This window comes from Geotrypetes seraphini, chromosome 12, assembly GCF_902459505.1.
Source record: "Geotrypetes seraphini chromosome 12, aGeoSer1.1, whole genome shotgun sequence".
Classification (NCBI taxonomy): Eukaryota; Metazoa; Chordata; class Amphibia; order Gymnophiona; family Dermophiidae; genus Geotrypetes; species Geotrypetes seraphini.
In genome coordinates this window covers 26,111,117-26,321,098 of record NC_047095.1, presented here as the reverse complement: position 1 = coordinate 26,321,098, position 209,982 = coordinate 26,111,117, and the positions used below count along the sequence as shown (strand labels likewise).

Genomic DNA, 209,982 nt, shown 5'->3' with positions numbered 1-209,982 from the left:
GTCTAAGTCCCCTTTTGGCCTAAGGCCTTAAACGTTGAAAGTAGAAGCAGGGAAAATGTCCATTATCAAAAAAAAAACGTCCAAAAGGAGGGTTTTTTAAAATAATGGCCTGCCTCTACGTTCAGCTGTTTAAATGCCCAGACCACCACTATGTCTACACTAACAACATATAGTCAACCTAAAAAAAGCCTAACTCCCAAACGCCCAAAACAAAAGCTTTTAGGCGAAGGAGGAGCCAGTCCTTCGCCTAAAAGCTGGATTCTGTAAGCGGTGTCTGTCAAAAATAACACCGGTTACAGAATCCCCCCCTACAAAGATCCGGGCAGGAGGGAGCCCAAGCCTTCCTGCCCTGTGGCACCCTCGAACTCCCGACTCGATCGGGGCAAGAGGGAGCCCAAGCCCTCTTGCCCCACGGCACCCCCAAACCCCTGACTCGATCGGGGCAAGAGGGAGCCCAAGCCCTCCTGCCCGCGGAACCCCCGACATGATCAGGGCAGGAGGGAGCCCAATCCCTCCTGCCCTGGCGAACCACGACCCCCCCCCACTGACATCGGGGCAAGAGGGAGGCCAAGCCCTCTTTCCCCGCGGCACCCCCGAACCCCCGACACGATCAAGGCAGGAGGGAGCCCAAGCCATCCTGCCCTGGCGAGCCGGAACCCCTCCCCCCCCCCCGCTGACATCGGGGCAAGAGGGAACCCAAGCCCTCTTGCCCCGCGGCACCTCCGAACCCCTGACTCGATCGGGGCAGGAGGGAGCCCAAGCCCTCCTGCCCTCGACGCAACCCCCCATGATCGAACCCCCGATCAGCCCCCCCACCCCCTCCCCCAATCCCCCTTCCCGTACCTGAAAATCGTTGGTTGGACAGACGAGTGCTAAGCCCGTCCGTCCGACAGGCCAGCCATCCCCGGAATGGCTGGCTTAAGGCCTGATTGGCCCAGGCGGCTCAAACCCCACCCACAGGTGGGGCCTGAGGCACCTGGGCCAACTGGAATAGGCCCAGTAGCCTTAGGCCCCTCCTGTAGGCGGGGCCTTAGGCACAAGGGCCCAACCCGGACTCTCATCACATGGGCAATGGACTCTCATCACAGACACCTGGGTCCTCCAGATCATCAAGGAAGGTTACTCTCTCCATTTTATAACCATTTCTCCAGACCACACTCCAAGAGAGTCCTCTTTTACATCTCAACAGATGCCCCTTCTTCAGGAAATCGAAGCCCCACTTCAACTAAATGCCATAGAAGTAGTTCTCCCTTCTCAGAAAAATCAAGGGTTCTACTCCAGGTATTTCCTAATTCCAAAGAAGATGGGAGATCTTAGTTCAATTCTTAACCTCCTAGCCTTAAACAAATATCTAGTCAAGGAAACATAAGAAGTGCCTCTGCTGGGTCAGACCAGGGGTCAATCGTGCCCAGCAGTCCGCTCATGCGGCGGCCCAACAGGTCCAGGACCTGTGTAGGAGTCCTCTGTCTGTACCCCTCTATCCCCTTTTCCTTCAGAAAATTGTCCAATCCCTTCTTTAACCCTAATACTGTACTCTGTTCTATCACCCATTGGGTGATAGAACACATTCCAGGTGTCCATCACCCATTGGGTGAAGAAAAACTTCCTAGCATTGGTTTTGAATCTGTCCCCTTTCAACTTTTACGAATGCCCTCTTGTTCTTGTATTTTTTCAAATGTTTGAAGAAACTGTCCCTCTCTACTTTCTCTATGCCCTTCATGATCTTGTAAGTCTCTATCATATCTCCTCTAATTCTCCTCATCTCCAGGGAAAAGAGCCCCATTTTCTCCAGTCTCTCAGTGCATGAAAGGTTTTCCATACCCTTTATAAAACGTGTCGTTCTCCTCTGAACCCTCTCGAGTATTGCCATATCCTTCTTAAGGTACGGCGACCAATATTGGACGCAGTACTCCAGATGCGGATGCACCATTGCCCGATATAACGGCAGGAAAACTTCTTTCGTTCTGGTTGTAATACCCTTCTTGATTATACCTAGCATTCTATTCGCTCTCTTAGCGGCTGCTGCGCACTGTGCTGACGGCTTCATTGTCTTATCCACTATTACCCCCAAGTCCATTTCCTGGGTACTCTCACTCAATAACATCCCTCCCATCGAATAGCTGTACCTCGGGTTTTTGCTTCCTACATGCAATACTTTACATTTCTCCATATTGAACTTCATCTGCCATCTCGTCGCCCACTCCCCTAGCTTGTTCAGGTCCCTTTGTAATTCTTCGCAGTCCTCTTTAGTCCGAGCACCACTAAATAGTTTGGTGTCGTCTGCAAATTTTATTATTTTGCACTTCGTCCCTGTTTCTATGTCATTTATAAATATATTGAATAGCAGCGATCCGAGCACCCACCCCTGCGGGACGCCACTCATTACCTTCCTCCAGTTAGAGTAGTGGCCCTTCACTCCTACCCTCTGCTTCCTATCTGCCAGCCAATTCCTGATCCATCTATGTACGTCTCCTTCCACCCCATGGTTCTTCAGTTTCCGAAGTAGGCGTTTATGGGGTACCTTGTCAAAGGCTTTTTGGAAATCTAAATAGACGATGTCTATGGAGTCCCCTTTGTCCATCCGTTTGTTAATTTCTTTGAAGAAGTGTAGTAAGTTCTTTAAGCACGATCTCCCCTTGCAGAAGCCATGTTGGCTTGTGATTAGAAGTTTATTTCTTTCAAAATGCTTATCGATGCTGTCTTTTATCAGCGCTTCTGCCTTTTTCCCCAGAACCGAGGTCAGACTCAACGGTCTGTAATTCCCCGGGTCATCTCTTGATCCCTTTTTAAAGATGGGCGTAACATTGGCTATCTTCCAATCCTCCGGGATCACTCCTGTTTTCAGGGATAGATTGCAAACTTGCTGTAGTAGTTCTGCTATTTCCTCCTTTAGTTCTTTCAGTACCCTAGGGTGGATTCCGTCCGGGCCCGGCGATTTGTCGGTTTTAATTTTTCTAACTGCCTACGTACATCTTCAAGGCTTACTTCTATGGATGTTAATTTATTTGTTTGGTCTCCTTTGAAGATTTGCTCAGGTTCCGGTATGTTGGATGTGAACTCTTTTGTAAATACAGATGAAAAGAACATGTTTAGTCTTTCCGCCACTTCTCTCTCCTCCTTCATCACTCCCTTTCTGTCTCCGTCATCCAACGGTCTCACCTCCTCCCTAGCCGGCTGCTTCCCTTTAACATATCTGAAGAACGGTTTGAAATTTCATGCTTCCTTAGCTAGCCTTTCTTCATATTCCTTTTTGGCTTTTCTGACCACACGGTGACATTCTTTTTGATACTTCCTGTGCTTTTTCCAGTTCTCCTCAGTTTTGCCTTTTTTGCATGCTATCTTTAGGGACCCTATATCCACTTTTAGAACAAAACAATTGACCGTGCTCTCTAGACCTCAAAGAAGCCTTCACACACATATCCATACATCTCGCTCAAAGAAAGTTTCTACGTTTTTGGATGGCTCATTAACACTTCCAGTACAAAGTTCTGCCATTCGGCCTCGCTTCTTCTCCAAGAGTATTCACAAAGTGCATAGTGGTCATGGCAGCAATCCTATAGTCTCATGGGTTTCAAGTGTTTCCATATCTGGACGATAAAAACTACATCTTCTCAAGCAGTCCACTCGGCAACACAGTTGATAACTTTTCTTCAACTTCTAGGGTTTGAAGTCAACGTCCCCAAATTGCAGCTTCAACCCTCTCAACTGCTAAAATTCATAGGAGCTCTACTTGACACCTCTCTTCTACAGGTGTTTCTTCCTCAACAAAGACAAAACATCTTACTTCATCTTTGCAATCCATCTGTTCAATCCATCTCAGCAAGAACAGACAATCAAGTAGCAATGTACTTCATCAACAAACAGGGGGGAACAGGCTCTCTTCCTCTGTGTCAATAAGCCGAGCACATTTGGAACTGGGCATGCTTGCAACATATTCCTCAAAGCCACATATATACAAAGGAATCGGAATACTCTAGCCGACAAACTCAGCAGATTTCTTTGGCCACACGAGTGGACTCTCAACTCTAAAGTCTTGCACCACATCTTCTCACTTTAGGGGATTCCTCAGATACAAACCAAAATACCTTCAAAAAAATAATGCTAATCTTTGGAAAGACTGCCAACAGTTTGTCTAATCTATGATTGTTGAACTCAGCGATTTGCAGGGGAGGAGGTAAAAGCCTCAGACTGTGACCTAGCACAATCACTTTTACATGCAGGCAAGTAAGAGATACCTCATTGGCATAAAAACCTCTTCCTCACTAAATCTAGTGCGTTAAACTAAATGTGCTAATCCATTCCCAAACTTAAGGGTTCATTAATATGTGCTTCGGTCTTCACAGTCCATTTATCTTGATAAATGTTTTAAGGTTCAGCTGTACTTATAAAGCTCAGCCCAATATCAGATCATGCTCTATTTGTAATTCAGCCAAAGCCAATGGTGGCCAGTCAGCGTTTCGCTGAAGCTGCATCATGGCGAACCAGACTTCACTGCAACAAATTTAAATAAAATTGACTGTGTTGTTATTATAAAATATTTGAAAACAGTCTCCTCAAGATTAGAAAAGCTCAAAATACTCCAGCACTTGTGCTTTGTGCTCACTGGCGCTACAAAATGGCTGCCACAGAATCAGATCTTTAGATTCATAGCATCTGACGTCATGATGCTATAATCATACTGATGTCTAATGAATTTTCTAAAAACAGCTGATTGCACTCCCGGAAAAGCATACCGGAAAGTGAAACAAAACAGGGATTGACAACATGATAACGGTGCATCAAAGAGAATAACTTTAATGCATTAACATATGGTGAGCAACCTGTGCGTGCTATGTTTGAAATCCATTCGTTAATTTGTTCACATTCTCTTCATGAATGCCAATGTTGCAAATACAAAGCAGAATTAAAGATGTTCAAAAAAACAATGTCCAAAGCATGATTTTAAAACTTGGAGTTCCAGAGGAATATTGTATATATTTTAAATTTCAGAAAAGTGTGTGTTAAATTTCAAAAAATTGGAACATTAGAAAAAAAAGATCTCAAATGCCAGTCTATTTGGGAATTTAACCATCGAGGTTCCTCAGATATCAGATGAAAAATCCATTCCTGTTCACGTTTGATCTGAGTTCTACTTCTATCATTTAAATCAGGGGTCCCCAAAGTTCCTCCTTGGCCGAATCCAGTCGGGTTTTCAGGATTTCCCCAATGAATATGCATTGAAAGCAGGGCATGCACATAAATCTCATGCATATTCATTGGGGAAATCTTGAAAACCTGACTGGATTCGGCCCTCAAGGAGGGACTTTGGGGACCCCTGATTTAAACCTTTAGGAATATGATCTACAATTGTAACTACTGGGGTCTCCAAGGAGCGAACAGCAGCACCCCTGGTGGCCACAGCAAAAACTGATCCAGGCGTGCTGCTCAGAAAGGAGTCAGCCCCGCAGGGACTGAAATACAGTAAAAATGAAAATACAAAATTCTGGTGATAAGCAAATTCTTAATATGGTTTAATGGTCAGAATGTGCCAAAGCACTGCAATAAACTCCAGTTCTTCCAAAATCAAACAATAAGGAAAATTCCTACATAGCTTTCAGAATTTTCACTTTCAAAAATCAAAACTTCACTTTTATCATAGACAGTTTCTTTACTGACTTTCACAGTTCTCTTCCCTAACCTGCCCAAGGCAGGAAACAGGTATATCCAGCTCCTATGCTGTATCAGACCCAAGTTTCAAACAATTAAAAGAGGAAAAATCAAATTATGGAAGCCTCCAGCTGCCACAAGCAGTGCTGGGGCCGGGAGAAATGTCTTATGTTTGCCTTATATAAAGCTCAATAATCAGCTCCAAAAAATGCCCACCCAGATAGTGGCAAACCTCTCCCTTTTATAGACAAATCTTAGCTTCCCACAAGCTTGGGCTAAAAAAATCAAAAGTACACAGTTTCTGTTCTCCTTTTGCAGGCCCCACCCCCGCACACAATCCAAACAAACAATTGGGGTTTTTAACCACAGAGTCCTTAATGCTGCCTCCACAAACAGCATAGTTCAGGCAGAAAAATGAAAGATAGAAAAACATCACCAAAATAAGCAGGAGCAAAACAGTCCTATTCAAAAGTGTCCCCAAACAGCCATTCAAAACATAAAGCACTGCCTTTAGTGCTGCTTAGCAGCCAAACTCATGTCCATTAATTCAGGTGTTGCAAACAATTCCTCTGAAGCCAGCTCTCCCTGAAGCTCCATCGGCTTCTCTTGGACTGGTGCTGAAAACTCTGGAGTGGACCCAGATTCCTCCACTTCCATCAGGTCTAAAGCATTACCCTCACTTGAGCCTGAAACCTCATCCTTGGGGGAGGTACCTGTGCTTTCTCCCTAACCTCTCCAACAGCCTAGAGCAGTGTTTTTCAACCTTTTTTGGGCAAAGGCACACTTGTTTCATGAAAAAAATCACGAGGCACACCACCATTAGAAAATGTTAAAAAATTTAACTCTGTGCCTATATTGACTATATATAAAGTAATTCTCTTGAATAGGAATCAAATAAACACAAAGAAAGTATTTTATAATTACTTTATTATGAAATATTAAGTAAACAGAATAGTGAAAAATTATAAAATACTTTATTCAGTGCGAAACCTGGGCCTGTTTGGCTGAACACAAAGCTGATATTCTGGCTGGAATCGAAGAAAGACACACACGTAACTCTTCGTCAACAGCCGTTCCCTTCACCGCCCCGTCACCGTCACCGCCATCCCTTTCACCGCCCCGTCACCGCCACTGCCATCCCATTCACCGCCCCGTCACCGTCCCCGCTGCATCCATATAAGCCTTAGTACTGTAATATTTAGCTTATTCCTTTCTTATAAATCAAAGTTCCTGCTGCTGAACTAGAGAAAGAGATGTTCAGCTGGCAGGGCTTTGTTTATAAATTTTTATCAACACAACTAATATACTATTTTATCCTAAAGCAAAAAATAAATAAATAAATATAATTTTTTTTTCTACCTTTGTTGTCTGGTTTCTGCTTTCCACATCTTCTCATTCAATTCCTTCCATCCACTGTGTGTCTTCTCTCTACGTCTTCCATTTGCTGTTACTGTGCCTCTCCCTTCACCCCCCCCCCCAATTGGTCTAGCACCCATCTTCTTCCCTCCGCTCCCCCATAGTCTGGCATCTGTCTTCTTCCCATTCTGTCTTCCACATTTCCCTTCGGGGTCTGTTCCTCTCCACCCTCCTTCAATGTCTGTCCTATTCCTTTCCACCACCACCCTTCCCTCCCTCCTTTACCATCTGTTCCTTTCTACTACCCTTCAGCTCCTCTCACGTGGCTTATCTACCTTCCTCCCTCTTATTTTCATGGCACGTTACAATGTAATTTGTGCAAGCCACTGGAGCCTGCGAGCTCGGTCCCTGTCCCATCCCCACAAACCATCTCGCTTCTGTGCTCCTATTTTCTCCATTTCTAATATCTCCCCTATGTATCTGTCATTGCCCCCCCCCTGTGTTCATATACCATCCCCATGGCATGTCCCCTTTATGTCTCTGTCCCTATGCTCCATGCACATAATTTCCCCTCTTTCTGTTACCTTCCTGTGTCCAGATTTCCCCTATCTTCCTCTTCCATACCAGTGTGTCTCTTCTTTTCAACCCCATCTAGCTTTTTTCCCTCTTTCTTCCCCCCCCTTGCTTCTAGCATCTGGCTCACCTGCCTGTCCTTCCCTTTCTTTCCTGCTGTGGGTTTTTCTTTCCGTCTTCATCCCCTTGGCCCAGAATCCTTTTCCCTTTCACTCCCTCCTTCCAATTTGAGCCGGGAACACGAGCGATCGCACGGTCCCCGCAGCCACCACTCGCCTGCCCAATCGATCCTACTGTTTAGCCAGCTCTCTCCCTTCGCCTCACCTTAGTTTGTAGGTTTTGTTTTTCGGCGACATGCACGCTTTCCCAAAGAGCCGCGCATGCGCGGCTGCTCAGTGTTCAATCTTCTGCTCTGCTGCAACTTCCTGTTTCCGGTTGCGTCAGAGCAGAAGATCGAAACTGAACAGCAGCGGGGACTCCTCTCATGGGAGCGCGTGCGGGACCCGGCCTGAGGCCTAATCAGTGTCTGCACCGTACGGCACACCAGGCAACATCTCGCGGCACACTAGTGTGCCGCGGAACAGCGGTTGAAAAACACTGGCCTAGAGAAATCTACTGGCTTTTCATGTGGGGAGCCACACCCTGTCCTAGCTGAGCTGGATCTCACCTGGGTCTCTCTCTGGCTGCCCTGGTGGACACTAGGGAAATTACATTGCTCCCTCTTACCAGGAATAGATTTAAAATCTATGTTTCTAGCACTGCTGTGTGAAGTGTAGTGACTGGGTAGGGTTTCCCCGTCCCCTATTCTGGGTCTGTGAGATCATCAAGCTGGTCTGACTGGTACTGTGAGTTGGCCTTGGAAATCCCCTTTTTGGGCTTCTAGCCACCCTTTCGACCAGATTTAACGGACCATGGCAGTTTGAAACCATCTAGTCGTCTGCCCCACATACAGCTTGAGGCAGGGACATATAATGACATAACCAACAAAACTGGAATTATAGGTAGTGTGTTTCAGGAAAAATTGTCACTTCGTAATTGGATGTTTAAAAAAGTGATCTAATTCCAAAGTGGATTCACATGTCATACTGGTCCCACATTTCTTATGTCCACCTGTATCATTGGTTATTATTCCATGTTCCATGTCTGCAGGACATTGGATCTCTTTTAGACTGTGATTTCTGCTGAAAGCAACATTCAACTATTTCCCTTGAAAAACAGGATGTAGTTGTAAAATGTTCCATTGCTTTTTCACAATGTTCCATTGCTATTTGCCCTATTCCACTAGAGCATCTTAAAACACAGGTGGGGGTGCACTCTTACTGCAAAACATTTCTTCCAGCAAACAATAAATCCCTATTCCAAATTTCACCCTCTTATAGGCTTTGTTGACAGAATTAAGAGGATATCCCCTTACATAGCAACCGAGTTTTCAAAGCTTTAGATTGCTGTTTTAAGGATTTTAAATCTGACCAATTTCTCCTATACCTAAGAAATTGGGAAAACGGCAAGCTTTTCTTTAATGCCATGGAATAGCTTCTCCCAAAATGGAGGAAAGTGTTCCTGTCTGTCTCCTTTAGGAATATCTTTGAGATGAATATGCTACTTTCTTTTCTAAGGGTCAAATCTGAAAAGGTTATTTCAACTGGGTAGGTGGCCATGCTAAATTGAATGTTTTGATGTGTTCCATTCAACCAAGTAAAATTTCTTCCAATTGAACCTCGGTCCCCATCCAGAGCAAAAACACGCCATCTATAAATCTGACCCATAGTTTGATCAGGTCAGAAAAATGATTGTCTTCCATCCATTTTTCCTCAGAGCTCTTCATGAACAAATTTGCAATTGAGGGTGACATGGTGGCCCCCATGGCCACTCCTGACGTTTGCTGAAATAATTTTTTCCCAAAGCAAAAAAAAAATTCTTTCATCACAATTTCAGTCAATTTGACAAGTATGTCTGTGGGAATTCTGCGCTCTGATGTGGATTCCAGTTCTCCAAACAACACATCTAGTGCTTCATTCTGTGGTATTGTATATAATGATTTGACGGCCAAAGTCACCAAATAGGTGACTTTTGAAACTTCCTGCACCTCTGACAACCAAGTTAGGAAATGAGATGAGTCTCTGATGTATGAAGGCCCTATCCATGATTTGATTTTTACTGTTGTAGAATCTGATTTTGTTTGTATATTTCATGTGTGAGGTTGTAGGCCTGTTGTCTGTTTTTATTCTTATTTTATTATGTATGTAAAGTTGGTACCCGCTTAGTATTATTGGATATGCGGGCTATAAATATTTAAAATAAATAAATAAAGGGTCGAAGGAAGCAATCAGCGAAGATTGAGAGGGGTTCTAGCAATGACCCCTTGCTGGAGACAATGGGTCTTTCTGGTGGATTGTGCAATGTTTTGTGAATTTTAGGTAAGAGGTAGATTATAGGGATGTGTGGACAGGTTGGATTCAAAAATAAATATTCCTGTCACAACAGAAAACCTTGTTCTAACCACTTGTAAGTTAGTTCCTTAATCTGGAACTGAAAGAGGGGTTGGGATCTTCTGCAATTCACAGTAATCAGACATCATTGATAATTATCTTAGCATCTCACAATCAACCTTATTCATTAATACAACTGCTCCACCCTTGTCAGATCTTCAAATGATTATGTCTGGATTAGGTTTAAGGAACCATATGGCTGCTTTTTCCTCCTTGGTACAGTTGTAACAATGCTTAGTCTTTTGTTTGTGGTCCAAAAAAACAGTGAAATCAGGTATGATCAGTTGTTTAAAGGTTTAACATAGGTGTTTCACAGGGACTGGAGGAACCCATTTCGATTTAGACCTAACCACAAATGTTCCTTGTTGGGCAAAAAATTCCCTGAGATGCAAACTTCTAAAGAAATGCTCTTGATCCACCCTTGTTTGAAAATTCTGGATCTTTCTCAGAAGAACAAATGAAAAACCTTTTTGCAATACCTGTTCTTCCAAAGGTGATAGAGCATATTTGGATAGATTAATTACTACTGACTCTTGTCTTTTTGGGACCGTGTAAATGGGCATCTTTGATTGGTTGTAACCTCCCTCTTCTTCTTTGAGATCTGTCTCATCTTTGCTTGTCTAAAAAAACATCATCTGTAGTGTCTGATGTTCCTGAGGACCCTGAGGTATCTTTTCCACTTCCTACTTTCTTCTGTTTACTTCTCTTGCCCCTGTATTCGGGATCTAACCAAGGATATACCAGTCCTTTCTTGTAGTCCTCTTCGTCTCTCCTATACTTTTTTATTTTGTTACATTGTAACTCTGCTCTAAACTGCTCAATCTTCCTCTATACGTTTGCCAAACTTTTATTATATTCTTCTGCAACCCTTGTTTTCAGCTCCTGTAATTTCAAATCAATGTCAACCTTCAACTTATTGGTTTTCTGTCTGGTTTGTTTTTTTTTTTCAATGATCAAGACCATTAGATCCAAAGAGCAGTTATTCAAAATGCCGGCCCATTTATTTAAAAAAAAAAATCTTTTATCATCTAGAAATAATCTAGGTTTCATCACAATGCACAACCCTCTTGGGATGTATTCTTTCTTGCAATATTCTAATAAAGTTGCTCCATGTAGGTCAATTCTCACTAGTTGGTTAGATAGATTCAAAAACACTTCCCAAGTAAAGCTTTCTGTGGCCTCTGTGCTGTCCAGCTGAATAGCTGAAGGCCTTTGTAACAATGTTGACACAAAGTCCGACTCAAAGGTAAAACCGCTTTGCCAAATTTGATTGGTCATGAAAGTTGTTTGTACAAATTAGTATTTACCAAGTAAAACCCCCAAAATTTCACAAACTGATCACAAAACCAAAATAATCACAAACCAAAATCCCTTTAAAAAAAATAATGCTAATCTCAGTCTGGAATGACCGCCAACAGTTTGTCTAATCTTTGATTGTTGAACTCGATTTGCTGAGGAGGAAGAAAAAGCCTCAGACTCTGACCTACCGCCGTCACTTTTACATGCAGGTAGGCACTAACTTAAGAGATACCTCATCAGCATAAAAAAACCTCCTCCTCACCAAACCTAGTGCATTAAGCTAAATGTGCTAATCCATTCCCAAACTTAAGAGTTCATTTAATATTAATTCTGTGCTTCAAACTTCATAGTCCACTTATCTTGTGTTTTGAATGCTCTCTCTGGATCTTGATAGATAAATGTTTTAAGGTTCGGCTGTGCTTGTAAGGCTCAGCCCAATATCAGATCATGCTCTTATTTGCGATTCAGCCAGTGTTTCGCTGAAGCTGTGTCAGGGTCAACCAGGCTTCACTGCAACAAATTTAAATGAAATTGACTGCATTGTTACTATAAAATATTTGAAAACAGTCTCCCCAACATTAGAAAAGCTCAAAATACTCACTCCAGCACTTGTGTTCCATGCTCACCAACACTACAAAATGGCTGCCACAGAATCAGATCTTTAGATTCATAGCGTCTGACGTTATCTTGACGCTACAATCATACTGACGTCTAATGAATTTTCTAAAAACAGACTTGTTTGCGTCTCCACACAACCACAAATTGCCTCAGTTCTGCTCCAGACAGTACTCTCCTCATCGTTTCAAAGTGGATGCATTTCTTCTGGATTGAATGAACAAGTTCTTCTATGCATTTCCACCAATCTCTCTCATTCTCAAGACCTTAGTCATGCTCGAATCAGCCACCATGATCCTGATAGCTCCTCGATTGCCCAGACAACCTTGGTTTTCCCTTCTACTTCATCTCTGCTTACAGAAAGTAAAGGATATCTTTTACATCCAAATTTGCAATCTCTGCACCCAACAGCTCGGTATCTCTCGGTCTGACTTCAGCAGATTTCAATCTTTCTAACTCAACGCAAGCCATTATAGCTGCTTCCAGAAAACCTTCTACTCAGCAATGCTATCAACAGAAGTGGACATGCTTCAATTTGTGGTATACTCTCTATGACCAAGATTCTTCCTCCTCCTTCTCTTCCTTCAGTGTTGAATTATCTTCTCCATTTATCCAATTCTGGACTTAAAACCACTTCGGTCAGAGTTTACCTCAGTGCTATTAGTGCTTTCCATGCTCCTGTCAATAAACCTCTGGCCACTCATCCGTTTGTTTCCTGGTTTATGAAAGGATTTTTTATACCTATACAAGCTGTAGGCGACATTACAGAGGAAGGGGTTAAAATAGGGTAGGGAGGACTATGGAGGGCAGGAAGGAGTGAAGAGGAGAGGAGCATGTAGAATATTTAATAGAAATTCCTAACTTTACAGTTAGGAGCACCATTTATGTAAATGATATCTAAATGAATTATAGTAATATGTAAAAAGGAATAGAAGGGAGGAACCATTAAACAATAGAATTCAGTTAATAAAATAAAAAGAATAGGGGTAAAATTTAAAATAATTCATAAACTGGAAAAAAAATCAAATAAGTCTGACAGAAGTCCAATTTACTGAAGAACCATGGGGTAGAAGAAGATGTACATAGATGGATCAGAAACTGGTTGGCGGGTAGGAAACAGAGGTAGGAGTGAAGGGCCTGACTAGTCTGGAACTTCCTCCCTGACGTTAGAATTGACGTCAGAAGTGAAGTCTTGTGGGCCCGGCGCTTGTAGGCGCCAGGCCTGGCTCAGGGAAGCAGCAGGGAGAAATTGCGTTGGTGGCTTGAGGGTAAGGGTAGGAAAAGAATCAGGGAAGTGGAGAAAGCACAGTTACTTACCGTAACAGGTGTTATCCAGGGACAGCAGGCAGCTATTCTCACATATGGGTGATGTCATCAGCGGAGCCTGGATGCGGAAGCTCGCAAGCAGATGTGCTTGAAGAAACTAGAAGTTTCAGACCAACCGCACCGCGCATGCGCGAGTGCCTTCCCACCCAGTGTAGGGCACGTCTCCTCAGTTCAGATAGCTAGCAGAGAAGCCAACCAGGGGAGGTGGGTGGGTTGTGAGAATAGCTGCCTGCTGTCCCTGGATAACACCTGTTACGGTAAGTAACTGTGCTTTATCCCAGGACAAGCAGGCAGGCTATTCTCAAATATGGGTGACCTCCAAGCTAACCAGAATGGGATGGTGGGAGTGTTGGCAATTTAAGAGAATAAATTTTGTAATACTGTTTGGCCAAACTGTCCATCCCGTCTGGAGAAAGTATCCAGACAATAGTGAGAAGTGAAAGTATGAACCGAGGACCAAGTAGCAGCCTTGCAAATTTCCTCAATAGGTGTAGAGCTGAGGAAAGCTACTGAAGCTGCCATTGCTCTAACTTTATGGGCTGTGACTCTACTATGTAGGGGTAATCCAGCCTGGGCATAGCAGAATGAGATACAAGCAGCCATCCAGTTGGAGATGGTATGCTTAGAGATAGGATGTCCCAACTTATTTGGATCAAAGGAGACAAAAAGTTGAGGAGCAGTTCTGTGTGGTTTGGTGCGTTCCAAATAAAAAGCCAAAGCACGTTTACAGTCCAGAGTGTGAAGAGCTACTCCTCCAGGATGAGAATGAGGCTTCGGAAAGAACACTGGAAGAACAATAGATTGATTGAGATGAAATTCCAATACCACTTTAGGGAGGAATTTTGGATGAGTATGTAGGACCACCTTATCATGATGAAACACCGTGAAAGGTGGATCAGCAACTAAGGCTTGCAGCTCACTGACTCGTTGAGCAGAAGTGAGAGCAATGAGAAACACCACTTTCCAAGTGAGATACTTCAGATGAGCTTTGTCAATTGGTTCAAATGGAGGCTTCATCAGTTGAACAAGGACAACATTGAGGTCCCAAACCACAGGAGGCGGTTTGAGAGGAGGTTTGACATTGAAAAGTCCTTTCATGAATCTGGAAACCACCAGATGAGCGGAGAGGGGTTTCCCTTCAATAGGCTGATAGAAAGCCGCAATTGCACTGAGATGGACTTGGATCGATGTAGACTTGAGGCCAGAAGTGGATAAGTGCAAAAGGTAATCCAAAACAGAAGATAAGGAGGAATGCTGAGGCTCCTTATCATGAGAAAAGCACCATGTAGAAAATCTAGTCCATTTTTGGTGATAGCATTGTCTAGTGGTAGGCTTCCTAGAAGCCTCTAAAACGTCTCTTACAAATTGAGAAAACTGAAGAGGGGTCATGTTGAGAGATACCAAGCTGTCAGGTGTAGAGACTGCAGGTTGGGATGAAGCAGAGATCCCTGACTCTGTGTAAGCAGATAAGGAAAAACTGGTAGAAGGTATGGCTCCTGCTGCTGAGTTGAAGTAGAAGGGAGTACCAAGGTTGTCTCGGCCACCGAGGAACAATCAGAATCATGATGGCATGATCGTTCTTCAACTTGACCAGTCTTGAGAATGAGAGGGAATGGAGGGAATGCATATAGGAAGAGATTTGTCCCATTCCAGAAGAAAAGCATCTGCCTCGAGGCGATGAGGAGAGTATCCTGGAGCAGAACTGAGGCAGTTTGTAGTTGTGGGGAGCTGCAAAGAGGTCTATCTGAGGTGTACCCCACTGTGAAAAAATGTGATGAAGAGGTGAGGAATGGAGTGTCCATTCGTGAGGTTGCAGCAGACGACTCAAGTTGTCCGCCAAACAATTCTTCGCTCCTTGGATGTAGACAGCTTTGAGGAAGGTGTTGTGGTGGTTTGCCCATTCCCAAACCTTCAGAGATTCTGTCCCTCCGTGTTTGTTGACATAATGCATGGTGACTTGGTTGTCCGTCCGAATGAGGACTACCTGGTAGTGAAGATGTTGAAAAGCGTTGAGAGCCTTGAGGATCGCTCTGAGTTCCAACAGATTGATATGACACTGACAATCTGTACTGGTCCAGTGGCCTTGAGTACGGAGACCATTGAAATGAGCGCCCCAAGCGTAGGTCGAAGAATCTGTCGTGAGGACCTTCTGATGGGGGGGTGTTTGAAAAAGCAAGCCTCTGAAAAGATTGGAAGAGAGCATCCACCAATGGAGAGACTGCTTCAATGAAGGAGTGACTAGACAGCTGCACGGGGACGGGAATCCCGCGGGACCCGCAGGTTCCCCCTTCGGATCACGGGGATCCCGTGGGGACGTCCCCTAGGGTCACGGGGATCCCGTGGGGATGCTCCTCGTGCTCTCGGGGATCCCGCGGGGTTCAATGCGAGGCTCATCTGATTTTCCTACCTGCCCTGCTGCGAGGCTCCTCTTCCATTTCCTGCCTGCCCTGCTGTACCACACATAGCCAATTGGAAGTCTTCACCGATGTCAGCGCTGACTTCGGAGGGAGGGCTTATTAAGCAAAGCCCTCCCTTCCTCTGACATCAGTGCTGACATCGGGAAGACTTCCGGTCGGCTGTGTGCGGCAGGGCAGGTAGGGAAAAGACAGTGGCGTACCAAAGGGGGGGGCGGTCCGCCCCGGGTGCAGCCACGGGGGGGGAGAGTGTGCACAGCCGGTCAGGTCCCCTTTGTGGCGCTTCCCCCGACTGACCGACAACAGGCCCGGCCGACAAACCTCCCTGCCCTGTAGCCGCAAATCTAAATTACCTCCTTACAGCAGCTTCAATACTCCAGCTGCTGTAAGAAGGTAATTTAGATTCGTAGCTACAGGGCAGGGAGATTTGTCGGACCAGGCCTGTTCTGTTGTCAGTCAGCGGGGAAGCGCCACAAAGGTAAGGGGCAGGGAGGGAGAAAGGGAGGAAAGGTGGAGTGGAGAAGAAAAGACGCTTAAGGGAAATGGGTAAAACTGAGGGGGGAGAAGGACGCTGAAAGCACTGGGGAATACAAAGGGGTGGAAAAGGACGCTGAAAGGACATGGGGAAAACGGGAGGGGGAGAAGGACGCTGAAAGCACATGGGGAAGACAGAGGGGGGAGAAGGACGCTGAAGCACATGGGGAAATCAAAGGGGTGGAGAAGGACACTGAAAGGACATGGGGAAGACGGACGGGGGGGGGGGAGAAGGATGCTGAAAGCACATGGGGAACACAGAGGGGGGAGAAGGACGCTGAAAGCACATGGGGAAGTCAAAGGAGTGGAGAAGGACACTGAAAGGACTTGGGGAAGAAGGGAGGAGAAGGATGCTGAAAGGACATGGGGAAGACAGGAGGAAAGAAGGACGCTGAAAGGACATGGGGAAGACAGAGGGGGGAGAAGGACACTGAAAGCACATGTGGAAGACAGAGGGGGGGGAGAAGGATGCTGACAGGACATGGGGAAGATGGGGGGAGGACGCTGAAAGGAAATGGGGAAGAGAGAGTGGGGAGAAGACGCTGGCAGGGAAGAAGACAGAGATGCCAGACTATGGGGCGAGCGGAGGGAAGAAGATGGGTGCCAGACCAATTTGGAAGGGGGGAGAAAGGGAGAGGCACAGTAACAGAGCAAATGGAAGACGCAGAGAGAAGAGAGCCAGTGGATGGAAGGAATTGAATGAGAACATGAGGAAAGCAGAAGCCAGGCAACAAAGGTAGGAAAAAAATTCTTTTTTTTTTTTTTCTTCTTCTTCAGGATAAAGTAGTAGATTAGTTGTGTTGATAAAAATTTATAAACATTAGAGGCTCTGGTAGAAACCCGTTTACAAAGTATATGTTCTTCCCAATTAATATTTCCAAATTAATAAAGTTTTTTTGCTTATTTTTAAATGGGTTTCTACCAGAGCCTTTAATTCAATAGCATAATTAACTGAAATAACTATTTCTGAAGTTTATAGGGAAGGGCGGGGACGTAGGGGATTCCTCGTGGGGCAGGCGGGGACGGAGGGGATTCCTTGCGGGGACGGGTGGGGACGGAGGGATTCCTCACGGGGACGGGTGGGAGTCCGCATGGGGACGGGTGGGATTTCTGTCCCCGCGCAACTCTCTAGGAGTGACTGTTATGTGTGAGAAAGTGGGTCGCAAACCTGCGTCCATTGAGATGCCAGGGTCCACTGAGGAATTCTGAGGTGAAGTCTGGCAAAAGGAGTCACGTGTACTGTGGAGGCTATGTGACCTAGGAGTACCATCATGTGTCTCGCTGAGATGGAAGACCGGGCAGACACTGTATGACAGAGTTGAAGAAGAGCTTCCAGACAGAGGAATGCTTGAGTTGGACAGTGTCCAAAACAGCTCCAGTGAATTGTAGATTCTGTGAGGGCTGAAGTTGGGATTTGGGAAAGTTGTTTTCGAATCCCAAACTTTGTAGGAATCAGGTAGTCCGTTGGGTCGCTACAATAACCCCATGAGATGTTGAATCTTTGATGAGCCAGTCTTCGAGGTAGAGAAATACCTGAAGACCATGGTTCCGTAGAGCTGCTGCTACCACTACCAGGCACTTGGTGAACACTCTGGGAGATGAAGCCAGGCCGAAGGGCAGCACTCTGTATTGATAATGCAGATTCCCCACCCGAATTCTGAGATATTGACGGGAGGCCGGATGAATGGGGATATCAGTGTAGGCCTCCTTGAGATCCAGAGAGCATAACCAGTCGTTCTGCTCGAGAAGGGGATAAAGGGATGCCAGGGACAACATTCAAAATTTTTCTTTGACCAAAAATTTGTTGAGAGCCCTGAGATCCAGAATTGGCTGCACATCGCCCATCTTCTTCGGAACAAGGAAGTAACGGGAGTAAAACCCCCTGTTCTGCTGTTCCAAGGGAACTGGTTCGATGGCATGGAGACGAAGCAGAGGAAGAAGGGCGGTCTGGGAAGGATTGGAAGGATACTCTCTTAGAGGAAACTCTGGTGGAACCTGAGTGAAATGAAGAGAGTATCCTTCCCTGATGATGTTGAGCACCCAGAGGTCGGATGTAATAGTTATCCATCGGTAAAAATGATGGAGATGACCTCCTATAGGGGGGAAGAGAAGTCAGAGTCAGAACAGTAGAGGTTATGCTCTGTTTTAAACAGTCAAAAAGGCTGAGTAGCCTTAGGTGCAGCAGAAGGTGGAGGTTTTTGTTGCTTCTGAGGCTGCTGTTTTTTAAGAGGAGGGCAATTGTAAGGAGCCATCCTCGGAGCAAAACACCGTTGATAGATAGGAGCAGGGCAGGTTTGGCAGGAGCTGGCTTTGGCTTAGGTCTGACAATAGAAGCAAAGGATTTTTCATGTTCAGACAATTTCATTGTGGCTGCCTCGATAGATTCATCAAAGAGGTCATTGCCCGCACAAGGAATATTAGCTAAGTGATCCTGAAGATTAGGGTCCATGTGAATGATACGAAGCCAGGCATGGCTACAGAGCAAGCAGCTGCCTGGGCAGATAACTCAAAGGCATCGTAAGATGACTGGAGGAGATGTAATCCGAGTTGTGATAAAGAAGCAAGGACTTCTTGAAATTCAAAGTGCTTTTGAGTATCCAAATAAGTCAAGAATTTTGGTATCTCAAAATAAGTAATAAAATGAAAATTATAATTGAGGACTTTAGAGGACATCATGGCATTTTGATAGATGCGACGCCTAAATTTGTCCATAGTTTTCCCTTCCCTTCCAGGAGGAACGGTGGCATAATCCTTGGAAGGATGGGACCTCTTCAAGGAGGACTCGACTAGCAGGGACTGATGAGATAACTGTGAGTTATCAAACCTTTGCGATGTACAGTTTTATACCTAGAGTCCAATTTGCCTGGAACAGCCGGTATGGTATAAAGGGTCTCCAGGCATTGACCAAAAGTCTGAGACAAAAGCTTGTGAAGAGAAAGCTTAAGTGACTCTGCCGGAGGTTGAGGGAGATGCATGACTTCGAGGTACTCCTTAGAGTATTTGGAACCAGCATCTAATTGAAGATCTAAGTCATCAGCCATCTGACGAAGAAAAGATGAGAAAGATAGCTGATCCGCCAATGCTTTGCCTCGAGAAGGACTCGAGGACGTCGAGGCAGCCTGGATCGAAGATGAAGCTTCGGCAGGAAAAAAGGCATCAAAAGAATATGGAGACTTGGACGAAGCAATAGAAACCGCTGCATCCTCGAGGTTCGGAAGTGGAGACCTTGAGTGAGGAGTCGGCAGTCTAGTCGAAGTAGAGCGAGGCTTAGTTGAAGAGGGACATTCTTTAGAACAAGAACATAAGCAGTTGCCTCCACTGGGTCAGACCAGAGGTCCATTGCGCCCAGCAGTCCGCTCCCGCGGCGGCCCATCAGGTCCATGACCTGTAAGGTGATCGTTGTCTAAATCCTTTAATCCCCCTTGTCCTTCTATCTATACCCTTTCATAACCTATCTCTACCTCTATCTATATCCCTCAATCCCCGTATCCTTCAGGAATTTATCCAATCCTTCTTTGAAACACGGTAGTGTACTCTGTCCTATCACAACCTCTGGAAGCACATTCCAGGTGTCCACCACCCTCTGAGTGAAAAAGAATTTCCTAGCATTGGTTCTAAACCTGTCCCCTTTCAATTTCTGAGTGCCCCCTTGTTCTTGTGGTTCCCAATAGGCTGAAGAATCTGTCCCTTTCTACCTTCTCTATGCCTTTCATGATCTTGAAAGTCTCTATCATGTCTCCTCTTGAGTCTTCGCTTTTCCATGGAGAAGAGCCCCAGCCTTTCTAACCTGTCTGCGTATGAAAGGTTTTCCATACCTTTTATAATTTTCGTCACTCTTCTCTGAACCCTCTCAAGTATCGCCATGTCCTTCTTGAGGTACGGTGACCAATATTGGACACAGTACTCCAGATGCGGGCGCACCATCGCGCGATACAGTGGCATGATGACTTCCTTCATTCTTGTTGTAATACCCTTTTTAATAATACCCAACATTTGGTTTGCTTTCTTTTAGGCTGCTGCACATTGTGCCATTGATTTCATTGTTGTGTCCACCAGCACACCCAAGTCTTTTTCAAGGGTACTTTCCCCTAGCACTGATCTCTCCCATTTTGTAGCTGAACATCGGGCTCTTTTTCCCTATATGCATGACCTTGCATTTCTCTATATTGAAGTTCATTTTCCATTTATTTGCCCACTCTTCCAGTTTGTTTAGGTCCCTTTGTAGGTCTTCACATTCTTCCGCGTGTCTAACCCTGCTACAGAGTTTGGTGTCATCTGCAAATTTTATAACTTCACACTTCATCCCCGTTTCCAGGTCATTTATAAATACATTGAACAGCAGCGGTCCAAGCACCGACCCCTGCGGAACACCACTCGTGACCCTCCTCCAGTCCGAGTAGTGGCACTTCACACCAACCCTTTGCTTTTTGCCTGCCAACCAGTATTTAATCCATCTGTATATGTCCCCTTCCACCCCATGGTTCCACAGCTTCCTAAGTAGCCGCTCATGAGGTACCTTGTCAAAGGCTTTTTGGAAGTCGAGATAAATGATGTCTATGGGTTCCCCTTTGTCCATCTGGCTGTTTATCCCTTCAAAGAAGTGCAGTAAGTTTGTTTGGCACGATCTTCCCTTGCAGAAGCCATGCTGGCTCACTTTCAGTTGTCCATTTTTTTCTATGTGCTCACAGATGCTGTCTTTTATCAGTGCTTCTACCATCTTGCCCAGAACTGAAGTCAATCTTACCGGCTTGTAGTTCCCCGGGTCACCCCTCGATCCCTATTTGAAGATAGGTGTGACATTTGCTATTTTCCAGTCCTCCGGGATCTCCCCAGTTTTCAAGGATAGGTTACAAATTTGTCAGAGTGTTTCCGCTATCTCGTTTCTTAGTTCTTTTAGTACCCTTGGGTGGATTCTGTCCCAGCCTGGTGATTTGTCACTATTCAATCTATCTATCTGTTTGAGGACATCCTCATGGCTTACCTCTAATTGCGACAGTTTTTCTTCTTGATCTCCACTTATGATCTCTTCGGGTTCTGGTACATTGGATGTGTCCTCGCTCGTGAAGACTGACAAGAAGAACTTGTTTAACCTGTCAGCTACCTCTTTTTCCTCCTTTACCACTCCCTTTCTGTCTCCATCATCCAACGGTCCTACTTCCTCCCTTGCCGGTTGCTTCCCTTTAACGTATCTGAAGAACGTTTTGAAGTTTCTTGCTTCCCAAGCCAGCCTCTCTTGCTTTCCTAACCACTTGATGACATTCTTTTTGGTGTTTATTATGTTCCTTCCAGTTCTCCCCGGTTTGGTCCTTTTTCCATTTTCGGAACGATTTTTTCTTGTTACCTATTGCTTTCTTCACTTCATTTGTTATCCATACCGGGTCTTTTGTTTGATTTTTTTTTTTTTGCACCCTTTCCTAAACCTGGGGATGTACAGGTTTTGTGCTTCTTGCACCATGCCCTTGAATAAAGACCAGGCTTTCTCTATGGTCTCCATCCTTTTTGAGCTGTTTTTGAGTTTCTTCCTCACCATTGCTCTCATAGCATCGTAGTTCCCTTTCTTGAAGTTGAGCGTTGTCGCTGTGGTTCTCTTCACTTTTGATGTTTCTACTTCTAATTTGTACTGGATCATGTTGTGATCGCTGTTTCCTAGTAGTCCTACTGCTTCCACATTCTTTGCAGGTCCCCCTAGCCCGTTGAGAATTAGGTCGAGAGTGGCATCCCCTCGCGTTGATTCCTTGACAAGCTGTTCCATGAAGTAGTCCCTCACAGCCTCTAGGAATTCTGCTTCCCTCGCACAGTTGGAGTTTCCAATACTCCAGTCTATCCCGGGGTAGTTAAAATCCCCCATTACCATCACACTTCTGCTTTAGCATTCCCGCCTCAATTCTGCTTCCAGTTCTTTGTCGTTTGCTTCTGTTTGTCCAGGTGGGTGATAGTACAGTCCCAATTTTATGTCAGCTCCATTTCTTCCTGGTAATTTGACCCATGATTCCAATCCTTCCGCTTTTGCTGCCATATCCATTCCGATCGAGTGAATGGTGTCCTTTATGTATAGTGCTATTCCTCCACCCTTCTTGTGAGTCCTTTCTCTCCTATAGAGTTTGTACCCTGGCAGTACTACGTCCCATTTGTTTTCCTCAGTCCACCATGTTTCTGTGATTCCAATGATGTCTAGGTCCTCTTTTTTGGCCGTGACTTCCAGTTCTCCCATTTTGGTCCTTAGGCTCCTTGCATTCGCGTACAAGCAATTTAAGTCCTAGATTTTTCTTTTTCCTGCTGTTTTTCCTTGTGGTTTGCTCCTCTTGCCGTCCCCCTCATGGGCTGCCAGCCCCTGAATTCTGTTGCATTCTTCCTCTTTCTGTGGTGCGTCTTTTTCGTCCTCAATCTATTTCCTCATTTCCACTTGCTCTTCTAGCTCCTGCTGTTTGCTCTTCTTTTTGTTCTCTAGTTTCTCTTGATCCTTGGACCCCTGTAGTTCATCTTTTGTTTCTTCCCAGCATTTTTCCCGCTCAGTATCTTCATTGGATACTCTTCTTCGAACTGTCGACGTCCGGTCGACTTTCCCCTTCTTCTCAGTTTAAAGCCTTCTCTATTCCTTTCCTGACATTGTTCGCCAGCAGTCTCGTTCCTGCCATGCTCAGGTGTAGTCCGTCCCTCCTGAAGAGCTTGTTCTTCCCCCAAAAAGTTGTCCAGTTCTTCACAAAGTGGAAACCTTCCTCTTCACACCATCTCCTCAGCCATGCGTTTATTGCTTGTAGCTCGGACTGCCTCTTCACATCTGCCCTCGGTACTGGCAAGATCTCTGAGAATGCTATCTTCTGTGTCCTCAGCTTCAGTTTCCTTCCCAGGATCTTGAACTGCTCAGTTAGTGTAGTCCTGCTGTAATTTCTTCTGTTGACATCATTGGTTCCAACATGGATCATCACTGCTATCTCTTCCATCTCGGCTCCTTCCAGGATCCTCTCGATTCTGTCAGTGAGAACGATGCTTGGAAGCAGATCTCGAAGATCGAGGAGACTTCGCCTCGGAGACAGAAGCAGCCAATGCCACCAAAGAATGGATAGGACTGGAGGCTGTAGAGCGAAGCTCCAGAGGCTTGATGGAGGAACCTCGATGCATTCCCAAAGACTCTGCTCCTTGTATAGAGTGTGAGGATTCCTGCCGAGGCACTTGCAAAGATTCTGCTCCTTGCTTCACATGCTTGGATACCAGACCAGACACTCGCAGAGACTCTGCTCCCTGCAAAGAGTGTGTAAGTTCAGACTGAGGCAAAGGAAGCGGCTTGACTTCGCGGGAGTCTGCTGAATGACCAGGCTGGATGAGAGGAAGAAGCTTCGGTCCCATATTAGTAAGGAACTGAATGAACTGCTTTTCCAACATGGTCTGGAAAGAAGCCGGCAAGGATGGATCCGCGTCTGAAATAGAGAGCTGCACGGGAACGGGGATGACAGGAATCCCGCGGGACCCGCGGGGATCCCGCGGGTTCCCCCTTTGGGTCACGGGGATCCCGTGGGGACGCCCCCTAGGGTCGCGGGGATCCCGTGGGGACGCCTCCGAGGGTCGCGGGGTTCCTGCGGGGTTGGATCACAGTGCACTCGAGCCGCGAGGGTAGTCTCCTTCTCCTTACCTGCCCTGTCGCAGCATACAGCCGAACGGAAATCTTCCCGATGTCAGCGCTGACGTCGGAGGGAGGGCTTAAGCAAAGCCCTCCCTTCCTCCGACGTCAGCGCTGACATCAGGAAGACTTCCGGTCGGCTGTGTGCGGCAGGGCAGGTAGGGAGAAGGCAATGGCGTACGAAAGAGGGGGGAGGGGGTGGTCCGCCCCGGAGAATGTGCACAGCCGGTCAGGTCCCCCGATCGACCGACAACAGGCCCGGCCGACAAATCTCCCTGCCCTGTAGCTGCGAATCTAAATTACCTCTTACAGCAGCTTCACTACTCCAGCTGCTGTAAGAAGGTAATTTAGATTCGCGGCTACAGAACAGGGAGATTTGTCCGACCGGGCCTGTTCTGTTGTCGGACGGGTGCGGAAACGCCACAAAGGTAAGGGGCAGGGAGGGAGGAAAGGTGGAGTGGAGAAGAAAAGACGCTTAAGGGGGGAGAAGGCCGCTGAAAGCACTGGGGAAGACAAAGGGGTGGAGAAGGACGCTGAAAGGACATGGGGAAGACAGAGGGGGGTAAAGGACCCTGAAAGCACTGGGGAAGACAAAGGGGTGGAGAATGCCACTGAAAGGACATGGGGAAAACAGGGGTGGAGAAGGCCGCTGAAAGGACATGGGGAAGACAGAGGGGGGAGAAGGCCGCTGAAAGGACATGGGGAAGACAGAGGGGGGAGAAGGATGCTGAAAGGACATGGGGAAGGCAGAGGGGGGAAAAGGATGCTGCCTGACAGGACATGGGGAAGATGGTGGGGGAGAAGGACACTGAAAGGAAATGGGAAAGAGGGAATGGGGAGAAGATGCTGGCAGGGGAGAAGACAGAGGTGCCAGACTATGGGGGGAGCGGAGGGAAAAAGATGGGTGCCAGACCAATTTGGGAGGGGGGAGAAAGGGAGAGGCACAGTAACAGAGCAAATGGAAGACACAGAGAGAAGAGAGGCAGTGGATGGAAGGAATTGAATGAGAACATGAAGAAAGCAGAAACCAGGCAACAAAGGTAAGAAAAAAAATTATTTTTTTTTTTTTTTCTTCTTCTTCAGGATAAAGTAGTATATTAGTTGTGTTGATAAAAATTTATAAACATTAGAGGCTCTGTTAGAAACCCGTTTACAAAGTATGTATTCTTCCCAATTAATATTTCCAAATTAATAAAGTCTTTTTGCTTATTTTTAAATGGGTTTCTACCAGAGCCTTTAATTCAGTAGCATAATTAAATGAAATAACTATTTCTGTAGTTTATAGGGATGGGCGGGGATGTAGGGGATTCCTCGCGGGGACGTAGGGGATTCCTCGCGGGGACGGGCGGGGACGGAGGGGATTCCTCGTGGGGACGGGTGTGGATGGAGGGATTCCTCGCGGGGACAGATGGAGATGGGTGGGAGTCCTCACGGGGACGGGTGGGATTTCTGTCCCCGCGCAACTCTCTAGTCTGAAACCAGAGCACCTGCTTTGGCTGGAGGCTCCACCGAGGCAGTGTAAATGTGCTTTGACTTGGAAGTCTTAGGCACTTTAAGCACCACCGCTGGAACCTTCTGCTGAGCTATCTGACCTGAGGAAACAGGGGAAGATACAGCAGGTGTTGTCGAAGAGAGAGCCGCTGCAAACAACGAAGGTCTGATGAGGCTCGAGGTGGAAGCAGTAGAAGCAAGAGGAGTCTCGGTCGAAGGTGAGGCCGAGGGCGCCTTCGATGTCGAGGAATCGGAGGAAGAATCCATCCCGAACAGCTTCTCCACCAAAAGGTGACGATGTTTAAGGGCTCAAGGTTGAAGAGTAGCACAGCGCTCGCACGACTTCGGATGATGTTCCGGCCCAAGGTGTGGGTCCATAAGGGAAATCGCACGCTGGCACTAGCTACACTTCTTGAAGCCCATGACAGGCTGCGACATAGGAGGAAAAATAGCCACTGCAAGATCGAAGCCCTTGGGCTGCGCCGAGCAGCCTGCCCCGTCAAAAGGATGGAAGATTGAAAATTTTTTTTTTTTTAAATTTTAAACTAGAAATAAAGGAAGAATAGCGATTCGTGAAGAAAAAAATACAAACTGCAGTTCAGAGAAGGCACGAAGTAACAAAGTTAAACACAGAGAGTCAAAGACGGACTTCTCAGCTCTGCGGAAAACTGAGAACTGAGGAGACGTGCCCTGCGCTGGGCGGGAAGGCACTCGCGCATGCACGATGCGGTCGACGCGAAACTTCGAGTTTCTTCAAGCAAGTCTGCTTGCGAGCTTCCGCATCTGGGCTCCGCTGATGACATCATCCATATGTGAGAATAGGCTGCCTGCTTGTCCTGGGATAATAGCGGTTTTTATCGCAGGGAGCCTATGAGCATTGAGAGTAGCGCAGGGCATTCAGTGCAGCTTCATGCGCTAAAAACTGCTATTGCGGTTTATTAAAAGGGGAGGGGGTATATTTGTCTATTTTTGTATAGTTGTTACTGAGGTGACATTGCATATTTTAAAGTCATCTGCCTTGACCTCTGATAAACCCCCGAATACAAATAATTAACATTTTCTCTGCCTACAGTGTGCTTTGTGTTTTTTAACATTTTATTGTTGGTAGATCATTTTGACTTGGTCATTTTAAAAGTAGCTCGCAAGCCCAAAAATTATGGGCACCCTTGATATAGGAGCATTCTGGATCGAATTATGCTGGCAAACCAAGGTACTTCTTTTATTGTTGAGTCCCTTGGTTGCCTGGAGTTATTTGGGAGCCCTGCTAGATACTGACACTTGCACCAAATTATATCTAGAGGTACTCCACCAACAACTACACTCCCAAAATGGGGTTAACTTTTATTTAGCTGCCCTAAAGCAGCATTTTCCATAGGTCAATTCACATCAACTGTGGCCTCGGATGGGGCATCAGCATCACTCAAGCGGGGCTCCTTCTTTGGTACTCTCCACTGTGACCAAGACCTTCATGTTTAGATTTAAATGTGACTGGGAAGAAAGTGGATAAAGGAGACGGGCTTAGTGATGTCTGTGTAATCGGAGGTCATATTAAGTTACACCGGAGAGAAATTTAGGAAGGACCAGCCTAGCGTGAATCCTCAAAACTACCACTAGCTTGCTTGCATCGTTCCATTCAGCGCCCTTAGCCCGCCCAGTCTTCCAAAGGAGCTGCGCGGCGTTCCCCCTGCAGTCACGTGGTGTGGGCAGCCACTCGCAGAGGAGCTTTCTTCTTTTTTCGCCCTCGGAAGCGTTGGCTCCTCTTTTGTGTGCGGCTGAGGGTGCGCTTCGCCGTTGATTTTCCGATACCCGCTGAGGTAAGGAACCCCCACCCCCCCCTTTATCACTCAACGCCACTGCAGGTTACCGAGCTCTTAGGGTGGCCCGAAGGTCCTGGTAAGGAAAATAGCCACCGCGAGAAAATGGCGGTTCGGGCTTTGTGCAGCTCGTGGTATAAAGACGCATGGTGCCTGTGTACGGGCGCTGGGGCAGGGAGGAATAACCTCCGACATACGCCTGGCCGTTCGTGGTATTGTCAGCGACCATTGGCCTAACCATGCTGCTAATGGCTTTTATTTCGGGTGTGAGCCCAATTTTATCTTTGAGGCCTCCTGTGTGATTCGCCCTAATGTTGTTAGGTTGCCGTAGGCTCGATGGGGATTGTGCATGGCTCAGACATACTACAGCAACTTATAGAAAGAGATATTTAAACCAAAATGTGCTCATTTTATAACATAACTTAAAGCTATGTAAAATAAGTGCCGTGATGTTTGAATACTATTCTTGAAAAACTCACACTTATATGCCAAGATTCCCTTATCTAGAGCAGTGTTAGTTTTTTAGGTATATCCCAATATTTCAGTACATTGCAGTGTTTTATAATTTTTAATTCTAGCCAATGAAATGAAGCGCTGCAGATAGTGCAGTACATCAGGATGGAGTTATCAGTATCAGGCTTTTAAATATTCTTAAGTTATGGTAGTTATGGGTGTCCTTTCAGTTCATGTAGTGCTTAAATGTACTTTATTAGTGTAACCTTGGTTTCACGCACATAGTTTTTGGGCACCAGCTTGCTGTTTGGGTAAGGTGACCATATGTCGCGTTTTGAATAGGACCGTCCCGTTTTTAGATCCCCTGTCCCGTTGTCCCACGCACAGCTTTGGGACGCTGAAATGCCCCATTTTCAGAGAGAGCGTCCCAAACCTGTGCGTGGGGACAACGAGACAAGTGATCGCTTCCCCTCCCTCCTATGCCAAAGCCTGCCTGCCTCCCTCCCTCCAGCGCCGAAGCCTGCCTGCCCCCCCGGACTGGTCCCTGCTGCTGCTACCTACCTGCTAAAGCCTGGATAGCCCGTAACTTCCGCTCTGACATCAGAATTGACGCCGGGAAGATGGTTTGTAGGCTGGCGCCTTTTCTTTAGTTGCGGGGGCTGGTCCGGGGGTGGGGGCAGGCTTTGGTGCTGTCTTCTTTAACTGTTACTTATGGACTCCAAAGTCTACAGTTCCTATCCAATAACTTTCTAAATTGCCAGTATGATGAATCAGACAACAATTGAATTCTTGCCAGGATTGCACAAAATTAGCATTTTTGAAGCATCCTTGTGCCATGGGGGGGGGGCTATAATGGCCAACCTAGCTTCTCCCCTGCTGAATCAGGTGACCAAATGGTCAGCGGGCCCGGCATGGCAGGTACTTCCGTCAGCCAGACTGTGGACCCTCCACAACCAAAGAAACACAGATGCAAATCCTCTAAGAGTGCCTTTCTGTCTCTGGAGTTTCAAAACAAATGTTCTCCCCCTGAATGGTATAAATCCTCCTCCGCGGCATCTCTTAGTAGCGTGCCTTTGGCTAGTCCTCGCCTCAGCCTACTGTGACTTTTGCGTTATCTAATCCTGATCTGGGGGATCCGGATGTTTCTCTTACTGATCCATTGTTTTCAGGTACAGTGCTTCCTGTAATAAGAACATAAGCAGTGCCTCTGCTGGGTCAGATCAGAGGTCCATCATGCCCAGCAGTCCGCTCACGCGGCAGCCCATCAGGTCCAGACTTCTACATAACCCACTATCTATACCCTTCTATCCCCTTTTCCTTCAGAAAGTTGTCCAACCCCTTCTTGAACTCCAATACCGTACCCTGTCCTATCACATCCTCTGGAAGCGCATTCTAGGTGTCCACCACTCGGGTGACGAAGAATTTCCTAGCATTGGTTCTAAATCTGTCCCCTTTTAATTTTTCCGAATGCTCTCTCGTTCTTTTAGTTTTCGAAATTTTGAAGAATCTGTCCCTCTCCACTTTCTCTATGCCCTTCATGATCTTATAAGTCTCAATCATATCCCCTCAAAGTCTCCGCTTCTCCAGGGAAAAGAGCCCCAGTTTCTCCAGTCTTTCAGCATATGAAAGGTTTTCCATACCTTTAATCACAGGTGTCGCTCTCTTCTGAACCCTCTCGAGTATCGCCATATCCTTCTTTAGGTACGGCGACCAATATTGGATGCAGTACTCCAGATGCGGGCGCACCATTGCCTGATACAACGGCAGGATAACTTCTTTCGTTCTGTTTGTAATACCCTTCTTGATTATACCTAGCATTCTATTTGCTTTCTTAGCGGCTGCTGCACACTGTGCCGACGGCTTCATTGTCTTGTTCACTAATACCCCCAAGTCCCTTTCTTGGGTACTCTCACTCAATAACAGCCCTCCCATCGTGTAGCTGTACCTTGGGTTTCTGTTTCCCACGTGCAAGACCTTACATTTCTCTACATTGAACTTCATCTGCCATCTCGTCGCCCATTCCCCTAGTTTGTTCAGGTCCCTTTGTAAATCTTCACATTCCTCTTTAGTCCTAGCCCCATTAAATAGTTTGATGTCGTCTGCAAATTTTATTATTTCACACTTTGTCCCTGTTTCTAGATCATTTAGGGCCTGTGTCCTGGATCTGCGAATCCCTCTGCAGGCTTAGATCCTGTGGATGATTCTAATGTCTTGTGCTTGTTTAAGTTTGTGGTCCTGCCAGAATTTAATTTAGTCACGCAGCCGGCTCTGTCCACTTCGATCTGATGAGGCTGCGCAAGGGTTGCAGCCTTCAGTTGAGTGCCTATCCGGACCTTCTCAAATGGTCTGGTATGCATGGAGGATCCAGGTCACTTTGCTCTAATGGCATGGCTCTTGAGCGTGCAGCCTTAGAGCAAAAAGGCTATTCTGCCCCGGTGGTTGTTACTTTTCTGAAGTCTAAGAAGTCGTTAACGGTGTTAGCTTACGCTAAGGCATGGAAGCTCTTCCAACATTGGTGTGCTCAGGAACAGGTGAACCTTTATTCTGCTCTGATCTAGAGAGTTGAGCGGGGACAGAAATCCCACCCGTCCCCGCCAAAGTCCCACCCGTCCCCGTGAGGACTCCCACCCGTCCCCGTGAGGACTCCCACCCGTCCCCGTGAGGACTCCCACCCGTCCCCGTGAGGACTCCCACCCGTCCCCGTGAGGACTCCCACCCGTCCCCGCGAGGAATCCCTCCGTCCCCGCGAGAAATCCCTCCGTCCCCGCGAGGAATCCCCTACGTCCCCGCCCGTCCCTATAAATTACAGAAATAGTTATTTCATTTAATTATGCTACTGAATTAAAGGCTCTGGTAGAAACCCATTTAAAAATAAGCAAAAAGACTTTATTAATTTGGAAATATTAATTGGGAAGAATACATAGTTTGTAAACGGGTTTCTACCAGAGCCTCTAATGTTTATAAATTTTTATCAACACAACTAATATACTACTTTATCCTTAAGCAAAAAAAAAAAAGAATTTTTTTCCTACCTTTGTTGCCTGGTTTCTGCTTTCTTCATATTCTCATTCAATTCCTTCCATCCACTGCCTCTCTTCTCTCTGTGTCTTCCATTTGCTCTGTTACTGTGCCTCTCCCTTTCTCCCCCTCCCAAATTGGTCTGGCACCCATCTTTTTCCCTCCACTCCCCCCATAGTCTGGCACCTCTGTCTTCTTCCCTGCCAGGGTCTTCTCCCCATTCCCTCTTCCCCATTTCCTTCCAGTGTCCTTCTCCCCCACCATCTTCCCCATGTCCTGTCAGGCAGCATCCTTCTCCCCCCTCTGCCTTCCCCATGTCCTTTCAGCGTCCTTCTCCCCCCCCCTGTTTTCCCCATTTCCTTTCAGTGGCCTTCTCCACTCCTGTTTTCCCCATGTCCTTTCAGTGGCATTCTCCACCCCTTTGTCTTCCCCAGTGCTTTCAGGGTCCTTCACCCCCCTCTGTCTTCCACATGTGCTTTCAGCATCCTTCCCCCCCCCTCCTCCCGTTTACCCCATGTCCTTTCAGCGTCCTTCTCCACCCCTTTGTCTTCCCCAGTGCTTTCAGCGGCCTTCTCCCCCCTTAAGCGTCTTTTCTTCTCCACTCCACCTTTCCTCCCTCCCTGCCCCTTACCTTTGTGGCGTTTCCACACCCGACCGACAACAGAACAGGCCCGGTCGGACAAATCTCCCTGTCCTGTAGCCGCGAATCTAAATTACCTTTTTACAGCAGCTGGAGTATTGAAGCTGCTGTAAGAGGTAATTTAGATTCGCGGCTACAGGGCAGGGAGGTTTGTCGGCCGGGCCTGTTGTCGGTCGATCGGGGGACCTGACCGGCTGTGCACATTCTTCGGGGCAGACCGCCCCCTCCCCCCTCTTTCGTTCGCCATTGCCTTCTTCCTACCTGCCCTGCCGCACATAGCCGACCGGAAGTCTTCCTGATGTCAGCGCTAACATCGGAGGAAGGGAGGGCTTTGCTTAAGCCCTCCCTCCGACGTCAGCGCTGACATCGGGAAGACTTCCGTTCGGCTGTGTGCTGCGACAGTGCAGGTAAGGAGGAGGAGACTACCCTCGCGGCTCGAATGCACTGCGATCCAACCCCGCAGGATCCCCGCGACCCTCGAAGGCGTCCCCACGGGATCCCCGCGACCTTAGGGGGCATCCCCACGGGATCCCCGTGACCCAAAGGGGGAACCCGCGGGTCCCGCGGGATTCCCGTCATCCCCGTTCCCGTGCAGCCCTCTACTCTGATCTCGCTAATTCTCGCTTTTCTTCAGGCTGGGTTGGATAAAGGCCTCACTGTGGGTTCTCTTCGGGTCCAAGTGGCCAGGCTCTTCTGTTTTAGATCCCAGGAGAGTTGATCTTCCTTGGCATTTCTTCCTGATATTGCTAGATTCTTGAAGGGGTTCTTCATGTCTGACCACTGATCAAGCATCCTTTCCCTTCCTGGGACCTTAACTTGTTATCCACAAGTGTCAAAGTCAGTTCTCGAGGACCGCAATCCAGTTGGGTTTTCAGGATTTTCGCAATGAATATACATGAGATCTATTAGCATACAATGAAAGCAGTGCATGCAAATAGATCTCATACATATTCATTGAGGAAATACTGAAAACCAGACTGCATTGGGGCCCTCGAGGAGGTAACACCCTGTTACCAAGGCTCCTTTTGAGCCTCTTCAATATGAATTTGACTCTTAAGACAGTTTTTCTGGTTGCCATTTACTTCAGTGCATCATGTGTTGGAACTGCAGGCTTTGTCGTGCAGGGACCCTTTCCTCCATATTTCAGAAACGAGGGTTTCCCTTTAGACAGTTCCTTTCTTCTTGCAGAAAGTAGTTTTTGGCTTTCCATGTCAATTAGGAAGTGTGTTTGCCTGCCTTTCAACCGACAGGTTCCAAGTCACAGGACCGCCTTTTGAAGAAACTGGATGTACACAGAGTTCTTCTGCATTATTTGGAGGTCACCAACGAGTTCCATCGCTCTTTACCATTTGTTTGTGCTGACTCATTCAGTTAAGCGGGGCACTCACGCTTCTAAGGCTACGATTTCCAGATGGATCAATAGGGCCATTTCATCAGCCTACATTCTTTCGGGGAAACAAGTCTTTTCTTTCCATTAAGGCACATTCTACCAGGAGTGTGGCTTCTTTGTGGGCTGAAGCTAGATCTGTCACTTCTGAGGAGATATGCAGAGCAGCAACATGGTTTTCTCTTAACACGCTTGCCAAGTTCTACAGAGTGGACATGGTGGCAAGACAGAATTCTCTGCCTTTAGGTCCTCGGTCTTAAGGGTCAGCGCAGCAAGCCCGCCCTAACTTTTTGGGGGACTGCTTTTGTATGTCCCTACTGTCTAGAATGTCTCACCTATTGCACTAGAAAAGGAGATTATGTACTTACCCTGGTAAGCTCTTTTGCAGTAGATATTCTAGACTCCCTCCCTGTCTTTACTGCGTCTGCTTACAGTTTTCAGTCTGTTTATGCTTCTCCAAGCTGATTCTTTAATGCCTGTCAGCTTTTGAGGGCTGGGAAGAATTTGTATATATGTTTCCATTTATTGGAGAGTAGTTTCTGAGCTCCTTTGAAGCCTGTGTTGGCGGTTAATGGTACTGTTAGTTACTGTTTGAGCAGAACAATTTGTTTGAGTTTGTTGCTACTGGGGCCACTACTTCATGTCTATTGGGTGGCTCTATTTGCTTGGGGTTGGGGTGCGATCAGACGTCATGTCTGGCAGACAGCCCGAAGATCAGCATTGAAGAGGAGTTTTCAGCAGAGATTCTTCTCCTTTCCTGCTTGGGTACTGACTGAAGAGTGAATTATAACAGAGGCAGAGTGAAAAATCCAGAGTGGATTCCTTTTGCAGCATACGGCTAAAGTGAAATAATCCTACTGTCTAGAACAGGGGTGTCCAACCTTTTGGCTCCCCTGGGCCGCATTGGCCAAAAAAAATGTTTCTGGGGCCGCACAAACGCGGAAACACTGCAGCAAGACAGAGGAGGGAGCAGGCAAGACGGTAAACACTTGGGGGAAGCAGAGGAAAACACCCCATCGCCTTCGACCGGGGATGCACAAAATACTTCACTGGGCCGCAGGTTGGACACCCCTGGTCTAGAATGTCACGCCTATCTACTAGAAAAGAGCTTACCAGAGTTAATGTAATGTAATGTAATTTATTTCTTATATACCGCTAAACTCCGTTAGGATTCTAAGCAGTTTACAGAAAAATAGACAATAGGGTGCATTAAAATTATAAGTAAAATAAGTACTTAGAAATTCCCTTACTGTCCCGAAGGCTCACAATCTAACTAAAGTACCTGGAAAAATGACAATTAGTAGAGTAATGAAGAAATAAAATAGAGAATAAATGAGAAAAATAAGAAAATAAACATTCTAATAAGATTACAATGATCTAAAAGGACTTTGAAAGGTTGAAAAAAGTTAAGTACATAATTTCCTTTTTGTAATTCTTAAACCACCTTTTTTGAAGCCATGTTAGGGTATTGGCAGCAGTTTATTGCGGCGGTTAAAACTCCAACACTCATAAGCATTCTATGAGCGTTGGAGCTTTTACTGCTGTGGCTGGTGATTAAAAAAACCCCTAATATGGCTTAATAAAAGGAGGGGAGGGGGTTAATTTGTAATGTACAGTGTGTATATAACAGGGTAGTGTAATGGAAAATTTTTGCTGAAATCAACTCAGACCTTTGCTTATGAAAATAGATTTTGCTCACATGAACTCGGTCCTTAGAGGGAACATTGCAGTGGGTTTTAAAAATGATTTGATTTTACTGATTTTCACCTTAAAATCTTATAAATTAAAAATGTTAGGAAGGATGATCGTTAAATCAAAGCTATCTCTACACTAAAAGTCTTCTACCCACATACTGCTGCTGTATGACCATTGCTCCTTGGAATGTTGGTACTATTTGGGAATCTGCCAGGTAATCTGGATTGGCCACTGTGGAAACAGGATACTGGTGGACTAGATGAACCATTGGTCTGACCCAGTATGGCATAAGAAACAGTGCTTCACTCTCCACCAAAATAAACCATGATTGCTATTCAGAAATAAGTTTTTCTTTGAAAAAAAAATATTCCTCGTAAAAATAAAATGAACAGCCTTTCCTATATTTCATGAAATTCCGTATTTACCTACTAATTTTTCAGTTAAGAGATGCACCGTATTTTACTCATTTTTAATTTTTGTTTAAATATTTTCTTTCCAGCTTTCCAGCATGGCACGTGATTATGGCCATGGGACATTTGGAACCCATAGATCTATTGACTATATGAACAAATCATTTGGAATAGAAAGTAGCAGGTAAAATATAATTTAATAGTTCAGTTTCAGTATTTAGCTACTAATTGGAATCCAGCAAAATTCAAGCATGCATATTAAATGTATTTGTCATTTGTTACTCATGTGAAATGTATTGCAGTTTCTTATAACACTTTTACTGCACTCAGTTATTAGGTGAATAAAATGTTTGGATGCTCTACGTACTTAAGATTGTGTGAGAACATTTTTAACTCCCTACAAAAGCTGAAATTACTGTTCTGGTGCATTGTGTTTAGGAGTCCTGACTATATGTAATATCCTCCAAATCGTGAGTTGTGTTGCAAAAGAATGACATTTACATTCTTCAATTCCACCTCCTTCTCTAGTAGCTGTAGTGCCCCTTTAGTTTCTCCTTTTGCAAATGAGTTGAGAAGAGGTGTTCTGATCTGCGCTGATCATTTTGTTCTTATGTTCGGATTTTTGTTTGAATCTAGAAGATTTTTTTGGTACTCAAGAGGTTTCCAGGGACCGTGGGAAAATCTCTGCCTGGGAAAGCATACAGACTCTGAGAAATAAGTCTGAAGCTAGCAGGAAAACCCTTTGGGTATCTGTCTGTTCAGCCTGCAATTGCATTTCCAGTGCAATAGGTGTGTCATTCTGGACATGCGGGTTATCTCCCTGGGCCACGAGTCATATGCAGAAGGAATCCACTCTGGATTTTTTCTGTGACCCTCCTACTTCACTGGGAGCTCTACTACCACCTGCAATTTTTCCCTTTTGCTCACGAGCCAGAAGAAGTGTTTGTTCTTTTTCTTATTTTATTTGGTGTTTTCAGTTTTCTTCAGTGTTTTAAGTGCTCAGAACTTATCACCTTTAGTGTCAGCTCTTCCTGTGAAGAGAAGAAGCAGATTGAGGTCTGCAGCTGACAGGCCAATCCTTGGTGGTACCTGTTAGCCAGCCTGCACAAGTATTTTGGAGCTTGGGGCTATCCCCACTTACCTTCGCTCTCCTGCTTAGCAGGGTTTTGAACACAAGCTGTTAGGCATCTTCTGTAGGAGGCTCAGCAGTGTCTCGCAGGGTGCTGGCTGGATGTTTCTCCTCCCCCTTTTGATAGTGCATCCGTCGGTCCTCAGGGGAGAGGATGCGATCAGACGTAATGTCTGGCAGACAGCCTGAAGATCAGCATTGAAGAGGAGTTTTCAGCATGCAGTGATTCTTCTCCTTTCCTGCTACTGTAAATGCAAACAGTGTCTCACTTCCGGCTCATCACACAATTGTTTCCTACGTATTCACCTTTATAGGACCCCCAGGGACCCCTGAAGAAGACTTTTTGTCGAAACGCAGACCATGTTGGGTCCTGTATCCCTAGCGGACTAGGTCCTTTAAGGCTTTTATGTGGATGATTTATTTTTATGTAGATGATTTCAGTGTACCTTTGGAACTTTGACACTTTCAAATAAAGTCCATTTAGGAATATCGTCACTCCACAGAGTTTTTTTGGTTTTCACTGTAAAGAGCTGAGGCAGGATGCAGCTCATTGTCAGCACAGGTCACAGTGAATTAAGGCTGCTACTGACTCAGAGGTGAATTGGGAAAGGTGTATGTGTCTGAAATCAGCTTTTTCACGGTTCCAGCATGTTTCTTTTCTTCAAAAATCCTAAATTTGCCGATATTTGACATTAGTCAGATTTTTAGCAATTTTTAGATGGAAAATCTTGATGACGGCCATCTTGGATTTTTAACTATCTTTTTTTTCAAAAGTTCCCTGCACTTAATTTTTTTTCCTCAGAACTGGTTGGGCTGGAGTCCTTGGGCTCTTATATCCTAGATTAATGCCAGGATTGCGCAAACTCTGCATGGATCGAAGAGGTGGAAGCTTTTAGCTTAACTTCTCCTTTATATGCTCAGCTTAGAAAAGGGGAAGTTGCTTGCTGGGGCGACCTTTTCTATTTTCAGGACCCAGAAATAGTGACCATTCCGTGTGAAAGATGCGGATGCTCTACAGCCCAAGAAACGCAAAGTAGAGTCCTCACAGTGTGACTCCTTGTTCCCTGGTACGGCTTTCTTCTCAGAATTTGAGGGTTTTTTAATGGAAAGCCTTTCAGGAGAGCTGTGCTGCTGCGCAGTCCTACTGCATGTTGGACTTGCCTCATCAAGGCGTAGCCTCTCAGGGCACATCTGCTTCTCAGTCTGCTGCTATTTGGGACTTGGGAGACCTATTTGCAGGAGATACCAAAGATGATGAATTTTCTGATTCTTTGTCTCTGAATGCTCCAGTAGCTGGGGACCAGGGTCGTACGCTGGCACTTTGGATCCTATTTTGCCTCCAGAACCTGTGTACGATCCCATGATTCTGTGTTTCAGTCCGCTGCCTTACTGGATCTCATTTCAAAGTCTCTGCATGAGTTGAATTTGGAAATACAGCTACCTCTTTCTACGTCCTCCCTCATGTGAGGAGTGAGGGCTCAGTCCTCTGCGTTTTCTTGGCATTCAGACATTAAACTTGCGTAAATGGAGGCAATGAGACCTCAGGAACTTTCAATATTTCCAACAAATATCATTTTAACATTTCCCTAGGAGTTACCAGTGTGACCCTAGGGAAGTTAATCTAAGGTTGTTATTCCATGAGAAATTTTCAAATATCTCTAATTTTCTTCTTAGATTAATGTTGTTTTTAATTAGTGTCTCTTATATTTATCTTGAAGATTTTAATTCTTGTTATATATTTTCTAAAGAGGATTTAGAATCACCAATTTCATGTTTTAGTTTTATTTCTTTATCTTGTTGTTTTATTTTCCCATCAGTCTGTGAAAGCTGAGGATTTATACTCTTTACCAAATTGGTAACCAGATCCCACAAAGCATCTAATGTGACTTCTCGGGGTTTTTCAATTGTAGGACATTGCAAATTTAAATTTGAAATAACGTGCTCACCAACTGGCACTGTTCCTTCTTGTTCATTCTCCTGGGTAAGTCCAATCCCTGATGTTGTCATATCCTCGATCATATTCAAGCCCCCTTGTAGCATCTGAGAGCTTGAATCCACTCTCACCTCACCGTTCTCCTTAGCCTCCAGGGGAGATTACACACCGACTTCTGGTAGCTCTTCCACCCGCATGGAAGCTAGTGGCTTGAGGATGTAGGGGAGGTGCTCTCACATCAGGACTTAATGTTATTTCGAAGCCTTGAGAGATCATCTCCATCACGCTTCTCTTGAGCATCTCTAACGGGGAAGGCACTTATGAAACCGGGATGTCTTGCATGTGCCTCATCAGTTCCTCAATATTGTCGAAGATGGCTGTACCGGAGCACCATGAGGCTCCAGCGGCACTCTTTCCCCTCCTCTTTGTCATTTTCAGGTACTTATTGTAGGAAGGAACGCCAAAAAAAGCACGTATTAGAGCAAACACTCAGAGACATATTGCTCAGTTAAATGATTCAGCAGCCATCTTGGATCCTGGACTAGGAATCTATCCTCTAAACTGGCTTTTAAGGATTTCAAGTATTCACTTTGATGTTTTGAAATGAAGTAGTGACTTGTCACCTTCCAAATTTTGTTTGCGAGTTTGCTGATAAAATCATCTATTGCTAATTTGTTTGTCTCTAAAGTATCATGATCATTATGGACCCACTACTTGAATTAAATTGATTCATCTGGAGCTCAGTCCTTGAATGTTTCTTCCAAATAAGCTATCAGTGCTTCCTCACCAGGACAGTTTATGCATCGTTGTAGCATACAATCCTTGGCATTCAAATTACAAACTGTTTTTTCCATAAGCACTTTGTAGTTGTCCTTGATATTTGCGCCTTGCAACAGGAGCTTGACATTCTGACATAATGAGTGCCTGATGCACCAACAGTTAAACACCACTTTGGTCTAAGCTCATAAAATTTTGAGAAGCCAATTTCAGCTCCATATTTATCACATATGCCACATACAGCAAGTTCTTTTTTTTTTTGTACTTTGACTCCATCGAACCAAACAGAAATGCAGTCTGTCTTGCCAGGACAGATTCTGTTAAATTCATCATCTTCATAAAATTGTCCTACTCATCATAAGAGCATAAGAAACGCCTTCACCGGATCAGACCGAGGTCCATCTAGTCCGGTGATCCGCACATGCGGAGGCCCATTTAGGTGCTCCTTTTTGGAGACCCGGATTTCCCGTATCCCTCAATATGATCTGCAAGAAGGTGTGCATCCAACTTGCGTTTGAAACCCAGCACAGTATTTTCTGCCACCACCTCCTCTGGGAGAGCATTCCAAGCGCCCACCACTCTCTGTGTGAAACAGAACTTCCTGACATCTGTCCTGAACCTGCTGCCATTCAGTTTTAGGCTATGACCTCTTGTCCGCGTCACATCTGAAAATGTCAGTAATGCTGCTTCCTGGTCAATTTGATCAAAACCCTTTAATATTTTAAAAGTCTCTATTAGATCCCCACGCAGTCTTCTCTTTTCGAGGGTGAACAGTCCCAGTTTTCCGAGGCGTTCCATGTAGCTTAAATTCTCCATGCCTTTGACTAATTTCGTGGCTCGCTTCTGTACCCTTTCCAACAGAATTTTATCCTTCTTAAGGTTTGGAGACCAGTGTTGGACACAGTATTCTAAGTGTGGTCTGACCATTGCTCTGTAAAGTGGCATTATAACATCTTCCGACCTACTCGTGATCCCCTTCTTAATCATGCCTAACATCCTATTTGCTTTCTTCGCCGCCGCCGCACATTGAGCCGATGGCTTTAGGGTTCAGCACCCCCAAATCCCTTTCTTGTTTGCATTTGGCTAATGTCACCCCCGACATCTTGTATTCATGTTCTTTGTTTTTCTTTCCCAGATGCATCACCTTGCATTTGTCTATGTTAAAATTCATCTGCCACTTTATTGCCCACGTTTCCAGCTGATTTAGATCTTTCTGAAGATCCTCACAGTCCCTTTGAGAGCCAACCGCCCGACATAGTTTTGTATCATCCGCAAACTTGATTATATTACAAGATGTTCCATCTTCCAGGTCATTTATAAAAATATTGAACAAAATGGGACCAACCACTTCTTTTGTCAACTGCTTGCCAACTTTTGGATCAGGTTAGGCATAAATACCCTGCTCTTTCTTGATTCTTTGGGCCATCTTTACCATACGTTCTGAAACTCCAAACTCTGATGCTGTTGCTTTTATTGACCAACTTCTTGGAGCCACAGTCAATATTTGGACTTTTTTTTTGATCTATCAGATATTGCAATTTTTTTCTTCATTTCCTCAATCAAGTCTATATAATTTTGATACAAGGTGCATTCTGTAGTTTGGCTTGACTGTCTGACATCCTGAACTGCTAGTCCAGTAGCAGACACTGTCTTGTGCTTTATCACATTTTGTACTCGTTCAATTTTTTGTTTTGTATAATCCAATTTATCTCTACTGTTCACTTTTGTACATTTCAAATGAGACTCCCAATGCAGATAAGCTTTGGTCAACCATGGCAGAAGTATCCATTTCAAAGTCGTAATCAGAAGATGATCAGTTTCTACCATAGAGATAAATTCAGCTTTACATCTAAGGCAAATTTTCTGACCTGGTTTAATGTTTCCTTTTGCCTGCTGATTCAATTTATTTCAAGATCAATTTTCAAAAGTCCCATTTTAACAATATGATTTTGCTTTCCAAATGGTCTATAGTGTGTATTTTGGATTGCTTCATATTTTTTGAGAGACAATGCTTCATGATGTAAACAGATTTGGTCTCGATCCATTAGATTGATTTCTGATTGCCAAATAAGTAGTAACTTGTCATCTTCTGATAATTAGTGTACCAATTTGAGGCCAGCATTTTTAAAATAAAATAAGCCATGACACTTTTTCTTCCAATGATACATGCTGCTAGTGAAGAACTGTCATCGGAATTCAATTCAGTTGTATCCATTTTAAATTAATTGATAAATTGCAAATTAATATGAATCCAATCTAAATGGGAAAATTTATGGAAAATAGGCTTGGAGACAAAAGAAAATTATCCCAATAATATGGTAAATAGAAATATGCTAAACTCATTGAATAAAAAAAAAAAAAATCCACGCAGAGCTTCCTAAATTTATAGAACTGATGTTAGCTGCTACGTCAAACACACATATATAAATGCATTAAGCTGTACATACAGACATGTGAAAAAGTTAGGACACCCCATGAAATATTCAGTTCTTTCTTAAGAAATGTTCACATTTAAGAATTATGAGAACAAACTGGAAGACCTGGAAAACAGGTCTCGCAGAAACAACTTTTGTCTAGTGGGCCTGTTGGAGATGTTGGTGGACAGAGACTTGCAAGCCTTTCTTGAGATACCAAATTATTGCAGTCACTCCAACTCCCAGATGCCCTTTGCCCTTTAAGAGTAGAAAGGGCTCATCAAGTTGACGATAAACAGCAGCAAGCTACATTGCCTCAGGTGATCATTTTTTAAAGTATTAAATTCTGCTTATAAGTTCGCTATCATTCAAGCTCTTAGGAATGGGAAAGAGCTAATTTATGAAACTTGGAAGGTCCTGTGTTTTCAGGACTTCTCGGCCAAAGTGGGTACACAGAGATGGGGGTTTGCCCCTGTATGTACTACACTGTTAGATAGGAAGTCCTATTTGCTGTCTTGTACCCTGCAAATTGAGGATCACATATCAGGGAGCAATGCAGATTTGTGTTACAGTGGAGGCAGCTTGAGCCTGGATGCAACAAGTTACTCAACGGCACTGGGAGCAGAGAATTCAGGACAGTGATTGTCACTGTTGTTTTCCACTATTATAGGGCTTTTGGTTGGCTGGTCATATCTTGAGATGCTCTATGCCAGTTTTTGAATCTTCAGGCTGACCACTGACTTGGTTTTGCACTTTGGCAACTCTGTTCTGCTTCTATATTCAGCTTACCCTACATATCTGGATTGATTGCTCCCTAGGGGACTTAGTGTTCTGATAGCCAGCTTCTTGGCGAGAAGAGTCTCGGAGATTCAGGCAGTATCATGCAGAGAGCCTTACAGAAGCGGGAGTCTTCTTTCGCACAGTACCTTCATTTTTGCTGAAAATGGTGTCTTCCTTCCATATCAAATCAGGAGGTCAGGTTACCCGTGTTCCATTCTACAAAGAGAGACAAAGTGTTGGAATTGCTAGATGTTTGGAGAGTTCTTCTCTGTTATCTAGAAATGACAAATTAATTTTGTCTCTCAGATCATCTTTTTGTCTTCACCAGTGCTGCTAGGCTGAGTAAGCCAGCATCTAGGCGACCATTTCCAGATGGATTCGTAAGGCGATCTCATTGGTGTACATTGGTTATGGGAAACAGTTACAGATTTCCTTGAGAGCACACCCTGCTAGAGGTTTGGCTTCTTCATGAGTGGAGTGTCAGCCAGTCCCTCCCAAGAAGATTTGTAGGGTAGCTATGTGACCCACTCTCCCATATATTTACAAAGTTTTTCAGAGTGGATTTTGAGGCACAAGAGGATACAGCCTTTGGATACTGCCCTACACTCGGGAGTCTGCTTAGGTAAGTCTCCTGTAGTAGGACTCCTAGACACATTGCACCAGAACGGAAGAATAGGTTTTTACCTTGATAATCTTCTTTTTGGTAAATGTCTAGTAGTGCTGATGCCCCACCCTGTCAGTTAGAATTCACCTGAGTATGTCCACAGCTGGAGATCTTCTCCTGCTAGATTGATATGAAGAGTAAAATACTGAACATTAAAAAAAAAAAAGTGAGCGAGTCTGAGCTCCATAAGTGTTAGTATTGGTTGCACTTTGACAGGTGGGCTGTTCATTCATTTCACATGGGTTTACGTTATGGGTAGAGAATGACATGAGGACAAATTGTTCCCTATTCCCACGGGGACTCATTTTCCCATTCTGTGAGTTATTTTCCTGTCCCTGCCCCACCCCTGCAAGCTCTGTCCTCATCTACACAAGCCTCAAACACTTTAAAATCATAAGTGTTCGAGGCTTGTGCAGTTAAGGCAGAGCTTTCAGGAATGGGGCAGGAACAGGGATAGCAACAAAACTCAAGGGGATGGGACAAGGAAATTGAGTTCCTGCGGTGGCAGGGAAAAATTTATCACTGTGTCATTCTGTAGTTATGGGTTGAATAACTTGGTTCAGTTTTGCCTTATCAGGGATGTTCCTCATCTCCTTCCTATTTCTTATGTTGTAGTGATGATCAATTGCCTTGGTACAAACTGAAGAGGGCACTACAGCCACTGGAGAAGGAGGCATAGTTGAAGAATTAAATTTCATCCTTCTGCAACACAACTTGTGATTTGGGGGATATTACCTATAGTCAGGAATCTTAGATACATCTACCAGAAAGAAGATTATTGAGGTAAGAACCTAACCTTCCATTAACAACAGTGTATTGCTCTTCTTGCTCAGGTTTTAATGGGAGGTACAACTTGAAAACAACCATGCATATTTTTTCCATTCCTATAGGCAAATTAGTATGATAATCAAATTGGGGGGGGGGGGAGGGGAGAGAAATAGCTAAATGCTTGGTCTTACTAATTACAGTAGACTCAGTTAACCGGCTCCCATGGAGATTGATTGATGCCAGATAAATGTAGTTTATGGTTGCTTGAGAGTTACAATAAAAAATAGGCCTAACTAATACTATATCCCATACTGTGCTATACCATAAACTATTCCAGAAAAACTACTGGACATGTGGTAGGCAAAGTGTGGACATACTCAGGTGTGGCATGCCAAGTTTACACTTAAATTTCCACCAGAAATTGATTTTATTTTAATTTAAATTATTACAGTATTTCTTAGTTTTTTTCTGGTTGATTGAGTTCTGGTTAACAATCTACTGTACAAAGTAGTCCCCCCCCATACACAAATTCATAATACTGTTTAGCTTACACTGTATCTTCCTTGATACAAATATTCCTTTTCATTTGATTTCAGATGAAAAGACTTGGGGCTTCTTTTACGAAAGTGCGCTAGCGTTTTTAGCGCACGCACAAGATTAGCCCACGCTAGCCGAAAAACTACCGCTTGCTTAAAAGGAGATGGTAGTGGCTAGCACACACGCTAAAACCGCTAGCACACCTTTATAAAAGGAGCCCTTGGTGTATATTTTTAGGGAGAAAAGTCAGAAGGAAAATTTAATTTGTATTCATTGTGGTTATACATTATTTTCTATCACAGAGTTTTAATATGGTGATCATTTGAAATTATTCCTTTGATAGTACAGATGAACTAAAATAATGCTCTTAAATACCCTCCTTAGTCATTTGACCATAGGTGAGATTTTTAATCCTGATTCTTAAATCATGACTTGATTAATGAGCAATTGTTAGTTGTTATGAGAGATTTGTTGCTCCCTTTTCCCTCTCTCCAATTGTCTGCCTTCACCTGGAGGAGGCAGATGCTGAAAGACAAGAATTCAGGAGTATAGGCTTTGTTTGCTTAAAGGGAATCTTAGAGAGCCACTTCAGCAGTGAAAGAGCACATCTTGAAATTTATTTTAGTTTTCTTTTAGCTTAAACATCATTTCAATTTGGCATTCTGTGCTGTGATAAAAATTGAAAGTGAAAGTAGAGAGAGAGAGAGAAATAAAAAATAACCATAGTCAGAGTGCTTGTGTCATCTTCCAGTCAGGTATTAATATTATCAGATGGTAGTGAACTTGATAGGAACATTTTAGTGGTCATTTGTTATACCTAAGTCTAAGAAATGTACCTTCCATTAATAATCTGCATTTATTTTCATTAAATATTTTATTCGGGTTTATATAGTACTTAGGTCTAAAGCTGGGCCAAATTGCAATTCTGAACTTGTCATTTAATTTGGATTACTGGATTGCAGTTGAGTCTGGCAATAAGAGCCCATGCAGCTGTAGACTGGCATTTTTACCCGTGTTTCATGGGGTCACAATATTGTAATCCATAAACACTGCTATACGTGAATAACCTGGTTGGAGGACAAGATTTCAAAACCTCTCCTATCATTAAGCATAGACATATAGTACTTATGTGAAAATACATATTGCTTAACTTTAGATTCTGTGAGACATGATTTCACTATACTGTATAGAAGAGCACCATTTGTGCCTTTTCTGTAGAAGGGTGAATAAACTTTTCTAGACCTTTCAAGCTATGTTCCAAGTGTCTCTCGCCTTTTTATTCTTGCTCTCTCTTATTTGCAGCTTGTTGGGAGAAGATGGTCCCAAATCAGAACGCAAATGATGAAAATCTAAATACTTGTCCCAATCTTATTTTAAGATTTCCAAGGAATCTTTTAGTATGCTGGCACTGTTCAGATGCACAGTATATTTGCCTCACCTTTGGTTACACTTCAAAATCAGTGTCTTTCACTGTGGCTAATATGGAGACTGTATAGTTATTAAAAATGATGCCCATAGAAAGTAATTGAAGCCAAAACTGTGTAAAATACAGTTTCCTAGGTGTAAATTGTATATATTTGTGGAGTTGCATTCAATATTCATCTTTTTGCATTTTACAGAAGTCGGATTTTTTTTTTTACTGTTTCATTTAAATGTTCGTCAGCTTTGGGCATGAGTTTAGAAAAGTTTACTGAATAGCCAGTGAGCTGTTCTTCTCAGACTAGGGCTGGGCTTGAAAAAAGTAACAGAATAATGTTTTGTTTTCTGTTTAATGGTAGAAATAGTACTTGAAGCTTAAATGAAATAAAGTTCAGACCTGCTGAGCTTTAATTTAGCTTCTTGGTAAATTGTTTTTTAATAGATTTCACCCTGTTGAATCTGTTCACAGGTTGAATTGCCCAGCCCTAATCAAAGTGCATAAAGTTGTAGATATGTTAGTTTAACTTAAACTGAACATTTTTTTAACTGTAGTTGATAAATGTCAACTGATAATTGTGTTTTGAAATGTTTAACCCTAGTAAGCTTACTTTTTTTTTTCCCTCACTGCAACTTTTCAGGTTTGGACCTTATGAGTCTTTTGACTCCAGGTCTTCTCTGGGCGGGCGAGATCTGTACAGATCTGGCTATGCTTTTAATGAACCCGAACAAAGGCACTTTGGAGATAGTTATGATGGTCGATTTGACAGCTCCTACCGGAATAGCCTTGACTCTTTCGGAGGTAGAAACCAGGGCGGGTCTAGCTGGGAATCAGCTTACGCACGCTCAAAGTTGAGACCTGGGTTTTTGGATGACAGAGGAAGAGAAAGTTACTCTTCCTACAGCAGTTTTTCTTCACCCCATATGAAGCCTGCAGCTGTAGGCTCTCGGGGGAGAGGAACGCCTGCTTATCCCGAAGGTGCGTTTGGAAGCAGAAGCTATGATGCTTTTGGAGGACCATCAACAGGCAGAGGCCGAGGCAGAGGAGTAAGTACAGAATCTTTTCAGATTCTTTTCACTAGTTGATTTTGAATTCTTTCACAACCAGAACTTTAAAATGGAATGCACTGTTGTAGTGACATCAAAAGGGCATGGATATCATAGAAAAGCCCTTTGAAGGTGACTTTTAAAGCAGTATAACTTTTAAAGTAAAATCAATTAATAGTCATTTGAATTACTAGATTTGGTGTTCTCTCCTTTTTATATGAAAGGAGACAATGTAACTATAGGTTTCATCCAAAAGGGGTTAAAGTACTATTTTCTTTAAACTTTAGCAGGTTTGCTGCTCATAAACATTTTGTAATAAAGAAAAAAAAAGTTTCTATGGAACCGTTTGAAGTTCTGATTAGGTTAAAGGTGCAATGTATGATTACAAACACTAGGTGTTAAATGCTTTCCAATGTTCACTCTTCTAGCTAAATGTTAGAAATTAGAACTGTATATGACTTCATGTTGAATGCTAAGATTTTAGCATTAGCCTCCAGTGGTTTACTTTTTAAATTTTGCCTTGTATGTTGAAAATAGATTAACTAGACAGTTTCCTACAGGACATATTTCCCTTATCAACTTTATTAGTCATAGTCTAACCCAGATCTACAATAAATAGAGAATGATTGTCCACATTTTTTTTCTTGCAGCTGTTGAGTTTTAAAATGTAGCTTATTTTTAAAGATAAGCTAACAAAATAAAGGATTCTTTTTTTTTCTAAATGCATGTTTTTCATACCTTTTGTTTGAATAATTTAAGAACCCTTGATGTGTGTAATCTAATTTTATTTTGGGGATTATGTTGCACCAACTCTCAAACTAAAATTACAAATATATTCTTGAGACTCAAGAATATACGTGCTGGTTGGGTGAACACTGAACTGTGTACACCAGTGTTTCTCAACTTTTTCAAGCCAAGAATTCCCTAAGTCTAATAAATATCAACCGAGTATCCCTGCCCAGGCTCTGCCGCAGACCCGCCCAAATACTAATTGTAATGCAATTTCTTCCATCCATTTTTCATATACAGTCGACTCCGCTTAAGTGCACGCCCTTCGGACCGGGTCTCCAAGTGCGCTTAAACGGAGTGTGCGCTTAATAGGAGTGGGGGGAGGCTGTAGTTAAGCCGACTCAGTTTAAATATGGTGCATGGGCTGCTGGAGCCTAAAGTACAGGAAAGCTATGCCCTTCAGCCTATACTTTCTCGCTTCTTCTTGTAAGGCAGATTGCTAGATCTCAAAGCGGTAGTGCCCGTGCCTCCGCAGGAGTGTGGCACTGGCCAGTATTCAATTTTCTTCAGGGTGCCCAAGAAAGAGGGGACTTTTTGACCCATCTTGGATCTGAAGGGGGTCAACAGGGCTCTGTGAGTTCTGTCTTTTCACATGGAGACCCTGTCATTCTGGCGGTTCAGCTGGGGGAATTTCTGATGTCTCTCGATCTGATTGAGGCCTACTTGCATGTTCCGATTCGTGCCTCCCATCAGCGGTTCCTTCGCTTTGCGATCTTGGGATGGCACTATCCATTTTGTGCGTTTCCTTTTGCTCTGGCCACAGCTTCGCGGACGTTCACCAAGATTATGGTGGTCATGGCAGCGGCCTTGCGCAAGGAGAGCATTCTGGTTCACCCCTATTTGGACGATTGGTTGATCTGAACAAAGTCTTTTCAGGATAGTTCCTGAGTTGTGGCTCAGGTTGTGGAGTTCCTGCAGTCGCTGGGATGGGTAGTCAACTTGTCCAAGAGCTGGTTGGCTCCGTCTCAGTGCCTGAAGTACCTTGGGGCTCTTTTTGACACCAGCTTGGGGAAGGAATTCCTGCCAGAGACCCGAGTGGTCAAACTGCAGTTCCAGATTTGTCTTCTGATGGCTTCCCTGTGTCCTCGGGTGCAGGTTTTTTTTTCTCCAGGTCTTGGGGTCGATAGCAGCTTCCCTTGATGTGGTTCAGTGGGCCCCGGCTCACATGCGCCTGCTTCAGCAATGGTTGCCCCAGGTGCATGATTTGCACTCTCCTGTTCATCAGGGTTAGTTCATCACAGTCTCTGTTGGTGGCTACAGTCTTCAAATCTGGTGCAGGGAGTGAGTCTGGATCAACCCCAGTGGAGAGTGCTTCTCATGGACGGCAGTCTGTAGGGGAGTTCAGTGTCTCGGTCGCTCGGCTCAGGGTAACGGGTCAGAGGAGGTGTCTTAGTCGATCAGTGTTCTAGAGCCCAGAGCCATCCAGCTGGTGTTGCTAGCGTTCCAGATGTTGTTGATGGGCAAGTCTGTTCGGGTTCTTTCGGATAATGCCAGGGCGGTGGCTTATGTCAATTGTTGGGGGAACCAGGAGTCCTCTGGTGGTACAGGAGGCTGCTCTGCTCATGGTATGGGCAGAGACTCATCTCAGTCGCACAGCTTTCGAGTTGATTGTGCAGTCGTGGGGGCAACCGGTCATGGACCTGATGGCCACAAATGTCAACGTCAAAGCGCCACGGTTCTTCAGTCAGCACAGGGATGTTCTGGAACAGACTTGGCTCCTGTACATGTTTCCTCCGTGGCCGATGGTGGCCAGAGTCCTTCGCATTGCTCTGCACCCCAGCCGCATGATCCTGGTGGCTCCAGACTGGCCCAGGCACTGTGATACACGGATCTAGTTCGTCTTCTCATGGCAGATCCTCTTCTGCTGCCCATCTCGCCCGACCTGACAGGGCCCCATTCCAATGTTCGATCTGGTTTCCTTTTGTCTTATGGCTTGGCTCTTGAGAAGGAGCGTCTAGGTAAGAAAGGTTATTCAGATAAAGTGATCTCCACTTTCTTGGGGTCCCAGAGGCTTTCCACTTCTCGGGCTTATATGTGGGTTTGGCATATTTTTGAAGAGTTGTGTGCTGCGCATGAAGTGGTTTGCTTTCAAGTCTCTTTGCCTCACATCTTGGAGTTCTTGCAGGATGCCTGGCCTGGTCTTCTCTCCGGGTTCAACTTGCTGCTTTGTCTGCGCTTTGTGGTTTGTTGCATGGTAAGCGTTTAACTTCTTTTTCTGGATGTGGTTTGCTTTTTAAGGGCAGCTTAATTGTTTTGGCCTCCAGTGCGGCCTTCGGTTTGGGCCTGGGATCTCAATCAGGTCTTGTCTGTACTAGTGTGCCCTCCCTTTGAACCCCTGGGTTCCTGTTCATGGAAGGACCTTACTCTCAAGGCGGTTTTCCTAGTGGCCATTCCTTCTGCAAGACGCGTTTCTGAGCCTGCAGGTTTTTTCTTTAAGGCCTCCCTTCCTGGAGTTTTCTTGGGAGCAGGTGATGCTAAGGCCTGTTCCTTCCTTTCTGCCGAAGTTGGTCTTGCCTTTTCATGTCAACCAGTTTGTGGTCCTCCCAGTCTTGGGTAGCCGGAAGGGCTCTTCGGAACAGAGGCAATTGCGCAAGTTGGATGTCTGTTGGGTCCTTCGCTCTTATGTTTAGTGGACCCAGGAGTTCCGGAAGTTGGATCATCTTTGTGTCCTCTTAGCGGGTCCGTGAAAGAGGGATGGCGCTTCCAAGGCTACCATTGTGCACTGGATCAGAGAGACTATCGTTTCTGCCTATCTTTTTCAGAAGAAGCCTGTTCTGGATTTTCTCAAGGCTCATTCTACTCAGGTTAGGCAGCTTTCTCAGATGAGTCTTCTCTGGTGCCTCCAGTGGATATTTGTAAGGCTGCAGTTTGGTCTTCTCTGCATTCATTTGTGCGACACTACTGTGTGGATGTCCAGGTGTGTCGGGATGCAGTGTTCGGTGAGCATGTTCTGTTGGCAGCCTTCCGGGAGGTCTCACCCATGATGGGTACTGCTTTGGTACGTCCCCATCAGTGAACTGTACCGGTCTGAAGAGATGCTAAAGAAGGAGAAATTAGGTTCTTACCTGCTAATTTTCTTTCTTTTAGACACTCCAGACCAGTATAGTTCCCACCCTGTCTGTCGTTCTGGATTCGCGTGAAGAGTGTGGGTTTTTTTTTCTGCTGGTTTTAGTATTTTTATAGGGTCGGGGAGATCAAAAGAACAGCAGCTTTGGCTCAGCTGATGTAGCTGGCGAGCTGTGAGGATGTTTTGCTGAAGGGGCTTCTTCTATGCAGTTTCCAACAGTATTGCTCTATGTTAGTTGTTACTGCTGTTATTGTTATAATTAGCAGTTCTGCTTGACTATTTGGCAGACTGGTTAGACTAGAGGGAAGCACAGCTATTAATATTACAGTCAGTTTTGTTTCAGTCTCCATCTGCTGGTAATGGTGAGCTATTACCTATCAGTGAACTGTAGCAGTCTGGAGAGTCTAAAAGAAAGAAAATTAGCAGGTAAGAACCTAATTTCTCCTTTCTATTCCCTCCCTCCTATGTCCCAAGTTAGTGTCTCCTTCCTCTCTCCCTTCTGTGACCCATGTTCATGCCCCCTTCCTTCCATGTAAGTAGCTGCCCATCCGTAGAAGCCGCTTCTAGACCCCGCCTTCCTACCGCCCCTTACTGCTGCTGTGGATCCCCACCCCGAAGCCGACCCAGTTCTTGTTTGAGCCACACTCGCTCCTTCGGTCTTCAGTGGCACTCCTTTTAGGGATGGTGCAGGCAGCGATTCACATGCACGTGACTGACCCACAAGCCTTTCCTCCGTTATCTCTGACGTTGGAGAGAAGGTTTCCGAGTCAGCTACTTAACGTGTAGCGTGGAAATCGCTGTATGCGCTTTTCTCCAGGAAGTGCCACTAAAGGAGCGAGTGTGGCTCGAACAAGAGCTGGGTCCGGGATGGGCGGACAGGAAGGTGAGATCCCTGGCGGTGGCTTCTACGAATGGGTGGGAATATTCTCTGCGGTGGCCGGGCCACATACCCCTAAGGGTACTTGTACCGCAAGTTGAGAAACACTGGTGTACACTGAACTGGTGTGCGTTTTGTCTATATAGCAACCGTACTCCCTTCAAAAGAGATGATGGGACTGGTATAAGGGTTGAACATGCACTGACTCAGTGTAATGTTCCTACTTCTCTTACTAAGTTTCCTGGGTGCAAAGGAAGAAGAGGACTTTATAGTATGTAGCTTAGAGTTGGGGGGAATAGGTGCAAAAAGCAAGGTTGAAAAACAGTGCTCTTGATGATGGTGTTTTTGTACTATGAGGTATAAGTATCCTTAGAAAATCCTCCCTCTATTAAATGTGAACAGTCTTCAGTTGGGATTAATTTGGCATTAGGTTGCTGTGGAGAGAAACCGCTGTTGCATTCTAGGCCATAGCTAGAGAGTGGTTTCCTGTTGCTGCAGTGGAGGAAAAGAAATTACAAGAGACTGGTTTAAGGAAAAGGGAGAAAATTTGAGGCAGAGGTTCAAATTAGAGAGTGACATGGGGACAAATTTGTCCCCGTAGGAATTCAATTTCTCCATCCTGTCCCTGCGAGTTTTGTTGTTATACTTGTTTCTGCCCCATTCCTGTAAGCTCTGCCTTAACTGAACACTTATGATTTGAAAGTGTTTGAGACTTGTGCAGATGAGGATGGAGCTTGTGGGAATGGAACAGGAAAAGAACTTGCCAGGACGGGGAAATGAGTTCCTGTGAGGACAGGGTAAAATTTGTCTCCGTGTCATTCTCTAGTTTAAATTTATGGGCCCCAGAGCAGGGATTTCATCACAATAGATGTTGGAGTGGCTATAAGTGGGCCTTGGTGTTTTGGCAGAATTTATACCATTGTGAACAAAGAAAAGCAAAATAAATGAATGCTAGATAAACAGAAGTTCTTCAGAGACATGCAGGGGAAATCTAGGCACACTTGTTGGTGAAGTCCTGTGAGTTGGTGCTCTCCCCTTGCTACAGTTAAGTTTTTGGCTTACTGGGCATGTGCAGAGATTCCTGTCTTCAGTGGCTCCTTCCTTCACTAGCTCAGTTTTTTCTTCAACCACTCAGGTCACAGCTCTCCATTTTTTTTCTTATATTCACTACTAAAAAAAGAGAAAATAAAAGGAAAGGGAGATCAGAAGACTAATAACAGCAAGAGTTTATATAACTCCCCCCCAAAAACAAACAAACAAACAATAAAATAAATTGAGACCACTTTTCTCAGACTAAAAGGGGGAAAAAAAAAATCACACAAGCCATACAACTCAAAAGTGCAGGCGAAACGAGACAGAGTGACCTTTCCTGCAGTCTACAGGCAGGGCACTAGGACCTCCATGGCTCTCCTGTCGTGAGTCTCTAAAGCAGTGTATCGCAAACTGTGTGTCTCCTGAGATTTCAGGTGTGCGGCGAGAGGCATGTCTTTTACGCAGTCAGCCGACGCAGATGACGATCCTCCTGGCCGGCGGCTCTCCTCCTCTCCCTGCACTAGTGGTGCCCGATTCACAATTCAAATCAGTTTACCAATTCACTTTGGGTGAATCGATTCGAATCAATTTAAAACAGAAAAAAATTGGCCAGCCTCTTGCTGGCCAGCCGCTGCCGCACCTGCGTTAGAGGGCGAGGGGGGAGGGTCAGTTGGAAAGTGCTGGTGTCCGGCTTCTCCCTGGCCTCCCGCGGTCCATTTACCTAATATCAGCAGCCTGCAGAGAAGATCGCGGTGCTAGCGATCTTTGCAAGCTGCCATAGGTCTTCGGAGCTGTTTCCTCTGCCGTGATCCTGCCTCTGATGTCAGGATCTTCGGGTTGCCAGCCAGACACAGCATATGATTATATCTCCACACACACACACACACACACCCGCGGACTGACAGACGTGATACAGATAGAGGAAGGTGTAAAAATGCAGCCGGCACCCTGCGAGACACCACTTATCTTCCTACAGGTGCCTTACAGCCTGTGTTAAAACTCCTAAGCAGTAGGTAAGGGGGAAAACGAGGATAGCCCTGAGCTCCAAAAATACATGTGCAGGTTGTTTAATAGGTACCACCTGGGATCAACCTGTCAGCTGCAAACTGCAGTCTGCTTCTTTTCTACATAGGCAGAGCTAGTATTGAAACTGGAAAGCTCCAAGCGCAGATCTGGGGGATCATCTCCAGGTACTAGAACACCTGAAGCATGCAAAGATCCAGCATACAGTCCGTGGTCCTCTGTCCATGTAAGCACTGCACCTTGAAACAAGGGCCAGCAAGCTGGTCAGTAGTATAAGAATCAGGAACAGCAGCTGACTGAGACAAGGACATGCCCAAAGAAACAACACCACTGAGAAACACAGCAGATGTGAAGCAGGATTACGTAGAGGAAGAACACCTGCTTCTAAACTTTTTGTTTTTAAACAACCGTTTCAGAAACTCTGAGAGTCTCCAGCTCCTGGGGCGCAAAGTCACCCTCTGATGACTTAACCATGCTATTTGAAGGCTGCAGAGGGACCGCAGCCATGCATACGAAACTTATCAGCCATGCTGAGCCCCAAAAATAAAGCTGCCTCACCAGGCAAGCCGAGGATTTTGTCACCTGCTTAATCAGGAGAGAGGCTAAGCTTTGCACTACTGCCACTCTCAGCTGCGCCATGCAGCACAAGAACGCTCCTTAAGCGCCTAATTTGTGCAATCCTGGCAAGAATTCACATTAAGAGAGCCTAAGGACTCCATCCCAACAAAATTTGAAGCATAAAAAGACTGCTAAAAATCCAAGATGGCCGCCGCTATGAAATTCACACCAAAATTGCAATATTTTTTATACTTAGAAATATTAAAAAAACGGCAGTGTTAGGATTTTTCAGGTGAGGGAACACAGGGGGACATGCAGAAACCTTGAAAATCCCACTTTTCAGACCTTCCCGGATTCACCTTACAGGTTTTGACAGCCTATACTCACTATGACCTGTTTGTGGAATTGTGCTGCAGCCTGCCTCAGCTCTCTTACAGTAGTTGAATCACAGAATTACTGCCTCATGCTGGGAATGCTTCTGCAAAGCTGATCTTTGGGATGCCAGTCAGACCCTATAACTGACTGTACTGCTGTCTCTGCGGACTGACGGACGCAAACCTGAAGGCAGAGGTGAAAGGACATAGCCAGCACCCTGCGAGAAACTGTCGAGCCTCCTAAAAGTTCCTAAAGCAGGTGAGACAACTTCTGGGATGGCCCTGAGCTCCAAAGAAAACTAAGTAATAATAATAATAATAATAGCTGGCTGAAGTCTGTATGATCTCAATGTAGGCAAAGCTGAAGAAACACTCTGAGCACAAGAATCCTCCCTAAAAAAGGAACTAAACACCAAATAAAATAATAAAATGTGGAAAGCAGAATGAACACACTCCTGCAGGCATGCCTGCAGAAGGAAAAAAATGGAGGTGGAATTAAGGAGCTCAGTGAAGCACAGAAAAATCCAAACTGGATTCCTTCTGCAGATGGCACGTTGCCATAGGGACACTACCCACTTGTCTAGAATGCTAGGAATGATAAAGAAGGGGATCATGAACAGATCGGAGAAGGTTATCATGCCACTGTACCAGGCCATGGTGTGCCCTCACCTGGAGTACTGCGTCCAGCACTGGTCACTGTACTTGAAGAAGGATATGACACTACTTGAAAGGGTCCAGAGAAGAGCAACTAAAATGGTTAAGGGGCTGGAGGAGTTGCCGTACAGTGAGAGATTGGAAAAACTGGGCCTTTTATCTCTTGAAAAGAGCAGACTGAGAGGGGACATGATCGAAACGTTCAAAATACTGAAGAGAATAGACTTAGTAGATAAAAACAGATTGTTCACCCTCTCCAAGGTAGGAAGAATGAGAGGGCACTCTCTAAAGCTGAAAGGGGATAGATTCCGTACAAATGTAAGGAAGTTCTTCTTCACCCAGAGAGTGGCAGACAATTGGAACGCTCTTCTGGAGTCTGTTATAGGGGGAAAATACCCTCCAGGGATTCAAGACAAAGTTGGACAAGTTCCTGCTAAACTGGAACATACGCAGGTAAGGCTGGACTCATTTAGAGCACTTGTCTTTGACCTGAGGGCCGCCGTGTGAGCGGACTGCTGGGCAGGATGGACCACTGGTCTGACCCAGCAGCGGCAATTCTTATGTACCTATTGTACTAGATCACTCCTTCTGGCTCGCTTGCGCAAGGGAAAAACTGCAGGTAGCAGTAGAGTGAAGAAGAGGATCACACAAAAAACCTGGAGTGGATTCCGTCTACATATAGTTCGTAGCCACAGGGAGATAACCCACTTATCCAGAATGACACAGCTACTGCACTGGAATCCCCGTTAACTGATTCCCCGTTAACCGATACTCAACCAACTGGTAAGCCCCCTCCCCCCCCAAAAAAAAAAGAATAACCCCAAACCACCTCTCTCCAGCCCCAGAACCAGCAGCCAGACCTGACCCGCTAACCCCCCTCCTTTCCTGAAGCAACAGTGGCAGTTGGTCCTGACCCACCAACTTCACCCCGCCCAGCCCCTGAATCAGCATGGCAGCTGGTCTTGACCCGCCAACCTCCTTTCCCTCTTACTCCTGATTCAGCAGCATAAATAAAGGTTACTGCTGTAAAATCTCATATGAAAATGGATTTTGTCCTAAAAATTAGTGCAGATTGCAGACTTTACCCTTAGTTGTTGAAGGAGGTCCACTAGAAGAAGGGGAGGACTTTGAGGCCAAAACAGGGCCCACAGGAGCTTTCTCTTCTGTTTGTAGGTGACTCAATGTAGTGGTAGACCTTGTGAAACCCTCCAAAGTCAGTGCTGAACTGGCCAGCGGTTAAGAGGGAGCATCTGGGGGCTTTCACTGTTCTCAGCCACATGTTGATCTTGTGGGCTCTGCTGCTTTGTTCCGTTTTGAGGTTGGAGAGCAGAATTACCTCCCCCAGCAGAGCCAAAACAGGAACCTGGTGGGAGGAGGGAACCATCTAAGCATCTGACGGCTGTGCAGAAGTTATAGTGATGAGCCACATGCTATGGAAAATGCCACTGCTGTTTATGTATGCTTTAGAGCAGTGTCTCGCAAACTTTCTGGCCGGCGGCACACTAAGTCCAGTGCCCCAGCCAGAAGGCACCCAAGGCCCATCTGGCCGCGACCCACTTCGGTAGAAGGTTACAGGAGGTGCAGGATAGTGCTGCCCGATTCAGGAAAAAAAAATTCGATTCGATTCAGCCTATTGAATCGATTTTTCGATTTGATTTTCCTGCCCAATTGGGTGTTTTTTTTGGGTTTTTTTTTTTTTACAAACATCCTGGTGGATTTATTTTATAGCCTTTTCACCCCTATTATAGCCTCTTCACCCACTTTGCCTTCTCCTAACGACACTGGCGCTGTGGTGTAAACAAAATAAACAAACAAGACTTTTCCTCTCTCTGTTAAATCCTAGCTCACGTTTGCAGTCTAACACCAGCTCTGGCAGGATACACATTTCAAATCTGACATATTTTAATCACAAAACAGAAAATAAAATTAGTTTTTCTACCTTTTGTTGTCTAGTCATTATTCAAATCTTGTTGGTCCCCGGCTCTGGTGTCTTCTGATAACTTGCTTGCCAGGGTCTCCTTCTTTCTCTGTGCTAACCATCCATCTTCTATCTCTGTCCTCCCATTCTGTTTCCCTTCCCTCCCCCGGAGGTCTGGCATCTTTCCTTTTTTTTCGTCTCCATCCACTAGTGCTGCCCGATTCATGATTTGAATCGGTTCACCGATTCACTTCGGGTGAATCGATTTAAAAAAGAAAAAAAAAAATTTGGTTCTCGATTCGGCTGACCCTCCCACCTCGCCCCCTAAAGCAGGAGCAACAATGCTGCTCTTGTTGGCTGGCTCCTGCTGCACCTGCTTTAGAGGGCGAGGGGGGAGGGTCAGTCGGGAAGTGCTGCTGTTGGCTTCCTCCCCTGGCGTCCGTTTCCCCCTTTGGCGTTCAGCTTCCCCCCTGGCCTCCCCGCACCGTTTACCTTTGAGGAGCAGCCTGCAGACAAGATCGCAGTGCTAGCGATTTTTGCACTGCTTCTGAGCTGTTTCCTCCGCTGCAATCCTGCATCTGATGTCAGAGGAGGAGTGGGACCGCGGGGGAGGAAACAGCTCCCAAGTAGTGCAAAGATTGTTAGCACCGCGATCTTGTCTGCAGGCTGATCCTCAAAGGTAAACGGTGCGGGGAGGCCAGGGTGGGAAGCCAGGGGGAACACGCAGGCCTTCCGGGGGGGGATGAGCAGTCCTTTGGGGTGAGGGGTGGGACAGGCTTTCAGGGGGGACAGTTAGGCAAGCCTTCAGGGGTGGGATGCAGGCCTTTAAGGGGGGGACAGGCCTTCAAGGGGGACAGGCAGGCCTTCAGGGGAGGACAGACCTTCGGGGGGGACAATCAGGCAGGCCTTCGGGGGGATGCATGCCTTCAAGGGGGGGGGACAGGCCTTCAAGGGGGAAACAGGCCTTCAGGGATGATGGAACAGGCCTTCAGGAGGGACAGGACAGGCCTTTAGGAGGAGGTGCAGGCCTTCAGGGAGGGCAGACCTTCAGGGGAGGGGGCCCCTGGTATAGAAGTACACGGAGGGAGGGAGGTAAGGGGGGGGTTCAAAGTGACTTGGGAGTAAGAAATAATGGATCTGAAAATAGAGGAGAGGGAGAAAGATGATGGACAATGGGATTTAGGGAGGGAAGGAACAGAAAGGGAAATAAATTGGACACAAGGGATGGTGTTGAGGGGGGGATAGAGATACTGGATAGGAGGGTAGTTGGGAAAAGAAAGGGAGAGATTTTGGACCCTGGAGTGGTGGTGGAGTGGTGGGGAAGGAGGGAGAGATGTTGGATGAAAGGGTAATTAAGAAAGGTAGATCTATGGAGGGAGATGAAAAAAAGGAAAGATGCCAGACCTCCTGGGGAGGGAAGGGGATGGCAGATGGATGGTTAGCATGCAGAAAGAAGGAGACCCTGGCAAGCAAGTTATCAGAAGACAACCAGAGCCGGGGATCAACAAGATTTGAATAATGACGAGACAACAAAAGGTAGAAAAACTAATTTTATTTTCTGTTTTGTCATTACAATATGTCAGATTTGAAACGTGGATCCTGCCAGAGCTGGTGTTAGACCGTGAACGTGAGCTAGGATTTAACGGAGAGAGGAAAAGTCTTTTTTTGTTTGTTTATTTTGTTTACACCACAGCGCCAGTGTGGTTAGGAGAAGGCAAAGGGGGTGAAGAGGCTATAAAATAAACCCACCAGGATGTTTGAAAAAAAACATCCAATTGGACAGGAAAATCTAATCGAAACGAAAAACCAATTCAGTAGGCTGAATCTAATCGAAATTTTTTTTCTTGAATTGGGCAGTACTACCATCCACAGATCCACATTTTTTCAACTATCCTTTCATCCAGCATCTCTCCCTCCTTCCCCACCAACCCAGGGTCCACCATATCTCTCTTTCTTTTCCCAACTACCCTCCTATGCAGTATCTCTATCCCGCCAACACACCATCCCTTATGTCCAACTTCTCTCCCTTTCTGTTCCTTCCCTCCCTAAATGTAATGTAATGTAATGTAATTTATTTCTTATATACCGCTACATCCGTTCCCATTGTCCACCATCTCTTTCCCTCTCCTCTGTTTTTGGACCCATTATTTCTTCCCCCCAAAGTCTGACATAAGCACGTCTCTTTGAACCCCCTTCCCTCCCTCCCTCCATGTTCTTCTGCACCAGGGCCCCCCTCCCCTGAAGGTCTGTCCCTCCCTGAAGGCCTGCACCCCATCCCTGAAGGCCTAAACCCTTTCATCCTGCCTGTGCCACCATTTCTGAAGGCTTTTTCCCCCCCCCTTGAAGGCCTGCATCCCACCCCTGAAGGCCTGCCTGTCCCCCCCTGAAGGCCTGTCTCCCCCCCCGGAAGGCCTCTGATGTTAGAGGCAGGATTGCGACAGAGGAAACAGCTCCGAAGACCTATGGCAGCTTGCAAAGATCGCTAGCACCGTGATCTTCTCTGCAGACTGCTCATATTAGGTAAATGTTGCGCGGGAGGCCATGGGGGAAGCCAGACACCAGCGAGAAGCCAGGGGGGAAGCCGGACACCAGCACTTCCCGACTGACCCTCCCCCCTCGCCCTCTAAAGCAGGTGCGGCAGCGGCTGTCCAGCAAGAGGCAGCGCTGCTGCTCCTGCTTTAGGGGGCGAGGGGGGAGGGTCAGTTACCGAATCGGGAGGCCGATTTTTTGTTTGTTTGTTTTTTTGTTTGTTTGTTTTAAATCAATTTTAATTGATTCACCCGAAGTGAATTTGTGAACCGAATCGAATTGTGAATTGGGCAGCACTAGTGGACACAGCATGAGGCAATGATTTCTTCTTGTTTCAGCTACTGTACAGATCTGAGGCAGACTGCAACACATTGCCAGCACAGGTCAGAGTGAGTTAATGCTGTTACAGCCTGTTACAGCATTTTAAGGGTTTCTGAAAAATCCTAAATTAGATGGGTTTTGACTTTAGGAAGTTAGTTATAGTGTTTTTAAGTGTGAAAATCTTTCTAGCAGTTATCTTGTATTTTTAGCAATCTTTTTTTTTTTCTTCAAAAGTTCCCTACACTTCCAAAACTTAATTTTTTTGCCTCAAAACTGGTTGGAATAGAGTCATTGGGCTCTGCTACCCCAAATTCTTGCCAGGATTGTGCCAGGCGAGTCCTTGTGCCATGTTCCGCACCGCATGGACCAGAGAGGCGGGAGTAGCAAGTTTAACCTCTCCTGAGCAGGTTCAGATGACAAAAGGAAGACTAGCTCGCTGGTGCAGCTTTTTCTATTTTCAGGGCCTGGATAATAGTGACTAGAGAATGACATGGTGACTGTTACCCGCGGGTAGCCGCGGATAACCCACCGAAACGGTGACAAAAAAATCTGGAAACCGCTGGTATGGGGATGAGGCCATTCACCGTCCCATGGAGCGATGAATGGCCTCATCCCCTGCATAGTCCAGCAGCTCCCTCCCAATCACAGTCCAGGCATCTCCCTCCCTCTTTCCCCTTACCTTCGCTGGTGCTTTTTAGTTTTCTCTTATCAAGCAGCCAGAGCCTTGAAGTCGTGTGCGGTTGCCAGAAAGTTCTCCTCTGACGCAACCGGAAAAAGGAAGTTGGTGTCGGAGGAGAAGTTTTTGGCAGCTGCATGTGACTTCAAGGCTCTGGCTGCTTGTTAAGAGAAAACTAAAAAGTGCCAGTGAAGGTAAGGGGAAGGAGGAAGGGAGATGCCTGGACCGCGGTGAGCGAGAGGGAAGGAGGGAGTCCTCACTTCAGATGGAGATAGAGAAGAGGTCACTTGGCTCTCCCTTCAGGTACAAACCACAAAATTTCTAGCTTTTAAATGTTTGCAAACAATATACAGTATAGAACTCCGAGTAAGGAAAATTAAGCTAAGTATAAGACATTAAAAGTTTTAATGTCTCATGCTTAGCTTAATTTTCCTTTCTCAGAGTTCTATATTGTATATTGTTTGCAAACATTTTGCATAACTTGCCAAAATAAAATGCCCAAAGTGCTAGTCTAATGATTAGAGCAGCAGAATGGGGACCAGGGGACCTAGGTTTATATTCCATTGCAGCTCCTGCAAACCTAACTTGATGAGTATATTAGTTGCATTCTATATTGTATAGTAGTTTATTAGTTGTGTTGATAAAACAGGACAGAGACTGAACACATGGGGACGGGGCGGAGACAGCCAAATCTTTTCTCTGTCATTCTCTAATTAGTTTAGTTATTTGATATATATTTTTGGGCAGTATTTTTGAGTTTCGGTATTCTCTAATGGTGACCGTTATGCGTGAAAAGACGTAGATGTCCTGCAGCCCAAGCAGCACAAAGTACAGTCATCTCGTGGTGACTCCTCCCTGGTATGGCTTTTTTTTCTGAAATTGTGGAAAGCCTGTCAGGAGAGCTGTGCTCAACCTACGCAGTCATGCTGCATGCTGGTCTTGCCTATTCAAGGCATAGCTTTCCAGGTTGCATCTATTTCACAGTCTGCTGTTGCAGAGATCTCGGGAGACCTGTTTGCATACTGTTCCTCCCATGACCCAGGAGGAACAGTATGCAAATAAGAACGTACGCTGGCACCGTAGACCTTAATTTAGCTTTAGAACCTGTGGACTTTCACACTGTTCTGCATTTATTTGCAGATGCTGCCTTGCTAGATCTTATTCTGGAGTCTCTGCATGAGTTGATTTAAAACCTCAGCCAGCTTCTTCTACCTTCTCCTTTGTGTGGAATGAGAGTTCAGTCCTCGGCATTTCCCTGGCATCTGTATTTTAAAGTAGCCAAAGCCACGTCACAGGTGTATCCTATGGCACAGAAGTGGCAGCAACTTTTTAGTCAGTCTAAAGTAGATTCCTTGCCCAGGTTGACCAGTAGGTTGCCCAGATTACTAAACACACCTCCCTTCTGAGCGAAGGCACAGTGTTGTGTTGCTCAAAAATATGCAGGACCACCGAGTGAATGTAGTTCTCTTGAAGGAGATTTTTCAAGGCAGTGGCTTTAGGAGTCGCAGCTTCCTCGGCAGTGTCCTTTGTCACATATACATGTCTGTCCAGTCTGCACACTTGGGAGAGTGAAGGAGATAAACCTGCTCCTCAGTTTCTTTTATCTGGTTTGGATTATGTAACTGACATTCTGTATGACATTTTACATGTACTGGGTAAGGCAACAGCTTTTTCAGTTTCTGTTTGTAGAATGATCTGAATAAGACAGTGGAATGGCGATTCCACCTCCAAAGCTACTCTTGCAAGGCTTCCTATTGAGGGGCAGCTATTATTTGGTACAGACTTAGCTGATCTCATAGTCTCTGTGATGGACTGTCACCCTAAGACCCTGCCTGATAGTAGACCCAGAACCGGAAAGAGCAATTTGATGCCAGCTCAATCCCTGGAGTATCTGGGAGTCTTGTACAACACGGCTGTCAGCCACGTCCATCTACCAAAGGCATGTAGACAGAAACTGTGCTCTCAGATTTCTTGTCTCCTGAACAAGTCAACTTTGTCGGCGTGGGACTACCTTCAAGTCCTGGGGTCCATGGCAGCCACAATAGATATGGTGCTAGAACTGCATGCCATTTGGTTGGCTCTGGTAGAATTGCAGAAGACCATTTCCTCTCATCTCCAGGGTCCCTCAGAAAGTCATCAGACTCCGCGCATCCTGATTGCTCCTTGGTGGCCCAGACGGATGTGGTACTTCCTCTTAGACCTCAATGCTCTGCCAGTTCCTCTCTGGGCCCACCCCTCCTTCCTTACGCAAAGGAACGTGGAAATTAGTCTCCAAGTCAGTGAAAACCCTCCTCGGCCACCAGACAGCCCTCTACCAGACAATCCTATCGATCTAAGTAAACACATTTCTCTTATTAGTCAACTTCCCAACACCAGGATCCCCTCAAGGGCCAAATTCTACACATACCGATTTACCTACTCCACTTATTGGATTCAGGCCTCACTTCTTTAGTATGCCTTCACTTATCTATGATTTCCACCTGTTATGAACGAATCAATGGATAATCGATCTCTCAACAACCCCTGGTGGCACATTTCCTAACAGGCCTCACTAATCACTGACCTCCCCTTTGGCACCTGTCAACACACCTAGCAGCTCTATAGAAATTAGTAAATAGTAGTATTGTCTTTGACCAACTAATGGTTGTGCCCTTTGAATCACTGGGCACCACCTCTCTCACGTACCTCACATGGAAGACAACTTTTCTCACAGCCATCACATCGGTGAGACGAGTTAGCATACGCCAAGCACTAGTAATGTACTGCCCTCATACACAATTCTTCCTTAAATGTGACCAGCTATGCATGCACCTAAAATTCCTACATAAGGTGGTTTCAGATTTCCACTTCAGCCAGAGCAAAGTTTAATCATCATACCTCCTCTGCATACCTCACTAGCACAGCAATGTCTCCGTACCCTGGACTGCAGAAGAGTATTACTCTTTTACCTCAGAGAAACTGCAACCACTTCAAAACAATCAGTTTTTCATCACCTACAACCCAGCCAACCCAGGTCAACCAGCCTTTAAATGAATATCACCATGTAGATTTCCAGCTGCATCAAATTCTACTACACTAAAGCATGTCATTTGCATCCTGATGGGATTGGTGCGCACAGATTATGCACTACAGCTTCTTCATTGGTAAACTTCTGATCAATCCCAATACAGAACATCTGCAAAGCTGCAACCTGGTCCTCAGTTCAAGCTTTTATTAAACATTACTGTTTGGATCACAGCACAAGATATTTGTTCTGGTCAATCCGTCCTATGAAACCTGTTTTGCTCCTTGATCTACCACCACACTGATACTATTTGTAGCTAGGGATTCACCAACAAGTGTGCCTGCATCTCCCCTGTTTGTCTCTAGAGAAAGTGAAGTTGCTTACCTGTAATAGGGGTTCTTTGTAGACAGCAGGGGAATGCAGCCATACTTTCCAGCTAGAGGCAAAACTGAGTTGGTGAGGGGAACCACTGAAGGCTGAAATCCCTGCACATGCCCAGTAAGCCAAAAATTTACTATAGCTAGGGGAGAGTACCAACACTCAGGATCCATCTGAGGACTTTTCTAACAAGTATGGCTGTGTTCCCCTGATGTCTGGAGAATCCCCTTTACAGGTAAGCAACTTCTAACAGTTGCTGAAAAGTTCTTGTTGGCATTCTTAAGAGTTGATATTAGGGTAGAAGTTTAGCAGCCAACTTATTTCTGGCAATATTGGTTTTGTGTATGAAGACATTTTTACTGGAGAATGTGTTCGGGATTATATTAGGCTTTCTACTCATGAGCTTTGATATAGTTTTCTATGAAAACATTTAAAATGCATTGCACCTTTAATGACTAGGTATTTATAAGAAAAAATCAGTTATGCCTTTTTAACCATTCTTTAATAGAGCAAAAGTGGATTTTTGTTTGAACAATGGCTGCAATTCTGTAAAATTCAGAGACGTGGAAATAATTTTTTACAAGAGGCTAGGTAATTGAAATTTTGTGGATAGTCCTAGGTTTGATACTTTTATCAGAGCAGTGAAGAGCATTCAGCGCACTGACTGACGCTAAAAAATCTCTTGCATGGTTTTGTGAAAAGGAGGGTTAATTAGATGGCTTTCCCCCATTGGCAGTGCTATGAATACTGTCTGTGACACAGAAGATCCACGATTAGAGTTCGGCAGGAGCCCTGATGCATGGCTTTTGGTCAAAGACAGTTGCTACAGTGACATGGGTAAGTGAGTTGGTTGGGGGAACTGGGGGAAAGACTACAACAGAGAAATTATCAAAGTTGAGAATGAAAGCTCATTCTGAGGCTGCAGGAACAACATGCTTATCCACTCCCCACTTCAATAAATGCATGCATCTGAACTATCTGGAATTTATTTTGCTGCAAAAGCAATTCCATAATCTAAAGTTTGATTTTAACAAATCCTGGTTGCTGTTGTCACATGACGATTACAAATTTGCTGTAGTATTTGAAATTTCCTTGGCCATTTCTTGAATGCCACCACCCAAACAGCTGCTTTCTTCCTGGTCTGGCACCATGAGACTTTGTTAACCACAATGTCCAAACTGGCACCATGAGACTTTGTTAACCACAATGTCCAACAGCATGCAACTATCAGGGAAATAGGGCTGCATAGTACCTGAACTTTTTTTGCTTGCTTTGCAAGATTTGAGACTATAAGACTAGCTAGTCTTATAGTCTCAAATCTTGCAAAGCAAGCAAAAAAAGTTCAGGTACTATGCAGCCCTATTTCACTGATAGTTACATGCTGTTGTACTTAGAAGTAATAGCTGCTCTGGGGACTGTAGTTAAGGTGAAGGGGGTGAATGGAGCTCGCTGATTAGCTGGCAAGATCACGTTTGGGGGGGTACTGGAAGTTTGAGAGAGAAGGGACTCTTGGGGGTAAGGGGAGTTAATATAGGGAAACAAGTGTGAGAGGGAGGCTGTTAGGGATAAATTGGGGACAGAATAGGGAGATTGCGAGGGAGCTGCTATTTGGAGACGGTGGTTGAGAGAGAACAGGTATGGTGAGGACAGGAATAAAGGGAGACTGGTGGAGACTTGGATGATTGTAACAGGCAATCCAGCTGTAGCCCTTAGAATGCGTCCACATGCTTTTGGTGATTGTCTGAGGTTTTGGGATCCTCCCCTTTCCCCATCAAGACAGAATATGAAAGTAGCCTTTCTAAAGAAAGATCTAAAAGAGCTGTGGCATAATCCTGTATTATGATACTTGTCCTTAATCTTCAATTGGGGGAGAGACAGAAAATTTGTCCAGGCCTAGAATAAATTCAGATATGAAAGTAACTAGGGAATTTTGCAGAATTGAAGCCAATGTAAGTGTAAATGTTAATACAATGAAAGCTATTCACTGCATCTTAATTTTGCAAGGTCAGAGTATTGCACACTAGGAAGCTTCTCACATTTCCACTTTTTTTGTTTCTGATCTTGTTAGCATAAAATCAAGCTTACAGCAGCACTCTTTAGATTAGCATCTTCAGCTGTATTTAAATATTTGATATAAAATTTTGTTGAAATATCAGATTTATACTGTATAAATAAAAAAAGTAGATGCTCATTTTTTATTTTCTATAAATGATTCATAACTCGACTAAGAATATTTATATAGACTAAGAAATTACATTTTTAACCATTAAACAATTGCATTTTGTGTGTGAATTTCTTATTTTGTATTATGCTCTAATAATTGACTAAAATGTTTACAGCAAATGGGGGATTTTGGAGCTATGCGTAGACCTGGAATTGTTGTGGATTATTATAACCAATCCAGTGCTGCAAGAGGAATAAAAAGAAAGATGAATCAGCCATTTAATAAACCTGGTGGGACATTTGGCAAGAAACCCAAACTGCAGCCTAACAGTGCCAATAAAAAAAATAATGGTAAGTAGCTGAGTCTGTTTAGAAAGTTATTAGAAATATTTAATTGGCAGTCTCAACGTATTAATTATTGTGTTTTAATTGTAAAAGGTTTACAAATAAAGCAGCAATACTTATTTTTTCTTTGTTTTGTTTAAAAAATATTGACAGCTTTTCTATTTTTATTTCTTTTTTTATTGTTTTTTTACATTCTTAAATGCTTGATTTTGAAAACTTTCTATGTTTCCAATCCAGCCATTATAAATTGAACTAAATCATGAGAGGTCTGTGCTGTGTGTTTTCTGTAAACACTGCCAAAATCACCCTAATACATAAAAAAAGAGCTGAATGGGAAAGCATAAATAAGCTAATAAAAAAGCTGACCCTTCCTCACCAAGCCAAAAATACGCAAAATTAACTATAAGGACAAAAGATATGATAGACAAAACCAGACACAGCCTCCAAAAAAATCAGTCTAGAGCAGGGTTTCTCAACCTACAGTACACGGACTCGAGGGGGTACGCGGACCGCCTGTTGGGGGTGCTCGGGCTGACTGCTTGTTGCCCTCCCGCTCCACTTAATTACCCCCTGCTGCTGCCGCAACTCTGGGAAGAGAAGGGCCAGGCATGTGCAGTGATTTGTATGCCGCCGGCCCACAAGCCTTTCCCCTCTCCCCCCCCCCCGACATCAATTCTGACATCAGAGAGATGGTATGGGCCAGCCAATCGCTGCTTGGCTGACCCGAAACTTCTCTCCGATGTCAGAATTGATGAGGGGGGGGGGGGAAAAAGCTTGTGGACTGGTGGCGTGCAATTACTGCGCGTGCCTTGCCCTTCCCGGAGTTGCGGCGGCAGCAGCGGGAGGGAAGGAGGAATTGGTGGCAGGTCGGCTTGGGGGCAGGCAGGTTTTGGCACGGCTTCAGGGGAGGGAGGGAGGAAGGGAGTGGGTCAAAGGCTGGAAGGCAGTGAGGGGGGACATAGGAAGGAGGAGCATAGGAACTTGGGACATAGGAATGAGGGAGGAAGGGGGCATTAACTTGGGACATAGGAAGGAGGGAGGGACTAGAAAGGGACAATTGTTGGGCCTGAGTGTGTGAGCGAGGTGGAAAGAGATGGTGCACATGGGGAAAAGAAGAGAAAAATTGGGCATAGAGAGGAGTGAGGTAGAGATGCATGGGAAATAGAAGGATGAGAGAGATGATTGGGGAATGAATGAGGTCTGGAGGAGAGGAAGCATGCGAAAGAAAGAAAGATATATATTAGATGCGTAGTCAGAAGGAAGTGCAACCAGAGAATCATGAAATCACCAGATAACAAAGGTAGGAAAAATGATTTTATTTTCAATTTAGTGATCAAAATGTGTTTTGAGAATTTATATCTGCTGTCTATATTTTGTACTATATTTGTCTATTTTTCTATAGTTGTTACTGAAGTGACATTGCATTTTTTAAAATCATCTGCCTTGCCATCTTTGAATAACCCCTGAATATAAATGATAATTAACATTTTCTCTGCATACCGTGTGCTTTGTGTTTTTTTTTAATTTTGTGGTTACCATTATGTATTAAGATTATTTTGTTGATATATGAAATTAGTACAATTAGTAGTATTATGGGGGCGGAGTTTGGGCGGGGGTACTCTGTTGGTATTTGTTAGGCTTAGGCTGTACTTGGCTTGAAAAGGTTGAGAAACACTGTGGTAGAGGGTTCTGGCTGCTAAATCAGAGCACTTTAGTCTTCTGTTTGTTAAGTTTAAGTGCTGAGACCATGAAGTTTGATCTTCTATTAGTGTAGCAACGTATTCAATTGTGTCAGTGACGGAGTTTTTAGCTACGCATAGGAGATATGCCTGCCCAAGGCACTCACATATACTGTGAATAATGATGGTGAGAGAGGGGTGCTTTAAGGGACACCACAGAACACCTCCCGTGGCTGCGATTTTCCTATGGCTCCCCCTTATTTTGTAAGTTCTTTTGGTCAGAACTATTTTCTCAAAGTGTATTCCTAACTCTTCCAGATAAAGGAGTAATAGCGAGTGATTTAATGCGTCAAATACTGCGGAGATATAAAATTGTAAGAGTACTGTTTGCTTGCCCTTGCTCAGGTAGTACTTTGCCTTAGTGGTTAGTTCGAGAAGAAGTGATTCAGTGCTATGGCATGGTCTGAAACTGTGTTGTGAGTTGTGGAAGCCATTTACCTAATTGAGGCGTTTGGATAACTGTGCATTGACACTGAATTCTATCAGTTTAGCTGGCTATGGTATTCCAGCTATTGGCCTGTAGTTTTCTGCCTTGCTTGAGTCTAGTCCTATGACCTTGAGGATGGGCGTCAGAGATGGCTGATAGTTCTGAGGGATAGATCCCTTTTGACAGGCATAGGTTGGTTAGTTCAGTCAGCCAGTATATAAATTTGGTAGGTATAAGGTCTAGTAGGTTAGCTGGACACAGGTGAAAATGGCATCGTTTCTTAGTAGGTTAGCGATTTCTGCTGGCTTGACTTTGGCGAATTCCATCCAGTTCCTGTCCGCAGGTAAACCCATTCTACTGTATCTTCAACTTGCCTTAGATTTAATGTTGTGCAGTCTTCTAATGTGTGGGTATAGGTTTTTCCCTAGCAACAGCAGCAGATGAATCCAGAGACCAATGGGATAGCACACATCTACCAGCAGGCGGAGATAGAGAAACTGATTAACAGGTGGTCCCATTGGCTGGCACTCCTCCTATATCTCCAGTATTCTCTATCTCCCAGCAGGAAATGGTCGCTATTCACCTAGCTCCTGGATTCTGGCTGTGACTGTATAGTTATTTTCTTCTGTTGAGGTTTCTCTTCAGTGAGACTGCCATTCTGTTTCTCCTGTTGAGGGTTCTCTTCAGTGAGCTGGCAATGCTATTTTTCCTGTTGAGATTTTCTCTTCAGTGAGACAGGGGTGTCTGGCTGAATGGTGCCGACTTTAGGGGTTACACCTGGGCCCCCCCAGGTCCCTGCCTCACCCTCCCTCCATTGCTAGAGGGTCTGACTGGGTCTCAATTTTTTTTTTCTTCTTTCCCTTCTCTGTAAAAAAAAAAAAAAAAAAAGAGACCACAGTTGCTACATTCTGCTCTGTTACTGCTGCTCAACCAGCTTTAACTGGCTTCAACCGGCCCTAACAACAAGCTTGTGAGTATGTCTCTGTTTTTTAATGTTGGTTGAACTTCAGGTTCTGTTTGGGAGTCTTAGTAATGTGGGTTCGATCAACGTATGTTTAAGGAATGGATATTTTATTGAGACTAAGGTTTTATAACTAGAAATCCGTGGAGGGAGCCGGGACTTCCCGCCCTTTGCATGCACGCGCTTGGTTTCCTTGTTGGTTACAGCATGGCAGTAGCGGTGCGATTTCATGCTCGCACTTGTTCTCATTGTTGGGTTTCAGTGTAGCAATAGTAGTCCTGTTTATTCTGAGGCTCTCTTTCATCGGTGTTTGTCACGGCCATGTGCAGCTGATTATGCAGGTGCCGGTTTATAGCAGCGCGCATGAGATGGGACATGTTTTTTCCGGCGCTGTGGGCCGTTCTTCTGGTTATTCCCCGAGTCTGATTTTCTTTCTATGCAAGCCGCGGCAGGGTAAATTTTGCGGGGCTTGAATCCGACTATGTTTCTAGGAGCGTTGATGCAGCGGCCACGTGTCAGCGAGAATCAGGCGTGCGCTTGTGTCTCCGGCGATGGCGGGAGAGCTGCAGCGTTCCGGTAGTTTGTTTCCAGCTGACTTTGGTCAGGGTATGCCGGGGCTTCTCTCCTTTCCGGTTCAGACAAGTTGTATGTGTTTCACCAGCTTTGGGACAAGCTTGGGCAGATTTATATGTCTATGTCTGTGTTCCTGCTGTACTCCCTTGAAGGAAGCTGCTTGTTTAATCGGACTCTGGGGTTAGCACTCAAGGGGTTTACCAGAGAGACTCTGACCTGTGCTAGGTCACCCAGTCTCAGTTTGTCTCCGGACTGGGGCGACATATGGCAACTCACGGCACGGTGAGATCAGCAGTAAGATAGTGTCCTGTATTTCACACAGGTATCTCATTGTCTCTCTTGGGGTCCCTGCAGATTGAGCCTTTGTCTGTTGGTAACTGTCCTTATTTGGGCCTCTGTGCTGAGCTGCATGTGTCTAGTAGTGGCACAGGATATATATGCCTAAAGGTAGTACAAACAGTTTCCAAGTTCGGGCTGTCTCTAAGGGCATAATGACACTGTGCATCTTCCTGCGGCCAGGACTCTCTTTCTCTATTTCTGAGGGGGCCTGGACTTCAGATTTCCATGCTTATCACGCTGGTTTCTCCTGTCACCATTTTATCATGGCACATGCTATACGGGCCCCCTGACCAGACAGGAAGGGCTGTACAGCTCCTTTTAACCAGGAGCCAGTTACCTATTCTATCAAACCCGCGGAGGATCACGCGCTATGTGGCTGTTAGCCTCATCCCTGAAGCTCTCATTAGCGATGTGAGCTTTGTCTGATACCTGTAAGGATGCTGTTGTTTTCCACGGGGAGGTAGATGCAGCATCTTGATTGAGTCGTACGTATTCACTTTAAAAGACATACGTATTTCGCTCATGTTGCACGGAGTTAGTACTGTTTTCATGGTTCCAGTATATTCCTCTTTACATTGTGAAACTTGATTTTTCCTAGGAGAATCTTCTTGCAGATCCTACAGTTTTCATCTTGCCATTCCCTGACCTTCTGCACTTCATTCTGAGGGGATCTTGACTTCTTCCAATGACTCTTCAGGCTTTCTCATGAGGGAGAAAACGCTATAATGTCAGGTCAGGGGGCTGTGAAGATTTTTCAGGATGCTTGCAACTTTGCATCCTCCTCAGGTTTCCAGTTCGTTGTTGGAGTCTCTATGTTTTGTGTTTCCCTTTTCAGTGTTACTGGTCCTCAGGGCACTTCTTGTAGTTCTTCGGGAACTAAGGGATGTTGTTCCACTTACTGCATGGTGCCCACGACGGGGGCATTGGGCTGGCTGGATCCCATTCTGCTGAATTAGTTTCTCAGGGTTACACATTTCTGCAGAAAAACTGGGAAAATATTTACATTTTCCCTATGAACTCAGAATCGGCACTAGGTTTGCTTGCCTCTCTTTGAGCAGTGCTTTCGGTTTTGGCACATGCCATTTCACCTACCCAAGGCTTCAAGAACATTTTAGAAAATGTGGGCAGTGGTACCGTTTTGGTGCTACCAGGTGATCCACCTAATTTCTTCTTGACTGACTGCTTGATTCGGACGTCTTCCAGTCGGGCCATTTGACTGACACGAAAAGGGTAATTTATTTTCCTCAGTTCTTTGGATGTGAATCTTCGAATTTGCACAACGCTCTTTTCTCCTGTACTATTTATAGGTATATCGGGGAGATGTTTTTATTCATATAGGAAAGAAATGTGTTTCTTCACAGAGACTAGGGCGATGGGTCACAGTCTCAGGTTTGCATTCTTCTTTGGTCACCATGACCCAGAGTATGGGATTCTGTACAGGTTCTAGGATCCATGTTGCTGACTCCACTGGGAACTTCGGCTTGCTTTCCCATTATAACACTACAGCAGTCGCTTTTTTTCCGGTGGTTCCCGGTATCTCAGGGCTCCAATTATTTGGTAGGCTCCTCATGCATCGCTCTGTATGATTTGGTGGCTCAGCGAGATTTCTCTTTTCAAAGGCATGCCTTGGTCTTTGCTGGACTAGCTCATGGCCACCAAACATCCGGGCTGTTGGGTTGGGGGGCTCGGTGCCTTCCATCCTCAGCTCCAGGAATCTGGTCTTAAGAGGCGACTCAGTACTTGTTCATTCTTCTACTCTTGAGCATGGTCAGGCTACCTTTCTGGAGCTTCAGACCATTCTTCCGGAATGCCGCTGAGGGTCCTTTCAGTCAGTATTATGATGGGGGTATTTCTCTACAGTTTGGGCAGTAGGTGATGTACTCAGTTGCCAGGTACAGTTGTTGTTCTACTTCAATGGGTGGACCCTCATCTTCCTCTTCTGTTGGCAGATCATTTTAAGGGTCAGGAAAAGAGTTTGGATAGATTTTCTCTCCGCGAAATCTGAGCATGGCATTTATTGTATGTTACAGTGTACAGCACTGTGTACGCTCTAGAAAGTGTAAACGTTAGTAATAGTGAAATCTTCTACATCCTGGATATTGGGAATTTTGGCTCAGGCATTCCAGCTCTTTTTATGGACATGAGATCTCCTGGAACTAGACCTCATGGCCTCGTCTCACAATTCAATGCTTCCTAGCTTCTTCGGCGGGCACAGGGAGTGGGAGTTAGAGGGGGTAACAGCGTGGCTTCTTTCTCACCTCTGGTTTCTCTTTTTCAGTGTTTTCCCCTGGCTGACGATGGCTTGGATTTGCCATCTCAAGCTCGCTTTCCGGGCACAGTATTTGTAGAATCTCTGGTTTGGCTGCGCCATCCTTGCTATGCGGATCTGATGAGTCTTTCGACAGCCGGACTAAGAAATTTCCTGGTATCTCCGGATTTGCTCACCTAGGGTCCGATTAACATGGATATTCGTACTACTTTGGTATTACGACCTAGCTTTTGAGAAGTCATGACTGACGTGTAAGGGTTATGCGAAGCAGGTTGTTTCTTCTCTTATCCAGGCGCTACAGATGTCTTCACCTGTGGCTTCTGCTTCCTTTTGGAGGTTTTTCCTTTCTTGGATACTTCTCAACATTTGCACCCTTCCAGAGTTCCTTTTTGGCACAGGTGTATTGCCGAGGGCTTAGCGTTCAATTCCCTTCAGCTTCAAGTGCCATTCTTAGCTTGTTACAAGGGCTAGGTATATTGCTCTTCGATTACTTCTTAGCTTCATGTAGTTCAGTTCCTAAACGGAGTTCGGTATATTTGTACACCTCTTAGAAAGCCCTGTCCCGAGTACAATCTTCAGGTACTTCTTCGCAGTTTACCGAAGGCTTCATTTCCTTCTTGTGCCGTTGAACACGGGGTTTCTTGTGGCCATGGTTTCGGCTCTGCAGTTTTCCGAGTTGCAGGCCTTGTTCAGCGGGGATTCCTATTTCTGATTTCCAAAATCTAGGGTATCAGTTCGGACGGTACCACAATTCTTTCTAAGGAGGTGTCATCCTTTCTTTTATGACACGCTCACTTTTCCTTCCTTCTTCCTGAGAGGAGAAATGGGGAGACGTGCTTTTATTCACTGCATTTTTTGAAAGTGTGTAGCGTTCTCCGCGAGCAAGGTTTCTAATGACTTTTAGTTATTTAGATCACCTTTTTGTATTCTTCAAGGGATGCCTCAAACATATGGCGGTGTCCAAAGCCTCCATCGCTCGATGGGTCCAGGAGGACATTCTTTACGCTTGCTTGATGGCAGGGAAGCGGTTGGCGAAAGAACTTCATGACCATTCCATCAGAGTGATGACTACTTCTTGGACTCGGTCCAGAGGTTTTTTCCTTGGAGGAGTTTTGTCTCGCGGCTACTTAGTCTTCCAAGAGTGCTTTCTCTCAGCATTACTGGTTGGATGTGGGGGGCGCATGCGGTAGATGCGTTTAGTGCGTCGGTTGTTGCGGAGGCGGCGTTTGCTTTCCACCCAGATTGAGGATTGCTTTGCTACATCCCATTGGTCTCTGGATTCATCTGCTGCTGTTGCTAGGGAAGGAAAAATTATGTTCTTACCTGTTAATTTTCTTTCCCTTAGACGCAGCAGATGAATCCAGAGCCCCACACTTTCTGGATATTGTCTATCGGTTTTTTCTTTTGCAACTTTCGAAGTTTGTTATTATTGAGAGTTGTATTCTGCATTATTGCCTTTTGAGATTTGTTATGGAAAAGAAGTTTTTTTTCCATGCTATGCCTATTGATGGTTACGGATGCTTGGGCAAGGAGCTATATTGGAGATACAGGAGGAGTGCCAGCCAATGGGATCACCTGTTAATCAGTTTCTCTATCTCCGCCTGCTGGTTGATGTGTGCTATCCCATTGGTCTCTGGATTCATCTGCTGCGTCTAAGGGAAAGAAAATTAACATGGGGCAGGAAAAGAACTCACGGGGACGGAACGGGAAAATGAGTTCCTGTGGGAATGGGGAAAAATTTGTCTCCATGTCATTCTCTACTATGAAGCTTTGTTCTGTCGAGGTAAAAGGCCAAAGCCTGTTTGCAATCCAGAGTGTGAAAGCCATTTCTCCTGGATGGGAATGAGGCTTAGGAAAAAAACACTGGAAGTACAATCAATTGATTGAGATTAAATTTAGTGGTAAGAACGGTGGAACACTGTAAACGATGGATCCGCCACTAGTGCTTGAAATTCACTCTCTTCTGGCAGAAGTGAGAGAGATAAGGAAAACAACTTTATCCCAGGACAAGCAGGCAGCATATTCTCATATGTGGGTGACGTCACTGACGGAGCCCCAGTACGGTCACTTTAAAAGTGCACCGCCACTTTAAGTCTTTCAGAAAGTTCACAATAGCCCACATACGCAAGTGCCTTCCCGCTCGACGTAGGCGCAAGGTCCCTTAGTTTTCCAAGAAGCTAAGAAGTCACGTTCAACGGCTGTTGTCGCTTTGCCTTCTCTCGAAGGTTTTCATGACTTTTTCAGTCAGCTTTGTTGTTTCTTTTCTTTAATTTTCATTTTAAAATTAACTAAAAAAAACCACCACTTTTTTCTTTTGCTGTCTGCAGATTTTGGCCTGGTGGGACTGCTGCCTCCTTCTCCTCAGCCATTGAGTTTGACTTGGCTGAGGCGGTGTTCCCATCCATGTCACGCCCGCTGACGGGATTCAAGAAGTTTGGTTGCTGTGCTCGAGCAATTTCTTTAACGGACTCTCACAGTTGGTGCCTCCAGTGTTTGGGTCCCGAGCACTGTGTCCAAACTTGCAAACGTTGCTCTTCATTGCAAAAGAGAACTATAAAAAATCGTATTTTGCAGCAAGAGAAGTTATTCGGTGTGCCATGGGAGCAGAGCCTGTCTTGACACTGTCGACGTTGAAGTTGCCGATGCCAAAAAAAGACGACACCGGTAGAGGCACCATCATTGAACCTGGTGTCGCAATACACCATTTCTTTAGGTAAGCCGTCTAAGAAGCCTTCTCCTTCCCAGTCAGGGATGCGGGCCAAAAAGGCATTGAGCCAAATCATGCCAACCACGTACAAGTCCTGGAAGCGCACCGTTCCATTGTCGAGGAGTGCCTCAACATCGGCATCATCCTCGCCGGAGCATGGTGTGACACCGATGATACAGGCGACTAAGCCTCAAGTACCGGTGCTTAGCCTGAAGCAGAAGATGGATGAAGCTTCGGGGACCAGTTCCACCAACTGATGCTGATGTCTCCGGTGCCGGTCCAGCCTGAGCGTGCCATAACTTTATCAGCCAGCACTGTTGATACTCCAGTGGTGCGTTCAGTTGAGATCACTCGACGCTCCACTTCTTGGCACCATTATCCACGATGCTGGTCATTGTCTTCAAGATACTCAGACTGCAGCCCAACTATCTCCTCTAAGATGTTCCAGGAAGGAAAACACTTTGAGGCTTCCACACCGGAGCGACACTGGTCAGGCAAGGTGTCCAGTAAAAAAATGCATTCCCAGACACCGATGCTGGACTGGCACCGATTCAAAACCAAATCTCCCTCTTCATGATTTGGATTTGTCTGGAGATTCGGAGCCAGATCCGTCTCTATCTTCCACTGAGGCTGAAGATTCATCTGGCTCTCCTAGGCATTCACTGGCTCAAGATGCATCTCCTTCAAAAAAATTGTTCTTTTCTCGATTTATCAGGATGATGGGTAAGGACCTGACTGTTCCCTTTGAGGCTGACTTTAAATACAGCGAAGAGTACCTTGAGATGCTGAATTATGATCAGCCTCCTGAGGAGATGTTGAAGCTCCATCTGCATGGTATTTTGAGGGAGACTTTCTACAAAAATCTGGAAACACCACTCTTAGTACCTGTAGCCCCCAGAAAACTAGAATCTCTCTACATGGTAATTCCCCTTCCAGGTTTTGACAAACCACAGCTTCCCAATCAGTCCTTGGTAGTTGAATCTACATTGAAGAAGTCATCTTCAAGTGTTTATGCATCTGTTCTCCAGAACAGGAAGGACATACTATAGACAAATTTGGCAGGAGACTATTTCAAAATTCAATGATAGCCAATAGGTCACTCAATTATAATTTCTACTTCTGCTATCTCAAACACCTTGTCAGGCAATTTCCTGCTTAAAAAATATATTCTGGCACACAAGGCTAAAGATTTTCAGCAGCTAGTGGATAATGTTTTACAATTGAGGAAGAATCTCATCCTGCCAAGTCAACACAGTCTTTTTGACCTGCTACTAAGGAGCATAGCTTCAATCTCCATCTCACAACCTCTTCCTTAGCCAGTAGGGGGTTGTCTTCAGCTGTTCAGCTGTTCACCTCAGACCTTTGGGTCTTAAAGATCATTCGGGATGGTTACTCTCTTCATTTCTCCATCCTCCCTCCCGATCATCCTTCAAGAGAGTCTGCTTTTAACCCTCAACGGTCCTCTCTTCTTTTCCAGAAGGTTCAGACCCTTCTTCTCTTTGTAAGTTTAATAAAATGTAAGGATGGTTGCACCCCCACAATGTTAGGTTGGAGGGGTTATGTTTGACACAGCTTTACAATCCGCGGTCCCGAGTTCAATACCTTCACAGAAGTTTCATTAGGGATAGAATCAAATAAGAAGCACAGCCAGGGGTGATTATATAAAGAATATATTATAGAAATAGGCGAAAAGAAAGGTAGTATTTATTACAATTACAATTAAGCATTACAATTAAATAGAGAGCATAGCAGTTTCCCTGCCTTACAGAGTTCAGAGGCAAAGAGGGACATAGAAGCTTGCAGTTCTAGGAAGAGCCAGAGAGAGAGAAACGGGGGATGGTCTAAGCTTCGTGTTCCATAGATAAAGGGAAGGATAGACAGAGAGAGGGAGAACCAAGACAGAACCAGAGTGCCAAGCAAAGAGCCAAGAGATAGCTAGATAGAAAGAGAGAGAGAGAGGGCCAAGACCCCTGTCCTGATAGCTTGATAGAAAAAGAGAGATTGATAGCTCCATAGAAAAAGAGAGATCCATGTGTGTTGCAGAGAGCAGGCTTTTATACCTTGGCTCAATATAGAAACCTGTATGCCCCAGTATCTTTCTGTTTAGAATTTGTAAACTGTTTGAAACAATGGTTAATTTAATTGCTAAGGAGGGTGAGATACCTGCAAGCATGATGATGGGATTAGCCTCTGGCTTCTTTGTCCCATTCAAGCAGGCCATTGTCCTAAGCACCCTCTTAATCAGACATTAACACCTTTTAGCTAGTCATGATTCAGTCAGGGAAACTTAAAACATATCAGGGACACTTGAAACAGTTTCCCTGCACTAAGGGTCTATCTGCCTTCCCATGCCAGAGTCAGATTGATATAATTTCCCATAGGCCTCTAGGCTGACATCTCCCATACTTTTTTTTTTTAATTTTTTTTATTCTTTGAAATGAAGGCAAGCTTGTGGTACCCTTCTTTAAACAGTCAATCTGCAATTAGCAGATGCTTCTTTTACCTCCAATATTATAGTTGCACGTCCCCTGTGCTTCAGAATCTCCAAGCTATGAAGATAAACAATTCCCATTATGAGTTCAAACCTCTGTCTTAGGTTGTATAGGCCATCATCTGGGCGGGGATCCCAGTATGCTTATATCTTACCCATCGTTGAGCGAATGAACGGTGCATAAGGGATGCAGGAAGCTTTTTCAAGAGGTTCAGGAATAAAGGTACCAAGATGTCATAAGAGAGAGTATCTTAAGTATGGGATATGGGAAAATATTATGTCTGACCCTGGTAATGGTAATGCAATAGGCCATGCCAAATTAAAACCAAATTAGAACCAAATTAGAAAGTATCAGAGAAGATACTGGAAATACATGTATAACTGCCTGAAAAGTTAGAAGGAACCTTGTGAGATAAAGAAAAGTACATGTGTTTCACTTTACAGCAAAGGAAAAATCATAATACATAGCAAAATTTGTACAATAATTAAGATAATGATAGGGTGAATTAAAACATTAAATACGTGGTTTGCAGTGGGCGAACACCCAAAGAAAAGTTCCCAAACTGAGACATGAGCGTCTCGTAGCAAATTTTATGCAATCAGTCCATTTTAAAAAGTGATAGTATGATTCACTTCTTTGGAGGTTTTCTTGAGTTGTTCTATATGTAAGTATGGAGTTCAGTAAAGTTCAGCAGCTTGTGGAATGTCTCATTCCCCATTCCAAGAGGTAGTGGATGTACAGCATATGAAATAAAGTCTGGAATGTCCATAGAATAGGTTAAATAGGTGGAATTGTACAGCAAAGCGTTCTTAGGAAGGTGGCTATATCCGATGAACAGGATACATTGTGTAAAAGTCTTTGCAGTCAGTGTGCAGGAAGATGAATTACAGTCCAGCAGGAACCGGCAGTCTCTTTAAACTGGTGAGATGCACACTTGGGATGAAACGGTGTTTGCACAGGATCTGTCAGTCACAGGAAACAAGTGGTGTTCACCCTTGAGATGAAATGATGTCTGTGCATACAGGGAGGGATTTGAAAAGAGTCCCGATATCATTCAGCAGCTGTACTCCAGTGTGATCCAAATAAGAGATAGAAAATGGAGGAGAAACCATGTTGCCAGTACTGAATGTATAGAGAGAGAGAGAGACCAGTTGCCTATACTGAATGTGGCAACATGTAACAATATTAATGCATTTACTTGGTATAGTTATGGCAAAAGAGAGGCAATATTCAGGTACTTAAGGTTCTTAATCAGACATTCCAAAAAGATATGTTTTTGTGTGCTGCATATAACTATTATGGCAATTCAGAGAAACCATAATTCTGTACTGAATGTATATATAAAAAAACTATGTCAGAAATGTGTACTGAATCTAATGAGGATCATAGAATAAACATGGTATAGATATAGAATAAAACCTTTTCTTAAAAATATAACCCCTAACTAAGCTACATTTAGCATATGCAAATTATAGGGAAAAAAGAACATTGCGCAATTGGGCTAGTTAAAAAAAAAAAAAATGGGGAAAAGAGCTCTAGAAATGGCCAATGTTATGTATCCTGGGGTACCCCCTAAACTAAAACAAATAGACAAAAGACAGACCACATGGCACAGACAACATAAAACATTAATTTTTCTTCCATCTGTCAAGTGTTCAGGGCTGAATTTAACTCTGCAAATAAACACATTGTTATAGAGAGAGAAAAAAAAACAGCAAAGATGAACACCTGAGTAGTACAAATAATGCATATCATAACCATCTCATATTCAGAAAAGGCACAAAGCTAATATCTTCTTTGGAACGTCTTTATCTCTGCAGTGATAAAGAGGAACCTTAGAAAACATTAGAAATATCTTTGTGCCAAAATTGGTCTGGGATGGCTATATCCGAACTGCTGCTAAGAAAAAGAAAAAAAAACATTTTAAATTAGCAGCAACCTCAAGGTCACTTAGAGAAAACTTTGTCCATGTTCCATTCAGGCCGACCTGGACCACATGTCTGCCACCTGGGTCCCACTGTACTCGGAGGAATGGGCACTGCGGTGCAGAAGTCAGGTGCAGGCTAGATTTGTCTTCTTTTGTCTGCACTGTCATGTCCTGGCATTCAGAGGCAAGGGGCAAATTCCGAAAATCATTAGTCATGTCTAGGACAGAGAAAAATGCACATTTAGGGTTAAATGTCACAGTCATTTCAGAGTAAGAGGCTGCCACTGGTACTACGGGCTTTGAAGTCTTAGTTAGGGCCCGAGGATGTATAGTGAGCCTACTGGAGCTCCCTGATTTAGCAAATGACCAAGCTGGAGAGCCACATGCTAAAGAGATAGGTCCACTCAGACCCCTCTCCTCCATCTTAGGAACCAGTTCTGTTTCTGGAGGAAGTACTGGATGCTGTGTTTGTAGTTCAGGATCTTTGCCCTCAAAGAAAATTTTTGTGTACCTTTTCCCACAATCTTGTGACCAAACAGAAACAACAGCAGCCTCTGAGTGAGTTACACTACGATACTGGCAGGCAATATTGTGTGGCTAACTGCACAGGAATAACCTCATGAACCAAAAGTTTAGAAGCATTTAGAATTCCTGTACCTAATGCAAGACCAGCCGCCTTAACTATTTCTTTGCCTGTATTCTCACTCGTGCTGGCAGTAGTTTCTACAATGTCTTTCATTTGTTCCTTTTGTGGGATAGACACACACTTTGAAGCTTTGTCATTTAGACCCTGAATCTCACAAATTTCCACGTTTTTCTGATCTCCAGTAGGAGGCGCTCTATCTGTGAAATTGATTCTAGCCCCTGTATCAATTAACGTTAATTTATCCTGACCCTCTATGGTAGTATTAACATTGGGGCAGTCGGAAGTGTCCAAAATCAAAGGTGCCACATACCTCAAGCTGAATTCTGAGTCTGACTTCTTTCCCTTATCCTGCGTCTCCAAAAGTGAGTCCACAGGTAAGCGAAAGGAGCCTGGCTGGGCTGTGAAGGCCTGAGTCACCTTGGCATTCGGACACAGAGAGTCAGGACATCCCTATGCACTAGCACTGTTTTTCCTGGCTGTCAAATCACTTTTTACTCTGTCCAATTCTATCTGCATTGTGTGACGATCCTGTTCCCATTTCATTTTCTCTTTTTCTAATGCTTCTGTCTGTGCTCTGAGTTCATAGAAAGGAATGTAAGTGGAGGCATTTCTGTAACTACCTCTGCCATGCCCTCTATTTCCTGTGTGTGGTGTTTTCTTGTATTGGGGTGCTCCCTCAGCACGCCACCTTCTAGCTTCTGATACTGAAATAATTTGAGCTGGCTGGGTCTTCCACACAGACCCAATCCTGAGCAGTAAAGTGTCAAAAGGCGTAGTTTTAGGGTCCTCCGAGAACAACAGAAGGTGTTTAGTAATCTCGGGAGATAATAATTCTAATAGGAATTCTTTATGTTCTCTCTGACCATAATCTGAGGAACTGGGCCAATGTTCATGTTCCTTAAGTACCGCATTGATTACCCACACTCTATATGCAAACTGCTCTGGTGTATCGGTTGGCAGGGGTGAAAGAGTTCTAAGTACAGTGGTGCCTCACACAACGAACTTAATTGGTTCCAGGAGCAAGTTTGTTATGCGAAACGTTCGTTATGTGAAACGCGTTTTCCCATAAGAATACATGTAAAAAAAAATAATTCGTTCTGCAGCATAAAATATGCTAAGATGACATAAAAAAAGATAAATTTTTGGTTATTATTTTTATTTAGATACATCTAAAAACATAATTGTTTTTTAAAACAACACACATTTTTTAAATTTAAAGACAGACTAAGTAGAGTCTAATTTTACAGTGAGAGAGGGCAGAGTCTCAGCGGCAAAAACTGGGACTTAACTGTTCATTTTTTTTTTTTTCTACCGTGTTTCCCCGATGATAAGGCAGGGCCATCAAATAAGACAGCCCCACCTTTTTAGAAAAAAATGTAAAATAAGGCACCCCCCCCGCAAATAAGCCACCCACCGATACCTGCGCTTACCCGAATCGGGTGGTACGGTGGGTGACTCCGTGTGGTCCCTGGCACCCCCGACACGATCGGGGCAAGAGGGAGCTCAAGCCCTCTTGCCCCCCCGACTCCCCGACACGATCGGGGCAAGAGGGAGCCCAAGCCCTCTTGCCCCCCGACTCCCCGACACGATCGGGGCAAGAGGGAGCCCAAGCCCTCTTGCCCCCCCCCCCGACACGATCGGGGCAAGAGGGAGCCCAACCCCTCTTGCCCCCCGACCCCCCGACACGATCGGGGCAAGAGGGAGCCCAAGCCCTCTTGCCCCCCCGACTCCCCGACACGATCGGGGCAAGAGGGAGCCCAAGCCCTCTTGCCCCCCCGACTCCCCGACACGATCGGGGCAAGAGGGAGCCCAAGCCCTCTTGCCCCGCCGATTCCCCAACTCCCCGACAATATCGGGCCAGGAGGGAGCCCAAGTCCTCCTGGCCACGGCGACCCCCTAACCCCACCCTGCACTACATTACGGGCAGGAGGGATCCCAGGCCCTCCTGCCCTCGACGCAAACCCCCCCCCCCCCCAACGACCGCCCCCCCAAGAACCTCCGACCGCCCCCCCAGCCGACCCGCGACCCCCACGACACCCCCAACCCCCTTCCCCGTACCTTTCTGTAGTTTGCCGGACAGACGGGAGCCAAACCCGCCTGTCCGGCAGGCAGCCAACGACGGAATGAGGCCGGATTGGCCCATCCGTCCCAAAGCTCCGCCTACTGGTGGGGCCTAAGGCGCCTGGGCCAATCAGAATAGGCCCGGGAGCCTTAGGTCCCTCCTGGGGGCAGGGCCTGAGGCACATGGTCGGGTTGGGCCCATGTGCCTCAGGCCCCGCCCCCAGGAGGGACCTAAGGCTCCCGGGCCTATTCTGATTGGCCCAGGCGCCTTAGGCCCCACCAGTAGGCGGAGCTTTGGGACGGATGGGCCAATCCGGCCTCATTCCGTCGTTGGCTGCCTGCCGGACAGGCGGGTTTGGCTCCCGTCTGTCCGGCCAACTACAGAAAGGTACGGGGAAGGGGGTTGGGGGTGTCGTGGGGGTCGGCCAGGGGGGTCGCGGGTCGGCTGGGGGGCGGTCGGAGGTTCTTGGGGGGGGCGGTCGTTGGGGGGAGGGGGGGTTTGCGTCGAGGGCAGGAGGGCCTGGGATCCCTCCTGCCCGTAATGTAGTGCAGGGTGGGGTTAGGGGGTCGCCGTGGCCAGGAGGACTTGGGCTTCCTCCTGGCCCGATCGTGTCGGGGAGTCGGGGGGGCAAGAGGGCTTGGGCTCCCTCTTGCCCCGATCGTGTCGGGGAGTCGGGGGGGCAAGAGGGCTTGAGCTCCCTCTTGCCCCGATCGTGTCGGGGAGTCGGGGGGGCAAGAGGGCTTGGGCTCCCTCTTGCCCCGATCGTGTCGGGGAGTCGGGGGGGCAAGAGGGCTTGAGCTCCCTCTTGCCCCGATCGTGTCGGGGAGTCGGGGGGGCAAGAGGGCTTGGGCTCCCTCTTGCCCCGATCGTGTCGGGGGGGCAAGAGGGCTTGAGCTCCCTCTTGCCCCGATCGTGTCGGGGAGTCGGGGGGGCAAGAGGGCTTGGGCTCCCTCTTGCCCCGATCGTGTCGGGGAGTCGGGGGGGGCAAGAGGGCTTGGGCTCCCTCTTGCCCCGATCGTGTCGGGGAGTCGGGGGGGGGGCAAGAGGGAGCCAGGCGGAGAGAGGGCAGTTAAGCGCAGTGCCTGCGCGGAAGGATGCAGCTCGGGCGACTTCGTTGTGTGAAACGAAGTTCGTTGTACGAATCAAGACATAAAGTTCGTTGTGCGCAGCGTTCGCTGTGCGAGGCGTCCGTTATGCGAGGCACCACTGTACTTGCAAAGAGGTGCAGCGAAATAGTTGTTCGATGCCCATCTTTACAAATTGGTATGGATGAACAAGAGATCCAAATTTATAATAATGTGGACCCAGGGCTAGGTGCATAAGCTTATCAAAATCTGCATTGTTCCTTTTGTATTTCCCTAGACCCCAGTGAATCAGTATGTCAGTAGCCCATTTGCACCATTCATTTATGTTAAAAGGCATAGGGCCCACTTTTTCCACTATTCTTTCAATGTCACTATCTTTCATATGTCCCTGCAGCACTACAGTTACTGGAGCTGTGTCACTTATAGGGGTACTATTGGTATTGCTCTGGCCTGGTAATGAATTTTCCTCACTTTCGTTTGTCGGTTCTTCTTCCTGTTCTACATCTGTAGCTAGTTTACCCTTTCTCTGACCTGCTACAAAAACGGTTTTCTGACTACATGGATTATATGGTGATGGTGGCACAGGTGCAAACGGCAGAATAGCCTGTCCCTGTGAGGCACATTTTGACTTTAAGTACTTTAATTTTGCCTTGGCCTCTTCTAATTGTTCATTTACAGTTAAAAAGGAATTTGTGGCCTGAACAATTTGGGTTCTTAGCATGGATATATTAATTTGTGCCTCATCTAAGTCTTTGGACAGCTGATGGCACTGAGTGTTCAAGTCAGTATTATCTTGTCTTAGGCGAATAAGTCCTCTACATAAGCCCTGAATGAAAAGGCATTTGCGTTTTATCTGTTTTCTTTCTAAACTCCTGAGAATGAGAAACCATTTGTTTCTGAATATCGTGCCATGTGTGTTCTGGAAAATTACCCTCATATGGACCCCCTTTCTTGTCAAAATATTTGTGTACAATATCTGTGAGTTCTTGAAAATCAAAAGGGTTCATATTTGAGGCTGCAGAAGTCTGCCTTGGTTCGTGGGCCTTGCTCATATATTTCATGAGAGAGAATGGGCTTCTAAATGTCCCTATCTGTGTGTAGCCTTTGAGATTGAAATGCTCCCACTTATGAAGGAGGGAGACTTTAGTTAATAGGTAGAAAAGCGAGGTAAAGCGTGTTAGGCAAGAGTCATTGGCATAAAATAATACACTTATGCCTACACTTGCCCCCACTGGTTACTACCTGAAATTTACAGGCAGAAGTTTAGCAGGAACAAATATAAGAAGTCTGTTAGAAGAGCAGAGGTGTCAGCTGCCAGTTCCAGTCCAGTGTGCACTGGGCCTTTCACCAGGGCAGAGACTGACAAGAAATAGAATTAAAAGCACAAGGTAAAAAAGTAAAAGTTGTTAGTACAGATGTGGCGTGTCTTAATTGAGTGACTGTTTTCACTTTGAACCCTGCTTTTCTTCAGAGCAGCTCAAATATTCTTACATGCAACACCCTAGTAAGCATATAATAGCAAATCATACAATGCAAACTGGCACAGGTAGACTACAAAGACTTTTGATAGTAAAATCTCACCAAATATAAAACCCAAAATATTACTGAAACTTTTCACAATTGTGTCATCCAGTCTAAAACAATTTAAGGGTTCCAAAAGGACTTTTGATTTCTATCTCACTCTGTCTATCAATCAAAAATAGAAAGTCAATTGCTATATAAAATCTCACCAAGTATAAAACCCCACAATATTACTGGAACTTTTCAACAGTGTGTCATCCAGTCTAACGTATAATCAATCTAAGTTGTTTTGATCCAATCCAAGGACTTTTGATTTCTATATCACTCTGTCTATACATAATCCTAATGCACAGTGCATAAAAGGAGGAAAGAAAAAAAAAAACTTGAATTCTACTTACCCAAATGAAATCATCAGGAAGGACCGAGACAAAGCCCCCCAAATGTAAGTTTAATAAAATGTAAGGATGGTCGCACCCCCACAATGTTAGGTTGGAGGGATTATGTTTGACACGGCTTTACAATCCGCGGTCCCGAGTTCAATACCTTCACAGAAGTTTCATTAGGGATAGAATCAAATAAGAAGCACAGCCAGGGGTGATTATATAAAGAATATATTATAGAAATAGGTGAAAAGAAAGGTAGTATTTATTACAATTACAATTAAGCATTACAATTAAATAGAGAGCATAGCAGTTTCCCTGCCTTACAGAGTTCAGAGGCAAAGAGGGGCATAGAAGCTTGCAGTTCTAGGAAGAGCCAGAGAGAGAGAAACGGGGGATGGTCTAAACTTCGTGTTCCATAGATAAAGGGAAGGATAGACAGAGAGAGGGAGAGCCAAGACAGAACCAGAGTGCCAAGCAAAGAGCCAAGAGATAGCTAGATAGAAAGAGAGAGAGAGGGCCAAGACCCCTCTCCTGATAGCTTGATAGAAAAAGAGAGATTGATAGCTCCATAGAAAAAGAGAGATCCATGTGTGTTGCAGAGAGCAGGCTTTTATACCTTGGCTCAATATAGAAACCTGTATGCCCGAGTATCTTTCTGTTTAGAATTTGTAAACTGTTTGAAACAATGGTTAATTTAATTGCTAAGGAGGGTGAGATACCTGCAAGCATGATGATGGGATTAGCCTCTGGCTTCTTTGTCCCATTCAAGCAGGCCATTGTCCTAAGCACCCTCTTAATCAGACATTAACACCTTTTAGCTAGTCATGATTCAATCAGGGAAACTTAAAACATATCAGGGATACTTGAAACAGTTTCCCTGCACTAAGGGTCTATCTGCCTTCCCATGCCAGAGTCAGATTGATATAATTTCCCATAGGCCTCTAGGCTGACACTCTTCAATGCCATCGAAGAAGTTCCATTGGACCAACAGCATCAGGGGTTCTATTCCCAGTATTCCTGGGTCCCAAGAAGACGGGGGTCTACAACCAATCCTGGACCTCCGAGCCCTCAACAAGTTTCTAGTCAGAGAGAAGTTTCGAATGTTATCTCTAGCTACTTTATATCCCCTTTTGGCTCGCAACGATTGGCTATACTCTCTAGATCTCAAGGAAGCCTACACTCGTATCTAAATTCATCAGACTCCCCGAAAATATCTCAGGTTTCAAGTAGCTTCTGCCACTACTAATACAAAGTTCTTCCATTCGGTCTGGCATCTTCTCCCAGAGTTTTCACAAAGTGCCTGATTATAGTGGCAGCGGCCTTGAGGTCTGCAGGTCTCCAGTGTTTCCTTATCTGGACCAGTCTTCTCTGGAAGTTGTGCTAGCAACAAATTGCACCATTTCATTCCTTCAGCACTTGAGCTTCGAAATCAATTTTCCCAAGTTGCAGATTGTTCCGTCTCAAAGACTTCAATTTATAGGAGCAATTCTCGACCTTTGCTGATGAGGGCCTTCTTGCCTCAGAATTTTCAGGATGCTCTGATTCAGCTCTGTCATCAGGTGGACCAGCTCCAGTCCATATCAGCAAAGCGAATGATGGCTCTTTTTGGACATATGACATCTACCGTCCATGTGACTCCCTTAGCAATGCTCCATCTCAGAACACCTCGATGGACCCTAGCTTCTCAGTGGACCCAAGTGAAGGATCTTCTTTTGCAACATATTTTTGTGACACAGTCTCTTCGACAATCGCTACAGTGGTGGATGATTTCATACAATCTCTCCAGGGGCCTTCTGTTTTACATGCCTCCTCATCAAAAAGTTTTAACCGCAGATATGTCGACTTATGCCTAGGGGGCACATCTGGATGGTCCACCAACTCAATGTCATTGGTCCACCAGAGAGCGAAAGATTCACATCAATTTGTTGGGAACATTCGCTAACGGTCCTGAATGTTAACATCCATATCAGAAATCCTGAGCCACGCCAACCTTCTCATGGCCACAGACATGGAAAAGGCTCTGGAAGTGAGCTCAAAGATATCATAGGCTGAGTGAACCAAATACAGTCAAACCTCGGTTTGTGAGTAACCCGGTTTGCGAGTGTTTTGCAAGACGAGCAAAACATTCTCGCAAAACCTGTCTCACAAACTGAGTATTGACTCGATTTGTGAGCACCCCACCTTGAGAACCGGCATCGCTCCCCCCTGCTCGCAAAGGCCCCCCACTCGAACCGGCACCCCCTGCCCGAACAACTTGAAACTTACCCCCCGTCTGGCACCGGTCCGCAGAGGGAGAATTAAAAGGCCTTAAGCATGCACAGATGCATGCTCAAGGCCCGGCAGAGGCAGGAAGTTCTTCAAGCGGCACCGGCATGTCCTGTGGGCTGCGTGCTGGTGCAAGATGGGGGGTAAGTTTCAAGTTGCGCGAGGAGGGGGGGGGGGTTGCCGGTTCGCGCATGGGGGGGCTTTGCGAGTGGAGGGGGGAGCAGCGCCACTGGCCTCGGGGGGGAACGTATCAAGCGAGTTTCCATTATTTCCTATGGGGTAACTCGCTTTGATATACGAGTATTTTAGTTTACGAACATGCTTCTGGAACGAATTATGTTCATAAACCAAGGTTCCACTGTACTTCCTTAATTGAGTAACAGTAGACACAAGTTGTTGAAGTCTTTCTGTTTGTGTGAAGGAATATATTTCTGGAACACAGGAAATTGTTTAATGAGATGTTTCAAGTAACAGGAAAAATAAAAATTATAATTGATGGCCCTGTTTGCCAACATAGAGGGTTTTTTTTACTTGTTTTTATTGAAAGTGGTAAAGAGAACACATACAGAAATTCCAATACAACCGGGTGAAACAAGCAATGCAATACATAACAAAGGCAGCTAGAAAAGATCCAAGTAGCTAATATATAACTATACAAGACGCACTACTCTCCACGCCATTTTTCTTTTTTGTACTGATAGAAGCGCGAGCCAAACCTGTCCATAATTCTCCCCTCTCTGCCAGGTGGAACTGAAGCATCGACTTTTGATGGAGTGGACTTCTTTAGAGTGGACTCCACCACCAAAGACTGAGGTAATTGGGGTTTGTCAAACCCAGGAATGGAAATTATTTTGTAGCGAGAGTCCAATTTCTTTGGAGCCACAGGCACAGAAAGAGGAGATTCCTAATTTTTTTTGAGGATTTCTCTTAAGATGCCACGCAAAGGCAGTTTAAGGAGCTCTTTAGGAGGCTGGTCATAGTCCAAAGTTTCTAAAAGTTCTATACTGTATTTAGAATCTGCCTCTAATAAGAACATAAGAATTGCCGCTGCTGGGTCAGACCAGTGGTCTATCGTGCCCAGCATTTCGCTCACGCGGTGGCCCCCAGGTCAAAGACCAGTGCTCTAAATGAATCCAGCCTCACCTGCGTATGTTCGAGTTTAGCAGGAGCTTGTCCAACTTTGTCTTGAATCCCTGGAGGGTGTTTTTCCGTATAACAGATCTTTCCCCAGCTGATGAATTAAGCGGGTGAAGGAAAACTTTTCTGTAGAAGAGGATGCCCTTCCAGTTGAAAGTCTTGGAGACTTGGTAACAGGAGAATCCTCCTCAGTAGTAGAAAGAGAAGGTTCAGGATTAGAATCATCCTGCAGGTCAGAATCCATTAAAACTGAAGGAGAGCGGTTCTTTGACTGACTGGTGCTGGTCTGGTGTCAAAGGTTCTTTAGAATGCTTACAGTTTTGAGAAACTTTCAATGTAGAACCATGCTTGGGTTTGGATGAGCTCCTACTAGACTGTCTTGAAGATGAAGACTGATGCTTTGAGGAGATAGAGCGATGTCTAGATGAGCATAGGAACATAAGAATAGCCTTACTGGGTTAGACCAATGTTCCATCATCCCCGTAGCCCATTCTCATAGTGGGCAATCCAGGTCACTAGTACCTGGCCAAAACCCAAGGAGTAGCAATAGTCCATGCTACCGATATAGGGCAAGCAGTGGCTTCCCCCATGTCTTTCTCAATAACAGACTATGGATTTTTCATCCAGGAACTTGTCCAAACCTTTCTTAAAATCAGCTACTCTATCCGTTCTTACCACATCCTCTGGCAACTCATTCCAGAGCTTAACTATTCTCTGAGTGAAAAAAATTTTCTCCTATTGATTTTAAAAGTATTTCCCTATAACTTCATCGAGTTTCCCCTAGTCTTTGTAATTTTTGACGGAGTGAAAAATCGATCCACTTGTACCTGTTCTACTCCACTCAGAATTTTGTAGACTTCAATCATATCTCCCCTCAGCCGTCTCTTTTCCAAGCTGAAGAGCCCTAACCGTTTTAGTTTTTCCTCATACAAGAGGAGATCCATCCCCTTTACCATCTTGTTCGCTCTGCTTTGAACCTTTTCTAGCACCACTATATCTTTCTTGAGATAAGGAGACCAGAATTGAATGCAGTTCTCCAGGTGGAGCGATATAGGGGCATTAAAACATTCTTAGTCTTGTTAACCATCCCAGGACTAGATGGATGTGATGACCGGTGTCGAGAATCCTGTTGGTGCATAGATGCAGCATCGATAGTACCAGAAGGCCGTGCTGTGTTAGACTCAGGCTGGGCCGGTACCAGAGGAGTCGACGTCGGGGTAAAAAGATTAAACTTATCCCTATTCTGCTCCCTGAACCGAGCATCGATCTTCTGTTGGAAAGTTAGCGCCGATACCTTTTTAAACCCCGTCAGTGGGCGTGACATGGACGGGAAGACTGCCTCAGCTAAATCGATTTTGATGGCTGAGGTGGTGCACAGGTCCCCGCTGGACGGCTAAAGAAAAAAAAGAAAACATCAATTTTTTTTTTTTTTTAGTTTTTGAAGTATAACAATAAAGAAATAAAAAGAAATAAAGAAATGAATGCGAGAGCAGGAAGGCAAGGAAAAAAAAATTAACGACCATTGAAAGATGCGACTTCTTAGCTCCACGAAAAACTGAGGAGAACTGAGGAGCCGCGTGCCTACATCAGGCGTCAAGGCACATGTGCGGTACGAGCTATCGCAAACTTTCTAAATTTCTTAAAGTGGCGATGCACTTTTAAAGTGTCTGTACCGGGGCTCCGTGGATGACATCACCCACATGTGAGAATATGCTACCTGCTTGTCCTGGGATAATGATAACATCACTTCTATTAGACTCTCATATTCAGGTGGTTCTTTCCCCTTTTCTTTCTTTTTCTCCTCTAAAAGGAGTCGATTGTTGACTGACTGATGTTTTAATGACATTTGCTTGCCCAAGGGCTGTTTCTATTAGCCTTTGTGATAAGTATCTGTTCCTGAATTCTCTGCTAATTTTACTGCTAGTATGGTCAATCCCTGCAAAGCTTTGGTAATTTTGTTCCATCAGGAGTTGTGTTGGAAACAAAAGTACAACAACTTTCCCCCACCTTAACACAGACCCCCTCCTTTCTCTATTTACATCATGTCTTACACCATCCTATTTTCCTATGCCATTCTTCTGGTAGCATCAAGTTTGCTAAGCCTGCCTTTCCCTTCTACCTGCTTTCTTTCAAATACCAGGGTAAATGGTATAACAAATTGTATAAGTGCACATGAACTCTTCTACCCCGAAGGGAGTATTGGTCTCAGGATTTTTTTTCCATAGTACTACCACAGGCCAAGTACAGAATAGTTCTTTTCCCTGCTTGTGACATGAAAGGTAGTAATGCAGGTCTTCAGTTCCCCCAGATCATGTGTAAACTACACCAGGGGTGTCCAACCTTTTGGCTTCCCTGAGCCGCATTGGCTGAAAAAAACTTTTCTGGGGGCTGCACAAACGCTGCAGCAAGACAGAGGAGGGAGCCGGCAAAACGATAAACACCCGGGGGCAGCAGAGGAAAACACTGCATCGCCCTTGACCGGGGGCCGCACAAAATATTTCATGGGGCTGCATGCGGCCCTCAGGCCTTAGATTGGACACCCCTGCAAGTCTACACCCTGCTGTGACAGGTAAGCTGTGTGGTTTCCACTGACCTTAGTTAACACAGGTGACACCTTTCAGTTGCATGGCAGGGAACATTAGGGAGAGTGCCTGGCAAGTCTTGTTTCCCCATCTGGTTAGTGCATTCCTTGGTTCTCCATGTCCCACCCAAAGGAGAAGGTTACTTCCTGAGCCACTGGCCATCCAGAGGCACATGCTTAGCAATTACTCTTGCACAAACTTGTCACGGTGAATTTAACCCATTCAATCCAGGCATTTGTATCTTCATAATCTGTCTCTGTAGTCTGTTTTAAATCTTTTATTTCTAGAACCTTAACTACCTTTGGATCATTTGGAAGGTTGAAAGATATATATTGAGGCAAAAGATGATGATTGTGTGGCCTGCTGTCTTGTCTTTTTCCACTTTAATGCTAAAGCAAAGGCTACTGGCAGTGATCTCATGACTGCAAAGCAGTCAGTCATGCGGCAGTGGCGACAGCAATATGAAATGTATCCAGTATCTTCATTCACATTTTTTCATTGCATCCCACAGATCAGCCCAGGGAGGGGTCTCTGGCCCAGAACCTTAAGGCCATAGGAGGAGCCTTTGGCACCTGGGCCAATCGGAGCCTTAGGCCCCTCCCCGGCACATCCCAGGATGCACCAGGAAGGAGAAGCCTGCCATTTTGAATAGGTGGGCCTGCCAGCCTGAGGGAGTAGGCATCCCTCTGGTTGGCCTTCCTGAAGAGGTTTGGGGCAGGGGGTGTCATGGGGACAGTGGGAGGGAGTGGGCATCCCTCCTGCTGTCAAGGGGGTGGTTGCCTGACAATGGCGAGAGGGAAAGGCATTCCTCCCTCTGCCAGGGTTAGGGCTTACTCAGCAGCAGCGATAGGAGGGAGTGGACATTCTTCCTGGTAGGGGGGGAATGGGCATCTCTTCCACTGCTAGAGGGTTGCTTGGCTGTGGTGGAAGGGAGCGGACATCTCTCATGCTGATGGGGGCGGTGTCCGGGGGGGGGGTTGTTTGACGGCTGGAGGGAGTAGGCATTCCTCCCACTTATGGGGGGAGGGAATTGCTTGACTTCAGGAGGTAGTAGGCATCCTTTCCACTGATGGGGGGCGTGTCTGGGGGCCTGTTTGACGGTGGGAGGAAGTGGACATCCCTCCTGCTGCCAGAGGAGGGGGGGCTTGCTTGACGACGGTGGGCATTCCTCTCGGGGGGGATTCTTGAGAGCAGGAGGGAGAGGGCATCTCTCTTGTCGATCTTCAATTTGTGTTCTCTCTTGTTTTTGTTTTTTTGTTGGGGGGGGTCTGTCTAATCTGTGCTCAAGTACTGATAGGAAAGTAAAGCTATGACAGCTCAGATCCTGCTGGAAAAATTATCCCGCAAATGTATTACAACGAGATTAAGGAATCGCCCGGCAATGATAGAGAATCGTCCTAAGTGTTCATTTTAATATTGATGACCTCATTGTACTACGTTTTCATGGCAAAGTCGGAGACTGCTAGAAAACTCAGAAAAGACTGATGAACCTTTTTGATAATCGGCCGATAAAATACATGTACGCTGGAACAGGTTTAGCAAACATCGTTAGGGGTACGGTAAGTTTTGAGAATTTTCCTCTTAAGTCACACAGGTCTTCACCTCAGCTGTTCATCTCTTTCAACCCTAACAGATTAGAGATGTCTGTAACCAAACAAACTATTTCCACATGGTTGGTGGCCAGCGTTTCCTTTTGTTATGCTCAAGCTGGGCTGACGCTCAAGGGATATGTTTCAGCACACAGTGTCGGATCTATGGCAGCATCGGTGGCCTTTTTGCAAAGCAGCTACTTTGTCCACAATTTACACATTTACATCTCACTACTGAATGGAAAACTATTCCAGGCGAGCTGATCGATTTGGCCAAGCAGTGCTACAGAATTTTTCTTCTTGAAGGCCAACTCTCCCACTATCCCTTTTCAGTTAAGCTAGGGAGCCCCATCTGTGAGAATATGCTTCCTGCTAGTCCTGAGATAAAGCACAGTTCTTACCTGTAACAGGTGTTATCAAGGGACAACAGGCAGATATTCTCACATCCATTCCACCTCCCTTAGTTGCTTCTTCACTTGGGTATAGAACTGACAACTTTGTGAGTCGGCGTCTGGTGGAAAGGCACTTATGTATGTGCGGTGCAGGCATTTTTGAAGCTTCGCTAAAAGCTTAAAATGACAGTACACTTTAGCACTGTTAATACCAGGCTCTATGGATAACTTCATCCATCTTTGAGGCTATCTGCTTGCTGTCCCTGGATAATACCTGTTACAGGTAAATAACTGTGCTATCTGCCTGGCTAATGTCAAAGACAGATGTTTCCAATGAACCATCCATTTCATAATTTCTCACTTATTTAAATAATAAAAATATTAGCCAGTACTATTAGTAGGAAATGAAGACGATGATCAGCTGTATCAGTTTGTACATTGGATCACAGACATTTACTTGGTAGATTTTTGAGATATAATTTGACTGGAAATAGTGAAAACTGAAGTTTTTAAATGTAGTTTCATGATATGGGCTATAGAAAACCTTAAAATGGCCTTGATCATAACAGTGTATGGAAAAGATAGATAATATTATATGGTAGAATTATTATAAAAGTGAATACTAGTGCTGCCCGAATCAGGAAAAAAAATTTCAATTCAATTAAACCTATTGAATCGACTTTTCGATTCGATTTTCCTGCCCAATTGGGTGGATTTTTACAAACATCCTGGTGGGTTTATTTTATAGCCTCTTCACCCCCTTTGCCCTCTCCTACCGACACTGGTCCTGTGGTGTAAACAAAACAAACAAAAAAATATTTTTCTTCTCTGTTAAATCCTAGCTCACGTTCGCGGTCTAACACCTGCTCTGGAAAGATACACATTTCAAATCTGACATATTGTAATCACAAAACAGAAAATAAAATTATTTTTTCCTACCTTTTGTTGTATGGTCATTTTTCAAATCATGTTGGTCCCATGTTGATCTGGTTGTCTTCTGATCAGGCTCTCCTTTCTCCATGCTAACCATTCATCTTCCATCTCTGTCCTCCCCTTCTGTTTCCCTTTCCTCCCTCGGAGGTCTGGCATCTTTTCTTTTTGTTCATCTCCATCCCCCCGTAGCTGCAGCAATGGATCCCACCATCTTTCCTTTCCTCAACTACTCTTTCATCCAGCATCTCTCTTCTGTGTCCCTGTCCCTATTCTCCTCTCCAGTACTGTCCCTATTCTCCCTCCATGCCCAACATTTTATCTCTCCCCATATCCAGCTTCTTCTTTCTTTCTTCCTTACCTCCTGTATCCCCTTCCGCAGGTAGCAGTATCTGTCCCTCTTGTACCCTTCTCCTTGTGGTCTTGCATTTCTCTCTCCCTCTTTCCAATAGTCCAGCACCTCTCCTCACCTCCTCCTCTTTTTGGTTTGGTCTCTCTCTTACCTTCACTTTACCCCAGGTCTGGCATCTCCCTTCCCATCTCTTACTCCTTCCTCCTCATCCCTCTGCACAGGCCTGCCTCCCTGCCGTGAAGGCACTCTTCCTCCTCCTCCCCGCCACGAAGGCTTGCTCCCCCCGCAAGCCTGCATGTTCCCCAGCTTCCCCACTCTTACTTTAAGCAGCTAATACGGCAGCCTGCAGGATCGGTGGTGCTATAGCAATCCCTGTAGCTGCCCATCGTCCTCAGCGGCATGCTCTCTCTACCGCGATCCTGCCCCTGACGTCAGAGCAGGGGCAGGACCTTAGCAGAGAGAATGTGCTGCTGAGGACGATGGGCAGCTGCAGGGATCGCTATAGCACCAGCGATCCTGCAGGCAGCCGTATTAACTGCTTAAGGTAAGAACAGGTAAGCTGGGGGAACATGCAGGCCTTTCTGACTGACCCTCCCCCCTCAAGCAAGAAGGGCAGCGGATGGCCAGCAAGTAGCAACGCTGCCGTTTCTGCTTTAGGAAGGCACAGGGGAAGGGTCAGTCATTGAATTGGGAGGCCGATTTTTTTTTTTTTAAATCGATTCGAATCTGTGAATCAATTTAAATCGTGAATCGGGCAGCACTAGTGAATACATTCAAAGAGCCAACACTGGTTTTCTTTACACTATGTTTAAAATGTATTCACTTTTTTTTCTTTTTCTTTTTTTTAAATATAAGTTCTCATGAAATACTGGACATGGAGTCCACAAACTATTCTGAGGGTTGGAATACAGCCCATAGAGCAGTTCTTTTTTTTTTTTTTTTTTCTCTCTCTCTCTATACCTGGTGCTTGGCTTTCCTTAGTATTTGGTAGCCATCACAAAGCATACTGTAGAGACCTTAATAAGTGCCAATGTATTAGAATGTTTAGTACTGAAAACTATCAACTATAGGCAAGAGACCAGCAAAGAGATTTGCAGAAAAATCTTCACTGTTCAAAGACACTGGCAAAGGGCTTTTCTCAGGCATCTTAGGGGTGGTCAAGTTGAATGCATGCACTTGCTTTCCTGTCAGCCTTGTGAAAGTAGATGGGCACAAGTCACTGCATTCACTCAAATAAAAGTATAAGAGGGAGCATTGTGCAACAGGAAGCCTGGCTGAAGCATCCTTGATTGTAGCATGAGTCAGAATGATACTTTATAACATGATAAGAACTTGAATAGTGAGTCTGGTGGGGAAAGTAGGGATTAGAGTTGGAAGAAGTTGGATATGAACTGTTGAGAGGCAGAGAAAGGGAAATACTCAAGGAATGGGGAAGAAGGGGAATTGCCAAGAGGAAGCAGGGGAAAAAGAGAAGAATAGTGGGAGGCATGGGCCAGAAGCTGAGGAAAGGAGGAGTCAGTCCTACTAGTTGGTATGATAGGTTAACCAAATTGTGAGAGAACCAAACTGGATCTCCTTCCTCAGAGTATGGTGCGCAAGGGGGAAGACCCTCCCCCATCTTAATGGTTTGAAATGTTTTATGTGGCTATTTTTATGAATAATAGGGAGCAGTGCACTTTTTAAGAAATCCAATTTCAGGAAAGCTGGAGATCTGGGCCCAAGTGCATATATCAGGAAGTAAATTGGGTAGACTTAATGGGAGCTGTAGCCTTTGTCTTTATAAGAAACAATGGCAGCTATGTTTGTTCTGTTTTGTATTTAGTTAAACAGAATGAAAAGGCAGATGAAAATGAAGAAAAACGCCGAATTGAGGCAAGAAGAGAAAAGCAAAGACGCAGAAGAGAGAACAATAGTGGAAGATATGGTGATGGATACAGGTTTGTTGTAATGTTTACCACATCTGTAAAATGGGACTAGCTTGCTCCATTGTTTAAAAATGCCTTTTGACCAACAGGCCAACTTGGGTTTCATTTTGTAAAAACATTTTTAGAGGGAAATTCTATAATGGGGTGCCTGGTAGGATCCTAATTTTCTTTATTGAATACTAGCCTGATCATCTATATTATGTGCTGAATATTTTGGGATGAGCACTTAAACCAGTCATAGAGCTGGTATGTGCTGAAGATACCTACATACTTAACAGTTTTCTATAAGTTCTCCATAGAGAAGAAGGATCACAACAGCTGCATATGTCGATGATGTCAACTCCTGACTAAGATGGGTTAGTTCCCTATCCCAGAGCGCAGAACCTAGGGATTTCAAAAAGGTAAATGATCTTAAAAAAAAAAAAAAACAACTCAAGAATTGAGTGGTGATTGGCATGCCAGGGAAGACACAAAAATCAGCCCTTGTAGACTCTCTCTAATAAAGAGATCAAAACAACAAAACTCACAAACCAATCAAAATGCTCAATGAGAGACAGTCGCAAAAAATCTTGAATTCAAATAATCAAAAAGCTTCTGGTTCTCTTCCCAATACTAGCACATAACAGCTTTACTTCTGTTACTTCCTGACACAGCCACATGACATTTAAACTGCTTCCATTTATCAAGACATCACAGTGATGGGGCTTCTCTATGACATGCTTTGCCCTCAGTGCTGGAAGCATCGCCTCCAAGATATCACATAGTGTGGATATACACAGACAGTGCACTATATTTGGACTTCCCTTGAGGAGCTCCATCTTCAGTGAGGTTCACTCAACAAAGCCCTCTCTTCCTCCGACATCAGCACTGACATCGGGAAGACTTCCGGTCGGCTGTGTGCGGCAGGGCAGGTAGGGAGAAGGCAATGGCGTACAAAAGAGGGGGGGAGGCGGTCCGCCCTGGGGAATGTGCACAGCTGGTCAGGTCCCCCGATCGACCGACAACAGGCCCGGCCGACAAACCTCCCTGCCCTGTAGCCGCGAATCTAAATTACCTCTTACAGCAGCTTCAATACTCCAGCTGCTGTAAGAAGGTAATTTAGATTCGCAGCTACAGGACAGGGAGATTTGTCCGACTGGGCCTGTTCTTTTGTCGGTCGGGTGGGGAAGCGCCACAAAGGTAAGGGGCAGGGAGGGAGAAAGGAAGGAAAGGTGGAGTGGAGAAGAAAAGACGCTTAAGGGAAATGGGTAAAACTGAGGGGAGAGAAGGCCGCTGAAAGTACTGGGGAAGACAAAGGGGTGGAGAAGGACACTGAAAGGACATGGGGAAGACGGGAGGGGGGAAGGATGCTGAAAGCACATGGGGAAGACAGAGTGGGGAGAAGGACGCTGAAAGCACATGGGGAAGACAGAGGGGGGAGAAGGACGCTGAAAAGCACATGGGGAAGACGGGGGGCACGCAGGACGCTGAAAGGACATGGGGAAGATGGGGGGAGGACACTGAAAGGACATGGGGAAGACAGAGGGGGGAGAAGGATGCTGAAAAGACATGGGGAAGACAGGGGGGAGAAGGACGCTGAAAGTACTGGGGAAGACAAAGGGGTGGAGAAGGACGCTGAAAGGACATGGGGAAGACAGAGGGGGGAGAAGGACGCTGAAATCACATGGGGAAGACGGGGGAGAAGGACGCTGAAAGGACATGGGGAAGACGGGGGGGAGGACACTGAAAGGACATGGGGAAGACAGAGGGGGGAGAAGGATGCTGAAAAGACATGGAGAAGACAGGGGGGAAGAAGGACGCTGAAAGGACATGGGGAAGGCAGAGGGGGCAGAAGGATGCTGCCTGACAGGAAATGGGGAAGATGGGGGGGGGAGAAGGACGCTGAAAGGAAATGGGGAAGAGAGAGTGGGGAGAAGACGCTGGCAGGGAAGAAGACAGAGATGCCAGATTATGGGGGGAGCGGAAGGAAGAAGATGGGTGCCAGACCAATTTGGGAGGGGGGAGAAAGGAAAAGGCACAGTAACAGAGCAAATGGAAGACACAGAGAGAAGAGAGACAGTGAATGGAAGGAATTGAATGAGAGCATGAAAAAAAGCAGAAACCAGGCAACAAAGGTAGGAAAAAAATTATTATTTTTTTTTTTTTTGCTTCAGGATATATTAGTTGTGTTGATAAAAATTTATAAACATTAGAGGCTCTGGAAGAAACCCGTTTACAAAGTATGTATTCTTCCCAATTAATATTTCCAAATTAATAAAGTCTTTTTGCTTATTTTTAAATGGGTTTCTACCAGAGCCTTTAATTCAGTAGCATAATTAACTGAAATAACTATTTCTGTAGTTTATAGGGACGGGCGGGGATGTAGGGGATTCTTCGCGGGGACGGGCGGGGACGGAGGGGATACCTCGTGGGGACGGGTGGGGACGGAGGGATTCCTCGCGGGGATGGGTGGGGACGGGTGGGAGTCCTCACGGGGATGGGTGGGGACGGGTGGGACTTTGGTGGGGACGGATGGGATTTCTGTCCCCGCGCAACTCTCTAATCGGCATCTACCACCAGCCCCCAGGGAATTCCAAAGAGACTGATGAAGAAATGATGGACGAGATTAAACACGAATGCAAGGGAGGCAACGCAGCTATCATGAGTGACTACAATTATACAGGGAAAGATTGGAACCTAGGCAACTCCAGCTGCAGTAGAGAGACCAAGTTTCTGGATGCTGTAGGCGATTGCTTCCTGGAACAACTTGCCATGGAAAATACGAGAGGAAATGCAATTCTATACTTAATTCTAAATGGACTATGAGGACTGGCACAAGGTATAGAAGTAGAAGGGACACTGGGAAACAGTGATCACAATATGATCCACTTCAACCTAGACACAAGAACAAAAAAATCGATCAAGAACGACAGCCACGGCACTGAACTTCCGAAAAGGAAACTACGAAGGGATGAGAGGCATGGTGAGGAAGAAGATTAGGAAGAGGATAAGCACTGTAAATACGCTAGAGCAGTGTTCTTCAACCTTTTTACACCTATGGACCGGCGGAAATAAAATAATTATTTCGTGGACCGGCAAACTAATAAGACTGAAATTTTAAAAAACCCCATTGCCGCCCTGTCCTCGCGAGCTCGAACCCGTTAACCATCTGATCCCATCCGCACAAGCCTCAAATAGTTATGATTTTATACTGAACATATTTTATTAAAGTATAAAAAGAAACAATATTCTGTACAATTGTTATTTTATAAATATAAATAATACAGGGCAAGGATCAACAAAACCCCCGTCTCCCCTCCCCTTCACATATATCCCCTCTACTATCAAGAAAACTGAATAAGCCAAATTATTACAGAATGCTACACAAATATCATGCTAACAGAATACCGCAGTCACACATGGCAGGAATGGTGTTAGGGGGGAGTGCAACTAGGGCAACTGCCTCCTGGTCAGAAAAAGCCCTAAGCCAGCTGGAAGCTAAAGAACACTGCCTGGGCTTTGCACTCCCCAGTTATGTCTAACATCAGCTCTAGCAGGATACATATTTTAAATCTGATATATTCTAATCACAAGATAGAAATAAAATTATTTTTTTCTACCTTTTGTCGTCTCTGGTATCTGCTTTCATCGTCTTTTCACTCTCTTCCATCCAGCATCTGCCCTCTGTCTCTTCAATCCAGCATCTGCCTCTTCCATCCACTGTCTGCCCTCTACCCCTCCCACTCCCCCTCCCATATGGTATCTGCGTTCTTTCTATGCCCCTCTCTCCTACACCAGATCTAGCATCTTTGTCCCTCTTTCCTTATTTTTCATCTGACCCCCCTTCCCAGCATCAATCTCTCTCTACCTTGTTATTCCTCTGTCTCTCCCCTTTCCCTCATCTGATCTCTCCATTCCATCCTGACTCCTTCCCCTCCTCTAATCTCCCTGCCAGCTGTTTCCTTCCAATGTTCCAGCAGTACTTTCTCCCTTTCTTCCTCCCCTTATCCAACAGTAACTCTCTTCCCTTTCCCTTCCCCTTCTCCCCTGTCAGCAGTAGCCCCTTCCCCTCCCTTGTCCAGGAGTACCCCTTCTCCCTTTCCTCCTCCCCTTATCCAACAGTAATTCTCATCCCTTCCCTTTCCCTTCTCCCCTGCCAGCAGTAGCCCCTTCCCCTCCCTTGTCTAGGAGCACCTCTACTCCCTTCCCTCCTTCCCTCTCCAGCAAATGTTTCCTCGATGTAGGCTAGCAGCAGCTCTGTGTGCTTTTAACTTCGGCACACAGTTGCCCCTAAGCAGTATTTTAGCGCGGTTTCATGAGGCAGCCTCGGGGCCTTTGGTAGGCCGGCCCACTTCGATGATGCGATGTGGGCCGGCCTACCAAAGGCCCCGAGGCTGCCTCATGAAACCGCGCTAAAATACTGCCTAGGGCAGCTGTGTGCCAAAGTTAAAAGCACACAGACCTGCTGCTGCTTTTCTGGGGGTGCGGAGACATATGCGGCAGGAGTCGGTGGTGGCAGGCAGGAGTGCCGGCATAGCGACGGCAACAGGAAGTTGCATGTCAGCTGACGCCGGCACCTTTTGTTGCGGCGGGGTCCTGAATCCTTTGCGGACCGGCAATATTTTTTTGCGGACCGACACCGGTCCACGGACCGGCGGTTGAAGAACTGTGCGCTAGAGCAAGCATGGACCCTTTTTAAGGACACAGTCACAGAAGCGCAAAATTTATATATACCGCGTATCAACAAGGGTTCCAAGAGGAAGAAGAACAAGGAATCGGCATGGCTCACTCTAGCAGTGAAGGAAGCGATCAGAGACGAGAATACTTTGTTTAAAGAATGGAAAAGGACAAAAACGGAAGAAAACTGGAAAAAGCACAAACAACATCAAAGCAAGCGTCATAAGGCGGTAAGAGGGGCCAAAAGAGAATACAAGGAAAAAATAGCCAAGGAGGCCAAAAACTTTAAGCTGTTCTTTCAATATATTAAGGGGAAACAACCCATGAAGGAAGCAGTGGGGCCGTTAGATAACCAGGGAATAAAGGGAATACTAAAGGAGGACAAAGCCATCGCCGACAAACTGAACACATTTTTTGCGTCTGTATTTACCGAAGAGGATATATCCAATATACTGGAAGCCGACAGGCTATACACAGGAAATGAAGACGAGAAACTGACAGAGATGACGGTCAGTCTAGAAGAGGTATGCAGACAGATTGATAGGCTCAAAAACGATAAATCCCCAGGATCGGACGGCATTCATAAGAACATAAGAAGTTGCCTCCGCTGGATTAGACCATAGGTCCATCATGCCCAGCAGTCCGCTCCCGCGGCAGCCCATCAGGTCCATGACCTGTAAGGTGATCCTTTGCCTAAAACCCTTCAATCCCCTTTATCCCTCTATCTATACCCTTACATAATCCTTTCTATACCTCTATCTGTATCCCTCAACCCCCGCAACCATCAGGAATTCATCCAATCCTTCTTTGAAACCCCGTAATGTACTCTGTCCTATCACAACCTCCGGAAGCACATTCCAGGTGTCCACCACCCTTTGAGTGAAAAAGAACATCCTAGCATTGGTTCTAAACCTGTCCCCTTTCAATTTCTCCGAGTGCCCCCTTGTTCTTGTGGTTCCCGATAGGTTGAAGAATCTGTCCCTTTCCACCTTCTCTATGCCCTTTTTGATCTTGTAAGTCTCTATCATGTCTCCTCTGAGTCTCCGCTTTTCCAGGGAGAAGAGCCCCAGCCTTTCTAACCTGTCTGCGTATGAAAGGTTTTCCATACCTTTTATCATTTTCGTCGCTCTTCTCTGAACCCTCTCAAGTATCGCCATGTCCTTCTTAAGGTAAGGTGACCAATGTTGGACACAGTACTCCAGGTGCGGGCGCACCATCGCACGATACAGTGGCATCATTACATTACTTTACATTACATTAGTGTCTTCTATTCCGCCTGTACCTTGCAGTTCAAGGTGGATTACAAAAGAGCTAACTGGACATTTCCAGGAAGGTTACAATTTTGGGTTATATCAGGGAGGGGAGGGAAGATGGGTGGGGTTAAGGTGACCGGATAAATTTTTTGAATAGCAGGGTTTTGATTTCTTTTCGAAATGTTTTGAGGTCGCACGTTGTTGTCAGCAGGTTGGAGATGGAGTGGTTGAGTTTTGCTGCTTGCGTTGCAAGTAGGTTGTCAAACATCTTCTTGCATTGAGTACCTTTCAGTGGAAGGTAGGTAAATGGAGTCAGAGATCTTCTTTGTCTAGTGGAGCGGATATGATTTAGGCGGTTGTTTAGGAGAGGGCAGAGTCATTTAATGCTTTGAATAATAGACAGTAAAGTTTGAATTGAATTCGTGCTTGTATTGGTAACCAGTGAGGATCTAGGTAGGCAGAGGTGATGTGGTCATATTTTCTCAGTGAGTAGATCAATCTGAGAGTAGTGTTTTGTATAGTCTGTAGTTGTTTTAGCATGTTGGCAGGGCATGGCAGAGAGATGGAGTTGCAGTAGTCCAGTAGACCTAAGACAAGGGATTGGACAATGAGCCTGTATTGCTCTATGTCGAAGATTTCCTGTGTTCTGGTTGTAATACCCTTGTTAATAATGCCCAACATTCTATTTGCTTTCTTTGAGGCTGCTGCGCATTGTGCCGTTGATTTCATTGTTGTATCCACCAGCACACCCAAGTCTTTTTCAAGGTTACTTTCCCCTAGTACTAATCCCCCCATTTTGTAGCTGAACATCGGGTTCTTTTTCCCTATATGCATGACCTTGCACTTCTCTATATTGAAGTTCATCTGCCATTTATTTGCCCACTCCTCCAGTTTGTTCAGGTCCCTTTGTAGGTCTTCACACTCCTCCGCCGTCCTAACCCTGCTACAGAGTTTAGTGTCATCCACAAATTTTATAACTTCACACTTTGTCCCTGTTTCTAGGTCATTAATAAATACATTGAACAGCAGCGGTCCGAGTATCAACCCCTGTGGAACACCGCTCGTGACTCTCCTCCAGTCCGAGTAGTAGCCCTTCACTTCAACCCTTTGCTTTCTGCCTGCCAACCAATGTTTAACCCATTTGTATACGTCCCCTTCCACCCTGTGATTCCACAGCTTCCTAAGTAGCCGCTCAAGGGGTACCTTGTCAAAGGCTTTTTGGAAGTCGAGATAAATGATGTCCATGGGTTCCCCTTTGTCCATCTGGCTGTTTATCCCTTCAAAGAAGTGCAGTAAGTTCGTTTGGCACGATCTTCCTTTGCAGAAGCCATGTTGGCTCGCTTTCATTAGTTCATTTTTTTCTATGTGTTCACAGATGCTGTCTTTTATCAGTGCTTCTACCATCTTGCCTGGAACTGAAGTGTAGTTCCCCTGGTCACCTCTCGATCCCTTTTTTAAAGATAATCAAGGAACTGAAAGGGGTTATAGCTGAACTGCTCCAACTAATAGCCAATCTGTGATCAAATCAGGAAAGATCCCAGAAGACTGGAAAGTAGAGAATGTTATGCCGATCTTCAAGAAAGGTTTGAAGAGAGATCCAGGAAACTATAGACTAGTGAGTCTGACTTCGGTACCAGGAATGATGGTAGAGGCACTGATAAAGGACTGCATCATCGATTATCTTGACGGATACAAACTGATGAGGACCAGCCAGCATGGCTTCAGCAAAGAATGATCTTGCTTGACAAACTTACTGCACTTCTTTGAAGGAGTAAATGGGCAAATAGACAAGGGTGACCCAGTCGACATCGTAGATCTAGATTTTCAGAAGGCGTTCGACAAGGTTCTGCATGAAAGTCTACTTCGAAAAATTGTGAGCCATGGAATTGAGGGTGGATTAAAAACTGGTTGGCGGATAGGAAACAGAGAGTGGGGTGAATGGACAATACTTGGACTGGAAAAGTGTCACGAGTGGAGGGCCGCAGAGTTAGGTGCTCGGGCCTGTGCTCTTCAACATATTTATAAATGACCTAGAAATTGGCACGACGAGTGAGGTGATTAAATTTGCGGACGATACAAAGTTATTCAGAGTAGTGAGGACACAGGATTGCGAAGACGTACAAAGAGACATAAATATGCTTGAGGAATGGGCCGCAAAATGGCAAATGAGGTTCAATGTGGATAAGTGCAAGGTGATGCATGTCGGTAACAAAAAATCATATGCACGAATACAGGATGTCCGGTGCTATACTCAGAGAGAGCCCCCAGGAAATAGACTTGGGAGTACTTGTAGACAGGTCAATGAAACCGTCCATGTAATGTGCGGTGGCGGCAAAAAGGGCAAACAGAATACTAGGAATGATTAAGAAGGGGATCACAAACAGATCTGAAAATGTTATCATGCCGTTATACCAGGCCATGGTACGCCCCCCACCTGGAATACTGCATCCAACACTGGTCGCCGTACACAAAAAAAGGACATAGTACCACTTAAAAAGGTCCAGAGAAGAGCGACAAAAATGGTTAAGGGACTGGGGAGTTGCCATACAACGAGAGGCTAGAGAAACTGGGCCTCTTCTGCCTTGAAAAGCGGAGACTGAGAGGGGGACATGATCGAAACATTCAAGATATTGAAGGGAATTGACTTAGTAGAGAAAGATTGTTCATCTTCTCCAAGGTGAAGAGAACGAGAGGGCACTCGCTAAAGTTAGAAGGGAATAGATTCCGTACAAATGTAAGGAAGTTCTTCTTCACCCAGAGAGTGATAGAAATCTGGAACGCTCTTCCAGAGGCTGTTATAGGGGAAAGCACCCTTCACGTTGGATAAGTTCCTACTGGAATAGAACATACGCAAGTAAGGCTAGACTTAAATAGGGCACTGGTTTTTGACATAAGGGCCGCCGCGTGAGTGGACTGCTGAGCACGATGGACGACTGGTCTGACCCAGCAGTGGTAAATCTTATGTTCTTATTTCTTCAACTTAATCATCCTCAAATCCCCTAAGAAGAAAAGAGCCAATATCATCTTCAGCATCTCCATCCATAACCTCAAAAGATGAATAGTATTCAGAAATCAGTATTCCAACTCGGATTTAGTTTTAACTCTGTTACTTTTAAATATTTGACTATTCTCAACCATAGTCTTCTAGAGTGCTGTCTGATTCTTCTCCTCTGCAACCAGAAGACACATTATACCTGAAGTTTCTTCAATTGGATTGCTACTGAATTTTCACTAAGACAGGAGAAACTAGACAATAGATCAAAATTCCTACAGACCCTGACACATTTGAATGCTCTGAAGATGTAGTATCGCTTCCTGTTCTTGAAATTTTGACATAGATAGAAAATATCTGCAGAATGCCATTGTAAACTTACTGCAACTCATACTGTGGTATTACTGATAAAGATTGTAAGAGATTGCAGCTACTTCAAAACAGCTGCCAGACTAATCTTCCAACGTAACAAATTTGAGACTTGTCTCCCCTCTCCTGGGAGAATTACACTGGCTCCCCATAAAGAAGAGAATACAATATAAAATTGCATGCATGGTCCACAATGCCATCTATGGTAAAAATCCAAAGAACTATGCACAGACATCACTGTTACAAATTCCTTTCTCAACTCAAGACCATAGCAATGACTCAAACTGGCCTTCTTCATCACATGTACTTTGGAAGAGATTACATGAATCCACCTTCATGTTTCAGGGACCCAAAATATGGAACAACCTCCCACTATGCCCGCATCAAATAAGCACGTACTATATCTTCAGAAAAAGGTTAAAACCTCACCTTTTCTCCTCAAACTAGTAGCATGAACTCAACACACTCACATTATCATTCATTATTCATGATATCTGATTGAGAATCTTATTGTAAACCGCAATGAATTCTAGTTGAAACTTGCGGTGTAGAAGAAAAATGTATGGTACGGGGTCATAATAAATTACAGCTTCCTTGTCAATTGGTGGTGGTTGAATCTGCTCTCAAGAAATGTAAGAGTCCGAGTTATACCAATACACCTGAAAAAGACCATAAACCATAGATTTTAAAAAAACAAAACAAAACCCAGAGCAAAGTTTGTGAACCTACTAGCGACAGAGAAAATATCTGCATATAATAATTGTATCACAGAAAGGTAATATATCAAATACATGACCCTTTACTTCCTTACTTTAGGAAAGAAGATGTTTCAAAATGCAGTACTTAATGTGACGACTTCAGCACCTTAAGTTCAATTCTGTCATGCCCATTCCGGATTCAGTATGGTAGGTGTTCAATCCCTTCCCGTAGTCCTGGAGTTGCAGAAATCTGAGCACATGCTCTTAGAAAGTTAGAGCCACCTGCAGTTTCAAATTTTGCAATCAGTCCATTCAGAAGTCCTCTGCTCTGCTTCTTTTTCTTTTTTTTTTTTTTTTTGCTTAAGTTCGTCATCTTTGGTAGTTTGAGTGCCATGAGACCCCTTTCTGGTGGTCTTCTGTCAGAGGAAAGGGCGCAGTCCTGACAGCCATACTTCTGCTTCACAGAGAAACTTCAGTGGACCTGTGGAGCCAGCCTGCTGTGTGCCACCCTTCTCAGATTGGAAGTTCACTTGTCTTCTGATCTTGTCGGGGGTTTAAGCACAGGCTGTATGTGTCCTGAGTAAAAGTCCCTCTGGGTTTCAGGGTGCAGGCTGAGTTTCCCACCCCTGGTTGCATGGAGTGGTTTAATGGGGGGGTGGAGGTTACAGTCGGAGGCCGTCTGACTGGCAGTCCGAAAATCTTCAAGTTTGGTCATTTGGAGCAGTTTCTGAGGCAGAAAATCCTTTCCTTCATTCAGCTGCAGTTTAAATAGAGCTGGCAGAGAGACACTGCACAGACTGTAAGTACACCTCCATTATTTCCTATGGGAGCTTCGGGGGTGGTCTGTGGAACATGGTGAAACACTTTTTTCAGTTTCTTAGGGTAGGGTTCAGGTTTCTCACCTCCCCCAACCCCAAATCGCTATTTTTTGTTTTCTGATTTTCTTTATTTTTGCCATTTTCAGCACAAATTAACTTGTTGCAGCCATCTTTGATCTTTATCAGTCTTTTTTTTCAAAGTTATTTCTGCATCAAAACCCCTTGATTTGATTAAAAATTGTGTGGGATGGATTCCTCAGCCCCTAATCTATCGAATGTGTGCATTGATTGTGCTGGTTTGGTGTTTGATCAGAGACTGTGTATTGCATGCAGCAGTGTGCTGAGGGAGGGAGTGGGAGCTTCAGGCTTCGCCTCTAGGTTGTCCAGGGCTGGGGAGCTGGCCTGGGCCTGCGTTCTGAGTCTGGAAACTCTTTTAGCATGGTGCAGGCGCCTTAGCAGGGCCCTGCAATGGACACGGGGTGTGAATTTTCACTGGACTTTATTCGCCTAATATGTAAAGTGTATTCTTTGGATCCAGCTTGTTTGATGCAGCCGGCGGGCACATTAGTTTCTTCTAAGCCGGTTGTTCAGGATCCCTCTCGTCCGGCTATGGCAGAGCTTGATTGCATTAGTTGCCATACGGATATTATAGCTCTTCTGTCTCCTGACACTGCTTCTATTTTAGATCCAATTGATACCTTACTGGGACTAGTCGTCCAGATTTGGGTGAGGAACCCTCCATCCGCAGACTCTCTTTAAGTATAGGCTCTGTCCACCACTTTATTGCTGCTGATCTGAAAGAACTCAAATTGGAATCTGCACCTTCTATGTCAGTTTTCGGTCATGGACCTTTTCTAATGGTCCAATCTTCCATTTTTCCATCCCATCCACAGCTTCTTGGTCTGGTTACAGAACAATGGTATACCCCCCTCCCCCTCCCCCGCAATGGCCTTTGATTGGTCAGGTTATCCACCGGATAGTGACGCATCCCTATCTTGTGATTCTAGTTGCTCAAGACTGGTCTCGTCAACCATAGTATGCGAATCTCGTTTGTCTTCAGCGGAACTAGAAGCTCAAACTCCCTCTTTATCGCATCATTCGCAGGGTCCGGTGCCTATGGAGAACCCACAGCGTTTTGGTCTTAGGGCATAGCTCTTGAGCATTCAGCTTTCCTGTGGTGCAATAATTCTAATGTGGTAAACTTGACACTTGAAGTCCAAGAAACCCTCTACTATGGCTTTTTTTGCCAAGGCTTGGAAGGCTTTCCAACAGTGGTGTGTTAAGGATCGAGTGGAGCCTGAGCAAGCTTCCATTTCGGTGGTCCTGGTCTTTCTTCAGGCAGGCTTAGATAAGGGTTTAGCGGTGACCTTCCTTAAAATTCAGGTAGCAGGTCTTTCGTGTTTCTGGGCACGCCCGGGGTTCTAGTTTGTTTACTGTCATCCAGATGTTACCCAGTTTCTGAGATTTCAGCCTCCCTTGCATCATCTTTTCCCTTTGTGAAATCTTAACATTGTTCTTCAGGGTCTTGTGGAGATCCCATTCAAGACACTAAAAGATGCTACTCTTCTGGACCTGACAAGACTGTCTCTCTAGTCGCCATGGTCTCAACATGGCATATTTCGGAGCTTCAAGCTTTTTCATGTCCTTTCTCTAACTTACGGATGTAGAAGTAGTTCTCTGTACTGTACCTTCCTTTCTGCTGAAGGTGGTTTCTGCTTTCCAGGTCAACCAAGAAGTTTTTGCCTGCACTTCATTCTACAGGCTTGGATAGAGAGGATCAAATTCTGTGCAAATTGGACATTGCATGGCTTTCTCCATTATTTGGAGAAGACTAATGATTTTTGGCTGTCTAATCACCTCTTTGTTCTGACTGCCCCACTTTGGCGTGGTAGGCCGGTGTCTAAGACCTCAATCGCCCGTTGGAGTTGTATGGCCATTTCTGTGACTTACATCACTCGTGGCAAGCAGCCACTGGTTTTCCTTAAGGCCCACTTGAATAGAAGTGCTGCTTCATGGGCGGAGTCTCGTGCTATTCATCCAGATGAAATTTCCAGGGTGGCTACTTGGTCCTTTTCATACCTTTACCTGGTGGATGTGGCGGCTCGCTCTGATGCCACTTTTGGGATCTCTGTGTTGTGAGCAGGCTCTTTTGTCTCTCCCTAGATGCTGCTACTAGATGCTTCACTTAGCATACTGAATTCGAAAGGGACATAGCAGAATGGAAGATTAGGTTTTCACCTTTGATAATCTTCTTTCTGTTAGTCCCTGGAGGATTCAGTATGACCACTCTCTCTGTGTAAGCTCAGTTGTTCTGAATCGCCTGTTTTCTGCCTCTGTTATTCTCCTTATAGGCTTTGAGGATCTTCCAGTAGACTGTAGACTGATCCAGTAGACAGTAGACTGATCCTGTAGGAAGTTCGCTCTTCTGTGAGTATGCTTATTTGTTTCATGTGGGTGCTTGTTGCTCACAGCAGGTTAGTTCTACATTGTTCCTCAATGTTTTTCTGTGTTGCTTTTGTGCCAGTTTATTACTTATTTTCATGTTTTGCAGAGCAGACCAGTTCAGACATGTTGCTGGGGATCTTCCCCAGTACCCCCTTCCTTGTCATGGATTTGTTAGGTATGTTGCTTGGCTTTGGGACTGAACTGCAGGGGGCTCTAAGTCTCACTAAGGTGGAAGGAGCATGTGCTCAGAAAAGTATTAGGATTTCTGCAACTCCTGATTGGGGGAAGGGATTGAACACCTAACGTACTGAATCCTGCATGGACTAACAGAAAGATTATCGAAGGTGAAAACCTAATCTTCCATTAATACATCTGTGTTGCAACTGAGACAGTTCAAGAATCATCTGACTCTAAATCTTCAAGGTCTAGACAAACGTGCTAAATACTTGATTAGGACAGTCTGCAGTGCTAACAATGACAGATTTATTAAATTATTAGCTTTGAGAGGTTTAAATGACAGATTTATTAAATTATTAGCTTTGAGAGGTTTAGAAATAGCAGCATAGAGGATGGCATGGTTAAGAGCATCTGGAATTGGAGAAGATGTACCTGACTACCTTATAGATAAACCAATGCTAGGGGAAAATCCTTATGGAGAAAAAGTTCAGGAGATAGTATATTATACTTCAGTCCTTAGCAGTAGATAACACTGGCCATCAATAATCTTCCTCTTACTACAGGCTGGTACTGCAATCTTACTGTAAGATTGCAGTTCTAGCCTTCTGGAAGGCCTTATCAGCACAGGAAATACCAATCGTAACCTTGTTCCTATTCTAGATCTCGTTCCCAAATGCCTCTTCAACAACTTGGTACAAGTAGAGGAAGGAAGACAGAAAATCTTCGAAGTTCACTAATCAACCACAAATTAAACTGGAGCCTAGTTTTTGACTGCACTCTAATTTCTGATTATCTAGTCAAGGGAAGGTTAATGCACTTCATAAAAAAGAAGTTCATAACTATGGACAAACGGATTATCAAGATAAAGAAGGGGAAAGATTACAGATAGGTTAGTGTGGTGAAAGCTCACGAGTCTTCTCCACCTTTGTATTAACAGATGTTCATGGCTCAAGAAATAGACTCTCTCATAAGGGCCAGTGTAATAGAACCAGTCTCACTAACCAAACTGAGTCTAGGTTTTGTTTAAAATATTTCTTCATTATGAAGAAAACAGAATGCAGCCTATATTAAACCTCTGAGTTCTAAACAAAGTTGAGAGAAAAATAAAACATCAACATAAATATATTAGCCTTTATTTTTCTTCAGACTTCAAGGGCATAGGCTGAAGTTAAGAGGTGATAGGCTCAGGAGTAATCTAAGGAAATACTTTTTAATAGACAGGGCGGTAGATGTGTGGAACAGTCTCCTGGAAGAGGTGGTGGAGACAGACTGTGAGTCTGAATTCAAGAAAGCATGGGATAAGCACGTGGGATCTCTTTAGAGAAAGATGATGGTTACTTTGGTTGGACCATTTGGCCTTTATCTGCCATCATGTTTCTAAGGATACCTATGGGCACATTACCATACATCTGCTTCAGGTTCCTTAAGCAGCACTTCTAATGCAAAGATTTTCTTTTTTCGGACTTACGTCATCCCAGCTATGTTGACCAAGTGTAAAAGAGTTGTTGCAGCTCTCCTGTTTTTCAGAGGACTTTTTTTCATACCGATACAATTTGCTTGTAGCTGGAAGTATACAAAGAAGCTTCCAGTACTGTATGATTAGCCAAGATGATCCTAAAGGCTCTAGGGTTCATTGTCGGTATGGAAAAATCAACATTGTTTCCTTCTCAAGTCTTAGAAGTTATGGGAGTAAATATTCACACTTTGTCGGCTATGGCCACTTTAACATCCAATAGAACAGAATTCATATTAAAACTACTGGTCAAAGCAACATCATATTCCAGGCTACTGGATGGCAAGTGCTAAAATTATTGGGTCATACAGTGGCAACAGTCCTTGTAATTGACCCATCTTCACATGAGAGAGTGCAGTGGAAGTTAAAATGACAGTGGAACCAAAACTTAGCCTAGATTCTACAAAATTTCAAATGACAGAAAGCTGTCAGAGAGCCCTTAAATGGTAGAAATATTCAGAGGCAGGTTTATTTTACCCACTGCTATCTCAGATAACATTAACAGATAAAATTCCAATCTAGATTGGGGAGTCAAACAGAAGGGACATGGTCACATCTATATTAGAAGCTCCATATCTATTGGTTGGGAGTCCAGGCCATCTTTTATTCTATTCAAGTTTTTGCTGACAAGGTTGCAGGGCATATACTACAGCCACCTGATGGTGTCGGGACTTCTAAGCATAGTAACAAAGTCGATGATGGATGATTAGATTTGCTTCTCCAAATGTTACATTCATTATCACTTTGTGATTAAAAACAATCCAAAGTGGTGTTAACATTTTACTTGCTAAATTCAATTTTAAGATGTTTTCCCCTTTCCTGTTGAGATATATAGCACCCAACTCGTAGCATATATGAAATAAATGATGTGGTGTTAAAGAATGTTTCTCAACTTCTTCCAAGCCAAGTACCCCCTAAGTCTAACCAATATCAACCAAATGCTCCACCCAAGCTCTACCCCAAACCTGCCCAGACCCCCAAGCTCCGCACAGACCCCCCCCCCCCAATATTATTTTAATTCACTCTGGTAATTTCCTGTATTAACTACTGTAATGCCTTATACAAAGGGATCACACAGAAAGAAATTCGACAATTGCAGATTATTCAAAATACTTCTGTTAAAATTATCTTCCAGGCAAGGAAATTTGATCATGTTTCACCTCTACTAATTAAAGCACACTGGCTCCCCATCGAACATAGAATCACTTATAAAATTCTTTTACTTACAATCAAAACTAGAACTTGTAATCAACCAGAATTCATAAACAGACTTCTTGTACCCTGTGCCCCCCTCAGATCACTCCGTTCCACTACACAACATCTTCTTAATATCCCCTCTCTGAAAAATATTAATACCATGCGCTTAAACATCCTTTTGGTCACTGCACCCTCCCTCTGGAACTCTATACCCAATTACATAAGAGAGGAAACTAATTTAAACCAGTTTAAATCCAAATTAAAAACCTTCTTATTTAAAGACGCCTTCAAGTAGTACCTACTCTTTTAAAGATGCTGTTTAATAACAACTGCCCTTCTAAGGACAATTTGATTTTCTTTTAGCCTTCCCCCTACCTCTTGTTCTTTCCTTCAGTGTCTCTTTCCTATAAGATTGTAGTTTGACCCCTTTTTTCCTTTTGTACAAGTCTGTCTGTTTGGTTAATTGTTCCCCTAAATAGGTTTGTTAACTTGACTGTTTTTATTGACTAATGTACACCACCTAGAAGCCTGATTAGGCGGTATAATAAATTTTTAAATAAACTTGAAACTTGTAATGCAATTTCTTCTGTTCATTTTTTCATATGCACACAGTATAATCTTATTAATACATAAAGATAACCACAAAATTTAAAAAAAAACACAAAGCACACTCACTATATGCAGAGAAAATCTTAATTATCATTTATATTTGTTTGTTTTTTCAAAGAGGTCGGGGCAGATGACTTTAAAATAAGCAATATCACCTCAGAAACAACTATAGAAAAATAGACTAATATAGTACAAAATATAGACAGCAGATATATATTCTCAAAATGGACACATTTTGATCACTAAATTGAAAATAAAATTATTTTTCCTACCTTTGTTGTCTGGTGATTTCCTGAGTCTCTGGTTGCACTTCCTTCTGACTGTGCATCCAACATTTCTTTCTCTGCTTCCTGCACATTTCCTTCTCTTCCAGTCTTCATTCCCTCCCCCTCTGAGTCCAACTTCTTACTCTCTGCCCTTTCCCCATTTCCTGAGTGTGACTTTTCTCCTCCCTTCTTTCTGCCCTCCCTGTCCATCTCTCCCCCTCTCCATGAGTAAAACACTTTCTGTCTCCTGCACCAACACATAAACTACAATGCAGTAGACTTGGACTCTGATAATCCACTGCTACGGAATAAAGACCCCCATCCCCCCACACCTGATAAAGGTGACCTAAAATGGAAGGCCAACCAACAGAACCACAGAGAAGGCAAAGAAAAAATAAAGGGGGGAAAGGAGAAGAAACAAAAAAAAATCCTCTCACGCAACCCAGACATTCCCACACTGACTAGTCTCCAAACCCCAGCCTAGAGCAGGATTAAAGGGAGTTAAAGATGTCACTCCGGACTCTCGACGATAAAGAGACTGGATATAGGAATCCCAGATTTGAAGAAATTGTTTCTGTAGAAGACTGTGACTGGCCGCTCTATACTCCGTCAGCAACAGAGCATGCAATTGATTTCTCCAGGCCCAAAAGGAGGGCAAGGTATCACTGATCCAAACCGAAAGGATCACTTTTTTTCCCAGGATTCCCATCCATCTCATAAACTGCCTCTGACCACTACAGGGCAAATGAAAGGCCTCATATTTATCAAGTAACAGGCCAGCTGCCGAAAGAGGAAGAGAACAGTCTAAAATGCCCTCCACATAGGACAAAACCTGCCTCCAAAAATGTTTAATTTTCATTCAAGACCAAAAGGCATGGATGAACGAGTGGGGCTGCTGGGAGCATTTAGGACACAGGTGAATCTGTTTAGCTAGAAAGATGTAGCTGGCTCGGTGTAAAATACCCACAATGGAGCATATGAAATTGACATTAACGTAAGACCGCATTGATGGAGACTCCAGGTATCCGCTTAATCATAATCAAAGAAAGAAGGTACAAAGCATCGCACGAGATCACAAGGTTGTGACACCAATGCTCCTGCAATACAACTCAATCTGTCAGCACCGCCAAGCGGTGAAAATCTTTATAAAGGCCCAACACCATAAACCCATCTTCCAAATAGGGAGCAAAAAACTCCTCAAATTTATCTGCAAGAGGAAAGGCCAAAGCATCTAATGAAAGCGACTGAACATAATGAAGCTGCTTGTAAGCCAGAAAATCCCCCACCGAAAAAATCACCTAAAGATCCAAGATCAATCCATGACAGGAGAGAACCATCAGCGCGCAGAACATAGTTGGGCAAAGTGATACCCTGCAACTCCAGTTTACGAAAACTAGTGTTAACCATACCCGGGCTAAACTGCAAATTACCGAGAATAGGTAAGAATCTAGAAACTGATGGATTACTGTTCCAGAGCTTCATTAAATAAGACCAAATCATTCTCAACGAGCTCAATAAGAGGCTACCCTTAAGCTGCACAGGCAAGGTAGGCCAAGGGGCAAAAAAAGCATTCTCGAAAGCTTTAGGAGTAAAATCTTGGCAGAGAACCACTCTCCCAAATATCGCATCAAACAGACTACATTATACAACTGGAAATTTGGGAATCCCATCCCCCCTCCAGCCCAAGACCCCATCAAATGCAGCAATGCGACCCTTGGTCTCCTCCTCCCCCCCCCCCCCTCCAACAAAAGCGAGAGAGCATGGACTGCAATTTGTCAATATCCTACTTCAAAGGCCACAAAGGCAGTAGCTGCTAGGTATAGATCCACTTAGGAAAAAGTACCATGCTAAATAGTTGTAGCCTACCATGCAAGAAGATAGGTAGAAGAGACCAATGGGTGAAACACTCTGCAGAATAACGCAACAAAGTCGACATTGCTACGATATAGCATAGACTTAGTAGCTGTCAGCATAATCCCGAGATAGCGAAAGGAGGTAGATGCTCGTTGGAGAGAGAAGGGACCCGACCAGGAGTCCCTCAGCTGCGGGGAAGTGGCCAAGGTTAGAGATTTATCGAAATTAAGCGTGAAACCAGAATAGTCCCAATATTCCGTAAAAGTGTCCATCAGATTCGGCAAAGAGGCGATAGGGTCCAACAGGTGTACCAAAAAATCGTCGGCAGAAGCCGAGATCTTATAGAGGAGCCTATGCGAATACCCTGAATAGCCGCATTACCTAAAACATCTCGAATTACAGGGTCCAAAGACAAGGCAAACAAGGGGGAAAGAGGGCAACCTTGACACATATCTTGACATATCGGAAAGGAGGAAGAACAAAGGCCATTGACCCAGACAAAAGCTCTGGTAGAGCACCCAAACCGCATCCTGAATCCCCCCACCCCGAAAATCCTACCGATTCAAAACAGCGCAAAAAAACTGCCAGGAAACCCGATCGAAAGCCTTTTCGGCATCAAAGCTGATTAAAAGGGAAGGCTGCTGCGTCCTCTCTTCATATTCCAAAGACACCAAGATGGATCTAATATTTTTAACACTAGTACGGCCCTGAACAAAACTCACCTGTGGGTAGGCAATCAAATCCAGTAGACACTGAGCCAGACGCTAGAACCTTGGCAAACAACTTGGCCTCCACATTCAGCAATGAAATGGGGTTTCAACAACACCACGATTTGAGCAGTAATAAGTAAATCTGGAAGGCTACCCCTCTGTATTGCGGCCATAAAAGTATCCGTCAACACTGGAGCCACAGTGGGATGTAAAAGTTTATAGAATTCCGTACAAAACCCATCCGGGCTGGGGGTTTTCAATAAGGTTCCATTCTGTATGACTCCCGCTACCTCCTTCATAGTAATCAGGGAATTGAGCTTTGCCACTGCCTGTTCTGATAAACTCTGCAAGGAATGGCCTTCCAGGTATACTCCACCCTCCATTAAATTGGATTGTTGCGTATATATTATAATATTCAAAAAAATACCATGTTAATCTCTTTATCTGTCCGAGCCATGACCCCTGCCCCCCCCCCAGCTTAGTGGAGTTGTAAAATAGTATTATTTGCGCCCCCCCCCTTAGAATGTGGCATTGCCCATGCCAAAAGCTTCCCCGCTGATTCCCATGATGAGACCAAAAGTAGCGAGCAGAGGGAAGGATCCTGAGTCCGCCCATAAAGCCGTCGAAGGGTGCCAACCCGCGTCTCCAAGTGCAGAATCTCGATCCCGAGCTCGACACTGATGGCTGGCATAAGCCAAGATCTCCCCATGGAGCACCGCCTTGGCTGCTTCCCAATAAAGAATGGGCATATCCTGATGTGCATGATTATGAAGTTGATATTCAGACCATTTCTTGTACAAGAACTCCTTGAGTTTGGGATCTGTATAAAGACGAAGCGGAAACTGCCAACCAAAAGACCCCGGAGTAGAAGAATCCAGCTGGAGGGGAGCATCAAAAGAACCAATAGAGGCAGCTTCAATCTTAGAGAACAAAGAGCTCAAGGGTAGCCAATAATCGATGTGGGATAAAGAGGCATGAGCCTTAGAGATATGGGTGAAATCCCTCTCCCTTGGATGGAGCGTCCTCCAGACATTGATATCATCTAAAGAAGAGCAAAGTAAAGAAATGCCCTTAGTGGAGCTTGACCTATCAGCAGGAGCAGGATGTGATTTATCAACCAGGAGATCATGCACACAGTTGAAGTCACCTACCACCCAACAAAGGATCATCAGATGCTGACCCAAGAGCTGAATAAGCAAAGCAAAAAACTTAGAATTGTAAGCATTGAGGCATAAACATTACACAGAATCAACGAGTGACGATCAAGAACCACTTTAGCTATTATATACCAACCCCCAGGATCCACCCACTGCTGCTGAACCGCAAATGACAAGCCCTTCCAAATTAAAATCAAAACCCCAGCCTTCCGCCGCTCAGCAGGTGCTCCCAGGAGGTGACCCATCCACCATGTTTGAAACTTGGCATGCTCTGTTGCGGACAAATGTGTTTCTTGTAGAAAAAGAAAATCAGCTCCGACTATTCAAAGCTCTCAAAATCTTATGCCTTTTAATGAGTGAAGTAACCCAATTTGCATTCCAAGAGACACATCTCATCAGCTCCCTCCTCCCTTCAGGGCACAATCAGGTACCACTGGGGGAGGGAAGCCTGCTGCTGCTGTCAGGAAAAAAAGAAAACTACAAATGTGGCAAGCACAAAGAAGAAACTGCTGGCTTTGGAGGCTTGCAAAACACTTCCCCCGCTGGTTTGTATGAAGACAGTGCGAAGCCAGCAGAAACAGCCCGTGTCTGCTTCAGCGTCGAAAGGTAACATAGGGAGGCCACCTGCGGGCACTGTTATTGCTTCACAGTCCTTTATCTAAGACAGCACAGGAATTTCAAGGTAAAGCTTTTACTTTTTTTCCTTTAAAATATGGGAGCTAAAAGACCATTATCTCCACCAGTATTTTCTGACAGCCCTACAGCTCAAAAACAGTGGTGTGTGCCTAATTTGCTTCCCACAATCACTTCACAGGCTCGAAGTTCTATTACTATGGTAGTGAACTTTTTCTCGCTGTTGCAGGGGTTTGAGGAATAGTGCTGCTCTTTTACACCAGCCCTCTCCCTCTCTGGCCGCCTCAGTGGATCTTCAGCAGTATCCTGACTGCATAGTACAGTGTCCACCTCAGGATCCCTTATGCCCAGAGCCTTTCTCTAATCCTACTAATATGGCTTGGTCATCCCATACATCACTTTGTGCTTCGCCTCAGCAACAGATGTCTCCTATACAAGATTGGTATGACACACGGGAATCTGATCCTCTAGATGTGGACCTTCCTTCCCAAGCGCAGACATTGCTGCAACAAGATCAACCAGAAGACTATTCTTATCCCAAATTTCTTCAAAAGTTGTCTACTCTAAGTCTTAACCAGTCGGTCACGCCACCTAAAAAAAAGGATTTTCAAGCCATCCTTCAGTCTTGTCAAATTCCGTCCAGAAGTTTCATAGTGCTTCTAGTCCATCAGGTTCTACAGGATCTACAACTTGCTAATGGCAGGAGCCACAATCTGTTTCTACAACTTCCAGGCAGTTAGAAAACAGAGTTGAAAAAGCACTAGGGCATGATTTACAGTAGCTACCGTATTATTCTATAGCAGTGTTTTTCAACCTTTTTTGGGCAAAGGCACACTTGTTTCATGAAAAAAATCACGAGGCACACCACCATTAGAATATGTTAAAAAATTTAACTCTGTGCCTATATTGACTATATATAAAGTAATTCTCTTGAATAGGAATCAAATAAACACAAAGAAAGTATTTTATAATTACTTTATTATGAAATATTAAGTAAACAGAATAGTGAAAAATTATAAAATACTTTATTCAGTGCGAAACCTGGGCCTGTTTGGCTGAACACAAAGCTGATATTCTGGCTGGAATCGAAGAAAGACACACACGTAGCTCTTCGTCAACAGCTCTCAGTCTCTCTCTGTATTTGGTTTTTATAGCATACAAAAATAGACAAATATACCCTCCATCCTTTTTATTAAACCACAATAGCAGTTTTTAGCGCTGCTCTTGACGCTCATAGGCTCCCTGCGCTAAAAACCACTATTGCGGTTTAGTAAAAGGTGACCATATTGTAAAATATAGACAGCAGATATAAATTCAGAACTGTGCATAGTAAGTGAAGGGAAGTTTTCATCTCTGGGAATTTACCCAGTTAACTATTAAGTTATTTGGGCAAATTCCTTTGAAAACTGTGGTAATACTGCCTCCACTTTGTTAAATTTAAAATAAAATCATTTTTCCTACCTTGTCTGGTGATTTCTGGTTGCACTTTCTCCCTTCTATCAGCCTGTATGCTTTCTCTCCTCCACACCTCATTCCCTCCCCCAACTTTTTCTTCCTCTCTCCCTGACCTTTCTTTCTTTTTTTCTGTTTCTCTTCTTTCCTTCTGTTTCCCTGCCTGCCCCCTTTCTTTCTTTCTCCCTGCCGTTCCCCAAGCCACTGCCACTGCCGCTGCCATCGGGGAACAGGACCCACCAATGGATAACAGGCCCCAAAGCCGACGCCGACGCATGCTCTCCCTGACGTCAATTCTGCAATCGGAGAGGAAGTTCCGCCCAGCCAGGCAACGATTGGCTGGCCCGAACTTCCTCTCCGACTGCAGAATTGACGTCGGGGAGAAGACTTATCGGCTCGATAGATTAGATCGCCAAGACAAAGTGAGTCCTGGGTGATCGACTCACTTTGCCTTGGCGAGCTACTGGCGCCCCTGCCTCGGGCCCCCTGTCAGCTCCGGGCCCCTGAATGCAGGACTGGTAGTACTGCCCTGATGGCGGCCCTGCGGCACACCAGGCAACATCTCGCGGCACACTAGTGTGCCGCGGAACAGCGGTTGAAAAACACTGTTCTATAGTATCGAAAACCTTAAAGTCTCAATACAACTCGTCTCCTGAGAAAGATCATCATTTTCTTGATTCTATCAGATGAAAGGTCTATCCGAGATCCATTCTTGCATCAAAAATCATGGCCCATCAATGAAAAATTCTACATTTCCAGCATTCCATTATACAGCAATTGGATATGGCTTCTCCAGAGGAAATTCCAAACCTCCTTCTGGCATTACAAGAATTGACTTTCCATTTAATAAAGACTATGATGCCTATGACATGAGTTCTCGGATTTCTTCAGTTGCCATTGTGGCTCGGCATTCAACCTGGCTCAAAGCCTCAAACCTTCGGATAGACCTTCGTGACCAGCTAGCAGATGCTCCATGTTTGAGAGATAGCCTTTATTTTGGTGTCACAACTCAAGGAAGACAATACAGCCATGCGTGAGCTCTTCGCACATCCTCAGAATCAATTCCAACCTTATCGCAGATCTTTGACTGCTTTGCCATATCGCAGATCATACAATTTTTCCAACAGTACTATCCTCGGAGATGATTTACACCTTATGCCATGACCACTCCTAAGAGACCTCAGTCTACCTCATTTGCTCAAAAGCAAAGTCCACAAACCATCAATGACCCAACTTTTCCGCTTAAATCAGCTCCTGCTTTTTGATCTTCCACCTGTAGGAATGCATCTAACCAATTTTTTCTCAGCATGGCAAAGCATCACAACAGACACTGGGGTTCTTATGGTCATTTCTAAAGGATACTCCTTCAATTTCCTTCCAAACCATCCATCGTTCCGCATCATCACATCCCTCAATTGACAAAAGAGATATCTTTGTTGCTTCAGAACAATTCTATAGAGGAGGTCCCCAAGCAACAGCATTACAACCGATTCTATTACAGATTTTTCCTACTTCCCAAGAAGACGCACGGCCTCCGTCCTCCCAACAAATATCTCAAGAAAGAAAAATTTCGCCTGATTTCACTTCCAGGAATCCTTCCTCTTCTCAGAAAAAATGATTGATTAGCCGCCTTGGACCTCAAGGATGCATATACTCGCATCCCTATTCATCCTTCCCACTGGAAATTTCTCAGATTTCTATTCCTCAACAAGCATTACCAGTACAAAGTTCTACATTTCGACCTCTCATCAACATCATGTGTCTTCACAAAGTGTTTGGCGGTGGTAGCAGCTGACCTCAGAAGAAATCACCACATGGTATTCCTCTACCTGGACAACTGGTTCCTAGTAGCACACGTAATACAAGAAAGAAAAGATTAACCACAAATACTCAGATCCACAAAAGGTTAATCAACTGAGAGAAAAAAACCTCTAGGGTTAAATGATTTAGTAGCTATAATAGAAATAATGAAGGAAAGAATCTCAGAATTGCCACTCCAAGGATCATAATAATATCATCCATATAAGGAATTGTGCCGTGGGTATCTTTCATTGATCCAAAACCTTCACATATTAAATGTAACTTAATCCATCACTGTTTTAAGAGTATAGTGGTACCTTGGATTACAAGCATAATCCGTTCCAGGAGCATGCTCGTAATCCAAAATGCTCGTTTATCAAAGCGAGTTTCCCCATAGGAAATAATGGAAACTCGCTTTGATGTGTTCCCCCCCACCACGAGAACCGGCATTGCTCCCCCCGAAAGCCTCCCTGCGATCCGGCACCCCCCCCACGCGATTCGGCATCCCCCGCCACGATCTGGCACCTCCCGCCACGATCCGGCACCCCCCCCCCCCGCCACTTCTTACCCTCATCTGGGCAACGGCATGTCCTGTGCTTGGTGCCGGTGCCCGAAGATCGGCCTCCTCTTCTCAGATGCTCAAGGCCTAGCAGAAGAGGAGGCCGATCTTCGGGCACAGGCACCAAGCACAGGACATGCCGTTGCCCAGATGAGGGTAAGAAGCGTCGGGGGGGGGGGGTGCCCAATTGCGTGGGGGGGGGGGGTGCCGGATCGCGGAGGGGAGGATGCCGGATTGCGAGGGGGTGCTCGTAAATCGAGCCATGTTTGGTTTCCGAGGCACCGATTTTGCAAATGTTTTGCTTGTCTTGCAAAACACTCGCAAACCGGTGCACTCGTAAACCGAGGTACCACTGTATATAACTTCACTACTCAATAATTTTTAGATACCCACGCCACAATTCCTTATATGGATGATATTATTATGATCCTTGGAGTGGCAATTCTGAGATTCTTTCCTTCATTATTACTATTATAGCTACTAAATCATTTAACCCTAGAGGTTTTTTTCTCTCAGTTGATTAACCTTTTGTGGATCCTAGTAGCACACACCAAGGAGCAGTTGCTTTTAACCATTCAAGCCACAGTGCACTCTCTACAGGTGCTGGGGTTCATGATGAATTTCAAAAAAATCAAAATTCCAACCAGTTCATTGGGGCACAACTCGACATGGTCTCTGCAAGGGCCTATCTACTAGTGGATCGTCATCAAGCAATAATTACCCTGGGGCGATGAATGGCCTTGTCCCCCGTACCCACAGCAACCAGTTAATTATTTCCCCCATTCCGGCGGGTTACCTTCAGCTAACTGCAGGTAACAGTCACCATGTCATTTTCTAATTTCAGTCAAAGGGTGTAACACTAGCTATTAGGGTATAGGGTGTCCTAATTTATTCCTCAGTTAGAATACACCTTTTTGTGAATATCTTTTGTTTCATGAGTAAATCGAGGAAAATTTTGTTGTTTACCTGCAATTACATCACTTTCTTTTCCAGAGATAAATAAAAAAAATATTTAACAACGATATGTAAACATTTCTTAAGAAAGAACTGAATATTTCGTGGGGTGTCCTAATTTTTTCACATGACTGTAGCTAATTATTTACTTATTTATTCAAAATATTTATCAATCGCCTATTCCTAGGCGGTTTTACAAAAGTAACATTCACTGAATGGAACAGGCAAAACTTATACAACCATCTCAAATTACAGATCATTCCATATAAACAGTGAGTTCCCAGATCCTCATAATACACGCATCCTAAAACCAGCATTGAGCAAAAACATCTTTTACTAGAATGCTTCTATAAAAAGTGTAGTTTTAAGCATCTTTTTAAACATCTGAATATCAGATAGGGCTCTTTGCGGTCCAGTTAATTTGTTCCACAGCGTTACTCTTATGATGGAAATAGCAGAGGTTCTCATATTCTCATAATGCATTTTTGAAAAGTCCATTAATGAGAATCGTATCGCACCCTCTTAGTTCATTGTGAACCCTATACTCTGTTCTACAACAATTGGGTATTTCTAAGAACACCTCAGAAGTTTATATTCAAGTGAATATCTGAATTCCATATTGACAAAAGCACTATACCAAAGCATTTTTCTCCACTATTGCATATAGGTCTCCACCAGAGGAGACTACATAACTCAGGACTGTTAATGAGTACTTCAGATATTTTTGAGAAAACTGAATCAACAGACCCTTACAACTTTTTTTTCACACAAGAGTATGCTGGTGAAAGAACTCAAGTCAGGGTGGTTTATAAATAATATGCATTGTAGATTGAATTTTTCTGATACACTGAAACAAGTTCCATGAACTTACCTCAAATACGGTAGTGCACCAGCTGGAAACCACAGCAGCATCGTTTTGTGCTGCTCATTAATATGTAAATCGCACACTATCAATATAATATAACCAGTGAAAGGGGGAATCCTCAGTGTGAAGGCACAGAGAAAGGAGAACAAACTCCAGTGCTCACATAATAAGGTGAAGGTCTAATAACCTCCACCTGCACACCATCATCAGATCCCTCCCGTATGCAAAAACCCACCAAATAATAAGGTGAACAAACTAGTAAGTGATAAAAGTAAATCACATATACACAGTGCTGAGACAGAGCAGGATACTCTGTAGGTCCTCCAGCTGACTCCCAGGAAAAAATAATAATAAGGCAGACTTAACTTGCAGGCATGGTCCGAAAAGGACAATAGCAGAGCAACAAAGCCCACTGTAACATCAGATGAATTCAAGTTCAGGTTCTACCAGCCCGGTTTCGGAGACTCTGGGTCCCTTCCTCAGGAACCTGCAGCTTTAAACAGACGACATTCATTCAGCCATGAACGGCCAATGAAGCAAGAAAGCCAGCCAGGAGAAAAAAGAGGAGCTAACAGAGGCAGGCAAGCAGTGCTTAAAACCTGAGAAGGATAAATACGTCATGAAAAATGTAGCCAATCAGATCAAAGAAAAAAAAAAGTCAAACGTCTACAGAATAATGTTCCACTCCATAGATTCATTCAGGCCATGCGGATGAACTGTGCCCAACTCAAATATCCAAAACTGTTCCCGTAGCTGAATGCGGGCGAACTTAATGCCTCTGAACTCATCGGGGATTTGTTCAACAATGAACAATGATACATTTAAATCGGCAAACACATGGCCCTTATCCACACAATGAGAAACCATAGGAGCAGCAACAGTAGAGGTATTCAGCCGGCTCTTGTGTTCCAAAAGTCTAGTTCTGATTTTGCGGCTAGTCCGTCCCACATATAACAATCTACAAGGGCAGCTGATGACATAAACCAGTGTTCTTTAACCACTGGTCCATGGACCAGTGCCGGTCCACAGGGCCATCACGTGCATCAGACCCAAAACAGTGTTCTTCAACCGCCGGTCCACGGTGCGATCGATGCGGTGTTATCTTCGAGCCAGCTCCCTCTTCCTCACTGATTCAGTGCACAAAGCCACGGGCAGTGGCTCCTACGGACGTCCTGCGCCTGCACCGGAAGCCTTCTCTCTGACGTTGCAATGTCAGAGGGAAGGCTTCCAGATGAGGCACGGGATGCACAAGGTGCAATTAGTACTATTATGGGGGCGGGGTCTGGGGGTGGAGTTTTGGGTAGAGATGGGCGGGGCCTGGCCCACAACTTAGCTCAGTGTTCTTCAACCGGTCCACGGACTGATACTGGTCCACAGAATAATTATTTCTGCCAGTCCATAGGTGTAAAAATGTTGAAAAACACTGACATAAACCACCCATTGTGACAGACATGTCGTATATTGTCTAAGCTGATATTGACGATGAGAAACAGAATGGCACCAAGTAGAAATTGTCAAAGACAGAGGGCACATACTGCAATGACCACGAGGTCTGTGACCCCTGTGAATGAGGATTGTTGACATATGATCGGCTCAATAAATTACCCAGATTTTTGGGATGAGAGCAATTCTAGGCAATTCTCTAAAACTGTCATGAAAGCCTAGAATGTGCCAAAGTTTACGAATAATACTAGCCACTATTTGAGCTTGGTTAGAAAAGGAAATAACACATACTTGACGATCAATGGTAGTACTGTTATGAGCAATAGCTCAGGATTAGCATATTGAGCTCTGTGATAAGCACGTTTGATAACCCAATCAGGATAGCCCCTGTCCTTAAAACGATGCGTTAATAACTTGGCTTGAGTTTTAAACTCAGTGATGGTAGAACAAATCCGCTGGATTCTTAGGAATTGGCTAATGGGTAAGGACTGCTTTAATCTAGAAGGGTGACAACTAGAATAATGGAGGTAAGTATTACGGTCAGTGGGTTTCCTGTGGACTGAGGTGGACAATTTCTGAGCCGATTAAGTAATCACAGTATCCAAATAGGTGATTTTTTTTGTGTGTCAACCACTGCTGAAAATTTCAAATGCATGTCCAAAGCATTAAGCCAATTTATTAAAATATATTTTATTGAGCAAACAAAAACACCAACAGGTCAATGATATAAAAAGCAAGTCAGCTCAACATTTTTGGTATACAAAACCCAATCCCCACAGATCACAGCTCCCCCGAACAACCTCCCCGAGCCCTAAACAAGCCCTCACAAAACTCCCCCCCCCCCCCCGGGTCCTCCATCCAGATAAACAGTACCAGTGAAAACACCAAAGAAAGCAGGCATACCAAGCAGAACAAGATGAGACACAAAACAAAGATTCAACAGTTAAGCAAACGGCTTTGAGCCGGAGGAGTCATGGTAGTCCAAAATGGTTCCCAAGTACGCTGAAAGATGGGCATGGGAGAGAAGAAAAGTCCGTCACATCCCTCCTTTCCCACATCAGGAGAGTAATCATCTGACATCGCCATAGTGAATAGTCCGGAGCATCAGCCTCAAGCCATTTCAACAAAATAAATTTCAGAGCAACAAGGACAGTCCACTTGAGGAAAGCTGCAACTCCCTTTGGACGAGGGAAATAATGAGAAACAGTTCCAAATAAGAGCAAAGGGGAACGACGAATGGTAATTTTCCAAATGCTCTCCACAAAAACAAAAATAGCAGTCCAAAAATCTTGAACATTAGGGCAAGTCCAAAACATGTGTCCCAAGCCCGCTTCTGGAGCCTGACAACGAAGGCAGGCCGCAGTCTCATGTAGTCGTGATAAATAAGCCCTCTTAGGAGAAATATACAAACGGAAGATCAACTTATAGTGTTGCTCCTGAAAGGTGGTATATTTTCGAAAGGCAGGCAGCCGACAGACAGCCTGCAAAAGCACATCAGTCGCCAACTCTACTGCTAGGTCATGAGCCCAAGCATCTCGTAATTTAGAATGGTCAAACAAGGGGGATTCATCCTTCAAATGGCGATGATGGAATTTAAGGTGGACCGAAAGTTGGGAACCAATGGTGAAAGCCGTTGACAGCAGCTCTTGGCAGGAGGCTTGTAAAGAACTAGAGGGTAAAGAAGAAATGTAATGTTGTATTTGCATATAAGCAAAATAATCAGTGGGTAGGAGGTCAAACTCGTCTCGCAACTGTGCAAAGGACTTAATTTTGCCATCATCATCAACCAAGTGAAATACATAGTGAATATCCCTTGTTTCCCACCGAGCAAAACTCGGCCCATCTATCCCAGGTAAGAAGGAGCTATTAAAGCGGATAGGCAGAAGGGAGTTACAGAAGCAGAAAGAGGGTGGTATTTGCAGACCCAGCGTCAAACCTTCCGCATGGGACGGTGGAGCACCTTCACAGAGAGAGATTCAGGCACAAGAGAAGGAAGAGAATGAAGATATGCACTAAAGTGAGTAGATTGAAAACAGGAAAGTTCCAAAGAAGTGTTGGTGAATGCTGAAGTACCCCTGGAAAGATCATTAATGTGGCGCATGCCACATCCAATAGTCAAATATCAAAGGTTCAATAAACCCAATCCACCCCTATACCACGGAGATGCTGCCCATTTAATAAAGCAGGCGAGGCCGCTCCCAGTCCACGAATATCTCTGAATCAAGCGTTCCAGTTGTCTCTCATACTCGAGATGTCAGATAAAGAGGAAGGACCCGAAAGATGTAGAGCCTAAAAGGGAAAAGGTTCCCCAAAAACTGTAGTTTATTCTGAAGAGCCTGGAACAACGGTTCCACATTTAAACGATACAGACTAGACAAGTCCTGAGGAATAAAAACCCCCAAATATTTCAAAGTAGAGTCAGCCCAATGAAGAGGAAAAACACGGCACATAACTCAGGTGGATAAAGGCAAGGCCAAGGACTTATCCAGATTGAGAGACAGACCCGAATAAAAGCCAAATTCAGAAATGAGGTCCAATGCCGTCGGTAAAGAATCTTCAGGTCGAGTAAAAATCAAAAACATGTCATCTGCAAATGCTAAAGTCTTTAACTCAATCCCACCAACTTGAAAGCCCCGCACCTCCGCGAACCCCCGAAGAGTACACAGCAAAAGATTCAGAGAAAGAACGAAACAGCAAGGGGAAAGGGGACAGCCCTGCCGGGTTCCACGAAGGATGGAGAAAGAGTCCGTGCGGGTCCCGTTGACTAGAAGCAAAGCCCTCGTATTAGAGTAGAGAGAGCATTAAGCCAATTTAAAAAATCATAAAATTTTTCCAAGGAATCAGACCAAATTAAAAAGATGTCATCAATTTAACGCAGCCATAAAGAGACAGAGGCCATCCATGTGGACACATACAGAAACTTTTCTTCAAAAGCTGTTACATAAAGGTTAGCCACACTGGGGGCCATGGCTGTACCCATGGCTACCCCGTAGGTTTGAAGATCTTTTCGGTTACAGCCCCAACTATTTGGAACTCACTCCCTCTTTATTTAAGACTTGAACAAGATTTGAAAAAATTCAAAAATAGTTTAAAGTGTTTTCTTTTTAAAGAAGCCTTTAACTAAAAGTTTATTTTCCGGTTGATTCTTAATCTCATCGTCTTGTATTAAACTCAGATTATATTTCCCCTCTTTTTAGATTTTCATGTTTGCAAATTCTTTTCTCACATCATCCTTATGTTCTAACCTAATCTGATTAACACATTTTCTTTTTTTTTTTTATTGTATTTTTTCTTTTTCCCTCCTTTCCTACTGTTTCATGTGTTTGTTACCCCAGTTCGTTTTTTTTTTTAATTTTAAAGTAATTATTTTTATTTAAAGTAATTATTTTTATTTACGATGTATTTGTGATTTAAGAAATCCAATTTTATTTCTTTGTAAAACGCTTTGTATCCTGAAAAGCGTTTAATCAAATAATTTAATAAACTTGAAACTTGAAGATAAAAATCGCCTTGAGCTTCAAATAAATTTTTTTGTAGACCAGAGCTGCAAGTTCCATAAGAAACGATTTAGAAATCCTGGAGTCATTGGGGAGCATAGATAAAGTGATGTCAACGATCCTCAAAGCTTCCTCTTGGGGAATATTGCTATACAATGCCTCAAGGTCCAAAGTAATTAAAAGATCAGTAGATTGAACCTCCACCGACCCTGATTTTATTCAAAAAGTGAGTGGTGTTCAGCACAAATGACTTAGCCTTTGCCACTTCGGGTTTCAAAAAATAATCCACCATTTTGGATAAAGGTTCCAAAATGGTGCCACGAAGTGCCACGATAGGACGTCCTGGAGGATTATTTTAAGGTTTAATGTATTTTAGGCAAAGTATACAACCTGGGAGTCTGACTGGGCTTTTGAGTGAGATACCTGGCCTCCCCTTTAGTAATTATATTATTTGTAAAAGCTGTCTGCACAACCTGGGAGATGACCAATTGCAATGTAGGAGAGGGATCGGTATCTAGTTTGGTATACCACAAGGTGTTAGAAATATGGGCTTGAATTTGAGCCTCATATTGTGCTTTGCTTTGAACCACCACCGCACCCCCTTTATCGGCAGGTTTGATCATAAGGTTGGTGTCATTACGCAACGATTGTAAAGCTAAATTCTGAGCATGTGTCATATTAGAAAACCTATAGTGGGCAGATTTTGCTAAGGTATCAATATCTCTCAAACCAAGTCACGAAAGACTTTAATATTAGGATCAAGGGGCCCCGGGGGGACCCAGTGTGATTTAGCACGGAATAAAGAAACATCCCCCTGGGTCTCCTTGGAAGCAAAAAACAATTTGATCTGAAGATTTCTAATAAAACGGGCAATATCTCTATGCATGGTGAAATGATCCAACTGAGTGGTAGGAACAAAAGAAAAACCTTTGTCCAGAACCTGAATTTGGGTGCTGGACAGGGTACAGCCGGAAATGTTAATAACAGCAGACTGATTGTCGTTTAGGGGCACGGAGGATTGTAGCCTTGTGTTTGATTGCGGTCTGGCTGACTCCTCCGTCCACGTCCCCGTCTCCTGGATCCTCCCCTGTTGCCACGTCCTAAAAAATGTGAAGAACCTGAACGTGTACTCCTAACATTAGAAGTACTTGATGATGAATTATCATCAGTAGTATCCGATGGTAAGTTAGAATTATTCACAGCATCACTCATAGGGTCAGATTTACACATCCATTTATAGACATTGCCCAATGTATAATCATTATCATCACGGTGAAATTTCTTGACCTTGCCCTGTCTAATCTTATCACGGAATTGGTCTAATGTTAGCTGAATATCAGATCTATTTTGGCTAAACATAGGGGCCATGACAGGGTCAGTGGATAACATGGCATGTAACACATCAGCTTGTGCAGTAATCTCCTGGGAAGACTCATGAATAGTATCCACAATTAGAACCATCAAATCAAGAGAACTTTTATTTAAAATGGCCGCCCATTTATGTAAAAATGCTTCTTTGTTGGTAAACATACCTGGAGGTTTTTGAATCCTTAATCCTCGAGGAATGAAATGGTTTTTAATATATTCCACTAGAGACATGCTATGTAGGTCTAATTTAATCAGTTCCTTTTGAAGACCAATCCAATTATTTTTTCCCACCAAATAGTCAGGTGATCCCAAGGCGCCACCTTCCTGAAATAAGGAATTTCTAGATAGACAAGACGTAACCTGCTCAGAGGAAAAGCTGCCATCCTGGAAGCTCCATGGAGAAGACCACCTTATTATTTGGTGTTTTTTTGCATACGGGAGAGATCCAATGATGGTGTGCAGGTGGAGGTTATTAGACCTTCACTTTATTATATGAGCGCTGGAGTTTGTTCTCCTTTCGCTGTGCCTTCACACTGAGGATTCCCCCTTTCACTGGTTATATTATATTGATAGAGTGCAATTGGTAGTCCAGTGCTTGGGACAAAGTGAATTTCTTTGCAGGTCTTTTTGACCTTGTTTTTGCTGCTCATTAATATGTGACATTTGTAAGGCAGCAATGTGGTCCTGCATAACTACTTCCATAAAGTACTACTGCTTAGACAAGGTGTCTTCAGTGCTTTTAGAAGAGCAGTCCTGTGCAAGATGAACAATTGAGCACTTTTCCAAAACTGTACATAGTAGCACTTTTGAGAAAAATAGGTAGTGGCTTTTGGACTGAGTGAGTTTTCAACAGAGCATTCAGCACAAAGTACAGTACTTAAAATATCATGGACTTGGTGAGTTTAGTATAGGAATAATCTACAGTAATGTTTCTTGCCTTGATGAATGAAATTAATCACAGAACTCAAAGCTGACAAAAACTGTGGACTGAACTTTGGATGAGTGTTCAATTAGTGCTTCAACTATCCGCCTCCAGAATTCATGATGGATTGCAATAAAAACAAAATAATGTAGATGGATATAGATAAAAGAAGTGGAGGGGTTTCTTTTTAAAACTAATAACTTATGAACTGCAATCCTAAGCTTTGGAGAGTCCACATGTATGGCTGTTGTGATCTTGTTTGTTTGTGGAGAAAGCAAAGTTGCACACATGTAGCTTGTTTGTTTTCCATGGACAGCAGGATCCAATGACTGCACTTCCCTTTCAAAACTGGTTCTAAAATGGATAAATTTGCACAGAAGACATCTAAATAGAAGAGCCATTTTCCAAACTGACACATTCAACCTATAAACACTTGGCCACACAGACATCTCTACAGATCAGAGGGGCAGTTTACTAGTCAGTGCAGTGGATTTTAAATAATGGCACCCAGGTACCATAACTTTTATTCTGTCTTGAGAGCCCTCCAGGAACAGAAAAAAAACCTACTGTGCCTAATTCTATACCATTACAATTGCCTTCCACTATGCAGGTGTCTCCTATATTCAGATATAGTAGGCAATTTGGTGGTTTTGGAGGACTCACAATTTACACCACAAATCTAGGAGGAGTATGATTTGGACCTGGATCCCCTTGTTTTCAGTCCATTGCACTGATCTCTAGGCTACTCCTGGCTGCTGCTGCTTGTTGCTCTTTTCGATATGTCCATAATACCTTATGATGATATAGCACCTGGTATCCCCTTTCAGTTTGTTCTTAGGGGGGTGGAAGGACAGCATCCATTGGGGGATTATAGAAAGGTCAAGCTTTAATCCATCTAGTGGTCAGCTGGCCATTCAGTACATCAGTTTTTATTTTTTTTTAACTTGGATGTGATTGAAGTAGGTCTGGATATAAACGTACTACTACTTAGACTTGGACCTGTCTTCCTTTTCCATTATTGCTGAGAGATGTCCTAATTTTGGGCCTACCAAAACATGCCCACACATGGCCTCCTATTATTTTGACAAATTCAGTGAGAAAAGTCCAAATTCTGCCTTTTTGAAAATCACAGTCTAGACATTTTCCTCAGATGTATGGGTTTGGCTGTTTTGAGATGTCTACTTTGAGAATGACCTCCTTAGTCTCAAAGTATACCTGAGGTAGTGCAAGATAATGACTTACCAAAAATTACAGAAAATATACTAAACTGGATAATCAGTACTACTGTTTTAGAACAAATTGGCAAAATTATATCTAAATCATTATTTTTGACCATTCAGTTTTGCTAGGTATTTGCCTCCATTTTTCAAATAAAGCAAGCAACTTTCTTCCTTCTAGGATGGCATTCACTTGTTCATTTTGTAAATTCCGGACATTTGAGGAAAAAGACATTGAAGCTCATTTGGATGGTGATTCTCATCGGGAGACTTTGAATCATATTCAGAAGAAAACAAAATTTGACAAAGTAGCCATAGACTTTTTACATGTAAGCTACCATATTTTATTTAAAGTATAATCTCTCTTTTTTCAATACCTGTTGGTCTAACAAAAAAGAAGCAGCTTTGTGGGCAGTGCAATTTATTGCCTGAGTGTCATATATATAGACTATATAATTGTTCTAATGACAAGTAACTTTTTTTTTTAAGTTCAGTTAAAAAGCATGTAATTAACAAATTTAGGTGTAAATCTTTGTGTTACTGATTTCCTTTCTTAGGAATGCATGGTGAATAAGTACAAAAAAAACAACTTTACGCAAGTTACAGACAACCCAGAATGAGGCTGCCAAAATTATAGAAAAAGATATAATGGAAGGCAAGTAAAATATATATGAAACGTTTTGTAATAGATACATTTTGTATAAATGTGTAACAGTGATTCTTTATCCTGCATGTTCATTATTGTGTGTTATGAAATTAAAAAAGGTTCTTGTTTTTGCTTTTCTTCATTGACAGCAAGGAGATAATTGTGCACTTCTTGGTTATATCTTCCAAAAGGAGCCATGGTTGGGACAGTCACCCTCCTATGTCCAGTAAACCAGTGGTCTCCAACCCTGTCCTGGAGGACCACCAGGCCAATCAGGTTTTCAAGCTAGCCCTAATAAATATACATGGAGCAGATTTGCATGCCTGTCACTTCCATTATATGTAATTATCTCTCATGCATATTCTTTAGGGCTAGTCTGAAAACCCGATTGGCCTGGTGATCCTCCAGAACAGGGTTGGGGACTACTGCAGTAAACCTTTTGAAGGTTCCTGAGCATATATCAGGAGCTCAATGATGCTTACATCACTCCCGCCTTGACTTACTTCAGTTATTTCCCTTGGCAACACTGGCTGCAATTGTTCTCTCTTGTCCTGTTCTGTCACCGTCTCTCCCCCCCCCCAAAAAAAAAAAAAAAATAGGCCTTTAAAACGATGGCCATTTTTTTAAAGCAGAAGAGGAAATGGAAGTGAAGTTGCTAATGATCTCCTAGATATATAGATGCAGATATTGGATATTTGTTCATCTGGTATAAGTATTGGAGCCATATGTTCCATGTTTCACCTGGTTTTAGAACATCAAGCCCAAGCATATAAACATGATGGCAGATAAAGACCAAATAGCCCATCGAGTCTGCCTATTCACTGCATCCACTATCTCCTCCTCTTCCTAAGAAATACGTGCCTGTCCCACATTTTCTTGAATTCAGTCATTGTCTCCACCACCTCTACTGGGAGACTATTCCACACATCTACCTTAGATTACTCCTGAGCCTATCATCTCTTAACTTTATTCCATGCCCCCACACTGTGGGGTTTCCTTTCAGTTGAATGAGACTTGTCTCATGCATATTTATGCTCCAAGTAGGTATTTAGATGTCTCTCTCAAATTGAGGTCTTTGAGTCTGTTCCTGTATGCCTTATAATGTAGACCACCAAACATTTTAGTAGCCTTCCTCTGGACTGACTCATCTTGTTTATCTTTTTAAAGGTGTAGTCTCTAGAATTGTATGCAGTATTCTAAATGGGGTCTCGCCAGAGTTTTATACAAGGACATCAATACCTCCTTTTTCCTTCTTACTGGCTATTGCTCTCCCTATGCACTCAAGCATCCTTCTAGCTATCACTATTGCCTTTTCATCCTGTTTGGCCACCTTAAGATCATCACATATTTCCATACCCAAGTCCTGCTCCTCTTTCGTGCACAAAAGTTCTTCACCTAAACTGTACCATAGCCTTGGGTTTTTGCAGCCCAGATGCATGACCTTGCATTTCTTAGCATTAAATATTAGCTGACAAATTTCAGACCATTCCTCAAGCTTAGACTTTAGTGGGCCCTGCCTCAAACTCCTATGTCCATTTTTCTGTGTGTGTAAAACTAGGTATGCACTGTTGAAAATGACTGTCAGACATTGTGATGAGCCAGATGTCTTAAGTGCTATTTGAAAATTGACCTTCAAGTATACAGCAGACAGGACACCCAATCTTTCCCTCTGTCAAAGGAGAGAAACTGAGCAGTAAGGCTGACAGGGAGTCCAGGCCCTATCAGCTGAAGACTGCAGAAACATGCGATCCTTTTGTTGCTGCAGTTGATTGTTCCAACATCTCTTTTGATTGTTGACTGCTCTGCCTGCTGCAATGTCTGCACAGGAGCTAGAGCAGTGAACTTCATTATTTTTGAAACAAAGGCCATATTGCCAAAAATACTTCAATGAGAGAACCAGGACCAATGCTGGATATGGTGCCCATAGCCCCAGGTAAAATTCGAGAGGAGGTAGTCCTTTGAGTGATTTTAGCTAGTCTAGCTCAGGGGTGGGCAACTCCGATCCTCATGGGCTGGAATCCAGTCGGGTTTTCAGGATTTCCCCAATGAATATGCATGAGATCTATTTGCATGCACTGCTTTCAATGCATATTCATTGGGGAAATCCTGAAAACCCAACTGGATTCCAGCTCTTAAGGACCGGAGTTGCCCATCCACCCCTGGTCTAGCTGCTTAGCTGCACTCAGAGCAATATGTATAAATAAAATGAAGTTTGTTTTTCCAGACTTTCTTCCTGAGCCCTTGTTTCCTCTATCATAGATTTTCCAAACACTTTTCTCCTAATACACATTCTCCCCGTTCCAACCCTTTCCTAATCTGTTTCAACTCCTACTAGCCTCTTCTTCCAGTCAGCCAACACCATCAAGTATCCAATGAAAAATACTGAACTAGAGGAAGTTGGAGAGAGGGACAGAAAGTAGGTAGAGGATATAAGGAACTGTGAAGAAATGCAGAGTATACCCTCCCCATTTTCCCACCACCTCCACACAGCCGTATCTGCCTCTCTCTCACTCCTATTCCCCATCTCCAAATTTTGCTAACACATCAAGTACATAGTAACAGTTTCAGTCACATAGATAATTGAGTTATGTTTCAATTATTTCTATTAAACAAACTAGCACATACAATAACCAACAAAGAGCTTACATTGCAAGAAGTCACCAAGTAGCACAGTAAAGGACCTAAGTTGTTTAAAATGTCTACATTTAACAGTCCAATTTTATATTTAACACCCTTCCCACCAGATAAATGAACTCTCTAAAGCAGGGGTATCAAACTCAAATCACATAAGGGGCTGAAATCTAAAGCACAGGTTAAGTCACGGGCCAAATTTTTTATTAAGATAGTCTTAGAAGTATAAATCCTTCTTCACCCTGAGACACCATGCCAGCGATTCACCTGGTTATTTTCACCTCGTAGATGTTACCATACTTAATCCCAACTTTATTCAAATAGTCATTCTAGGCATAGGCAACAGAATGCTTTTTTTTTTTTTTGGGGGGGGCGAAGACCCCATAATAGTACTAATTGTAATACCATTTTTTCCATTTATATATACACACATTATAATCTTATTAACAACACATAATGGTTAACCACAAAATTAAACTATACAAAACACACACTGTACGTATGCTTCTCAACATTCATTCCTACCTGAACATAGATAACCCCTATGCAAATATGGGACCACAAGCTAAAAGTACTAATATATACAAACTAAACCCTAAGATGCAAGACTGCATGCAGCACAACCCCAGAGAAATAGAAACAATGCATTTCTTCCTGAACAGTGCAAAATACAGACAGCAGATGTAAATTCTCAAAATGGACACAATTCAATCACTAAATTGCAAATTAAAATCATTTCCCCTACCCTTGTTGTCTTGTGATTTTGTTTTTCAAACCATCTTTTCAAGGAGGTTTCCTGGAGAGTGTAGTGTCAGGCACACAGTCACCGCGTGCCACATATAACAAACGGCCAGGCAGGCCTTGTGCTTGACACATGTGCTGTAAAGTTAAGTGTGCAGTTATAGGCTTGTTTACTATATAATGCTTTTGCTGTTTTTTTTACTAAATTAAAAGCTAACTCTTATGCCAGACTAATTTATTGTATTTAAAAACAATAAGTTTGACTTTTTATAGTAGGTAGTTTAAATATAATTTGTTGTATTACAAGAAATTACTTACTTTTTTCTAAATCCACACCTCTATCTTTGCTTAAATTTTCTCAAGGAAAGTTTTATTTAGCTAAGGCTTCCGAAAAGTCTTGTTCTCTTTTAAATTATGGTTTGAATATAGTATGTCAATGCAAACAAAACCAGACATCAGACATTTGAGTAGTTTGCTGCATTATGATCTGCTCATCCCTTGTAATGCTTGAATATTTAATCTTATTTCTTTACCAGGAGTTACTGGTGATGATCATATGATGAAGGTGGAAACAGTACACTGCAGTGCTTGCAGTTTGCATGTTCCTGCATTATATAGTTCTGTGCAACAACATTTAAAATCATCAGATCATGTAAAGAGCAAACTGGTAAGATATCTACACAAATATAAATTAGTGAAGATGTGGTAGATAAACCAGCAGTAATTCAGTTATACTTGTTATCTGAAACTTGGGAAAGTGAACTTGCTGACAAATGACAGGGGTCTGTTACTTAATGCATCCAAAAATGGTAGTTTTATATTGCCATACAGCCCAGCAAGCATAGTGGACCATCACCCAGAAGTTATCATAACGATAGTCAAAATTCTTGTGCCAGTTTCATGCAAGCATTTTCCCTTCAGAGTTTGAGAAAATGTTTACAAACATATTTTGAGGAAATAATGTTGATTGGTTTTTGGGTGGCAGGAAGTGGGAATGCTTTTATCTAAGGCAGTGTTTCTCAAAACGTGGTATGTGGCATATTATCCCAGGACAAGCAGGCAGGTATTCTCACTAGTGGGTGACGTCATCCAACGGAGCCCCGATGTGGACATCTCACAAGCATACTTGCTTGTAGAAACTTTTAGAAGTTTCGAGTTGCCCACATCGCGCATGCACGAGTGCCTTCCCGCCCGATGCACCGAGCGTGTCTCCTCAGTTCTTTCTCTTACGCGGAGCTGAGAAGTTTGCCTTTGAAACTCTCTGCGCGAAGTTCCTTTATTGTGCCTTCTGTGCCCGCGGGTTTGGGGGTTTTTTTGTGCTCATTCTCGTTGGCTCACGTTGCATTTTGTTGTTTAAAAAAAAAAAAAAATTATAAAAATTTCATTCGATCGTTCAACCGGGCAGGTCGTGTGGCCACGGCCCCGCGGCTTCGACCTTGCGGCGGAGCTTTTTCGGCCTATGTCCCGGCCTGTTACCGGTTTTAAAAAGTGTGTCAAGTGCCAGCGCACGATTTCGTTGATGGACCCGCATCAACGCTGTCTTCAGTGTCTCGGGCCTCAACACCTTCCGAAATCGTGCCGGCCTTGCTCCACGCTCACAGCACGTGCGTTTAAGTGTCGCTGTATTTTGTGGGAGTTGCTGTTTGGCATGGAGGCGTCCCCGGTGCTGCCCTCTTCACAGAGCGCCACGCCTTCGACTTCCGATTCTACGTCTTCGGCCTCGAGTCTGCTCAAGCCTGTCTCGTTCGTGCCGGCTTCGACTCCGACGCATGCTGCGGTGCCTTCCGATGTCTCTTCAGGTCAGGTAGCGCAGCCCCCTATCCCTCCAGTGGTGCTTAAGGTGCCCAAGGCCTCTAAATCCAAGCCCCCTGGCGGCCGAGTGACCGATGTCCGTGCGGGAGGTCCCATTGCTGATGCGGATCCCTCTTTGCCGGCGTCGTTCCACGCCCTGATGGAGAAGCGATTTGTCGAACTCTACCAAAATTGGGCCGACGCTTCTCTCCCAGATCCAGCCTGGGCACGCAGAAGCCTCCCGCGAGGTCGAGCCGCCTCAGGTGCTTTCTCGGCGCACACTCTCGCTGCTGGGAGCAGAGTCTCGGCAAGTGTCTGGTCTGGCTTCGGGGCATGTCTTGCAAGGAGCAGAGTCTTTGCTCATGCCACCTTTGGAACCGATACCCTCGATGCATGGCCTGCCTGGCCCGGACCCTTCCTCCGCGATGCCGGGCCTCGAATCTTGGGGAGCGCCTCGGGGGGCCTCGTCTCAGCCTCTGATGCTTCGCTCCACAGCCTCCAGTCCCATCTACTCGGTGGCTGCCTCGTCTGGGCATCGCTTGCCTCGTCACTCGAGGCCTGCTTCTCGACACAGCTCCAGTCGTCAATTGAGGCATTCATCGAGGCATTCATCGAGACACGCCTCGCTTCGTCGGAAGCAACCTTTCCGGGAGTTTTCTCCGGAATACTCGTCCCCTCCTCCTATGCTGGAACTCGAGGACTGCGGGGGTTCGTTCTCTCCGTGCCGGTCCTCGGCATCAGCGGACCAGGCCGCCTCATCTTCTTCGAGGCCCGGCCCTGGCGGACCAGTTGTCATTCTCGTCCTTCCTGAGGCAGATGGCGGTGGATCTGGATATCACCCTGGATTCGAGTTCCAAGTTCTCGAAGGAGTATCTGGAGACGATGCATCTTCCTCAACCTCCTGCTGAGTCTCTACGTCTGCCTCTACACAAGCTTCTGGATCAGACTTTCATGAGATGCTTCGAGACCCCATACTCTATCCCAGCGGTCCTGGGGAAGTTGGATGCTCGATACCGCACGGTGCACCATAAGGGCTTCGACGGGGCACAGCTCTTGCACCAGTCTCTCTTGGTTGAATCCTCTCTGAAGCGGTCTCATCCCTCCCAGGTCTGTGCTTCCACTCCTGGCTGGGAGGGCAAAACCATGGACAGATTTGGCAGGCGCATCTACCAGAACTCGATGATGGCTTCTCGAGTCCTGAATTACAGCTTTCATTTTGCAACCTACTTTGAGTTTCTTCTATCCATTCTTCAAAAGTTTTTACCCTATCTGGACTCTCAGGCACTCGGAGGTGCTGGCATCATTGTCCCAACTCCGCCTGCAGATGATGCAATTGTCTTACGACGCTTTTGAGCTCTCGGCCAGAGTGGCTGCTTGTTCGGTGGCCATGAGACGCTTGGCGTGCATTGATATGGACCCGAATCTCCAGGACAGGCTGGCGAACGTTCCCTGTGCGGGAGCGGACCTTTTCGACGAGTCCATTGAGGCGGCGACAGAGAAGCTGTCCAAACATGAGAAATCTTTTCAATCTATTCTCCGCCAGAAGCCCAACCTGCTATCTCTTGTCCGTCTCGTCCTCCTATGATTTATCAAAGGTGCTATCCGCCAAAGCAGGCTCCCGCCATTCGGCCGCCAGTAAAGAGGCAGCATCAGCAGAAGCCCCAGCAAAAACCTCAGCCTTCTACTGTCCCTAAGGCTCCCCAGCCTTTTTGACTGTCTCGTAGGGAGTATATCTTCCATCGTTCTTCCCTCCCCGCTTTTGCCTATCGGAGGTCGTCTCCATCATTTTTACCATCGATGGACGACTATTACCACCGACCTCTGGGTCCTTTCCATCATAAGAGAGGGATACTCTCTTCAGTTCCATCATGTTCCTCCGGAACATCCTTCCAACTTAACCCAGACCACCCTTCTTCTTCGGGAAGCTCCGGCTTTGCTCCGGCTTCGGGCTGTCGAGCTGGTCCCTGTGGACCAACAGAACAAGGGCTTTTACTCCTGGTACTTCCTTGTCCCGAAGAAGACGGGCGACCTGCGTCCTATTTTGGACCTCAGGGTGCTCAACAAGTTCCTGGTCAGGGAGAAGTTTCGCATGTTGACCCTGGCTTCCCTCTATTCCCTCCTCGAGCAGAACGACTGGTTATGCTCCCTGGATCTCAAGGAGGCCTACACTCATATTCCCATCCATCCGGCCTCCCGTCAATACCTCAGATTTCGGGTGGGACACCTTCATCTTCAGTACAAAGTGCTCCCTTTCGGCCTAGCTTCATCTCCCAGAGTCTTCACCAAATGCCTGGTTGTGGTGGCCACAGCACTCAGGAACCATGGTCTGCAGGTGTTTCCCTACCTCGACGACTGGCTCATCAAGGATTCCACGTCTCAGGGGGCCATCCGGGCCATTCAGAGGACAATCTGGTTTCTGCAGAGTCTGGGATTCGAGATCAATTTTCCCAAATCCCATCTTCACCTTCACAGTCTCTCCCCTTCATCGGAGCTGTTCTGGATACTATTCAACTCAGGGCGTTCCTTCCTCCTCAGCGCCTGGCGGCTCTTCTTCATCTTTGTCACTCGGTCTCTTCTCGTCCGTCCATCTCGGCGAGACACATGATGGTGCTCCTGGGCCACATGACCTCTACGGTTCACGTGATGCCTTTTGCCAGACTTCACCTGCGGATTCCTCAGTGGACCCTGGCTTCTCAATGGTCGCAGATCTCCGACCCTCTGACTCGTCACATTCAGGTCACTCCTGCTCTGCTGCAGTCGCTTCGCTGGTGGATGCTCTCTTCCAATCTTTCCAGAGGTTTGCTGTTTCACATGCCTACCCATCAGAAGGTTCTCACGACCGACTCCTCGACCTATGCTTGGGGGGCTCATCTGGACGGGCTCTGCACCCAGGGCTATTGGACGAGTGCGGATCGTCTGTGCCATATCAATCTCCTGGAACTCAGGACGATTTTCAATGCTCTCATTGCTTTTCAGCATCTACTTCACGACATGGTGGTCCTCATTCGTACGGACAATCAGGTCGCCATGTATTATGTCAACAAGCAGGGAGGCACGGGATTGGCCTCTCTCTGTCAGGAAGCTCTGAAAGTTTGGGATTGGGCGATTCGCCACAACGCCTTCCTCAAAGCTGTCTACATTCAGGGGGCGGAAAATGCCTTGGCGGACAACTTGAGTCATCTTCTACAGCCTCACGAATGGACTCTCCATTCCACGCCCCTTCATCAAATCTTCTCCCTGTGGGGAACGCCTCAGAAAGGTCTATCCATAACTCCCCACAACTTCAAACTGCCTCAGTTCTGCTCCAGGATCTACACTCCTCATCGTCTCGAGGCAGATGCTTTTCTTCTGGACTGGGGGAATCTCTTTCTGTATGCGTTTCCTCCGTTTCCTCTCATTCAAAAGACTCTGGTCAAGCTCAAGTCCGACTGGGCCACCATGATTCTGATTGCTCCTCGGTGGCCCAGACAACCTTGGTACTCCCTCCTTCTGCAACTCAGCTGCAGGGAGCCCTTCCTTCTGCCAGTGTTTCCATCTCTGCTTACGCAGCATCAGGGATCTCTGCTTCATCCCAACCTGCAGTCGCTACACCTGACAGCTTGGTTCCTCTCAGCGTAACTTCCCTTCAGTTTTCTCCAGCTGTGCGGGATGTTTTGGAAGCTTCAAGGAAGCCATCTACTAGGCAATGCTATTCCCAGAAATGGACTAGATTCTCTACTTGGTGTTTTTCTCATCACAAGGAACCTCATCCTTATCCCCTGTTTTGGACTACCTTTTGCACCTGTCTCATTCTGGTCTCAAGTCTACATCGATCAGAGTCCATCTTAGTGCAATTGCTGCTTTCCACCAGCCTCTTCAGGAGAAACCTCTTTCTGCACATCCTGTGGTTTCCAGATTCATGAAAGGACTTTTCCATGTCAATCTTCCCCTCAAACCGCCTCCAGTGGTTTGGGACCTCAATGTTGTTCTTTCTCAGCTTATGAAGCCTCCATTGAACCTCTTAACAAGGCTCCTCTGAAATTTCTCACTTGGAAAGTGGTGCTTCTCATTGGCCTCACTTCTGCCCGTCGAGTGAGTGAACTTCAAGCATTGGTTGCGGATCCGCCCTTTACAGTGTTTCATCATGACAAGGTGGTCCTTCGCACTCATCCCAAATTCCTCCCCAAAGTGGTCTCGGAATTTCATCCGAAATCGCATTCTCATCCTGGAGAATCGGCTCTTCACACTCTGGACTGTAAGCGTGCTTTGGCTTTCTACCTGGAACGCACCAAGCCTCACAGAACTGCTCCTCAACTTTTCATCTCCTTTGATCCGAACAAGTTGGGACGCCTTATCTCTAAGCGCACCATCTCCAACTGGATGGCAGCTTGTATCTCTTTCTGCTATGCCCAGGCTGGATTACCCCTTCACAGTAAAGTCACAGCCCATAAGGTCAGAGCAATGGCAACCTCTGTAGCTTTCCTCAGATCGACTCCGATTGAGGAGATTTGTAGGGCTGCCACTTGGTCCTCGGTTCATACCTTCACCTCACACTATTGTCTGGATACCTTCTCCAGACGGGATGGACAGTTTGGCCAAACAGTGTTACAAAATTTATTCTCCTAAGTTGCCAACTCTCCCTCCATCCCATTGTGGTTAGCTTAGAGGTCACTCACTAGTGAGAATACCTGCCTGCTTGTTCTGGGATAAAGCAATGTTACTTACCGTAACAGTTGTTATCAAGAGACAGCAGGCAGCTATTCTCACGTCCCACCCACCTCCCCTGGGTTAGCTTCTCTGCTAGCTATCTGAACTGAGGAGACACGCCCGGTGCATCGGGCGGGAAGGCACTCGCGCATGCGCGGTGTGGGCAACTCGAAACTTCTAAAAGTTTCTACAAGCAAGTATACTTGTGAGATGTCCGCATCGGGGCTCCGTTGGATGACGTCACCCACTAGTGAGAATAGCTGCCTGCTGTCCCTGGATAACAACTGTTACGGTAAGTAACATTGCTTTCCCTGTCCGTCCAAGCCGCGCTGCTGCCGCCAGGGATCCCTGCCCACCCCTCTCCTCCCTCCCTCCTGAAGCTGATCCACAGGGCTTCCCTCCGATGTCAGAGGACGTCAGAGGAAAGCCTTCTGGGGGTGGGGGGGTGTTTCCTAATTACCTCTTTGCCGCACTCGCTCTTTCAGTGGCTTGTTGGGATGTGCAGCCAACAGCGTTTCACAGGCTGCACGTAGCTGACCCGGAAACCATCTCTCCGATGATTGAGATGGCTGCCTCTTATCTTTCGGATGCCCTGCATGACTTGTGGACATTTGCCAAGTCCATGTCTCTTGGAGTGGCCGCGTGTCGTACCTTGTAGCTTCATGCTTGGGTGGCTGATGCGGAATCTAAGATTAAACTGACAAAATTTCCTTTTCGGGAGTCCTTTTTGTTTGGACAAGTTGGTTCAGATCATGACTCTAAAGTACCCCGCCTGCCTGAAAGACTGTCCCTTCTGGCTTATCAGGGTGGCACTGCTCGGGGGCGTCTGCATGAATTCCGCAGATATCACCCTGGTCAAGGGGCTGCTTCCTTCCCGGCCTCTGGGTCTTCCCAGGGTCATTTTTCTGTGCATGCAGTCCTTTTGGGGGTCAGGGGGGATGTGATTCCTTTGCCAGTCCCTCGTCCATCTAACTCGCCCAATGACTCCTTGCCGGTGCCCCCTTGGTTTCGGTGGGTGCTCAGTTGTGAGAGATTTTACCATGGGTGGGCCGAGATTACGTCAGATCAGTGGGTCCTGAAGGTGATTCGGGATGGTTACGTGCTGGAGTTTTCCTGGGCCTTGTCAGAGTGCTTTCTCGTTTTTCCTTGTCAGGTGGCATGGAAGAAGTGAGCGTTTCGCCAGATGCTTAAAAATTGCTAGATCTCAAAGCAGTTGTGCCCCTGCCTCTGGCGGAGTGGGGCACCGATCTGTATTCCATTTACTTTGTGGTGCCTAAGAAAAAAGGGTCCTTTCAGCCCATCTTGGATCTGAAGGGGGTCAACTGGGCTCTGTGAGTTTCGTCTTTTCGCATGGAGACCCTATGCTCAGTACTTTTGGCGGTTCAGCTAGGAGAATTTCTGATCTGTCTTGATCTGACGGAGGCCTACTTGCATGTTCTGATTTGGGCCTCCCATCAGCAGATCCTGCGTTTTGCAATCTTGGGCCGTCACTATCAGTTTTGTGCTCTTCCCTTTGGTCTGGCCATGGCTCCGTGAACGTTCACCAAGATTATGGTGGTCTTGGCAGCGGCCTTGCTCAATGAGGTCATTCTGGTTCACCCCTATCTGGACAACTGGTTGATCTGCGCAAAGTCGTTTACGGAGAGCGCCCGGGTTACGGCTCGGGTTGTGGAGTTCCTGCAGTCGCTGGGATGGGTTGTCAACATGTCCAAGAGCCGGTTGGTCCTGTCTCAGTGCCTGGAGTACCTTGGGGTTCTTTTCGACACTGGCTTGGGGAAGGTCTTCCTGCCGGAGCTGGTGTGGCCAAATTGCAGTCTCAGATTCACCTTCTGATGGCTTTCCGATGTCCTCGGGTTCAGAGTTTTCTCCAGGTTCTGGGGTCGATGGCAGCTTCCCTGGACGTGGTTCGTTAGGCCTGAGCTCACATGTACCCGCATCAGCATGCTCTGCTTCAGCGGTGGTCGCCCCAAGTGCACGATCTGGACTCTCCCATTCCTCTTTGGGGGTTGGCTCATCAAGTCTCCATTGGTGGCTGCAGTCTTCCAATCTGGTGCAGGGAGTGAATCTGGATCAGCCCCAGTGGACAGTCATTATCACAGACGCCTGTCTTCTCGGTTGGGGAGCTCAATGTCTTGGTCAGTCGGCTCAGGGCATTTGGTCTCTGGAGGAGGCATCTTGGTCGATCAATGTTCTGGAGACCAGAGCCATTTGGCTGGCGTTGCTTGCATTCCAGACCTTGTTGACGGGCCAGTCTGTTCAGGTTCTCTCGGACAATGCCACGTCGGTGACCCATGTCAATCGTCAGGGAGTGGGGGGCAACCAAGAGTCGTCTGGTAGCGCAGGAGGCGGCTCTGCTCATAGCCTGGGCAGATACTCATCTTCTGGACATTCCACATAGCAGGAGTGGAGAATATCCAGGCGGAGAGTGGTGTCTCGATCCCGTGGCCTTCGAGTTGGTTGTGCAGACTTGGGGTCGGCCGGTCATGGACCTGATGGCCACGAGAGTCAATGCCAAAGCACCTCGGTTCTTCAGTCAGCGCAGGGATGTTCAGGCTGAGGAACTGGATGCTCTGGTGCAGCCATGGCCGATCGCAGGTCTACTGTACGCATTACTAGGCATCCCGGCGGCCCTGGATTGGTCCCGGTATCCACGGTATGCAGATCTGATTCATCTTGTGGCAGATCCTCTTCCTCTGCCCCTCTCGCCTGACCTTCTGTCTCAGGGTTCCATTCCGATGTTGAACCCAGGTCCCTTTTGTCTTACGGCTTGGCTCGTGAGCGGGAACACTTAGATAAGAAAGATTATTCAGATAAAGTGATCTCAACTCTCTTGGGATCCCGGAGACTTTCCACTTCTAGGGCTTATGTGCGTGTGTGGTGTCTATTTGATGAATGGTGTGGTGCGCGCGGAGTGGTTCCTTTTTGCACTTCTTTGCCTAACATCTTGGAGTTCTTGCAGAATGGCCTGGACAGGGGCCTGGCCTGGTCTTCTTTCCAGGTTCAGCTTGTGGCCTTGTCCACTTTTTGCGGGTTGCTGCAGGGTCGGCGCTTGACCTCTGCCGGACATGGTTCACTTTTTGAGGGGGACCAAATTGCTTCGGCCTCCGGTGTGGCCTTCGGTTCCGTTTTGGGATCTTAATCTGGTCCTGCCTGTGCTTTTGCGCCTAGGTTATGTGAGATGTGTTTCAGAGCTGCAGGCTTTGTTTTGTAGACCTCCCTTGCTGGAGTTTTCTAGGGAGCCGGTTGTGTTGCGGCTTGTTCCTTCCTTTCTGCCAAAGGTGATTTCATAGAAATAGACGGCAGATAAGGGCCACGGCCCATCAAGTCTGCCCACTCTAAGGACCCTCCCTATTTATCTTTGCGGATAGATCCCACATGTCTATCCCATCTGGCCTTAAAATCTGGCACGCTGCTGGCCTCAATAACCTGGAGTGGAAGACTATTCCAGCGATCAACCACCCTTTCAGTGAAGAAGAACTTCCTAGTGTCACCGTGCAGTTTCCCGCCCCTGATTTTCCACGGATGCCCCCTTGTTGCCGCGGGACCCTTGAAAAAGAAGATATCTTCCTCCACCTCGATGCGGCCCGTGAGATACTTGAATGTCTCGATCATATCTCCCCTCTCTCTACGTTCCTCGAGTGAGTAGAGCTGCAACTTCCCTAACCGCTCCTCGTATGGGAGCTCCTTGAGTCCCGAGACCATCCTGGTGGCCATTCTCTGGACCGATTCCAGTCTCAGCACATCCTTGCGGTAATGCGGCCTCCAGAATTGCACACAGTACTCCAGGTGCGGTCTCACCATGGATCTATACAGTGGCATAATGACTTCCGGTTTACGGCTGACGAAACTCCTGCGTATGCAACCTATGATTTGCCTTGCTTTGGATGAAGCTTGCTCCACTTGGTTTGCAGATTTCATGTCTTCCCTGACAATCACCCCTAAGTCTCTTTCTGCTTCAGTTCTTGTCAGGATCTCGCTATTTAGGGTGTAAACCTTGCATGGATTTCGGCTCCCCAGGTGCAGGACTTTGCATTTTTTGGCATTGAAACTGAGTTGCCAGGACCTAGACCAGCGCTCCAGTAGAAGTAGGTCATGCATCATATCGTCTGCCATTGAATTTTTGTCTGTTGTGCTTTTGCTCACTACATTGCTTAGTTTGGCATCATCGGCGAATAATGTTATTCTACCTCGGAGCCCTTCTTTCAAGTCTCTTATATAGATGTTGAACAAGATTGGGCCCAGGACGGAGCCCTGTGGCACTCCACTTATCATCTCTGACATTTCGGAGGGGGTGCCATTCACCACTACCCTCTGAAGCCTACCTCCAAGCCAGTTCCCAACCCATTTGGTCAATGTGTCACCCAATCCTAAAGAACTCATCTTGCTCAGCAACCTACGGTGTGGTACGCTGTCAAATGCTTTGCTGAAATCCAGGTAGACGATGTCCAGGGACTCACCAGCATCCAGCTTCCTCGTCACCCAGTCAAAGAAGCTGATCAGGTTGGATTGGCAGGATCTCCCTTTAGTAAATCCATGTTGGCGGGGATCCTGTAGATTCTCCTCGTCCATGATCCTATCCAATTGGCGTTTGATTAGGGTTTCCATTAGTTTGCTCACTATTGATGTGAGGCTCACTGGTCTGTAATTTGCCATCTCCATCATGGAGCCTTTCTTGTGGAGTGGAATGACGTTAGCCGTCTTCCAGTCCATCGGGATGTTACCTGTACTAAGGGAGAGATTGAAGAGTGCGGATAGTGGTTCCGCCAAGACATCACTCAACTCGCCTTTTTATGTCAATTAGTCCGTAGTCCTTCTGGTGTTTGAATGTTGGGAGGGCTCTTTGGAGCAGAAGCAGTTGCATAAGTTGGATGTCTGCTGGGTCCTTCGCTCTTATGTTCAGCGGATCCAAGAGTTCTGGAAATCGGATCATTTCTTTGTCCTTTTAGCGGGTCCTCGTAAGGGGGATGGTGCTTCCAAGGCTACCATTGCACACTGGATCAAGGAGACTATTGCTTTCGCATACCTTCTTCAGAAGAAGTCTGTTCTGGAATTTCCCAAGGCTCATTCCACTCGGGGTCAGGCGGCTTCTTGGGCTGAGTCTTCCCTTGTGCCTCTGGTGAATATTTGTAAAGCTGCAGTTTGGTCTACTCTGCATTCCTTTGTGTGACATTACCGTGTGGACGTTCAGGGGAAGTCTTGCTAATAGGTGATTTTAACATGTTGGATGTTGATTGGGGTATCCCTATTGCGGGGTCTTCTATAAGTAGGAAGATTCCGGATTATCTAGAAGGAGAACTGTTCCAGCAGTTGATAATGCAACCCACATGGGATGGGGGTCATACTGGACTTAGTGCTTACAAACGGGGAAAGTGTTTGTGATGTTACAGTGGGTGATCTGGCATCCAGTGATCACTGCATGGTGCAGTTTAATATTAAGATGGGTATAGAGAGGGCTCATTCAAAAGCAAAGGTTCTAGACTTTAAAAAAACTAACTTTGTTCAGATGGGGGGTTTATGTCAAGGAATTATTGTCTGGATGGGAATGTCTGGAAGGAGTGGAAATGCGGTGGGCAAAACTGAAAGAAGTGATTGTTAGGGCGACAAACCTTTTTGTGAAGCATGTAAGTAAAAGTAAGAGAAAAAGAAGGCTGCTTTGGTTCTCAAAAGTAGTAGCTGAGAAGGTAAGGAATAAGAGGTTAGCTTTCATAAACTACAAAAAATCACAGAAAGAGGAAGACAGGCAAAAATATCTGGAAAAGTTAAGAGAGGCTGGTTGTGTAGTCAGGAAGGCAAAGATGCAAATGGAAGAAAAAATAGCTGACATGGTAAAACGGGGAGACAAGACATTTTTTTTAGATATATTAGTGAAAGGAAGAAGTGCAAAAGTGGCATTGTGAGACTCAAAGGTGACGGGGAGGAATATGTAGAAGCTGATAAAATAATAATAATAATAACTTTATTCTTCTATACCGCCATAGTCGAGAGACTTCTAGGCAGTTCACATTCGAAGAAAGCTGGACAATCAGCGAATTACAGGAGGCAAGAAGTGAAGATTACATAAGAAATAGATAGAAAATATCAAATTACATCGTGAAAGATAGAGAAAATAGCCATGAGAGTGGAGAGGCTTCTGTTTAGGAGATGAATTTGTCAAACAGAGCGGTTTTAATTGATTTTCGTAATGTGCCGTAGGTCAGACTGGCTCTATTTATGTAGTTATTCAGCCAGGATTGCTGTCTGCCTGCTTGGAACTTGAAGGTCCTGTCCAAAAAGGATTTGTATTTGCAGCCTGTGATCTTTGGGTACAAAAAGATATTCTAGTTTCTGGATGGTCTTGTGGGATTGTGTAATATGAAGTGAGGTTGTAGGTAGGGAGGTGCAAGACCCCAGGCCTGCTTGAAACAGATACAGGCAAATTTGAACAGAATTTGCGCCTCCATCGATAACCAGTGCAACTTTTTGTAATAAGGGCTAATGTGGTTGTTTTTTCTCAGTCTGAAGATTAGACGGACTGCCGTGTTTTGCACTATTCTTAATTTTTGTACTGTTATTTTTGGGATACCTAGATAAACAATGTTGCAGTAATCTAGTGTTGATAGGATCAGAGACTGCACCAGTAGTCTAAAGGACGTGGCGTCGAAGTATTTTTTGATGGTCCTTAGTTTCCAGAGTATACAAAAGCATTTCTTCATCACTAAGTTTGTGTGGTCTGCCATGGTTAGGTGTGTGTCCAGTGTGATACCCAGTATTTTTATGGTTTTGGAGATTTGGTAATTGTGGCCATTTAATTGTAGTGATGTACTGGAGAGTTGTCTTTGGGGCTTGCTAAAAAAGACTTTTGTCTTTTCTGTGTTTAATTTCAGTTTGAAGTTGGTTGTCCATTTTTCAATTTCGGTCATTATGTGAGAAAGGTTATCAATTGTTTCGCTTGTTATGTCATTTAAAGGGATTAGGATGGATTATGCTAAATTGCTTAACAAATATTTCTGTTCTGTGTTCATGGCTGAAGCGCTAGGAGCGGGACCGCAGAAGCCAAATGTGAATAGGGATGGAGGAGTAATAGTCTCTGATCGATTTTTAGAGGGTTGTGTTCGTGAGGAGCTTGCTAAAATAAAGGTAGACAAAGTGATGGGGCCGGATGGTGTACATCCAAGGTTGCTGAAGGAACATAGGGAAGTTCTGGTAGCTCTGCTGACTGATCTTTTCAACGAGTCTCTAGAGTCAGGAGTGGTACTGGAGGACTGGAGAAGGGCGGATATGGTCCCTCTCCACAAAAGTAGAAGTAAGGAAGAAGTAGGAAATTACAGGCTGGTAAGTCTGACTTCTGTGGTAAACAAATTAATGGAAACACTTTTAAAACAGGGAATGATGAAGTTTCTGGAATCCTGTGGATTACAGGACCGGAGGCAACATGGATTCACTAGAGGTAGGTCTTGTCAGACAAATCTGATCAAAGCTTTTTGACAGTGTTCTACACAGAAACTGAGTGCCCTCGGGATGGTTCCCAAAGTAACGGGCTGGGTCAAGAACTGGTTGAGTGGAAGGTGACAGAGGGTGGTGGTGTTGCCAACATTTTTTCCAAAGCCACCTGCTGATCTTGGTAAAAAGCACGCCTTGGCCTTCAAACGAGCCTTAGTCTTTCATCTAGTGCAGACTAAAGCCCTTACAGTTCACGCAGCTTTTTGTTTCTTTTGACTCAAACTGGATGGGAACATCCATTGGTAAAGATGCCCCTCAATACCTCTCCTCGCTTCTCTCTCCTTATACACCTCCCAGAGAACTCCGTTCCTCAGATAAGCTGCTTTAGCTTTACCCTTCTCCTCCACTGCCAATTCCAGACTTTGTTTCTTTCATCTAGATGCCCCCTATACCTGGAATAAATTACCTGACTTGTCTGTCAATCCCTTTCCCTTGTATAAAAGCAGACTGAAAACCTGCCTTTTTGATATAGCCTTCAATTCTTAACCCTGCTCCTTTGCCCTCCAACCCAGCCAGCTGATTAACTGTTCCCCTTAACTGTATCCATAACATCTTGTTTGTCTGTCTTGGCTGTTAAGATTGTAAGCTGTTTCGAGCAGGGACTGTTTTTTTCTTCTTTGTGACTCTGTAGCACTGCGTGCGTCTGGTAGTGCTATAAGAACATAAGAACTGCCGCTGCAGGGTCAGACCAGTGGTCCATCCTGCCCAGCAGTCCACTCACGCGGTGGCCCTCTGGTCGAAGACCAGTGCCCTAACTGAGACCAGCCCTATCTGAGTATGTTCCGATTCAGCAGGAACTTGTCTAACTCTGTCTTGAATTTTTGGAGGGTGTTTTCCCCTATGACAAACTCCAGAAGAACATTCCAGTTCTCTACCACTCTCTGGGAGAAGAAGAACTTCCTTACGTTTGTACAGAATCTATCCCCTTTCAATTTTAGAGAGTGCTCTTTCGTTCTCCCTACCTTGGAGAGGGTGAACAATCTGTCTTTATCTACCAAGTCTATTCCCTTCAGTATCTTGAATGTTTCGATCATGTCCTCTCTCAATCTCCTCTGTTCGAGGGAGAAAAGGCCCAGTTTCTCTAATCTTTCACTATACGGCAACTCCTCCAGCCCCTTAACCATCTTAGTCGCCCTTCTCTGGACCCTTTCGAGTAGTACCATGTCCTTCTTCATGTACGGAGACCAGTTCCCATAAACTGATTGCACACCTGGCACTGGGCAATCAACGTGAATTTGCTCCAGAGCACCCAACGTGCCCCAGTACCCCCAGCCTCAACAAGCCCACAAGAATCGAGAGCAGGTCTCTTTTAGGCAGTCACAGAAATAAAGGCCACCCTCCACCCCCCCCAAAAAAAAAAAAAAAGGTCCAATGCATTTCTATAGGAGAGGCAGTTTCAGCAACCGCAGTACAGAAATACTGATACACTGAACCAAAGCAGTTATTGCTCATTAAAAGTGCCTTTCCTCTCCTGGTCATAGATACATACAAAGCCAGCACAAATACAGACAAACACAGAGGGCACAAAGACAAATAGAAATAATTAATAATAGTAATAATAGTTCTCTATTCAGTGGCTGGCATATTGCATATGTGACATATTGCATATGTCCAGGCTGGATTAATTCTTGTGGGTTATGTCACAGCTCACATTGTCAGAGTTGTGGCTGTGTAGCTCACTTGAGGTCAATCTCCATTGTTGAGATTTGCAGAGTTGCAATGTGGTCTTCAGTGCACACATGTACATCTTGCTACTGCCTCAAACAGCACACCAGATGGGACAGCTGGCTTAGACAGTTGTGCAGAATTTGTTTGGTGTCTAGAATCTAACTCCTCCCTTCTAGGCCCATTTTCTTTCTTTTCAGATTGCACCCACTCAACAGGACTGGGTTGATTGGGTTCTGGTTAATTTTTCTGTTATGAGTAACCATTGCCCTTTACTGCTAAGCTTGAAGATCAGATTCTACATCTACGCCGATGACATCACCTTAGTCTTTCCCCTAACCAACATAACCCCCGAGATAAATAATCACCTAGCTTCAATCTTAACGCAAATTGAACTTTGGATGGCCGATTTCAAACTGAAACTCAACTCAGATAAAACCAAATTCTTCCTGGCGAGTCCAAACGACAAAATCAAAGACCCCTCAATCTCCCTGAATGGCCAAGTCTTTCCCATAACAAATTCCTTAAAAATTCTAGGAGTGACTCTCGACTGCAACCTTACCTTCAAAACTCACACTGATCTTCTGGTCAGAAAAGGCTTCTCCACCTTATGGAAGCTAAGATCCATCAGAAAATACTTTGACGCTCCCTCATTCCGCTTACTTGTGCAATCCTCCATCTTAAGTCTACTCAACTACTGCAACATTATCTACCTAGGATCTTTCAAAAAAACCACTCAAAGATTGCAAACCATCCAAAACACGGCAATCTGACTGATCTTCACACTAAAAAAATGGGAACACTTAACTCCTTACTACCACAAACTTCACTGGCTACCCTTGGAAGCAAGAGTGCAATTCAAATTCGCCTGTTTTTGTTTCAAATCTATCCTTGGCTCTGCCCCTCTTTACTTGGTACCCCATTTTATCCTAGACCGCCCATCCAGACACACACGTAGAACCCACCTATTTAGCTATCCTACTCTTAAGGCCTGCCGTTACAAAAGATATCTAAATAGAACTCTTGCCTTCCAAGCAGGTCAGCTCAATAACTGGCTGTCCCACATCATCTCACACGCTTTATCCTACCTAAACTTCAGGAAACTACTAAAAACTAATCTTTTCACCCGATTTACAACCCAAGACCTCAAAGCACTACCCATGGCCCCTCTTATCTCGCCACGTCCTGCTTCCCATTAAACTGCATCTTCTTCTGCTGATTTTACCCTTTTTTTTTTTTTATACCTTTCTCTGATTGTCTTGACCTTCACTGTACGTTTTTGCTCTGATCGTACCTATTTTCTCTGATTGTACCATTTTCGCTGATTGTTCCTACTTTTCGCTGATTGTACCATTTTTGCTGATTGTTCCTTTTTTCTGTATGTACCATTTGCTCTGGTACCTATTTTCGCTGATTGTACCATTGTACCATTTTTGCTGATTGTCCAGTCCTTCTTCGTTGTAAACCGCCTCGAACTACTATGGCTTTGGCGGTATATAAGAAATAAAATTATTATTATTATTATTATTTGCTGTTTTCGGTAACCCAGAGAGGGGTAGCAAACTTACTTACCTGTAGAAGATGTTCTCTGAGGACAGAAGGACATGTATTTTCATATCCCCTCCTGCCTCCCCAAAGAGTTGTATTTTTCTAGTCGTAGTGTTGTACTTCTGATACCATATGCTTGTGCTGCACAGGAAGGCACTCACACATGCAAGGTGGAATGCTGTCAAAGTTCTTTTTAAAGAGAGAGAACACTGGGTAGCATCCGCACTGGGGCTCGGTCAGATGACATCACCCATTGTGAGAATGCATGTTCTGTTGTCACAGAACACCTGCTACAGGTGAATAACTTTGCTTTATTTGCCTTTTTTCCAAGCTGTCGAGCCCCAGCCTCTTTAGCCTTTCCTCACAGGGTATAGGTCATGCCATCCCCTTTATCATTTTGGTTGCCTTTTTCTAATTCCCCTGTATCTTGATATGCAACCAGAAGTGCATACAGAACTCAAGATACTGTCAATGCTATGGAGTGATACAGGAAAACCTTTTCATTAATAGCAAAATTTGGAGCAAAAGACCAGTCTTCTTTTGAAAATTCAAGTTGATGTCATTTTTACCTTCTTGAGCTGTTTAAGGCCTTCCCAACCATTTTGTTGTTGCTAAACTCATAACCTGCAAATTTTATTTGTATTTATTTGTGGTTTAGGAGATGCTTTCAAATAATGGTTCAGGAAGAAATAAAGATTTGGGGCTAGATTCACTAAAGATAGCGACTCAATCGCTGTTGGCTGATTTTCTAGCTGATTTTCCAACAGCGATTGATTGCCAATAATTTGCATGCAAACCCACCGACTCAGTCGCTCAGTGAGCAATTGACACAATGCAGAGCCCTTAGTGACAGAAAGCAGCCTCCTGTCACTGCTGTTAGAGCTTCTGCTTTTTTTTTAAATGGAACAGATGTTCTACACACATTCTGTCCCATTAAAAAAGCTCCCCATTCCGCACTAGTACTCCCAAGCCAAAATGGCAGGAGAGATGCCCACTCCCTCCTGTCCGGAAAGACCTCCCCCTCCCATCAAAGAAAAAGGCAGGAGGGATGCCCCCCTCCCCCTCCAGGCCCCTCATACCTTGAAGTTGGGAGCAGGTGATGACATGGCCTTAGGCCCCTCTCCGGTGCATCATGTGATGCCAGAGAGGGGCCTAAGGTCCTTATTGTTTCAGATGCCTCAGGCATCTCCCAAAACAAATGGCCAATCAGGGACTTACTTAGGCTCCTTCCTAAGGAAGCCACTGACTGGCTCAGATGCCTCAGGCCCTGCCCACAGGAGGAGCCTGAGACGTTTTAGCCATAAGAACATAAGAATTTCCGCTGCTGGGTCAGACCAGTGGTCCATCGTAACCAGCAGTCCGCTCACACGGCGGCCCTTAGGTCAAAGACCAGTGCCCTAACTGAGACTAGCCTTACCTGCTTACGTTCTGGTTCAGCAGGAATTTGTCTTGAATTCCTGGATGGTGTTTTCCCCTATAACAGCCTCCGGAAGAGCGTTCCATTTTTCTACCGCACTCTGGGTGAAGAAGAACTTCTTTACGTTTGTACGGAATCTATCCCCTTTTAACTTTAAAGAGTGCCCTCTCGTTCTCTCTGCCTTGGAGAGGGTGAACAAGCTGTCTTTGTCTATTAAGTCTATTCCCTTCATTATCATGTCCCCTCTCAGTCTCCTCTTTTCAAGGGAGAAGAGGCCCGGTTTCGCTAATCTCTCACTGTACAGCAACTCCTCCAGCCCCTTAACCATTTTAGTTGCTCTTCTCTGGACCCTTTTGAATAGTACCGTGTCCTTCTTCATATACGGCGACCAGTGCTGGACGCAGTATTCCAGTTGAGGGCGTACCATGGCCCGGTACAGCAGCATGATAACCTTCTCTGATCTGTTTGTAATCCCCTTCTTAATCATTCCTAGCATTCTATTTGCCTTTTAACCGCTGCCGCGCATTGTGCAGACGGCTTCATTGACTTGCCGACCAGTACTCCCAAGTCTTTTTCCTGGGGGGGGGTCTATCCAAGTACTGCACCGGACATCCTGTATGCGTGTCTTAAGATTTTTGTTACCGACATGCATCACCTTACACTTATCCACGTTAAATCTCATTTGCCATGTCACGGCCCATTTCTCGAGCGTGTTTATGTCACGTTGCAGGTCTTCGCAATCCTGCGTCTTCACTACTCTGAATAATAATAACTTTATTCTTTTATACCACCATAACCAAAGGTTCTAGGCGGTTTACACTAAAAAGAGCTGGCTAATCAGCGAAATACAATAATTCAGTAAAAAATACAAATATTTGTAAAATAGAATTTCAATAATAAAACTCTCATTAAGTAATAAACTTATTGAACAAAGTGGTCTTAATTAATTTCCAAAAACAGCATTAGGATAACATAGCTTGCTGAATACATTTACCTAATCAAGATTGTTGCCTACCAGCTTGATATGCTAGGGTCCTATCTAAGAAGGTCTTAATTTAATTTTTGGATAAGCAAATAAGTAGAAGTTTCGAGTTTTTCTTGATGGTCTATGCAACACAAAATGAGGAAAAAGGTAAGCTGCAGACAATCCCTATATCAGGAAAATTTGAATAATACTCTTGCCTCCAAAGACAGCCAATGAAGTAAATGATAATATGGACTAATAGGATCATATTGTGATCACTGCTTCCCAGCGTCCCTTCTACTTCTATACCTTGTGCCAGTTCTCGTAGTCCATTTAGAATTAAGTCCAGAATTGCATTTCCTCTCATATTTTCCTTGACAAGTTGTTCCAGGAAGCAGTCGCCTACAGCATCCAGGAACTTGGTCTCCCTACTGCAGCCGGAGGTGCTTAGGTTCCATTCTATCCTCGGATAATTGAAGTCATCCATGATAATTGCGTTGCCTCCCTTGCAGTTGTGTTTAATCTCGTCTGTCATTTCTCCATCAATTTCTTCGGACTGCCCTGGGGGTTGGTAGTAGATGCCGATCTTCGTTTCCGTTCCATTTACATAAGAACATAAGAATTGCCACTGCTGAGTCAGACCAGTGGTCCATCATGTCCAGCAGTCCGCTCACGCAGCGACCCTCTGGTCTAAGACCAGCACCCTAACTGAGACTAGCCCTACCAGCGCACGTTCTTGTTCAACAGAAACTTGTCTAACTTTGTCTTGAATCGTTGGAGGGTGTTTTCCCCTATAACAGCCTCTGGAAGAGCATTTCAGCTTTCTACCACTCTCTGGGTGAAGAAGAACTTCTTTAAGTTTGTACGGAATCTATCCCCTTTCAACTTTAGAAAGTGCCCTCTTGTTCTCCCTACCTTGGAGAGGGTGAACAACCTGTCCTTATCTACTAAGTCTATCCCCTTCAGTACCTTGAATTTTCGATCATGTCCCCTCTCATTCTCCTCTGTTCGAGAGAGAAGAGGCCCAGTTTCTCTACTCTTTCGCTGTACGGCAGCTCCTCCAGCCCCTTAACCATCTTAGTCGCTCTTCTCTGGACCCTTTCGAGTAGTACCGTGTCCTTCTTCATGTATGGCGACCAGTGCTGGACGCAGTACTCCAGGTGAGGGCGTACCATGGCCCGGTACAGCGACATGATAACCTTCTTTGATCTGTTCATGATCCCCTTCTTTATCATTCCTAGCATTCTGTTTGCCCTTTTTGCTGCCGCCGCACATTGTGTGGACGGCTTCATCGACTTGTCGATCAGAACTCCCAAGTCCCTTTCCTGGGAGGTCTCTCCAAGTACCGCCCCGGACATCCTGTATTCGTGCATGAGATTTTTGATATACCGACATGCATCACTTTACACTTATCCACGTTGAACCTCATCTGCCATGTCGATGCCCATTCCTCGAGCTTGATTATGTCACGTTGCAGATCTTCGCAATCCCCCTGAGTCTTTACTATTCTGAATAACTTCGTATCATCCGCAAATTTAATCACCTCGCTCGTCGTACCTATGTCCAGATCATTTATAAAGATGTTAAAGAGCACGGGTCCAAGCACTGAGCCCTGCGGCACCCCACTGCACCCTCTCTTCCAGTCCGAGTATTGTCCATTTACCCCCACTCTCTATTTCCTATGCTCCAGCCAGTTTTTAATCCACGTATTTCACCCTCAATTCCATGGCTTGCAATTTTCCGAAGTAGCCGTTCATGTGGAACCTTGTCGAACGCCTTCTGAAAATCCAGATATACAATGTCAACTGGATCGCCCTTGTTTATCTGTCTGTTTACTCCCTCAAAGAAGTGCAGCAAGTTCGTCAAACACGATCTGCCTTTGCTAAAATCGTGCTGACTGGTTCTCATCAGCCCGTGTCCGTCAAGGTGATCAATGATGCTGTCCTTTATCAGTGACTACCATCTTTCCCGGTACTGAGGTCAGACTCACCAGTCTGTAGTTCCCCGAATCTCTCCTCAAACCTTTCTTGAAGATCGGTGTAACATTCGCCACCTTCCAGTCTTCCGGAATCTTTCCCGATTTGATCGACAGATTGGCTATTAGTTGAAGCAGTTCAGCTATGGTCCCTTTCAGTTCCTTGATGACCCTCGGATGGATGCCATCCGGTCCCGGGGATTTATCACTCTTAAGCCTATCAATCTGCCTACATACCTCCTCTAGACTGACCGTCAATCCTGTCAGCTTTCCATTTTCGTTTCCAGCATGTAGCCTGATGGGTTCCGGTATGCTGTGTACATCTTCTTCGGTAAATACAGATGCAAAAAATGTGTTCAGTTTGTCATGCTTTGTCCTCCTTTAGTGCTCCCTTTATTCCATGGTCATCCAACGGTCCCTCCACTTCCTTTGCGGGTGGTTTCCCCTTAATATATCAAAAGAACGGCTTGAAGTTCTTCGCCTCCTTGGCTATTTTTTCCTCGTAGTCTCTTTTGGTCCCTTTTACCGCCTTATGGCACCTGCGTTGATGTTGTTTGTGCTTGTTCCAGTTTTCATCCGTTTTTGACCTTTTCCATTCCTTAAATGAAGTTTTCTTGTCTCTGATCGCTTCCTTCACCTCTACAGTGATCCACGCCAGTTCTTTGTTCTTTTTCCTCTTGGATCCCTTGTTGATACGCGGTATATATATATTTTGCGCCTTGGTGACTGTGTCCTTAAAAAGGGACCAAGCTTGCTCTAGCATTTTTACAGTGCTTATCCTCTTCTTAATCTTCTTCCCTACCATGAGTCTCATCCGTAATTCCCTTTTCGGAAGTTCAGTGCCGTGGCTGTCGTTTTGGACCAATGTTTCTCCCCTGCGTCCAGATCAAAGCGGATCATATTGTGATCGCTGCTTCCCAGCGTCCCTTCTACTTCTACATCTTGTGCTGGTCCTCGCAGACCATTTAGAATTAAGTCCAGAATTGCATTTCCTCTAGTATTTTCCTTGACAAATTGTTCCAGGAAGCAATCGCCTACAGCATCCAAGAACTTGGTCTCTCTAATGCAGCCGGAGGTGCCTAGGTTCCAGTCTATTCCCGGATAGTTGAAGTCACCCATGATAACTGTGTTGCCTCCCTTGCAGTTGCGTTTAATCTCATGTCATTTCTCCTTCAATTTCTTTGGACTGCCCTGGGGGTCGGTAGTAGATGCCGATCTTCGTTTCCAGGCCATTTGTTCCTGGAATTTTGACCCATAGAGACTCTAACTTATCCGTCAGTTGTGGCATGTTCTCTCCAGCAGATTCAATTTCCTCTTTGACGTATATGGCAACGCCCCCACCTTTTTGAGCCACTCTGTCTCTGCGGTATAGTTTGTATCCCGGTAGCACAGTGTCCCAGACGTTTTCCTCAGTCCACCATGTTTCCGTGATGCCTATGATGTCAACGTTATCTTTTTGTGCTATGGCTTCTAATTCACCCATCTTATTTGTAAGGCTCCTTGCGTTTGTGTATATACACTTGAGTTTGCAGCTTTTTCCTTTCTTGCATTTCCTTCCCTCTTGTGTCCTTTTCGATCTCTCTTGCCTGTAATCCGGTGAGTCTTTCCCTATATCTTCTTGCACGGTATCCTCTGGGTATACCGGTTCCCGAACCATCGACTCTCTCTCTCTCTGTCGACTGTCGGCTTTCCCCTTCTTCCTAGTTTAAAAACTTGTCCACTTCTCTCTTGATGTTGCTTGCAAGTAGCCTCATTCCGTCTCTGCTGAGGTGGAGTCCATCCTTCCTATAGAGCTTACTCTTCCCCCAGAACGTTGTCCAATTGCGCACGAAGTGGAATCCTTCCTCACACCAGCGCCGCATCCAATCGTTGACTGGTTGCAGCTCCATCTGCCTCTTCTCATCTGCCCTGGATACCGGCAGGATCTCCGAGAATGCTATCCTCTGCATTCTGGTCTTCAGCTTCCTTCCTAGCATCCGGAACTGGTCCTTCAGTACTTCCCTGTTGTAGTTCCTATTGCTCACGTTGTTCGTCCCCACATGGATCACCACCGCCGTATCTTCTTCTTCCACACTGTTGAGGATCCTGTCGATGTGGCTCACTATGTCTTCTACCTTGGCTCCCGGTAGGCAGGTCACCAGCCGATCAAGTCTTCCTCCCGCTATGTGGCTGTCAACTTGTCTGATGATGGAGTCGCCCACAACGATTGGTGTCCTCTCTATCTTCTCCTGATTCTCCATCCTCAGGTCCGTGTCCCTGGTGTATGTCCATCTCTCCTGCCGCAGGTCCGTATCCTTCGTTCTCGCTACTGTATCACCCATTTCTTCCTGGTGGTTGTTTGTCGGGTGGTCCACACTCTCTGTAGGTGTCTTTCGGCAGTTCCACTGTTGTTGGTGATTTTCCACGGCCTCCCTGTATGCCTCCGCTATGAACTTCTCCAGCTCTCGGACTTCTTCCTCGATGGTGTCTTCTGTCTTGTCCTCTGCTTCCTCTGTCTGGACGTTCTCTGCATCTCTGTCTCCCTCCTCCCCTGCTTGAAGTGCCTCCAGTTCCAATATTCTGCCCTCCAGGAGTCTGACTTGTCTCTTCAGGCTCTCCAGTTCTCCGCATCGGGCGCATACGTAAGACCGCCTCCCAGAGGGGAGGTAATCATACATATGGCAGACGATGCAGAAAACTGGGTAGCTCAACATCTTGCTTCCATTGCTGTCTGCTTGCCAATCTGCTGTGGATGCCTTCTGGGTCTGCTATGGTTGCGCCTGCTCTTTTATCTGCTTTTTTCCCCCGTTTGTTCTCTCTGCCTCTGCCTCTCTCTGTAGCTCTCTGCTCAGAGTCAGATCAACTCTGCTCCATTGGCCCCTCTCCTTTTAAGGTAGAGCTTTGGTGGTGGATGTCGGGGGGGTGGGTGGAGCTAACTCACTGATTCCCCTCTTGATCTCCTGCCTCTGCTTCTCTCTCCTGCTCTTTTATCTGCTTTTTTCCCCCTTTGGCTTCTCTCTCCTTCTGCCTCTCTCTATAGCTGCTTTTCTCCTGCTCTCTCCTGCTCAGATCAACTCTGCTCCGTTGGCCCCTCCCCTTTTAAGGTGGAGCTTCTATGGTGGCCGTCGGGGGGGTGGAGCTAACTCTCACCGATTCCCCTCTTGGTCTCCTGTCTCTGCTTCTCTCTCCTGCTCTTTTATCTGCTTTTTCCCCCTTTTGTTCTCTCTGCCTCTGCCTCTCTCTGTAGCTGCTTTTCTCCTGCTCAGATCAACTCTGCTCTGTTGGCCCCTCCCCTTTTAAGGCGGAGCTTTGGTGGTGGACGTCGGGGGGGGGGGTGTGGAGCTAACTCTCACCGATTCCCCTCTTGGTCTCCTGCCTCTGCTTCTCTTCCTGCTGTTTTTTCTGCTTTTTTTTCCCCCTTTGGCTTCTCTCTCCCTCTGCCTCTCTCTGTAGCTGCTTTTTCTCCTGCTCAGATCCTGCTCTCTCCTGACCCATAGAGACTCTACCTTAATTTTCGCTTTCGTAATGTTCTCTCCGATAGACTCAATTCCCTCTTTGAAGTATAGGACAATACCCCCACCTTTCTGACCTACTCTGTCTCTGCGGTATAGCTTATATCCCGGTAGCACAGTGTCCCAGACGTTTTCCTCGTTCCACCATGTTTCCGTGATGCCGAAGTTGTCAAAGTTATCTTTTTGTGCCATAGCTTCCAATTCCCCCATCTTATTCCTTAGGCTCCTTGCTTTCGTGTACATACACTTGAGTTTGCGGCCTGTTACTTTCTTGCATTTCCTTCCCTCTTGTGTCCCTTTCGATGTCAGGATTTCTGTCTTTCCTATGATCTGGTGAGTCTTCCCTGCTATCTTCCTCCACGGTATCCTCTGGGTATACCGGTTCCTGAACCATCGACTCTTGGTTGACTGTCGGCTTTCCCCTTCTTCCTAGTTTAAAACTTCTCAATTTCTCCCTTGATGTTGCTTACAAGTAGCCTCGTTCCGTCTCCGCTGAGGTGGAGTCCATCCTTCCTGAATAGCTTGCTCTTTCCCCAGAAAGTCGTCCAGTTGTGCAGTGTCATCACGGTAGAAGCAGGAGGTGTTTTCAGTACCTCCTGCTCCCAACTTCAAGGTACTGGAGACCTGGAGGGGAAGGGGGGCAGGGGAGGTGGGTGTCTGGCAGGAAGGAGTGAGCATTCCTCCTGCCTTTTCTTTCAGAGGTGGGGGGGAACATATTTCCGGGAAGGAGGGAGTGGGATCCCTCCTGCTGTTTTTTCGGAGGGGGGAGGAGGGAGCAGGCAGGAGTGGAGTGGGCATCCCTCCTAATGTTTTTTTTCGGGGGGGAGGGAGTAAGCGCCTTTGTGGCAGGAGGGCGTGAGCGTCCCTCCTGCTGTTTGTTTCAGGGTCGCATTGTTTGGGGGAGGGCTGTGGCAGCGGTGGGGGTTTGTTTTCTTTCTTTTTTGTTTATGGGCAGATATTTTGCTTGTGTAATGCACACAAAATATCTGTACCATTGAAAAAAAATGAACAAACAGGCAGACCTGTCAGAAACACAGTTACTGACAGGTCTACAGCAATTGGGTTTTAGGATCAATAAAACCCGATGCTAAATAGCCAAGCCATGTAAGTGAATCAGTCACTTAGCTATTTTGCATGGGGTTTTACTAATTTGCATGGCCGGATCAGAAAATGGGCGATTGAGGGGGAAAACACATGGTGGGTCATTTTGTGAATCGGGTCAGTTAACAGTGATTGTTGCTAAACCTGTGAAAACAGGTTTAGCGATGATCGTTGACTTTAGTGAATCTAGCCCTTGGTCTGCTGATTCAAACCAAGTTTGTCTGGCATAGTTTGTGATAAAATAAAGTGTAACATTTTTATGTAGCTGTTTGTTTTTCTTTTTTCCCCAGCATACAAATATATACAGTGGTCCCTTGGTTTGCGAGCATAATTCGTAAACCAAAGCGCTCGTATATCAAAGCAAGTTTCCCCATAGGAAGTAAGGGAAACTCGGATGATTCATTCTACATTCCCAAAACAGATCCCACCCCTACCTGAGGCCACTGGCGCTGCTTGCTTTCACCTCACCCCGGGAACCGGCTTCTCTCCCCTTCCCCCCCCCCGCGGCCCATCCCCAAACCCTTACCTCCAGCGGACACCAGCACACACCAACCCACAGGACATACGTGTGCTGGTGCTGAAACGCTCACTTCCTTGAAAGACAATTACCAATTCACACAAGATCCTGTCAGAGCGATTTGTGCACTTTCCCTCCTCCAGCAGGTGACCAGGTTAGAGCCCCGCCCTGTATGCTCGTGGGCTGAGAGGGGGGGTGCCAGCAACACCTGGCAAGGTACGAAGAGGCAGTGCAGTGCATTGTGATTCTCCCCGTCTCATACGGACTAACGGCCACACCCGAGCTAGGGCATACAGCATTCTCTCCTCGACGCCCCAGCAGCAGGACAAGCCAGATGGAGGGGCAGCTGCCGTTGTTTGTGCTAAATGTCTTCGTCCTGTTGAGTGTGGGCATGATAGACGCCATGTGGATAGCCAACCTGAACATTACCTTTGTCTGAGGCAACCACAGCAAGTCGCACAAAGGCGAGCTGGGCGTCTTTGGGCAGGACTTGCCGCTGATGCTCTTTGCTGGGCTGCTGCGGGGCCTTGAGCATCTACGCATGCTCAAGGCCTTCTGGCTCTCACCCTCTCTGAGATTCTCATGAGATTTCGGATTCTCCAACAATCTCATGAGAATCTCGGAGAGGGTGGGAGCCAGAAGGCCTTGATCATGTGCAGATGCTCAAGGCCCCGCAGCAGCCCAGCAGAGAGCATCAACGGAAGGCTCTTTCAGCACCGGCACACGTATGTCCTGTGGGTTGGTGCGTGCCGATGTCCGCTGGCGGTACGGGTTTGGGGTGGGCCATGGGGGGGAGAGAAGCCGGTTTCCGGGGTGGAGTGGTGTGACACGCTCGCTTATCGAGTCAACGCTCAGTTTGCGAGTTAGTTTGCTTGAGTATTTTGCTCATCTTGCAAAACACTCGCAAACCCTGTTACTTGCAAACCAAGGTTAGTAATTGAATCCAACTTAATCTGAGCAATAAGTATCCAACTTAAAGCATGAACAATTCTGTATTTCAATTTATGCCATGTGTAATATTTACCATTTGCTTTTAAACTAGGCATACAAGGAACAAATAAAAAAGGAGAGCATACCGACTGCTACAAGTATTTTGAATAATCCAATTATGAAGGCACGTTATGAGCGGTATCGTAAGGTAAGTTGAGCTGCAGGTAAATTATAATAGCATCTGATAACCAGAGTCAATTTAACCAAATTACTGTATTTTTCGCTCCATAAGACGTACTTCCCACACACCCCCAAAAGTGGGTGGAAATAAGGGTGCGTCTTATGGAGCGAATATAACCAACCCCCCATTCCTCCCGGTACCTTTAAATCAAGGCCCGCAGGCCCGCTGTTCCTTTCCTCCCTCCATCATGTGCAGCGCAGCTCTGCTAATGTTAAAAGGAGCTGTGTTGAAATTGGAGCCCTGCCACCACCATATAACGTTCCTGCTGCTGCGGTCCCGTACGTCAGAGGAGGGGCGGGAACATGCTATGGTGGCGGTAGAGCTGTTTAGAGGCAGCAGAGAAGGCTGTTTAGACCGACGTAAGTCTTCTGAGAGTCTGGTACAGGGCAGAGGTGGGGGAGGACGCAAGTCTGAAGCTTGGTTCGTGACAACCTTCCCTAACTGTTGAGGCTGTTTCTTTCCTTTAATGGACCTCGAATCAAATGCGTTCTGTAATATAGTTGAGGCAGGAGGAGAAGGTGTAGTGAGGCAGGAGGAGAAGGTGTAGTGATCATGTTTGCCTCTGCTGACTTCAAAGGTTTCCCTCCAGTCTCCGCCGACTTCTTTTGATCTGTGAACGGCAGGGAATTGTGGTGCACATCCCCTGAAGGTGCTGAAACAGGACCCTGGGGGGGAGGGGATGTGAATGGACATTGGTGGTTGCGACACAGCCATATGGGGCTACGATTTCGATATGGCTCCTTTTTACATTGGCGGAGATGTGCTGTGCCTGGAGATGGTTGTGTGATTGATTGGTGCCAGCAGGGCCTGCCTGAGTGTCAATAGATTGATGCTGACATCAGGGCCTGTCTTCTTCCTGGATGGCCTCTTGCCCTCTTCTGCCCTCCTGTCTCAGACCACTGGGGGAGTTGCCTATCTTCAGCTGCCGTGATGGAGGAAGGAAAGGGAAGAAGAAAGAAGGAGATCCTGGCAAGCGAGTTATCGGAAGACAACCAGAGCCTGGGACCACAACATAATTTAAATAATGACCAGACAACAAAAGGTAGAAAAAATGATATTATTTTCTGTTTCGTGATTACAAGATTTGAAATTCCTGCCAGAGCTGATGTTAGACAGGGAGGGGAGGGGGGACAGGGTTCAGAGCCTGGCAGGGAGGGGGGACAGAGTGCAGAGCCTTGCAGGGAGTGAGGGGGGCTAGGTGCAGAGCCTTGTATATATTAATACAGAATTTGGTTCAGAATGTTTTTTTCCTTGTTTTCCTCCTCTTAATCTAGGGTGCTTCTTATGGATCGAAAAATACAGTATCTTTGGTCTCTGGAGAAGAGATAGTAAATAGCTCTCATTATTTGAGGCCAGCATAAGTAAAGGCAGAACACAAATATAGCTGAATTGATCCTATTACTGTTGTGGGAAAAGTTTATAAAATATTGTTATTGAATTAGGAACAAAAAATACAACTTATGAGTACAACTTCTCTTTTGTTCATGCCAGCCTAGTTCACATGAGTAAGTTATGTCTTGCCAGCAGAAAAAAAGCTGGTCTGACTTCATTCCTCTTATAGGAGGCTGATACTGCATAGAAAGAAGCATAATCAGCAGAATGGAGGTTGTGGTAGTGCCCCTATACAAGACACAGCAAGTCCTCACTTTGGAGTACTGTGTTCAGTTTTGGAGGGCATATCTCACTAAGGACATAAAGTGGCTAGAGTCTGAATAGAAGAAAGAGACCAAAATGAGAACAGACTGAAGGTCTTAAATGTATATGTTGTAGAGCAGTGTAACATAAACTGTGGACCTCCTGAGATGTCAGTTGTGCCACGAGACGCTTGGGGAAGAGGAGAGGCGCCAGTTGACTGCCTATAGGACAGGGCTGTGGAGTCGAGGAGTCGGAGTCGGAGGAAATTTCGGGTACCTGGAGTCAGAGTCAGAAGTACAAAAAACTGAGGAGTCGGAACATTTATCTACTGACTCCATTTTTGAACTTGGCATACCAATCACGAGCGATTCTTTCAGCTATAGCACCCACTATATACACAGCACAAATGTTGCGAGCAGCTTCTGCGGCCTTAGAACCTTGATTAAAAGCAAAAAGAAGGTGGTGTCGAAAATGCTCATTTCTCTCAACTAAACATTCCATTTTAACGATCTGAAAATTAACCAGTGCTGTGGAGTCGGAGTCGAGGAGTTGGAGTCGAAGGAAATTTCGGGTACCTGGAGTCGGAGTCGGAGTCTGAAGTACAAAAAACTGAGGAGTCTGAGTCGGAACATTTATCTACCGACTCCACAGCCCTGCTACAGGACATACCTTTCGCAGTGAGAAGCACATCCTGTAGGGAAATCAGCCAGCACCTCTCCTCTCTGGCATCTTCCCTTCTAGCACCCCCCAATGGTGGCTAAGTGCCCGTCTGGAGGGCCTTCGCACATGTGCGGTCGTTGACTCGATGATGTCACGCATGCATGTGATGATATTGCTTCGATGTCCACGCACTTCCAGATGCTTCGAGTTGCGGCCACTACATTTAGTGTGCTGCAGCTTGACAAAGTTTGCGAGACACTGCTGTAGAGGAAAGCAGGGACCTTGGAGATTTAATAAGACTAAATGCCTGAAAAATATTACAGCATAGACAAAACATTTTCAAATAAGGGGAAGCTCTTGAACTAAGGAAAGAGAATCAAAAGCAACTTCACCAAATATTTCTCATGAAAAGAGGGATGGATGTCTGGAATGTCTTCCTGAAAGATATGGGATAAATAGTGGATCCCTAAAGTACAAGAAGATGGAAGCCAAGGATGGAGCATCTCAACTCAAAACAATTTAGAAATTAATGTTCCAGTGCATTAGGTGAGACATTCTAGACCAGGTGTGCTCACACTTTTTTGGGCTTGCGAGCTACTTTTAAAATAACCAAGTCAAAATGATCTAACAACAATAAAATTTTTAAAAAACACAAAGCACACTGTACGCTGAGAAAATGTTAATTATCATTCCTATTCCGGGGTTTTTCTAAGAGGTCAAGGCAGATGACTCTATGCACTGTCACCCCAGTAACAACCATACAAAAATAGACAAATATACCCTCTTCCCTTTTTACTAAACCACAATAGCAGTTTTTAGCGCAGGGAGCTACGCTGAATGCCCAGCGCTGCTCTCGATGCTCATAGGCTCCTTGCGCTAAAAACCGCTATTGTGGTTTAGTTAAAGGGGGACATAGTGCAAAATATAAACAGCAGATATAAATTCAGACACATTTTGATCACTAAATTGAAAATAAAATCATTTTTCCTACCTTTGTTTGGTGATTTCATGAGTCTCTGGTTGCACTTTCTTCTGACTGCATCCAATCTTTCTTCCCTTCTTTCAGCCTGTATGCTTCCTCTCCTCCAGACATCATTCCCTCCCCCAACTTTTTCTTCCTTTCTCCCTGCCCTTTCTTTCTCCCTGCCTCCCTTTCTTTTTTTCTCTCTTCATGCCCCCTTTCTTTTTTTCTGTTTCCCTTCTTTCCTTCTGTCTCCCTGCCTGCCCCCTTTCTTTCTCCCTGCCCTCCCCCAAGCCACTACCGCTGCCATTGGGGAACAGGCTCCCAAGCCACCGCCGCTGCCGTCGGGGAACAGGCCGTCACTGCCATCAGGTAACAGACCCCAAAGCTGCTGCTGCCCCAAGCTCTCCCTGCGTCAGGCCAACCAGCATTCCTTTCCCCGACGTCAATTCTGCCGTCAGAGAGGAAGTTCTGGCCCAGCCAAGCAGCGATTGGCTAGCCCGAACTTTCTCTCCAACGGCAGAATTGACGTCGGGGAGAGGAAGGTTGATCGGCCCGGTAGATCGCCAAGGCAAACTGATGGGCTCCGCGATCGACTCACTTTGCCTTGGCGATCTACCGGTCGATTGTGATCAACCTATTGGGCACCCCTGTTCTAAACCATAGGGTTATTTCCCTCTACTTGCATGGTCTGCAAAAGAAATCCATTGCAGGTTTTCCACTCTGCCTCTAGTGTACTTCATAGGCTAGTTTAGTGCCCTCTAGCAGTCTTTTCTTCTGCACACATGATTGCAGCTGTGTAGATTCTGCTCTCCCCATTTTATTTTAATTTGACATAAGTTTATCCCTTTTGCGGGAATTTTCACATTTGAAATGGATTTGAAGCTCTGCCTGCTTAAGAATTCACAGACTTCAGTCTGTAGCTGAAAGTCTGATCCCTTCGGGGTACCTGCTAGCCAGTCTGCTTAATCTTCCTTGGAGTTCAGGACCGTCCCTGACCTAGTCTCACTCCCTGTTAAGCGAGGGGTCAGGCGCAGACTGTAGCACGCTTAGAGGGCTCAGCGGTGTTCCGCAGCACACTGGCTGTGTTTTCGCGCCTCCGCCTGTACAGGTGCGCTTCTAGGGGTAGAGGCAGTCGGATAGGGGACTAGCAGCCCATAGATCATCTTGAAAGATACATTTCTAGCAGTGTGGCAATGAATTCTAAATCGGCCATTGAAAAGGCTGGAAGCAGCTGCAGGCTGTTTGTGTCTCTGGTAACTGAGTACAGGAGCTGACAAGCTCCAAAATCTATCTTTTAAAAGTTAATTTTGAGAGGTTTTGAAGGTTTCCTTGTGTTTCCTGTTCCTCCACCTGAAAATATGATGTGTTTGTAATTTTTAAAGTTTGAGAAATGTCGTTTTTAGCGCGTTTATGAAGCAAATTTGGGTCCATCAGTCATTTTGAATTTTTAATGATCTTTTTTTTCAACTTTATCCTGCTTCTGTAAAATCCAAAATTTTGCCTGGAAAACTGCTGGAATGGGGTCCTTAGGGTCTCTTTGTGTAGATTCATACCAAATTTGGGAAAAAATTGCTGCATTTAGAGTGTTTTGTGCCATGTGGCATAGTCAGGAGGGGGGACAGTAACTATGGGTTCAGCCTCCCCTTCATGAAGCAGGTGATTACACGCTCAGCTAGTCCGTTGGGGTTGCCATTTTTATTTGGGGGCTTGTTTCTGCGGCTTGAATCTGTCCCCTTTCAACTTTTCCGAACAAGAGGGCATTCGGAAAAGTTGAAAGGGGACAGATTCAAAACGAATGCTAGGAAGTTTTTCTTTACACAACGTGTGGTGGACACCTGGAATGCACTTCCAGAGGACATTATAGGGCAGAGTACGGTACTGGGGTTTAAGAAAGGATTGGACAAATTCCTGCTGGAAAAGGGGATAGAGGGATAAAGATAGAGGTTTACTGTACAGGTCCTGGACCTGTTGGGCTGCTGCGTGAGCGGACTGCTGGGTGCGATGGACCTCAGGTCTGACCCAGCGGAGGCATTTCTTATGTTCCGCAACAAGACGGATTCTCTGTAGCCTAAGAAGCACATGTATGAGTCATCTAAGGATGACTTTATGCCCCAGGGTCCAGCTACCGTCTCAGAATTTTTCTCCAGAGGTCCAGCTGCTGGGTGCTTTTCTGTTTCCCTTGCTATGTATCTCAGCGGCCGAGTGGCCTCGGGTGGGAGTGGTGGGATTCTCTGCACCTCCGTCTGTTCCTCCTTCCCAGACTATATCTGGGGTCCCAGCGGCTGCGCCGGACATACTTGATCCTTCCCAGATTTTGGAATCTGACTTGCGTGCTGGATCCGCGGATCCCTTTGGGGCTCTGGATCCTAAAGAAGATCCGATTATCAACCGCTTGTTTAAGTTTGAGGCGCTACTGGACCTCATTGCTGCATCCTTACCAGAGTGAGCATGAATTCCTTTCATTTCTTCAACTTTGTCTTCCTAGCTCTGCAGCATTTGTTCGCAATATGCGACTCTTCTTGGCTTCTGGATATGAGTTCATAGTTCTCAAGCAGTTGACTCTCTGGAGGGTCCTTTATGGAAAGCTTGGGCTGTGTCTAGCTTGCATCCTCGGGCACAGGAGTGTCTGCGGCTTTGTGTCCATCCAAGAGAGTTTTCCCTGATGGCCCAGCTGACCAGACACAACTCTCCTCAGTGATGGGACAGTTGTGTTGAAAGCTATGCAAGACAGCCATTGAGCTGCGGTGCCTCTGTCCTTTGTGACATGCGCCTGTTAGTTCAGCTGCGAACGCCTCTTCCTCAGCTTTTTGGGCTAGGATGGCTTACATGGCGGATGGCTTCTCTGACCTTTTGGAGGTGCTGACACAGGTGTCACCAGATTCTATTCTGGGCCACCGAATGCTCTGGGTTCAGCAGTTGGCTGGTGATTTTTCCCCTGAGGCAACTTTGGCACAGCTACTTTTTCAGGGGCTGTTGTTGTGTGTCAGGGATCTGGTTGGCCTCTTGAATTCAATAATGGACCGTCACCCGAAGACCTGACAGAATAGTAGAGCACAGAAAAAGGGTGTTGGGCATCCTCCCTTGAGTGGTTCCTGATGATTAAATAAATAACTTTATATTTCTTCCTATCCTCTCATTTTCATATTTGTGCTTTTATTCCCTCCCTGTTGTTTAATCCTGAAATATAAAATTTGAACCAGATTGTAACCCTTTAAATATATTTTTCCTAATGTTTTATGACTGTAAGTTTTTGTAATTATGTAATATTATTTGTTTTTTTAATAATTACCCAAGTTTTTATTTATTCGTTATTGTTTGTACATCGCCTAGAATGTAGATTAGGCGATTAATCAAATCACATAATAAACTTGAAACTTAAACTTGATGATGTTTTTCGTAACTGCAGGCACGATTTTTCATCCTCTTTGCTGATATCTTCTCAGGGTTCCAGGCTTCAGGCATTCTGTCTTCTGCCGCTCTTCCTGCCTGAGATGCCTGTATGACTCAATGACGCCAGGGTGCCGAGGGCCCCTCTGCGGATGAGAGGTTCAGTTCTTGCAGTTTCAGCCTGCCTGGCTGCATGTTATTAAAGTCCAGTGGGTCATGGAATTTATTCAGTTGAGCTGCAAGCTGGTTTCCAAGCCTTTCTGACTAGTTTGTGTCTTCTGTCGGGAGTCCAGACACAGTAAGCTTTCTCCAGGCTGCTGTTCAGTGCTTGAAGGGACATAGAAAAAGGGAAGATGCCATATGGAAAGGGCAAAGAGGGTGGACAGTAGATGGAAGGGGTAGAGAGAGAGGGCAGAGACTGGGTGGAAGGGGCAAAGAGAGAGGGCAGATGTATGGAAGGGAGAGAGGACAAATGCTGTATAGAAAGAAGAGAGCGAAGAGAAGATGATTAAAGCAGAAACGACAAAAGGTAGAAAAAAGTTTTTGTTGCTTTATGTAGAATCAAGTAGTATTGTAACTGTATTGATAACAATTAATAAATAGGAAATGGAAATAAGGCAATTTTGGGGGGACTAAACCCCTTTCCTCAGGTCAGACAGGATACTATAACAGCAGTATACTGTACTGTCTTGAAGAAAGATTTGGTCTCTGAAAGCTAATTGAAAAATGGATTAGTTTAATAAAATGGTATTTTCTTATTTCTCATTATTTGTTTTATTTCTATTTGTTAATTTGTAAAGTGGTGATTATGTATCAGTTTTTTCAAATTTACATCTACTGTCTTCATATTTTGCACAGTATTAGGGGACATGTGTCACTGTTTCTGTGGTGTTACATTGTATGCAGAGTCTTGCATCTTAGGGTTTCATTTTTATATATTAGTATAGTACTTTTAGTTTGTGGTCCCGTATTTGCTTAGGGGTTATCTGTGTTCTGGTAGGAATGAATGTTGAGAAGCATACAATGTGCTTTGTGTAGTTTGATTTTGTATTACCGTATTTTCACTCATATACCGCGCACCCGTGTAAAACGTGCACACGGGTATAGCGCTCAGGAAACTATAATATATGTAAAGAAATTTTTATATACCGCACACACCCGTATACCGCGCATGGTGCCCCAACTCTCCCGTCGCCGTCCGACTCTCCTCTGGCCGCCCCGACTCTCCTTTCGCCCGCCCCGACTCTCCTCTCCCCCTTGAAGTCCTGTCCCTCCTTGAAGTCCTGTCCCCACCCTGAAAGCCTGATGCCCCCCCAATGTCCGATTCACCCCCCCCCCCCCGCAGGACCGCTCACACCCCCACCCCGAAGGATCACTCGCACTTGCACCCGCACCCCCACCCCGAAGGACCGCTCGCACTTGCACCCGCACCCCCACCCTAATGGACCGCTCGCACCCCCACAGCCTCCCCACCCCCCCCATCATGAAGATGCTGCCTACCGTTGTCCTGCTGCTTCCTCTGCCGGCGGTCCCGCCCCTTCTCTGAGCCCTGCGTCTGCGCTGCTTCCTCTGCCGGCGGTCCCGCCCTTTCTCTGACATCAGAGAAAGGGCGGGACCGCCGGAAGAGGAAGCAGCGCAGACGCAGGGCTCAGAGAAGGGGCGGGACCGCCAGCAGAGGAAGCAGCAGGACAATGGTAGGCAGCTTCTTCATGATGGGGGGGTGGGGAGGCTGTGGGGGTGCGAGCGGTCCATCGGGGTGCGGGTGCGAATGCGAGCGGTCCTTCAGGGTGGGAGTGCGAGCGGTCCATCGGGGTAGGGGTGCGAGTGCGAGCGGTTCTTCGGGATGGGGGTGCGGGTGCAAGTGCGAGCGATCCTTCGAGGTGGGGGGTGCGAGCGGTCCTGCGGGGGGGGGGGGGGTGAATCGGACGTCGGGGGGAACTATGTAAAAAAAATGTGTACAACGCGCTCACAAATATAACGCGTATGGTTATACTCGGTTTGTAAAATGGTGTATAATGCGCGCGTTATATACGTGAAAATACGGTATGTGTTAATAAGATTATATTGTATGTATATATGAAAAATGAATGGAAAAAATGGTATTACAATATGGAGGCGGGGTCTGGGGCAGAGATTGGGCAGGGTCTGGGGCGGAGCTTTCAGACTCCCCCAAACAAAAAAGCGTTCCACTGCCTATGAGCATAGGGACCTATTTCACTGTATTTACAGACCTCCAGTACTCTGCATGGGTTTCTAGTCTTAACAGGAAGTTCACTGATAAAGATACCATGCAGATTGCCATCGCCCTAGGACAAGAGTGGAGGGAGATGGAGCAACCCTTTTTCTGTGACCTCATGTGGTATCCTAATGGTATAAACCAGTGGTCTCAAACTCAAATCCTATGCAGGGCCACATTTTGGATTTGTAGGTACTTGGAGGGCCGCAGAAAAAATAGTTAATGTCTTATTAAAGAAATGACAACTTTGCATGAGGTAAACTCATTAAAACTATAAGTCTTTCCTTAATTGCTTCTGATAATTTCAGATATACACAGCTGAAAACAGTGCAACATGCAGAAAGTGCAACATGCTAAACTAATCTTCGCAAAAAACAAATTCGACCGCATCTCCCCACTTCTGTCTAAGCTTCACTGGCTCTCAGTTATCCTCAGGGTTCACTACAAATGCGCCTGTCTAGCCTTCAAATCTCTACACGGCATCCTTCCCCTCCCCCCCCCCCCCGTTTCCCACTATCTTGGCTCTCCCCGAATCCTAACTCTACCAGATCCACCCAAAAATTCAAACTATCCTTCCCCTCTTTAAAAGGCATATCCCATACAGGAAAACTTGGGACATCCCTCCTCTTCAGGATCACCGAGCTGTGGAACAGCTTTACTGCCCCTCTTCGGAGTTCGACCTCCCTCTAACGCTTCCGAAAACATTTGAAAACTTGGCTTTTCTCTAAAATGTAACTACTCCCTCCCTCTCCATTTTACTAAGTCCCCTCTTTCTTTCTTTTTTTACTAAGCCCTTCTTCTTTCCATTGGAGTTCCTTTCTATATTAATTCCTGTAAATCGTGTCGAGCTCCACTTCTGTGGAGATGATGCGGTATACAAACTTAAAGTTTAGTTTAGTTTAGTTTAGAAAATGAAGTTTAGATAGTTTTTCACTTTCTGCATGTTGCACTGCTTTCAGTTGTGTATAACTGAAATTATCAGAAGCAATTAAGGAAAGATTTATAAACTATAAAGAGTTTTACCTCATGCAAAATTGTGATTTAGATTCTAATCTAAAGTATCAACTGCAAGAGACAAGATTTTGGTGTAGTCCTTTAGGCTTTTTTGTAGAGGGGAGAATTAATATCTGACTTGTGCCTTAAGTGTCTGGTGATCGCGTCCACAACCACCTTTAGCTTTCACCTCCTCCAGCACCGGACACAACTGCCATCTTACAACAAGCAGTCACCGCCAGGAGAGGTGCTGAATTTCGCAAGAGTTCATGAGATTACATACACACCTCACTGCTGTAACCTCATGCAAGCACTTTCCTGCGTCTGTACGCGATTGTCCTCTCCACTCCTCCTCACATTCACGTACAGACACAGGAAAGCACTTGCGTGAGGTTACAGCAGTGAGGTAGGCAACATTCCAGAACAATGGTAACATACCGAGGGCTGCGAGTTTGAGACCACAGGTATAAAGTGACAGTAACTTTTGGTAGGTACTCTTCAAAGCATATTTTCAATAGCATGTGATGTTTCATCCTGAGTATTTTATGGTATTTTGGAATAGGCAGAAGGATAAGTGAAAATGTAGGTGTAAAATGACAGGTCTAAATTTTGAAACAATTTTAGGATAAAACTTTTAGTATTGCAGAATGTGTCATTTCATTATTTTTTTTATTTTCAGGGGGAAAATCCTTTTGCGGATACACCTCAGGAGCAGCAGGAAGAACACATTGAAGGTGGGGAAGGTGACGGTGGTGAAGGTGGGGATGATGGGGAAGATGAAGGTGAAGGTGAAGGAAGGGAAGATGAAGGTGAAGGAAGGGAAGATGATGGGGAAGATGAAGGTGTTGAAGATGGAGATGATGAAGGGGAAGATGAAGGTGTTGAAGATGGAGATGATGAAGGGGAAGATGCTGAATATGAAGGAGAAGGTGAAGGTGAAGGTGAAGAGGCAGCAGATCCAAATGACTATTCTGTGGAACCTACTGAAGAATGAATGCAAGAAATTTTCAGATGAGATTGAAAAGTTGGTAATTCTTGTCATTTGGCTTTGTGCACAGTCTCAAAACCTTTTAACAACTCAATGCATTGTGCATTCATTCTGTCCCTGTTTCACCCAGCATGTGTTCTGTGGCTAGAATTTGTTTGTATAATTTTGTAAATGTCTTACATTTGTTTTGGAAAAAGGTAAATTTTAGTTAAGCTTTTTTATTGGGCAAGATTGAATTAGAGAATAAAAATGTATTCATTGTATTTTAAGTATGCTTTCTAGTATATTGCTGTTCAGAATGGATATATTACTGTATAGTTCAATCATTTTTTGAGTCATAAGGACGTAAGATTTTATCTGTGTTGAGTATGACTATTTTTTGGAATGCATTGCACGTAAGAAGGCAATTTTAAGCAATTTTTGCAGTTAAAGCAGTGATTAACTATGGAAAGTGGCATTCAGTTGCCTGCTCATTGTATGAGTAAAGCATATGCATAATTCTTTTGTGCATACCCATAGCCTTTAGAAACATTCCTGGGGACAGGGTTTTCATTTACTTGCATACTTTTTGATTTTCAAATACCAAATAACTACCCACATTTTAGCAGGTGTTAATGTTGCAACAGATATTGTTGGAATAATATTCAAAGTGCAAGTATGTGCATATATTCACTTTGAAAAGTGGTGTAAGGTCCATAACTATAAACTACAAACTTTACACTCTTTGAAAATGCCACACTATATCGCAAAACAAATTTTATAAAAGGATAGTGATTTGTGACAGATGTATTTGTAGCAATAAAACTTCTTTTTGGAACTAACTTGTTCACGCTACCATGCTCATTATTTTCAGAATGTTGGAGAAATAAATTTCAAAATGCCAATCTTTTGAGCGATATTTGTTCTTTTTGGTTGTGTTTACCAAGTCAGTTTTTAAGAAATAACATAGTAGTTCTTGGACATACACATATTGCAGGCTTGCAGAGAAAATATTTCTCTGGCTTACCAACATCTGAACTGGAAGCTGTTTGCAAAATTAGTTTTACACTTCTCCCTCCGTATTCGCGGTGGATGCAGGCAGAATATAACCGCGAATATGGAAAAATAGTGAATAACTTTTCAATAGTTCGCGTTTTTTTGTAAAAGTCAGCGTTTTTACTATTGAAACCGTGAATGCAGTAGTGTACAGTAATAATCTCAGGGTAAGAAAAAAAGTTATGAGGTGTTTGCAAGAAGGTACAGGGCGATGGGGCGCTTTAAAACCCGTTCCCCTGTTCTTTACTACTATGGAGATTTAAAAGAGCTCCTGAGCAGGGGGAAAGTACACACTATTGAGTGCATGGCGGGCCGGCACCAACGATCGCCTCCCCGCCCCTTGCTTACCTTGGACACGATTAGCGGCTCCTCATGCTTTAGGCCCCCTTTCAACATGAAGCCCCACGGCGCTCCACCTTGCAGCTGCACATGAATGCACTGGAAAGGGATGGCGCTGCTCTCCATTCTCTCCAGGCCGCCGGTGGGAGCCCCTGATCCATGCTCTGCACTAATCCGCAGCCAGCTCCATTACCTTCCGCTCTGATTTTACACACAGGAGAAAGAAGAGGTTGGGGACACGTGCACATGCTTCCGGCAAGGATCAGGAGGTACTGACAGTGACCCGGAGCACTGAAGCCCTGCGACTGACAAGACACCGCAGCAATGGGCGGCCTGTGCCTGCCAAAATCCAGCCAATCACCTTGCAGTATACAGAGAGGGGAGGTCCTCTGAGGGGTAATTGTTTCACTCTACCCTTCTCGCTCCCTCCTCCCACATACACACACACTCCCTTCTGAAAAAATAACAAACACAAAACATGAAATTCTCAGCGCGAGGAAGAAAGAAGGCAGAGCATGGAAGCAGCGATTTTCAGAGTGATGTAATTTTGAGGGGGCGGAGTCAGCATGTGAAAAATCGCAAATAAGTGAAACCGCGAGTGCTGAAACCGCAAATACGGAGGGAGAAGTGTATATGAAAAAGGAAACAAAACGAGCTATCAGTTAATGACAGATAAAACAAACATCCATTTTCACTATTAGATGTCTTAATTTTGACACCATTAACATGCAGTAAATTGATGATTTTTTTATGTGTAGTCATGTAATGCTTTAGCTAGCTTTAATAATGGGGAAGACACTGTAATCTTTCTGAGCAATGAAACATATAGCTTGTAACAAAATTATATGTAGGTAGGTTATACTGTATTTACCTACTGGACAAACATTAAGAGCTATATTAACTGAATGTTAGCTCATACTAAAAATGTTAGGAGTCTTTTTACTAAGCTGAAGTTAGCGCTAGCGCATGCTTTACCACAACTTTAAAAGGACTTACTGCAGGATGCGCTGTGGTAATTTCCGGATATGCTTGCTGTCACCACTAAGGGTCACCCTAGGGCACGGGTAGGCAATTTGGTCCTCGAGAGCCGGAGCCAAGTCAGGTTTTCAGGATATCCACAATGAATATGTATGAGATGGATTTGCATGCACTGCCTACTTGAGATGCAAATCTATCTCATGCATATTTATTGTGGATATTGTGTTCAGTTTTGGAGACAGTATCTGGCAAAAGATGTAAGACTTGAAGCGGTCCAAAGGAGGGCGACGAAAATGATAGGAGACGTATGAGGAGAGACTGGAAGCCCTGAATATGTATACCCTAGAGGAAAGGAGGGACAGGGGAGATATGATTCAGACGTTCAAATACTTGAAGGGTATTAAAGTAGAACAAAATCTTTTCCAGAAAAAGGAAAATGGTAAAACCAGAGGACATAATTTGAGGTTGAGGGGTGATAGGTTCAAGAGCAATGTTAGGAAGTTCTACTTTACAGAGAGGGTGATGGATGCCTGGAATGCGCTCCCGAGAGAGGTGATGGAGAGTAAAACTGTGACTGAGTTCAAAGAAGCGTGGGATGAACACAGAGGATCTAGAATCAGAAAATAATATTAAATATTGAACTAGTACTGGGCAGACTTGCACGGTCTGTATATGGCCGTTTGGTGGAGGATGGGTTGGAGAGGGCTTCAATGGCTGGGAGGGCTTACATTGGCTGGAGTAGGTTTTAATGGAGATTTCGGCAGTTGGAACCCAAGCACAGTACCGAGTAAAGCTTTGGATTCTTGCCCAGAAATAGCTAAGAAGAAAAAAATTTTAAAATTTAAATTGAATCAGGTTGGGCAGACTGGATGGACCATTCGGGCCTTTATCTGCCGTAATCTACTATGTTACTATGTTATATCCTGAAAACCTGACCTGGCTCCGGCTCTCGAGGACCAGAATTGCCTACCCCTGCCCTAGGGTGTGAGTCCCAGTCTTGACAAACTGGTTAAGTTGAGTGAGTGGGTCCTGAAGGAGTCTTTATTTCTTGTACAATACCACTCTATTCCTGGACTAGTGGGTTATTTTCCCATACTCGCCAGAGCTTGTAGGAAGCCTCATTATTCAGAGCCTCATTATTCAGGACCCAGGAAATCAGCTTCTTTCCTACAAGCCAGACTGTAGGAGCTTGTCTTCTCTGCTCTTGTTTATTTTCTTTAAATTTAGTCTTTTCGTTCACAGATTTTGCCCTTGTGCTGCAGAGGTTCCCCTTGGGGACAGCTCTGGCTTTAGGAGATCACAGACTTTTCCACAAGTCTGCTTCCAGGGGGTTGGGTGCCTAGCAGTGCACCCTCTGGACAGCCTGTTCAGGAGGGACCGTACCCTTGGGAGCTTGCTTACTCCAGGTTCGTTCACTAGTGGGTCGGGTGCAGGCTCCATGGCTCCATTCCTGTGATCGGGACCAGACTATTTTCAACCAGGCATGTGCATGGTGTGTCTTGAGTGGGACAGATGTACCTAGTCATAGATGTCAGGCCAATGGGGCAGTGTAAAGATCAGCAGTCTAGCTTGCTCGCTTCATAAGGCAGATGATCTTCCTGTAAGCAGATTCAGCTTCTCTGGCCTTTCCAGGCAACACATGGCACAGTGAGTTTTAGACTTCCCAGTGTGCCCTAGCCCTCCCCACCCTTAAAATCCCCATTTGAATCAACATTTTTGAAGGATTCCTGTGCTTTTCCCAGGAAAAGTGGAGACTGAGAGGGGACATGATAGAGACTTATAAAATCATGAAAGGCATAGAGAAGGTGGAGAGGGACAGATTCTTTAGACTAGCAGGGACAACAAAAACAAGAGGTCATTCAGAAGAACTGAGAGGAGACAGATTCAAAACGAATGCAAGGAAGTTCTTCACTCAACGGGTGGTGGACACCTGGAATTCGCTTCCAGGAGAGGTGATAAGACAGAGTACAATAATGGGGTTCAAAAAGGGACTGGATGACTTCCTGGAAGCAAAGGGGATAGCAGGGTAAAGATAGAGGGATACTTCACTGGACATTAGGCGAACAGGGTATGGAAGTTGTAGGTTAGGAGCACTTACAGGTCATGGACCTGGGAGGCCGCCGAGGAAGCAGACTGCCGGGCACGATGGACCCTTGTTCTGACCCGGCAGGAGCAATGCTTATGTTCTTATATCTATTGTAAAATTGGCACCTGTGGCAGCCATCTTGGATTTTCACGATCTGATTTAAAAGTTATTTTTAGCGTCTGCAAGCTTTCTTTTTTTTTTTTTTTTTTGGGGGGGGGGGGAACCTCCAACTCAGATGGACTACCCAGGGCAGGATTCAGTGGACTTATGTCCCATTTGTGGTGGATGGCTGTCAGGCATGCAGCTGTGTTCCACATGTGCTGCAGTGTGGGAGGGGTCAAAATTTGTTTGGCCTAAGTACCCTATACCTCTGAAGGGGATCTTGCTGCTGTTTCTGCCTGCATGCCTGAAAAATTGGCAGGGGGAGGGGGGGGCGCCATGGAATGTGCAGTTGATGCTCCAGTGAAACACAAGTGCGTTTGGGGGGGGAAAATCTCTCAAGTCCACCAAGAGTTCTAAGAAGGGTCAGCAGGAGGAAGCTCCTGTCCCGGATAATGGTTTTCCCCAAAAATGTATTACTATGATGTACCAGGCTTATTTGGCTAAGAAATTACTGCCAACCCTTCCGCAGGCATCCTCGCTGGCCATGGGGACCCCTCCTTCCCTGAGCATGGGCCTTCTTTCTTGCCCTCCCCCCCACCCCCACTGTAGTTCCTGTCAGTCAGTATGCTGGCTGAGCCCTTGGCTGATCTGGATTCACCAACAATGCCAATGTTTATGCAGGCGTGCACCACTATTGTGGGAAATGTGGCCTTTGTGGATCTCCAGGACCATGATCCAGGTGGTGCCCCAGATCTGGCAGAGGATTCCACTGTGCATAGAATTTTCAAGCCCTTGAATCTGATGAATTTGATCTCTGAGTCCCTCAAGGAATTGAAGCTGGAGGCTGGGTAGCTTGTCACTGAGGAATGTTCCCTCATGAATGATCAGAGGCCACAATCTGCCACCTTTCCTGATCATTGTATTCTCACGGAAATTTGGGAAGCACCTGAAGGCCCCTTGCAATGTGCTAGACCATGTCTTGGCTCTATCCTACAGCGGATGCTTTTAACCAGCGTTTTGCTTCTTCGAAGATGGATTCCTCGATGGCACAGGTTATCAAATGCACTTCTCTTCCCTTTGAGGGGGGGGGGAAGGGGTCCTGAAGGATGTTCAGGACCGTAGAGAGGATTTCATTCTTAAGCACCTGTTTGAATGGTAGCTGCTGGAATTAAGGCAGCGACAACCTCCTCCTTTGTGGTCAGGGAATGCCATTCTAAGCTCCGCCATGATCCTGACACTGTTGTGCTCAGGGACCTAGATTTCCTGGGTTTGGGAGTAGTTTTTATCCCAGGACAAGCAGGCATGATATTCTCACACATGGGTGACGTCATCTACGGAGCCCCAGCGCGGACAGCTTTTTCAGCAAACTTGCTAGAAGTTTCAAGTTTGCACACTGCACCACGCATGTGCTAGCCTTCTCGCCACTAGAGGGCGCATCCCCACCTCGTGGTCCTCAGTTCTTTTTCATCCGCGGAGCCAGAAGCCCTGTGGATAAAATTGTGCTATTTTTGCCTTCTGTCGCCGCGGCTGTGTTCGGAATTTCGACGCGGTCGCTGCGCTAAAGTTATTTTCTTTCTTTATTTACCCTGTTTTAAAAAAAAAAAAAAAAAAATTAATCTTTTTTCTTTCGCTCCGGGGGCTCCCGGTAGCCGTGGCCGAGGAACCTCGTTTGTTCCCGGCCTTGTTTTGGGCCCATGTCCCGACCCGTTACGGGTTTTAAGAAGTGTGGTAAGTGTGAGAGGCTTTTGTCCATCACTGACCCTCACAGGTGCTGTATTCGGTGTTTGGGGCCCCATCACCCTACAGCATCGTGCCCTAAGTGTGCCACCTTCCAGAAACGGGCCCTTACTCGGCGCAAAGGCCGCATGGCGGATCTCTTTGCCGTCGATACCCCGACGGGGAAGGCCTCGAGCTCGGCCTCGGCTTCGGCCCCGGCCTCGACCTCGGCCTCGACGTCGGAACCCTCGGCTCCCGCGAAGCCGGTTGCCTCGCAGAAGCAAGCCCCGGGTAAGTCTCCACTTCCTTCCTCAGTTTCATCTGCCAGGAAGCCATCCTCGGGCTCGTCGTCGGCGGGACCGTCGACCTCGACCCAGCCCAAGATGTCGAAGGGGTTAGCCCCGAGGGAATACTCGATACCGAGGTCGCCCTCTGCGGAGCGTCCCCAGGTGTTACCTCAGGGTCTCACCGTCCCGGCGTTCCAGGAGTTGCTTCGCGCTTTGATCTCCTCGGAGCTTTCCGGAGCCATTGAGACCTTACAACAGGCTTCGGCCTCGTCTTCGGTCTCGGGGGCCCCGCAGGTGGTGACCTCGGCCTCGGGCACCGGCCTCTCTGCGGCCGAAGCCCCCTCGGCCTCGGCCTCGACCCTTCCCTCGGACTCGATCCGGGTGAGTCAGCCCGAGGTCAGTGTGCGATCCCGAGACAAGCAGCGCCGGGTACGCCGGATCTCCTCTTCCTCGTCCCCGAGGTCGTCACGGGGATCCTCGCCCTCGAGTAAGCCTCGGGCGAAGCACCGTCTTAAACGGTCGAAGCGGTCTCGAGCCTCGTCTCGGAGGAGTCGTCACTCGACTCCGCCCGAGACCGGAGCCTTGCGGGTCGAGGAACTCCGCCTCGACAACCCAGATCTTTTACGGTCCCCGATCAGGGAGAGTTCCCGTGCCTCCTCACCGAGGCGGAAGGGACGGGCCTCTATACCCCGTACCCCGGGGGGTTCCCCACGGGGGTCTCTTCGCCGGACGGTGTCCCCGACTCCTTCGAGGTCACGGGATCGTGCCTCTTGGGGTTCGGGGTCCGGGGGTCAGGTCGGGTATTCTCGCCAGGCCTCTCCTTTCGGCTCGGTTGAGAAGTCTCGGTCACCCTCCCCGCCTGCACGGACATCTTCTTTTTCCAAGTTTGTCCATGACATGGCGAAGGCTTTGGGGGTGGACCTGACGGCAGGGTCGCACTATACCTCAGACTTTTTGGAGGAACAAGATTCTCCTGTCCCTCAACGGGAATCTCCCCGCCTTCCACTTCACAAGGTCCTCCTTCATACCTTACTGCGGAACCTTGAGACCCCTCTTACAGTGGCGGTAGTGCCCACTAAGATGGAATCCAAATACCGGACCCTTCCCCCTAAGGGGTTTGACAAGGGGCAGCTCTCCCATCAGTCGCTCTTGGTGGAGTCGGCTCTTAAGCGCACGCAGCCTTCTAGAGTCTCGGCTGCTGTCCCCCCGGGGAGAGAGGGTCGGACCCTTGATAAATTCGGCCGTCGGCTGTACGCGAATTCCCAGATGGCCACAAGGGTCCTCAATTATGCTTTCGCCTACTCTTCCTACCTCAGGTCCATGATCAAGGATCTGCCGGATTTTCAGGGGGTGATTCCGGAGTCGCACAAGGTTAAATTTGCCGCCTTTGCGTCAAACCTGTCCCAACTCAGATTCTATCTGTTCCATGCGGTCTATGACGCTTTTGAGCTTGCCTCGAGGGTCTCGGCTTGTGCGGTAGCCATGCGCCGGCTGGCTTGGCTACGGACCCTCGAGATGGACCCCAACTTGCAGGAGCGCTTAGCCAATTTACCCTGCATCGGGTCGGAGTTATTTGACGACTCCCTGGATGCGGCCACCAAAAAGCTTTCGGAGCAGGAACGCTCTCTGGCGTCTCTGGTTCGTCCAAAGCCTAAGCCGCCGGCTCAGAGGCCTTTTAAACAGCCGCCTAGGCGGTACCCGCAAAAATCTACACCGGCCTTTTCCAGGCCTCCACCCCGGCGCCCTACCCAACAGGGTAGAGGGGGACCCGCCAAAGCAGCTGCGCAGGGGGTGTCCAAACCGGCGCCGTCTTTTTGACGGGATGAGCGGCCGGGGGCTGGCCCCCGCCGCGAGGTCGCTCAACCCCCTGCCCATCGGGGGTCGGCTCACGGCTTTTGCCGAGACTTGGTCTGGGATTACGTCAGACGCATGGGTGCTCCGGACCGTCTCAGAGGGCTATTCGTTAAACTTCTCCAAACAGCCTACAGACAGGCCCCCCGGGGCGTGCCCGTCCAATCGAAGCCAGTTGACCCTTCTTCGAGAGGAAGCCGGGGCCTTGTTGAGCCTTCGGGCGGTCGAACGGGTGCCTCCCGACCAGCGAGGCAGGGGATTTTATTCCCGTTACTTTTTGGTCCCCAAAAAGACCGGGGACCTGCGCCCCATTTTGGACCTTCGGAAGCTCAACAAGTTCCTGGTCCGGGAGAAGTTCCGTATGCTGTCGCTTCCGATCCTATATACCCTGTTGGACGAGGGGGACTGGATGTGCTCCCTCGATTTGAAAGAAGCGTACACCCATGTTCCGGTGCATCCCGCCTTTCGGAAGTTTTTGAGATTTCAGGTCGGGGATTTGCACCTTCAATACCGTGTACTACCCTTCGGTCTGGCTTCGTCCCCTCGGGTATTCACGAAATGCATGGTGGTAGTCGCGGCTGCTCTGCGTTCCCGGGGGTTGCAGGTCTTTCCCTATCTGGACGATTGGTTGATCAAGGCCCCGACAAGGGAGGGGGTTATTTCAGCGACCCAACAGACTATCACGATTCTTCAGGGTCTGGGGTTCGAGGTGAACTTTCCCAAGTCTCACTTGCAGCCGACCCAATCCCTACAGTTCATAGGGGCCGTGCTGGACACGGTTCTCCTCCGGGCTTTCCTTCCTTCCCCGCGACTGGAGGCCCTGATTCGCCTGGGCCGACAGGTTTCGCAACTGAAGGTAGTTTCGGCTCGATGCATGATGGTGCTTTTGGGGCACATGGCGTCGACGGTCCAGGTGACCCCCTTTGCTCGGTTGCACCTGAGGATCCCTCAGTGGACCCTGGCTTCCCAATGGCGTCAGGACCGCGACCCGCTGTCTCGACGCTTGACTGTGACTCCGTCTTTCAGACGCTCGCTCCGTTGGTGGACCAGCTCTACCAATCTGTCCGGGGGTTTGCTCTTTCGCGTCCCTCCGCATTGCAAGGTCCTAACCACGGACTCTTCGGAGTATGCGTGGGGGGCTCATCTGGACGGTTTACGAACGCAGGGCCTATGGTCGGCCACAGATCGTCTGTGTCACATCAACGTATTGGAACTTCGTGCCATTTATCTGGCCGCTCGGACCTTCAGTCACCTCCTGCACGATCGAGTAGTTCTCGTTCGAACGGACAACCAGGTGGCCATGTATTACGTCAACAAGCAAGGCGGGACGGGCTCTTGGCCTCTGTGCCAGGAAGCCATTCGGCTTTGGACGTGGGCCGTCTCTCAGAACATTTTCTTGCGGGCGGTTTACATTCAGGGGGAGCTGAATTGTCTGGCAGACAAGCTCAGTCGTCTCCTCCAGCCGCACGAGTGGTCTCTGAACTCCCGAGTTCTACGCGAGGTCTTCGACCGATGGGGGACTCCTCAGGTGGATCTGTTTGCTTCACCCGAGACTTGCAAGCTACCCCTCTACTGCTCTCGGATGTACTCCCAGGACCGTCTCGAGGCCGATGCTTTTCTTCTCGACTGGGAGGGGAGGTTCCTTTATGCATTCCCTCCTTTTCCTCTGATTTTGAGAACGCTGGTTCATCTAAAATCGACCAGAGCCACTATGATTCTCATTGCGCCTCGTTGGCCAAGACAACACTGGTTCTCCCTGCTCCTTCAACTCAGTGTCAGGGAACCTCTGCTTCTACCTGTCTTTCCCTCTCTGCTATCTCAGAGTCGGGGTTCGCTGTTACATCCAAATCTTCAGTCGTTACATCTGACCGCTTGGTTCCTTTCCACTTGACTTCGATTCCGGTGTCTCACTCAGTGCGGGAGATCTTAGAGGCCTCTCGCAAGGTCTCGACTAGGCTTTGTTATTCCCAGAAGTGGACCAGATTTTCTTCTTGGTGTTCCACCAACCACCTGGATCCAGATTCAGTCCCTGTGTCTTCGGTACTGGAATATCTGTTGCATCTGGCGAATTCTGGTCTGAAGACGACTTCTATTCGAGTGCATCTTAGTGCAATTGCTGCATTTCATCATCATCTAGAGGGTCGTTCCCTCTCCTTACATCCTCTGGTTTCTCGTTTCATGAGAGGTCTTGTGAATGTTCATCCCCCTCTCAAGCCTCCCCCTGTGGTATGGGATCTTAATGTGGTCTTGGCTCAACTGATGAAACCTCCTTTTGAGCCTATTGATAAAGCTCTTCTTAAATTTCTCACTTGGAAAGTAGTCTTTTTGATTGCGCTCACGTCCGCTCGTCGGATTAGCGAACTGCAGGCTTTGGTGGCGGACCCTCCTTTCACGGTGTTTCATCATGACAAGGTGGTTCTTCGCACCCATCCTAAATTTTTACCTAAGGTTGTGTCTGATTTCCACCTCAATCAGTCCATTGTTCTTCCGGTATTTTTTCCAAAGCCCCATTCTCATCATGGTGAATCGGCGCTTCACACGCTTGACTGTAAGAGGGCGTTGGCTTTTTATCTCCAACGTACTAAGTCTCATCGGAAGGTTCCTCAATTATTTTTGTCCTTTGATCCTAATCGGTTAGGACATCCGGTTTCCAAGCGTACCTTGTCCAATTGGTTAGCTGCTTGTATCTCTTTTTGCTACGCTCAGGCTGGTCTCCCGCTCTCGGGTCGAGTCACGGGTCATAAGGTCCGGGCGATGGCAGCTTCGGTTGCTTTCCTCCGTTCTACTCCTATGGAGGACATATGTAAGGCTGCCACCTGGTCTTCGGTTCATACGTTCACCTCCCACTACTGTTTGGACTCCTTGTCCAGGAGTGACGGCCGGTTTGGCCAGTCGGTGTTACGTAACTTGTTTTCTTAAATTGCCATCTTCCCACCTGCCCTTTGTCTGGTTGGCTTGGAGGTCACCCATGTGTGAGAATATCATGCCTGCTTGTCCTGGGATAAAGCACAGTTACTTACCGTAACAGGTGTTATCCAGGGACAGCAGGCATATATTCTCACAACCCGCCCACCTCCCCGGGGATGGCTTTTCTTTACTGGAATATGGAACTGAGGACCACGAGGTGGGGATGCGCCCTCTAGTGGCGAGAAGGCTAGCACATGCGTGGTGCAGTGTGCAAACTTGAAACTTCTAGCAAGTTTGCTGAAAAAGCTGTCCGCGCTGGGGCTCCGTAGATGACGTCACCCATGTGTGAGAATATATGCCTGCTGTCCCTGGATAACACCTGTTACGGTAAGTAACTGTGCTATATGGCAGATGCCCTTATGGCATGTTGAAAGTCTTCACCAAGCTTTCCATCTGTTCCATTTCTGTGCGTAGGATGCTGTGGATCAGACAATAGTCCGGCGACTTGTCCTCGAAAGTGACTTTGAGCAGGTTGCCCTTTCAGGGACAACTTCTGTCTGGCAAGGGTCTGTTAGTGCTGCCTGATTCAGGGAAAAATGTTTTGTTTCGATTCAGTCTGTTGAATCAATTTTTCAATTCAATTTGCTTTTCCTGTATTTTTTTGTTTTGTTTTGTATTTTCAAACATCCTGTTGATTTTATTTTGTAGCGATGAAAACAAAAAACTGTGGATACAGATGTTAATTTATTATACACTGACATATAAAAACATGAAAATTCAATGAAAAATGTACAATGATAAAAAAAATACCATTGGACCCCTGAGGAAGGTGTGTTCGCCGAAACACAGACCGGACTGTGTAGGGTCCGGTTGGATTTTTAACACTGTATTTTTTATCATTGTACTTTTTTCATTGAATTTTCATGTTTTTATATGTCAGTGTATAATAAATTATCTGCAGAACATCTGTATCCACAGATTTTTGTTTTCATCGATGGATTGTTTTCACTGTGGATCATTGGGTCTTCCCATTTTTCTTTGATTTTGTTTGGTAGCCTCTTCACTCATCCCATCCCTTTTACCCTGTCCTACCCACACTGGCGCTGTGGTGTAAACAAAACAAACAAAAATGACTTTTCCTCTTGTTAGCGAGCGTGAACTAGGACCTAACATCAACTCTGGTAGATTACACATTTCAAATCTGACATATTGTAATCACAAAACAGAAAATAATAAAATTATTTTTTCTACCTTTTATTGTCTGGCCTTTATTCAAATCATGTTGGTCCCAGGCTCTGGTTTCTCTTTGTCTTCTGATAGCTCACTTGCCAGGGTCTCATGTCCATTTGATATTCTCCGTGCGCACCATCCATTTTCCATATCTGTCCTCCCTTTCCATTTCCATTCCTTCCCCTGGAGGTCTGGCATCTTTCCTTTTTTTTTTTGTCTCCATCTCCACAGTCCAGCATTTCTCTAATGACCACTCCCCCCGTGTTCCTCTACTCCATAGGATCTGATAAGGCAGTAACTTGTACTCTTCGGGCCACTGGCAGCGTGAGTGAAGCTTTCCCTTTGCTACTACTTTGCTTCTAAGTGGGACCAGTAAGCAGTAGCAGAAGGAAAGCTAGCCGCAGAAGGTAGCATGTGTTTACTTCACTCACGCTGCTGGAAACCCAAAGAATGAAAGAGCAGCTGCAGCAATGGATCCCACCATCCCCAAATCCACCATTTCTCCTTTTCTCAACTACCCTTTCATCCAGCATATCTCCCTCATCCAGTATCTCTATCATCTCTCTACACTACCCCTTGGGTCCAACTTCTTTCCCTTTCTTTTCCCTCCATCCCACCATCTCATTGTCCCTCCCTCTCCTCTGTTTCGGACCCATTATTTCTTCCCCTTCACCTTCCTCCCTCCCTCCATGTACTTCTAATAGCTTAGTGGCTGCACCCTCTCTCTCTAAGGGTCTTCTCTGGATTTCCAAGTGGGTAATTCTGAAGGATGCTAGTCTCAAAGGCTGGGGTGCCGTTTGCATATCAGAGTGAAAGTGGTTGATCAATTGCCTGGAGCTTTGGACGATTCAACTGGCTCTACACTTCAATGGTGGTGGCTTACATCAATCATCGGGGGGCACAAGGAGCACCTCCCTGAGCATTGAGGCCCAGCTTCTCTTCTGTTGGGTGGAGAAACACCTTGTGGTGTTGTCAGTGGTGCACTTGGCCAGACAACATCTAGATGGATCATCTCAGTCATCAAGCTCTGGACCTTGGGGAGCGGTCTCTGTCTCAAAGGGCATTTGACTGCATAGTAGAATAGTGAGGTCACCCCACATTCGATCTCATGGCATCTGTGGCCAACAAGAAAGTGGATCGGTTCTTCAGTCGACATTGCGAGGTCGGCAGTAAAGGCCTAAGTGCTCTAGTTCAACCTTGGCCAAGGGAAGGTCTCCTGTATGTCTTCCCTCCGTTGTCCATGATTGGTCATCTATTGAGAAGGATTGCGACCTACAAGGGTCCGGTGGTCCTCTTCATGACCTGGTTCGGTTGCAGCGGGAGCAGGGGCTTTGGCTTCCATATCATCCTCATCTCACGCAGGACCTGATTGCGCTGCAGGATTCGGACCTCTTTGGTCTTACGGGCCTGGCTATTGAGCACGTAACCTTAGAAGGGGCTATCCCTAAACCGTTATTACCACTCTCCTCCACAGCAAGAAGTTCATGGTAGCTGTTTACTAGAGAATGACACGGGGACAAATTTGTCCCCTCAGGAACTCAATTTTCCCATCCCGTCCCCATGAGTTTTGTTGCTGTTCCTGCCCCATTCCTGTAAGCTCTGCCTTACCTGCACCATTTTGTAACAGGCTGGCCTGCCAGCTGGGGCAGGTAGGTGTCCCTCCAGCCGGACTTCATTAATAAGGTAGGGAGGGGCAGGGGTGGTCAGGGGCATGGGGGGGGGAGTTGTGGGGTTGGTGGGCATCCCTCCTGCTACGGGAGGGTGGGGGTGGGAGTCTAATATGCTTTATTGAAAAAAAAATATATAGTGACTGCATTAAACTGGTGGATAGTGTAGGACGTTATGTATATTTAAAAAAAATGTATCCATTGGTCATCAGATTCTGACCAAGTAGATTCAGATGTCCAAATGCATTTAGTACACGTACTAGTAGTTATAGATGATGATATAAAGAATTTATAATAAAGTGAAGTCGTGTGACCATGAGTAATTCCTACATGACAGAGTTCCCAAAATTTTGATTTTAAAGGGCCATTAGGATATAGAGGCCATTTTAAATTATTTAAGCAGTGCTGTAGTTAAAGCCATCTATAGAATTCTTTAGAGGGGAGATCAAATTTAATTTGCAATTGTTTGAAGGTGAGTAAAGACTTATCCATCAGTTGATTAATATACCAAATATCCTTCCCCTTCCATATGGACCAACATATTGGTTTACCACCAATTTTAATATTAGGATTATACCAAAGAGGTCAGAGAGATTTATTCCGCAAAAGTGTAGGAGAAACCTTTTCAAGCGCTTGTATGGCATAGTGAGTGAATGTGATGATATCATATGATAAATGTTTAATATTTTCTTGGATGGGAATACTGTATATTTCAGCGGAATTGGAAAAGTTAAATGTGACTCAATAGAATACCAAGCAGGTGGAGCGGAGATCTGAGGAGAATAGATTGACTGTAGATTACCATATCTGAAGAACATAGCAAGATGGTATTTATAAAAATCCGCAAAACCCAATCCCCCGTAGAGAGAGCAATGCATGGAGGTTTGATACGCCAAATACATTTAGAAATTAGTACAAACAGGGCTTTAAATAACTTAAAATGGCTTCAGCTAACTCAACAATAAATACCTACTAACTTTAAGAAACCTTCTATTGCACTTATCATGTTTTGTTTTTTATTACCACATAATAAATATAATTATATTACACTGATTTAAATAACATATTACCAAACCACACTCTCTGTGAACAAATCACACTACACAACTGTTTTCTTTATAAAATAGCTCAACAGGAATATCCCATTGGGCCAGAAAACCTGGACTGGAGCAAAGCCTTTTCAGTTTCAGTTCCTTTCAACACCACTTTGTCCCATTTTTTTTAAATTATCACACATTCTCTTGCTGTATTGCAAATTGTTACTACAGTCTTATGTTGCTCAACCACAACAATTATAGTTTATGCTTTCTGATATCACCACTGGACTCTACATGCATGTAACTGTTAAAGGAAAGATTTATAAACTACTAGTCTTTAAACCCGTTACATTAACGGGTGCTAAAATAGATGTGTCTGTGTAAAGTGGGATTTGGATGGATTTTGGAAGGCTCATTTATTCCACCATAAGTGTAGTAGTTAGAGTGGGATATGGGCCTGAGTCCCCATCTCTGAACTAGGAATGCTCATAACATCTGAAGCTGTCATATCTTTGGGGGTGTGAATGGGTCAGTGACCCCTGCAGGAGTGTGTGTGTCTGGGGGAGGGGAGTCACGCCTTAACCTTCCAGTAGTCAACTGGTCAGTTCTGGCACTTTTATGACACTTATTTGTTGTTAAAACAGGTCTAGCCACAAATGTCCAAACCATACCCTGGATGTTTTCTGAAATGTCGATTATTACAGAAAAATGTCCAAACCATATCTCTTGCACATCTTGAGATTTAGATGCACTGTAGATGAATAACATAGCAATCTGTCTTCAAAATGGGTTTTGAAAATAGCGAATTTTAAGGGTTTGGCAAGAAAAATGTTCCTCTGCCCCTAAAAAAAATGTTCATCTGCCCCTTTATGCCACATTTTGGATGGTTTTCTGTTTATGAAAATGAGCTCCATAGGGTCTTCTGACCCACCTAGCACCGTAAGGGTTAATTTATTTCCTTCATTAAGGACGTGAATTCCTTTTCAAAGCTGAGGTCATTGTCACTGTTAAATGGCAGATGTCCTCCTGAAAATCCCTTGCATCTTTCTGTGTGATGTAAAGTTCAGTATGGCAAATAACAGAGTATTGTTGTTTAATAACTGTGAAATTTATTCTTCAGAGATTTCACAAAGGTGTCCTATTGCTCTTGGAGGACTCCCCTGACACCATACTCTGCATTTTCTCTCTGCATAATGTCTACAGATTTAGAGTCGCTATAGTCCCACTGGTAAAGCTTCTGCATCCTTGGTTCAGTATCACCATAAAAATCATAAATCTCCGTTCTTTGTGCAACAGCTGGGTTATGATAGTGGACAGCCCCTGGGGGGGGGGGTGAAGCAGGTTGACCAATACAGAATCTCTCTGGGTTAGTTTAAATGTTGAAGTTCACAAATGAAAAAGCCCTGAAGCATCACATTCGTATTCAGCAAAAGTTCGTTACATGATGGTATGTGATACAGTACAAACAGAGCCAACCCAAAACATAGGCTGTGAAGAATTATATGAATGACTATAGAATCTGCTTTTATAAGAGTTAGTTAACTGTCTTATAAGAAGTATATGAATGGAGTGGTAGAGGTAATATAATGTGTTTAACTTGCTTTGTCTTTTCAAGGGTGTCCTGGTTTGCATGTCTTACTAACCCTCTTGTTAATCTGCCTGCTCTTTTCAGCTGTAGTCATGCACATGTTTATATGAGGGGGGAGGGGTGAAAAGTTCTCAGCCCAACCAACCAACTTCCTAAATTCTGAGCATTATTTTGCCACTGTAGCAGAAAAAAAGTGTTATCTGATTTCATTAAATGTCAATTTGCAGAAACAAAATGTTCTATTTTGACATTGTTTCAGATCATTGATTGAACCATATTCACGTCTTTCTCTTCTTAGTTGGGTTTCAGAACTTTTCAGCACCCCCTGGTAGTGTGAAGAGTTTCAGTCTATGGTAACCAGAGTTGAGATTGTGATGTCATAATGCCTCATTCCACCAATAAGAGCCAACCTCATCAGTGATGCCACAAGGGTTTGATTGTCCTCTACTTGGCTCACTGTTATTACTACATACAAGAGGTTGCTGAAAAGTTCTCAGCCGAATCAACCAACTTCCTAAATTCTGAGCGTTATTTTGCCCCTGTAGCTGAAAAAAAGAGTGTTATATGATTTCGTTAAATATCAATTTGCAGAAACAAAATTTTCTGTTTTTGACATTGTTTCAGATCATTGATTGAACCCTATCCACGTCATTCTCTTCTTGGTTGGGCTGAGAACTTTTCAGCACTCTTTGTGGTTCTGGTCATTGTATATAATAGCTCTGCATTACACAGTCACTCAAGTTCTTTCCTGAAAAGATAAGTATCGCAGAATAGAGAAGTGGCATTTAGCACAACGTAGAAAGAAGATATTAGAGAAAATGTCATCACTGATCAAAATCTCAGGATACTCCTGAAAGGTAAAATGAGTAGGGCATTTGAAAGTAGACAAATTTCTCTACCTGTCCCCTTTCAAAATTGAACAAACTGCATTTACTGTAGAATGTTTTACCTAAAGAATCTACTGTTAAAGAATTAAAGGCTCCTTTTACTAAGGTGTGCCAGCGTTTTTAGCGCACGCAGGAAATTACCGCACGCTACACCGAGCACTACGCTTCTAGAACTACCGCCAGCTCAATGCTGGCATTAAGGTCTAGTGCGCACAGCAATGTAGTGCACGCTATTCTGCGCGTTAAAGCCCTAGCGCACCTTAGTAAAAGGAGCCCTAAAATTCACACTTAGGCACTATAACTGGTGCAGTGCAAGGGCTTTATCCTAATGGGTGTTCTTAGAGTTGTCCTAGACTTTGAGCTATTGATTCAGAACTAATCTGGGTAGGTACTGTGGATGTTTTGTTATAGAGTTGAATACTGGTCGCATAACACAGCATAAATAGAGGGAGACAGCTATTACCATATGAACTTCGGATTAAGATCAGTGGAATCACTACAAGGATGAAGATCCTGTTAATCTGGATCAAAGTATTAACTTGCTGTGCTTATAGATTTTGTGATGCAGTTATTAAGACACACACGATTATTTCTGTGTTCATCACTGAGCTACAACTTAGGCAGGTACTAGCTTCTATTATCCATATTTAAAACCATAAATATAGCTATATCGTATATTATGCATAATAAATATATACTGTCCATACATATAAAATTTTTGTTGTTTTGCTTTGGAATTCTACAACTTCTGAATTCTGTTATCACGGTCATTATAATACACAATAGCTCTTCTTTTAAATCTGAATCTATTAAATTGCAGTCCAAAAAAATCAAAGGTTGACTGTACAGTATATGGCTTCAGTAAACTAGAGAGATGAAGAGGTTCTATTTTGCAACTTTTGGCAAAGAATCTCTCTTTTTAATATGAATCTTATTTTCTAGAAAGAAAATGCAGATTGGGCCATGCGCAAAAATTGAGCATGCATGGGTGCTGGTGGCTCAGGAACGCTGCTGCTGACTGCTGAGCTTGGTACCAAGGAGTTCTTGGCACCTTTGGAGGAGGTCTCCAGCTGGCAAAGGTGCCCTGCTGCTGAGTGGGCCTTTGCCCAAACTGGGTGGCCTCCTGACCACATGGGCCCAGCCTGGCTCCCGACTCCCCCACCTACCTTCCCCAGTCGCTGTAATTTTAAATGTTTGCGCAGCTGCTGTGCAGCATCATCGAGCAGGCCTGCCTGGAAGTCTTCATTATACAGCAACTTCCTTTTCCCTTGTGGGCGGGATGTTGAAAAATGAAGGGTTCCAGGGCAGGCCTGCTTGTTGACATTACACGGAGACTGCCCTAAGTTTTAAAATTACAGTGGCCGGATGGAGGTAGGTGGGGCAGTACAGCCATTATTGACTCTTCTGACTGCCAATTTTTGGGGAGACCTTCCCTGATCTGCTGCCTATGTTGCCACTATAGCTGAGGAGTGTTATCTAATTTCTTTAAGTGCCAATTTGTAGAAATGAAATTCTGTGTTTTAACATTGTTTCAGATCATTCATTGAACCATATTCATATTATTTTTTCCTGCTTGGGCTGAGAACTTTTCAGTACTTCGTCGTCCTTGTTCAATCCACCATCCTCTCTAGACTGGATTATTGCAACTCCATCTATTTAAGCCTAACTAAAAAAAAACTCCATAGACTTCAACTAATCCAGAACGCCGCGGCCAAGCTTATTTTCACTAAAGGCAAGTTCAACCACGTCTCCCCACTCTTGTCCAAACTTCACTGGCTCTCAGTTCACTCCAGAGTCCTCTTTAAATGTGCCTGTTTAGCTTTCAAGATCCTACATGGCATCCTCCCTCCCGTTATCCCACTCTTCTGGAACTCCTCTAACCCTAATTCCACTAGATCCTCCCAAAAACTGAAACTACCTTCTGCAAAAGGTATATCCCGCATAGGAAAACTAGGAACATCCCTCCCCTTTAGAACCACAGAACTCTGGAACAACCTCACATCCCCGCTCAGAATTTCAAGCTCCCTCCAATCCTTCCGCAAACACCTGAAAACTTGGCTCTTTTCAAAAATCTAACACCTCCCGCTCATTGGTACCCTGACCTTCTTTATCTTCCTAGCTCCTTTCCTATAACCTTTCATTGTAGCTCCTTTTCAACCTAACCCTGTAAACCGTGCCGAGCTCTACGCTTGTGGAGATGGCGCGGTATACAAACCTAAGGTTTAGTTTAGTTTACCCCCTCTTATAACTTTTATGTTTTCACACTCAACAGTGATACATTGATAAAATACATTTTGTGCAAAAAACATCTAGCAGTATTTTATTAAATGAATCTTCAATATCTGCACTTTATTGTGGAAAATAACAGAAATTTAACATACTTCACTAATAGCTAAACACGTCCACTTTGGTGTAGTAATCTACCAATGGTGTTCCAAAAGCTCAAGCATTCAATATCTTCTTGAGATAGAATAAAGCCTGCGATGCTGTGCAACTCCTTGCACCAAGGCCTCACCTGTATGTGTTTAGCTATTGGTGAAGTATATTACATTTCTGCCATTTTCCACAATAAAGTGCTGCAGATATTGAAGGTTTTTCTTACCCCCTCATTTAAAAAGCCACGCTAGCATTTTTAGCAGTGACCGTGGCAGTAACAGCTTGGAGGCTATGAGCGTCGGAGGTGTTACTGTGGCAGCCGGTGCTAAAAACACTAGTGCGGCTTTGTAAAGAAGGGGGTTAATAAAATACTGCTAAATTTCTTTTTGCTTAAAATGTCTTTGTATCAATGTATCATTGCTGAGTGTGAAAACATAAAAGTTATAGCAATAATAGCAAGAAATTTGCTCCATTAAGCAAAAATAATAGCAAATTTAAGAGAAACAGAGTTTTATGTAATTAGTGACTTTGAGCGACCCCAGGATGGGCTTTAAATTTTTTAAAAAAATTATTTTCTGATCAAGCACAATCAATTTCATGGGACAAACTTCAATTTGCACAGTTTTTCCAACTTTAGGTTTTTCTGGACAACCCTAGTAAAACAATCTTTATATTGACCACCAGATGGCAGCAAAGACCTAGCTTTTTCAGTATTAATATTTTCAGTAATTCTACTATGAGTCATTTCTTTTCCTTTTGTATGAATATTATTCCCAAACTAATGGTGGCAATGTTTCCGCATAGGACATTCCCTGTATACAGAATGAATAAAGCATATTGATTTTACCAGAAGAGAGGGTAAAAAAAGAAAATATATTTTTGTAATCTTAATGTATGTAATATTTCTGTTTTAAAAGATAAAATCAAGACACAAAATGATATGAATGGATCCCAAGGCTCAAAATAAAGCTCTCCTGGGTGTTTAGGATACAGCATTGCAGTCTTATATCAATAATCTCATAACACTACAGACTTTTCTAGCACTTTTGGAAAACGCCAATGTCCATCACATTTACAAGGCACTCAATTGTTCATGGGAGGTTACCAAACACACTGAGAGTTATAAGATTTCCAGATTTGTTTTATTCTTGGTCTTGACTATTTTAACTGAAATGCATAAACTGTTATGACTTTGCTGTTGTGTTTTACTGTGCATGTTATATTTTTCTTTTTGTTCAGGTTTTAATAATGTATAAAATATTTCACTTCCCATTGACAGGCTTAATTCCATGGTGCTGCCAGTGAGAAGCAGTTTGACATTTGGTCATTATTTCTTATCAAGGATGTTTTACCTCTAATACTATTTGACAGCTATATTCTGGGTCTGACAGCATTGAACCAGTCTAATTCCCACTGAAGTGCTCTAAATACGTGGTATTGCAATCAGTTTAACAACCCCTGGAGGCGATCAAATCTCTCCTTTGAACAGACATTCATGGGGAAGAAATATAAGATTTATGTAGGGCAGCAAGTATTCAAGAAAAGGGCAAAGTTTCCAGTGAGTCTATAATGGGTATTTCCTTTGTTGGAAAGACAAAGCTTGAAGATACTTTACAAATAAATCTTTAACAAGTTCTAATTTGCACTAAGAACTGTTCAAGGCGAGTGAAAGATGCAGTTTATACTGTATACCGCAAGGCCGTAAAGTTCTATGCGGTTTACAATAGTTAAACAATTAAAGAAGTTGAATAGAACTAAAAAAGTTAAAAGCCAATAATTAGAGACACTAAAATAATGAAAATAGTGCATAATAAAATTTTTACGAATTAGCTGCCTAAATACTTCGAAAACAGATATGTTTTAGATGTCTCCTAAATTCTCCATAAGTGTCAGTAAGCAAAAGCAATTGTTCTAAATCCTTACCCCATAATGCTGCTTGATATGAAAAAAGATTTTGATGATGTTTTTTAAGTTTACATCTTCTAACAGGCGGAAAAACAAAATTCAGATGTGAGTTTCTCTTATGTCTGTTGGTTGCAAAAGAGAAAAGCTCAATTATATATTTGGGAGCTAAACCAAACAAAGCCTTAAAGCAGAGGCAACCAAACTTAAACTTCACCCACACCTCCATTGGCAGCCAATGCAGTACTCGATAGAAGGGTGTTACATGATCATATTTCTTCAACCCTAACCTAAAAATCAGCCTGACCGCCGCATTTTGTGAGTGCATGAGTGCGGTATCAACTCAAAAAGAAATATATCACTAGAGAGCTTAAAAGTGCAAGATTCTACTGTCTGTTAAGAGCTATAACTTGATTAGCAATCATCTAAATTCAGTGGTGTAGCGAGGGTAGGAGGCGACTGGGGCAGTGATACCCCCCTGTGCTCTCCTCGCCACGCCCCCTGCTCCTTCCCTGCCCCCCCCCATGCCACACTTACACCCTCCCTTTCCCTGTACCTCACTAAATCTTTGCCAGTGCAAGCAACTTCTTTGGCCTGTGCAGGGCCGCCATCAGAAATTTCTGGGCCCCTTACTGAGCAATCCTATTGGGCCCCCCATGCACCCCTTCCCCCCCCGACCCCCCCTTCTTCCATGGGCCGAATACACACATACTTTTCTCTGTCGCCGCACTCTTTGACCAAAAGATTTGTAAGCCTGCAACTACGTCAAGGTAGACTCTTTCAGCAGGGCCCTAACCTAACCTAAACTAAACTAATCTATACCTATCTATTCTAAACTAACATATGTCTAATACTGAACTAATAACAAACTAACAAACATCTGCATAATAAATAGCTAATAAATAATAGTGCTAGTAGCTATAATTCACTTTTGAATGTAAAATCTCAGTTAAGGATTTCTTTTGACCTTTGTAGGCCAGAAGTAGATCACAATTGCACAATATTTTTTGTAACAAGTATTAAATGTGTTTTTATAAATACTGTAAGCTTAATAAATATATCAGAAAAAACTACACATCTGAGCGCATATCTGAACATACACATCTGTATGATCCCATCCTCCTCTGCTTGCCTATAGCTGCATCATGCATGTTAAAAATTTACGATATGTTGATATGTGCACCTTCCTTCCTTCCCATCCATCCTCCTCAACCTGTCCTTACACATCCACAGCTGCATGTTAATGATGTATATGTTATGATGATAAATAAGTGCATATGAGCACATCATTAACATGCAGCTATGGATGAATATAAAAAAGAAACAATATTCTGTACAATTGTCAATTTATAAATCAGCGTCTTCTCCCCATTCTCTCTTCCCCATTTCCCTTCAGCGTCCTCAGCCCACTCTCTCCACTTTCCTTCAGCACACGCACATAAAAACAAGCAAGTAATTTATATCATTTTCATTCTATTCATTCATAGAAATTAAAGTCTAAATAATGCCAATCACATAACAAAACATGATTAAATTCCCTGCACAGTCAAGCCTTCAAGGATTACTAGATGTCTTTCAGCAGTTCCCCTCCCTCCCTCCCCCTTACCTTTGTGGCCAAGTCAAAATGATCTACCAACCAACAAATTTTAAAAACACAAAGCACGCTGTACGCAGAGAAAATGTTAATTATCATTTATATTCCACGGGTTTTCAAAGAGGTCAAGGCAGATGACTTTATGCAATGTCACCTCAGTAACAACTATACAAAAATAGACAAATATTCCCCCTCCCTTTTTACTAAAACGCGATAGCGGTTTTTAGCGCAGGGAGCTGCGTTGAATGCCCCACGCTGCTCTCAACGCTCATAGGCTCCCTGCGCTAAAAAACGCTATTGCGGTTTAGTAAAAGGGGGCCATAGTGCAAAATATAGACAGCATATATAAATTCTCAAAGCAGACACATTTTGATCACTAAATTGAAAATAAAACCATTTTTCCTACCTTTGGTAATTTCATCAGTCTCTGGTTGCACTTTATTCTTCTGACTGTGCATCCAATATTTCTTCCCTTCTTTCAGCCTCCTGTATGCTTCCTCTCCTCCAGACCTCATTCCCTCCCCAAACTTTTTCTTTGTTTCACCCTGCCCCTTCTTTCTTTTTCTCTCTCTCCATACCCCCTTTCTTTCTGTATGTCTGTTTTTCTCTCTCTCACCCTGCCCCCATCTTTCTCTCTCCACACCCTCTTTCATTCTGTATGTCTGTCTTTCTCTCTCTCTCTTTCCGTGCCCCATTTTTCTTTGTTTCACCCTGCCCCCTTTCTTTCTTTCTGGCTTCCTGTCCCCCCTTTCTTTCTTTCTCCCTGCCCTCCCCTATGCCACCACCATTGGGAAAATGCTGCCACCACCACTGGGGAATAGGCTGCCACTGCCGCCATCGGGAACAGGCCAGCACCGAGTTCGCCCTGCTTCTCTTCCCCACGGGGCCGACCAACTCTCGCCACCCGACGTCAATTCTAACGTCGGAGAGGACGTTCTAGGCCAGCCAGGCAGCGATTGGCTGGCCCAGAACGTCCCCTCCGACGTCAGAATTGACGCGAGTGGCGAGAGTTGGCTGGCCCCACAAGGAAAAGCAGGGAGAACTTGGCGCCGGCCTGTTCCCGATGGCGGCGGTGGCACTCAAGTGACTAAAGAGCTGCAGTTTGCCGGCCTAGGGAGAACACTGGAGGGTGGCCGGCTGTGCACCCCCTTGGGACGTAAACCCGGGGCGGGGCGGACCGCCCCCCCCACCCTGGTATGCCACTTTCTGTACCTCACTCCCTCCCTATGACCAAAAATTCTCCTTTCTTCTATTCCCCGTGTACACAACCATCTCTTTCCCTCCCTTCCTCTCTCCCAAGTCCATGCCTTCTGTGTCCAAAAACCCATTCCCTCCCCAACCTCAGCATCTCTTTCCCTCCCTTTCTCTCTCCTAAGTCCATGCCTTCTGTGTCCAAAAACCCATTCTCTCCCCCACCTCAGCATCTCTTTCCCTCCCTTCCTCTCTCCCAAGTTCATGCCTTGTGTCCAAAACGCACTCCCCCCCCTTTTGTGTTCCGCGTTTGCCTCCCAGCCCATCTTTGCAACTTTCTCAGCAAAACAAAGCTCAAGCCGCGAGGCTTGTCTTCTGTTTCCTGCCCGGAGCTGACAGGGGGCCCGGGATCCCCCAGGGTCCTAGGCCACAGTCTAGGGGGAGGGGCGGTCCGCCCCACGTGGACAGGAGAGAGCTGGACGGGGGACCCACGGAGTTCAATACATCTCGAGCCGCGAGGCTCGTCTTCTGTTCTTGCCTGCCCTGCCGCTCACATATAGTTTAGATAGTTTAGATATGTGAGTATTAAAATGTTTGTTTTGATTTTATTAGGAATATGGTGCCTTGATAAAGTCCCTTCGGGTGAAACATGTTGGCGGTATAAATCCCTAAAAGCATGACCACAAGTTTTAAGCTAAGTATTTAAACTATTTATACACTAAGGTGCAAAAAAGTGTTTATAAATTTAATAGCTAAGTATGGAAGATCTGATGAGGAAGTAGTACATAAAGCCTGACACAATGAATTCGTTTGAGTGCTAGGTGGTACTTCTGAGGATCTATAAATGTTGTATTATTTACTGTGAAAAGAGTTAGGAGGGGTAAGAGAATATACATCCTTCCAATCTGAAATTTGGGCTATTCTCTCACAGAAAATTTAACTTGAACTATTGTGCTGTTTGGTCAATTGATTATACACAAGTATTTTAGCCATTAAAACCCTTTCAGGACCAAGGGACATATTTGTCCCATAACTTTAAAATCCTATAAATTTTGATTGGGATAGTCTACAGTTCTAAATGTGATATGTACGGATTCCATATGATACTGCCTTTATGTAAACAAACTGGTTCCGACATTCATTCATTAGCGTCATTGCCAGATTGACGAGAAGATTCACTTGCCACACTGTCCATAAGCCAGAAGTGTGATTTTTTTTTTTTAAAAAAATGATATTTCACAAAAAAAATCAATTTTTTGGCATCTGCAAGCCCTTTTTACCATAAAAATGTCATCAAAACCACAAAAATTGGCCTACGATCCTTATGGTCCTGAAAGGGTTAAAAACACTTGGCTAATACTGGCACTTCTGAAGACCTTGTAAAGAATGAAGATGGATTTATTAATTAGATGATACTAGTTTGTGGTTATGGCATGAATTGATCTCACTGTGCGAGGCACGTCCTGTAGGCAGTCAGAAGGCACTGGCACCTCTCCTTCCCAGTGTGCGGTGGCACACCTGAAATCTCAGGAGGCACACAGTTTGCCATACACTGTCTTAGATCATGAAAAAGGTAATAAGATTCATTAGGGTATACTGCACATTACAAGGGTCTTAGTTTTTGGGATTATTTAATCTGATATTTTCTTGTCCAATTTTTTTCCTTTATTTTTCTCTCTAACTCCCTCTATGATGTGGACTTTAGAAAACTGAGTGGTTAAAGATGTTTATAAAATGATGTCGTAATTTGCCAGATGATGGGGGTTTTTTTCTTTCTTGAATAAGGCCATGTTTTGCTGCCACTCTACATATTAAGAAAATGCAATGCCTACTTTTCTTTCCAGAATAGGCTCCTTTTGTCCATTCTTTCTGCTGCCAGTGTCATTGGCTCCACCAGTCCCTTCCTAAAGGTCATGCCATGCACCCTGCGCTCTTTTTGATCTTCCTTGAATTTGATGTCACAACCTATCCTATTCACTGGAAAAGATGTGCGTCTTGTGCATTTTTATTTATATCATATACAGCCTCTTCTTCTCCTCCTTCTCCAAACTATACAATCCTTGTTTTTAAGGAGGTAATTTGGAAAAGGATTTTTGCGCCTCAACCAGTGTTGTAAGTGTGTAAAAAGCCTTTTATAAACCTACTACTACTGATATTATTTCTATAGGCCTACAAGATGTACGCAACACTGTACAGAGTCATGAAGGAGACAGTTCTTGCTCAAAGGAGCTTACAATCTAAACAGACAAGACAGACAAACAGATGCCATAGATACAGTTTAGAGGAATGGTTAATCTGTCAGCTAGGGATTAGGCAGTGGGAATTAGGTTTATGCATTGAAGGCTATATCAGAAAGGTGGGTTTTCAGTCTGCTTTTAAACAAGGGAAGGGATGTGGCTGACAAACTCAGGTAGTTTATTCTAGGCATGGGGGCAGCTAGATGAAAGGAACAAAGTTTGGAATTGGCAGTGGAGGAGAAGGGTACAGCTAAGAGCAGCTGATCTGAGGAATAGAGTTCTCTGGGAGATGTATATGGAGAAAGAAGAGAGGAGAGATATTGAGGGGCAGCAGAACGAACACACTTGTAGATCAGCAATAATACCCCACATATAAAATAAGCAAAGTGACAAGAAGATATGCACTATTTTTTGTAAATCTTTATTAATTTTCAAATCAAATACAAAGTGCAAACAATATTCAATCAAATAATACATTAAACAGCACTTATAGCCAAACAAATATTAATACAAAGTACATTTCTCCCCCCCCCCCCTCTCTGGATGTGTATAGAAATTAACTAGGAATTAAAGGTTTATTTAATTAATCAGTTTTAACAAATGTCGCTAATGGACCCCATGTTTCTTTAAACTTTTTTTATTATGTCCCAATTGTTCAGTATTTATTCTTTTATATCTATAATATTGACAAAGAGTTTCCCACTTAAAAGTAAAGTTCAATCTGTCCCAGTTCTTCAAATTTCTCATTATTAACTGCATGGCCACCTCCATCATAATAAGAAGAAGTCTATTTTTTTATTTTTTGCATCAATTGGACTCTTAGGTCTCAATAAAGTCCCAAATAAAACAATGGCATAAGACAGTGGAGTAGAAGCCTCCAATATCCTGTTGATTTTACCCCAAATTGATTTCCAAAAGTTGAGTATCAATGGACAGTAGAATAACAAGTGATCAATAACAATAACAATAACATCAAGATGACAGTGCCAGCATCTATTAGACTTTGAACTAACCAACTTTTGTAAACGAACTGGGGTCCAAAAAATTATATATAAGAAAAAAACCCAAGTTTGTCTCATAGATGCTGACGCTATATATCTCATTCTCCAAGTCCAAATCCGTGGCCATTGCATAGCAGAAATATGCTGCTTCGTTTCAATGCTCCAAATGTCTTTTAGGCTTGTTATAGGTTTTTAGTCAAATATTCAGATATTAGATTTTACCACTTGGTGGCCTGGTGCCCTTTCAAATCTGTCTGGAAACATAGGCCTGGCAAGCAATATTGATTTTTTAATTTATGCCAATAATCTTATTATAAAGCTAATACTTAGCTGAGGTGGTGCATTCAAAGGGATCTATCACCAACATGTTTCACCCTATACTGGGTTTCATCAGGGCTCCGATCCCTATAAATAACGATAAATAATATAAATAACTACTGTTGCTATTAAAACCTTTACCAAACACCAAAACCGTTCATTAGAAATAGAGTGCTTACCTCTAAGTTTGAATTGGTTACCCACGTGACCACTCCCAGGGGCAAACCAAACACATCACACGGGGGGATAGCTGTTAAACTAACTATTCAAAAGTGTAAAATTGAGAGATTGTTGTTGGGCCGAGAGTTTCGGTTGTGCCTTTTGGGGGGATCCTTCCTGGTTGGGTTTTGTGAGTAGTGCTCTGCTAATTGCTATTTCCTTCTCTCTGGCCGGGGTTGGAGGGGTGGCTTTGGAGGGCATGTTCACTTTGCTGGTCTGCTTGGCGGCCGTGTAGTCAGCCTGCAGTGTGGGACTCTTGGGAGGATGGGGTGTTTTGCTCGGGGACATGGGGAAGTGTGTGGGTGTGGGTTTGTCCTATGGGGCGGCCAACCCCTAGTCTTTATTATATGTCAGCTTGAAAGGAGACCAGGGTGATGTCTGATGAAGGCCGCTTGTCCGTCTGTTTCCCTGCGCAGGCTAGTGGCCTCCATAGGATCTGGGCTAGGTGCTGGGACTTGGGCGCTGTGGGTGAAGGGCTGGCGTTGTGGGTGAATGGATGGGCTGGTATGTGTCTGGGCTTCCGAGCATGGGGCTATCAGAATGGCCTTACTGGGTCTGCTTGGTTGCTCGTCATGCTCGGGGCTGCAGGACCGAGGTAGGTTCTGTGGACTCCCTGGGGGGGCAGGACCGGGGTGGGTTCTGTGGACACCTTAGGGGGCAGGATCATGGTTGGTTCTGTGGACTCCATGGGGGGGCAGGACCGGGGTAGGTTCTGTGGACTCCCCAGGGGGCAGAACCGAGGTAGGTTCTGTGGACTTCCCAGGGGGCAGGACCAGGGTAGGTACTGTGGACTCCCCAGGGGGGCGAACCGAGGTAGGTTCTGTGGACTCCCCAGGGGGGCTGGACTGGTTTTGATTCTGTGGACTCCCCGGGGATGCCAGATCATAGTGGGTTTTGTGGACTCTTCGGGGGAGGGTTCTGTGGACTCCCCAGGGGAGGCAGAACCTGGATCAGTTTGGGTGACTCACCTGGGGGGCCAGCCTGGGTAGTTTTGTTGCATCTCTTAGGATGCAGACCCAGGTAGGTTCTGTGGGCTCCATGGGGGTGGCCTTCCTGTGTGTACCTGTTTACTTGGGGGACGGCCTCGGTTGGGTGATGCTGGGAAAGTGAGGGACTGTGTGCCTGCATGGAGTCAGGGAGGCTTGGGGATGCCTTCAGACCTGCCTGGGATAGCTGGGTTTGCGGTGGCTGTTGGGTCCCCTAGGGCTCCGCTGGGGCTGCAGGTGCCTGAGAGTGGTCTTCCCTGATCTTTGCTGGGCTCTTCGTAGGGGTTCTGCGGATTCTCTTGCATGGGGACCCAGAGGTGCAGGTGGCCTGCTGGTGGCAGGAGTAGGGGGCGTAGCTGCTGTCCGGGCCACAAATTGCAGCGTCTTTCTTGGGACTGGGGGCAGTTTGGCGGCCTTGGGAGGTGCAGGGATTGCGGTCGGGGGACTGCACTGGGGGGGGGGGCATGGCCTCTTGGTGAATAGAGGCAGTGAGTGTTCTTGGGGCGGAACTGGGTACTGCCCCAATGGTTTCAAAGGGTGGTGGGGGCTCCCTGTTCCTTGCCTGCTATTGGGGACGGGTGATCTCTGATCGAGCAGAGGAGCTTGTCTGGTGCTGTGAGGTGCCTTGGGACTTTGCCACGGAGGGTGGGAACAATCACTCATGTGGTGCCGGGTTTTGGTTCCAGTTAACCTTGACCTATCAAGCAGGGGAACATGGGTGCGTTTTTGTGGTGGGTGGCATTGCACTCCTGCTGGCCATTGGTGCCCTTTGGTCATTGGTGCTCCAGGGCCAGGGGAGCCTGCTGGAGGGCCGGGTGACTGATGTTGCGGTTGGTGGCAGGGGCGAAGTTGGGTCTTCGAGCTTCAGTTGCTGCATTGGGGCCTTGCCTGGTGGGCCGAAGGGTGGGTTGCTTGCCTGTCAGGTTATGGTAGGGTTTGGCGGGTCAGTTCCTCACCGGAGCGACGTGGGGTTCCCGCTGGGACTGTTCAATTGGGTCGGATGCTGGGTTTGGTCTGGGGGCCTGGGTTTGGTCAGCATTCGTGGCTGCGGTGTTTGCTTGTTCTTGGTTACAGGATTTTGTTTGTCACGTAGTCCTTGTGAGATTCCTCTGGGGTGGAGCGTGTTGCTGGGTGTTAAGCTGGGCTGCCTTTTGGCTGGGGTGGCATTCCGATGCCGATGTATGGCTTACATCAGGGGTGTCCAATGTCGGTCCTCGAGGGCCGCAATCCAGTCGGGTTTTCAGGATTTCCCCAATGAATATGCATGAGATCTATTAGCATACAATGAAAGCAGTGCATACAAATAGACCTCATGTATATTCATTGGGGAAATCCTGAAAATCTGACTGGACTGCGGCCCTCGAGGACCGACATTGGACACACCTGGCTTACATTGTTTGGCTCGGTGTTGTGGGGGTCCTTCTTTGTTCTTGGTGGGCTGATGATCCCCTCCTGCATGGGCCAGTCTCTTGAGGAGACTCATGGGATTGGGGATATTGGGCTTTCCCTTTGCACGTGCGGCATGGGGGGGTGCAGTGTTCCGAGCATGCGAAGGGCGCTGATGTTGGTAGGGATGGGGGGGATGCGTTGTGACCGTTCTGCGGGTCCTGCCTTGGCAGTCCAGGTTGGATCGTCTGTTGGAGGCTGTGGGTAAGTTGGGGGGGAGTGATACGAGTTGGGGGCATCCCTGTGTCCTATATGTCTTACGTTGCATATTTTGTGGGGTTCTGAGCAAAGTATGGACCTATACCATGGGGTCAGGCACGGGTAATTCGACTTCTTAGCTTTGGGTATATTGGGTAGTTCGGCTGATGGGTGGCATGGGTGTTGCTTGTGACCCATTGTGGTGGTGGTGGGACGCTCATGGCAATGGCTGGCCTCTTCCTTCAGGGATGTGAAGCCAGGGGGTGCGGGTCCTGCACACTGGGTTCTGTAGTGACAGGGTGTAGTAGTTGGTAGGGGCTGGCGTCGGGGGTCTCTGGTACGGGGGCTGATGCTCGGCAGTGTTTTTGGATGGGGGAGCACTTAGCATGTTCCGGTTGGTTGCCAAGGGGGTTGCTGGGTTTGGCATTTGCATATGGCACCCGAGGTCGCAGCTTTGTTGTTGGGTGGGGGGGGGGCCTGTATGTTACAGGCCTATGGCGGTATTCCCGAGCTACAAAGTTCTGGTTCATCGGGAAATGGGCGGTGATTTGGTAGTGAGCTCAGTTGAGTGGAAATGCCACGGTCAGGTGACCCAGAGGAGGGGGGCATGGAGATCTATGCCTGACCCCCCCCCCCCAGGCTCATCTGGGGATGAGCAATTAGGGGGAACTGAGATCAGGTGAGGGAATATGCCTTGAAGCAGATGGTTCGGAATATGGGCATGGAAGGTCCATGCCACCCCTTAGGCTCTTGCTGACATGGCGGGGTCAGGGGAATACAATTTCAAGTTTGTAAAATTGTAATGTTTTGTAGCTTGGGAGGTGAAGCAATCATTGATTGCTTATTTATTTGTTGACCCAATAAACAAAGCTGCGGCCTGGTTATTACCCATCAATAAAGTGTCTGTGTTATTTATTGTTGATATTATGGTTGATGCCTTATGAGCTTCGATCAAGTAAAGCAAGGGGTTATGGTTATTAAAGGGGGTGGCCGGGGGTAGGAGGACGATAACGCGGCCATTCCAGATCCATATATTAATATCCATTCTACACAATCAAAGGCCGCCTCTGCATCCAAAGAAACAGAGAAGGCCAGATCCTCTATTGTTTTTGCTAAATATAGCATATGAAGTGCCAATCTGGTATTATTTGCAGAATTTCGTTGAGCAACAAAACCAATTTGGTGCATTCCAATCGTATAGGGGAGAGCCTTGGCTAACCTCAGAGCCAATAGTGTAGCCAGAATTTTCCATCCACCTTAATTAAAGATATAGGCCTATAGTTTGAAACCAACATGGGATCTCTGTTTGGCTTTGGCAAAACAATTGTTAAAGCTTCCGCCATAGTACCTGATATATGACCCTTAGTCAGTTGTGATTGATATAATTTAAAAAGATGAGGTAATAGTATATTTTGAAAAGATTTGAAAAACTCTACTGTGAATCCATCACTACCTGGAGCGGATTCAACTCTGAGAGATTTCAATGCTGCCTGGAGTTCTATAATGATATAGGCGCTTCAAGTTTTTCTTTTATATGCTCTGGAATTATTAATTCAATTTAAAAATTATCTTCCTTCATTTTCTTTATTTGAATATAGCTCAGAAGAATATAAAGCTTTATAATAATCCAAAAAGTGTTTTAAATCATCCCCAATGTGGGTGTGAATTTTACCTTTTTCATCTTTAATGGCCGCAATCTTTACTCTTCTCTTTTTATCTTTAAGATAATTAGCCAATAATCTTCCCGCTTTATTCGAGTTTCCATAATACACAGCTTGCTGACAAATCTTTCCTAGCCAATTGTGAGGAAATCTCATTATATTTATATTTAGCTTTCAACAGGGCATTCAAAGTATCTTGTTCCCATTTCAAAGTCAATTGTGACTCTAAAGTCAAAATAGTTTGTTCCAAATTGGAAAATTCTAATCTAAGTCATTTCCTAATGTGCGCCAAATATGAAATAATCTGCCCTCTTACAGTAGCCTTGAAAGCACCCCATATAGTTTCCAAAGAGATTTCCTCTGAGGTGTTGAATTGAAAATATTCATTCATTTTTATTTGAATTTCCTCAAGAAAGTTTGAGTCTGCAAGCAGTGTATTAGTAAACCTCCAAACAGGTCTATTAGAATCTTCTTCAGTGAACTAATATTCTATCCAAATTCCAGCATGATCCAACAAAATGATCAGATCTATGCTAGCCTTTGTAACCTGTTGGATTAAATGATCCGAAACAAAAAAATAATCAATTCTTGAAAACGATTTATGAACTTGGGAACAAAATGAAAATTCACAAGCATTAAAATAAAAAAACTGCCATATATCTTTCAATCCACATGCACTATTATGTGACCTGAGGATAAGTGTATTAGGGGAAGGATTTGGGTGGCACATAGGTGGTGTCACACAGTGTGCATATTATAGGTTATAAAATAGCCACCTAGGTGTATGTTTTAGCCATGTGCGTCTGCATCATCTCCCACAATTTTAACAGATTTTGAGATGCTAATTCATAAATTCATAGAAAGACTATGGGGCTCATAATCAAAACTTAAACATATCTAAAAACACACCCAAGTCAGTACTTGGCCAACCTAAAAGACAGGTTGTCCAAGTGGCGATAAGCCTATTTCTGGGACGTATCGAGGGACTTTTTAGGCCTCTGAATGCTGCTGGACGCACAAAGCTGAAAGGGGCATATTTGGAGGAGTGGTTAGGGAAGGATGTGGGCCGACCTAGACTTAGTCATCCTGCAGGGATAATCAAAGGTTTTACGAGACTTCCTGGACGGAACTTATACATTGTGACTTAGACGATGTAAAAACAAGTATAAGTGCCCAAAAAGTATTCAAAGTGACCAGATAACCACTGCAGAAACAAAGTAAAGACCCCCACACTCCCCCAGTATTCATTGATCCCCTCACACCCCCACAAAGATTGGAATAATAACATACATACCTGTCTCCAGAACATCAGCACCTAGTATAGAAAAGCCTAGTAGAGCTGCACACAGGTCACTTAAATAGCCTGGGGGTGGGCTAGAGAACCATAGAGAGGAGGACCCAGTTCCATAAGCCACTCTAACCATAACATGTGGGTGGAACATATGTGCCCACCAAAATCCCTCAAACCCTACTGTATTGCCATATAGGTGGGACCTGCAGCCATAAGGGCTACTGGGGTTGTAGATAGGTGGGTATAGTGGGGTTTGGTGGGCTCACTATAACCTATAAGGGAGTTCTGGTGAGATGTTTATGTGGTACCCTTTCTGTGAAGTTCACAGATGTGCCCTGTAAGGTACCCCACTGCTCTGTTGCCATGTCTGGGTGGCCAGTCCATCACAATGCTGCCCCCTCAGTCCAAATGGTCTTGTTCTGGGTGTTTGGGACATGGACAAAATTTTGATTGAGAATGTGGTATACAGATAGATGACCTGGCGGTCTGGAGGAACAATAGCCTGGACATCCAGATAAGTGATTCCCCCCCCCAAAAAAAAAAAAACCAACAAATAATAATAATTTTATTTGTATATTTTGAAAATGGACAATTTCCCACTGCCGACTTTGGGCGTCTAGTGTCATACGTCCAATTTGGACTTAGACGTATCTTTTGATTATGGCCCTCCACATGTCTTTATAAAATGGGTCCCTCATTGATCACAGTAGCAGTTCGACTGAAGAGATCAAATGTTGATTAGCACTGGGGTGTGCAATCATGGTGTGCATGTACCAAGTACAGAATTGCAAGGACGTCTCAGTCACCATCAAAGACTGATCACTGCCATTGTGTTCCCAATCACATTATGGCTGCGAGACATAGCCACTCACGAAAACAGATAGAAGAAAAATTGATGCCTTTGATCTGTGGTGCTGGAGAAGACTTCTATGATTCCCATGGACAGCTAGGATCACCAACAAAGATGTTCTTGATCATATAAACCCAAAATTGTCCCTGGAAGGCAAGAATACCAGACAGAAACTGACCTATTTTGGACATGTGATAAGGGTGAATTCACTAGAAAAGGAGGCAACTTGGAATGATCAGTTGTAAAAGGAAGCAGTGGAGACCAAAGGCCCGTTGGCTGGATACCATCGAGAATAACACAAGAACAAACATCAAGCAATTGAAAGAAGCCATGGAAAACAGGGAAGCATGGTGAGGACTGGCTTATATAGTATCCAAGGGTCGGACACAACTGAATGGATAGTAGTAATAGTAATTTCACCTCCCAGGCTAGCTGCTTTATTAAACATTTACCCTCCGAATGTCATCTGCACTCTATGTTCTTCCAGAAAGGTATGCGCCTAACAATATTGAGAAACTCCTTTATTGTGTCCATGGAGGGGTCATTTGAATTGTGTTTGGCATCCTCAGTCAGTTTGGGAAAAAACCTAGCGAGGCCTCCCCAGCAAAGAGACTGCCACACCCGGATCTTCACAAGCCTGG

The 209,982-nt window shown here is 45.2% G+C and overlaps 1 protein-coding gene across 1 annotated transcript; it reads left to right on the top strand.

Annotated features, from left to right (window-relative positions):
- Positions 1 to 27,000: 27,000 nt before the first annotated feature.
- Positions 27,001 to 175,247, top strand: LOC117346438 (DBIRD complex subunit ZNF326-like). The gene is given in 11 exon segments (XM_033915980.1): positions 27,001 to 27,172; positions 34,865 to 34,959; positions 45,835 to 46,240; positions 65,780 to 65,954; positions 96,149 to 96,263; positions 131,857 to 132,004; positions 132,233 to 132,253; positions 132,255 to 132,330; positions 136,230 to 136,360; positions 163,370 to 163,465; positions 174,053 to 175,247. Coding segments are annotated over 10 exon segments (1,569 nt in total). The 5' UTR covers positions 27,001 to 27,172; positions 34,865 to 34,873; the 3' UTR covers positions 174,368 to 175,247.
- Positions 175,248 to 209,982: the final 34,735 nt, after the last annotated feature.